The following is a 288,358-nucleotide window of genomic DNA, read 5'->3' on the forward strand; positions in this document are numbered from 1 at the left end:
CTATTAAGTGCACAGAACCAATGCATCATAGTACAGTGCAGTACTCTGTAATCTGCGCAATGGCCACAATCTTCAGAACATTGGCCCTGCTCCCAGCAGTCTATTAAGTGCACAGAACCAATGCATCATAGTACAGTGCAGTACTCTGTAATCTGCGCAATGGCCACAATCTTCAGAACATTGGCCCTGCTCCCAGCAGTCTATTAAGTGCACAGAACCAATGCATCATAGTACAGTGCAGTACTCTGTAATCTGCGCAATGGCCACAATCTTCAGAACATTGGCCCTGCTCCCAGCAGTCTATTAAGTGCACAGAACCAATGCATCATAGTACAGTGCAGTACTCTGTAATCTGCGCAATGGCCACAATCTTCAGAACATTGGCCCTGCTCCCAGCAGTCTATTAAGTGCACAGAACCAATGCATCATAGTACAGTGCAGTACTCTGTAATCTGCGCAATGGCCACAATCTTCAGAACATTGGCCCTGCTCCCAGCAGTCTATTAAGTGCACAGAACCAATGCATCATAGTACAGTGCAGTACTCTGTAATCTGCGCAATGGCCACAATCTTCAGAACATTGGCCCTGCTCCCAGCAGTCTATTAAGTGCACAGAACCGATGCATCATAGTACAGTGCAGTACTCTGTAATCTGCGCAATGGCCACAATCTACAAAACATTGGCCCTGCTCCCAGCAGTCTATTAAGTGCACAGAACCGATGCATCATAGTACAGTGCAGTACTCTGTAATCTGCGCAATGGCCACAATCTACAGAACATTGGCCCTGCTCCCAGCAGTCTATTAAGTGCACAGAACCGATGCATCATAGTACAGTGCAGTACTCTGTAATCTGCGCAATGGCCACAATCTACAAAACATTGGCCCTGCTCCCAGCAGTCTATTAAGTGCACAGAACCGATGCATCATAGTACAGTGCAGTACTCTGTAATCTGCGCAATGGCCACAATCTACAAAACATTGGCCCTGCTCCCAGCAGTCTATTAAGTGCACAGAACCAATGCATCATAGTACAGTGCAGTACTCTGTAATCTGCGCAATGGCCACAATCTTCAGAACATTGGCCCTGCTCCCAGCAGTCTATTAAGTCCACACAGCCAATACATCAAAGTACAGTAGTAATCTGCGCAATGGCCACAATCTTCAGAACATTGGCCCTGCTCCCAGCAGTCTATTAAGTGCACAGAACCAATGCATCATAGTACAGTGCAGTACTCTGTATCTGCGCAATGGCCACAATCTACAAAACATTGGCCCTGCTCCCAGCAGTCTATTAAGTGCACAGAACCGATGCATCATAGTACAGTGCAGTACTCTGTAATCTGCGCAATGGCCACAATCTACAAAACATTGGCCCTGCTCCCAGCAGTCTATTAAGTGCACAGAACCGATGCATCATAGTACAGTGCAGTACTCTGTAATCTGCGCAATGGCCACAATCTACAAAACATTGGCCCTGCTCCCAGCAGTCTATTAAGTGCACAGAACCAATGCATCATAGTACAGTGCAGTACTCTGTAATCTGCGCAATGGCCACAATCTTCAGAACATTGGCCCTGCTCCCAGCAGTCTATTAAGTGCACAGAACCAATGCATCATAGTACAGTGCAGTACTCTGTAATCTGCGCAATGGCCACAATCTTCAGAACATTGGCCCTGCTCCCAGCAGTCTATTAAGTGCACAGAACCAATGCATCATAGTACAGTGCAGTACTCTGTAATCTGCGCAATGGCCACAATCTACAAAACATTGGCCCCTGCTCCCAGCAGTCTATTAAGTGCACAGAACCGATGCATCATAGTACAGTGCAGTACTCTGTAATCTGCGCAATGGCCACAATCTACAAAACATTGGCCCTGCTCCCAGCAGTCTATTAAGTGCACAGAACCGATGCATCATAGTACAGTGCAGTACTCTGTAATCTGCGCAATGGCCACAATCTACAAAACATTGGCCCTGCTCCCAGCAGTCTATTAAGTGCACAGAACCGATGCATCATAGTACAGTGCAGTACTCTGTAATCTGCGCAATGGCCACAATCTTCAGAACATTGGCCCTGCTCCCAGCAGTCTATTAAGTGCACAGAACCAATGCATCATAGTACAGTGCAGTACTCTGTAATCTGCGCAATGGCCACAATCTACAAAACATTGGCCCTGCTCCCAGCAGTCTATTAAGTGCACAGAACCGATGCATCATAGTACAGTGCAGTACTCTGTAATCTGCGCAATGGCCACAATCTACAAAACATTGGCCCTGCTCCCAGCAGTCTATTAAGTGCACAGAACCAATGCATCATAGTACAGTGCAGTACTCTGTAATCTGCGCAATGGCCACAATCTACAAAACATTGGCCCTGCTCCCAGCAGTCTATTAAGTGCACAGAACCGATGCATCATAGTACAGTGCAGTACTCTGTAATCTGCGCAATGGCCACAATCTACAAAACATTGGCCCTGCTCCCAGCAGTCTATTAAGTGCACAGAACCAATGCATCATAGTACAGTGCAGTACTCTGTAATCTGCGCAATGGCCACAATCTTCAGAACATTGGCCCTGCTCCCAGCAGTCTATTAAGTGCACAGAACCAATGCATCATAGTACAGTGCAGTACTCTGTAATCTGCGCAATGGCCACAATCTTCAGAACATTGGCCCTGCTCCCAGCAGTCTATTAAGTGCACAGAACCAATGCATCATAGTACAGTGCAGTACTCTGTAATCTGCGCAATGGCCACAATCTTCAGAACATTGGCCCTGCTCCCAGCAGTCTATTAAGTGCACAGAACCAATGCATCATAGTACAGTGCAGTACTCTGTAATCTGCGCAATGGCCACAATCTACAAAACATTGGCCCCTGCTCCCAGCAGTCTATTAAGTGCACAGAACCAATGCATCATAGTACAGTGCAGTACTCTGTAATCTGCGCAATGGCCACAATCTACAAAACATTGGCCCTGCTCCCAGCAGTCTATTAAGTGCACAGAACCAATGCATCATAGTACAGTGCAGTACTCTGTAATCTGCGCAATGGCCACAATCTACAAAACATTGGCCCTGCTCCCAGCAGTCTATTAAGTGCACAGAACCGATGCATCATAGTACAGTGCAGTACTCTGTAATCTGCGCAATGGCCACAATCTACAAAACATTGGCCCTGCTCCCAGCAGTCTATTAAGTGCACAGAACCAATGCATCATAGTACAGTGCAGTACTCTGTAATCTGCGCAATGGCCACAATCTACAAAAACATTGGCCCTGCTCCCAGCAGTCTATTAAGTGCACAGAACCGATGCATCATAGTACAGTGCAGTACTCTGTAATCTGCGCAATGGCCACAATCTTCAGAACATTGGCCCTGCTCCCAGCAGTCTATTAAGTGCACAGAACCGATGCATCATAGTACAGTGCAGTACTCTGTAATCTGCGCAATGGCCACAATCTACAAAACATTGGCCCTGCTCCCAGCAGTCTATTAAGTGCACAGAACCGATGCATCATAGTACAGTGCAGTACTCTGTAATCTGCGCAATGGCCACAATCTTCAGAACATTGGCCCTGCTCCCAGCAGTCTATTAAGTGCACAGAACCGATGCATCATAGTACAGTGCAGTACTCTGTAATCTGCGCAATGGCCACAATCTTCAGAACATTGGCCCTGCTCCCAGCAGTCTATTAAGTGCACAGAACCGATGCATCATAGTACAGTGCAGTACTCTGTAATCTGCGCAATGGCCGAAATCTACAAAACATTGGCCCTGCTCCCAGCAGTCTATTAAGTGCACAGAACCGATGCATCATAGTACAGTGCAGTACTCTGTAATCTGCGCAATGGCCACAATCTACAAAACATTGGCCCTGCTCCCAGCAGTCTATTAAGTGCACAGAACCGATGCATCATAGTACAGTGCAGTACTCTGTAATCTGCGCAATGGCCACAATCTTCAGAACATTGGCCCTGCTCCCAGCAGTCTATTAAGTGCACAGAACCAATGCATCATAGTACAGTGCAGTACTCTGTAATCTGCGCAATGGCCACAATCTACAAAACATTGGCCCCTGCTCCCAGCAGTCTATTAAGTGCACAGAACCAATGCATCATAGTACAGTGCAGTACTCTGTAATCTGCGCAATGGCCACAATCTTCAGAACATTGGCCCTGCTCCCAGCAGTCTATTAAGTGCACAGAACCAATGCATCATAGTACAGTGCAGTACTCTGTAATCTGCGCAATGGCCACAATCTACAAAACATTGGCCCTGCTCCCAGCAGTCTATTAAGTGCACAGAACCAATGCATCATAGTACAGTGCAGTACTCTGTAATCTGCGCAATGGCCACAATCTTCAGAACATTGGCCCTGCTCCCAGCAGTCTATTAAGTGCACAGAACCGATGCATCATAGTACAGTGCAGTACTCTGTAATCTGCGCAATGGCCACAATCTACAAAACATTGGCCCTGCTCCCAGCAGTCTATTAAGTGCACAGAACCGATGCATCATAGTACAGTGCAGTACTCTGCAATCTGCGCAATGGCCACAATCTACAAAACATTGGCCCTGCTCCCAGCAGTCTATTAAGTGCACAGAACCGATGCATCATAGTACAGTGCAGTACTCTGCAATCTGCGCAATGGCCACAATCTACAAAACATTGGCCCTGCTCCCAGCAGTCTATTAAGTGCACAGAACCGATGCATCATAGTACAGTGCAGTACTCTGCAATCTGCGGAATGGCCACAATCTACAAAACATTGGCCCTGCTCCCAGCAGTCTATTAAGTGCACAGAACCAATGCATCATAGTACAGTGCAGTACTCTGTAATCTGCGCAATGGCCACAATCTACAAAACATTGGCCCTGCTCCCAGCAGTCTATTAAGTGCACAGAACCAATGCATCATAGTACAGTGCAGTACTCTGTAATCTGCGCAATGGCCACAATCTACAAAACATTGGCCCTGCTCCCAGCAGTCTATTAAGTGCACAGAACCAATGCATCATAGTACAGTGCAGTACTCTGTAATCTGCGCAATGGCCACAATCTACAAAACATTGGCCCTGCTCCCAGCAGTCTATTAAGTGCACAGAACCGATGCATCATAGTACAGTGCAGTACTCTGTAATCTGCGCAATGGCCACAATCTACAAAACATTGGCCCTGCTCCCAGCAGTCTATTAAGTGCACAGAACCGATGCATCATAGTACAGTGCAGTACTCTGTAATCTGCGCAATGGCCACAATCTACAAAACATTGGCCCTGCTCCCAGCAGTCTATTAAGTGCACAGAACCGATGCATCATAGTACAGTGCAGTACTCTGTAATCTGCGCAATGGCCACAATCTACAAAACATTGGCCCTGCTCCCAGCAGTCTATTAAGTGCACAGAACCAATGCATCATAGTACAGTGCAGTACTCTGTAATCTGCGCAATGGCCACAATCTACAAAACATTGGCCCTGCTCCCAGCAGTCTATTAAGTGCACAGAACCAATGCATCATAGTACAGTGCAGTACTCTGTAATCTGCGCAATGGCCACAATCTACAAAACATTGGCCCTGCTCCCAGCAGTCTATTAAGTGCACAGAACCAATGCATCATAGTACAGTGCAGTACTCTGTAATCTGCGCAATGGCCACAATCTACAAAACATTGGCCCTGCTCCCAGCAGTCTATTAAGTGCACAGAACCGATGCATCATAGTACAGTGCAGTACTCTGTAATCTGCGCAATGGCCACAATCTTCAGAACATTGGCCCTGCTCCCAGCAGTCTATTAAGTGCACAGAACCGATGCATCATAGTACAGTGCAGTACTCTGTAATCTGCGCAATGGCCACAATCTACAAAACATTGGCCCTGCTCCCAGCAGTCTATTAAGTGCACAGAACCGATGCATCATAGTACAGTGCAGTACTCTGTAATCTGCGCAATGGCCACAATCTTCAGAACATTGGCCCTGCTCCCAGCAGTCTATTAAGTGCACAGAACCGATGCATCATAGTACAGTGCAGTACTCTGTAATCTGCGCAATGGCCGAAATCTACAAAACATTGGCCCTGCTCCCAGCAGTCTATTAAGTGCACAGAACCGATGCATCATAGTACAGTGCAGTACTCTGTAATCTGCGCAATGGCCACAATCTACAAAACATTGGCCCTGCTCCCAGCAGTCTATTAAGTGCACAGAACCGATGCATCATAGTACAGTGCAGTACTCTGTAATCTGCGCAATGGCCACAATCTTCAGAACATTGGCCCTGCTCCCAGCAGTCTATTAAGTGCACAGAACCAATGCATCATAGTACAGTGCAGTACTCTGTAATCTGCGCAATGGCCACAATCTACAAAACATTGGCCCTGCTCCCAGCAGTCTATTAAGTGCACAGAACCAATGCATCATAGTACAGTGCAGTACTCTGTAATCTGCGCAATGGCCACAATCTTCAGAACATTGGCCCTGCTCCCAGCAGTCTATTAAGTGCACAGAACCAATGCATCATAGTACAGTGCAGTACTCTGTAATCTGCGCAATGGCCACAATCTACAAAACATTGGCCCTGCTCCCAGCAGTCTATTAAGTGCACAGAACCAATGCATCATAGTACAGTGCAGTACTCTGTAATCTGCGCAATGGCCACAATCTTCAGAACATTGGCCCTGCTCCCAGCAGTCTATTAAGTGCACAGAACCGATGCATCATAGTACAGTGCAGTACTCTGTAATCTGCGCAATGGCCACAATCTACAAAACATTGGCCCTGCTCCCAGCAGTCTATTAAGTGCACAGAACCGATGCATCATAGTACAGTGCAGTACTCTGCAATCTGCGCAATGGCCACAATCTACAAAACATTGGCCCTGCTCCCAGCAGTCTATTAAGTGCACAGAACCGATGCATCATAGTACAGTGCAGTACTCTGTAATCTGCGCAATGGCCACAATCTACAAAACATTGGCCCTGCTCCCAGCAGTCTATTAAGTGCACAGAACCGATGCATCATAGTACAGTGCAGTACTCTGTAATCTGCGCAATGGCCACAATCTACAAAACATTGGCCCTGCTCCCAGCAGTCTATTAAGTGCACAGAACCAATGCATCATAGTACAGTGCAGTACTCTGTAATCTGCGCAATGGCCACAATCTACAAAACATTGGCCCTGCTCCCAGCAGTCTATTAAGTGCACAGAACCAATGCATCATAGTACAGTGCAGTACTCTGTAATCTGCGCAATGGCCACAATCTACAAAACATTGGCCCTGCTCCCAGCAGTCTATTAAGTGCACAGAACCAATGCATCATAGTACAGTGCAGTACTCTGTAATCTGCGCAATGGCCACAATCTACAAAACATTGGCCCTGCTCCCAGCAGTCTATTAAGTGCACAGAACCGATGCATCATAGTACAGTGCAGTACTCTGTAATCTGCGCAATGGCCACAATCTACAAAACATTGGCCCTGCTCCCAGCAGTCTATTAAGTGCACAGAACCGATGCATCATAGTACAGTGCAGTACTCTGTAATCTGCGCAATGGCCACAATCTACAAAACATTGGCCCTGCTCCCAGCAGTCTATTAAGTGCACAGAACCAATGCATCATAGTACAGTGCAGTACTCTGTAATCTGCGCAATGGCCACAATCTACAAAACATTGGCCCTGCTCCCAGCAGTCTATTAAGTGCACAGAACCAATGCATCATAGTACAGTGCAGTACTCTGTAATCTGCGCAATGGCCACAATCTACAAAACATTGGCCCTGCTCCCAGCAGTCTATTAAGTGCACAGAACCAATGCATCATAGTACAGTGCAGTACTCTGTAATCTGCGCAATGGCCACAATCTACAAAACATTGGCCCTGCTCCCAGCAGTCTATTAAGTGCACAGAACCAATGCATCATAGTACAGTGCAGTACTCTGTAATCTGCGCAATGGCCACAATCTACAAAACATTGGCCCTGCTCCCAGCAGTCTATTAAGTGCACAGAACCAATGCATCATAGTACAGTGCAGTACTCTGTAATCTGCGCAATGGCCACAATCTACAGAACATTGGCCCTGCTCCCAGCAGTCTATTAAGTGCACAGAACCAATGCATCATAGTACAGTGCAGTACTCTGTAATCTGCGCAATGGCCACAATCTTCAGAACATTGGCCCTGCTCCCAGCAGTCTATTAAGTGCACAGAACCAATGCATCATAGTACAGTGCAGTACTCTGTAATCTGCGCAATGGCCACAATCTTCAGAACATTGGCCCTGCTCCCAGCAGTCTATTAAGTGCACAGAACCAATGCATCATAGTACAGTGCAGTACTCTGTAATCTGCGCAATGGCCACAATCTACAAAACATTGGCCCTGCTCCCAGCAGTCTATTAAGTGCACAGAACCAATGCATCATAGTACAGTGCAGTACTCTGTAATCTGCGCAATGGCCACAATCTACAAAACATTGGCCCTGCTCCCAGCAGTCTATTAAGTGCACAGAACCAATGCATCATAGTACAGTGCAGTACTCTGTAATCTGCGCAATGGCCACAATCTACAAAACATTGGCCCTGCTCCCAGCAGTCTATTAAGTGCACAGAACCGATGCATCATAGTACAGTGCAGTACTCTGTAATCTGCGCAATGGCCACAATCTACAAAACATTGGCCCTGCTCCCAGCAGTCTATTAAGTGCACAGAACCAATGCATCATAGTACAGTGCAGTACTCTGTAATCTGCGCAATGGCCACAATCTACAAAACATTGGCCCTGCTCCCAGCAGTCTATTAAGTGCACAGAACCGATGCATCATAGTACAGTGCAGTACTCTGTAATCTGCGCAATGGCCACAATCTTCAGAACATTGGCCCTGCTCCCAGCAGTCTATTAAGTGCACAGAACCGATGCATCATAGTACAGTGCAGTACTCTGTAATCTGCGCAATGGCCACAATCTACAAAACATTGGCCCTGCTCCCAGCAGTCTATTAAGTGCACAGAACCGATGCATCATAGTACAGTGCAGTACTCCGTAATCTGCGCAATGGCCACAATCTTCAGAACATTGGCCCTGCTCCCAGCAGTCTATTAAGTGCACAGAACCGATGCATCATAGTACAGTGCAGTACTCTGTAATCTGCGCAATGGCCGAAATCTACAAAACATTGGCCCTGCTCCCAGCAGTCTATTAAGTGCACAGAACCGATGCATCATAGTACAGTGCAGTACTCTGTAATCTGCGCAATGGCCACAATCTACAAAACATTGGCCCTGCTCCCAGCAGTCTATTAAGTGCACAGAACCGATGCATCATAGTACAGTGCAGTACTCTGTAATCTGCGCAATGGCCACAATCTTCAGAACATTGGCCCTGCTCCCAGCAGTCTATTAAGTGCACAGAACCAATGCATCATAGTACAGTGCAGTACTCTGTAATCTGCGCAATGGCCACAATCTTCAGAACATTGGCCCTGCTCCCAGCAGTCTATTAAGTGCACAGAACCAATGCATCATAGTACAGTGCAGTACTCTGTAATCTGCGCAATGGCCACAATCTTCAGAACATTGGCCCTGCTCCCAGCAGTCTATTAAGTGCACAGAACCAATGCATCATAGTACAGTGCAGTACTCTGTAATCTGCGCAATGGCCACAATCTACAAAACATTGGCCCTGCTCCCAGCAGTCTATTAAGTGCACAGAACCAATGCATCATAGTACAGTGCAGTACTCTGTAATCTGCGCAATGGCCACAATCTTCAGAACATTGGCCCTGCTCCCAGCAGTCTATTAAGTGCACAGAACCAATGCATCATAGTACAGTGCAGTACTCTGTAATCTGCGCAATGGCCACAATCTTCAGAACATTGGCCCTGCTCCCAGCAGTCTATTAAGTGCACAGAACCAATGCATCATAGTACAGTGCAGTACTCTGTAATCTGCGCAATGGCCGAAATCTACAAAACATTGGCCCTGCTCCCAGCAGTCTATTAAGTGCACAGAACCAATGCATCATAGTACAGTGCAGTACTCTGTAATCTGCGCAATGGCCACAATCTACAAAACATTGGCCCTGCTCCCAGCAGTCTATTAAGTGCACAGAACCAATGCATCATAGTACAGTGCAGTACTCTGTAATCTGCGCAATGGCCGAAATCTACAAAACATTGGCCCTGCTCCCAGCAGTCTATTAAGTGCACAGAACCGATGCATCATAGTACAGTGCAGTACTCTGTAATCTGCGCAATGGCCACAATCTACAAAACATTGGCCCTGCTCCCAGCAGTCTATTAAGTGCACAGAACCAATGCATCATAGTACAGTGCAGTACTCTGTAATCTGCGCAATGGCCACAATCTACAAAACATTGGCCCTGCTCCCAGCAGTCTATTAAGTGCACAGAACCGATGCATCATAGTACAGTGCAGTACTCTGTAATCTGCGCAATGGCCACAATCTACAAAACATTGGCCCTGCTCCCAGCAGTCTATTAAGTGCACAGAACCAATGCATCATAGTACAGTGCAGTACTCTGTAATCTGCGCAATGGCCACAATCTACAAAACATTGGCCCTGCTCCCAGCAGTCTATTAAGTGCACAGAACCAATGCATCATAGTACAGTGCAGTACTCTGTAATCTGCGCAATGGCCACAATCTTCAGAACATTGGCCCTGCTCCCAGCAGTCTATTAAGTGCACAGAACCAATGCATCATAGTACAGTGCAGTACTCTGTAATCTGCGCAATGGCCACAATCTTCAGAACATTGGCCCTGCTCCCAGCAGTCTATTAAGTGCACAGAACCAATGCATCATAGTACAGTGCAGTACTCTGTAATCTGCGCAATGGCCACAACCCAACCACATAAAACATCCACTGGAACCCTATGCACTGCTATACACACAGTATTCCAACACTTTACCCACTGGACACACTGCAGGACTGTTGACTCCATCATGTCCAGCCATGGACCCAAAACTTTAGGATGGAACAACAATCACCACACTTATTCAACCAACAATATATACAATACTAACACACCACAAATACAAGGCAACAATGTGAAACCGCCTTGCAACTAGTGGAAAAGGAAGTTGTACGTAACTGGATTACTTTGCAACGGAAAAGCACGATGACATGGTAACAAGTTGCCGCCTGATTTAGTTTTTGTAGCTGCAGTTCTGTAAGTTCCAATATTCTTGTATTACTTATGAGTATGTTAGCTTCATCAAGTAGGGGATATTTTACAGCTCACACCTTCAGAACTGTACTGGTCACATGACCAGAAATTGTCCCAGCTTTAATATGGGTTCTGCAACCCTATCATAAGGTGCTTTCTGAGTGGTACCGTAGAACTATCCTTGCTTAAGTCACTTGTAAAATAGCCATCACCTAGATGTTCAACAATTAATGCAATTGTTTGACCATGATTAGTTCTTGTGGCATGTCTTTTTTTGGCAGACTAATGTCTATAATCTAGTTCTGAAAGTAGGGATCAGAACCTCCTTCATGTTTTCTGAGAGTTTAAATGATTTTCAATTATTTCTCTGACCCCTTTCTTTAGCTTCAGTGATGGCCACCCTGACATCCATCTGCTCAGTTATGCTCCCTACGTGTTAACTCTTATAAAGCAATATGCCCAGAGCGGCGGGGGCATTACCGAAGGCCCCGGGGCATTACCAGAGTCGGTAATGCCCCTGGGAAGCGAAAAAAAAAGAAAAAAAGAAGAAAAGAAAAACGTACCTGGGTCCCTTGCAGGGAATGACGGAAGCCTCCAGCCGTGTGGAGGCTCGCAACGGTGTCTAAAAACATGCTGATAGGAGTTCAAGTGCCACTTTAATAAAGTAATTCAAGGGCCAGGAGAACATGCTCTTAATAATTTGTTTAAGGATGATCATTGCATCAGAATAAGTGCCCCTCAAAATGTGAGGATCAAAAATGAGTGACCATAGTAGACCAGTGGCATAGGAAGGAACTCTAATAATATTAATGTCCGATTTCAAGGGGAATTTTAAGGGGAAAGAACATCTTTTAATAAGCAGAAAGTATCCTAATTGGCAAAGCTAATTACTTTACACTCCCTGAAAAATCATTTGACTCCAACTAGGGAGCAGAATCTGATTAGAGCCCTGCTTGTACCCCTACATAGGAAGTGAAATGACAGGGCACATAATAAAGTGTAGTTTTGCCCACCCTTCCACGCCACAGCCTAGATACAATTAAACCAGAGCCTGACTGAAGAAAATCACCTATATATATATATATATATATATATATATATATATATATATATATATATATATATATATATATATATACATATATATGCCTTTTATGTTAATAATATCAATGTATCACAGATACAATTGATTGAGTGCCTTCTTCTGTAACTATGGATCCCTCTTCTGTAATTCTTTGTGAACAGTTAAATAAGATGTATGGAGTTGCTAGAGACGATACACACAGAAAACATGATTATATTGAAAAGCCCTCAGCAGCTGAGCACAGAAAGAAAAAGAAGGTGCTGTTGTCTAGACGGGTACTAGAATTCTAGAATTTCCTATCTTTTAACAAACAAGCAACACTTTTTCTTCAGTGTACTGCTGAAACGTCTGCATTGGTTTATTAAATGTGCTACTTTGTTCATCACCCGCAAGGAGTGATTGATTACCTGTGCTCTTCCACCCATACCCTTCCCTGGCCCCTGTGCTTGCCTCCAATACAAGTTGATAGAGCACTGTAAAAAGTGAGGGATTGTAGCAGTAAACGTTCACTGGAATATTTGCAGACCCACAATACTATTTAATGCCTCAACATATTATGTGCATTTTAAGTATGTCATGACTCTGCATGTTCACAATTCTTCTGCAGTGCATACTAAATTATTTGCAACATACCTCACCCTATTAAGTGCTCAGTGAAATCGTTTTTGTATAGAAGCGAGTTACCATATAATGTGTGAAGACCTATGCACAAAGGAACTCTGAAAGATTGGAAACGATGCAGGTTGTGTGAAAGCAATCTCCTGTCTGAATATCTGGTGTCCTTATACTATGGAAGAGTAATCAGAGGCATAGTGCATACCCATTATCCCTTGTAGGCTAAGGAAATGATATTGCAATGTTGCTCTCAACTTATAGGGTAATGTTATTAATGCTAAAATAGGAGACACTGAGTATCACATTTGTCTTCTCAAAATCTTTAGAGGGCAAATTAATATTTGAGTTTTATAATGCATTAACTTGCAAGGGAACTGCTTCAAAGCACTTGCGTGACATATGTAAAAAGAAGAGGAAATATGGGATAAGGTTACACATCCAAGCAGTTTGCTTACGTACAGTCAGTATCCGATATTTGAGCTGGTAGTTCGATTATATAGTTTGGGTGACACTTTTGGTAATTGGCAATGAGTAACAGAAATGTTGGCGCATGAACGTTACTCATGTTACAACAAACATAAAAAGAGTGGATGTAGGGACAAGTCTGCAAACCTTTCGCAGAGCCAAGAGAGAAAGAGTCAAAGTTGTCCGGTGTGATTTTAATGCGTTCTGGGGCCGACGTTAGAGCCATAAGGTGAAAGTGTGGTAAAGTCAGCTTTAGGAGTCATGGGTGGGGAGGGAACATTATTTGGTTATTGTGTGCAGGCATATCTTGGGTTATATTCTTCTGTTCATGGAGCCAGTTTGTCAGATTTGTTTTGAACCTCTCGTGTGTGTATGTTAATGTTAGGGATTTTAGGTGTTTACGATCACCCTTGCATAGTAGTGTAATGCAAATGAGCAGAATGTCAAGACTAGTTGCTTAATTTAAAAGAAAGACAATTTCAGGTAATTGCTGTGGCTTGTGCCTTATAAAACCTTTTTAGTTAGGTGAGAATTGTCTGTGTGCGCTGCTAAAAATCTTCTGAGCGGCACCCAGAAGGAAGCTGGATAAGCGCACATGTGCTCAGCTTAGAGGGAACACGGCTGGTAATATTTTAATGTGTCCTGAATTTCCTCTATCTTTTTGCCGCTTCTTGGTACTCTATTGCTTGATCTCCAATCTTTCCTTTCTTTTTGCCGCTACTCCCTTCCACTTTGGTTTTGCTTTCTTGATTATTTGCTCCTGTTTATAGCTTATAGTGATCAAATTTCTGAGCTCATTGCATTTTTGTCTTGCAAATGTAATTCTGTTATGCTCTTCTTGTATAGTTTAAACATGTTCTAAAAAAATATGTAAGCGGCTGTTGTAGCGAGGGTGCTAAAAGCAATGTGGGTTTCTGGGGGCGTGGGCTATCCCCAAGAAATATTTTAAAATAATGTGTTAAAATGGTGTATTTTACAACACAGCTTCTTTACAAATTGGGTCAAAAGCCACAGAGTTTACATTTGCCTTTTGAAGGTTAACCCATGAAAAAATGCAAGTCACCAACAGCACACAGAGCATATCCAACACATTTTCATAATTTTCCAACTCGACAAAACATCTTGATGCTGGTTTTGCACATACCTGCCCATGCCGTCTGCTCCAATGCGTGCCTTATTTACCATATAAGAACATGCTCCTGTTGGCTTTGCCAGTAAAAAAACCTATGCTGCAGTTGTGAAATATATCCAGACTAGCTGCACCAATGTACGTCAGTCTAGCCACGTCGTGCCATTCACCATGTTTAGTTTACCCTTGATGGTGAGTAAAAAATGCTGTGACGCAAAACGTAAATGTAACCAGGCTAGTTACAGCAATGTATGCCCGTCTATTATGTTTGCTTTAACTGTGATGCCCAGTCAAGAATGCCATGCCAGTGCCACAGTAAGAAAATGTGATCAGACTGGCTGCAGCAAAACAGGCCAGTCTAGCCACGTAACAATACTTTTCATATTCGCTTTAACATTGATGCCCAGTTAAAAATGCAATATCAGAGTCAGAAACTTTAACCAGACTGGCTGCAACAATGTAGGCCAGTTCAATAACATAACAACTCATGTCATGCTTTAACGTTGATGCTGACTTTTTTCACCAGAAATATAACAGACTATGGGCCTCATTACGAGTTTGGAGGTAGCCATGCCGTCATTACCGGCATGGCTACCTCCAAACTCGTGTCCTGGTCTGGGTGCCACAAAAGGGGACTTACCGGGCCATTCCCACCTTAGAGGTGCCGGTAATTCCCTTTTGTGGGTCTGGGACCCGGTACATCCCCATTCCCTTTTGAGCCCCCAACGGGCCTGTTGTTAGAATCCTGGTCTGCTAGCGGGTCCCGCTCTGCACGTTCGGTCTGGCCAGGCATGCAGAGCGGGAACTGCTGAAGTACTCGTAATGTGGTGGCCCGGAATGAACGGTGTTACGCTCACCTGGCTCCCACAGGGGTGTCGAGCGGAACTGGACAGCCACAGTCTCCACCAACGTGATGCGTAGTGCAGAGATGACTGACTGGACTGGCCCACCTAGCTTCCTCTGCTTGACCCGTAGAAGTAGTCTCCTATAGGCGGAGAAAGGGAATTAGCCACCCGTGGATTTGAGTAATAGCCCCTCACTGCATCCCCATTTATCACCTCTGATATTCCCGTTCACAAAACTCACCTTATAGTTTTGAATGATGAGCTCTCCATCCTGAGAGGAATGTAGGGGCGCGTTGATGGCCAGTTACTTCACTGGCTTGAGGATATTGAAAGAGTTCTAGACAAATCTTGGCTCCAAACCTCCTGGCGAAGGACCGTAAGTATATAGTTCTTAAGAGTTCAAAAATGTCTGAATAATCACTCTTGTCCAATTCCTTTGTTTATCTTGCAGCTTAGACCCAAAAGAAGATCGTCCTGTGGCAGCTGAAAGCATTCAGGTAAGAGTCTGTGCTATCCCACAATGTCCGTTAAATGATGCCAAGGTTTAACTCGCTGCTTTCTCTTTTCTTACAGGTGCGGCGTAAGAAGATTTGGTGTGCTGGTGAATAATACCTTCAGCGGTAAAATCAGGTAAGCATATGGTGGCAAGAGATTGTCCTTGTTTGTTCCCTCGGCTCACCTTGTTGTTTTCTTGTCCCCCTTAGGTGCTGGAATGCAGCAACATAATGATGGAGACAGCGCCGGATCGTAGAGATGCTGCGAGGAACGGTGGGTATGGCGCGGCGCTGCTGCTGGCGATGCGTCGTGCTTGAAATAAAGTCTGTTTCCGATTCAAAGGTGTGATGAATCCGGAATCAGGTAAGAAAACCAATAATGTTCTTGTTCTAACCTTTCTTCTTCTTCCTTTCTTCTTCTGTCCCTTCTTTCTAGGCGCTCTGGACTCAAGGCGGGCGTGGCTAGAGGCTGGATGCTGACTGCAGGCATGGCTACCTGCAGGATGCAGAATAACGCAAAGCATGTGCTCCTCTTCGGCCGTGGTTTAAATAGCCTCCAAATTAGTCCCAGGTAAGTATTCCTCCACAACCACACCCGAGTAACAAAATAGTCCCTAGGTAAAGTAGTCCTTTCCAAGCCTCACATGGGCTTGGATCCCTTGCAGCATGGTCTGCATCAGGTAAGTTTTAACATATGAGCCTGGCGCCATAGACGCCAGGACTGTACCCATATAGCCCCTAGCTTTCTCTGGGTAACATGATGCCTGCTTCTGGGGTTGATGGACTTGATCTGGATGCCCGGGGGTAGGCATCATGACAACGGTGCCGGTCCCTTACCGGCACCATACATTCCATGGCTGCCACAGTGAATCTGGCGGTAATCCTGCCGGTGCTACCAGTGGATTGCCACTGGACTCATAATATTTTACCAGCACCTGAGTTCCTGGTGCCACCGGCAGATTACAACTCCGGTGGCCCGGGAAGTCAGGCGCCAGTAAAATGTAAGTTCCCAATCCCATAGAGTCCTAAAGGACTCTATGGGAGTGGGGACAATGTAGTGCCGGCACTGTTATTAACGGTGCTGGCGCTTCCATGAGGAGGGCCTCATTATGAGTTTGCCGGTCCAGAAACAAGGGTGCCGGTAAACTCACTGGCACTTTTGTTTTCGGGCGATCGGCAAACTCATAATGAGGCCCTTTGTGAACATTTTCGGCTCAAGTGGCAATCCGCATAAAGCCTCTTATCATTTTTGCTTCAACCATGATGGGCAGTAAAAAATGCCATGCCAAAGGCAAAGAGCATTACCAGACTGGCTACAGCAATGCAGTCCAGTTTAGCCACAGAACAACACTGATTATGTTTGCTTTACCCTTGATGCCCAGTGAAGAAAAATGCCATGCAAGCGTCAGAAACCACAATCTGGCTGGCTGCAGCAATGTAGTGCAGCCGAACCACATAACAGCTCATCTCATGCTTTAACTTTGATGCTGACCTTTTCCCCAGAAATATAAGAGACTTTGGGCCTTATTACAAGTTTGAAGAAATGCAGTGGCAATGCTGTTACTTTGAGCTGGAGTTATATCTTGCCACTTTTCACCCATTTTCGGCGCTATTTGGTCATAGCACCAAAAATGCCCCATTGGGCCCAATGGACCCAGTATGAATGGGGATTTACCACGTCACCGCAACTCGGGATCTGGCGCTAATAATGCCAGACTGAGTTGCAGTAACAGCATTTGCATTGGGCGGTATCCCAGTGGATTTACCGCCGGGATACCACCCAGTCGCAATGAGGCCCTTTGTCACCATTTCTGGGTGCAAGAGGCAATCCACATGATGTAGGGGGCATTTCTTTTGGTTTGCGCTCCCTTCATTATCTATGAAAAGTTTGTATGCATTTTCACACACAGCAAAAAAGGAAGGGCATTGTAAATCGTTCAGGTATGTTTTCAAAAGCAAATGCTTAAATCTTTTCCCACAACTGGTATTACAACTTGGCAGAGCAGGAAATAGGAATTTCAATGCTAGGATTCCTTCCACAAGTATATCCAGCATGACTGTTTAATCACAATAGTTAGATACACCCCCTTATTAAGAGAAATACTATAATATACTTGGGAGGAATAACAACTAATCACATGGGTGATACATTTTGTGAAAAAAATAATGAGTTGAAATTACAGGTTCATGAGTCCCCCTGTAGGGTTTGAAGCCACCTGATCCAGGCTCTTATTATAAAGCCCTGAAGATCCCAGCATTGGCTGACAGGTGAGTCCCAGCTCAGCCTAGAGCTCGTTCATCTACAGAGGTCAAAGGTCAGCAGCACACTCTCCATGCAGAATCCAGTGCTCAGGAAGAAAGAACCCTGCACTAGGTTATATTCCCGGGATTAGGAGGGAGCTTCCTGCTGCCTACCCACCTCCTCTCGGAAGACTATAGAAGTGACTGCTCCTCACTGAGCTGCCATATCTGTAAGGCCCATCATTATCCAGTTCCATGGGTGCCTGGGTCTGTGCCGTGCTCCTCCTCGTCTTGGTCAAGGAAAGGGCTCTGCAGCCCGCCTGCAAACTCCAGGCCTGGAAGCAGAGCATGTATTCCAAGGAAGGAGACCTGATTTTGGGGGGAATGTTCCTGGTGCATTCAGAATATTCTTCACTGGAGCTTACATTTAAGAATGATCCTCGGCCCATATCCTGTGAGGGGTAAGATCAGATTTTCACCGTGTGTTTAGAAGTGCACCAGCTACTCTGTGATGGGGAGCAGCGTATCACACTGTGTCACAGTACGTATCCTGTGAGGGGTAAGGTCAGATTTTCACCGTGTGTTTAGAAGTGCACCAGCTACTCTGTGATAGGGAGGAGCAGCTTATCACACTGTGTCACAGTACATATCCTGTGAGGGGTAAGATCAGATTTTCACCGTGTGTTTAGAAGTGCACCAGCTACTCTGTGATGGGGAGGAGCAGCTTATCACACTGTGTCACAGTACATATCCTGTGAGGGTTAAGATCAGATTTTCACCGTGTGTTTAGAGGTGCACCAGCTACTCTGTGATAGGGAGGAGCATCTTATCACACTGTGTCACAGTACATATCCTGTAAGGGGTAAGATCAGATTTTCACCGTGTGTTTAGAGGTGCACCAGCTACTCTGTGATGGGAAGCAGCAGCTTATCACACTGTGTCACAGTACGTATCCTGTGAGGGGTAAGATCAGATTTTCACCGTGTGTTTAGAGGTGCACCAGCTACTCTGTGATGGGGAGCAGCAGTGTATCACACTGTGTCACAGTACTTATCCTGTGAGGGGTAAGATCAGATTTTCACTGTGTGTTTAGAGGTGCACCCGCTACTCTGTGATGGGGAGCAGCAGCGTATCACCCTGTGTCACAGTACATATCCTGTGAGGGGTAAGATCAGATTTTCACCGTGTGTTTAGAAGTGCACCAGCTACTCTGTGATGGGGAGGAGCAGCGTATCACACTGTGTCACGGTACGTATCCTGTGAGGGGTAAGGTCAGATTTTCACAGTGTGTTTAGAAGTGCACCAGCTACTGTGTGATGGGGAGCAGTTTATCACACTGTGTCACAGTACGTCTCCTGTGAAGGGTAAGGTCAGATTTTCACAGAGTGTTTAGAAGTGCACCAGCTACTCTGTGATGGGAAGCAGCAGCTTATCACATTGTGTCACAACCCGTCTCCTGTGAGGGGTAAGGTCAGATTTTCACTGTGTGTTTAGAAGTGCACCAGCTACTCTGTGATGGGGAGCAGCGTATCACACTGTGTCACAGTACATATCCTGTGAGGGCTAAGGTCAGATTTTCACAGTGTGTTTAGAAGTGCACCAGCTACTCTGTGATGGGGAGGAGCAGCTTATCACACTGTGTCACAGCCCGTCTCCTGTGAGGGGTAAGGTCAGATTTTCACAGTGTGTTTAGAAGTGCACCAGCTACTCTGTGATGGGAAGCAGCAGCTTATCACACTGTGTCACAGTTCGTCTTCTGTGAGGGTAAGGTCAGATGTTCACAGTGTGTTTAGAAGTGCACCAGCTACTCTGTGATGGGGAGGAGCAGCTTATCACACTGTGTCACAGCCCGTCTCCTGTGAGGGCTAAGGTCAGATGTTCACAGTGTGTTTAGAAGTGCACCAGCTACTCTGTGATGGGAAGCAGCAGCTTATCACACTGTGTCACAGTACGTATCCTGTGAGGGGTAAGGTCAGATTTTGACAGTGTGTTTAGAAGTGCACCAGCTACTCTGTGATGGGAAGCAGCAGCTTATCACACTGTGTCACAGTACGTATCCTGTGAGGGGTAAGGTCAGATTTTGACAGTGTGTTTAGAAGTGCAGCAGCTACTCTGTGATGGGGAGGAGCAGCTTATCACACTGTGTTGAGAAGTGTCACAGTTCGTCTTCTGTGAGGGGTCTGTACTGTTGATTACAGTCTGTACAGGAGGGCCACAGCTGATGCCTCCTGGGGATTTAGGACAGTCTATTATTGTGTGCATATCACGGTGTCCGTTATTTTGTATTTTTTATTGATTTGCATTTCTAAAGCGCACAAACAGCCCGCAGGTTATATCATATATGGGATTGGAGAAGTGTGTTACAGCTGCATGTTTGTTTCTGCATAAGTTACACACAATTGAATAGCTTTGCCGGTGTCTTTCCAAAGCACACCTTAGCCAACAACAAGGGCGTCTTGGAGCTGTAGACAGATAACTGACGCTTATTGGTACCCAACTCAGTGGTACTCATTTTATCCAACTCGGTAGGATGAAACAGTGGGTCAAACACACATCCCTGTTGTGGAAACATCGTCCACTGAGCCTACACGACAGACACCAACCTCAATACCAGGCCAGCCAACCTGCGTGCTTTGAGAGGCGTGATTGGGAGCTGCACATGTGGGTGTGCAAAGGGGTGACTGAATAGAGACCATGGACCCGGACAAAAGCGTACAATTAGAAACATACCTGCTTACATTACACGGGAGCATTCGAGGTTTATGCAAATGTAATGGAAAAAGCAATTTAAAATGAAAAACAGATTCATAAAGGGTAAAATTCTTTTTGTCCCCGTCTGGCATGAGGACATATGTTTCAAAGCATGAGAGCCCTGCCAGGCGAGCGATTGAGGGATTCTGTGGGCTGCTTCATGAAACGGGTGTCAGGTAAACAGATTCTCCAGCAGTTGCAGTGTTCAGGTGTGCGTTACAGCCACATGAAGAGGCAATGAACGCCCGGTCTAATACTCTGAAATATTTAAGGAATAGATCTGGTCTGCGTAACGCATGTATATCACACCCCTTTCAAGCTGGAATCGCCTACTTCTGCTGCATGACATGGCAGGTCTAGAACATTTCTGATAGGAGCTGCAACGCCTCGTGGCGCTTCTCGCATGCATGTACATCACGCCCCCTCCAAGCTGGAATCGCCTACTTCTGCTGCGTGACATGGCAGGTCTAGAACATTTTTTGATAGGAGCTGCATCGCCTCGTGGCGCTTCTCGCATGCATGTACATCACGCCCCCTCCAAGCTGGAATCGCCTACTTCTGCTGCATGACATGTCAGGTATTTGAACATTTCTGATAGGAGCTGCATCGCCTCGTGGCGCTTCTCGCATGCATGTACATCACGCCCCCTGCAAGCTGGAATCGCCTACTTCTGCTGCATGACATGGCAGGTCTAGAACATTTCTGATAGGAGCTGCATCGCCTCGTGGCGCTTCTCGCATGCATGTACATCACGCCCCCTGCAAGCTGGAATCGCCTACTTCTGCTGCATTATTGGCAGGTCTAGAACATTTCTGATAGGAGCTGCATCGCCTCGTGGCGCTTCTTGCATGCATGTACATCACGCCCCCTCCAAGCTGGAATCGCCTACTTCTGCTGCATGACATGTCAGGTATAGAACATTTCTGATAGGAGCTGCATCGCCTCGTGTCGCTTCTCGCATGCATGTACATCACGCCCCCTCCAAGCTGGAATCGCCTACTTCTGCTGCATGACATGGCAGGTCTAGAACATTTCTGATAGGAGCTGCATTGCCTCGTGTCGCTTCTCGCATGCATGTACATCACGCCCCCTGCAAGCTGGAATCGCCTACTTCTGCTGCATGACATGGCAGGTCTAGAACATTTCTGATAGGAGCTGCATAGCCTGGTGGCGCTTCTCGCATGCATGTACATCACGCCCCCTCCAAGCTGGAATCGCCTACTTCTGCTGCATTATTGGCAGGTCTAGAACATTTCTGATAGGAGCTGCATCGCCTCGTGTCGCTTCTCGCATGCATGTACATCACGCCCCCTCCAAGCTGGAATCGCCTACTTCTGCTGCATGACATGTCAGCTATAGAACATTTCTGATAGGAGCTGCATCGCCTCGTGTCGCTTCTCGCATGCATGTACATCACGCCCCCTCCAAGCTGGAATCGCCTACTTCTGCTGCATTATTGGCAGGTCTATAACATTTCTGATAGGAGCTGCATCGCCACGTGGCGCTTCTCGCATGCATGTACATCACGCCCCCTCCAAGCTGGAATCGCCTACTTCTGCTGCATGACATGTCAGGTATAGAACATTTCTGATAGGAGCTGCATCGCCTCGTGTCGCTTCTCGCATGCATGTACATCACGCCCCCTGCAAGCTGGAATCGCCTACTTCTGCTGCATGACATGTCAGCTATAGAACATTTCTGATAGGAGCTGCATCGCCTCGTGTCGCTTCTCGCATGCATGTACATCACGCCCCCTCCAAGCTGGAATCGCCTACTTCTGCTGCATGACATGGCAGGTCTAGAACATTTCTGATAGGAGCTGCATCGCCTCGTGGCGCTTCTCGCATGCATGTACATCACGCCCCCTCCAAGCTGGAATCGCCTACTTCTGCTGCATGACATGGCAGGTCTAGAACATTTCTGATAGGAGCTGCATCGCCTCGTGTCGCTTCTCGCATGCATGTACATCACGCCCCCTGCAAGCTGGAATCGCCTACTTCTGCTGCATGACATGTCAGGTATAGAACATTTCTGATAGGAGCTGCATCGCCTCGTGTCGCTTCTCGCATGCATGTACATCACGCCCCCTCCAAGCTGGAATCGCCTACTTCTGCTGCATTATTGGCAGGTCTAGAACATTTCTGGTAGGAGCTGCATCGCCTCGTGGCGCTTCTCGCATGCATGGGTCAAATTCCACACTTTAATGCCTCATGGATAATAAATGCATTTTCATTTCATGAAAATACTGTGGGCCTCATCCTTTTACCGCCACTGAGTCCTGTGGATTTACCACAGGATTTCAAATGGTGTCAATGCAGTGTAAATCCCCATTTTAAGAGTCATGGGGTTCCATGTCAATTATGGGGGAATGTTCTACAGGAGTATTTCCGCCACAGTAATTCCCCCAATTTTAGAGGTAAGGAGAATCCTCCACTTTACCCTCAGGTTCGGAATTTGGTGGTATAGTAAAAGTGGCGGTAATGGAATTACCGTCACTTTTTCCTTACAGCGGAACGTGTACTGAGTTCCTACGTTGTTTTAGCCACACGTATTTCTCACCTCGGCCTCCCCAGTTATTTATCCGTCCCGATTAGGTACCCGACACAAGCAATGTCCGCGATTCTCATCCCCCGGTGGGAGTCACCAATAACGCCACACACCAGCATCACTAGCAGTAGCAGGTGTGCGTTTGTGGTTAAGTGGTCAGGTTGATTCGTAGACACTGATGTGAGGTCCTGATCATATTTCTTACTGACCCGAAAGGAGCATCATTTTTGTTCCTGTGATTGTGCTTTTGCCATTTGTAGGTGCCATGACTGGGGGTGCAGTAACTACCGCTCAACTTTAAACATGTGGTAATCCTCATCATTTGCAAACCACTGGGCTTCATTATGAGTTTCCTGATGCTCACACTCGGTTCTGAGGCTTCAGCATGCGATTCCAAGCGCTGCCAGGGCAGTGTAAATCCCCATTGTTGGAGTCCATAGAGCGCCAGGTGGGTGTTTGGCGGAGTTCCTATGAACAGTAATGCTGTGCTGCAAATCCACCAATTCTTGGCATTAAAGTGGAGCATTTACCTTGGGCATCAGGTTGGAGAAAAATGATCCACTTCAAGGTCAAATGCAGAGGTGCAGCAAAAGTGGTGGTAATGGAATCACTGCCATGTATTTACTGCCCCTCCGAACTGTGAGTGATGCCAATTAGGCTCTTCATCCGGCATACCCACTGCAATTCTATTCATCAAACTTGGCAGAAACATGTTTGTTTGTTTGTTTGTTTACTGATTTGTAATGCGCGCCAAACCCGAAGGTATCTGGGCGCCTTTACACACGAGAAGATGTATAGATTAGGCGTAAATGACATTATAACAGTTGATGTAGTTGCACACGTTACAAGTTTGATTTATACAAAGTAATCACAGTATGAACAAAAAGTGTTACAAAAGGTTGCGTCACAGTTAGGTTGTCCGAAAATGAGGAAACAGAGAATAATGTGGTAGAAAAGTAATATCACAAAGGGCATGAGTTAAGGTTTCAGTGTCGAAGAGATCGGTGTAAATCAACAGCTTATGGATAAGTAAAGTGTCTTTAGAAACAAGCCAATTCATGATGTTATGCCTGAAGTGCAAGAAAGGTTGGTCCTCTCTCAATGCCAGAGGGAGGTAGTTCCAAAGTTGTGGTGGAGGCGGGTAGAGGATTTCTTGACAATTCTTTCTGAGAAGTAACTTAGGGTTGCACCATTCAGGCATTTGTGGGTGGGGGGGAGCGTTTTGAGCGTGATTGTGACATTAGTAGAGAGCCATTTATTCTGTCTCCTTACGTTCGAAACGTGCTCTCACCTAGGAATACCGCAAGCTGATCTAAGTGCATTATTTTGTAAAATCTGGACTTTCTTGAGGATACACTTATTTGCTCCTAAATAGAGTGCATTACAGTAATCCAGCTTGGACAAAATAAGGGCTCTGGCTAAAATCACGCAGCTTTCTTTAGATAGAAAGGATTTACACGCCCTGATCAGTCTACAAGTATCTGCAGTAGAGGATGACGTGACACTGACTTGTTTATTTAGTGTGAAAGTAGAGTCGAGGTAAAAGCCTAATATTGCCAGTTCTCACCACGCCCTGCATGTGATCATCCCCCATAGACATGTATGATTGGTGTCTGTATTGCAGAGGCTGAGAGCAATATCGTGCCACAGACAACATGTAACCCGTTTCCCATTTCCTTGCAGGTTTCACATTCGATATTACCGGGATGTCCTGGCCATGGTCTTTGCCATAGAAGAAATCAACCAGTCTCAGGACCTGCTGCCAAACCTCACTCTCGGGTTCCAGATCATGGATTCCTGCATGTCTCAGATCAAAGCCATTGGAGGGGTCTTGGAACTGCTGTCTGGGATTAGGAAGCCAATCCCTGGATACAAATGCCATTCCGGGTCAATGCCCGCGGGAATCATAGGAGAACTCATGTCCTCCATATCTGTTCCAATGGCCAGGATTTTAGGCGTCTTCCATGTTCCCCAGGTAAATCGACTGCACGCAACGACATGAAAAGCAAAGTGGAAGGATATTTGGTGGGTATATACCTCTGGGTCCTTAAGGAGGGCGATATAGATGGGAGGGGCGGATAGCAAGGGTTACGGAAGAGATGTTTAATAATCTGTGAAATGAAAGGTTAGTAGCCAGGTGGATAGCCTCCGTCAGGGAGCACCACCATAGAAACGTCTTGGTCTGCTTCTTGTTGGTTCCTTAGTCTGAGGGTTATAGACGGTGCGTTTCATTATAATCCATGACTTGATGGAGACAGCAGTGAGGGAAAGCTGGTCATTATGAGGGTCATGCCGTTTCAACAACTGTGTATGTGATGGGTTTACTCTGGAAAGCAAATGCCGAATTTAGGGGATCTGCTGATGGTACATTTGTTGAATCAGGATTGGTGCTAGGTGGTTCACTGTTTGGTGCCCGAAACTAGAGGTTTTGAAACATAGATCACTACTGTTATGAGCACCCGGGGTATTTGCGAAAGCCACAAACAGAGAAATATGTCTGTATACGCCTGATAGCACCAGCACGTTGGCCAATACATCTCGAGGGTTAGTTAGGAGGCCCAGATATCTGGAGACGGTACCGATACCGTTGATATAGAGAATTCTGTAGTGTTTCACTAAGCAGAACCTATGTAGGGGGTCTTTCGAGAATTGCAAGCCGAAAGCATTACACACATAGGCAAACGGCATGTGGCCAGGCTTGTGCTCGTTGCTGGGTGTGTGAGAGCTCATGATATTTAGAAGGGTTCAGTTTCAAGAGAAATGTCCATGTGTAGGATTACAGATCTCAGTCACACACAGCACAGCGAGTTTAAGGGTGTTTGCCTTCACCTCCACACTCACAGTGCATTTCCCACCTGGCTCTGAACTGGGGGTGACCTTCCAGTGATGGCCACTGGGCAGCATTGTGCTGTGTGTGACTTGGCTGAAGTGGATCATTCTGCTTTCACATCTCAGGGGGTAGGATGTGCTTCAATCCTTAACACACAAGAGAGGACTGGACTGGGATAACAGTAAACTGCACCTTATCCCACCTACTAAACACACACAAGCTACAGGTCCATCATGCGTGCTCCGATTGTTTAATAAACTTCCAAATAGCCAACCTGACCCTCCAATCATGACTAACTCACCCTTAAGAGTGGACTTTCCCTAGACAGAGATGACGAGCCGCCTATCTAGGGTGAGGGGAGAGAAAGGAGACTGGCTCTCCATTAAATGACGCTACAAAGTCCAAGTGCATACATGTTTTACAAAAATGGCCTCAATTAAAGGTCTGGCGGAAAGTAGCGGGACTAAAAGAAACGTGGAAGGAGATTCACTGTAACGCTTCCACTACTATGCACGCAAGTAATATGTAAAAGATGTTTTTTTTTAAATAATTCCTCTCCGGGTACCAGTAACTAGCTGAGCATCTGACTATAGTGTACGGTCAACCGGTTTCAGTGCGTTGTTTGTTTTTATACCACTTTCTTCAGGACCCAATGTTAGATAAAGGTACTTTTAGAGATACCAGCCAGCTGGTCACTGGTTCAAAGGCTGGGCCACTCTGTCTCAGTAGTTGGATTTCCTGTGGACTCCCAAGGCCACGAGTTCAGCTGATTTTAACATGGGGATAACAGCCATCTGATTTCAGGGTGCCTGAAACACCTCATCGCTAAGGTGAACCCGGATTTGACCCTGTCTACACCGATCCCTGGAGAGAAACGGGAAGCTCTGTCCCTTAGGACATGCTTCAAGCCTTCTGAACCCGCCGTAACCTTTGCATGGAGAAAAGGGAGGTTTCAATGAAGATCCGGAGTGTGGAAACTGCTGGACGGGTGTGTGCTGCCAAACAAGAAACAGACTGGGAACAAAGGGTTGCAAATATTCCAAGTTCTTGGTGTAAGCTCGCCCAGCAGATTCTGAGAGATTCCTCTGAGTAGGGTCTGCATCTGGTCCAGAATATGTGTTTAATATCGCACATGGCACACTGTAGCAATCAGGCTTTTAAGAGATGACAAGCCATCATTTTACTTTGCTCCGCATGTGAGCAATCACTGAGAGAAACTTGCAGTTAGCAATAAAAGAAATGGGGTTTGGAAAGGGACTATTCATATTAGGGTGGAGGCTGGAAGGGGAAAGAGCAGCACGGGTGGAATTTGAACGTTTTCGGCTGGCTGGAGTACCAGTTTTGTTTTTCATTTTATCATGGCAATCCCACAGAATTTCCGCAGGATTGCCAAGGAAAAGCCACAAGACAGGCAATGATAAAGAAATTCTTCTTAGGATCCAGCGAGTCCAGCCCATAATAGGAGGGCGTCGGGATGTATTCACTCCATGCGTTACTTGACTCTGTTTCCTGTCGAATTCGCTTGTTCACCTGTACGTACACATTATTAATTAAAGTGTGCTTGGCATGAATATGTGCAATCTTTGGCAATCACAGATGTGGCATTTGCCAAAATAATACAGCATGCATCTCAGTGAGTGAGGCTCCTGCCGCAGAGTTATTCTTGTTTCCTCTATTCTCCACAGACCTAAAAGAACCTAAGTTCATATCCGCATGCGCTCTACCATTCTCCTGCAAGTGTTTGGCCACAGCCAGCATGGTGCATCATAGACTGCCTTTCATAGCGTGTTCTGCTATCATTGTATCAAGCACACCTGCGCTAAAAGGCTCTGTGTGCTAATCTAAGGCTTGAAGAGCATCAGGCAGTTACCTGCATAGACTGGCTTTACTTGCTTGCCAGAAATGAAGTCATCTCAGAGAGTAGAGAATTCCATATAAATGGCATAGCCATACTGAAAAGCCTTTAACCATGCTGACAAGCCTTTAGCCATACTGAAAAGCCTTTAGCCATACTGAAAGGCCTTTAGCCATACTGACAAGCCTTTAGCCAAACCTTTAGCCATACTGACAAGCCTTTAGCCATACTGAACTGACAAGCCTTTAACCATGCTGACAAGCCTTTAGCCATACTGAACTGACAAGCCTTTAGCCATACTGACAAGCCTTTAGCCATACTGACGAGCCTTTAGCCATACTGACAAGCCTTTAGCCATACTGAACTGACAAGCCTTTAGCCAAACCTTTAGCCATACTGACAAACCTTTAGCCATACTGACGAGCCTTTAGCCATACTGACAAGCCTTTAGCCATACTGAACTGACAAGCCTTTAGCCATACTGAACTGACAAGCCTTTAGCCAAACCTTTAGCCATACTGACAAGCCTTTAGCCATACTGAACTGACAAGCCTTTAGCCAAACCTTTAGCCATACTGACAAGCCTTTAGCCATACTGAACTGACAAGCCTTTAGCCATACTGACAAGCCTTTAGCCATACTGACAAGCCTTTAGCCATACTGAACTGACAAGCCTTTAGCCAAACCTTTAGCCATACTGACAAGCCTTTAGCCATACTGACAAGCCTTTAGCCATACTGAACTGACAAGCCTTTAGCCATACTGACAAGCCTTTAGCCATACTGACAAGCCTTTAGCCAAACCTTTAGCCATACTGACAAGCTTTTAGCCATACTGACAAACCTTTTAGCTATACTGACAAGCCTTTAGCCATACTGACAAGCCTTTAGCCAAACCTTTAGCCATACTGACAAGCCTTTCACCATACTGACAAGCCTTTAGCCATACTGACAAGCCTTTAGCCATACTGAACTGACAAGCCTTTAGCCATACTGACAAGCCTTTAGCCATACTGAACTGACAAGCCTTTAGCCAAACCTTTAGCCATACTGACAAGCTTTTAGCCATACTGACAAACCTTTAGCCATACTGAACTGACAAGCCTTTAGCCATACTGACAAGCCTTTAGCCAAGCCTTTAGCCATACTGACAAGCCTTTAGCCATACTGACAAGCCTTTAGCCATACTGACAAGCCTTTAGCCATACTGAACTGACAAGCCTTTAGCCAAACCTTTAGCCATACTGACAAGCCTTTTAGCCATACTGAACTGACAAGCCTTTAGCCATACTGAACTGACAAGCCTTTAGCCATACTGACAAGCCTTTAGCCATACTGAACTGACAAGCCTTTAGCCAAACCTTTAGTCATACTGACAAGCCTTTAGCCATACTGACAAGCCTTTAGCCATACTGACAAGCCTTTAGCCATACTGACAAGCCTTTAGCCAAACCTTTAGCCATACTGACAAGCCTTTAGCCACACTGACAAGCCTTTAGCCATACTGACAAGCCTTTAGCCATACTGAACTGACAAGCCTTTAGCCAAACCTTTAGCCATACTGACAAGCCTTTAGCCATACTGACAAGCCTTTAGCCATACTGAACTGACAAGCCTTTAGCCATACTGAACTGACAAGCCTTTAGCCAAACCTTTAGCCATACTGACAAGCCTTTAGCCATACTGACAAGCCTTTAGCCAAACCTTTAGCCATACTGACAAGCCTTTAGCCATACTGACAAACCTTTAGCCATACTGACAAGCCTTTAGCCATACTGAACTGACAAGCCTTTAGCCATACTGAACTGACAAGCCTTTAGCCAAACCTTTAGCCTTACTGACAAGCCTTTAGCCATACTGACAAGCCTTTAGCCATACTGACAAGCCTTTAGCCATACTGAACTGACAAGCCTTTAGCCAAACCTTTAGCCATACTGACAAGCCTTTAGCCATACTGACACGCCTTTAGCCATACTGACAAGCCTTTTAGCCATACTGAACTGACAAGCCTTTAGCCATACTGAACTGACAAGCCTTTAGCCATACTGACAAGCCTTTAGCCATACTGAACTGACAAGCCTTTAGCCAAACCTTTAGCCATACTGACAAGCCTTTAGCCATACTGACAAGCCTTTAGCCATACTGACAAGCCTTTAGCCAAACCTTTAGCCATACTGACAAGCCGTTAGCCAAACCTTTAGCCATACTGACAAGCCTTTAGCCATACTGACAAGCCTTTAGCCATACTGACAAGCCTTTAGCCATACTGAACTGACAAGCCTTTAGCCAAACCTTTAGCCATACTGACAAGCCTTTAGCCATACTGACAAGCCTTTAGCCATACTGACGAGCCTTTAGCCATACTGACGAGCCTTTAGCCATACTGACAAGCCTTTAGCCATACTGACAAGCCTTTAGCCATACTGAACTGACAAGCCTTTAGCCATACTGAACTGACAAGCCTTTAGCCAATCCTTTAGCCATACTGACAAGCCTTTAGCCATACTGACAAACCTTTAGCCATACTGACAAGCCTTTAGCCATACTGACAAGCCTTTAGCCAAACCTTTAGCCATACTGACAAGCCTTTAGCCATACTGACACACCTTTAGCCATACTGAAAAGCCTTTAGCCATACTGACAAGCCTTTAGCCATACTGACAAGCCTTTAGCCAAACCTTTAGCCATACTGACAAGCCTTTAGCCATACTGACAAGCCTTTAGCCATACTGACAAGCCTTTAGCCATACTGAACTGACAAGCCTTTAGCCAAACCTTTAGCCATACTGACAAGCCTTTAGCCATACTGACAAGCCTTTAGCCATACTGAAAAGCCTTTAGCCATACTGACAAGCCTTTAGCCATACTGAACTGACAAGCCTTTAGCCAAACCTTTAGCCATACTGACAAGCCTTTAGCCATACTGACAAGCCTTTAGCCATACTGACAAGCCTTTAGCCAAACCTTTAGCCATACTGACAAGCCTTTAGCCATACTGACGATCCTTTAGCCATACTGACGATCCTTTAGCCATACTGACAAGCCTTTAGCCATACTGAACTGACAAGCCTTTAGCCATACTGACGAGCCTTTAGCCATACTGACAAGTCTTTATGTTTGTTTGTTTGTTTGTTTGTTTATTTATTTGATAATGTGCACCAAGCCCTTGGGCAGCTGGGCGCAGCAGTACAAGAAGTCTCAAAGCTTAGTTACAATGCCTACCACAGGCTAGAACATACATGTAAGTACAGAGTAAATTACAATATATAATACAGTACAGACAGTTGCCAGGGTCATCAATAGAAGGAGATCATAGCAGGATCAGGCTAGAGCGGGGGGAGGGGGTTACATATCATTAGTGTGAAGCTATTTGAGAGCGTTACTTCTACATCTGGCGTAAGGTAGTGGGCGTCTGAGGTCAAATGGGAGTGTGTTCCATGATTGTGCAGCTTTGACAGGGAAGCTGGATCCTCCCGCCGTAGTCAGTTTATATCTAGGGATTTCAAGCATGAATGTGTTAGCAGATCTCAGAGGTCGGGTTGAGGATCTCCTGTTGATATTTTCAGATAGGTACAGAGATGCTAGATTATTTAGGCATTTAGAAGTGAGAGAGATAGTTTTAAGGAGGATTCTGTCCTTGATTTTTAGCCAGTGGGCCTCTGTCCGGTATTTAGAGATATGCTCTCTGTGTGGGGTGTTCAGTGCTGCTCTTAGGGTGTTATTTTGCAATCTCTGGAGTTTGTCAGTGACAGACTGTTTGGCTCCTGAGTATAGGGTGTTGCAATAGTCTAGTCTAGACATGATAAGAGCATTGGCCAAAGTGAGGCAGCTGGCGCTGGACAGGAACGGTCTGGTAGCTCGGATGAGTTTGCAAGTGTAGGTTGTTGAGGAGGAGAGGGAGTTCACTTGCTTTTTAAGGGTGAAAGAGGAGTCCAAGTAGAATCCTAGAGTTTTATTCTCTGGCATAACCTTAATGATGTTGCCAATATTAAAGGATGCATAGTTCGGGTGAGCTTTGTTAGGTTATGATGAGATCCGAGGAGCAAGATATCAGTTTTATCATCGTTCAGGCAGAGGCCATGGGTAGCCATCCATGCCTGAATGAGGATGTATATCGTATTCACCAAGGCCAAGTCTGCTTCATAGTTGCCCGAAAGGGGTATTAGGATCTGAGTGTCATCTGCATAATTTGTGTAGGTGACACCCAGTCTGTCCAACTTGTCAAATAATGGCTTGGTGAAAATGTTATACATGGTGGGTGAGACACAAGAGCCCTGTGGGACTCCACATGTTATTTGGATAGGATCAGCGCAGGTGGATGTAGAGAAAACTCTAATAGTCCGGTTGGCTAGAAAGGATTGGACCCAGGCTATAGCTTCCCCTGTGAAGTTGGCAACGAGCCTGAGGTGATTGCATAAAACTGCGTGATCCACCAAGTCAAAGGCTGCTGACAAGTCCAGTAAAAATAGCAGAGCTGTTTTTCCACTATCCTTTAACTCCTCAATTTTAGTCTTAAGATCTAGCAAGGCTGTTTCAGTGCCATGGAGGGGACAGAAACCCGATTGCCGAGAGCCTAGTAGATGGTTGGCTTCCAAGATGTCTTGAATTTGGAGGTAGGCTACTCTATCGATAATTTTAAGTAGGAAAGGTATGGTGGTAATGGGCCTATAGTTGGCTGGGATAGATGGATCAAGGGTTTGTTTTTTAAGTAGGGGGAGGACCCAGGATTCTTTCAGGTTGGCCGGTACTGTGTTTGATTTGAAGGAGGAGTTAATGAGCTTCGAGATAAACGGGGCTAAGTCTCTAGCTGCATCCTTTATTATTTGTGCTGGGCAACTGTCGCCCGTACAGTTGGATGGCTTCAGGGAGAGGATGACCTTTTCAGTGTCGATGATAGAGATAGTTTTGAAGCTAAAAGGCGGGATGGTGATAGGCTCAGTAGTCAATGGGATTTGTTGATCAGCGGATGGTAGAGAGTCCTATTTATTGGTTATTTTGTGTTGGAGGGTAGATATTTTCTTCGATAGGGCATTTTGTATGTTAGTACACCATATCTTGTCCTTGGGGACAGTGTCGGCTGGTTGAATGGGGGATTCCATTTTGCGGAGGATGGAAAATAGTTCCTTAGTATTTGATTTGGCATTAGTGATTCTGTCGTTGAATAGATTTTTTTTGTGTTGATAATTTCCTTCTTGTAGGATTTGGAGAATTGGGTTAGATTGGCTTTATTATTGTCGGTGGGCGAGTTGCGCCAAATAGCTTGGAGCTTTCTTCTCTGCCTTGTTAGGTCCTCTAGTTGGAGTGCGGTCCTTAAATTGGGGTAGCCATACTAACAAGCCTTTAGCCATACTGACAAGCATTTTAGCCATACTGACAAGCCTTTAGCCATACTGACAAGCCTTTAGCCACACTGACAAGCCTTTTAGCCATACTGACAAGCCTTTAGCCATACTGACAAGACTTTAGCCATACTGACAAGCATTTTAGCCATACTGACAAGCCTTTAGCCATACTGACAAGACTTTAGCCAATCCTTTAGCCATAATGACAAGCCTTTTAGCCACATTGACAAGCCTTTAGCCATACTGACAAGCCTTTTAGCCATACTGACAAGCCTTTTCACCGTCTGTCAGCTCAAGCCTTAAAAGTGTAGGCAGTTAATGGCATTTCTCAGTACACAATGATGCACTATATTGTGCTTACATGTGTGCACCCTATGAGGGCACTTCATCACTAGAGCATTAGCATTGTGGAGCTTTGGAGACAGAGAATCCATGTAGCGGGGTTCAAGCCTCTGTGCCAGTGCTTTTTCTTTATGAAAATGAACTGATGTGCAATTTCATCACATGGCTTTAAACAAAAGTGCACTGATTGACTGAAAGGTGAAGAAGTACTTTTTTAATACATTTGTTGTATCTTTTCAATGATCAAATATGCTGACCGATTCCACTAGACAACCAACCCTATATTCCTTGAATTGTTTTTTAAATGTTTCTTTTTTAGTTATGGCTCTGGCAATGTCCCTTACCCTGCTTGGCAGTAGACACATTCACAATAATGTGCAATGTTTATTAAATGTGTCATTTTTAAACAGACTTTTTGAGTTGTACAAATTGATCTAATTGATCTTGGGTTATTAGCACTACAGTGCAAGAGCCCCTGCATTTTCTGCAGTATGGTATTCTGGTTGACATGTTAAGGACTCCTGAGAGGTACGGATTGTCAGGACTGTTCTCCATGTCGGATGCCAACCCTGATGCCAGCCCTTCGGGGCAGCAGAATCAAAGGAACACTTGCCACAGCAAGAAAGGAAAAGGTGAGGCGGAGCAAGCACCCAGGACTAACCCCACAGCTGCAGAGGGAGATAAAATAGGTCAGACTGTGTTGAAATTCTATGACTCCGCCACTCACATCTATTCATGTACCTGCATACTTTCCCAAGCACGAGTTGGGTACCATGTAATCCATAGTGCACACCACTCATGGTGGATCATTGTGATGGATTGCCATCTGGCGAGGGTTTAGGAGCCCTGCTTTTTATGTTTATTAAACAAATAAAATGATCCAGGTCATTCCATCTCAGGAAGGGAGATCTGCTAATCAGAGCTCCTTTTCAAAAACTCACTGCTAAAAGCATAGTGTACACCTGAGCCCTGCTTTATCAGTAGCCTAATCTGTAGCACCTGCTCTACAGGGGCACAGGACAGTTTCAGAGTTGCCAACTGCCCATTTGACAGGCACAGTGACAGGCAAGGCTCTGCAGTGCAACTGCTACCTTTAAGAGGTGGACTTTTCTAAAAATAAAATACATACACATGAGAACGCTGTCCTGGTGGCATGTTACACTGTAAATATAAATCATAGCCGAGTTTGAGGTATGGTGGCTGGCATCTCTCATAATTATTCAAACCTCATCAATTTGATATCAGACATGTTTCAGCCCTGTGGGCCCAGTTCATCTGTGCAAGGTTTATGTGTACCCCCCCCCCCCCCAGCTAGCCTCTGTCTCCCAGCAAGACTGCCAGCAAGACTGTAGCCCTGGAGGTTTACAGCACAAATGATGCCTAAGATAAGGCATAAACAGTAAGGCCTTCCTGGCATAGGTAGAGAGGTACTTGTCTTAGATTCTGTCATTTGTTGGAGATGTCTGCCTCTTGTTTGCTGTCATGCTTAAAATTAAACCGGTTAGATTACACTGCCATGTTCAAATAGGATGCCATTGAAAGTGCAAAGATATCTGGGCACCCCCAATACATTTCCAGACTTTCTTGGACCACTTGGCTGGGAACCATACAGCATCTATGTTCATCTATCAGGGTGCCTGTAAATTCCAAGGAATTTAGCAAGCCACAGCATTGAAGTCTCAAAGAAGCAGACTCCCCACTACGCCCCGTAAGGTAGAGGCGTACCTGCAGTTCCAATGGGACTTGCACTCAATGACAAGAATTGCAAATGTTACATTTGCCAGATTTATGTGAAATGTAGATTCTTATAGGAACTAATATTGCTGTTTAGCCATGCATGTTTGAAGGGGAGTTAGCAATTGTAAACAAGGGGCAAATGTAAACTTCTGAGGCTCCCTTCTCAGGATTAACACACAATGGGATTCCTTAGTCAAGTTTGGGCCAGTTATAAATATGATATCTATAATGACCATGTCAGATGTCAGTGATGGAGCTGGCCTGGTACATTTCAAAGGAGTTGTTGTTATTTGCCAAGCCCAAGCATGCCATAAAATAACTTAATTAACACCTATAAATAAATAGCTATTTATTTGATGTCTGGCAGAATATGTGTGCTCTGGATACACATTAATAGCATATAAAGAAAGTATTTCAGTGATGCACTGCCACTGCTACCGCCACTGCCACCTGTAGGAATATGTTAGCAACTCCACATTAGCAAAATAAATAGATTATAACATGAAGGAAACCTAAAATAAAATGTGTAATCACTAAATTTATCTCTGCATTGCAATGCGCGCTCTTATCAATAAGAAATGTGTACAGTTTGCATAAAGAAGTAATATCTATCATGTTCTGTAAACATATATATAGCATGACATGACTAAATAACTGAGCAATAGGGAAGATGAGTAACTGCACCAAAATGTATTACAGAAAAATCATTCAAAGTCTCTAAATGTGGGCACCGGCTTGCAGAATCAGAAAATATTAGTTTCATTAATCATGCATGTTCACATCCAAAGTTAGTCAAAAACTAAGATAGCATCTTTTCAATAGGGGTGAGTGTCCCTCCCACCTTTGGAACTGGAAAGCCACATATATGTGAGTATGCACACAGAATATAAGGACATTAATAAGGAAGGAATAAGGACACAATTATTCAATATAGCAGATGAGAATTATGAATTTGAACTGGATATGAGAGAACAGAGCTTGAAGGACTGACCAAAGCCTTATTAGAGAGCAGTTCAGTAAGAGAAGGAGGACAAGTCCATCTAGGATCCAGATAAGACACCTAAAGAGAGGGTTTTCTGAAGGAATAATCTAAGGCTGACTGGCCCGCTGCTGTCTCCCCAAAATCAGATTATGATTACTGATGCCAAAGATGCTTACTGCTCCACCACCACTGTGGCGGCCTCTAACAGGAGCAAAGCCCTCTTTGACGTAGTAAAGCATTGTAACAAACCATCACCTGACTCTGAGGTACCAGCAATTCAGGAAAAATGAGAGGGAAACAACATTTTAATAACAAAATAGGCAAAATCTGAGAGATTATCGAATGAACCTCCCACATCATTAGGGCTTCTGGCAGCACAACACGCATACAGCCCCTCTAAAGTGAATTATGTCCTCTCTCTCCAACTGCCTCCCTCAGACCTACCTCCTACTCTGACAATATCATACTGGATCCCATTTTTAAACAATTGATGGGCCTGGCACAGAATGTGCTCCTCAGCATCAGTAATGTCTTCCTCAGAGAATGGTAATTTCTAGATACCCTCAAGACTGGTGTCATGCAACCTTCTTTGCAAAAAACAACCCTAGGCCCAGCTGACATGTCCAGCTATTAGCCCATTACAAACATTCTGTTTATTGGCAAAATCTTGGAAAAATAAGTTGCTACACAACTACTCGGAAGAATCAAACAACTTCACCTTCGAAATGACTATCAGTCAGGGTTCTGACCCAAGTGTAATATCGAGACAGCCACTATACAGGTGGTAGATGAGGCCCTCGAAATCCTGGATAAGGGTAACTCATGCCTCCTGGTACTCATTGAATGCTCAGCTGCATTCAACACCACCAACTAATACATCCTAGATGACAGGATTGGATTCTATGGCACTGCCCTGAATTGGTTTACCTCCTACCTCTCAGGCAGACACCAGGTGGTACAGATGATCTTGTTGCATTCTAAACCGACTCCCAGTCTCCTGAGTAGACCCCCAAGGGTCCATCCTATTGTAATAAAGATGCAAGTTCAATGCGGTATAACGGAACACACTTATCAGCTGCAAGAGGAGCACTGTAATAGGGGAGGGGTCTCTTTCTCATATCTGTATTAGTGGTAGAACAAAACGCAGTAAATAGGCCTTCAAAGCTTGCTTTTACTTTAAACATGTGTTAGCATTTTATGCGCGACAAAGAGCGCTGTGGTTGGTGATTCAGTGCAGAGTCTGCAATCCCAGACCCATGCTTTGAGAAGTACACAGTGGTTGTTATTTTTTGAGGTCACAGATTAGAGCTCACAGGTTTCGCCAATGAATAAGTAATACATGACCATTTTATCCTTGCCAAAAATCATATCTGGTTGACCGCATTAGAAAAAGCTCACTCTCAACCGGGGGAATTATTCAAAATTCTGAAAGAGCTACAACATCTCAGCCAGGTCAAAAATGATGTAGTTACCAGAGACATTGAATGGTGCACCTCAATACAAGATGCTATGTGCACCAAACTTAATAGGATTAAGGATAAGATTGTACTCTCTAAAAAAGCCACAACTCCTAAAGATGCCAAAACTATGAATGCCATACAAAAAACATGGAAAGTAGAGCAATTTACATTCAGACCTGTAAGTGAATCTGAATGATCACTCATTACAGAAAAGCTTAAACCTGCTAAATGTAAAGGGGATGCAGCCCGGCTCTGGCTATTAAGGCATGTTCCTCCACTTTGATTGCAACACTATGTACATTTGTCGATGTCTTGTTTAGGGATGGTTGTGTCCCAAAAGGTATCAAGAACACCAGGATTACCCAGCTGTTGAAAATAAACAGTCTCTGGCCGTTGGATCCATTGAATTACCGCCCTATTTACAACTCTCCATTTTTACTCAAGATCCTGGATCGAGTGGCTTACTCACCGGTTTTAATAGATTTCAGATCCTGCAACATTTTGAACAGATGGCAGCCTGGTTTCAGGGAGAGCCTTGGATCAGAGACAGCGCTGTTAGACCTTAAGTCCGGGATACTCCGACATATGCACAATGGACAGATGGTAATGCTCATGCTGCTCGACCTGTCCGCCGCCTTAGACCTGGTGGACCATGCTCTATTGGGAACCAGGTTGGAGGAGATGGCAGGGTTTTCAATGTCAGCAGCAGGCTGGGTGAGATATTTCCTCAGTGGGTGGCGCTGTGGAGCAGCCCAAGATGGCTGCTTAGCTTTTGAGCTCCGTGCGGCTCCGGCCCTCATCTGCCCACATCTGCGAACATCGGAGCTTGCTACACTCCTATTGCGGCCAACCATCTGCCCCTGTCTGCTGGGCAGCTCCTGGCGGAGTCCCGGCCTTCTCTGACTACTGGAAGACTTGCTACGGCCACATCTCTCTGGAGGCCTACCCGGGCTGCGGCGGTTACTCGAGGCCTCGCCACTCTTTCGCGGCCCGCCCGCCCCTGTCTCCCACCCTGGGGGGCCCCGCGGGGCGGATCGCTGCCGGACGGGGGGCTGGGACCGAACCGACGGCTGCGGCGGCCTGTGGGGTGCCCCGCCTTATCGACACTCGCCTGGCGGAGGACTGCACTGTCGAGGTGAGGAGCGGAGGGGTGACGCATCCGGACGGGTCACGGTGGGCCCGGCCTTCACCTCACGCTGCCCCTGGACCTGCCCTGTGGGCGCCCCTGCCCCCCTGGTGCGCCCCGCTCTGTATTGCCAGCGTGATCCACGTCCACGTCGGTAGAGATCCCCCCGGGCTTGACTCGACTCCTGGACCCTGTGCCCACCACCTCCACGTGGCTGACGCTTGATAACCACGGCGGCCGTCGCTACTCTTCGTCATGCCAAGTAAATCGAAAGGAAACTGCAGGGGAGGATCGATGGATAGATTTGCTAGAGCGGTTCCGAGATCCGACGCTTGCTCATCCCCACCCCCGCCGGAGGAGTCCGGGGTGGAGTCGCAGGCCGGGCCGCCGGGACCTGACCTCACGGTTATCATGGAGTCGATGGCCAAAAATTTCGCTTCCTTCCACGAGAAGTTGGACGATATACATGCCAATGTTGCCTCGCTCAAGACACGTGTAGACCAAGCCGGGACCCGAATAGCGGAGGCTGAAGGCAGGATCTCTACTAACGAGGACGAACTACACGTGCTGCAGTCCACGGTCGCGGCCCTGTCCCGGGACATGAAGGCGGTTAAATCCAAATGCGATGACTTGGAGTCCCGCGCTCGCAGGAATAATCTACGCATCATTGGTGTCCCCGAGAACGCACTCAAGGGGCGCATGGAGGATGCGATCGAGAGCTTGCTTAGGGAACTGCTCGACAACCCGACCCTGTCTCCGCACTTTACGGTCGAGCGCGCACATCGGGCCCTGTCCCCTCGCCCTAGACCGGGTGATCTTCCGAGACCCATCATTACCAGGATCCTGAACTATCGGGACAGGGACCTCATCCTACGCTTGGCACGGGAGAAGGGAGAGCTGCGCCTGGAGGCCAACACCGTCAGGATCTTCCCCGACTTTTCCGTAGCGGTCCAGCAGGAAAGGCGCCAATTTCTTGGTGTCAAAAAGCTACTCAGGGAACGCAATGTCCCATACGCCATCCTCTTCCCGGCGCGATTGAAATTGACCCACAACGGCAAACTCTACTTCTTCACGGTCCCCGAGGAGGCAGTGAAGTTCATTGAGCTGGAGATACCATTACCTAATCCGATAAATGCTCCCGTGGCCGCTGAGTGAGCACTCCCTGTAGTGCCCCACTCTCCTCGCCAGCTTTCTCCGCTCATTTTGGATGTGTTGTTGGTAATGCTGTTCTTTGCCCCAGCGACTCGAGCCCCGTGGATGGCCATCCGGCCTGGGGTTTCGCCCTGGGCCCTTGGACACTACTCAATACTCCTCGTACACTGTATGCTCATGCGTTAGATCGCCTATTGTTTTCCTGTTATCATCCGACCTCAACTCCTGGGTTCGAACTTGGATCCTTCACCGCAGAACTTGACTTGATGGCCCATGTTGGCCTACATGATGCTTAAGATGCCGTCCGCACGGCTACAGCGCCCCCACTGCGTTTGCAATGTTTGTGTTTGTGCTTGGTTTGCTGTTAGGGTTGGGTGGCCACTGTTGGGCCGAATCGTGGGCGCATCCCCGTTGGGTGGTGACCTCTGTTCCTCCCCGGTTGGGGAGACCCTGTCACTCCCCTGGCTTAGCTGGGGACCTTGGGGTTGGGTGGGGGACGATACCTACTGCAAGTTGCGGGTGGGCAGAGTGGGTGGTGGGTGGTGATGTTGGGGGTGTGTGGGATTGTATTACAAAAGACGGAGGTAGTGTGGCAGAATGCATGACATCGGGGCACCATTGTGGGGCCCATTTTAAACTACTGGCTGGCTCTAGGCAGAGAGTATGGGATGTACCCTAATTCGATGCAATGACAACTGTTGTGCTGTCTTGGAATGTACGGGGCCTTAGTAACTACACCAAGGCTCGTAAAATTATGGCTTACGCCAACAGACATTGTTGTACAATTTTGTTCCTGCAGGACACCCACTCTGGGGGCCACCTGGCCAGATGCATGGCCCCTTCCTGGGGCCCCAATAGATATTTTACCTCCTACTCCTCCCGGGCTAGGGGGGTCCTGACGATGGTTCATAGATCGCTCAAGTTTTCTCTACATAAGAATTATGTTGACCCTGAAGGGAGGTATGTTATCCTGCATTGTTCTTTGGCGAATAGGGAATACCTGCTGGTCAATACGTATGGCCCTAATGTGGACTCTCCTGATTTCGTTGACCGGGTGGCGGCGATACTGCTGGGTTATGTGGGGGTACAGATTATCTGGGGGGGGGACATGAATTTCATAATGGATACCACGTTGGACAGAACAAGCACTGCCCCCAGATTGCTCTCGGGCGCAGCGCGTAGACTATTAGCACACAGGGTGACGCTAGATGTTCGTGACGCATGGCGGGCGATGCACCCGTTGACGCGCGAATATACCCATTATTCCTCGGTACACGACAGCTCCTCGAGGATTGACATGTTTTTCGTGTCCAGTACGCTTCTGGGCAGGGTGGCTGAAACTCAGATCTTGGCGCGTACCCTGTCGGACCATTCTCCTGTCCGGATGTCCGTGGACCTGGGAGTCCCGGTTCCCACTATTAATACTTGGCGCTTCAAGTCTGCCGCCCTGCAGGACATAGTATTCAAGGCGGATATTCTTGCTGATATACAGTCCTACTTTGAGTTTAACTTGTCCCGGTCCACCTCCTTGGGGGTCCGGTGGGAGGCCTTCAAAGTCTTCATCAGGGGAATGTCCATATCGAGGGAGGCGGGAGTACTCAAGGCTATACGTGCTGCTCTTGCCCGTTCCGAAACCAAATTACGCGACCTGGAAAGAGCGCATCCCACTTCGGTTGACCCAGCCACCCTCTCCCAGATTAGTGAGGAGCTCCAAGCTTTTAATGACCAGGCCATCAGGGAAGTTCGATATTTCAGTCGCCCCCAGGCGGCTCGCAGGTATGGTGAAGGGGACAGGCCGGGCAGGACGCTGGCTGCTGTGGCCAGGGGCGAGTGGGGTCATTCACAGATCTCCTGTATCAAGGACAGGTCAGGGCTGAGCCAAACGTCTGACCAACGAATCTTGGAAGTCTTCGCGGACTTCTACGCTGACCTATACTCCCAGCCCCCTGAACATAGCGAGTTCCAAATGCGCGATCTCCTCAGCCAGATCCCCACGACACTCATTTCCCCCACAACCAAAGACTCACTGGACTCCCCCATTCTGCTGGACGAAATCGTCGGGGCAATCTCCAATCTACCCAAAGGAAAAGCTCCCGGTCCGGACGGGCTAACGGCAGAATTTTATCAGGAGCATGTGGCCATCTTGGCCCCCAGGCTGCTGGAGGTCTGGAGTGAGTCGCTCCGGCTGGGCACCCTCCCTCCATCATTGCGGGAGGCCGCCATTACGGTCCTTCTTAAACCTGGGAAACCTGATGATGAGTGTGGATCGTATAGGCCCCTCTCGCTAATGAATCTAGATACCAAAATATTCGCTAAGGTGATTGCCAACCGCTTCCTCCCGGTCATGTCCTATATGGTGCATGATGACCAATCAGGGTTCGTCCCTGGGAGGTCGACGTCCCACAATATTAGACGGCTATTCAATGTCATGGCCCGCATGGATCAGGGGGTTGGCGCCGTGGCGGTTACGCTGGATGCCCAGAAGGCATTTGACATGGTCTCCTGGAAATATACCTGGTTGGTGCTGGAGACCATGGGTGTAGGGCCTAACATGATAGCGTACATTAAGTTGCTATACACTTCCCCGGTGGCTAGGGTGCGGGTTAATTCCCAGACGTCAGCTCTGTTCCCTCTCTCTAGGGGCACCCGTCAGGGTTGCCCGTTTTCTCCGATCTTGTTCGCCCTGGCAATAGAGCCGATGGCTGAATATATCAGGGCCCGGCACGCCCACCAGGGGATCCGCCTGAAGGACGCTCCCGAAATCGTCTCGCTCTATGCAGATGATGTTTTACTTTTCGTAAGAGACCCGGATGTGCACCTGGACCCGATCATACGCGGTATCACCCGGATAGGCACTCACTCCGGGTTCACCATTAACTATACCAAATCCGAAATTTTCCCTCTTACTAGCTCCACCGCCCAACCGCTCACGGAGTACCCGCTACGCTGGTCCCCAATGGGGATTAAATATTTGGGGGTCCGGGTGTCTCGGTCTAGGGAAACACTGCTGGCGGATAACTACCGAGCGGTGGCGGAACAAGCTGAGGCCAAAATCACGCGCTGGCGCGCTCTCCCGCTGTCGCTGGCCGGTAGACTCTCGCTGGTGAAAATGATCCTGCTCCCTAAGTTCTTGTATATCTTCTCTAACGTCCCTGTCTGGCCGGGTGGGAGATACTTTACAGACCTTCATAAAGCACTTGCACAATTTCTCTGGCACTCTGGTGCGGTGCGTAAGAAATGGTCGGACATGTGCCTCACATATGACAAAGGGGGCTTCACGGCCCCGGACCTGCTTAGATACTGGACGGCTGCACAGGCGCAATTCGCCTCGTACTGGTACCCCGGACCCCCACCTCGCCCCCACGTCAAATTGGAGACTCTGGCGGGGGCACCCTGTAACATAATGTCCCTGATTCTAAATAGGAAGTATGTTCCGGACTCGCCTATCGATCCAGTCCGCGCCACTGTACAGGCCTGGGGCCGGCTGTTTAACACGTGTGCCGAACAACACCCATACTACAGGTGGCTTCCCGCCTGGAACCTTCCCGGGCTTGAACCCACGTGTGACATTGCACTGGCGCGGCACTGGGAGGCGCTGGGTTACCGTGCCCTCACTGACTTTTACCCAGATGGGCGGTTTATAACACTGCAGACTTTGAAGCCGGGGCACTCCGGTTCAGTCATGGAGCTGCTGCAATTCTACAGGCTGCGCGCAGCCTTCCGCAGCGCGTGGCCTGACTTCCCAGCTGAGCCTCCGGACTCCCCCGGGATCGCATACATCGCCAATTCGGGAGCGGCGCGGGGTGTGGTCTCCTCATTATATGGATTGTTACTGACCGGCCCCTCTCCCCGCCCGTCCAGGGCACGGGAGGACTGGGCCGCTGAACTGGGGACGGACCTTACAGACCAATTGTGGGGGAAAATGTGCTCTCATACCAGTGGGGTGTCCTTGAACTTTCGCTACCGCACCATACAGTATAAATTGCTCAATAGGCTGTATTTTACACCGGGTAGAATTTCGAGATTTGCACGCTCTGCTCCCCGGCCCTGCCCTCGCTGCGGAACCGATGGGGCTGACCATCTACACATGTTCTGGGCCTGCCCGGAGCTGGCCACATTCTGGTCCAAGATCATGCAGACGTTGTCGACAATTATTGATGTTGATGTTGACCTCGACCCGCTGGGGGCACTGTTTGGGGTGTGGGGCCTCGGGGAGCCTAAAGATGTGGTCAAGTTCCTAAATGTAAGTTGTGTGGTGGCCAAGAAATGCATCTTGTTGGATTGGAAAAGCTCGACCCCCCCTACATACCAGAAATGGTTGAACCTGCTCACATGGTCTAGGAATTGCGAGGAGGGGTTTTTGGATATGCTCCCGGCCCGGTCCCGCCCCCGTAATATCTGGTCTGCCTTTAATAGTTATTTGAACGGTTTGGATGACATCTCCACGGTGGGCGGATCTCCCCGGCCTTCTACTAGTGTTGTCTAAAGTGTTGGTGTCTCATGTTATGTTGCTGATGGTCCCTGACAGCTTACGTTCCGCAGAAAAGCCCTTGCATTAATGTACCTGTATACTGTATTTGCTCTTGCTGTCCTGATGTAAATGTGTATGCTACCTGCCTCTGTCAACAAAAATAAAAGTTTTTAAAAAAATTAAAAAAAGATATTTCCTCAGTGAATGGCAATGCAGGGTAGGCAGCAATATGGCGGATGCACAAAAAATTGAGCTTACGATTGGAGTACCGCAAGAAGCCTGTTTGTCTCCGATTCTTTATAACATATTTGCCATTCCCTTTCTCGATTTCTTGGAAAGCCTTAAAATTGAATTCACAAATTATGCTGACGACACACAATGTGTTGTCCCCATATCTGGCAACTTTATGGAGGATGAAATTAATATAAATAGGATATACAGTCTGATCCAAAGCTGGATGTGTAACAATGGTCTTGCGCTGAAAACCAGCAAAACTGAGTTGATGCTGGTGGGCTCAGAAGCAAAAACTCACCGGATGGAGCTGGAATATGCCCACATTCAAATTGATGGATGTATGATCAAAACAAAAAGTCAAGACCCTTGGGGTTTATCTCTACCGCAATCTGAATATGAAGGCACAAGTGAGTAACCTAGTTTCTTCAGCCTCCTATCACATTAAGCTAATGACCCATGCACGCCCATTCATATCCAGGGAGAACCGGGAAACACTTAACAGGACTATGATAGGCCCCAGAATAGATAGCCTACTAGTTGGTCTACTGAAATCTGAGATCAACCGGCTTCAGGTGGTGCAACACACCATGAGAGCTATCATGGATCTCAATAAAAGGGACCATATCTCTGAGGCCAGGAGAAGTCTTCATGGGTTGCTCATAAAAAATATAGTCTCCTTCCGCCTCATACTGATCACTCACAAGTAGTTGAGAAGCACAGCCCCAGTTTACTTGAAGGAAGAATTGGCATTAAAAGCCAATATACATAACTTGAGGTCAAACAACTCCATACAATTAAAAACCTCTGACTGTAGTCTTTCACAGGTCAAGAAGGGAGCTATTTTCGCTGCAGTCCCGGCTGCATGGAGCACAGTTCTCATCTTAGAGAGGCCATTTCTACACCTGTCTTTAGAATGAAACTAAGGGCATTCCTGTGTAGTTAGAAGGTTAATTTCCATCTATGCATAGGTCTATATATGTTGATACAAGCTAGAATATCCCCAATTTACAACATTTCTAAAGTAGTATGTCCGTGGTTCAGTGCTCTGATGGTGTCATGGTGAAGGGCCATTCTCATGAGAATCAGGATGAGGCGACCACGGCAGTTGGATAAAGTTGTGATGGTCGTCTCAAATGTTTCAATGATTTCAATTTGTGCTATGGGAATTGGGGGTGGATTGTGATGTCACAGGGTGTAAATGAGGGTGGTCTGAGAAGGTTTTGTGAACCCAATCGTTGATTGCAATGCATGCTTTTCTATAAGAGTTCAAAGTGCAAAGCCCAACCAGATTTGTGTGGGGAGATGTTTTCTTGTCACACAATCATGAATGCTAATTACTTGCATTGTATAAAAGTTCTGACTTTAGGGGTGTTTCTTTGACAGCACCTCTTCATGCAGTTCTGTTCTGCGATCTGTTTGAATTTGCTGTCCCAGCTGTGTCTGGGGCCCTGAATAAAATTGTTTTACTTCTTGCACCGGTGTACACTCCTTTTTTGCTACTTTTGTAATTTTTTGGTGAGTTCTACGAAACGACCCCCGATACACTCTCACCAGTCCTTTTTAATGTTTACAGGTAGTCCACTGGCCCTCTCTGCCTCATCCACTCTACATCAGTCGTCTCTCCAATTACCTATCCATTTTTCAGTCCTGGATATCCACTGCCTCCCTCAAACACAACCCAAACAAAATTGAATGTTTCCTCATCAGCCCCTTGCTAAATAGCAACTTGTCTACAAATGGCTCATAGATGTGTGCCTTGAGGGATTTGGGTAACAAACATCGGACTAAACAAAATACTTAGGATTCACAATTGGCAGAAGCGAGTCATTCAAGAAACACGGAGCCAAATAGGCCCAGCTGGCCTGGCTCCAAATGTCCAGCCTTCACAAGTAATGGTTGAACACCAAGACCTGGAGTACAGCTGTAATGGGACTGAACGCCTAGATTAGAAACACAGCAGCAGCTGGGAAACCCTTCGACTTGAAACACAGCATTAGTGTCAAAACACCTAGAATTGGAACAAAGCACCCCACCTTGGAACACAGCATAGTTGGGAAACACCTACAATTGGAGCATAGCAGTAGTGGGAAAAACACCTAGATTTGAAACACTGAAGTTGTTGAGAAACACCTAGAATTGGAACACAGGGCTAGAGGAGAAACACCTAGAATTGGAACACAGTGTTGGAGGGGAAATGTCTATAACTGGAACACATTAGTAGTCAGAGAAAACACTTAGATTTAAAATAGAACGCTGGAGGGGAAACACCTACAATTGGAACACAGCAGTAATGGGGAAAACACCTAGATTTAAAACACAACAGTTGTTGGGAAATACCTATAATTGGAACAGAGCAGTAATGGGGAAAAACACCTTGATTTGAAACACAGCAGTTATTCGGAAACACCTACAATTGGATCATAGCAGTGGGAAAAACACCTAGATTTGAAACACTGAAGTTGTTGAGAAACACCTAGAATTGGAACACAGGGCTAGAGAAGAAAAACCTAGAATTGGAACACAGTGTTAGAGGGAAAACATCTAGAACTGGAACACATTAGTAGTGGGAGAAAACACTTAGATTGAAAATAGAACGCTGGAGGGGAAACACCTAGAATTGGAACACAGCAGTAATGGGGAAAACACCTAGATTTAAAACACAACAGTTGTTGAGAAACCCCTAGAATTGGAACACAACATTAGAGAGGTAAAACGTAAAATTGTAACACATCAGTAATGGGAAAAACACCTAGATTTGAAATGCAACAGTTGTTGGGAAACACCTAGAGTTGGAATACAGCACTTGAGGTGAAACACCTAGAATGGGAACACAGCAATAGTGGGAAAAAAACAGCAATATGTGAAACACAGTGCTAGAGGGGAAACACCAAGAATTGTAACACAGCAGAAATGGGGAGAAAAAAAACAACTAGATTTGACACACAGCAGTTTTTGAGAAACACCAAGAGTAGGAACACAGCACTAGTGGGGGAAAACCTAAAATTGGAACACAGCGCTAGCGGGGAAACACCTAGAATTAAACACAGCGCTAGAAGGAAACACCTAAAATTGAAACACAGCGCTAGAGAGGAAACACCTAAATTGGAACACAGAGCTTGAGGGGAAACACCAAGAATTGGAACACAGCAGAAATGTGGAGAAAAATACAACTAGATTTGAAACACAGCAGTTTCTGAGAAACACCAAGAGTAGGAACACAGCACTAGTGGGGGAAAACCTAGAATTGGAAACCAGCACTAGAAGGGAAACACCTAGAATTGAAACACAGCACTAAAAGGAAACACCTAAAATTGAAACACAGCGATAGAAAGGAAACACCTAGAATTGGAACACAGAACTAGAGGGGAAACACCTAGAATTGAAACACAGCAATAAAAAAGGAGAGAAGAATTGATCCCAAAATAAGTGTGAGATGGCAGATTGACACAGGTGGAATATGTTATAGTAGGTATTAAGAGTGGTAGGGCTCTACTGGAGTACAGTATTGGCTGTACTCCCCACCGTAACCACACTTACATTCTCAGTTGCTGCTAGTTGACTCTGAGAGGCATCCTCGGCAGAAACAAGCACACACAGACTGGTGCTGGTTACCAGAGCAGCTTCTTCTGGAGCTGCCCTTTGTCTTGGGCACTTAGCCGAGGGCTGCCAGGTCAGGGGCTGCTCTGTGTGGTTGTCTCTAAAAGGCCAGCAAGGCCCAATCACGGGTTGGGGGCATGAGGGAAGGTGGGTGGGTTGTGGAATCAGGAAACTGGGTGTTAGGGAGGCTGGGAGAGGGAACAGGCACGCCAAACACAAAGCACACAGGATTAGGGCAGATTTTGATTTTAAAAATGCAGAAAAGTGCAGAATAATAGGTCACTGACCCTACAATGCAACACTTACACATTTAAACTGACAGTGAAATGGAGATGTGTTTGTAGAGGGGCTGAGAGCCTCACTTGGATCCTGGATGGCCAACACGTCCCAATAATGGGTCTGGGGAGTGGGGGAGGCGGGGTGGGTTGTAGAATCATTAAGGAGAGGGGCTGGGAAGGCTGGGATAGGGAACATGTGATCCAAATGCCAAGCACATGAGATTAGGGCAGATATAGATTTTAAAAATACACAAAAGTGCAGAATACCAGGTCGCTGACCCTACAGTGCAACACTTACCCCTTTAAAGCTGCAGAGAAATGGTGCCATGCGAATGCAGGGGTTGAGACCCTCATTCAGTTCCTGGATGGCTTGCATGGCCCAGTCATGGGTCGGGGGCATCACAGAGGTGGGAGGGTTGCGGAATCAGGAAACAGGGGTGTTGTGGAGGGTGGGAGAGGGTACAGACACACCGAACTCTAAGCACACAGGATTAGGGCACATTTTTATTTTAAAAATGCACAAAAGTGCAGAATAACTGCTGACCCCACAATGCAGCACTTACCCCTTTAAGGCTCCAGTGAAATGGAGCTGTGCTAATGCAGAGGGGCTGAGACCCTCACTCTATTCCTGGATGGCCAGCAAGGCCCGATCATGTGTAAGGGGCAGGGGGGACCCAGTGGGGTTGTAGAATCAGAAAGCACGGGGATTGGGGAGGCTGGGAGAGGAAATAGGGACACCGAACACCAGGCACACTGGATTGGGGAAGATTTAGATATTAAAAATGCACACAAGTGCAGAATAACGGGCCGCTGACCCCACAATGCAGCTTGTATCCCTTTAAAGCTGCAGTGAAATTGACCTGTGCTAATGTAGAGGGGCTGAGACCCTCAGTCGATTCCTGGATGGCAAGCAAGGCCCAATCATGGGTTGTGGTGTCGGGGTCGGCGGGTAGGTTGTGGAATCGGGATCCAGGGGAGTTGGGGAGGCTGGGAGAGGGAACAGGTGCATTGAACACCAAGCACACCCGATAAAGGCAGATTTAGATTTTAAAAATGCACACAAGTGCAGGATAACGAGTTATTGACCCTACAATGCAGCACTTACCCCTTTAAACCTGCAGAGAAATGGAGCCATGCTATTGCAGAGGTGGCAAGACCCTCACTCGGTTCCTGGTTGGCCAGACAGGCCCAATCACAGGTCAAGGGTGTGGGGGAACCGGGCGGGTTGTGCAATCAGGAAGCAGGGGGAGGGGTAGGCTGGGAGAGAGCAGTGGCACACCAAACGCCAAACACACTGGATTAGGGCAGATTTACATTAAAATAAATGCATACAAGTGCAAAATAATGTGTTGTGCTGACCCTACAATGCAGCGCTTACCCCTTTAAAGCTGCAGAGAAATGGAGCAGTGCTAAAGCAAAGGGGCCGAGACCCTCACTACGTTCCTGGACGGCCAGAAAGGCCCAATCACAGGTCAGGGTGATGGGGTGAGGCGGGCCGATTGTTGAATCAGCAAACAGGGTTGGGGCGGCTGGGAGAGAGAACATGCGCACTGAACGCCAAGCACCAATTCTGAAAGCCATTTTTTATTACAGAGTTCTAGGGGGCCATGGGTGAACCATGAGCTCAAATGTCTGGCTGGTTTGGCTCTTCGGGCATCTACAGGGGCAACGGCTTCTACTGCGATTGTCAAGGTCGAGGCATAGATATCTGCCAGAAAATTAGGATCAAAATTAGGACAGCATTAAAGACTCCACTCAGCTCCTCCTACTAGGCGACTTTAACCTAGGCTTTAATGACGCTGAAGACAAACAAGCACAAGCAATCCAATCCATTCTAGCCAATCACGACATCACCCAAAATGTCCTAGCTCCTACACATACAAAAGGCCACACGCTAGACTGGATAGCCAACCACAACTGCAACATCACCATCTCCAGTATCCTACCTCAAATATGGACTGGCCATCATCTTATATGCTTCACAGCCAACATCGAACCTCCCAAACCCAATAAGAATAAAATAGCACCCCCCATGCCAACAAGAAGTAAAAAAGAAATCACAGCTGAAAAACTACTTCCACTTCTCCTACCTACTCTCATAGCTAGTCCTAATGACTCCAACCCTAGTGAGTTAGTTGAATCATTTAACAACGCCATGACCAAAGCATTAGACTTGATTGCCCCTACCAAACTTCATAAAAGTAAACGTGAAACTCACCTTAACTCTTGGTTCACCCCCGATCTCAAAGAAATGCGTATCCAAAAACGCAAACTCCAAGCTATTTGGAGGCATACTCCCTCTGCCGACAATAAAACCACACTTGCCAACTTTGCCAAAAAATACAAAAAGGCAATTATTCAAACGAAAAAAGACTCATTCAATCATAGAATCAGTAAAGCCAATTCTAATTCCAAAGAGCTCTTCACTATTCTTCGTGAATTGGAAAACCCTATTGCCCCCACAGACAATGTCCCCAAGGACAAATCCTGGTGCACTAGCATCCAAAAAGCTCTAGCAAATAAAATCACAACCCTTCAATCTGAAATTGCTGAGAAAAAAGCCTCCTTGCGCCCTCATGGTACTCACACCACCCCACTGAAGGAGTTACCCAGCATACCCCCCCAAAACAACGGTAAACCCTTCAGGTTCACCAATATCTCTATATTGGAAACTGAAAAGGTCATTCTGTCCCTTAAACCGTCAAATTGCCAAGGCGACAGTTGCCCTGCGCAAATCATTAAGGATGCAGCTAGAGATCTAGCACCCTTCATCTCGAAACTTATCAATGCCTCCTTCAACACGAGCACTGTACCTACCAACCTTAAAGGATCCTGGGTTCTCCCCCTTCTCAAAAAACAGACACTTGACCCAGCTATCCCCACTAACTACAGGCCTATTACTACGGTCCCATTTCTCCTTAAAATCATTGATAGAGTAGCCTAACTCCAAATCCAAAACCATTTGGAGACGCACCAACTGTTAGGTACACGGCAATCTGGCTTCAGACCACTGCACGGTACCGAAACAACCCTCATTGACCTCAAGACACAAATCGACGAGCTGAAGGATAAAGGTAACACAGCTATGCTCCTCCTCCTTGACCTGTCAGCGGCCTTTGACCTTGTGGATCACGCAGTATTATGCAACCATCTAGCGACTGCCGCTCACTTCTCAAGTGAAGCTATAGCATGGGTACAATCCTTCCTAGCCAACCGTTCGATGAGAGTGTTCTCCCCTGTAGCAGCAGCGGACCCAATCCAGATCACTTGTGGTGTCCCACAAGGCTCATGTGTCTCCCCGACTATGTACAATATCTTTACTAAGCCTCTCTTCGACAAACTTGACAAATTAGGGGTAACCTACACGAATTATGCGCAGATTCTCATACCTCTATCAGGCAACTTTGTCGAAGATACGGCTCTAGTAAACAAAATCTACCTCCTCATTCAGGCATGGATGGCCTCCCACGGCCTCTGCCTAAATGACGACAAAACTGAGATATTAATACTGGGTTCCGACTCTAACCTAAAAAAACTGAGCCCCAACTATCGTAATTTCAACATAGATGGCAACACAATCAAGGTGGCCACCGAGGTAAAAACCCTGGGCTTTTACCTCGATTCCACTCTATCCCTCAAAAAACAAGTTAACACCCTGGCATCCTCTACAGCGTACACCTGCAAATTAATCAGGACCTGTAGACCTTACCTCTCTAAAACCAACTGCATCATGCTTGCCAATGCGTTAGTCATGTCCAAACTGGACTATTGCAATGCCCTCTATGCAGGTGCCAGCAAATCCATCATAAATAAAATGCAAATCCTTCAAAACAACGCTCTTAGAGCAGCCCTTGACATACCCCGCAAAGCACATATCTCAAACGTTAGGAAAGACCACCACTGGCTCAAAATCAGCGACAGAGTCCTGCTCAAGACACTATCGCTTACCCATAAAGGGCTCAACAACACTGCTCCACCCTACATCTCAGCCAGACTGACTAGAAAATCATCCAGTCACCACACTAGGGCTACTAACCACTACCTGCTCGAAACCCCCAGATTCAGACGATCCAAAGCGGGCGGAGCAAGCTTCCCTGTCAAAGCTGCCCAGGCCTGGAACGCACTGCCCATTGCACTGAGAGCCAATTTACCCTACTCCAATTTTAGATGCAAGGTAAAAAACTGGCTCTGGACAAACGACAACTAACTCTCGTGGCACCCAATGACCATGATACCGTTGTCCAAAACGATTCTGTTCTCATACCTACACCTGTACACTCCTTCAAAACTACAATATGCTAGTTTTTTTTCCTTCCACACGGCGTGTATTGATATGTTCTTACTGTACTGTTATGTTGTTTCTCACCTATACTCTGTATGTAACCCAAGCTTAAGTAACCTTGTACCTGCTGCGCCCGGCTACCCCTGGGTTTTGTGCGCATTATCAAATAAACAATACAATACAATACAATACAATCAGAGTGTGGAGATTCTGGTTTGGGCATAATCTGTAAGGGTAGAATGCAGCCTTTGGTGAGTTTGCATGAACTGCGTGCCAATGGGGGTGGAAGAGGTAGCATAGTGGGCCTGGACTTCTTGGGGTGCGGGATGGTGAAGGCAATAATGTGGTCTGACCACGGGCAGGAGGAATTGGATCCTATATTGATCTGGCAGTTGAGGTCTGCAATCCAATCCAGTGTACGGGCCGTGGCGTGGGTGGGATCGCTAATGCAATACGTAAAGCCTAGTGCACTGAGGGAATTGGTGGCTGAGGAAGCCTGAAGGTCAGAAGGTTCCTTAAGGCCCATGTTTACGTCTCCCATGAGGATGACTTTAGATGTGGCCTTGCTGTTGTCTCCCAAGATATGGAGAAGGTTTTCTTCAAAGGTTAAGATTTGGCCCGGTGGGCGGTAGATGACATGGATTGAGCTTGTAGTTGAGGTGGTCCATTTGAATGAGAAGAGGTCCCTGTTCCCCTCTAAGGAAGTGTTGATCGTCCTTATGGGGTGGGAGTCTTTGGACAAAGTAGAAGAGTGTGCTAATGTTTAAGGATGTTTTGCTGCAGTGCTTGCACCATCAATTGGTGAAAGACTCAGAAAGCAGAAAGAACACTAACCAGCCCAAATGTTGCCAACTACAACAGAAATGCGAAGTTCACGGATGACATCAGTGTAAACAGGCAGTACATCACTGACACCTGTTGAAAGCTTTGTGAGCAGTGTGGCACCGTCTTCATGGTGGTGAATCTGTGGGACATCCTCCCTATTTCCCGACAGATCATCAACACAATTGTGTCACAGAGTTCAGTGACCCACTAGCTCTGACACATAGAATTTCCTACATTTATCCAGCTCTCCCACAAACTGCTTCCACTCTTGCAGGTGGCGGAGTCCCTCTGTTAGGACAGTAGCTCCCCCATGACTGCCTTATTCTTTCTCTATGCGCAACGCCCCACAGGAGGAAAGGGGGTTTGGGATCAGACTACTGTCACAAGTTGCCTACCACTGCTACACAGTGCAGCTCCCCATCACTAATTGTCTGCCTGCAATAAAGGAACAGGTTCCCCCATGCTGCTTGTTGTGGTCTAGGGCAGCCTGTCCAAAGATGCATGCTGCTAGTGGAGTTCAACCCCCAACCTCTCGTGGGTCTGCCACTGGCAAACAGTGCCTGCAGATAGCCATAGCGGTTGCTGACACTGATGCCAATCGGGCTGGATAAACAGGAGTGGGTTTATTCACAGCCAGCCTGATGTGGAAACAGCGCGGCACTTGCCCTTTCTAGGACCCTAATCATCACCACTGCTGTAGGAGGCTGTGGAGGCTGCATGGTCACTTGCCTCTGAGGCCTGGCCTGTCTCCTGTGCCACCCGTGCAGGTGGCTTCTCCTCTCTGGCATCCTCAGGGTGTGCCCCACCCTAGCTCTATCCTTTCTGACCCTACTTCACCAGCTTGCCACATCCCTCCACCATGCAGGCTACTCCCCCTGATGGTACGCCCCGGTGGCAGGGCCTGTGGGCTGTGTAGGGGGGTTGAGGTCCCTCCTCCCTGGGGCTCCTTCACCACCTCTTCCTTTAGCTGATACCCATCTTACCCTCAGAGCGGTCACCATCTGTTGCCGCAGACTGGCTCTTCCCCTAAGCCTCCTCCTGACAGTCGTCACCCTCACTCTGCTGGGGGGAGATCATTTCTAATGTCTTGAACACCTACTCTAGTGCACTTTGTGTTGCCACCCCCTCATCCGATATCACTTACATTTCTGCCTGCACTTGCATTGCCCCTGTGGGGGTCTTCCTCTGGCTCTATGTGGGTCTCCATATGGGCCACTGTTTGTACTTGCAACACTTGCTTTTTGTGGGGCTTGGTTTCCCACTATAGATTGCTGTTTTTATCGTGCACGGTTTGTACTTGCAACATTTGCATTTTGTGGGGCTGGATTTCCCACTATAGATTGCTGTTTTTATCGTGCACGGTTTGTACTTGCAACACTTGTATTTTGTGGGGCTGGGTTTCCGACTATAGATTGCTGTTTTTATCGTGCACGGTCTGTACTTGCAACACTTGTATTTTGTGGGGCTGGGTTTCCCACTATAGATTGCTGTTTTTATCGTGCACGGTCTGTACTTGCAACACTTGCTTTTTGTGGGGCTTGGTTTCCCACTATAGATTGCTGTTTTTATCGTGCACGGTTTGTACTTGCAACATTTGCATTTTGTGGGGCTGGGTTTCCCACTATAGATTGCTGTTTTTATCGTGCACGGTTTGTACTTGCAACACTTGTATTTTGTGGGGGTGGGTTTCCCACTATAGATTGCTGTTTTTATCGTGCACGGTCTGTACTTGCAACACTTGTATTTTGTGGGGCTGGGTTTCCCACTATAGATTGCTGTTTTTATCGTGCACTGTCTGTACTTGCAACACTTACTTTTTGTGGGGCTGGGTTTCCCACTATAGATTGCTGTTTTTATCGTGCACGGTTTGTACTTGCAACATTTGCATTTTGTGGGGCTGGGTTTCCCACTATAGATTGCTGTTTTTATCATGCACGGTCTGTACTTGCAACACTTGCATTTTGTGGGGCTGGGTTTCCCACTATAGATTGCTGTTTTTATCATGCATGGTCTGTACTTGCGATTCCCACTATAGATTGCTGTTTTTATCGTGCACGGTCTGTACTTGCAACACTTGCATTTTGTGGGGCTGGGTTTCCCACTATAGATTGCTGTTTTTATCATGCACGGTCTGTACTTGCGATTCCCACTATAGATTGCTGTTTTTATCGTGTATGGTTTGTACTTGCAACACTTGTAGTTTGCGGGCCTGGGTTTCCCATTATTCATATATTTATTTGTATCACTTACAGAGCGTGCTAAACCCTGTGTCATCAAGGGGCTGTTACAGAGAAATTCTTGCTCTGAGGTAACATTAGTTCAGGTTAGAGGGGAAGGTCGCCCGCATACAAGTTACATCAATTACACAAAGAGCCAAGTTTTTAAGGCTTTCTGGAAGGCCCAGAAGGATTGTTCTGCTCATAAGGTGGGTGGTAGTAAGTTCCATCGCTTGGCCGCCCTAGTTGGGAATCTTGCGCCACCGGCTTTGCTTCTTCTAAATTTCTGCTGGACACGACAGTGTGCCTAGGGCCATCTGGTGGGTCTGGTAGAATGGACTTCTGTGATTTTCTGTGTGAGGTACAGAGGGGCAGAGTTGGAGAGGCATCTGTGCGAGATTGAAAGAGTTTTAAATAAAATTCTTTTGCCAATTGGGAGCCAGTGCACATTTTGTCTTGCCGTGAGATGCTGAGTGCTGCTCGGAGTGTGTTTTTCTGACTAACCTGCATCTTGTGAATATTGCAAGTTGAAATGCTTATGAATAGGGCATTGCAGTAATCAAACCTTGAGCCAATGACCACCCGGGCAATTGTCAGGCAACTGTCAGGGGATAGACATTGTCTTGATGCGTTGATCAGTTTAGTTGTGTAGGCTGCAGAGAGGCAGTGGAATTGACTTGGCAGGTCAGGGAGAGTGTGGCATCCAGATAGACCTCCAGTGTCTTCACCGCCGGGGAGACTGGGATGATGGTGCCGTCAATGTTAAAGGATGCATTTTGAATGTTGTGCATCTTAACCACTGCTGGTGGCCTAACAAGGAGGATCTCAGTCTTTTCATTGGTGAGGCAGAGGTAGTGTGTGGCCATGCAGATCTGGAAAGTTCAGGCTGTGGTGTTTAGGGAATCTGTGTCTTCAGAGTAATTGCCAGAGAGAGGGAGGAAGATTTGAATGTCATCCGCGTAATTGGCATATGATATACCAATAGAGTCCAAGAGGTCAAATAGGGGATATGTAAATATGTTCTAAAGGGTGGGGCAGACGCATGAGCCTTGGGGCACACCACAAGATATGGGTGCGAAGGGGCACTGGAAATGTCAGCAAATACTCTGATGGTTCTTTCCGCCAGGAAAGAGGCAATCCATGCCGCAGCTTTGGGCGAAAAGTTAGCTGCCAGGGTTAGGTGCTGGCAGAGGATCTTGTGGTTGACCAGATCAAATGCAGATGAGAGGTCTACGAGTAGAAGGAAGGCTGGCTTACCCTCATCTATGATGATTTCAAACTGGCTTTTCAGGTCTAGCAGGGCCTATTCTGTTCCATGATGCAATCCCACAATGTAGGTGGCTTGCAAGTAGTGCTGGATTTGCAGGTGTGCAACTCTGTCTAGGATTTTCAGCAGGAAGGGTACAGTTGTGATGTATCTGTGTTAGTCAGAATCCTGTGCAGTGCCCTTAGGGACCACTACACACAATTAAGACTACAAGTGGTAGTACATGTTCACCTTTGGTACAAGCCTGTACTACACTGTTAAAGTGGTAGCAGTAGTGGAGCAGCCAGACTTACCTCAAGAGTAAATGAGCAGTAGTAGAGATTTAGGTAAAAAATATAAGTACATTTATTTTTAAACCATCGGTTATAAAACACTTCACTTCTAAAAATTCGAAACCACACGTAAAATACACTACACACAACCAATTCCACTTGTACCAGTAAATTCAAGGTAAGTACATTAGGATTTGACAGACCGGTGTTGCGATACTAACGCGTACCCACGGAGAGAAATGCTCACGAAGTTAAAACACACTTTGTGCTTAAGAATTTAAAACATGGGAAAAGTGAATAAAAATCAAAGGCAATACTTTCCCAAGGGAAGGAGGCTCAAGGACTGGTTCAAAGATACAGATTAAAGTCAATAGGAATGCGCCAGTGTCAATGGAGCAGATGCTCAGTTGCAAAGGATCACACGTTTGAACAGTTCGAGATTCGAGATACCAATAGTTTGTACAAGATTGTCAATTGGAAGGAAACGTTATAAGAGAGAGGGAAGAAAGAACAAATCTTCGTGGAGGAAAAGGGTTCACCCCGATTCTGGCTGGTCAGGCGGAAAGACCGACCCAATGTGCACAGTACCTTATTCCGTTGGTGAAAAGCTGGTGCCACGGCAGTTGCTCCTGGTAGTTCCTGCAGACTCACGCTCCTGTGGCTTCAGTCATGGGGACAAGAAGGTGGATGTCTGGAGCGATTTGCACTACCCAGGGAGGAGGCCAGCAGCAGCAAAAAGAACAACGATGAATAAAAGGTGCGCTCCTTTAAATCAGGAGAGGGCTCTTCTGATGGCTATCCAGGCCACTACAGTACAGCAGTGATTTTGAACCAGGAGAGGATTCTCTGACTGAAGAAAAGACGAGCTGGTTGATCCCACCAGGCTCAAGGGAAGAAGACTCGGGACTGGATCTTCTCTTGTTGTTGAAGGGTAGATAGCTCAGGACTGCAGCAGGGCTTCACCGGGACTCGGGGTTGCAGCAGCCATCTTCTTCTCCGCTTCTCTTTGGTTCTTTGCAGTTCCAGTGGCGACTCTGCCTTCTAGCCCAAGAGTCCTGCCTTTTATGCCAAAATCCCCCATTTACACAGCCTGGCTGTCAATCACTGAGCAGGGGGTTGTCCAGCACGGACAACCACCTTAGCCAATAAATACAAAGTGTGACTCGGGTTTCCAACGAGACCCTGTGCAGGGGGTGACTACACCCCTCCCTCACATTCAGCCCACCTAGACACCCAGATGCCAAAGGAGGGCTTCTGGTCAGAAGCCCGCCAAAGGTCGGCGAACAAAGAAGGCAAACCTGGTTTGCCACGCAAAGAAAGACCCAAGAAGGATGTTAACAAAAAGAAATGGCAACTAAACCCAAATGGAGCCGAAATAAAAAGTATTTGGGCTCACGGGTTTAAAATTCGAGGCTACTAAAATAGCCTAAAACAATACCACGCGTTGTAATATAATCGCGGTAGGAAAATTAGGGTAGATATCACTGCCACCAGCCAAGTCTTAATGTTAAGGGAGCAAAACAATGCTCCAAGAGGTACAGATAAAAATTGCTAAGGATTAACCCTTTCCAATACTCCATGTAAGATGGGGGGTACTGGATCTGTGATTAAATGACTATGTAAAGTAAATGGCAACTTTACCCTTTTCTGGGGAACAGTAGTCAGCCCCAGAAATGGAGTCGGTGGGAAGTCTAGAAGATGCCCAGAAAAATATACAATGCCACAGTAAGAAACAGCTAGACTGGCAGCACCCAAATTCCAGTCTAGCCAGGTAATTACACTCAGCAGGACTGCTCTATCAGAGATGCACAGTTAAAAAAAAATCAAGCCAAACCTAGAAATTAATAGACTGGTTGCACAAAAATGCCTCTCTAGCCACTAACACCACATATTATGCTCACTTAGCCTGGAAATGGATGACCATTATGTTGTATCGCACAATCCCCGTCCCAACCCATCCCCCCACACATCCCCTCTCCCTCCCACCTCCTGGACCAACTTCCAAAATCAGCTTCGCAGCCCAGAATTACCTCCCCATCCCTTTTCCTTGTACAAGTACTTACGTATGACACTCCTTGCTTCATAGGTACGTACTAGGAGGAGGAAGAGTGGGACTAGGAGTAATGAAGAAAACAGGTAACTAAGACAGGCATTACCTCCATGTTCCTCTACCTCATCCCAGCACTTGTGTATGAGTCAAAGTGCCTCACACACAAGCACTGGAACGGGGAAGAATATGGCTATGAGTAATGGCGATTACCAATACGTAACCAAGGGATTATACACAAGTAGAGATGCAAGACCATTGAACTGGCTGGGTTACAGCCCTCCCCAAAGCTCCCCACCCCCATTTAAATGCTGGACTATGTTGACTCGACATGGCTGACCTACAGAGCTGTTGCCGGACAGAACAGGGCACAGCACCTGGGTTTCGCTGTTAACAAAGGCCCAGCAATTACTAATGTAAAGCATTTCACTGTAAGTAACTGCATTCAAATGTGCAATTCTTTAGGCAATTGAAATCTTGATATGGGTTTAGTAAATGCACGCCAGGGAAGTGATTGGAAGGGTACAGAGGGGACAGGAGACTGCTTATTCTGCCAGCAGTCCATATGTGGGTGCTTTCAGACTTAAAGGAGAGAGTTAACTGCTTGTAACATTGAAGTCTCATTAGAATGCATAAAGATGTTAGATGCCCCACCCAAATCAGTTTGCCCCTACCACACCGCATGTGAAGTTAGCATCTCATGCAACATTTTAAGAGTTAGCCTCCCCCTGGAATTTAGGTTTTGTTGTACCCCTGAACACAAGCCCACACACCATTCGCCATACACATATATGCACACCCAGCCACCCATGCATTTAAATGCGTACCCGTTAACTATACAGGCACACCCAGGCCACCACCCATACATTTAGGTGTGCACTCTTTCACCATACAGGCACACCCAGGCAGCCACCCATACATTTAAGTGTGCACCCTTACAGAATACTGGCACACACACCCAGGCAGCTACCTATGCATTTAACTGTGCACCCTTTCACCATCAACTCACACAGGCAGCCACCTATACATTTAAGTGTGCCCACTTTCACCATACACTCACACAGGCAGCCACCTATACATTTAAGTGTGAACCCTTTCACCATACAGGCACACCCAGGCAGACATACATTTAAGTCTGCACCATTTCCAGATACAATTGACATGCACACCCAGCCACCCGTACATTTAAGTGTGCATCCTTTCACCATACACTCACACAGGCAGCCACTTATACATTTAAGTTTGCACCCTTTCACCATACACTTACACACAGATTCGTTATGGGGTAAGGAGGGAGACTTATTACTTAAAAAAATAAATGGTTTCTTTTTGAAGTCACTCCGACTTCATGAATACATTATTTCCATTAAGAACCGTACCATAATGGAAATCATTTCTTCATGAAGGCAGAGTGACTTCAAAAAGAAACTATTTATTTTTGAAGTCAGAGAGCTCCCCCACCCCATGACATGGAGGCCTCCAGTCTAGAGGGTTCCATGTCATGGGGTGCGGGTCACCACCCTTCCATAGCTGTCAACAGGTCTAAGACATACCTGTACTACAGGGTCATCAATCTCACCACCCTACGCACCTCTCCTATAGAATGTAACCTCTCTCTGTTGCATTAGCTAGGAACAACAGCTCCCAGCGTGGAATTTGGGGCCATTTCACATTCACAGCTGTCTGAAAACTTGTTGCTAAAAGAGATGCAAAAATCATACAGTTTGTCCACAGTAAGGGCAATGTCTGAGTGGGGAACAAAAAGGGCTGGTGTGTGCAAGGCAATGAGGGAGCATGAGATGGCCCAACGCGGTGGCAACTGTAGCTAGGCATCGGGCCCACATGCCCAATAGAAAGCCACAATGTTAGAGCTCCCGTCTCGCATACAGGGCAGCTCCATCATTTTGGTGCAGTCATCGTTCTCTCCTGTTCTAATGGTACCTTGTGATCTGAAACACAAAGAATGACGTGTGAGTGGTTCTATTGTCTCTGGGTTTTTTTGTCAGTGATCCAAGTGAGGGCATGCACATTTCCCTCCCCTGCCTCCAAACAGTATATGTAAATGCAGGCCGCTACTACATAGCCAAACCCTGCCAACACCTCTGCACTGCAGCTTACAATCCCCTCCACCCATTCATCTCTGAAGGAGACCGCCCCACTGCATGCATTTGCATCCTTGCCCTACACCAAGGTATGAGATGCTCCGACGTGTACAGGCATGCACGTGTGTAGTGCATTGTTGTCCCTGCCTCTCTTAGTGCAGCACTATGTCCCATGTGTTGTTGCAATGTATTATCTCTCCCTCCTCCACCCACTGCACAGTTGCTGTCCATCCCAGAAGAATACCTTTAACTTCACACAGCGTCATATGTTATGTTATGTTCTGTTAATGGGCATTTGTATAGCGCCTCTCACCTTTAGAAACACTTATGTACAGGTTCGATATAAATGACTTATCATATCATATCGTACATTGGTATGGTCTCAACGCGCTGCAGGTTGAACGCACTCAGGGACCGCAGTCCAGGTCAGCGTAAATGGTCAGAGAAATAAATAGTGCGTGTGTGCACTGGGTGTGTGTGCAGCTATGAAGTAAACACTATGCCTTTTGCACCTTCACCTCTCTTGGAATAAATGTTCTTGGTGCTCCCATCACATGTGGGATGAGGAAGCACACATAACATGTTTCATTGACTCTCTCTCTATTGTCAGAGTTGGTGTGAGCCCCCCCCCATGCACAAAAACAGATCAGAGCGTGAAACATCCCTCTTAGTCCTTGCCACGTGGATAGTTGTGGGGTGCATAATAATCCCCCCCCTATTATATATAAACCCCATTCTAGTCAAAGAAAGAAAGAGAAGAGAAAGAAGAGAGAGAAAAGAAAAGAACACACCACATATTTCAACACGTCTTCCCCTTTGTGCTGCGACCATCCAAGAAGATACTCTGAGCTCTGGGGGCTGCACAAGGAAGACCAAAAGGAAATACTCAAGTGACAGGCACTCCCCTTTTGTCAGCCCCCTTCTTCTCCTGCCGGGGGCTGCTGCTTTTTTCTCTTCCGGCATCTGTCAAGTGTATCCATTGGCGGCGGCCCTCTACTTTCATCACTGTCGGAGTCACGTAAGTGACGGGCCCTCTACTTTGATCACGTAGGTGACAATGTAGGGCCGCAGGAAGCGTGGCTCTTTCCACTTTTTCCCTGTGCAGTTCCATATCAACACCTTTTCTCCCAGGTACAGTTGCAGCGCGTGGCAAGTAAGTCATGTTCTTCTTGCTCTGGCGACACCTCAGTGAATGGTGGTGCCGGCCGGACACGTTGGGGCCCAGTTTGTAATTATATAAATTTGAGAGATAGGGTAAGCTCTCCAAGGTATGCCCTAAACTTCTCGCCAAAAATGTCAGCAGACCTATGAGCCTCAGAGACAGAGCGAGCAGTGCATGCAGTGTTAACATCTGCCTGCCAGTCACAGTCTCATGAGGCGTGACCCCCTCTCAATCCCACTCCCACTGTGCAATACATGTTGCCAACCTTCCCTGCAATGAATAGCCTTCTAGAAAACACGTGACTGAGCACCGCTCCTGGACCTTCATTTCTGCTACTCTCTCCATATTATTCAGTGAATTTCACATTGGCGTTGCTGGGAACTAACCCTACCCTCCAATGCAGCCTTCACAAACATTATGTATTCTTCCGCTATCTGATGAGGCAGCATTTGCTGTCTGTGACTGAGCCTTTGTCCCTTGAGAACCTCTTCCCTTGCAATAATAAGCTGGCAACTATCTCATACCCCCCCCCCCCCACCTGCCCTTGAGTGCTCAGCCTGCTTGCATGACAGGACGAAATTCAATCAAGTTCTCCCAACCAACAACTGTGGCCCAATACACTGTAATAGCAGCTCCATACCTCTCAGTGAGGCTACTCGAAACGGTGAAGATCTTGTTCATAATACCTAATATCCCTACAGTCACAAGACACAATAATGCAGTGCCATGTGCTCCACACTAGCTGTTCTAAAAAATATGAAAAACATAAAGTGAACATGTTTGCCATGAAAGAAAATATAATGCAATGGCATGTGTGTGTGTGTGCTGTGTCAGATGATGCATACAACATTTAGCAGTGTTTAAAAGGTGTTCAGGTAGGGTTCCTAGAAACACTTGCATCAGTATCCAACTGCAAAAGAAAGAAAGGTCAGGCAGAGAGCGTAAGAAGGATAAGAAAGGGTTGGAGTTAAGTAAAATGATGCTAATAATGGCACAACAATATTGGCAGGGACTAGCAGGTGGTTCTTACAAAAGTCAGGTCTCTATCAGATGAACAAATGCAACAGAAAAACAGGCTGGAAGGCAGCTGAAGAAGGGGAAGCAAAGGGACAGGGATAAGAAGAGCACTAACTAAACAGGCACCATAAAGAGGCTGGAAAGCAGCTGAAGAAGGGGAAGCAAAGGGACAGGGATAAGAAGAGCACTAACTAAACAGGCACCATAAACAGGCTGGAAGGCAGCTGAAGAAGGGGAAGCAAAGCGACAGGGATAAAAGAGAGCTAACTAAACAGGCACCATAAAGAGGCTGGAAGGCAGCTTAAGAAGGGGAAGCAAAGGGACAGGGATAAGAAGAGCACTAACTAAACAGGCACCATAAACAGGATGGAAGGCAGCTGAAGAAGGGGAAGCAAAGGGACAGGGATAAAAAGAGCGCTAACTAAACAGGCACCATAAAGAGGCTGGAAGGCAGCTAAAAAAGGGGAAGCAAAGGGACAGGGATAAGAAGAGCGCTAACTAAACAGGCACCATAAACAGGCTGGAAGGCAGCTGAAGAAGGGGAAGCAAAGGGACAGGGATAAAAAGAGCGCTAACTAAACATGCACCATAAACAGGCTGGAAGGCAGCTGAAGAAGGGGAATCAAATGGACAGGGATAAGAAGAGCACTGACTAAACAGGCACCATAAACAGGCTGGAAGGCAGCTGAAGAAGGGGAAGCAAAGGGACAGGGATAAAAAGAGCACTAACTGAACAGGTACCATAAACAGGCTGGAAGGCAACTGAAGAAGGGAAAGCAAAGGGACAGGGATAAGAAGAGCACTAACTAAACAGGTACCATAAAAAGGCAGGAAGGCAGCTGAAGAAGGGGAAGCAAAGGGACAGGGATAAGAAGAGCACTAACTAAACAGGTACCATAAACAGGCAGGAAGGCAGCTGAAGAAGGGGAAGCAAAGGGACAGGGATAAGAAGAGCACTAACTAAACATGCACCATAAACAGGCTGGAAGGCAGCTGAAGAAGGGGAAGCAAAGGGACAGGGATTAGAAGACCACTAACTAAACAGGCACCAGAGGATAAGTATTGATTAGCCGGTGGGAGAGGAGGCGGGGGCTCAAGTGATCTGGATCTACTTGCACCAGCTGACCAAGTGATGCATCTTGGGATGAGAGCTGATGGTATATTCTTCAGACAAGTTTCACTTTTATGGTTTCTTCAATGAGCACCGAGGCCTGTGGAGTCAGTGAGTCAGTGACCTGAAGAAACACCTGTGCTGATTGCTGACAGGCAACATTATTTGCTGATTTCTTTTTTTTTTCTTTCGATGAAACATTATATTCACAATCTATGTATTTTTCATTGATCATCACGTTGAGCAACATTTGTTACCATTACATGTTTGTATTGATTTCCCAAAATTGTCTGCATACAGTAATCGTTTCATATCTATTTCAATACAGATAAGCTATGGGTCCGTGCTGTCCTCATTAAGTGACAAGCTTCAGTTCCCATCTTTCCTGCGCACCGTTCCTAGCAGCGCCTTCCAGAACATGGCTCTGGCACGGTTAATGGAACACTTCCACTGGACTTGGATTGGGATGATCATCTCGGATGATGACCTGGGATTACAGGGAGGACAAGACATGAAAAGGCTGATTGAGAAACATGGTGGCTGTGTGGCTTTCACAGAAAAAGTCCACCTGAGCTATTCTAGAGAGAATATCCTCCGTGTTGTTCACGTTGCCCAGAGCCATGCTGTGAAAGTGATCATCGTTCACAGCCCAGAGGTCCATGTCAAGACGCTCATGGATGTCTTCTCTGAACAGAATGTGACCGAATTAGTGTTTGTGTTCTCTGCATCATTTACACTAACCTTTGGCCTCTTCAACAGAGTGACCTGGAAGTTGTTCAATGGATCACTCGGGCTCTCCCCGCATGCCACAAAGATGCCAGACTTTGAAGAGTTTCTTGCTCATCTCAATCCATCAAGAGATCCTAATGATACATTCATTAAACTCTTCTGGGAGAAAGTATTTAAATGCAAATGGTCTAAATCTGAGGACACTGACACAATGACACCAATGGAGAATATGGGAAGGTTTTGCTCAGAAAACCAAACTTTAGACAAAAAGGACTTCCATTTATTTGAATTGTATGATCTGAGTTACACGTACCACACATACCTCGCAGTGTATGTCTTGGCCCATTCATTGGATAACCTGATGTCATGCAAAGCAGGACAAGGACCATTTATGAAAGGGACCTGTGCTGATGTCAATAACCTTCAACCCTGGCAGGTAAACTATTGGTACCCCTTCTATCCTAGGCACATGACATGCACCTCGTTGATTCTATTGAACAATGGCTAGGGAATATTAGAAGGTACATTTAGCATCCCAGATTTGCTTCTGCTGCCTTATAGCTTATTCACTAAGCCTACAACTCGAGCAGCTCTGGAGCTGTCTAGATCATCTGTGAGACACCAAAGTGCAAATTAAAAACACAAAGATGTGCTCATGGGCGTCTCAGTGATTCTCCAGACAGCTGTGGATTGCATCAATTAACATTAGAAATGCCAGGCATGGGAACAAGGACTGTCTGCAAGCTTTCATTTTAGAAGATTTAGAAATTGCAGGACTAATCTCAGAAGCACCAAATAAGCGATTCATTAAATTTGCATTCTTGTTGTGAACAAAAATACATTATTTTCCTAACGGGTGTTGGTATTGAGTTTAAGGGGAATGTATTGGTATCGCCAGTCCAAGTCCTGGAAGATCTGCAAGATATGCAGTGTGTCCTGCATGTTCTTGGGGATCAAAGAGCTATCTCTATGGATGATGGGGTTCATGTACTGGGCTATGGTTTCTCTGACCCATCACCATTGCACTTACAATTGGCTTGACTTCTGGAATTAGGTTCTTCTGCTTATGCCCTTTAGGCAAGAAGTATATAGTAGGGATACAGGGGTGGTCGACCACCAAGAAGTGGGATTCTTCCTCACTAAGGAAACCCAATCCATGCCACTTATCAATGATGGTGTTGGCCCCGCTGCTGATAGTCTTGATAGGATTGGCTAGCAGTGGTTTATAGCATTCAGTTCAGCACAAATGGTCATGTGCAATCTTGATGTCATCTAATTTGTCCATGAAAACTATATTCCCACACTTGTCATCTTCCTTGATTATGATGTGCACCTCATTCTTGAGTATCCCAAGTGCTTATCTTTCCATGTTATTTAGGTTCTGATGTATTGATGTTCTTATACTCTTCATGGCATCCTCAATTCTCTGAAGATCCATTGTGACAGATTTTTGCAATATATTGTTTATGTTATCTCCTTGTACATTAGGGGTGAATTGTGACTTCTTTCTCATTTACTTGGTGGCTATCAGTTGCCCCTCAATTAATTTGTAGGTGATGTAATAATTCTTGTTTAGAGTTAGTCCTGGTCTCCTCGTTCCCATCTAGGTTGGCACATAGTTGAGTGTGATGTAGCTCTTGAATCGTAGTTTCATTCAGCGTGGCTTATTCTTGGTTCGTCTCCTCCAAGGCATTCGTTTGTTTGTTTCCAGGTGCATTTGAATAAATCATTGTGCGCATCTGTATAGTTCATATTGCTCATGATGGCAAAAGAGAGCTCATTATTGAGCATCTTCTCCTCGACATCTGTTTGCACATACTTGGATAGGTTAAGTACTAAGCTAGTGGTCTTAAGTCTAGTTGTTATTTCTGGAATCTTGACCTGTGTTTCTTGGCTCGCCTTCTAAGCTGGGCTTTGGGCATGACCCCCTCTTTCCATTGACCTCCCTCTCTGAATTGGCGTATTTGTGTCTATGGGATCCTGAAAATAAACATTCTTCAGGGTATGTGTTGGAATTTTCCGGGTTGCCCTTTTTTAAATCTGTTCTAAAAAAGAAATTCCTGGTAGTGGTACTTCAGTTGCTGTTATGTTTTTACTGATTCATTATTTTAAGATGGTAGTTGTTTCAGGTTTGCTGTCAAATCCAAATTAGAAGAGGCATTGAGTGTACTTTCTTGGGAGGTGTTTTTATTTATACCTTCGAATTTGGGTTGGAAAGTGAAAACCCTTTCATCCCTGTAGTCCTTCACATCTCTTGGAGATGTCATTGATTTGCTTAGTTTCACCACATCCTGGTGTTCCTTCAATGTCTCGGAGATGGTCTGGTAATGTTTATCTTTTGTAGTTTATGCAGCCGGATATTCTTCAATTTCCTTCTTCAAAATATCAACGTCTGTGACTTTTCTCTGCTGTTCTTTCTCAGCATGTTCTATGAGTAGGGCCAACATTACTCTAGAGCCTTTTACTAGATTGTCATCCCATTTCTGGGCCATATCTGCATCTTTAGGGTTTTCAAAGTTGGGAAATACTAGTATCTGTAGACCTCTTGGGATTTTATCTTGTTCTGTGTCCCGATTCAAAAAAGGTTTAAACAGAAGAGTTGGAACAGTAGAACCGTGGGACTGTCGCGCTTCCAGGTGAAATTGTTACGTGTCCTGCTGCGTGTGTATGTGGTCTACTAAGAACAGTGCCCCACTGTTCTTGGTTGAAAATTCAAGGTTTTTGTGTGACACCAGCCACAATCGCGTTAGACACTCCAGGATGTCAGGAGAGCGTGTCCCTATTGTTGGGCCTGTAGCATTGATTTTAATACTGAGATGGTAACTGTAGTGATACTCGTGGGAATATTAAAATGAGAGCTTAGGCCCACAGATTTACAGGCCTTGCAAATTCTTAAAAGTCTTACTAGACCTGCAGGGCTAGTGCCTTAGTTTACATACTCGACCTAAGAGAAATGCACTTGCCCCAAGGTTGAAAAAAGGTGCATATCACCACAAGCACACTTCATATTTGGTGCAATGCTGTCAAGCATGCACAGGGAAACTTGTAATTACCATTCACTTTAAACAAAGTGTGTTTGCAGTAAATGAAAAATATGTTTCTAACATCCCCATACTCACCAGCAAGGTCAAGTATCATGCAAATTGTACACCACCCTTTGCAAAAACTACTCACCAATAGTACTGGGCTAGTAGATTTTGTGAGCCTAGATTTTAGAGTTGATTTAAGTATGCTGCACCAGAGATATTGTCAAGCAATCAACATCCACACGACACAGAGAATACCAGAATACAATTGGTTTTAACTGCAGTGTGTAGACCATAAAAGCCTGCCCCATCTCTAAGGGTGTGATGCAGGTCGCAGTTGTTCTGGGCACCTTCAGAAGTCAGGAAAGAAACACATTTTCCTCTGTTTGAAGCCCAGTACAATTCCCCATACCCCACATTCTACTACCATATGTGCCCACCCCCAACCCCTCATCGCTGTAAACTGTGAGCAATGTGACACTGACGAATTATGTACAATTTTTCGCAAATCTAAAAAGCCATCCTCTAGCCTGTTTCATTTTTATTCTCTTTGTGTGTATATTATCCTTCCCTGTGAGCCGGCTGTTAAACGTCATCCCATATATTCAAAGTGCTTACAAAAAGAGAGGGTATGTTCCCGCAGAAGAACACTTGCTTCATGATCTCTACCAGGTGAAAATCACATGACATAGCACTTTTCTTTATTCACCTTGAGTCCCATATGGGTCATAACATTCACATAGCCATCTACCACAATCTTCACAGACTTAGGTGTTCTACCTAAAAGAGTGACACCATAACTCAGGATCAGCAACTGTCTCCCTTTGCACTGTGGCACCGCAACCAGTTGCTACAAACATATTGGAAGACAATTCACATACAAATTAAAAAGAAAAAGGGGAAGTACACAGCCCTGACAGACTCCCTTCCCCACTGCTATACTGTTGGTGACCTCACCATCATTTCCATTGCAAATATGTTCTCTGGTGTCAACGTAGAGAGCTTCTAGAATTCACAGCAGGGGGCAGGGGACACTCATCTTATCCAAAGATCTCCAAAGAATACCCCCAGCTATGTGAGCAAGGGCATAACTAAAATCCATTGAGGCCACATAGATAGGAGTCCCCAGGATGCTGACATATGTCAGTATATTAAAATAAAGGTTAACACACTGATTAATCATTCCCAGTCCAGGCCTGCATGCCAGCTGAATATCAGAACAAATATCCCAGTCCTCCATTCTCCTCATAATCACACCAGAACATAATAGGTAGTTCCATCCTGAAGAGTAATTGGGCGATAGGAGGAAGGGATTGATGTATTCCCCTTTTTAAAGATAGGGACAATAGTTCCCACTTTCCATCTCTCTGGAAGGGAGCCAGTAGACAGCATAGCATTAAAAGCCTGTGTGTGGAAGGGAGCCCAGAGCTGCATGCAAAAGGGAAAGAGATAATTCTGCACTCTGTTGGTCCTGCATGCCTTAAGGTTTTTCAGATGGCCATTCACTGACTCTACTGCCTTATTCGACCAAATTTACAGTTCATAACATTGCTGCCGCTTCTGCCAGCACTATATAAACTGTTGTAATGATCCACCCACTTTTGTGCCTTGATATGGACTTCCAGTGCCCCGATAGGGCACGCACATAAAGAGTGTTTGAATTATTAACAATGATCTTCCAAAAACACTTGCTATCAGTGTCACTGGCAGCCTTACACAAGGGTTTCCAGTGACATTTGGCAATTTCCTGCCTTCTAGCAGCTCACTTCTGTCTATATCCTGTGTGTCTTTCCTTGATTATAGCCAAATTCAGTATTTAGTCTTTAGTGCCCATAACAAGGCTCTCTTTTCCTTTTTGCACTCTGCTGAAGGCCATGACTGTGAATATTTGTGTACAGTTCTTCATTCTAAATATTTCCCTGCTTGATCAAATGGAAAATGCCCCAAAAATCTAATGCAGTACCCTGGAATTTAAACAGATCGTACCCCATCCTCACCCCAGCGTAATTGTGTAATCCGCTCGCACCAGCCAAGTCACGTGGAAAGGGCTGCGCGTTCCCCGCCCGCACACCAGCATAATCACGTAACGCGCACGCACCAGCCAAATCATGTGAGGAGGCCCGTGCTTACCATGTCCGCACCCCAGCAAAATCGCATACCCCACTCGCACCAGCCGAATCTCGTGGAAAGGGCCACGTGTACCCTGTCTGCACACTCACGTAATCCCGTACCCTGCTTGCACCAGCAAAATCATGCGGAAAGGGCCACGCGTAAACAGTCGCACCCCAAGGTAACCGCGTACCCCACTGCAACCGGCCAAATCAAGTGGGAAGGCCTGTGCGTACCCCATCCACACCCCAGCAAAATCACCATCCCCGGTCGCACCAGCCAAATCGCGTGGAAAGGGCCATGTGTACCTGTTAATAAATTCTTGATCTGCATTAACTTCATGTATTTGACCTGAGGCAGTATAAAAATTCCTACAGCATCTAGCCATGTGTCCCCTGACCCCACATTCATTACATACAATGTGTGTTGCAAAACATTCTTTGTCAGATGCTTTGTGAGATAGACTCCCACATCTGAAACACCTCCTAGTTGATGCACCTCTAGGATAACCAGAGTCCCTGCCACCCCTGAATGTAACATTCTCACTGGGCGACCCTCTGGTAGATGATCCTTGTCCCCATGCTCTGGTAGAGGGACCTTGGCGACCCTCAGGTCTCCTACCCATTTGCCAAGGGCGGCGCGAAGTTGCCGCACCTCTCTGCATCACTCTCGAAACCTTGTGTATGGCAGCTTCATTGTCATCTGTTTTGGGCTTATCTTGAGATGTATTATCCAACTGAAGCATTTGTATACATTTGTCTGTGTGTTCTATCATTTTCGCTATCTCAATTGCTCTATCAAGAGAAGGATTTCTTTCCTTCCATAACTCCTTCCTGATGTTATCGTTAGAACACTTAATCATGAGTTGATCCCTGACATGCTCATCTCGACAATGGTCAAATCTACATTTGATGGCTAAACCTCTGAGAGCAGTTACAAATTCCTCAATACTCTCTCCAGTTTTCTGAGCTCTCGTAGCAAATTTGTACCTTTCAAGAATTATATTCTCTTCAACACAGTAGTGTTTGTCTAATTTTGCTAATGTTTTCTCATATGGCCCCCCATCAGGAATGTCTGGAGGTTCTGGTAGTTTTTTGACCACTTTTTTTTTGCGGCGCCTAAACAGTGAAATAGGAGCGCCTCTTTGCGCTCATTGGAGAAGTTGGGTCCAAATGCTGCCAGTGCATATTTTTGAAATCCCTCCTTCCAGTCTATCCAACGCACTCTAGGCTCACCTGGTGTAGGAAGGAAGAAAACTGGGGCTGGGACATTAGCCATGCTGTGAATTAAAGAATGTCACCCCCAGACAACAAACCCTGCACAGCCACAATGTCACTCAACTGTACTTAATTTTACAAGGTGTGCACCCACCAGGTAGATTCCTGTGTGATCCACCGTTCCAGGTCTGGCGTCCAACTGCACAACCAGTTGCTGTGTGTCAAAGTGAGTAATCAAGGCAATGGCAATCCAAATTGTGAGTGACCTCAGGTGGGACCTCTGCTGGTGTTGTCAGCGCAGTCTCTCGTAGTTGCAAATCACAAACCACAAATCAACCTCCTCAGTATTCGTGCTCTGCTCCAGGATTCCTTCGTGGTTCACTTCACTCCCAGGCTCTGACTTCTTCCTCAGAATTCGTACTCCGCTCCAGGATACACCTTACTGGTTTACTCCGCTCCAGGAGAATGGCCGTGTTTCTCGCCTGCTATTACACATGTAGTGTGCCGCTCCGTCCGGTTGCATCCAAACTCTAATCAATATTGCTGCTGCTGGGGGCCTTTTCTCCTTGGCCCAGTCCTCGTCGCCAATGTTAATAAGTAAATGACCACACTTCACTGCAATCCTTGTCTTTAGTGAGGATTTATTTAGTTAGTTCATCCAAGAGAAAGGCCCCCAGCTGTGGGCTGTCCTCCTGCTCTCAATCCTCTCTCTGCTGCTCGAATCTGGAACCCTTGCTTAATCATAACAACAAAGATTCTTTGGTAACTAGGTTACATGGCAGCAGCTGAAATGATGTAAGTATAAACACAATGATGTAAGTCTAAACACCTCCTAACAGTACCCCATTCGCAACCCAGCGTAATCACGTAACATGCTCGCACCAGCCATATCGCATGGGAAGGGTGCGTGTATCCTGTCCGCACCCCAGCATAATCGCGTACCCCTTCCGCACCCCAGTGAAATCGCGTACCCCATTGCACAAGCACGTGGGAAGGCCTGCACGTACCACGCGATACACGCACAACTCCCCTGGAAGCAGACGCCTCCTCATGGGACAGCCAGACCCCAGCAGTGGTACATACGCCACAGGCAGCCCACACCACATAGGACCCCCACAATCACCTGTGAACATACCCCACAGGCAGACCACATTACATGGGACCCACACCATCAACTGTGAACATACCCCACAGGCAGCCCACACCACATGGCCCCCAACACCCATGACCATACCCTGCAGGCAGCCCACACCACATGGGACCCACACCATCACCTGTGAACATACCCAGCAGGCAGCCCACACCACATGCCCCCCATCACCTGTGAACATACCCCGCAGGCAGCCCACACCACATGTCCCCCAATCAACCGTGACCATACCCTGCAGGCAGCCCACACCACAAGGCCCCCCATCACCTGTGACCATACCCTGCAGGCAGCCCACACCACATTACCACCCATCACCCGTGACCATACCCTGCAGGCAGCCCACACCACATGGGACCCATACCATCACCTGTGAACATACCCCGCAAGCAGCCCACACCACATGGCCACCCCATCACCCGTGACCATATGCTGCAGGCAGCCCACACCACATGGTCCCCCATCACCCATGACCATACCATGCAGGCAGCCCACACCACATGGGACTCATACCATCACCTGTGAACATACCCCGCAGGCAGCCCACAACACATGGCCACCCCATCACCCATGATCATACCCCGCAGGCAGCCCCCGCCTCATGTCCCCACCCCCCACCTGTGATGGCAACCTGCAGGCAGGCCACGCCACATGTCAACATACCCCACCAGTGACGGCAACCTGCAGGCAGGCCCCGCCTCATGGCCCCACCCCCACCTGTGACGGCAACCTGCAGGAAGTCCCTGTCACATGTCCCCACCCCCCACCTGTGACGGCAACCTGCAGGCAGGCCCTGTCTCATGGCCCCACCCCCCACCTGTGACGGCAACCTACAGGCAGGCTCGCCACATGTCCCCAACCCCCACCTGTGACGGCAACCTGCAGGCAGGCCCCGCCACATGTCCCCACCCCCCACCTGTGACGGCAACCTGGAGGCAGGTCCCGCCACATGTCCCCACCCCCCACCTGTGACGGCAACCTGCAGGCAGGCCCCGCCACATGTCCCCACCCCCCACCTGGGACGGCAACCTGCAGGCAGGCCCCGCCACATGTCCCCACCCCCCACCTGTGACGGCAACCTGCAGGCAGGCCCCGCCACATGTCCCCACCCCCCACCTGTGACGGCAACCTGCAGGCAGGCCCCACCATATGTCCCCACCCCAAAACACAATGGACCAACATACAATCATGCAGCACATGCCGACTAAATTGTCATCATACGCTGCACCACCCTGGTGCTCCTCAACATCCATTAATTGGTCATGCTCCCTAGTACATGCCCCATGGAATGTGAATGCTAATATCACACATGCATGCATGTGTGCACACACATGAACAGCATTGTTGAACAGCAGGGACACGCAAATGAGTCATGGAGGAGTGAAACCATTCAGACCAGACACCAATTAGATTTCAATGGGCCTCATTACGACCCAGGCGGTAAGTTACCGCCTGGGCCGTGACTTTACCGCCATGGCGTAAACTACGTTTACGCCATGGTGGTTGGCGGACTTACCGCCCCATTCCAACCTTGGTGGGGCGGTAAGTCCCCAATCCCCATTTACCCTTCCCCATTCCCATTTTTGCCCCATAGGGCATAATGGGAGTGGGGAAGGCGTTAATTACGCCACCGTAAATTAACTCCATGGTCCCTTAGCGCCATGGATTTTAACACCTGCTAAAAGCAGGTGTTAAAAGCTCCATGGCGCTAAGAGACCTCGTACTCAGGCGGTAAGGGTCGGCGCTGTTTACGGCGCCGTAAACCCCTTACCGCCTGAGTCGTAATGAGGCCCAATGTCAAAAAATATATTCAAAAACATGTATCTAAGTCACACACAGTAAAAACATCAATTTAAACCCACGTGAAACAAATAAAAAACCAAAAGAAAGTGAAAACCAAAATCAATGAGAGGTAAAAAATGAAAGACTCAAAAATGTGGTCCATGTCCATTAACGTATGTACAAATGAAATCACATATCATAAGAAAACCATTCCTTCATGGTGAAAAAAAACGGTTTAAATTAAAATCCAAATATTTACAAAGATCCAGGGTCCATGGTCCCAAAACATGTAGAAACATCCTAAAAATATAATCCAAAAATAACTATATACAAGATGCGGAGCAAAGTCCAGGAACTCCAAATAAAGTGAAAAAAATTAAGGAAACCTACTCCTAAAGAACTATATACAAAGGCAGCAGGCTAGTCCTCACCATGCTCTCTCTTAGCCCCCGCCAGGGCATCATCGAACAATGCGTCCACTTCCACTAGGCGGGTGTCCGCTTCCCCCAAAGGGCTTGCAGGGACGCCTCCGTGCTCCTCCCAAACTCCCTGCAAGTCTCCTCGAGGACCTCTGCCCACCTCTCTGTCCGACACAGTGAATTCTCCGACCCGGCCATGGTGAGTCGCACCTTGTCGTAAGGTCCACATTTGCCTCCTGCCCGATGGCCCATACCTGCCCTTCTGATGATGAACTGCCCGAGTCCTGTTGCCTCCTACCCTGAGCCTGCCGCTGCCAAAATGCCTGGTGCCGGCGCCACAAGGACAGTCTCCGTGATGATGACACCACCCAGGGCCGTCGTGCACGTGCCCTGCTGCTTGGTGCCTGGACTTCCTTCATTGCCATAGCTCCTGTTGCTGCGGTGACCACCTCTGCTGATCCTCCTTCGACTCCTGACTGTGGCAGGGATGTGATCTCCATCAGACTGGCCGCCAGGGTTGGGACAGTTACACAGGGGGCGCTGGTGGTATAAAGGCAGAAGACAGCAGGGAGGATGACTAGTGCACAGAGGAGGAAGAGGAGGAGGGGGTCGAAGCAGTGGCACACGTACCGCATTTCTGACCAGGAACTGAGGTAGCCACTTCATGAGGCGACAGGCCTCAATGTGATGATGTGCAAGCCCCCAATTGGAAGCCTGCACATCATCACGAATGGTGGCTGTACGCCTCGCAATACCGGCTAGCAACGGTTCCACCATGTCACAAATTACTTCATCCGTTTGCATGGATACATCTGCCACCTGTGGATGGGTCCGGCCTAAGGCATGCCCGCAGGTGCATACTGGTGCAGTCGCAGTTCCAGGGACAATATCAGGCACAAGCCCCTCCACGGTGACCTGCACCAGTCACACCGACCTCATCACCCCTGACGGGCCCCATGTGCTGGGCTGATGTGGCCTCCTCCTTCTTCTCCACCTCCACCAACCTGGATGCCTCCCCACTGTCTTCCGCATCGGATTGCCCCTGTGTGGGCTCACCTGTCCCTCCCACTGCTGAGGAGCCCACAACCTTCTTCACCCTCTTTGGCCTCCCCTCAGCAGCTGCGGCTGTTGCTGCGGACACAGCACCAGTGCCCTCGCTCCTGGAAGATCACGGTACCTGGGAGGATGACTGGGCCCTGCGTTTGTGCCTGGTGGAGGCATCCCTGCTGCCGTGCTCCACAGCGCCTTCTCCGCCCTCTTCTTCCATCGTCGCTGTGGATAGGGAAACATAGAGCACAAACATAAGGCTACTGAACATATGTGTATATGTACAATGCAAATGTACATCAGTGGCACTGTCAAAGGTCACAACCTTCATCACCCTCCACTACACACAGGGAAGAACCATTCACACACATTTGCAAACATGTCTTTCATTCACAACAGACATTCACATCCTTGGACAAGGAACTGACACAAGATCATAATTGTGTATTCAGCTTACACACATCATGGGACATACATATCTCATTCCCACACATCACCTGACAGTCATGAGGCAGGCCAAGGAGCTATCACGTCACGGTGCACTCAAGGGTAAATTGGCAGCATGAGGCAATCACAAATCAAGAACTCAAGTAACATACATCCCAGAGTGTTGGCCAGTCACACGCTCACTACTCAGACACATGCACATGTACACCATGAATGTCCATGATGGTGACATAAGCACCCATGTGTCACGCATGCCTCAGTCCAGACACAGGTATGCAAACATGTGCGTGTCATTACATGCCTTTACATGGCGGTGCGTATCACGCACTGCAACACAGACACCATTCATGTGGGACACGCTTGAAAGGACTTGCATACAGCACTGTTAGGGACATGCACACAGACATCTGTACAGGAGGCATGCCAGACATAAGGCCAAGGTGCACACTCTAGCCACATGTCAACATGCACATGCACTATGATGGACAAGAACACATGAACCCTTACCAGTCGACTCCAGACAGAGCACCAACTCCAAGACCAGGTTGTACAGCGCTGGGTAAAAGCACTCCAGGACCCTCATCTTGTCGGTGGGTCAAGTCTTCCCAGCACTTGTGGTCATAATGGTAGTTGCGGGGGTGCCACCTTCTCCGCATTGATGGCACCCACGATGTCTGCCCAGATCTTCTACCGTCCTTCATTGCTGACTTCGATGGGCCGTTGAAGAGGGCATCATGATGCCCCAGGACTTGCTCCACCAGGATGCTAACTTTCCTGGGTGAGAAGCTGACAGCCCTTTGCCTCTCTGCTGGGGTGTTGCCACTTGCCTCAGATGGTGTTGTGTCAGACATGGCAACCCCCGAGGCAGGTGTGGTGGGCAAGGTGGTCCTGGGGCTGGGCTGTGGAGAAGTAGTATGGCAGTCGCGGGGGCTTAATGGCTAAGCAGAGGTGGTCACAATGACATGATCACTGGCAATGGCTTCAGAGAAGGTACCAAAATGCAGGGCACGTGGCAGCAGGCACACAGAGTGGGCTGGCAGCAGCAGATGGCTCGTAGGAGGCAGCTTGGGCAGTTGGAGGCAGGTAAATTGGCTGGTAGGCAGGAGCATGGGTCTTCCCTGTTACTCGCGTGGCCCGTCGGAAACCGAGTGACTGCATGTGCGGAAACTGCATATTAATGGAATCTGAGCAAAGGCCCTAAGTGTGTAAGTTACGTGACACATACTGAACGTTGGGCATTGGCGTTCAGGATCGGGATAAAGGTGTGCGTAGGACAACATTACAATGTATGTGCATTTTGTGGCGGATGGATGCTTGGACTTCGGAGTATTTTGGGGTCCCATGGAAATTGTTCACTACTGTTCAAGTGCGTACTTCTTCTTTTGGTGGGGGAGTTGCCTACGCACGCACGCGCAAGGCAGCCGGTGAATCGCGCACGCATTTTTCATACTGGGTTGCCCCGTGTGTCACATACCCCATTTTCGAGGTAATAGCACCCTTTGTGTTCCTCACGTATGGATTTTTTGTGTTGCTTGGTGCCACAGCGTACTGCTGGACGTTTTTTCTTCACACGTGGGCTATGGAGGGGTCGCGTACACGTTAATTTTTGTTTTTGGGGTGCCTGAGCATTACGTGACCCGTTATCTTTTCACCAGGGGTTATATAGAGCCTTGCTGGAGCACAGTGGTACGTTTTCCATCAAGCACCGTGCCCCCTCACTCCAATTGCCCATGACAATTGCTTTCTGCACCTCCCATTGCGCTCTTCCATCAGTGCCATGACTGGGAGGGCAACAAGTGGCAAGGGAGGCAAAGGTGGGCAACCTGGAAGAGGTTGCCGAGGTGGCCACAGTGGCAGAGGTGGTTAAGGTGGGCAAGGTGTCTGAGGTTTCCAGGCCCGTGCAGGGAGAGCTATGCCCCCCACCCAACAGAGTCGGGGAGATGCAGCTGAGTCACACACCAGCAGTGTCATCTGCTGTCCAGGGCAGCCAAGGTGTGGAAGCTGCAGGGGCATCTGTGGCTACCACCACCCAGGCTCAGGGTCACCGAGCCCTGATTGTAGTGGTCCCGGCCCAAGGCCAGAGTGACTCAATGGCTGATTTCCATGTCACCAAGGCCAAGACACGTGGAGTGCAAGGTCCTGGCACCGGCACACAGGGATCCGGAGCAGCAGTGTCATCTGCTGTACACACCGGTCAGGAAGCTGCAGGGGCAGCTGTAGCAACTGCCACCCTGGCTCAGGGTCACCCAGCCCTGACTGTATTGGTCCCGGCCCAGGGAAAGAGTGACTCAGGGGCCAATTCCCTTGTCACCAAGGACAAGACACGTGCGGCACAGGGTCCTGGCAACAGCACCCAGGTTCCGATTCCTGCAAGCCGACCTTCTGTTATATCATTAGTGGCTGTTGCCATAGTCCAGTCCACCAGTACTCCAGCCCCTACTGACTGGAGCGGTACAAGCCACTTAGGGTCTGCTGCACCTCACAATAAGCAGAAGCATGCTGTAGCAGTACAGGCTCAGACACCAGACACACCACAGGAGTCCCACACATCGAGAAAGGGGAGTTTCTGTGATCAGGAACTGGACATGCTCGTGGACTATGTATTGTAACACGGCCGTGACATGTTGGTTCAGGCAGGGAGCACACATACGCCTGCTCAGTTTATGGCTCACTGGCAGTGCCTCGCAGAACGTGTTAGCGCCTGTGGCTATGAGAGGTGCGCAGCCGGTGATGTCTTGAAGTGTTGGAATGACCTCCGACGCTGAGCAAAAGATAAGCTGGGTGCCAAGTTCGCCTCTATTCTGGTGACTGGCAGTGGGTCACCACTAGAGGACGATGAACTCACTGGACATGAAGAGATTGCTAGTGATTTCATTGCAGTGGAGCAGATCCAAGGTGTGGGAGACCAGCCAATATATGAGGCAATGTCCGGTGAGTGGTGATGCATGTGTGTCCAGGACATGTGTATGTTGCTTGGGTGATGTGGTATGATTGTCTGCCAGTACAGACTACATTGACACAACTGCCATGTGTGAACCATGTAATGTTTGACTGATACATGCTTGTTGTCATGCAGACAGCATACAAACGATGTGCTGCACACAGATACAATCCTCATCACCACACCTGCTCCCTCCTTCCATGACACTCTCTGTCCAGCCTCTCTTGGCCCTATTCCTGCTCCAACCTATGGCGGTGGATAGCCTGTGATGATCTTCCACTCAACACTCACCTTCTATCGTCACATTTCTGATGTCTTTGAGAGGTCACCCTGCCAGCTGCACCTTCTCTGAGGCATTCGTCCTTTCCTCTCCTTCCCCCAGCAACTCACTGTCTTCAGAGGCCTGGTAATTCCTATGGCGGACTACTGCAACAGGCTTTACCAGGATTTCTGTGATTCTACACTCTTCCCTCTGCAACTCAGCCAAACCTGGACTGTGTGAATAGTCATTTAGGCTTGGTGCCAGGTATCTCCCTGTGACTGTGATGATGGCAGCGGCTCACAGTGGCTATATGGGTCCTGGGACAGCAATTCCTTCAACTCCATCTCCAGTATTTACTTCCTTCTCATGTTCTTTGATCATCCCTTTCCTACTCCCTCAGGGTCAGTTGCTCCTCATGAAAATTACTTAGTGGTTATCGTCTGTGTTGAGCTGGGGCCTCCCTCTGGTACAGCCTCCCTGCCTCTATGTAACTGGAGGTGTTGCTTCTCCGGGTCTGGAGGCACTTCTGATGCTTCCTCATGTGTTGTGCTTTCTGTCCTCCTCTCCCCTGCTGTAGTCCCAGATGACTGAGAGAATGCGCTTGTCACCTGCCCACACTGTGAGCTACAACACGGTCCTCTAAGCCACCATTTTAACCCATGCACTGCCTCCCAGCATCCCCCGCACTTGGGGGCTGGGGGGTTCTGTATCCCTACAACCCACTACCAACACTTTACACATGATGACTGCACTTACCCATACACTTCCATCAGGCCGCAACATTGACATTACTGGTTACGTGTTTTTATTCATAGTTAAGGCCGTTCCCATGTACTGCACTGCACCCTCACACTTCAAAACCCTGTTCTCCCCTTCAATATGCCTATTCACTTGAGTGATGTCAATGTGACCTAGCATTATGGAATCAGTGTGCCTGCCTTCACTGTATTACACCACCCTAGCGTCGTTGCACCCTGTGACACATGTGTGTTTTAAAATTGTGATTTCCATGTAATGTCATCTGACATGCATTGTACATGGTTCATGGACTGTAGTATTCAACTTCCATCTGAGGCTGGTTGACCGTTCTGACATGGCTATGCTATGTGCCATCTGTGTATTAGCATCAGTCATGTTTGTGGAAGGACTATGCCAGTCACATGCTTGTGTGTGAAGCAGGTGCTATGCACCATGCAGTACATGTGCTATTTTGCCCTTTGACACACATCCTTGTCTGCTTTCATGCTACCCTTCACTTTCATTAACACTGTGTGCGTGAATGGGTTTGTGCCATGTGTGACATGGCAGGTTTATGTGTTGGCTGACAACATTGTGATACCTATGTGCATTGCCTATGCTATTTACATGTGTATTCATGTCTTTTTTGATTTTGTGCAGGTGATGAGGCACTGGATGCAGTGGAGGAGGACATGTTATGTTATGTTATGGTACTTGGCATTTATATAGCTCCTTATATGTCATTGGTATGACCTCACAGCGCTGGTAGGTTGAACGCCCTCGGGAGCCGCAGTTCAAGTCAGTAGAAAGAGAGAGTGTGTCGTATGGTGCGTGGGTGCACCGGATATGTGGTTGTTGCATAATAGCTGCTTCTTAGCAGTAGGTGTGGTGCTGAGGAAATCAGTTGGATGTGTTCACTCTGGAGAGTTGACACCCAGACTGAGTTCTGGCTACGTTAGGCCTGAGGAGATGCCTAAGCTAGCCGGTATGTGCTCAGCTAGCTGAGTTTTATTAGGATGAGGAGGGGTTTGTGGGGTTATGTTAGTATGAGAACAGATAGACCAAATGTATCATGGTATAGCTGTGTTCTAATTGAATGATGGTGTTTAGGAGAGAGTAAGCGTAGTAGTGTGATATGGTGGTTATCAGTAAAACGCTTGCCACCAGGCACAAGAGCAGGACAGGGGCATTCATAGCGGCATACGTATATAAAGCGACAGGATGGATAGGGGTACACATGTGATACAGATAACATGGGGATACAGGTATGTAGCATATATAAAACTTTAACACAGCAACACTATTAGGCACACTTTCTAAGTTCAAACTTTAACACAGTGACGCTATTAGGCACATTTTCTAAGTTGAAACTTTAACACATTGGCCCTCATTACGACCCTTGCGGAAATCAACCGACCGGACCGCCATAGCATAAATAGCGTTTCCGCCATTGCACGATGGAGCAAAGTGCGGCTCATTCCGACCCATCGGGCACGAGCACCACGCCATGGCGGAAGTGCAAAGTCCGCGATGGCGGAAATGACCCTAAAACGGCCCACACTGCTGCCGTACGGCGCCCTAGGTGCAATACCGCCACCCATCTCAGCGGACACCGCAGTGAGCGCCAACCGGAAAGTACGGTGACCGTAAATATACGGAAACGGAAGTAAAAGCATGGTCCCGGAACGGGAAACATCCCGCCGTACACCTATAAAACCACAAATTCCACACAACCATCAAAAATACTACCCCGAGACACATCCCAACCCGTCATCCACCCTAGTGAAACCAAGAAAAATGGGAAAAGTAGCGAAGAAAGCGTGCGACCGCAAGCGGCAGGTCCACTTCTCCCGTGAGGAACTCACCGTGCTCACAGAGATCCTCCAGGAGAATGCTGCCGCCGTCTTCTCCACGCAAATGACCAGGACGGCACTTGCGAACAAGAAGGCCATATGGGCCCTGGTGGCACAGCGGGTAAGTGCGGTGGGGACCGCACCCCGCAACCCACAGCAATGCAGAAAGCGATGGGACGACCTGCGGATACGCGTCCGTAGCATACTTTCTGCCAACCGCAACATTGCCACAGCTACCGGGGGAGGATCGGAATCACCCATCAAGTTGACCCCCTGGGAAGAAATCTGTGCCTCCACCATTGGAATGGAGAGCATAGAGGGAGTCGGAGGGATGGAGAAAGGAGTGCAGACATCCGAAGATTCAGGTAGGTGTCCCAAATAAAACAATGCCAAAACCACAATGTCCAATCATGTGAAGTACCACGTGCCCACATAGTGCAACAGGAACACATGTCCAGGAGAACGTCCACATAAATAGGCCTGATAGCACACTTTAAAACTCACATCAAATACATAAATAATTAAAAATCCTAAAAACACCCTCTACACGTGCAGCAGGCACACCCTAACTGCAGGCTGCCAAACAACTGCACCCTCACTCCACACACAAATGAAACCACCTCCAAGGCCCGACCCAAATCACCCTCAGGTACCACCCCAATGCATGTGATACATTGCCATTCCAATTCCCACAGACCCATTAATAACGCTCGCCCTCCTTTACTCCACCACAGGGTCCGATCCAAACGACGAGCTCCAGGACACCCCTACCAGCACACCTGCAAAGAGGGCCAAGACCAACGGCCAAAGACCCTCCACCTCAGCTGCACGCATCAAGACACGGCAGCAGCACAAATCAAGTGGCAGCACAGAGGAGGGAACTCCAACAGGCACCCCAGCAGCCAGCATGCCCACAACAACACCACCACAGGTCCCCCCAATGGATGCCACAGTAGGCACTGCCTCTGGTGGCAGCAGCACCATAGGTGACACTGCATTAATGGCAGCATGCTCCGACACAGAAAACGGGGATGTCGAAGTTAGATCCATCCATGACCTGTCTCAATCCCCCTGTCTGTACCATCCCGTACACCATGAGGATACCACGCAGGGGCACCCACAAGACGACGACTGGCCATCCCCCACAAGCCCTGTGGCAAGGCAACATGAGGTGACCAGCCACTCTGTGACACCACCGCAAATGGCCATGGCTCAGCAGAGGCAACAGTCCCTCGACCAGGTAATCGTGCAACAGCAGCAACTGGCCACGCTCCTCAAGGACCATGCCGATGAATGTGGGGGCACTAAGGCAGACATAGAAACATCAACTGAGACACTTAGGGCAGAAATGGAGAGAAGTACAGAGACACTAAGGGCACAAATGGAGAGTAGCACCGAGAGCCTGAGAGTAGAAATGGAGAGAAGCACCGAGAGCCTGAGAGTACAAATGGAGAGAAGCACCGAGAGCCTGAGGGGGGAACTGCATGCGACGTCCAAAGACGTATGTGCCGAACTTGCCGCAGTGCGCCGTGTGCTCACTGAGCTCTCACAAACCCTTAGGGACATGCATGGACGTGAGCAGGCAGAGACATCATCCGTTGCAAGTTCCGTCCAGGGCAGCCCCCAACGTAGATCTGGGAGGAACCTGCGCTCCACAGGCAGGGGTGCCCCTGATACCCGCAGAGGGGGCTTGCAATAGCGACTGCCCACTGACAATGAGCATCTTTGGACACTGGTGTTCGGGGGGGAGGTAGGAGGGTGGAGGGGGTGTGTTGGGCTCACTTGGGTGGCGGGTCGATAGTGTGTTTAACATGATATCACATATGCCATAAACAATGCACGATCATCCAATGAGATGTGTGGACATTGATCTTTGTGTACGAGGCCATTATAGGCGTACAGTCCATATTGTGCATGTTCCAGACACACACAGTGCCACGAGTCCCGTGTCCATGTATCAGCCACCAGGCGTGAGTGCTAGAAGCATGCATCTATGAGATGCTGACGAATGTCACGGCCCTCCAGTGCCTCGCAGACTCCTTGAGGTGCTGCCACATCCCCACCCTCATCATGACCATCATCAGGTGCTTGCAGTTCTGCGTCAGGGGGCATGGGCACATTTCTACGTACGCACATGTTGTGGAGCATGACACATGCCATGACCATCTTTGCAACCTTCACATGGCGGTACAGGAGTGCCCCGCCAGACCTGCTGAGGCAGCGGAAACGAGTCTTCAGTAGGCCGAATGCCTGTTCTATGACTACACGGGTACGTGAGTGGGCATGGTTGTAGTCCTCCTCATGCTGGTCCCGTGGGTTCCGGACTGGTGTGAGGAGCCATCTCTTCAGTGGATACCCGGCATCACCTGTATGTGGACAATAAAGGAATTTTGAGGAATGCCATTGCTACGTACGCACCCCCCCCCTTCCTGCCAGGTCATTGCCGCATCACATACCCCACATCATCATGCATGAAATGAGACTCACCGAGTAGCCAGGATCTGTTCCCTGCGTGTCGCTCCATGTAGCGTGGTATTGTAGAGTTCCTCAAGACCATAGAATCATGGGTTGATCCAGGAAATCGGGCACAACAATGTGTAATGATCCTGTTGGAGTCACACACCATTTGTACATTCAGAGAATGAAATTGTTTTCGGTTGCGGTACTGGGCCTCCATGGCATGTGGGACGACCAATTCCACATGGGTGCAGTCGATGGCACCAATGCAACCCGGTATGCCGGCAAGTGCATGGAATCCCACTTTTGTGTTGGTAATTTCCTGCTCCGAGCGTGGTAGAGAGATGTAGTCGTCTGCGTGCTGCAGGAGGGCATCGAGCACTTGCAATAGTGTCCATGAGAACAGTGGCTGTGATATGCCATGCAACTGTCCGACTGTGTGCTGGTAGGTGCCTGTGGCCAGGAAGTGTAGTACAGACACCACCTTCAGTAGGGGTGGGATGGCGGTTGGGCTATCTATCATGCTGACAAGGTCAGCCTGTGTCATGTCCACAATGGCGGTTATGGTGTCCCGGTCCAAACGGTAGAGGGTGTGGATCTGCTCATCAGTGAGGTTGAACGGATGTGCTCGGAGGCGTGGGATTGCGGGCTGCCTGCGTGGTGGTAGTGGCTGTGCTGGCGGCCCTTGCTGGCCCTGCCTTGCCCTCCTCCTCCTCCTGCGTCTCCGCCGTGCGGCCGGTTGTAGTTGGTGTTCGTCTCCTTCTTGAAGTTGGAGTACTTGCAGTGCTATCAGGTCCCCCAGGGCCAACATAGCTAGTCCTGCCGGTAGCATTTCGGAGTGGGTGTGGTTGTGGGAGGAGACTGGGTGTGCAATTTATGTGTTTTCAGGCTGTATGGCCTCCACCTGTGGTGATTCATTCCACCTGTGCAAGCTGCTCTCCCCTTTGGGCGAGCACGTCCCGCACACAACGCTGCAATTCGACGAATGGCATCTTGCTATTACAATCATGTATTTGTACCCGATGGCAGTGTAACATTGGTTGATATGTTCATTCGGCTATGGTCCCATTGTTTCACATACTATCTTTGCAGTCGCGAACAGACTTGTGAAGGGTCAGTGGAACGTAGTACTCGAGTAACGGTGGACCCTCATGCAACACTGTACCGAGGTTCACAGACGGGCGGGGCGTCCCATTTGTGAGTGAAGGCAGTTGCCATTTTCACACACAGCCGCACTAGATGGATTAATTTGTGAATTCAAGCGGCCACAGATGCCTTTTCGACGTGATGTTGCAAATGAGGAATTCGAAGGGCGGCGCTTTCGGTTTTCAGCTAGCGGCGAGGTGATGCCCACAGGTCTGACTGCAAATATAACGTACTATTGTTCAATGTCCTTGGGACAGGGGCCATGGCGAGGATGCAATGATTGATATGAATAGTTTGGGATGCGCAATAGCGACGTGGGCGATGAGGCCGGACGTTCCCAAATACATGTTACTTCACAACACTGGAATTACGGGCTGGGGCACAGTGGATTTTGCAGGCTGCATAACGCACAGACTCAATGGAAATTTCACATGTTATGTGAGTATGGAAACAGGCGTTTTCATTACGGGATGAGGGAATGATGTATGGATGCATGGACAGATGATTTGATACAGAGTTTGCCATGTACAGGGCTTCTTGGAATCTATCCGCCTCCCCTGCGCTATGTGATGCAGGGCTGCCATAGTGGGACCATCGTCTATCTGGCCTTGTTGAGCCCTCCCTGTCTCGACGCGCCTTCAGACACTTGTGTCTATGCACGTTACCAATCCCATCTGATGGATTCTGTTTTGACAGACGCATGCACAGGTACACTCGTTTGTGATAGTGTTTTCACCTCGATATAGATAGTTATGATTCGCAAGTGGTTTTTGGGTGGTGATGATCCTTTGGAGTGGGCTAGCATGCATATGGCTGTGGATTTGGTGTGATCATTGAAGTGAGTAATTCAGATGTAGTTCTGATGGCCATACTATTCTTTTTCATTTCATTTGGTTGACAGGTATCTCCTCCCCTTTTGCCACTGCCATCTGTATGCCACTCCTGCAGATGGATTTTACTCCCGACACCTGCTGCTTCGTGTTAATCAGTGGAGCAGCATTACGATCTTATGGGACGATCGCCAATGGGCCACATGCCCTTACGCAGTACTAGTGGCTAGGAGCAACATTTCGGCCTTTCAGCTGGACTAGTGCCTCCCTATTGGGACGGCCCTGCGGTTCTAGGCGCTTCCATGTTGCCTTTTCGTACGAGAATGTAGCCCCTGTGTACCATGAAGGAACAGGGCGTCACACAAGAAGTAGCTGGTCATTTATTGCGGATGCAGCCCACAATGGTGAAATGTATTTTGGAGTTCATGGCCTAATGGCTGTATGGGCTTGGAGAATTTGTTGTGCATTAAATTTCTATTCTGATATGAACCGTGTAGCGTTCTTCTTTGCAAGTGATGTGGCATATTACTATTTGGGGAGCGATGTATTGTGAGGAGATCTGCATTGGGTTCCAGCTTCGGGGTATAGTTGCGTGGTACTGTGCTGGGCGCGTTTGCCTACGAAGCCCAGTGAGGTCAGGGATAAGGGCTGCCATTATGACTGTTTTGATGATGTCATGCTCAGGGGCGGGGGATTAGCTTTTGTGTGACAGATGCCGGTCAGCCAGTTGGATTGGTGGAATGATGTGATTATCGGAATATTGCTGGTCACAGGTGCCTGTGTTTGCGTGCGTTTCTTGGTGGGAGACTGGGGTCATGTCCATTTGTATAGCTTCTGTATTCGTGCCATCTGTGCCCTGCAGCTCCCATTGGGCCCTCTTGGAATTCATTTGTTCGTTGGCAGGCATGGATGACTAGTGCATTTCACTGGTTGCATTGTGTGACTTCATTGCACCTACGGGGGGTTGTACAATGTGGCCAGGGAGCGGTGTAAAGGCACTCAGTAGGGCCGTTTACGGTTGGTTCGCGATGCCGTACTTCTCACCATGGCGGAATGGTACTTTCCGCCGTGCTTGATGGCGTTAGGTGCATGTCCGCTAGGGTCAGAATTCGCGTACCGTTGCGCCATGGTGGTAATTACGGTTTGGCATGGCGCGCGCGCGCGTACTTGGTGCAGTTAGCGTTGGCGTTCACTACGGTGTCGCTAATGGCATCGTACTTTGCGGTGACGGGTCATGATCGCACCGAGCGCTATTCGATGGCGGTATTGCATTTCCGCCATCGTTTTTCGATTTCCGCCAGGGTCGTAATGAGGCCCATTGACACTATTAGGCACACTCAGGGCATCATTACGAGAATCCCACTAAAAACGGGCCCATTACCGGCATGGAGTAAGTAGCGTGCCCGTGCTCGTTTGAAGCCGCTATTAGCAGCTGATTACGAGTGCGCAAGCATGCGCGAACCCCCATGACGGTAATGGCCATACTGCCATGCCGCTAAAGGCCCTACAACCCCCCGATAGCAGCATCACGGGACCCGCCGATACCGCCTCCACCTAGGAGGCACCCCTTAATACCGACCCGGTAATAACATCACGCTAATACCATGCTCGTAATACCGGACCCAGAAGTAACGTCATTGCGTCGGAACGGGAAATGCGCCGGCGGCCATCTTTAAAAACACAATTCATTGCAATCCACCCAAACCACCAGTGTAACACAGGAGAGACCAGGGCCATTGAAAAGAATATGTCTAAGGCAACCCGAAAATCCAACCCCCGTCTGCGCAAGAAGCGTTTGCAGATGGCAAATTGAACATGTTGGCAGATACCCTTGCAGCCCATGCTGATGAGGTCTTCACCCAAAAGGGAGGCGCAGCAGAGGAAGAAGGAGATATGGGAGGAGGTAGTCGCAAGGTGTCTGTAGTCGGCACCACCCCATGCACAGTCAAAGACTGCAAAAAAAGGTGGAAAGACCTCCGCCTCAGGGTACGCAACATCCTGGCCAGCAATCGTCAGGAGGCCATGGCCACAGGCGGGTGTGCCGACTCCCCGGTCAAACTAATGTGCTGGGAGGAGACATGCAGCGCTATCATACAGATGGAGTCGATCGAGGGCTTCAGGTAGATGGAGACGGGTGCTGCAACATCTGGAGATGGAGGTGAGTGACCCTGCAAACGCCAGTAGGGCAAACTATGACGTACCACAAGTGATGTGGAATAGAGCCTAGGCAAGGCAATGCATGTCCCATCACACACACATTAACACATCCATGTCCAGGTGGAGGCCCAAACCCTGCCACACTGAAATGCATGCTGAGTGCCAATCCCATTACAACAGACAGCCAACACACAGGGACCATTTCCATGTCATACATCACACAAACCCCAATACAACGGCATGCCAACTGGCTAATGCCAAAATGCGCCCCCTTAAAACTACCCTGTGTGACACGCCTGTAAGATTGCAATGCATGAGAAATGAAAAACTCCACAGCACCATCTCATGCATCTGGCATGTAACACCATCACTGATGCCCTGCATCTCTTCTTCCCCCCCAGGCACCGATGGAGAAGATGGCAGTCAGGACCCAGCCACAAGGCCATCCACGTCCCGGCAAAACCACCTGGCACTGGCAAAACCACCTCCAGGACAGCATCGTGGCCCACAGTACAAGCCAGGGCGAGTGCACAGGCCATGCCGGCATAAGAGGGCCCCACAGCTGCGGATGAGACTGCAAGCACAGAGCTGCCAACAACAGTGGAAGGGGAGGCCAGTGGCACCCATTCTGCTGCAACAAGTTCAGTGGGTGAGTGTTAGGGAGAATTCTCATCTATGGCTGATTTCCCTCATCTTGTGAGTCCCCCAGCAGCTTTGCTGGACTTCTGGAGTTTATTTTCTTCCACTGGCTAAGAGTGAAAGCTTTCCCCCCACTCTTACCTGTGTTTTGCTATGTGTTTCCCCCTCTTTTTGCAATTGTGGGCTCTGAAGGACACCACTTCAGTAGCCCCCTTCTTTGTGTGTGTCACACAGCACCTTTTGTGCAGTGGCACTGGGTTGTCATTCAGACTCCCACCGACTCCATTTCTGAGGCAACTACTGTCCCCCAGAAAAGGGTAAAGTTACCATTGACTTTACTTAGTCAATCTATCACAGATCATGTACACCCCATCTTCCATGGAGTACTGGAAAGGGTTAATTTGTATCCCTTTTTGAGCATTGTTTCGCTCTTTTAACAGTTAGACATGGCTGGTGGCAGTGGTATCTACCCTAACTTTCTACCGTGGTTATCATATATAACCATGGTAATATTGTAGGCTATTGTGTTAGCCTAGAACTTAAACCCGCTTGACCAAATCCTTTTTCTTTTGGCTCTTGGCTCCGGTGTGGTTTATTCGCCATTTCTTTTTGTTAAACTCCTTCTTGTGTTTTACTTTGCGTGGCAAACCAGGTTTCCTTTCATGATGCGTGACAGTTTGGGGGCTATCACGCAGGTCCTGACCGGCATACTGCAACACATGCAGCAACAACAACCTGTGCCAGCCATGCCAATCCCTACAGCATCCACCACATCCTCCACACACGCATCCTCCACACCCGCATCCTCTGCACCCTCCAGCCCTGTGCGACTGACAAGGCGGAGTGCGAGGCAGTCCGAAATGCTGCCCCCGGACACAAAGAAAGCACGCAAATAGTGTGGGACAACAATGGGAGTGGGGGAGGTGGTGTCAGTGGTGTATAGGGGAATAAGGGGTATTCATTGGGGCGAATGGGGAGTTCATTGATGGTATGGGGAGTTCAATGGGGGAATGGAGAGTTCATTGGGGGTATGGGGAGTTCATTGGGGAAATGGGGAGTTCATTGGGGGTAAGGGGAGTTTTGGTGTGTTGGGGGGAGGGGTGATGGGAGGGCATGTGAGTGGTGGAGGGGTGAGGCACTTTTCTGTAGTTTTCATTAATACACCCGTTGTGTAAAAAATAATTTAATGCCTGGACATTGTTCATTTTGTGTGTATTAATTTCATTCATGCCAGTGCACAGTGCCCAACTCCCCACATACCCTGTGTGCATGTCCACATGGACCCAGTGCTCAGTGTAGCACTGACACATATCCATCAACGTCCAAGTGGTTCAGAAGTATTCGTCAATCAGTGATTGGCATACAGCACGGCCATCTTGTGCATCATGTACTGGCAGGGGTGCTGCTTCTCCTCCATCTCCATCCTCATCATCCTCACCCGGTGCATGCATGTCAATGTCAGGTGGCAGTGGTACATTTCTCCAGATGCACATGTTGTGCAGCATTACACAGGCCATTGTGATCTTTGCCACCTTCTCAGGCCTATAAAGGAGTGTTCCACCAGACCTGCTTAGGCAGCGGAACCGTGCCTTCAACAGACCAAAGGTCAGCTCAATCACGACACTGGTACGGGTATGAACCGGATTGTACTCCTCTTCATGGCTGTTCCGCGGGTTCCGCACAGGGGTAAGTAGCCATGGTTTCAAGGGATATCTCCATCACCTGCATCAGAGTACAAAGAGGTCTGTGTGAGTCATTCTGAGCTGCCACCTTCAGGATTCATAGCCATAGGTGCAGATATTTGCTGTTGACATGCACATGTCCCTGTACGTATGCACAATGATTATTTGGATGCATTGTCTACTGCAATATGGTCTGCTAATCTGGATGGCGTTGTACAGATGATGCAGGGTGTGCACTTGCATGCTGATGCGGATGTACTGTGGATGCGGAACAATGTATTGCCTCCCATAATTGCAGTGTATGCTACTCTGTGCCTAATCACACTAGCGACATTAGCACAGTTGTAATCATGTTTAGTCATGCATCGCTTGACATACCCATGGTGGCCTGGTTGTGCGTCTTACATGTTGTCATTGATGTACAGCATTGGTCCAATGTGTGGCAGTGATGTGTCATGTTCGGGTTGGGAGGTTCAGGTCAGAAATGTTTAGCTCTGAGTGTATTGTCCACTCACTGCCCATTCCCACCCAGGTGGAGTATGCATCTCCCCACATCACAACCCCGATGCACTGCCATGGGCCAGTCAGGCAACTCACCAAGCAGCCAGGCACGTTGTCCAGCATGTCGCTCCATGTGACGGGGTAGCGTGGAGTTACGCAGCACAATGGCATCATGTGTCGATCCGGGATATCGGACACAACAATGTGTGATGATCTTGCTGGAGTCACATACCATCTGCACATTGATGGAGTGGTATTGCTTGTGATTGCCGTACACCACCTCTATGTCATGAGGGACTACCAATTCGACATGGGTGCAGTCGAGGGCACCAATGCAATTGGGCATGCCTGCCAGTGCATGGAAGCCTACTTTGGTGTCGGCAATCTCCTGTGCAGTCCGTGGTAGGGATATGTGGGTGCTAGCGTGCTTCAGGAGGGCATCCAGCACTTGGGTCAGCATGCGTGAAAAGAGTGGTTGTGATATACCATGCAGCTGGCCCACTGTGTGCTGGTAGGTGCCTGTGGCCAGGAAGTGGAGCACGGACACCGCCTTTAGTAGCAGGGGGATGGCAGTGCGTATTTCAATGAGGCTGACGATGTCGTCATGTATCATGTCCACAATAGTGGTGATGGTGTCCCGATCCAACCGGTACAGGGTGTGGATCTGCTCAGGGGTTAGATTGAATGGTTGGGTCTGATGCGAGGGATTGGTGGCTGCCTACGAGGTACTACTGGCTGCACTGGTGGTAATTTCTGGGCCTGTCTCACCCTCCTTCTCTTCTTGCGTCTCCTCTGTGCTGCCTGTAGTTGTTGTTGTTGTTGTAGTTGCTGTTGTTGCTGTAGTTGTAGCAGTACTGGCATGTCCTCCAGCCCCATGATTGCAACAGCTAATGGCATCATTTTGGTGTGAGAAGGGGTGTGGTGTGTGGGTGTACTTCTTTTATACTCAGACAGGCTCCATTGACTCCACCTGTGGTGATTGTGTCAACCTGTGGCAGTTGCCTCCACTGCAGGTTGCTATTTATGGGTGGATCGCGATGCCTTTATGGCCGCCGTCGTGCAGGCCCTATTTACCGCCTTCAGGATGCTGGTGAGTGCATGCCCGTGTAACTTGTGATGTCCTCCTATTACTGGCATCCCGGTATATCCTCTTCGAAGGGGCGCGTGTACGCACGCAAGCCGGTAACAAGGGGCACGGTACAGGCAGTGGTGGTATTGGCGGGTTATCGGGTCGGAATGGCCCGGACCCGTTAACGATGTTGGTAATACCATTCCACCTTCCTATTTTCATTACCTCCATTCTCGTAATGAGGCCCTACAGTGTTGTTGGGAACACTTTCCAAGTTAAAAGTTTAACATAGTGACGCTATTAGGCACACTCAATGATCTTGGCCGCACTTTCTAAATTCAAATTGTAGCACAATCTAGATGCAGGATTGGATACAGTGATGCCATTAGGGCACACTCAATGAAGTTGGGCACACTTTCTAAATTCAACTTGTAACACAGTCTAGATGTAAGATTCAACACAGTGAGGTTATTAGGGCACACTCAATGATACTTGGGCACACTATCTAGATGTGAAGCTCACCATAGTGAAAAAATTTTGACACATTCAATGATCTTGGGCGCACTTTCTAATTTCACCCAACAGTAAAAATGTTGTGTAATCAGGGTACACCTAGTGTTGTTGGGCACACTTCCCAAATTCAAGCTTCAACACAGTGTTGTTACTAGGGTAAAACACAGTGAAGTTACTAGGGTACCCTGAGTGTTGTTGGGTGCACTTTCTAAATTCAAACTTTAACACAGTGACGCTATTGGGCACACTTTCTGAATTCAACTTTATCACAGTGATGCTAGTGGGCACACTTTCTAAATTCAACTTTAACACAGTGATGCTATTGCGCACACCTTCTAAATTAAACTTTATCACAGTGACACTATTGGGCACACCTTCTAAATTAAACTTTACCACAGTGACGCTATTGGGCACACTTTCTAAATTCAACTTTATCACAGTGACGCTAGTGGGCACACTTTCTGAATTCAACTTTATCACAGTGACACTATTGGGCACACTTTCTAAATTCAAATTTATCACAGTGACGCTATTGGGCACACCTTCTTAATTCAACTTTATCACAGTGATGCTATTGGGCACACCTTCTAAATTCAACTTTATCACAGTGACGCTATTGGGCACACATTCTAAATTCAACTTTATCACAGTGACGCTATTGGGCACACTTTCTAAAATCCACTTTATCACAGTGATGCTATTGGGCACACTTTCTAAATTCAACTTTAGCACAGTGATGCTATTGGGAACATCTTCTAAATTCAACTTTAGCACAGTGACGCTATTGGGCACACCTCCTTAATTAAACTTTATCACAGTGACGCTATTTGGCACACTTTTTAAATTCAACTTTAACACAGTGATGCTATTGCGCACACATTCTAAATTCAACTTTATCACAGTGACGCTATTGGCCACACTTTCATAATTCAACTTTATCACAGTGACGCTATTCGGCACACTTTCTAAATTCAACTTTATCACAGTGATGCTATTAGGCACACTCAGTTTTGTTGGAAGCACAGTCTAGCTGCAAGGTTCAATATAGTGATGATATTGGGGTACGAGTAATCAATTGACCTTAATATGTGACTGTACGATGTAACACAGTAAAACTTTTAAGATTTTTAAGTATGAGTGGTAGGGCTTTCTGGCGTGAAGTAATTGCTTCAGTCCCCACCCTTCATCCATGGAGGAGGAGGTGATGGTGGAGGAGGAAATGTATTCTGAGCCACAACCAGGCACCAAAGGAGGATGTGGTGAGGAAGCCCATGACAATCGATTGGTGCTACAGACCATCCTGGCTAGCGGTGTGTGTGAGTACACCTCTGAGGAAGCCTATGCCTCTGGTCCTGAATCAGACATGGAACCCTAATTGCTGTCGCAGGTGAGTGATTCTACTGTAGGTGCTGTTCTGTCTCAAACATCTGCAGGGGGTAGACCCCTCACAGGGCCAGTCAGTGTTGGAGTGTCCGTCTGTTGTGGTTACGGCTGCAGGATCATGCTCCACAGTATTGGCTCTTGTTCCTGGGGCCGCTGATCAAGTGAGGAATGCAGTTCTGCAGCCATAGGCAGTGCCAACGCAGCAAGGGCCAGGTATCCTTGGGTCCAGCAGGTGTGGGGTCTGGCAACGTGGTGGCCGTGTGCCACCGGGGAATACTGTGTGGGAGCAATCCATGTATGCTGTTGCAAATCAACAGGTGGCATTATGTGAGATGGTGGCTCAGGGCATGGATAGGGTGGCCAATTCCATTCTCCCCATCCCAAAAAGACAGATGGAGCTCCAGCAGCAGGCATTGCAGTCCACATGCCGCTCACACAGGCTAGACATGTTGGCCAGCAACAGGAGCCGACGGGCTGAACTGGGGGGCTCTGTGCACAGCCGTAGCTGCTGAGGCTGAGGCCCACAGGGCTGCTCTGAGGGAAGAGAATACCTACGTCAGATCTACTCTGGGTGCACTCGAGTTATCCTGCAGTACACAGGCAGAACAGCAGATGGAGCAGTTGATGCACAACATCTCTGATGAACTACGTGCAACCCGTGAGGTCTTGCAAGCGGAGATCCATGCATCCTGTGAGGTCTTTCAAGCGGAACTCTGTGCATCCCTTGAGGTGGTGCATGCAGACCTCTGCACCATCGTGCTGCAGAATCAAACCTCTCAGGCCTGCATGCTCACTGCCATTGAGGAGCAGACCAGGGCAATACGTGGTCAGCCTCCCTTACCACGCACACCTCCTAATGCTACACCAGAGTGTGACGACAGCATCAACACCTCTCCCACTCTATACTAGCTGTGCAAGCCATGAAACCATGGAGGTTTTTTTTTATTCTCAACATCCGTGCATGTGGGTGTTGAGGTGTACCCTGCACCTCCTCCATCCTAGGTGCCCCCCCATGTCCACCATGGCCAATTGATATAAAAAATAAAATGTGTGTCTATTGTGCATTCATGTGACAGTGTGTTGCTTTGTGTGGCATCCAAAGGCATCCACTGTGTGTTCCGGCTGTGCCCATACAGGAATGTCTCATGTTGGTACACTCCTTGTGTGTGCCTTAGGGTCCAGACACATATGCCACTCCTGCTTCCCTGTTCCATGTGCTTCCAAGGAGGGCAGCAAGTTAAAGTAGCTTACACAGGGGCATTGGGTGTCAATTATTTATGTGGCCAGTCTGAAGTCCAACCTGTGTAAAGACCCCTAGTGGGGATTAATGTCACGACTCTGGGCTGTCCACCTGACACCAGCCTCCATCCCACAATATCCATTCATACACGTAGCTCGGGGAATCCCAGAGTGACACATACTCTCCAGAAAAGCCACTGGGTCAGAGGTCAGATAAAGGTGGGTTGGGCCCAGGGTTGGCACATCTGGCATCATGTACATCACACTTTGGGTGAATAGACTCCAGCACTTCCTGTTTTCCTCCAACATGGAGGAGGAATAGCCCAAGACAGGACACAAGGCTGTAGTCCTGCCTTTGGGTGTGGCTGGGTGTGGCTGCTATATAAGCCACTACCCAGGCATGCAGTCCCTGCTTCACGTTACTTTGCTTGATGCAGCGTGACGCTCCCCGGCGCAACTCCTGAAGATACTTACCCGAGGACTTCGTGCAACTCTCACCTGTTCCGCTCCAGCCTTGGATGAACCGCAGTCGCAGGAATACTCACACAACTTCATTCAGACAACCGGCATCCAGCTCCTGATATCACAGCTTCATCAACCCCGGCACAGCTTCAGGATTCGCTCCGCTTCAGCTACGCGACTTCGGCAGATACCTGCAAAAGAAAGAAAACAGTAAGCACAGTTCAACAGAACAGCATCGCACATATCTTAAGAACGCAGCGCGAACATAAGAACATTGACTGGCTCTGATTACAGTGGTGGATCCTATCCGCATCATCAGCACGAGTCGGCAAACACCTGTAAGTTAAAGAACAGGCCATTACAAACACTGCAGGCACATGGAAGGCAGGGCACGTTACTGAGACGTTATCAAACCTGTTTCGCTGCCGCATGCATTTGTTTACTCCATCATCCCGCCACCGGCAGGCCTACAATCGAAAGAACAGAGAGCATTTGAAGGACAATAAGTGCATACAATAAAAAGGCCCAATCAAGCAAGTAGGACATAAAAGACAAAGAGAAGGTATGAACACTTACTGAGGAGAATCCTCACAAAAAAAAGCACTTAACTGAACGAATATTCATCCACGCTGCAGCAGGACTGGGCTTGGGAGATACGAACCAGTGACGTAACTGGATTCAACGCTGAACAGACTCGCGCCCCTGCCTGAGTTAAGAGCAGGACGGAGAGCCATCCTTTCACATATATCTGGTGAGTTGACCAGCAGTCAAATCTGGGAACACTCGGGGTGGCATCAGGGTGGGGAGTAGACGCAGTCCCAGACACACCTATATTCTAACCTTGTCCCGTATACACATTCATAGGAGCAGCTCCAGAGAATCCAGGCTCCAGAGGGTCCAGGCTATCACTCCGCAGAGAAGAGGCTCCAGGTGCTCCTGCAGAGTAAAGGTGAGCGTAACAATTAATGATTGTTTCTCCAGTGCATGGTTTGCATAGCATTTTGTTTGGACATTGATAAATGTCCTTTTTTCATGTTACATCTTCATGTATTACTTTGCCTGTCTCCATTTTTATTGGCCTTTCTGCTGTATGTGTTTCCCTACCCCCTTTAGTTAGCAGCGCCACATTCAAGATAGAAGGGGTCCATGTGGTAGGTTAGTCACACTGAGGCACTTGTGCTATTGTGATTGGTCACTGTCTGACATTGTCACTGTTGGGTCCTGTGTTTATGATATGTTATGCTGGACAATAGATGTTCCTGTGTACAATTTTATTTTGATGTGTGAGATTGAGTTATTTCTGACCAAGTTCAGTTTATCGGAGTGCACTTTGTGACAGTAGTGTTATGTGTTGGGCATTTATTTGTCACTTTTGACATTGCATTCCATGCCATGGTGTGGCAACCGGATGATATGAAGTTTGGAAGGGTTTAGGTGACATACCAGCATTTAGATGTGTTCTTTTGCATGGGGTTGGTGGCATACTGCTTCTTCAATGCGTGCCTTTTGTTCACATAAGATCGGGTTAGTTTAAGTAGTTAGGAATGGACATAATGTAGCACTTCCAAGGACATATTCTCAGGGTGGTAAGGTTGGCACAGTTGATTGTCCCTTTGTCATCATCGATTGTCACCTGGAATGTGCCAGGACTCTGTGCACTCTGCAGGGGTTTGATTTTAGGTGAAAAATTGTGCCGCAAGCTGGGTACGGGTTGCCTCGCCATGTACCCTTTCCCCTCCCATGCACAGCAGGCATGCATATGGTTGGGGATGTGGGGGCACCACCATGCCCACCGGTACGCCATGCTGTGTTGCAACGTTGTGCAGGACTCATGCTGCCACAATGATCCTGCACACTACTGGTCGTGCATATAGTAGCTGTCCAACGGAGTGGTCAAGTGAGTGGAAGCCTGACTTTAGCACTCTGAATGTGCGCTCCACTATGGCCCTAGTTGCAATATGGGCTGCGTTGTATCTTACCTGGGATGGTGTGGTGGGGTTCTGTATTGACATCATCATGTAGGTGCTCCGAGGGTAGGCACTGTCCCCTGGGGAGGTGAGAATGGCTGTCATTAGTTGACTTTCTCTATTTGTCTGTGTCTAACATGCATGCACGTGCATGGCCATTTCTACTCACCAATGTGCCATGTGTTGCCATGCCTCCCAGCTTCCAGGTACCGCTGCAGGTGTGACATTCTGAAAATGAAACTATCATGGATGGACCCTATATATTTGTCATATACAGAGGTAATGATTCCCTTGGCATCACATACAACCTGCACATTGATGGAATTCCAGTGCTTGTGGTAGAGAAAGATGTGCTCAGTGGCCCCAGGTGGACGTAGGGCCACATGTGTGCAATCAATGGCACCAAGCACTTTGGGGAAGTGTGCCACCCCATAAAAGTCGTGAACCACGGCCTGCCTTTCTATGGGTGTTCTTGTCATGTGTATGTGCCTGTGGACAGAGTGGCGTGCAGTCATGATTGCCAACACCTGGTGTAGGCATAGTGACTGTGTGGGCTGTGAAACGCTCAACTATGGCAGTTGTCCGCTGAAATTACACAGTGGCCAAAAAATTCAGTGCATTGAGCCCCTTTTCCAAAGGGCTCAGTGCTTGGGAGCACAGGGTGGGTGATGTAAGGTCATCCCCCTCTCAGTGACCAGGTCTAAGATGATATGAGGTGGAAACCTACACCTGCCATAGATCTGGTCATCAGGCATCCCAAAAAGGCGTGTCCTAAATAATAAAATGTGGGTCCTGGCTATCGTCCTTCTCCTCCTGCAGTGTCCCACGATCACTGCTGCGAGAAATGGTACATTCATCGTAGCTGTATACGTGCGTTTAAATTTCGCGTGCACTTTTATGCATTGTTTTTGGTGCGCAGTGACGCTTGCGCCAGCTTTTGCGTGGCAGACGTGTTTCCCGGTTTGTGCGTCTTTTGCCGTGCGTCTATGAGCCCTGTTCGATTCCATGAATATGTGTTGTTAGCGTGCATGTGTCCGTTGTAAGTAGTTTACACAGTAGTGTGGAGTGGTCTACCTATCTGGAAAATCGTAATAGTAAGGAATGCAAAAAGGTTAGTAGCACTAGTAACACTAAACCTATTAATCCTCCCTTTATGGTCTCTATTGAGGAGTTGTAATTATTCTATCTGGGCTGCATGCCAATTGTATCTACAATGTTTGGTACCTATGGTGACGTACGGCCTTGACCCTCTGATCAATATGAATTTGGGGTGGTTACAGCTGGTGGAGGGTAAGTTCTGGAGGAAAATTCTCGGCCTTCCTCAGTGCATCCCAATGGCTGTGATTAGGCTTGAGTTAGGAGTTACCTCCCTCAAAGCGATTGTTTTAAAAAAGAGAGTGGAATTCTATATCAGAATCATTAATAAGTCTACTAACAAGCTTCTCATGGCTATCAAAGAGGATGCACGGGCTGGTAGACAACACGAATTAGAAATGCAAATGAATACCCTGTTTGAAGAAATCAGCTGGTCTCCGGAATGGGGACAGGAGAATGAGCTCCTGTTCCATAGTATGCAGAGACGCTTAAATCTCTGGGATTGGCAGAATAATTTCTTACACCTAGAAAGCTTTAAAAGTCATAAATTCATTTGACATTTGTTGTTTACCTTTAAAAAGCCTCAGCCCTATTTAAATCTCTGCCCTTCAGATCTGCTAAGGCGTTTTGTTTTGCTACTGCGTATTAATCACCTACCTACTCTGGTTTCCAGAGGCCCTGAAATGGGTCTAGTGGAATCAGAAAGGTATTGCAGAATATGTGTAGTGCGCGCTGAGCTTGAAACTGCTCAACACGTTATAACTCAATGCCGAGCGATGATCAGAAGCCGTACTAAAAACCTTGGGAAGTTTGCCCACAATTTGGAATGTCATGGAGCAGGCAGAATTTTGGCACCAATGTGTTAACTCACTGAATCCTAAATTACATATAGCACTCGTCCAGGTATGGCGGGAAGCCTCTATCCGTATGAATTGCTGCACTAGGGCTGGCCTTGTAACCAAGCGTTTCCTCTAGAAGGCGGCTGAGAAAGCCAGATGTGAATACTTACAATTGCACTAAAATAGGTATTAATCTGTACATATACGTACTGAGTAAGAAGTCTGTATGAGTTTTACTTTTGATGCTATCTGGTATTCGCTGTTGTTTTATATTTATTAGTTATAAATGTTATGACATGTGCTAAGAAATGCTTGGTTCAGTTTATGTCTTAGTATAATTTTATTCGATTTCATTTTGTTTGATGTTTTTTTCTGTTTTCTAATTTTTTTATGTGGATATGTGTAAAGGTTTTTACTTTTTGTATAAAACTGTATCACATTAATAAATTATTATTAATAATCAAAACATTCAATGGAGTAATGAGGTAACAGTAACAAGGTAATGGATATTGTTCCAGCCCCTGGAATACCATATCCCAGTCCTCTGAATGGTTCCCATCCTCCCTCATCGCCCTGCAACTTTTTGCTCCCCGTCTCTTCTCTTGCATGGGGCCAGCTACAGGTTGAAAAAGCTGTGCAAGAATCCATTGCTGGAACTTAATTTCTCATATTTAATTCTCCTTGCAAATATGCTGGCTGCCGGTGCCCTCGGTTCCCAGAATCGAGTTCTTCAAATTATCGTGTGGGACGGCACCCAGTTTCTGGCTGCAGTTCTCCTCCCATGAGAAACATTTCCTTTTGTAACAATTAGATACTGTGGGCACCTTTGTTTTCTCAACCTTGATAATTTGATCTAACGTTTCTTTGAGTGTCAGCAACGTCTCTATTTTACAGAGTACTGTGACCTTTCAAACACTTAATCAGGGCTTCTGTGTGGTCCGCCCTCGGCCTGCTAAACTATGACCAGACAGTTGTTCACTAATATACCTAACCTTAAAACTTATTACACTTCTATGTTACTCCTACACTTACCTCTACCTACCTCGGTATGTAATATATTTGCCATCATATCTAATTAATACAACCTAAAAGCAGCAATTCTGCTCCACCTATACTAATAAAAAGAAGACCTGTGTACACATACACCAAGAGCGTACATATGTGTACTCCTACAAGATGGAGCCAAATGAGAAGAAATAAATACATGTAACCCTTGCTGCATGTATACCCTTCATTCACAGCCCTATACACCTACTGGTTAAGGACACAGATAAGTTCTATATTGTCATGCTTGCATACCCCAGTGCAGCTCCCTGCTCTCTGATGGGTGGAACCATACAAGTTACTTTTAGCGTTACTGCATTACTTCTTTAGCCTGTACGCCCATCCTCTCTTATATTGTGTCAATGTTATTAAGCACTTCCTCCAGCTCGTCATTTATCAGACCCAACAATTGGCCAAGTCCTTCACGCTTCGTCTCTAGAGGTTCAGCATTAGCCCCCTCATTCTCACACCCCTTAAACTGGTCTTCTTTGCATCTGGCTCACGGGTGCTGACAGCGTATCATTCTGTGACCAGCGTATTCAAGGCATTTTTCTTTTTTGTCTCAGCATTATTGATATGCAGAAAACTCCCACCCGTTCCCTGCCCGGCACTTTAATCACCTTTGCAGGGCACATCCTTGAATGTCTACGTTTATATTTGCAGTCGGCTGCCGCCCCTCACCAAATCACGACATTCTCCTTGGGAGGCGTCTCCCCATCCTCATCTGGCTCTAAACACCCTTTCTCCCTCAGCTCCCTCATCTCCTGCTCACCAGGCAGGGTGACAGCACAATGCTACAGCGGCGCTTCAGTCTGCGTTCTCCTTTTTGTATGGAAAGGCAGGCGGTTCACAGGAGGAGGTCCCACAATCAGTGCTCCACCGCCTGGATAATGGAGTTCTTCCTGTTATTTGTTTATTTATTTATTTGTTTGTTTAATTGTGTTCCAATTTTTACAAAGCCGTAGAAAACAATTCCATGGAGTCTATCAGAATTTTTGGGCTGAATGGGGCAGTTATTTTGGTCTATAAGCTTATCTGTATTTTATTTGTCCAGGTATTCGTTACGTTAGTCCAGGTTCAAAGCTAGGAAAAATAATGCTACCCCTGTCGCCCATCGTGTATTAGCCCTGCTTGCCAAGGCATTCCACCAGGTCTCTGCGTCAAAAGTTTCCCTACTTGCAAAAATGTTAGTCAAGTATTGTGTTCTGGGCAGGTTGGTCCCAGGGCAGAATAATAACAGATGACGAGATGTTTCCGTTGTTTCGTTCTCCCCACAGAAATGGCAGTGGTTTGAAGTTGCTTGTTTCCTGCTGGCCTTTACTTCGTTTGTCTGGATCTGATTTAGTCTGAATCTCAGGAATAGTTTGGGCAATTTTTTGTCAGGGAATTTTGCTAGATAACTTCTCACTGTATTGACCTTCGCTAGTACAGTCGGAATATCCTTTGTTGTTTTATACTGATCTGCCCGATCCAGAGTCGTAATCCAATCCGTATCCATTAGTCTTTTATTTACTTTATTGGGGTTTGTGGATAATTCTGTAGCAGAGGTATCCAGCTCTACCAAAGTTTGTTTGTTTTTTGCGGCCCAATTAGACATGGGGCCCCATTACGAGTTTGGAGGTAAGTTACGGTCCTTACAGGCATGGAGCAAATACTGTGTCGGTGTTGCTACAAGGCCACTATTAGAGGGCGATTACGAGTACGTGGTCACTAGCTTTGTGCCATGCCGTAACGAGCATACCGCCCTGCAGTAAAAGGGCGAACAATCGCCCTTACCAGCATTGCGCGAAGCGCGGATAGCTTCACCGCCATCCAAGCCATTGACATTAGCGGTGACCGCTATTAGCGGTCACCGCAATTAGCGGTCACCGCTAATAAGCGGAACCGGAAGTAGTGTCATCGCACGGAACGGGAAAGAGCACAGCGGCCATCTTTAAAAACACAATCCATTGCCATCCTCTGTAACCAGGACCGATATCACCACCACACCTCTACTTGCAGCATATCACAATGCCCAAGGCACTCAAAAAAAGTGCAGAGCACTTGCGCAAGGAACACTTGTCACAGGAGGAGTTGAACATGCTGGCCGAGATGCTGCAAGAAAATGTAGATGTCGTCTTCTCCACCAACATGTCTCGACCTGCAGTGCAGCGGAAGAAGGAGATATGGGTGGAGGTGGCACAGAAAGTGAGTGCCGTTGGCACCACCCCCGCACACCTAAAGATGTCCGGAAGCGCTGGGACGACCTGCGCTTACGCGTGCGGAACATCATCTCTGCCAACCGTAACCTGGGGATGGCTACAGGTGGTGGTGCGGCCTCCCCCATAAAGATGCAACCCTGGGAGGAGATCTGTGCAAGCACCATTGGGATGGAGGCAATCGAAGGAGTGGGGGATATGGAGCGTGGAGCCCCGTCATCGGCTGACGCAGGTAGGTGTCCCAAATGAAACACTGTAAAGAACTACACGATGAAGCCCCCCTGAAGTCACAGTGCAATGATGGGAATCAGGGAGCACCAGACACATTTTTTCAAGACTGCCTACAGGCAGTGCACAGCACCATCTTGTCCACATGCATGATGCACCCCATATATGTCTCATCCCAGACGCATCCCTGCATAACCCAACCAAAAGGCAAGCAACCCGTATGTCACTACCCCAATGCCAATCACCTGCCATTCCATAGAAATGCAGCTACCACAATGCATGCCTGATGCATGTAGACCCATCACTAATGGACTCCCTCTCTTGGTCCCCCACATGCACAAATTCTGAGAGTGAAGACCAGGACCCCAGGGAGGACGCTGCGACACCAGCCAAGAGGTCTAGGGGCATGGCGGCAGCAAACCGTCCCTCAACATCCAGGGGAAGAGGGCAACCTGCACTACTGGGCAAGCCCAACACAACGTGGGATCCGAAAGCACAACTCTCCATCACTGACACCACCCCAGCAACCCCACCAGCCACATCCACACTGGAGTCTGTGGCTGAAGGCACAGTTTCAACAGCAAGCAGTAGCATTGGTGCTGTGTCTGATGACGAACTATAAACACCGACGCCCGGAACACCTACTGGTACAGGCCCCCATCAGTCACCTCACCTTCAGCCCCATGGGGAGCACGCATGAGGGCCAAAACATTCCGCATGCACCAACAACATCCACCAGTGTCCGGGACAGGCCTGAGGGCATCAGGGCAATACAACAGCGCCAGGAGGAGCTGACGGAGCTGCTGAACCAACACATAAAGGAATGTGGCCAGGCAAGGGAGGAAATGAGGGCATGCACAGCATCCCTCAAATCTGCCATAGAGTCTACAGGCAAAGACATATGTAGTGAAATGGCGGCTGTGAGGCAGGTCCTCACCCAAATGGTGTCAGCATTGGAGGCACTGCGTCCCACACAGGTGGTTCAACAACCAGAGGCCTCCTCAAATAGCAGCTCCAGACAGACCAGCCCCCTGCATCGGTCTGTCCGGAATCTGCGCAAGTCAGACAGGGGTCCACCCGATGCTGCCAGTGGTAAAGCGGTGTAGGTGCAGCCTGGCAATCCAAACTCCTGAAGAACAATGGTGCATGCAAGTGCACACCATGTGTGGGGAAGTTGAGGGGGGAGGGGAGGAGGGTGTGTGGGGTAGTTGAGGGGGGAGAGGGTGTGTGGGGTAGTTGAGGGGGGAGAGGGTGTGTGGTGTAGTTGAGGGGGGAGGGGGAGGGGGAAGAGGGTGTATGGGGTAGTTGAGGAGGGAGGGGGAGGGGGAGGGGGGAGAGGGTGTGTGGGGTAGTTTAGGGGGGAGGGGGGAGAGGGTGTATGGGGTGGTGGGCTTCTGCACTTAACATGTTACATTTTTCAATACACCTGTTGTGAAATCAGAATTAGAATGAGCGGACATTGTTTATTGTGTACGTGTGCTTTATTGGTGAACAGTCTACAGTGTCCATGTCCCTGACGCACCCAGTGCCCTGAGTCCCACCTCGATGTCACACTCCCCATACATGTGTGCTAGAAACATTGGTTTATCAAAGTCTGACGCACGGCATGTCCCTCCTGTGCATCGCTGCCTCCCTGAAGTGCAGCCCCATCCCCACCCTCCTCATCCTCATTGTCAGGTGGTTGCAGTTCAGCGTCAGGGGGCAGAGGCACATTCCGTCTGATGCACATATTGTGTAGCATGACACATGCCATCACGATCTTGCCCACCTTCTCATGCCCATACAGGAGTGCCCCACCAGACCTGCTAAGGCAGCGAAACCAGGCCTTCAAAAGGCCAAATGTCTGCTCAATTACTACACGGGTATGTGTATGCGCACAATTGTATTCCTCTTCGTGCCTGTTCTGCCGGTTCCGGACTGGGGTAAGGAGCCACCTCTTCAAGGGATAGCCTGCATCACCTGCATGTGTGCAAGAATGGTCATGTGTAAGTGATCATATCATATGGTACGTGTATCAAAGACACCATAGCATGCATTTATTTCCTGTTGGCACTACCATATCCATGCATGAATACAGCCTCATGACGTTACTGCAATGTGTGTATTCATCAGATCGACAGATGTGCTTGGCATCGTCTAGTGGGTGCAGGGGTGTCCTATTCCTTGTGAGTGCCCATGCACTGTGGTAGTCCACGGCGGTTGTTGACATGATTTGGGTGTCGTGTGATCAATTGTATGCTTTCATCCTGTCACTGTTGATGGCAGACTCATGATGATCTCACTCTGCACAACAGATGTGGACATGCTGCTTAGGTGGGCCTCTGTGTTGGTGTTGGGGTGTGTTCATGTATTTTTCCCTCATGTGACTCCTTTGTATGCAGTAATGTAGAACTGCCCTTCTTGATGATGGTATTTGGTACTGTGCATTGGCCATACTAACTGCTTGTCACTGCATTATTGGGTTGTGGGGGCAACGGTCTGATTGTGTGCAGTGTACATGTTGATGGCTATGGAATGGTTCCAACACTGCATCATATTCATGGTAGGGCAGTTTACGTTGTGCATTTTGGGGTCAGGTGTCAGGTGAAGTCTGGCCTGCTTTGGGGTATGAGCATGGTCCATCCTCTCAGGTACTCTCAGCCAGGTGAAGTATGCATTTCTCCCCCCCCATCTCATCCAGGTGAAGTATGCATCTCTCCCCCAATCACCTATCCACATCGCGATGCCATGAGCCTGACATGCAACTCACCGAGAAGCCAGGATCTCTGCCCTGCATGTCGCTCCATGTAGCGTGGTATCGTGGAGTTCCGCAAGAACCTTGAATCATGGGTTGATCCAGGTAATCGGGCACAACAATGTGTGATGATCTTGTTTGAGTCACATACCATTTGCACATTGATGGAGTGGTATAACTTACGGTTGCGGTACACTGCCTCCATGGCATGTGGGACCACCAATTCCACATGGGTGCAGTCGATGGCGCCAACGCAACCAGGGATGCCGGCCGGTGAATGGAAACCAACTTTGGTGTTGGAGATCTCCAGGGTAGTCCGTGGTAGGAAAATGTGGTCGCCTGTGTGCTTCAGGAGGGCATCCAGCGCTTGGTTCAGTGAACATGAGACTAATGGCTGTGATATGCCATGCATGTGCCCCACTGTGTGCTGGTAGGTGCCTGTGGCCAGGAAGTGGAGCACAGACACTACCTTCAGTAGAGGTGGGATGTCGGTGCGTATTTCAAAGAGGCTGACAATGTCGTCATGTATCATGTCCACTACGGTGGTGATGGTGTCCCGGTCCAGACGGAACAGGGTGTGGATCTGCTCAGTGTTTAGGTTGAATGGACTGGCTCTGATGCGAGGGATTGGGGTCTCCCTGTGTGGTGCCACTTGTTGCACTGGTGGGGCATGCTGGGCCTGCCTCACCCTCCTTCTCCTCCTGCATCTCCTCAGTGCTGCCTGTTGTTGTTGTTGTTGTTGTTGTTGCTGGAGTTCCACTTAATCATGTCCTCCAGCCCCATCATTGCTAGTTGTATTGGAATCATTTTGGTGTGTGACTGGGTGTGGGAAGGAGTGGGGTGTGCTCCTTTTGTGCTGGCCCAGTCTATATTGCCTCCACCTGTGCTGATTGTGTGCACATGTGGCAGGTGGGAACACTGCACAAGGGCGTTTACGGGTAGTCCGTGATGCCGGTATTTACTCCATGCCGGTAAGGTACTTTTCGGGCTTCAGTAGGCCGTTATTTGCATGTTCGCCTGACTTGTGATGTCCTCCTGTTTACGCCATGCCGGTATTGCCGACATGAAGGGTCGCGTGCCCGCACCCATGCCGCTATTAGAGGCACTGTTATTTACGGTGCCGCTAATAGCAGGTTGGCGGGTCGTAATGGCCAGGAGCAGTAAGCGATGCCGGTAATCCTTTACCGGCATCGTTTTTTCCCTTACCTCCAATCTCGAAATGAGGCCCATGATGTTGTTCTTTCCCCTTTCCATTTCTGCATTGATGATTTGCATTACCTTAATTCTCGGTTCTGTGATGACTTTTCTGTAGAGAATCAGTGTATTTCATGTCACCATTGCCGTCATTGATGGTAGACGTAGTTCTCTTCTGATCAGAGCCATAGGTGTAGTTTTTGACAGACCAAGTACATTCCTCCAGAAATTGCTCTTGATTTTAACCCATAGAGATCCTGGCAGATGCGGCATGGCGTCAGACCCATATAACATGCTTGATGTTACTTTTGCCTTAAAGAAATTAATCACAGGGATCAGTGAGTACCGACCATATTTATTGTCAATGCCCTTAGCTTGGGTTGTCAGAGTGCTTATTTTTGCCAAGAGTGCTACTTGCATGGGCTGTTCCAAAGCTGTGCTGCTTAGCATCACCCCCAGGTATTTGAAGACCTCTACTTTTTCTAGGGCCGTGCCATTGGCTGTCCATTTGTACTTTTCTCCTTGTTTTATCTTTTTCCCCATAACCAATATCTTGGTCTTTGCTTTGTTCATTTCTAGATTATTGGTTTTCAGAAATTGTGCCAAGTTATTTATCTGTCTTTGAAGACCCACCGGTGACAGGTCAAGGAGTATGATATCGTCGGCGTAAAGTAATCTAGATATTGTCTCTCCTCCTACTGATGGTGGAACAATTCTTAGCTCATTTTCAGAATCTGCATAGCCCGCTATGTAGGCGTAATATAACGCAGGGGCCAGAAGGCACCCCTGCTGCACGCCCCAAGCGGTCTTGATCTCTTCTGATAGGTACCCGGCTTTGTTGAGTCTTACTCGCATTGAGGTTTCTTGATACAATGCTCGAATGTGCCCAATTATTGCTTCTGGACAGTTGTTGTTTTTTAGTTTCTTCCACAAGCGTTCTCTGCTGACGTGGTCGAACGCTTGGACGAGGTTTATTAGTGCTAGATACACTGTGGGGCCATATTGCATGGTTCTTGCTTTTATAGCGCTCAGCAGAAGGATGTTTGTTGTAGTCCCTGTGTTCTTTGTAAATCCTGATTGAAATATGTCAGCCAGGTCTGCAGCTTTTAACCAGTTCTGGAAAGCGTCCAAATCGAGGGATCAGAACACTTTACCAATCACATCTAGGAGAGCAATTGGATGATATTGGCACGAGTCGTCTCGTGGCCCCCTTTTGAAGAATGGGTCTACCGTACCTTTCCTCCATGAAGCTGGTATTTCTCTTGCCTTATTGCATCTCTTGAAAATTTCACTCATTAGATGTGCCCAGTCTTACGGATTTCTCTTCAATTCCAGATTAGATATGCTGTCTGGGCCAGGTGCTCTTGAGTTTGTCAATTTCCTTGATTTTTGATAGAATTGTTTCCGTGTCATCCGGGATTCCCCATAGAGACTTTGTGCTGGTCGTAGATTTGTAGGTCGATGACATGGGTAGTTTGTATAGATTGCTAAAGTGAGAGACCCATTTGGCTTCCCTGACGTTGTTCTGCAGCAAGTCATCATTTACACCGTTTACGTTTCTGATTAAAGACTAGAATTCATTTGAATTTTTACCCTGAATTGTGCAGAGTATTTCCTCAGCATCGTTTTGATATAATGCGTGTCTTCGTTGCATCAGCCACTGTCTGTACTGTGTTTTGGCTTGCTTTACCCATTTTTGGTTTTCCAGCGTATTGGATATTTTGTTGATTCAAATTAGCTGTCTCATGATTTTCCTGCTTGTTATGATCTGTAAATCGTATGTATGACGGTGCTGCTTTCTTCCTTCTGGATTGTTTGCTCTTTCGTGATATATATTTGTAGAAGAGGGGTGTAGTCTATTATATTGCCCCTTGCTCCTTGGGTCCATTTTTATTTTCTGTGGATTCCAAGTACAAATTTGTAATTGACTTCATTGCCTTTTCAGATAGCTTCAATCCGATTCCCTGCTACGTGGTCTCTAGTTCGTGGAACATTCTCTGCTTTATGTCTCTTGGGGCTGACCAAGTTGTTTTCAAAATATTGTGATCGCTGTTTGTGCTTCAGAGAACTGCATAATTCACAATTAAGCCCAAAATGTCCTTTGAGACATAGGTATGGTCTATCGTGCTACCTTGGTTGTTGAGTTCCCAGGTGGGTAAATGTAGATTCGATCTATGGCATGACCAATGGAGATTGTGAAGATCGTATTCGGCCATCAAATTTTCCAAAAGTCTTCCTCTTACAAAAATTGGGGCTGATCTTGGAAGATGGTTCCTTTGGTCTCCAATGTTTACACAGATCACATTGAAGTCACCTGTGACAATTACATGGTTTATGTGGAAATTCAATGATAGCTCTTCTAGTGTGTTGGTTATTATTTCCAAGTATTTGTCATCTTTGATGGACTCCGGATTCCAGTAAGTGTTTAACAGGGCAATGTTTTCCAATATTATGGTTCCTTCAGCGCTTGGTCGCCTTTTCCATGCTAATACTGCTCCTTAAATAAATGGTGAATGTAGGGCTTGAGCGCAGATGTCTAGGTCTGAGCCTGAGCGGATAGCTGTAATTAGTCCTGCTGTTGGCCTGCCTGTCAAACCGTTATTAGTTTGTTCTACGGGTGTGTGGAATCTGGCCTTACTCTGCTAACTGGTCATGGTGGTCTGTGTAACTACTGTACAAGCCACACATCTGCTTAAGTGTTACAGGTTTGTGCTTAATTCTACTGGAATGAGGCCTTTCAGAGTGCCAAATTAAATGTGATGTTGTTACTGTATGAATTGTGCATAGTGTACCCTGACCTTATCGCCCTATAGAATCTGGGCTTGCAGTACTAACTGGACACACTTGGAACTGGTCTCACTTTACCAGCTGGGTCAATGGAATGTGAAAACACTGTTAACGTGCCAAACTTTAATCTAGCCTTAAAATGTTCAATGGGCATAATGAGACCTGGTCATACTGTGGAAATTAGGCATTGTGGTGTCTGCAAAGTTAGCATTTAAATATGAGTCTGGCACTGACAACAATTCCATCTGGCTGTGGTGTGCAACATTCTAGCCATGCTGTGATCCAGAAACCTGGTGAAACTTATCTAACTGAACAGTCAGGAATCTCGCAGTACTTTGCTGAGTGGGCATAATGGAATGTTGTCATCCTCTATTAACGGGGCATTATCTAGCTATTTGCTGCAATGATATGATATATGATATGATATGGCATTTGTAACGCGCCTATACACAGGTGTTTCAATGCTAACTTGTCATCATTTCTCTCCACCCCTCTCTCTCCACGTGTGGTGTCCCCAGGGCTCTATCCTCTCACCCTGGCTCTTCAATGTCTATCTTGTCCCTCTGGACCACCTGACCTCCATGTTCTCTTATAACTTTCAGTGTTATGCGGATGACACTCAGCTGTCTTTCAGGCTTCCATCAGTCTCCTCTCCTCCCTCACTCATTCTTGACTGTCTATCCGTGATTCAGGATTGATGCGTTTCCAACAATCTTTGCATTAATGCCAGTAATATGGAGATCCTTCTTATTGGGACCCCTGCTTTCCCTCTCTCACTCTGGTCACCCTCCTTGGGCCCTTTGCACTCACCTTCCTGTGAGGCAAAAGACCTTGGCGTCATCTTCGACTCCAACTTCTCCTTCGCTCCTCACATCTTGAACCTTGCCAAAAAGGCCCACTTCCAGCTGCACCTCCTCAGTGGTACTCTTCCTTTTCTCACTTTCCCTGAGAATCTCATTGTCTCCAGAGCTCTGGTTCTCTCTAGGCTGGACTACTGCAACAGCCTCTTTCTCAATCTGCCTTCTTCTACTCTGCACACTCTACAACTAATCCAGAACAGGACTGCCAGACAAATCCTTGGCCTCAAGCCCAGGGACTGCATCTCTCCAGCCCTGTAATCTCTCCATTGGGTCCCAGTGGCTTCAAGGATCAAGTTCAAGACCCTCTGCATTGTCCACAAGGCTTTCTGGGGGCCAGGGACCCCACTACTTCCAACTCTCTCTTATGAAATACCTTACTTCTAGAGCCCATCACTGAGTTACCTCCTAGCAGAACGTGGGGATACATCGCTCTCCTCTGCAGTTGCCTCCTCTGGAATAGCCTCCCTGCCCCTCTCAGACTTTAGCCGGACCACATGAAGTTCCGGAAAGAGCTCAAGGCTGTCTTTTTCTCATCTCCCTTCTCTCTCTCGCTCCTTTGCTAACTTATATGTCTGCTGCGCTGACTGGTTACTTGGTTCCCTCAGATTCTCACTAGATACCAGGCTCCTCCATGACCAGTCTTCCTTTTCACTGCCACCTGGCCTAGTGCACAGTTAGGGGCTGTACATATAACCCCTACAGCCTCCCTGCCTCCTGCACTCACTCAGTGCCATCCTGCCCTGATCGCACTCCCCCCCTTCTTCTCCCTCACACTTTATCAGTCTCCTGGGGTGGCTGTGCCTCTCCTACCTATCCTCTCAACCATGGTGTTCCCCAAGGCTCCTTCTTTGGCCGTTTTCTCTTCTCACTTTATACCACCTTCCTAGACCCTATCATCTCCTCTTTTGGCGTTTGACACCATTTCTACGCAGACGATACTCCACTTTTCCTTTCCTTCTCCTCCTTCTTTGACATCCACTTGAAGCTTTCATCTTGTCTTTCCACCATTAAATTTTGGATGTCCTCTCACTTCCTATCCCTAAATGTGGACAAAACTGAAGTCCTGTTCTTTCCTGCCAACACTACTCCTCCCTCTCCCCTCCTCCTTTCATTCTCTTTTCCCCTTCCAAACTCTCCTTATCTCCCCATGCCCGCAACCTTGGCCTTCACATTGATTCCAATCTCTCCCTCTCTCACCACATTTCTCTCACGGCTAAATCCTGCCGCTTTCACCTTTTTAACATCCGTCAAATTCGACACTACCTCACATTCCATGCCACTAAGCTCTTAATCTCCTCCCTTATCTTCTCCAGACGTTTCTACTGCTCCACTTTCTTATTTGGATGCCGCTCCTCTCACCTCACTCCCCTCAAATCTGTCTATCACTGTGCTATTCGCTCTCTCTGCCTTCTCTCACCCCTTGACTCCATCTCCTCTTCCCTCTCCTCACTTGGTTGGCTCCCTTTTCACCCCCAGCTTAAATTCAATTTCCTCTGCCTCGTATTCAAATCCCTCTATGGTCTTGCTCTACCTCACCTTTCCTCCCTTCTCGCTTTCTACACTCCTTCTGGCCCACTCAGCTCTGCTGATCTGTTCCTTCTCACTTCTCTCCTCCCCCTCCCAGCTGTGCCACTTCTCGCTTCCGCTCCTTCATGCTACTTGCTCCTTTCCACTGGAACCGTCTCCCTCTCCACATCCGATCTATTTCCTCCGATCCCACCTTCCGCACTTCCCTAAAATCCTACCTCCTCCACTCACCTCCCTAACTCCTACTCTTCCTTCCTCACACCACTCTCTCCTTACCCTCTACTCCTATTGCTTCTCTCGCCTTTGGTCTTCTCCCCTCATGCTTAACTACATCACTCATGTAAATTGTTCTTTACACTGTTCCTAGCACTTGATCCTAATGTTATTATGTCTTGCTTATTCTCATTCTTGTTATCCTCCTGCTTCTCTCCCTCTCCTCACATGCTCAACCTCTTCAATCTTGTAAATTGTTCCTTATACTGTTTTCTGGTACTTGATACAAATGTTACTCTGTTTTGCTAATTGTTATTCTCCTAGTCCTTTTGTAAAGCGCTTTGGTGTAAAGCACCCTATAAATGTTAATAAATACAAATACTAGCCCTTGCGCTTCTATTTTCGCACTTGCACGATCCGAAAGACACAAGGCCTAGTAAAATTATTTGTCTTGTGCTCCCTATACCTTCCCTCCCTGTTCTTGTGGTGCCCAGACACACTTGTGTACAGACACGTTATAAATGCCATACCATGGCATATGATTGAGTGAATACATGACCATTACTATGCTTCTACTGTGTTCATGCAGAGATCTACATGGCAGCTGGTTCCAATGGTGTGTGTGCCTGGCCTTTTGTTAATTAAACCTGGAAATGGTGCGCTGATATGCACATTTGATGGCAATAGGTCATATGATAGTGATTGCCACATATTATTGCAATATCTAGCAATGTGTGATTCTTCCTGGGTACTAGACAGCAGTGCCTGCCATATTCCTATACATCAGACACAACTACTGGCGTTGCCAGTGCATGCTGTGTAATGACGTCACTCACACTTTATATAAACGTAGCATCTCTGCTGCTCTCTCCGTACAGACACCTCTTCCTCTATCCCCCATAATCTCATACCTTCTTCCACGTTCCCTCACCCCCTAGTTTATCCCAGTAGCACCAGAGGGTGGATGCCTCCTGCAGTGATGCTGTTTCCCAGGGTAGAGCAGTGGAGCACTGCTTCATTGACAGAAGAATAATAATAATGATAACGTGTGTTCCTATATAGCACGCGATGCTAGATTGCCCCTGCTTCTAAGCGCTGTAATAACACATGCTGTTATTGCCCAGTTTGATGCTACTCTCACTGCAGTCAGATTTTCAAGACACACTGGCACTGTTGGCTCAAGCGACAATGCGGAAATAATGAACCTTGTGCTTCCCCCCTTCAGGTCCTCCACTACGTGAAGAACATGAACGTATCCATTGGAAATGGGGACACAGTGTCCTTCGATGTGAATGGAGACGCTCCACTTGCTTATGACATCCTCAATGTGCAGATACTTAACAGCGATGACGTCCATCTGGAAAATGTGGGCCGCTATGACCCCCGAGATGGCAAGGGTGTTACTGTCAACACAAACTCCATTCTGTGGGCCAAATTCTCACAGGTGAGAAGCACCCAGTCCACACCAGTAATGGGGCGTCATCTATGTTTACCATGCATGCTAGTAGAGTCCTGCTAGATAACACACATTGCAGAGGTGCGTGCACAATGCAGAGGACAGGAGGACCTGCAATCAGCTGGTTCCTGATGGGTATTTATGTGATACAAGAAGACATCGGTGAGCCAATCACTCTCCAAAGTCTCCTTTGCTCCTTTCAAGCTCAATGATTAACCCAAAAAGAGGTCAAAGGCCACCCAAAAAACAAACATGAGATAAAGAATGTAGCAGCCAATGAAAGAGGAATTATATAAACCACAAGACTGTGCCAGCTTTGACACCCCAACACATATGTAGGGTGTCCTAGCTGGATCGTGATAAGGTTGACCGGTCCATCAGACTTTAGCATGAGGCTGTTGTGTGACCGCCCTGTACTTTCCCTATGGCACACTCTGAGTATCATGGCTCAGCTCAGGTGTCCTGTTGCACTGTGCATTAATGTGATACTTCATGTGATGTGCCAACAAACTCATATATGCAGTCGCCATGAGCACAGACTTAAGCCTGGTGGTGTTGCCATCTCTGCAACCCGTGGTTAGTTATGAAAGGTGTGTGACTCTAATGTGTGGCTGACATCTTCCTTTCAGCCTGCTGCCCTAAACAGCCCATGCCCCCGCCCCCCAACTGTTCACTATCACATCTCACCTGTTTTACTGAAAGGAAGCCACCCCTTGGTTGCCCATCTCCACCCCATCACTACCTCCTACTGTTGCCACCGCACTATGCACCCAAAGGTCGCTGCACACAGGGGAGATGATATAGATGCTCTTCTCCAACACTATCCAACAGCCTACGGCATACTGCACAGAAAGCATACACTTCCCCACACACAGGCAACAGTGCACGCCTCCCGCCTCCCACAGATGTTCTGAAGGCAGCCATGAGCCCACCCACAGCCCTACCTCTTAGCTTGCAGGACCTGAAGCACCGAGAGGCCATGCAATAGGAAGATACAGTAACATAACTTTCATATCCCCAGCTCCTTTCGGTGGACTTGCTTTAAGCCATGCCAAGTGTGGCCCACCACTGCACCCACTGGATGACGAGTTTCTCTGGAACTGAGGTGTTCTTGCATAAGTGTGGGGGACCTCGGATGGGGCCAGCTGGTACCTCCAGTGGTGACCTCTTGAGGTCAAGAAAATGTTCCTTGCGGGAGCAGGTGAAGGCTGAGGCCAACATAGGATGCTCCATCTCTGCATTGCTATTCTCCACTTTCCCACCTGGTTCTCCTGGTGATTTCTTTCTGGGAAAGGTTATTTTAAGGGAGAAGGAATGGGTAGCAAGCATTGGGAAAGCCAACTGCTAAGGCGTTGGTGCAGGTTGTGTAAAGGTGTGCAATTGCATTGTATCTGTGTTTTTTTTAATGAGATTCAATGTTGATTTCTAAAAGTTTGTGAATTTTGAATTTTTGTGTAAATTGTTGTCCTGTGACACATTTGAAAATATAATTAAAGCAATGTTATTTTACATTTGAAAAGGTGCAGGATCTACATTTTAAGGCAATCTAGTTCATTTGAAATAGTAAGACATTCAATACAATGGGCATCACGCTCTCCAGCGCTCTGGTCCTCTCCAGGCTGGACTACTGCAACAGCCTCTTCCTCAATCTTCCTTTATCCTCCCTTCGTCCCCTTCAACTAATCCAGACTAGGACTGCAGGATTTATCATTGGCCTCAGGCCCAGGGACCGCATCACTCCACCCCTAAAACCTCTCCACTGGCTCCCGGTAGCTGCAAGGATCAAGTTCAAGGCCCTCTGCATCCTCCACAATGCTTTCTGGGGCCTGGGCCTTCACTATATCCAACTCTCTCTCCCTAAATACCCCCCTACTAGATCCCTTCAGTCTTCTAGCTCCAACTCTCTGCAGATCAGATGCTTCTCTAAGCATAGAGTGCGGCGGGGGGCAGATCTCTCTCCTCCGCAGGAGCCTTCCTCTGGAATAGACTCCATGCCCCTCTAAAGCTTGAGCCGAATCTCCTTAAGTTCCAGAAGCTCCTCAAGACCCTCCTTTTCTCATCTTTCTTCCCTCCCCCCAGCCCCTGCAAATGCCTGTGTCTGCCTCAGTGACTGGCTACCTAGTTCCCTCTGAGTTCTACAGGACACCAGGCCCCCCTGCCAAGTCCACCTCCTTCCTTGCACTTAGCATGTGGTCTCTCATCCCCCGCACCACATGCAGTCCCCTACACTTGCCCATTTGGCCTCCCCTTAGCACTCACCTAGCCCCTGTGCCCCCCCTGCTCCCTCCCTTTTTACTTGCACTCTCTCCTCTTTGCCCTGCACTTCCCTTACCACTCTAGCACTTCGCATTTCGCGCAGACTGCCACCCCCCGCACATATTGTTACTGCACTTGCACAATTCAAATGTCACAAGGCCTAGTAGGACCATTATTGGTATCTTTTCCCTTGTTCCCCCACCCTTTCATTTTGTCTTTTGGTGCCTTGAAACACCGTTTCTTGTATAGGCGCCTTACAAATAACCAATAAATACATTAAATAAAACGCCATCAAAGAGTGCATGTCAAGTAGTTTACAGTAACAGATTTAGTGGCTGTATTCTTCCCATCTTTGTCAAGTGACGTCTTCTCCCATTTCTGAGACATGCAATAATAGTTGTTAAGATAACGGAATGAATGGACACTCAGTGCTTTAACATGAGAAGTGTAGGGCAGACCCAAAAAAACAATCGATACAAAATCACTCCAGAAAGCGTTAATAAAGAGTGCATGACTTGCAAGAAAAAACAATGTTTTATTACATGCAAATATGTCTGGGAGTGTCAGTCAGTCCCATAGAACTGACAACTGAAACCACGCTGGACACGCCTATTCTAATATACATATTTCATAGGAGAAAACCGCACATTAACATAAGCACAATATGTCAGATACAGCATAATCCCATGTTCCCCATTGGCTAACATGGATACACAAATCTAAACATCCCCTGTAGTTCATCTCACCATTGGTTGTGGACATCTAAGTACAACCCTTACAGGATAATCTACTGTAACGAGATTGGTTCATTATACCCAGGTAAATTGTGGCAACAAGTTACTCTTCTTATTGGTCAAGACAACTTTGAACATCTTGTGATGTGCATACACCCTAGAGGGCCCAATCAGGGAGGTAGTGTGAACAAAGAGGTCAAACCTGCCCGGCGATACACTAGCTTCTTAATGAGATGAGACAATTTGACACCCCTGAATGGCTCATTTGACTTTGCAGCTGTACACTTTGGCATCACCTCTTGTGACTCCCATCTGAGAACACGCTGCACCCCTAACACGGCCCCTACTCTATCTCTCTTGGGAACCAGGTGTTTAGAAAAACACAGTGGAGGCACCACTGTTGGGAATTAATTTCTCATATTTGTTTGTCCCAGTTAATAAAAACAACTGCAGTTCAAATGGTCTGGCTAGTTTTCCCTGGGGGAGCTATTGCGCTAAACCTAGCTTTACCGCTTGGCAGTGACCGATATCCGGCCCTGTTCTCATTAAGGCTGTCCTCCACAGCTGCAACACTAATCTAATCATCTAAGACCAACATTCAGTTCCCTGCTCCTGTACACTACTCAACCTGACACAATTTACTCTACTCCAACCTGGCAATGCATGGCTCTCCCTCTGCTCCAACCTGGCAATGCTTGGCTCTGCCTCTGCTCCAACCTGGCCAAGCCTGGCTCTGCCTCTGCTCTAACCTGATAATGCCTGGCTCTGCATCTGCTCCAACCTGGCAATACCTGGTTCTGCCTCTGCTCCAACCTGGCAATGCCTGGCTCTCCCTTTAATCCAATCTGGCAATGCCTTGCTCTCCCTCTGCTCCAACCTGGCAAAGCCTGGCTCTGCCTCTGCTCCAACCTGGCAATGCCTGGTTCTGCCTCTGCTCCAACCTGGCAATGCCTGGCTCTCCCTCTAATCCAATCTGGCAATGCCTTGCTCTCCCTCTGCTTCAACCTGGCAATGCCTGGCTGTGCCTCTGCTCCAACCTGGCAATTCCCGGCTCTGCCTCTGCTCCAACATGGCAATACCTGGCTCTCCCTCTGCTGCACCCTGGCAATGCCTGGCTCTGTCTCTGCTCTAACCTGGCAATGCCTGGCTATGCCTCTGTTCCAACCTGGCAATGCCTGGCTATGCCTCTGCTCCAACCTGGCAATGCCCGGCTCTCCCTCTGCTCCAACCTGGCATTGCCTGGCTTTGCCTCTGCTCCAACCTGGCAATGCCTAGCTCTCCCCATTTATATCCAGTGTATTAACCCACAGTGTTGGCACCGGAGATAACACAAGTAATGATCATTTAAAGTGGTCACTGCACAGACTATCCCTTAACTTGCTGGTTGCTCTGCCACCTATGAACGCCAACTTCTCTCCTAGTGGAAATGTTGAATAGGTGATGTACCAAACGTAATGGTGGGCAGTCGGGTCCGACTGAGATATTTGCTCTTTACGCATACGCAGTCTGCAAGGACCCTTTATTCTCCTCCCTGACCATGCTATGGCCAGTGGTCTTGCCTTCTCCAAGTACTACACAGATTGTGAATGAGGCAATGGGCGGGGTCAAAGGTCTCTGGAGAAGGGAAATGCACACCTAGACATGAAGCTTTCCATGTGCCACACAACCCTTAGGTTGTCCTAAATCTCCCATCATCAAAGGCATTGAGTGCTGGCTGTTGCTCCCATGTGTGCCTGCTGAAAGACTCACAACAGCTCTCCTGCAGTTTAGTCCATCTAGAAGCTGTGCCCAAACAACACATCTCCAAGTCTGTCCAGTTTGTGAGAATCAAGTTGTCAATTACCAAAGACTTGAAAGTACATTTGCAAAGCACAAGGGATTGTTTAGGCCAACATTACTTTGCATTCTGGTACATGTAAATTTCCATTCACCTTGGTGAAAATAAAACCATAATTACAATTTGCGCTCAATATAAGGTTTTATATATTTGTCTATATTTGTCAGATTTGTTCATATTGCGATTGACATTCTTTTATTCATCTTTATAAAACAGAACATTTGTTTAGCTACTTAAAACTTCAGATTAGCCAACATGAATGTCAGTTAGGGAGGAGAAGATAAGTAGTCAATTTCCAGGGGATTGCCAGTTTGCCAGTTTGGGATTTGGGCAATCCCCCAACTGCCAAACATGCGCTTCCTTTTCTCGCTTGGTGTCTTCTCTAACACTATCCGTAACGCTTCTTCTCCTCCTATGCCTTAGCTTTTTCTGCTGCCTTCTCGCTCCTTCTGCTGACCCTTTCTTGCACCTCCTCCTTCTCATTCTCAACCTCACACAGACTTTCCCTCCTTCTGAACTCCCCTCTCGGCCTACACCTTCCTGCTCCAATTTCAGATCCATCTCTGTTGTACACCAAGTTTCAGCCAAAATATTGTTACTGCACTCTTGCATCTCTCGGATTCTATGGGGAGGAATTGATAGCTCAGGAGCAACGCATTTGTCTTGGATGGAAGACAACACAGCGCAACGCAGGTTCGAATCTCGATCCCGCGCTTAGAAACCACTCGCTGGTATTAAGCGCATTATGAACAATAAATATAATAAAATACATAAATATAGGAATTTGATCCTGCCGCTAGGTGTGGTCATGTTTATGCTATACATTTGATTGGTGTAACTATGACCTTTCACCCAGATTGCATTTTCCCAAGGTGACTCTCATGACTTAATTAAACCCAAGCACCATCTGGGGAAATGTTACGGATAACTCAAAGAACACTCCAACTCCCAGAGAAGGTTCAAGGTTATGTATTGATGTCATTGGCAGGGTGTAATGGCAGACCCATCTATCTCATCTAGATCCAGACATTCCCAGCCATTACCCAGGCATTACTAGTCTCCTCTAGAGAGATACTATTTTCCCTACAGTCTAGTACCTATTTTGCTGTCAAGGAGACGCTAAAGGCAATTACCTTCATTGTCTAAGCTCCCTCCAGGTCTTTCAAAACTAATCCTATACTATCAAGGTTGTTTATATTGAAATAGATGAAGGAATGTGACCGCCAGATAGCCTGATTTTCCTCTCCCGGTCTCCGAATGTAATTCTCCCCTTTCTACTCTCATGCATCCAACTCCACCCACCTCTGTCTTCTTCTGCGTACGTCTTCCTCCTCTGTCCACCCAATGTCTCTCACTGTTCTACTTGCCTCTACTCTTTGGTGTTTTAACCTCCTCCTCCCTAGTACTACTCGCTCCTCCATACTACTACTCCCTCCTCCACACTACTACTAGTCCACCCCACCCCGCCTCCTATTCTGTCACCATCCTTTCACACTGTTAAGCACTTCCACTCACTTGCTGCAATTCCTCTGCCACTCTCACCTACCAACCTTGCAAGCTCAATAACCACACAATACTCAACCTATTCTTCAATACACCTCCACACTCCAGTCCACCATCCTACCTTCTCCTGATCAATTGAACTGCCACCTTCTGGTATTCTGACCTAACAAGACCAATCCACACCTTCCTGTTTCCTTTTACCTTCTTATCTCCCCCTCCTCCTTCCATTGGATTACTGGCTCTCACCAGTCTGGCCTTGTCTTCCCCGCCTGGGTGGTATGTCACAAAGAGGAAGTTACAAGCAGCAGGGTAAGCCCCACACATTTTCTCCGTGCGGGGCTGCGTTGCAAAGTGTCCAAGTTCATGTTACGTGGCTTTGACGAAGCTCTCGCCAATGAAGTCTCTTCCGTTATAAGTCCTTGTTGAAGCCAGTTTGGCACAGCACTTTAGTTGCTGCGCGCGCCAGCACTGGAGTGCGGTGTGCACATCTCCGACAGCCGCACATGTGCTTTGGGTTCTCACCCTCTGTGGCTCAGATGATTGTAGACTATTGTCATGGGGTTCTGATGGGCTGTAGTCTTGAAGTTAGTCTCTTGACACTGCTTATGTCAGGTCCCAGGAAAAAAACTGAAAACCTGACCAGCGTTTTCAGTAAGAGGCATGGGGCGATGCAAGGTAGTGCTACATATATATAAGCAGGCACTTGGGGAGGGGACATGAATTGGGACCTTCTAAGCTGTCACTGTCCCCCTCTGGGCTGGGCCTGGCTCCCACCCTGGTAGGCCTGCTATCACCACAGGCTGAGAGGGATTCCTATCGCCCCCTGGAGAGGTCAGATTTCTGACCTGTCACAGCTCCCACTCATTGCCGTTCTGGCACAAGACTGCTGTAGTTTGGATCCGCACATGGCAGCGTGTGCATGGTAAATAAGACCAAATGAACATGTGCTTCCCGGGGATTATGTGTTCTAGTGTACAACATGCATTCTGTAAAGGAATGTAATCGCTGGTTCAACCTGACTGCACACTTTAAAACCTTTGTCTTGGGACAATATACATATATCAGCCCCCACCCCCTCTAGCGGTCTTAATAACACATCCTATGGTGTGAAAGGTCACAGCGCCACATCCTGCAGAATGTGGTGTCCTGCGAGCACTGCTGCCACAGGGGTGCATGTGCACTGGTGATCCTACTTATATTGGTAGCTGGGCATGGTGCAGGGAGATGCGGCAAGCATCTTCCAAACAGCTGGATCAGGATGGTGTGTGCACTGTGCAGGGCACAACCCGGGAGCCCTCATGCGCAGGCGCGGGCCATGCCCTACTGAGAAGAAAAAATCCAACACAATATGATGGCCATTTGAACGAGATTCCTGAAGAAGCAGAGAAACTAGATGGCAAAGATGAATGGTGACGTCACACAAAATCAAATTGACACCCATAGAAGAGATAAAGAAACCAGAGGATGCAGACGATTTATAAACCATCAAGAAAGTATCAAGGATAAGTGACATCTTGGGATCAAGGTGACGAAACCTATGCCACAGACCTGATAAAGATGCTGAGTTAGTTTAAACGTGTACAGATGCAATGAAATGCAAGCAGCAAAGCAATCATGAAGCTAGCCACATGCTTTTGAACAGTTAAAGCACGGCAAGTGCCAACATATACATATATAGATACATATGGACAAGTAAAGGATGGATGTTTCACTAAACATATAAGCAGTACTAAACAAAGAAGGCCTCAATTTTCAGTGTGTCGCAGTTAATAAAGCAATTCAATGCGCAAAATGAATCTCAGTTAAAGGAGTTTACCGAGCCAAGAGAGCCAAGGTCTTATCAAACTGGAATTGGCTGACATTGGATACAATTAACGTGAAGGAACAGAGGCTCCTGTTCAAAAAGGTCAAGCAAAACAAAAGACGTCTGAGGACTATTGGAGAATAAAATCAAATACACGAAAATGCTCAATTTCATGGTGTCCAGTCACGTGATAAAGGGAAGTTGGACGAGCAAGATGGTCACACCTACGCATGGAGGCCGGCTGTGCCCATACTCCTCAAAAATTCTCAGAACACAGTACAAACTCAAGGCCAACCTCAGAGCACTAATTCATACTGGACCATTGAGGTGATGATGGATGATATGCTAATTGGTGGGAAGCTGGTGCTAAAACAAGCTCACCCACACCTGGTTATTCAGTCTGCATGCTGCTAGACGTAGGTGGAAAAGTCCTGGCAGGGGTTAGAAGCTGTCCAATTGTAGGGTACCGTGTAATTAAGGGTCCTATAGCTTGTGTAGCCAATGGGACATCGTACATTTAGTGACGTTCATAGTGGCCATTTTGACGGGAGGGCTTAGTTGCTCCACCTGATGTAAAGTATCCTATCAGCTTCCTCTACTGCTCTATACAGATATAGAGCCTATACCTAGTAATATTTCAAAGAAGGTAGCAGGAACTTGGGGTTGGTCACCCCGAGTTACCTGGGGGCAACCAGACGTGGACTCCCTGCTCACTGTGCTCAGAGAGACAAAGTTTCACCTCACTGATGAGGCCCAACAAGGCTGAAACACGTGTATGGGGTTGCGTTTGGTACTCTTGGTCAGAGAGGAATTTGCATAGCATTTCGGTACTGGACTGCCCATGTGGGCGGGACAAAGACTGATATGCAAATGGATATTTCCCATCAATGAAAGGTACCGTTAGCAAAAAGCGTGTGCTTCAAATTCTTATCTTAGAGCAGGTTATCATGCCATGTTCAATCTGGAGTGGAGCGCTTGCTACCTTTTTTGAAATATACCTAGAAATACACTTAGACCCAATCACACCCTCTGTTACGTTTTTGGAGTTTGCCACGTAGGATGACGTTGGTAATGAAGCAGGTCAAAAGGTCAATGATGGCCATTTTTGGGTATAAGAGCCCAGTTTTTTTAATGAAGTAAGTAGAGTCAGAGGATCGAGCGGATTTTCGTTGTACTCCCTGTTTTAGATACTTGATACTAAAACAGACAAACTTTGCCAAACTATTTGTGTTGTCTTGATTATTGATGTATGAATAAAATCTGCATCCCCATCCATCTCCAGGGTATTGCTACTCATCTTAAAGGGCTGACTGAGAGAACACCCAGCTCGAGCGTGTTATAAATAACCAATTATAATGATAATTTTGGGAATGCCGCGCATGCTTGCAGCAGTTTGCTCCAGCTTTCTCTCTCTCGCGCTGAACAGCTCTAAGACGCTCCTCCGTGTTCAGCAGTCACTGGGTAACAGTGATGTGGGTAATGTATTTGCTGCTGGTTACACATCTAACGCCAGTCAGGTAACGCCGGTCAGCTCTTCACTCATAGGGGCTCATCATGAGGTTACTGCTGCATTTAAGGGTCTGCCCAATCACAAGTGTGGCAGCTCTAACCTGGGAGTAAATGCTCTAACCTAACGCCCATTTGCGTTAATTGCGCGGAAAATGCCCAATGGGTCTAATGGACCAAATGGGGAATGGGGAATACCCATTACCATCCAACCCTTGATCCGGGTGGCGGTATCTCTATTAGCCTGGGTGGTATTGATACCAACCAACTCGTGATAAGGCCCATAGTCTCTGCGATAAGAAGGGAAATGCTAGCGAGCAACTGGTTCTAGAGGAGGGCAGGAGATAAGGGTCTGCATACCAGTATTCAGGCACAGGAATGGAGGAAAGGAATTTAATCAGCTAGAAAGAGGAGAGGAGTAGAGGAGAAGGAGGAAGTTGGAGAGAATAGATGAGAGGTGAGGTGGTAAAGAGAAGTAGAGAGAAGGATGGGAGGAACATCAGAGGAGGATGGTGTAGATAGAGAGGAGAGGGGAAATGGTTGAAGATCAAAAGAGGATATGAGGAAAAGGGGGCTGGTATCTTGAGGGGGGTCTGGCAGAGTTTTTAAGAGGAGAGGTGGAATAATAGCAGCTCAGAGGAGGACATGGAGATGGACTTAATCCTGAACCCCAGACATTAGAAGAGGAAAAGTGGGTGGAACGGGAAGGCTGCAAGTGGGAGGGGTGGAGGCACATGCGTGTGGCATGCCATCAAGGAGTTACAAGAGGAGACAGGAAGAAGGACAGAGAAGGAACCCAACATATCTAGGAGGAGAGATTGGGCTCATTGTCATTAATACCAGGACCCTTACACTTTAAGGGGACTGATGCTCTAGAATGACTGGCAATGGAAAGCCGAAGGAAGTATTTCACTGTTGGGAACCCTGAATCCTGCTGCTTGATATCTACAAGCTGTTGCTGGACAAATGTCTATTGGACACAGGTGTCAGGGGAGGGGGTGGAGCCATGGTCTCACTGCACGAGAGGACTATCAATAAGCAACAAAGCTGCACCAGAAACCAATGTTTATAGAAACTGCGTGACCTGGGGTGACCTCAGAACTGCTGGGGACTTTCAGTAGAGACTGAAACTGGACTCCTGTATTTTGTTGATCAGAGGACATGTTGACTTTTTCTTTTGTTTGAACTACATTGTAGTTAGTTATTTGTGTGTAGAACCCCAGCGGAATATACATACCCCTTTGAACCCATTTTTCCATCTGTTGCCTGATTGTGGCATTGGCTGGATGTTATGACACCTGTGGTGTGGGACCCTCCCCAGTGTGTTGCCCCTTTAAGGGAATGTGTCCCTCCCCTGTGTGTTGCCCTTTTAACATGGGCCATGGGGCCCAAGCTAATAAAAGGAGACCTTGCAGACACGCCCACCAGAAGGGCTGCAGACTCAAAAGAGGAGCGAATGAGTCCGTGTGTCATTTATGTAGGCATGCAGGCCTACACGTGGAGGCACAGGCCAAAATGCCCTGATGACGTGGGACCCTCGTGCCAGGACGGTGGCAGAGGTCTGCATGGTCATGGGCATCGCTGGCTGTGCCCCCACTCCCACTGGTGCTGGTGTCCTATAGCACCTTGGGGCCTGCTGGATGACCATAGCAGTCCCCAACTCCCACAGGCACAGGGCCGATTGTGTGCTGGTGATCCCAGCACTATGTAGGCCCACTGGATTTCCATGCTGGGTCCCCCAAAACACCACCCTCCTACAGGTTACATGATTTGTGAGCAGTGCTGTCTCCCCGGCCTTTGCCTTCCCTGATGACTCAGTACTGGGAGGTTTTGACGTGTACCTTTCTTCATATGGCTAATGTACGCCTTGCAGGTTGGGGTTGCATTGCTGATTTGTCTGTTGTCCTCCTGCAGGTCCCACACTCTGTCTGCAGTGAAGATTGCCCCCCGGGGTACAGAAAGGCTGGCAGAGAAGGGAAGCCTGTCTGCTGCTTCCAGTGCATTCCATGTTCCCATGGGGAGATCAAAGACCCTGGTCAGTTTTGACATATGAAATTAGTTGATAAAGGTCACTCAGTAAATGTTGTCATGCATTTTAAAATGTTAAAAAAGTGTTAGCAACTCATTGGGTGTGTTTTAGGGTCCAGCAGAAGAGGGGTTCCTGTGGTCCAGATTTGAAATTACGTTTCCACTATGCTTACCAGGAACTAAGTAGGGTTATTTTATAATGAATTGGAAACAGAGTCCAAGGGATTATTCTACAATTCATAACAGAAAGTGTTCAAGAGTTCATAAGGACCACACAAATAATATGCTCATTGTTTCTACAGGTTAGTCAACATGTGTAAGAAGTGCATTCCTGAATGCTTTCCTTTGTCCTGTGAGGGAGGGGTACTGCTGCAGGACTCTGGATACTGCTGCAGGACTTTGGATACTGCTGTAGGACTCTGGATAATTCCGCAGGACTCTAGATACTGCTGCAGGCCTCTGGATACTGCCGTAGGACTCTGGATAATGCTGCAGGACTCTGGATACTGCTGCAGGACTCTGGGTACTGCAGCAGGACTCTGGATACTGCTGTAGGACTCTGGATACTGCTGTAGGACTCTGGATACTGCTGCAGGATTCTGGATACTGCCACAGGACTTTGGATACTGATGCAAGACTCTGGATACTGCTGCAGGTAGATACTGCTGCAGGGCTCTGGATACTGCTGCGGAACTCTGGATACTGCTGCTGGACTCTAGATACTGCTGCAGGACTCTGGATACTACTGCAGGACTCTGGATACTGATGCAGGATTCTGGATACTGCTGCAGGACTCTGGATATTGCCGCAGGACTCTGGATACTGCTGCAGGACCCTGGATATGGCTGCAGGACCCAGGATACTGCCACATGACTCTGGATACTGCTGCAGGACTCTGGATACTGCTGTAGGACTCTGGATACTGCTGTAGGACTCTGGATAATGCTGCAGGACTCTGGATACTGCTGCAGGACTCTGGATATGCGACATGACTCTGGATACTGCTGCAGGACTCTGGATACTGCTGTAGGAATCTGGATACTGCTGTAGGACTCTGGATACTGCTGCAGGTAGATACTGCCACAGGAATCTGGATACTGCTGCGGAACTCTGGATACTGCTGCTGGACTCTAGATACTGCTGCAGGACTCTGGATACTGCTGCAGGACTCTGGATACTGATGCAGGATTCTGGATACTGCCGCAGGACTCTGGATACTGCTGCAGGACCCTGGATACGGCTGCAGGACCCTGGATACCGCTGCAGGACTCTGGATGCTGCCGCAGGACTCTGGATACTGCTGCAGCACTCTGGATACTGCTGCAGGACTCTGGATAGTGCTGCAGCACTCTGTATACTGCTGCGGGGCTCTGGAAACTGCTGCAGAACACTGGATAGTATTGCCTCATTTAGAAATAGAAGGCAAAGGGCTTCCTGCAGACTGGGATGTGCAATGAAGCATCAAAGCAGGCATGATGCCCTTATTGTGCCAATAACCATGTCTTTAGCATGTGCCTGGATGCATAGACAAAAAAAAAAAGAAAATGCAATTCTAATATGATGATGTGTGTCCCCTTGCGGTTATTTGAGAAGCTGCATGGGTGTGGAGGTTTTTAATCCATGCAAAACAGGGTTAATCCCCATTGCAATCAGAAGCATACCATACCATGTATTAATCACGAGCAGGGTCTTTCTGGACACTTTCCACTCATTTACTAAATGGCCAGGAGGATAGCTCTGGGGCCATGCGTTTGTTTTGGAAGCAAGACAATGCACAGCAACACAGGTTTTAAAAGCTATGCCGCACTAAGCGCGTTATAAATGATGAAGGAATTCATAACAGCGTTGATGGATGTTCTTTCCAGAGCTAAAGCTCTACTTCACTGGTGCTGTTCTGTATGCTCAACATACTGGGGCACTGTGTCGTGCCGAGCAGGCACCCTTCTGGAAACATCCCCAACGTGTCACTGTGACGAAATGACCACTACTATTCTGCAGGAGAACAGGGATGAGGAGTGGCTAAAACTCATACTAAACCATCAGTAATCCCAATCATAACGTTTAAGCAGGCACCTCCCAATAAGGTATACCGCCTTTGCCGCTTTGGGTAAAATGTGCAGAAGGCAGACTATATACTTCAGAAGGGGTGTGAGCTGATACAGAAGCAATCCAAACAAAAATTGTGTGGTGTCCAGCAGAAAATAAAATAGGATCTTTACTTGAAATAGCAAAAATGAGCACACCCACTAAAACACTACTTGCCCTTGCCTGCATGGAACAAAAACAGAGAAAGCTGATTTTAAATTAATTGAGCACTCCTGGTTGGGGGCAGGGATGCAGCAACCTATCGAAGTTGTTGAAAGTGTAGGAAGAAAAGGGGGGCTCACAAGGTACTAGGATCCTTTGAGGCAGACCATACCTTTAGTTCCTTGTCTTTGGGGCTCCACACAGCTGTGCTTCTAGGAGCTACCTAAGGCAGTGATTCAGCATCGGGCTGGCGAGCTGGTCCACTGGTTCCAGCACATGGTACTGTCTAAGCAGCAATGGCACGTAGCACAAAGACGCTTGACGCGGGCTATCAATGTTCAAGTCATTGTAGCTCACAAGTGGTTTGAGGCAGGAGCCAGGGCCTAGGTCTGTTCCTAACATTCTAAGTTGCTGGGAAACACAGTTCAGGACCTTACAGGCAAGGTGCGTCCTTTCTTTTGTCCCTACAACCAGGAAGGTTGGTAGCAAGCACTTGGCACAGTCCTGTCACCTCCATATCCAACTGCCTGCACATCCCAAATTGGCCCTAAATATAGTTAGAAAGTAGAACTTTCCTCATCCTTGTAGCTAGCAACTTTGAAATACACTGTGATTACATTAAAGTGAATGTTTCTTCAAAGGTTTTTCACAGTTGAATCAACAATGATTAGTCCCCAGCCAGCTCCTGTATCAATGGTCTAATCCAGGTTGTTTGAACAAGTGTCCTTTGTCTGCTGATGTCATGCACGGAGTGCATTGTCTGCAGTAGAGAGGGGAGGCATGGTGTTTGGGAGCCTTAAAAAACGAGGATAGTAAGACTCACATGTGGTCTGAACCTCTTTTCTGGGGTACAAGCCACTTTCCTTTGCCTGCCTACAACAAAGATCTACAGTAATCAGCACCCTGGCATGAGATGGCTATTGACATGGTAGGAATGGGTCCCAGGAAATGACTTGTTTCTCTGAGTGACATGACAACCCTTCTCAGCGGAATAGAAGAGGCTGCATCCAACATGGTTATTGTAGGGACAGCCAGGCCAGACAGCTAATACACACCAAAACATCTCATGCATGAGTCACCACCCGCTAAGCTGGAAATAATAAGGCAGCCAATGCCTCTGGCTATATAATTGTGTAATCGTAGTTGCCATTATATAATAAACAGACGTTGTTAATATTTAGATATTAATACCTGCCACCTGGCTGTCTGGGTTATGCAATTATGATACTTAGAATCACCGGTGCAGACGGTTAATGAATCCCGTTTATAGTGTCTTTATCTCTGTGTTGGAGCAAAGTTAGTTCATTAGTTCACAGTTCATGATACACTTAATACTGGAGCCCAGTATCTAAGCATGGGAGCAGGATTCAAACCTGTGTTGCTCTGTGCTGTATTGCTTCCAAGACAGATGTGTTGCCTCTCAGGTATACTCCTGGTCCCACACAAATGTCATATCCAATGGCCTTGAAAGCGCAACTGTGAACATGTAATACCAATCCTGAGCAGCCAACAGGCAGACACAGGCGTTTATTGCTTGACTTGGATTGAGAGCTGTTCAAATAGCATTTATATTTATGTATTTTATGGCACGTTGGGTCGGTCCTTCAGTGATCAAAATTATGTCTTCTGCCTGTTAAAGAGATTACCAAACAATGATTTAGATGCAGAGGGAAAATATGTGTAATCGTTTGCCTGAGATAAAGTGGGTCAATGTTCCAAAAAGCTCATTGGATAACACACACTTTGAAGTTGATGTGAGCTCTGATGAGCAGCCAATGTAAGGCGAGTAGAGCTGTTGTGATGTGGTCTCTATGTTGAAGTTCGAATAAAAGCCTGGCACCTTTTTTCTGGGTCACTTGTTGCTGTTTTGTGAGATGATTAGGAAGACTAGACAGAAGTCCATTGCAATATTCCAATGACCAGGGGTTGGCTCCTTTCTCTTGTATTCCTTCTGCACCATGCGATTTTCCAATGACCAGGGGTTGGCTCCTTTCACTTGGATTCCTTCTGCACCATGCAATATTCCAATGACCAGGGGTTGGCTCCTTTCTCCTGGATTCCTTCTGAACCATGCGATGTTCCAATGACCAGGGGTTGGATCCTTTCTCCTGGATTCCTTCTGGCTCCCGCAATGTTCCAATGACCAGGGGTTGGCTCCTTTCTCCTGGATTCCTTCTGCGCCATGCAAAATTCCAATGACCAGGGGTTGGCTCCTTTCTCCTGGATTCCTTCTGCACCATGCAATATTCCAATGACCAGGGGTTGGCTCATTCCTCCTGGATTCCTTCTGCACCATGCAATATTCGAATGACCAGGGGTTGGCTCCTTCATCCTGTATTCCGTCTGCACCATGCAATATTCCAATGACCAGGGGTTGGATCCTTTCTCCTGGATTCCTTCTGCACCATGCAATATTCCAATGACCAGGGGTTGGCTCCTTTATCCTGGATTCCGTCTGCACCATGCAATAATCCAATGACCAGGGGTTGGCTCCTTTATCCTGGATTCCGTCTGCACCGTGCAATATTCCAATGACCAGGGGTTGGATACTTTCTCCTGGATTCCTTCTGCACCGTGCAATATTCCAATTACCAGGGGTTGGCTCCTTTCACCTGGATTCCTTCTGCACCATGTGATATTCCAATGATCAGGGGTTGGCTCCTTTCTTCTGGATTCCTTCTCGCTCTATGCAATATTCCAATGACCAGGGGTTGGCTCCTTTGGGGTTGGCTCATTTCTCCTGGATTCCTTCTGCACCATGCAATATTCCAATGACCAGGGGTTGGCTCCTTTATCCTGGATTCTGTCTGCACCATGCAATATTCCAATGACCAGGTGCTGGCTCCTTTATCCTGGATTCCGTCTGCACCATGCAATATTCCGATGACCAGGGGTTGGGTCCTTTATCCTGGATTCCGTCTGCACCGTGCAATATTCCAATGACCAGGGGTTGGATCCTTTCTCCTGGATTCCTTCTGCACCATGTGATATTCCAATGACCAGGGGTTGGATCCTTTCTCCTGGATTCCTTCTGCACCGTGCAATATTCCAATAACCAGGGGTTGGCTCCTTTCTCCTGGATTCCTTCTGCACCATGCGATATTCCAATGACCAGGTGTTGGCTCCTTTCTCCTGGATTCCTTCTGCACCATGCAATATTCCAATGACCAGGGGTTGGCTCCTTTCTCCTGGATTCCTTCTCGCTCTATGCAATATTCCAATGACCAGGGGTTGGCTCCTTTCTCCTGGATTCCTTCTGCACCATGCGATATTCCAATGAACAGGGGTTGGCTCCTTTCTCCTGTATTCCTTCTGCACCATGAAATATTCCAATGATCAGGGGTTGGCTCCTTTCTCCTGGATTCCTTCTGCAACATGCGATATTCCAATGACCAGGGGTTGGCTCCTTTCTCCTGGATTCCTTCTGCAACATGCGATATTCCAATGACCAGGGGTTGGCTCCTTTCTCCTGGATTCCTTCTGCACCATGCGATATTCCAATGACCAGGGGTTGGCTCCTTTCTCCTGGATTCCTTCTGCACCATGCGATATTCCAATGACCAGGGGTTGGCTCCTTTCTTCTGTATTCCTTCTGCACCATGCGATATTCCAATGACCAGGGGTTGGCTCCTTTCTCCTGGATTCCTTCTGCAGCATGCGATATTCCAATGACAAGGGGTTAGATCCTTTCTCCTGGATTCCTTCTGCACCATGCAATGTTCCAATGACCAGGGGTTGGATCCTTTCTCCTGGATTCCTTCTGCACCGTGCAATGTTCCAATGACCAGGGGTTGGATCCTTTCTCCTGGATTCCTTCTGCACCGTGCAATATTCCAATTACCGGGGGTTGGCTCCTTTCTCCTGGATTCCTTCTGCACCATGCGATATTCCAATGACCAGGTGTTGGCTCCTTTCTCCTGGATTCCTTCTGCACCATGCAATATTCCAATGACCAGGGGTTGGCTCCTTTCTCCTGGATTCCTTCTGCGCCATGCAATATTCCAATGACCAGCGGTTGGCTCTTTTCTCCTGGATTCCTTCTGCACCATGTAATATTCCAATTATCAGGGGTTGGCTCCTTTCTCCTGGATTCCTTCTGCAACATGCGATATTCCAATGACCAGGGGTTGGCTCCTTTCTCCTGGATTCCTTCTGCACCATGCGATATTCTAATGACCAGGGGTTGGCTCCTTTCTCCTGGATTCCTTCTGCACCATGCGATATTCCAATGACCAGGGGTTGGCTCCTTTCTCCTGGATTCCTTCTGCACCATGCGATATTCCAATGATCAGGGGTTGGCTCCTTTCTCCTGTATTCCTTCTGCACCATGTGATATTCCAATGACCAGGGGTTGGCTCCTTTCTCCTGGATTCCTTCTGCAGCATGCGATATTCCAATGACAAGGGGTTAGCTCCTTTCTCCTGTATTCCTTCTGCACCATGCAATGTTCCAATGACCAGGGGTTGGCTCCTTTCTCCTGGATTCATTCTGCACCATGCGATGTTCCAATGACCAGGGGTTGGCTCCTTTCTCCTGGATTCCTTCTGTTTCCATGCGATATTCCAGTGACCAGGGGTTGGCTCCTTTCTCTTGGATTCCTTCTGCACCATGCGATATTCCAATGACCGGGGGTTGGCTCCTTTCTCCTGGATTCTTTCTGCACCCTGCGATATTCCAATAACCAGGGGCTCCTTTCTCCTGAATTCCTTCTGCACCATGCAATATTCCAGTGACCAGGGGTTGGCTCCTTTCTCCTGGATTCCTTCTCGCTCTATGCAATATCCCAATCACCAGGTGTTGGCTCCTTTCTCCTGGATTCCTTCTGCGCCATGCAATATTCGAATGATCAGGGGTTGTCTCCTTTCTCCTGGATTCCTTCTGCACCATGCAATATTCCAATGACCAGGGGTTGGTTCCTTTCTCCTGCATTCCGTCTGCACCTTGCAATATTCCAATGACCAGGGGTTGGCTCCTTTCTCCTGGATTCCTTCTGCACCATGCGATATTCCAATGACCAGGGGTTGGCTCCTTTCTCCTGGATTCCTTCTCGCTCTATGCATTATCCCAATCACCAGGTGTTGGCTCCTTTCTCCTGGATTCCTTCTGCGCCATGCAATATTCGAATGATCAGGGGTTGTCTCCTTTCTCCTGGATTCCTTCTGCACCATGCAATATTCCAATGACCAGGGGTTGGTTCCTTTCTCCTGGATTCCGTCTGCACCTTGCAATATTCCAATGACCAGGGGTTGGCTCCTTTCTCCTGGATTCCATCTGCACCATGCGATATTCCAATGACCAGGGGTTGGCTCCTTTCTCCTGGATTCCTTCTGCGCCATGCAATATTCCAATGACCAGGGTATGGCTCCTTTCTCCTGGATTCCTTCTGCACCATGCAATATTCCAATGACCAGGGGTTGGCTCCTTTCTCCTGGATTCCTTCTGCACCATGCGATATTCCAATGACCAGAGGTTTGCTCCTTTCTCCTGGATTCCTTCTGCGCCATGCAATATTCCAATGACCAGGGTATGGTCCTTTCTCCTGGATTCCTTCTGCACCATGCAATATTCCAATGACCAGGGTATGGCTCCTTTCTCCTGGATTCCTTCTGCACCATGCGATATTCCAATGACCAGTGGTTGGCTCCTTTCTCCTGGATTCCTTCTGCACCATGCAATATTCCAATGACCAGGGGTTGGCTCCTTTCTCCTGGATTCCTTCTGCACCATGCGATATTCCAATGACCAGAGGTTTGCTCCTTTCTCCTGGATTCCTTCTGCACCATGCAATATTCCAATGACCAGGGTATGGCTCCTTCTCCTGGATTCCTTCTGCACCATGCGATATTCCAATGACCAGGTATAGGCTCCTTTCTCCTGGTTCCTTCTGCACCATGCAATATTCCAATGACCAGGGGTTGGCTCCTTTCTCCTGGATTCGTTCTGCACCATGCGATATTCCAATGACCAGCGGTTGGCTCCTTTCTCCTGGCATTCCTTCTGCGCCATGCAATATTCCAATGACCAGGGGTTGGCTCCTTTCTCCTGGATTCCTTCTGCATCATGCAATATTCCAATGACCAGGGCTTGGCTCCTTTCTCCTGGATTCCTTCTGCACCATGCAATATTCCAATGACCAGGGGTTGGCTCCTTTCTCCTGGATTCCTTCTGCACCATGCAATATTCCAATGACCAGGTGTTGGCTCCTTTCTCCTGGATTACTTCTAGCTCTACTTCACAAGTTAGGAGTTTGTCTCCTCTTAAGTGGTTTCCTTGGTTTGCAAACACAACACAACGGAAAGTGTCTTTAGGCAAGCGGAAGTATTTCACAGATCCTGGCTACTTCTGGGCCTTCACAGGTTACAACACAATGTTCACTCAGCCAGGGGACTTACCTCCATTTCCCTGGACTTTTCAAAGTTTCCCAATGATGCCCAACACATGTTTCCAGGTTTCTTGTGAACACCTCTTCTTGGTTCACGGAAGTCTTATGTCTGGTTCACCTTCCTGCCAAACATACCCCAGGAAATTATGAGTAATAGTCTCTGCTATTCTCTTCCATTTGAGCTCCGTGGGTCCCAGACACTGTTCTTTCTTAAATGAGATCCACTTTATCATTATACTTTCACATGGGTGTGAGTCCCAGACTTTCAAAGCGTAGCATTCTCTCATGTCCGACTCCTTTGCTCCCAGGGTCCCAGTCCCTCTTATTCTCTGACTCTCGTATGGGTGCAGGTCCCAGACTTGCAATGCATTATCAGAACAGCTTGGGTTACTCCCCTGCCAAGCATGAGTGCCTTTCTTAACTACCTAACTTTCTCTTAGGGTCCCAGATCCTCTTATCTTCAGTCTCTCCTGGTTCCAGCATTCCCGGACCCCTAGCACCACTCGGTTCCCCTGTATACCTTTATGCTTGGTTTTCATCATACGAGCAGCGGGACGTCAGCGCAAGGCTATGGTAGCATTCGGGGACCTTGCTTCATCGCTACTGGCTTGGCAGACTTCTGTGTCTCTCTCTGCATGCCTCATCATAGTGCTGCTTCTCCTGCCAAGAGGGTGGTTCGGGCAGTGAGCCGCATAGTCCCCACATCCTGGACTTCCACTGTTCTACGCCCTCCACCGTGCACAGCGTTTTCCTCTCCCTTACTGTGGTGGTCGCTTTGGCATACCAAGCAGTTCCTCTCAGGTGGGTGGATTGCCTTCACCTGGTTTCTCTCCTCAATTCTGTATTGCTTTGGTCCAATCGGGTACGGTGGAAAACTAGACCGCTCACAACAGTTCCCTCAAGTAATCTTCCTACGCTTAGCCATATTCTTCTTCCCAGTACTTGTATTAACAATGTGATCATTGTGTGCCTTAGTTGTGTTCATTGTATTAGGTTGGCTGACTTTACAATAAAAGATATTGGCATTAGTAGGAGTGAGGGAAGTAAATTGTGGCTTTCGCAAAGAGGTCGGGTGCAACAAAGCAGAGGTATACTACATTCTCAGGGAATGGCTGTTCCCAATCCCATAAGGGGCTTCCTCTTCCATGGGATCCTTGCACTGTGCACAAATCCAGGGCGTCTATTGTACTGTGAACGCCCCACCCTGGACCCATGGGAATGGGCTCCCCCTAAGGGAGAAATGACGACATCTACAGATTCATCACAATACAAAGCATTCGAAAATATAGGTGAGGCATTATGTAGGCAGACCAAGAGTGGGTGGAGACAGGGAGGCATATGGAGCAAGGATCATTTTACGGGGCTGCAATCATATCTGTTGAAGAGTCATGTTTTTAGGAGTTTTCTGAAGATCAGGTAGGGGGGTTTGTCTCGGATGAGAGGTGACAATAAGTTCCAGAGTGAAGGGACTATGACCACAAAGCTAGATCCTCCATCATGTATTTTGTTGAATCTCGCGGAGAGTAGTGAGAGGGAGGAGGATGAACATAGGTGGTATGCAGCTGCAGGTGTTTAGGTAGGCAGAGTCTGGTTTATGAATGCAGAAGTGGGAAATTGCAAAGGTCTTGAAATCTATCCATGCCAGCGGGTGCCTCTTCTGGCTTCTGAGATATGATCAGTGGGCTTTAGACCCCAGGCGGCTCTGAGAGCATAGTTTTGCAGGAGATGGAGTTTAGCGAATAGGGCATTGCAGTAGTCTAGTTAACTGCCTATGATGGCTATGTTCAGTGTCAGGCAGTTGTCTGGTGACAGTAATGTATGGCTAAGTTCAATGAGTTTTGTGATCTATGGAGTGGAGGATGAAAGGGAATTGATGTGTTTGTGCGTGTTGACTTCTGCATCTAGGTAGACCCCAAGGGTTTTTACATTGCTCGTAACTGGGATGGGGTTACCGTCGATGGTGAACGAGGCATAGGCAGGGTCGAGTGTTTTTGAGCTGTGTGAAGAGCTGATAAGTATCTCTGTTTTGTCGTCGTTGAGGCAAAGGTGATGGTTAGCCATCCAATTTTGTATGATACTGTAAATTTAGTTGATCATAGTGGAGTCTTGGGAGTAACTACCTGTGAGTTTTAGTAGAATCTGGGTATCAACAAAATTGGTGTTGGGAATGTTCAGATTGGCCGGGTGGTGGAATAGTGACCTTGTGTAAATGCCATAGTGGGTGAGGGAGATGCCTTGGGGAACACTGTAAGGGATAGGGATGGGATCTAAGGCACATTGCTGATAAAGGCTCTGGAAGAACGCTCATTAAGGAAGGATTTTACCTTACTGGTTGCTTCTGGAGTATAGTGAATTGCGTTCTGTTGTGCTCACATTGGATGTCATGGTCAACAAGGTTGAATGCAGTCGAAAGCCAATGGAGGAGGAGACGGGCAAGGTTACCTGAGTCACGGATGTTGTCAAGTTGGATTTTGAGGTGGTCAAAGAGGGCTGATTCAGTGCTGTGGGAGGGCCAGAAGCCAGATTGGTAGGATCCAAGTAAACGGTGGAGTTCGAGGTAGAATTAGATTTGCATATAGGCAGTGTTATCCAGTATTTTGAGTAAGAAGGGTACTTTTGTAATGGAGCGAAAGTTGGACGGGAGGGATGGGGTCCAGAAAAGGTTTCTTGAGGAGTGGTCTGACCCAGGCCTCTTTGATGTAGGGGGGTACGATGAGGGAGGAAAAGGAGGAACAGATGAAATCAGCCGTGGTGGGGGCTGGTGTTTCTGAGCAGAACTTGATGATGTGCGCTGGGTAAATGTCACAATTTGAAGGTTTTAGGTATTTGATGATATTGTGTACATCAGCTGTGGTGACTAGAGAGAATTGGAAGGGGGCCATTGGTGGTGCGGTGGTGGAGTGGTGGTGTGTGAGAGCGTTAGTGGAGAAAAGAGTGTGTTTCTTTGCAATGGTTTTGTCTCTCAGCTTCTGGGTTTTGCCAGAGAGGGTTGACTGGATGGTTGTGCACAAAGCCTTATAGTTGGGGAATTTAGAGATGGGCGTGCAGGGTTTCAAGCTCTATGAGAATTTTGGAAAAGTTCTCTTGCATTGGAACTAGGTTCAGAGATCTTGTAATGTAGGAATGGGATTTGGAGGAGATGAGTGTAGCTTTGTGAATGTTTGCTGAAGCGGTGATAGCATCTTTATTTTCTGTGGAGGTGGGTTTTCTACAGAGCTATTCAAGAGCCTGTTTTTGTCTACAAAGGGATTGGAGTTCATCTGTGAGCCATTTGTTGTGTGACCTGACTTGCTGGGGATTGAATTGTTTTAAAGGGGGAAGCAAGTTTAGTGTTTGTAGTAAGGTGGTGTTGTAGGCCTCAACGTGAGCCAGTGGGTCATCCGGGTTAGTTGGTCGTTTGTGCAGGTTGGCTTAGGTGGGAGCTAATATAGCATTAATGAGTGTCCATGTGTTGAGTGTTGTGGTGGAAGTGGGGTGGAGGGCTGGGTGATGGACGTATAATTGAGTGGGATGCTGAATTCGATTTGGGAATTGTCTGACCAAGGTATAGAATTGGTAGCTGTGATGTAGATGTTGATGTTAAGACTTACTATCCATTCGAGGGTGCAGCATTTATCGTGAGTTGGAGAGTTTACCATTTAGCAAAGGTTCATTTCCGTGAAGGTGGTGAAGCGAGAAGTAGATCTCTTGTCGATCGGGTCGTTGAAACCAAGGTTGAAGTCTCCTAGTAGGACAAGGCTAGTGGTGGGCTGGATGAGAGGGAATAGGAGGAGAGGTAACAGTTTCAGGGGAGCGTAAGTTGTTGGGGTGACTGCAGATGAGGATGAGGATGAGGTTGAGTGTGGTTTAAGGGTCGAGTGAAAGATTAGTGTAGAGGAGTTGTAGCCCTGCAGGGTGGGCATGGGGAACTCTGTGATTGACAGGTTGAATTTAAAGATAAGAGAAACTCCACCCCCTGTTTTGTCAGGTCTGTCCTTTCTTAGTATGGAATTCGCTGAAGTTAGAGATAGGATGGGTCTGGCTGCATTATCTAGCAGAGTTTCAATGACTGCTAGTATTCTCTATGCGTTTCTGTCAATTAGGTCATGGATGTCCATAGCATGTGCGCATAGCGATCGTGCATTGATGAGGGTGTACAGAAGGCTGTTGTTTCCTGTGGTTTAGGACAGGTGTTGGGCTCAGCGGAAGGGATGGGGCTGAGATGGGGGTAACTACTTTGAGATGAGATGGTGGTGATGTGGTGCGAGAAGCGAGTCTGGGGTTCCCGAGGGAGCATGTAATTGGGAGATGCAAGGGGGTTGTGACATAGTTGCAGGGTTGGTGTGAAAGCGCACGTGAGATAATCTTAACTGGCAAAGACATGGCTTGGTTGGTGTGGAGTTGGAACGTGTGGGGGCTAAATGGATGTAGTTGCCTCCTAGGTAGGTGGTGCTGATTGGTGGTAAAAAACAAGGTTGTTTTAGGTAGGGTGGGGTGTTTGGAGGGGAATACCGAGAGTTTTGTATGTGAATAGGGGTGCTATAGGTGGTTGAAAGTATGTGGGAGGTGGGATGGGTTGGGTAGTGGAGCAGGAGCGGTTTGCGCTGGGTTGCATGCTGCAGCTCCCTCAAGCAGCAATATGCTTATCGGTGGTGGAGAATCAGGCAGTGGGTGATTTGGTGGTAGGTGGTTGGTCACGGGCCGCAGAGGATATAAAAGGTGGAATGGGGATTGAAGAGTGGGCACCTTCTCTGTCCTTGCAGGCCCATACAGGCACGGGCCTTGTCTGCTGACCTTCGTTAGTGAATTTGCAGTTCCTGTTGTCTGGTGCCTGCTGTTTCATGAGGCAGGGCTGGTTGGGGCACTGGAGCATTGTTGTGCACCTCTGTGACTCACCATATGTGGTAAATGAGAATATGCACACTTTGCCTCTACAGTTTCACAAATCACAACAATTGTGTCAGCCACAAGTCTCCGCTCAGAGATAAGCTGCAGTGTTGGGGTAGAAGGTAGCCGCCCTGGCTGCCAGATCCCAGTGGGAATGGATCACAAGTGTTTAGTAAACACAGTAATACCAACCAATCTTGTCAAATGTCCAGGGTCGGAAACATAGGGAAAAGGATGTGTTTTGTTAGGTCACATAATAAGGCAAGAATACAAGGCAATGTAGCAATGATTCAGGTACATAAGGGCAAAAGGAACAGGAGCTTAGCACAACCTTAAATCCTGTCCATGAGAAGTAGCCAAGTTTTAGCCGAGGCAATTATACCTGAGTGTAGAGGCGTTCATTAGCAAGAGGGAGCCAACGCAAAGAAGGTTGGATCCCAAGAGTGTACATAACAGCGTCATGCATTTAATTCAAGGGTTTTGTGTGAATAGTGAATATGAGTTCAATTCAATAATCGCTTTTGTGGTTCCTGGATTTTAAGATCAAATATGGAGAATCAAGTGATGGTTTGACTTTTAATTGTTCAGTCTTGGCATGTGTAATCTAGGGTACACATAAAGCTTGGTCAATATTCTCAAATTGGCAAAGACAAGCTTTTAAATAATCTATTACTTCGCAAAAACATAGTGATTGTAGGCTGGAAATGATAGACAACATGGGAAAAGCCAATAACCTTTTTTAAAAAAGGAATTTGGACAATTTGCAGTGTTCCTCCCTCATTATTAAGACCTACATTTCGGACCGAAACAGGGCCATAGTGCAGGCTTTGTCTCATAGATATTAAGAATCATTTTGCTAGTCCAAAACTTAAAACTATGAGCAAAACTAAAAAATAACCCCATTTGCGTGTTTCATTTGGAAAGCCGGCTTAATAATTTGCTTATCATTTCACTATCCTTTCAGCCTTGGTAAAAAAAGAACTGCATGAGACCTTTTAGCTGGAAAGATCCTGTTTGCAGACTTAATAGTATGAATGGATAACCCATTTAGCTGGTCAGAGAGTCTTGTAATGTGTGTAATGACTTTGGGGTATGTACCAGAAGAGCACAGTATTCAGTAAAGGCTACAAGGGGCATCTGGGTGGCACCAACACCTGGGGTAACTGCATAACTGAACCAGAGATGCAATGGTCGAACTGCCTACACATTTCATAAGCTTAACCAAAAGAGTTTTCCTAATTGTATTGTATTGTATTGTTTATTTTGCTAACATAGCTCAAAAGCAGCAGAGTGCCTTACGACGAGTGCAAGCCAGTGTTGGGCATGGCATTTTTTTAACAATAGCACAGAACCGTAATAGCTGGTAAGATGGCTCAGTGGTTTGAGAGCTTGCTGCAGGGATCTGGGTGTGCTCTGCGGGTTGCAGGTTTGAATCCTGGCAAGGCCGACTCAAAGTTCAGCCTTCCGAAGTCGATAAATGAGTACCAGCTTTTGTTGGGTGATATTGTATTTAAATATGTTCTGTGTAAAGCGCTTTGGTAAAGGCACTGTATAAATAAAACATCATTACTGATTTCAGAAGGATGGAAACACTTGGATATTCTTGTGGGACCTAGATACGAAATTGGACGGACAGAGCATCCCTGTCACATGTTTTAAAGACTGGGATTATGATTCCCTCAGTAATAAGTCAATCCATTGGATCAAACCCAACCTAACTGGCCTCTCAATCAAACCCTATCTAGTTTGAATCCAGAGTTACATGCTGTGGCTTGGCCACTTGAGCAAGTTGCTTAATGGGGATTGTATTGGAATTTCTTCATTTAACACTTTTGTAGTTAGGAAATTGCTGCAATCCAGAATGGGCCGAAATAACCAACCTTGTAGCATAAAACAAGCTCCCTCAACGTTTGTCTTTCCCCAGCCTGCTAATATTCCTGACTATTCATTGAGACATAACTCCACTTGGCTAATATAAAGGCTTCCAAAAATCGTAGTGATACAACGACCATCAATACAGTATGGAACGGCTTAGAATTGGCGCCTTTTGAAGGCCTTCCAGCACCTAATGAAGTAGAACGACTACCACTGGAATGTAAATCCACACAGATGTTTGCGATCCATTGTATTCACATATGTTTGGAACCCCCCTCTGAGGAAATTGCTTGTTGAATCCTCACCAGCATGGCTGCTACTGGAGGCTTTGATGACAGAGAGATTCTGTCATCTTTGTATTAGAAATGACTCCAAGATTTGTCTCCAGGAAATGTTGACTACTGTCCAGTTTGTTTTGGAAGATTAACATTCAGTGTCATCGCCGGTGAAATAAAACAAAAGAGGTCAATCTTCACGCGGCCTATATATATTTCCATCTATAGGGCTTTGCTCAGTGGTCTGCATTAATTCCAAAAGTGCAGACCTTCAAATTCTCACTTTGATGATGAATGCCTCCTCAGGCAATTTTTGTTAAATGTTATTTTTCCTCAAAGGCTAAGAAAGACAAAATCATGTCCTGCGTCAGTAGTCTTTGTAGGTGACTAAACTGTTGCTGCATAGCCCTTTTTTTTACTCTGTTTTGTGGAGATGAAAACCCTAAAATTGGCACTGGATTAGATGGTTGTTTGTACCTGTGACCTAAATCAAGACAAGTTGAATGATATACCTACAATAACATTTCGGGATCCAAGACATGACTTGCATGCGGTACAATGATGGAATGATGTGTATACTAGAGGGCTATGTGTAATCAATGGGTGTATTTCATCTGATGCCTAAGTCTTTTAGGAACTCAGGGCCAATCTACCATTGATTGCTGTCTATTTCTTGATCCTATTGGAAATCTGTCTCCCACCTCATCATCAATGGCTTCCCTACACTGGCCATGCCTCACTGCCTCTCCAAAGCCTCACTGCCTCGCCAACTTTATATAACTAGATTCTGCCTGCTGTTGAGACAGAAAAGCCGGAAGCTGAAGTGACTAATGCGTGGACTAGGTGAAGGTGGGAGTATTTTGTGTCTAGAGATTATGTAACTGTACTTCTCAGTACCATAGACAGTTTACTGAGAGTGTACTTATTAAATAACCCAGACCATTTGGTACACATGCCTTGTGATATAATAATTACTAGCCCAGGACATGCCTTGTCCAAAGCCCAGAGGCACTTGATATCGGCATACAGTGGTAATAGAGAATACAATTAGAGAGAATGCTATAACAGAGAAACAAAAAGAGATACAAAATCATCGAAGATTTAAAAAAATAGATATGGGGTGGGATTGGGATTGGTTTAAGCACATATAGAATCAGGGAGGATGGGGGGAGGGCAACCTTCCCCCCCAAAAAGAAATTGATATTTTGTCACTGTTATTGTTTTTGCTGAAAAGGCATTCTCTGTTATGTGTTCTCTGTAATCACACATCACCTTGTTATCTAGTTCCAAGAAGTCCTGGCTTGAGGAAGACTCTAACTTAGCTTAGAAAATGTCACTGCGAAGACTACCTGTGGGATGGAGACGTCTAGCAGACCATGGAAGAAGTATTTAACTCCCAGGAGAAATGCTACCTGCTTCTGAGATTGTTATTGGATGCAGAGACTCTCCTGTATTCTAAATGTTTGGGGGGGGGGCTGGTTGCATTGGGCTCAGATCAGGTGCCGGCCACAGATGGTCCTGTTTCCATTAATGAGGTTGACTGGAGGGATTCACTTTCCAAGTTATATAATATCCCTTTCCAACCACTAATGGTATTTGGAGGTAAGCATTGGTTTCCTTCAGGGAGGAGGTGTATACAAAAGCTTCATGTCCTGTGGAGGGACGCCATATTCCACTGAGAAGTACATCCATGTGGTTAACACATTAGAAAGGGAGAGAGTAGACGAGCAGGTGGAGCCCTGTCTAGTCAGGACATGGTTCCACCTACCCATCTGTACCAGGTCTAAGTGGATAATGAGGGAACATGTAAAGAAGGAAGATTTGGCCTGGAGATCCAGAACATCTGGAAACTGATTGCCTGATGGATGTTACCTGTATTACAGAGAAGAAGAGAGGGAATCAAACAATGGATGCAGATCAAGGGAGGCGCGGCGGGGGGGCCTTGGCAGAGGCACATTCTGAAGCAGATCACAGCAAATTGTACATTTTAAACAGTTCAGTAGAAGGGTGAGGTGGGGAGGCAATTTACTCATGAAAGCAAGGTTTTTCTTCGGGTGTAAGTAACATGGTAGCCCCTTAAATGATGTAGACATGTCATTTTCTGTTCAGGATCATTAGATTTCTACAAGCAGCATTAAGTGCTATATTTTCTGTTTGCAGTGAAGCTACTTCAGAGTGAAATGCAAAAGGTTAACTAATATTAAAGTCAGACCAATCAGCCAGAATCGCTGGCAGGACGCCAGATATAGATTGAGAAGATTGGGATAGAGCTGTAAAGTAATGCATCCACCGATGTTGCACAGCCATCAAGAATTGAGAAGATGGGTAAGAGCTGTAAAGTAATGCATCCACCGATGTTGCACAGCCATCAAGAATTGAGAAGATGGGTAAGAGCTGTAAAGTAATGCATCCACCGATGTTGCACAGCCATCAAGAATTGAGAAGATGGTTTAGAGCTTTAAAGTAATGCATTCACCGATGTTGCACAGCCATCACGAATTGAGAACATGGGTTAGAGCTGTAAAATAATGCATCCACCGATGTTGCACAGCCATCAAGAATTGAGAAGATGGGTTAGAGCTGTAAAGTAATGCATCCACTGATGTTGCATAACCATCATGAATTGAGAAGATTGGGATAGAGCTGTAAAGTAATGCATCCACCGATGTTGCACAGCCATCAAGAATTGAGAAGATGGGTTCGAGCTGTAAAGTAATGCATCCACCGATGTTGCACAGCCATCAAGAATTGAGAAGATGGGTTAGAGCTGTAAAGTAATGCATCCACCAATGTTGCATAGCCATCATGAATTGAGAAGATTGGGATAGAGCTGTAAAGTAATGCATCCACCGATGTTGCACAGCCATCAAGAATTGAGAAGATGGGTTAGAGCTGTAAAGTAATGCATCCCCCGATGTTGCACAGCCATCCTGAATTGAGAAGATTGGGATAGAGCTGTAAAATAATGCATCCACCGATGTTGCACAGCCATCAAGAATTGAGAAGATGGTTTAGAGCTGTAAAGTAATGCATCCACCGATGTTGCACAGCCATCAAGAATTGAGAAGATGGTTTAGAGCTGTAAAGTAATGCATCCACCGATGTTGCATAACCATCATGAATTGAGAAGATTGGTTTAGAGCTGTAAAGTAATGCATCCACCGATGTTGCACAGCCATCACGAATTGAGAAGATGGTTTAGAGCTGTAAAGTAATGCATGAACATAGTGTAAGAAATAAGTAATGGTGACTCTGTGAAGGACATGTGTGAGGGAAGGTGTGGAAGCTGCATTGCACATGTGCCTTTAGGTGTATATATATGATTCATGGAATCATTCAGCTGCTTTGGAATGCTATGGAAGATGTGCAATCCGTTGCCAGTATTCATCTCGTGGTAGCCGATTGAGGAGTGTGCATAAGGAGTCGCCGTTCAGTGTCTTTCGGATTCTATGGTGCAATGTTAGTGTAAGTGCTCCTACTATGTTGTATGATAGGTTAACACTCAAACATGAAGGGATTGGTTTCAGAGGCAAGGTATGCGCGAGAGCAAAGGATTCAACCTGGGGCGCACCATGCTGCTTAGCCGGGTTCCTCGCCCACTCTCCCTGTAGAATTACAGAAAAGTAGGAGGGCGGGTCACTTTACAGTAGGTTTCACAGCATCTTAATGCCATCATATTAATAGGAGACATGTGCTAAAGAAACTCTTGCTCGATAATGCAGGTGAATTACACTCGGACCCAACAGAAGCGGCGCAAATAACACTGACGTAGAGAACAGTCCGAACCACCTTGAAGTATCAGTAGGTTCCTCATTTCTAATGTCTCATTGGCAGAAGATATGTGTCCCTGACCTTTATTATGAGAGGTATTTCCACAGGCTCACCTCGCCTATGTAAAGGACTCACATACATGCCGGATGTATACACATGGTCCATCTGAGCAATCTCCATGGAGAGGATGTTAAATGTATGTGAGTGACATGTGAAACATGCCTCTATATTCATGATTCCGGGGATATGAGGGGCACAAAGCACATGCATGTAAACCCACTCCCCTCTAGGAGGGGTTTAACTGTGTATTATGGTGGATACACGCATGGCAGGGTTCGTTCGATATGCATTGGTTTCTTCATGTTCTTCCCCTCCCTTGGACTCTCTCTTTTTTCTTCTCAGTGGCATTCACACTGAGGGTCCTTTAGCGCGACATCGACAGCTCTGGAGCTCCTGCCCTCTCAGGGAAACAGAGTGGTCTCCATCGCTGTCATGAAGGGGGGCAGTTGTCAGGAGTTGGCCTCTGTGGGTCGTAGGTCTCCTGTAGATCCTTTGAGTAAATCTGAGTACAGTTTATCTGACGTTTCAACGGCATCAACTCTTATTGGGCAGTGCGTGGAGTTGCAGTACTAACCATCTCTATAGAACTCCTGTAGAAGGTGGATTTGGTTCCTGCTAGTGCAGAGATGTCACAGTCCCCCCACTCCCACCCTCTGCTTGTCATCACCCTCCTCCAAGCTTCCCATGGCTAATCAGGTGCCTTGGGGGGTCCCAATCGATCCTTCATCCGCCTCCCTGGATCTGTTTCAAGACGCAGAATTGAGCATTTGGTGTTAAAGGTTTGACCATGTCGCAAACGCTTAGGTTGGGGTTCGGCTGAATTGTGCTGCTTGCGAGTGCCATTTTTTTGTTTGTACAAACCGAATATGTGTCCAAAAAAAGAAACAAAAAGCAAATACTGCAGTGAGTGAGATGACTCTGGAAACTCAAGGTGGTGGGGCAGGGTGTAGAACTACATGTACTGCTATTGCCCGGGAGGTGCCAATATGAGAGAAATGGGGGGTGGGAGGGCTGGCAGCTATGAGGTCATTTCGACCTTTTGTAAGTTGAATGCAGTGAAAGTGGGCGGGATCGTCCATGTTACTTATGCACATCAGAGCAGGCGGGAAGCCGATGTGAGTGGGGCAAATGCAACATAAACATGAATGTTGTCAACTACCAACACGGGTGTGATTTCCCACCACTCTGTGCTCTTTGCTACCACGGATCACTTTGGACCCGAGAGTGGAAAAGACCCTCATGACTGTCAGTTTCCTATCTAGGATATCATGTATTTTGGAATGCTTAGGATTTCAGTGTTGTCATGTGGGCCCACATTATTAACCATTTTCTTTTAGTGATGCAACACTCATCAGAATCCACATTATTTAAATGTTACAAAATGAATACAATCTTTGCTAACAATCGTAGATTTCTAGGAACTGCATTCTTATGAATGTTAATACATTTGAGCATGGCTGTACTTTCAGATTTAGGTGTTTTCTAAGAAGTGTCTATCACCCAAGCTAACACGCATGTTTTTGTGTTTTTAATTCAGACACAGATGATTGTATACAATGTCCTAAACACCAGTGGCCCAATGGAAACCATGTGCATTGCAAACAGAAGGTGATTGAGTTCCTCTCGCCGGATGAGCCCCTGGGTCAAATACTCATCATAAGTGCTGCTCTAATGACGTTGCTCACTGCTTCTGTGCTATGTGTCTTCATCAAGTATAGAGACACTCCCCTTGTTAAGGGCAACAACCGTGGGCTCAGCTATCTTCTCCTCCTCTCCCTGATGCTCTGTTTCCTCTGCCCCTTCATCTTCATTGGCCAGCCCAGGAAGCTCACTTGCATGCTCCGGCAGACTGTCTTTGGGGTAGTATTTTCCATCAGTGTCTCCTCTATCCTGGCAAAAACTATAATCGTCGTCATAGCCTTTAAAGCAACGAATCCCAACAGCTCAGCAAGGAAGTGGCTGGGATGGAAGACGCCGAGCTTTATTGTCTTCATCTGTTCTACGATACAAGTTCTCATATGTGTTGTGTGGTTGGCGAGATCTCCACCATTTCCAGAGCTGAACATTATTTCATATAAGGATAAAATCATCATTGAATGTAATGATGGGGAACACCTCTTCTTCTACTGCATGCTGGGATACATGGGCCTCCTCGCCACCGTCAGCTTCATCGTGGCCTTCCTCTCCAGGAATCTCCCTGGAAGCTTCAACGAGGCCAAGCTGATCACCTTCAGTATGCTGGTGTTTGTCAGTGTGTGGATCTCCTTCATCCCAGCGTACCTGAGCACACGCGGGAAGTACATGGTGGCCGTGGAGGTGTTTGCCATCTTGTGCTCTGGCGCTGGGCTACTGGGCTGCATATTCCTTCCTAAATGTTATATAATTCTAGTGAGGCCCGACAGAAACACAAGGAAACATCTAGTTAAAAAAGATTGACTATTGACTGATAAATCCATGTTCAAGAGACCGGTTGAAATCAGCGTAAACAATCCGCTGTCTATGACCAATATGTTCTCATGGAAAACTATGTTGCAGTGAACTCCCAGCTAATTTCCAGCTGCAACCTCTGAATCATCAACACCAACACAATACCTCATCTTTTCTGGAGTCACATGTGAAGCCATTAATACTGCAGCAGAGGCGAGAACCTTACTGACAATGAAAAAGGATACGAAGAAGGCCTTACATAAAAACCCCAGAGAATAAGGCAAAAGTAGAAAGGATGTGTGCATGAAGCCTTACTTGCATTATTGTTACCGTGACGTCAACCCGGGAGATTATTCTTATTCTGTAGTGCAGGCATCTGCTTCTCACACAACATTAGCGTCACCACAGGCATTACGGTATGAAATAGTTAGTGAGATGGATAGCCTGAGGTGCCCTGGAGCCTTTGGCAATATACCTTAGGGCACAATATGAGACAATTGGCATTGAGGTGGGAGGGGAACAACACTTGATATCCTTGTAAGCGGACGATCTGTTGCTATACTTACAACACCCAGAAGAAAACCTCTTATACATACTTGAAGTGATGGAAAGGTATGCAGAGTTGTCGGACATCTCGGTAAACCCCCAAAAGTCTGTCATGTTCCCATTAGGTGGCTATAGGGGGATCCCTGCAGGAGGTCTGCCGGTGCTACAGGTACCGTGGGCAACGCGCTCTTTTCGCTATTTAGGCATAGATATATATCACACGGCGCAGGACGAACACAGACACAATACGGAAGTAGCCGTTGAGAAAATCAGAAACAGCATGCAGTTCTGGGCAAGATTGCCCTTAGCGATGATGGGGCGGGGGGCTATGCTCAAGATGGTAGTTCTGCCCAGGCTATTGCATTACTTTAGCAATATCCCACACATAATTCCCAAGAAGTTTTTTAGTAAATTGAACAGCATGTGTAGGGACTTCTTGTGGCACGGTACCCGAAATAGGGTGGCGTTCTGGAAACTTCAGAACTTTTACGACAAAGGAGGTGTCAGACTGCCCCATTTTGAGGTTTATTATTTGGCGGGACAATTGCAATATGTGGCTAAGTGGCTCTCCGATGAAGTGACCCCTGAGCACAGGGTACTTGGGCAGGACTGTGCCCCGTTTTATTTGAAAGAAATGATCTGGCTGTCCGAAACTGACATGAGGGGGCGCCCTGCGATGTTGAAGCTGGGGTGGAAAATTTGGCGTAGGACTTGTCGCCTAATGGAGGTCCCATACCCGTGCTTCCTGCAGGTACCGTTGGTTGCTTTAACAGGGGGGGATGATCAGCTAAGGGTGATTGTTAGGAACTACTGGGAATCGGTGGGGCTGGCGACGCTAGGCGATGTCTGGCAGGAGGGAACCATTAAGGAGTTTATAGAACTTAACGAAGAGGTGGGGCTACACACGGGGCAATACGTCACATACATTAGATTGGTGCGAATGATTAAGGGCACCTGGCCAGAAACAGTTCTGATAGAAGAACCAGATGCAGTTTTGGAAACAATGTATGATATGTCTGAAGGAGGTCATGAGATCTCGAGACTGTACGAGATGGTGATGGCTAAGGTGGGTAAAGATTGACTGGACTGGGATATGGAAGTGGGGGCCCCGATGGAGTACGGGATGTGGGAGCTTGCCCTGGGCTACCACAAAAAAGTATCTAGAAATGCCAGATTAAAACAAATTCAGCTGTATGTAACGCATAGGGCATATATGACCCCCTTGAGGATATCTAAGTTCCGAAAACGCTGGCATACAAGTGTGTCCTAAATGTAACCTAGAAAACACTGACATGACACATATGTTTTGGTCGTGCCTGATTATTAGATGCTACTGGAGTGATGTGGCTCAGAGACTAGCTGATAAAGGGGTTACTCTTGTTATAGACACGGCTTGGGCCTGCTTACTGGGTTGGTTCCCTAGGCCGCGGAAACTCAAACATATTGAGAAACTAAGAAATCTGGCGTATGTGCTTGTGAAACGTAGGATCGCCATGGGGTGGAAGAAATGCCACAAACCTAAGGTGGATGTATGGTGGAAGGGTCTACAGAAATGGGCGGAGGCTGAAACGGTGGCATGGCAAGAGGCGAGCAGCCGGGCTGATGAGGGGGAGGTGGGCACCCTATTGGCCTGGAAGGCGCTAATAACAGAATTGTTTGAAGTAACATCAAACCCAAATGACTCCGGAGAAGACGAAACTCAGCCGCATGTGCCAAACACTGTAAGAGATGGACAAATAGGCTCACGGGGGGAGGGTGGGATAATGGGAGCAGTGACTACGATCACTTGATGTGCAATTCAAGCATTATGATCATGCTGCTTGTTTGGTTTTCATTGTTTTTGTTTGTATACAATCAATAAAAGAAATAAAAAAAAAAAAATGGATAGCCTGAGGTAGAGATGTACTCTTCTTCATGCATCCTTAGGAACAATCCTGTTTTCATTATCTTTGCCTTTCAGTTAATTTCACAGTTCCCTAAATGTCTTAATTACATGCTGTTCATCTAGATCAGCTTTGTCAATGACTGGACTTCCAGAGAAGCAGGAGGGATCTATGGGCTGGAGCATGGGACGGCTCAAATACAGTCCCAGCAATCTATAGGGTTTCAGGGTCAGTACGTTATGGACGATCTGGTTGCTTAAAAAAGGCAACTAGGCTTATCAAGGGTAATTAGGCTTTTCACCATGGCACACAGCACGCACTGACACACACATTGGGGAACTAAGGATCATATAGGTACTGGATTCTGTGCCGCAGGACCTACTGACATCTCATCTGGAAAGATTACGCTGCAGGAGCTGCCCCAGAATGCAGCATTGCGTCTGTAGAAGTTCAAGTCTTTCTAAATGACCTGCTCATTAGTATCCATAGAGATGTACGGGCCCGAGCTTGGCTGTGACAGCTCAAAATGAATTTTGGTGTAGCTGAAGAGCTGTGGCCCAGGAGGGAGATGTGGAAGTACAGCAGTTAGAGATGCTGAGGGATGCCTGCATCTTAGTGTCTGGGCCCCGAGCAGTCAGATCTAACCTGGTCTTAGTCTGGCAGCCCAGAATGTCATCGGAGGAAGGCATCCTGTCTTCTTTCACATTCACTGGAATGCAGACAGCCAGGTCAGTGGAATCCACATCAGCTCTCGTTACTGGGCCGTACTCACAAGGTTGACACTGGGACGCTACCCATCAGGTGTGGCTGTTATTAATTATGTGAAACGTTAGCGACCATACCAAATCATAGGTATCACTTATAATTTATTTCATATGAACCTGCAACTAGGGAATGGTTCATCATTATTATAATAATTTTGTTAAAGAGGCACAGACTTAAATGCAAACTCTACAATGCAGTGACATGGCAATGACAGCAGCTACCAAACAGGCAATCAGTGACCTCTGAGCCTGCTCTTTGCCATCAGATTTCAGAGGTTGCAGATCAGCGAGACTGATAAAGCAGGGCACAATGCTTTTGGTGCGGAGCTTTGTGGGATGCATTGACCCACTAGGCTCTGCCCTGCGACATCACTTTGTGCTGGTGGCACCAGAACCAGCAAAATGTCTGCAAAAAGCCCTATGTGCGCTAAACCACTGAAAATTGCGCTGTGAAACCAGAAAGTTGGCCGCCAATCTACTTTGCTTGTGTCAGTGGTGGAACAGGAGACCACACTACTGAAACCTCTCACTGGGCTGTCCACCCACAGAGTGAAAATGGAAACTACTTGAAAAGCAGTGCTTTATTGCAAGGAAACCCAGAAGTGCTCTGAAATCTGTTTTTCCACGGTTGCTGAAATTACAAAATAATGGTTCCCAAACATCAGAAAAGATCCAACATCCTTCCTGGATGTTACCCGTCACTTTATTTAAAGAATCCACATAAGCACACAATGTCAGGAAAAGCACATTCCATCACAGGAATCTCCACATTAAAAAGTGTGCTGGTCTGTAAAATCTGTCAGAAATGGGTGCAGTACCGCTGGCCGCCTGTGTGACAGCTGTCAGTTAATTACATTGGAACCTTAACTTGTGCAGTTAAAATCACATGGTTGAAATTAATTGACTTGCTATCAAAAAAAATATAGATTGTGACTATTTAATCTCTAAATTTAAAAAGACTGGAATTAGAGATCTGTTTGCCTATTTTGAAAATGTACGTTTATTTTATCAAAGACAATTTTAAACAAATTAAGTTTTAAAGTAACCTCTGATGCCAGCCACAGAACTTCAAAGCAAATTCCAAAGCGTACCCCAAATAAGAGGCAGCTTCCTTCTGCTCTCTACCCCAAGAACTCCCATTCAGATGTTCATGGAGAGGGGAGGAGACTTTGGCCTGTTGCACCGGGGAGAGACAAAGGGCTTCCTGGATTGAAAAGAATATGCAGATGCAAGTGTCAACAGAAACTCCTGCCAGAGGAAAGAGGCGGGGATTGCTCTTGACCCACCAAAACTTTGGGGCGGGACAGACAGTTATGTGTTTTCTTAAAGCACAAGAAAGTATATTTTTGAAAAGGACTGTGCAAAAGTGTAAAAATTTGTAAAATACAGTATTGTTAATATGAAAATTCTGGTCACTACTCAGAACGTGCTATGTTCAGGGACATGACTCCAGAATTTGTGGTTTTGTAGCAATTGTGGTGATGCCAGAAACATGAAACTTCACATGTTTATGCCCAAATATCATGCGCACACATGTGTAAAATTGGGGATAAATCCGACATTGGGTACCAGACCAAAAGTGCGAAAAATTGCCAAATCTAGACCCAAGCTCTCACCGTGCTGGTGCTTGGATGAATACTTGCTCCACCAAATCTGTGATATCAATATGCTGTTGCTAGTAAGTTTGTAAAATTGTAAATATGTCTTGAATGAAAAATAGATTTCCTGTGCAGAAACAAAGGGGAGGTTCTCCCTGGATCATAAAATACAGCGTCATCATGACTCTCTGTTTTCTTCTTAAATCAGGGGAGAGGAAATACCCTAACCAATAGAATATCTAGGGGGTGTGCCTAGTAGAAGTCAGCATACCCACCATTTTAGAAAATACATCAATAGAGATAGATTAGGACCTAGAGACACACACACATTCACCCACCATCCGATTGCTGGCGGAGCACTTTGCAAGAAAAATCCATATCCAAGACTCCAGAATCCAGACTCCAGAATTTTGAAAGCAGAAAGGCCCATTTCCAAAGCTGAACCATTCTCAGCATGGCCTTTAATACTGAAACCAGATTTTACCCCAGACCTCCAAGGGGAACCAAAGAGAACAGTCTGGCTGTGCTGCTGCCGCTTTCTTACTAGGAATGCTTGCCAGAATCCAGAGATCCAACCCAGTAGAGCAGAGCTGTGACCAGATAGTTGTGAACCAGAACCAACCCGTCAGATCCAGTCCAATCCTGCCGTGCAGTGTCCAGAATGCCGTGCTGAGTGCAGAACCAGAGCGCCTTGAGTCCAGTCCGGTGTGCTAGCTGAATTCCTGTCCAGAAAGTCTCCCTGACGAGATCCCTGACCAGATCCCTGGCGGGTCCATTCCAAACATTGGTAGTGAGTATCCATAGCATAGGATTGTCACTGGCATATGTATTATCCATAAGTCAAACTTATCCAAACCCATTCTCTTATTTCCCGAACTGCATTGTTAGAATATTTTGTCTTACCTGAACTCTTTCTCTTACCCTATAGTTCTTTGGTAATAGTGGTGTTAAAATCATCTTTGCGCTAATATATCTGCTGAAGAAAGGCAAGCGTCTCGGCGAGTGAAAACCATCCAGAGGCGTCGCTGGGCTGGTGGCTGTGCTGTTGTGTAATTTGTGGCTTCAAAGTCTCCCTAGTGTAAGAAACCGTGTTTGTAATTTTAAAAAGGTGCAACCTTGTTTTACACATTTTGACTCTTTCTGAAAAAAACTGCCCTCCACCAAAACCTCTGTAACTTCCTCACTGTGTATGCTAGAAATGGAATTTAAGTGTCAAATTGAAGCTAACACCCTCCGCTTTCCAAAGAACCAAAACCGCATCCCAACCCTTTATAGAAAAGTTTGCCGCAAATTTTTCGTTTGGCTCAAATCTATCACGTGTGAAATAGCTGTTCATTGCATCTGACCTCAGAATTAAGTTTTCAACCTGCAAGTTACTCAATAATCATTGATAGTGTATATCTGAAACCAGACAAAGCGGCTCCCACTAGTATTGAAACCATTTTAGTGACTTAAATCAATTTTCAGTGTTTTTCCCATCCATGCAAAGCTAACTTTAGAACCATTTTGACAAGTTTGCAATCATTCCTGTTTCTCTCTGTGTTTGCTGGGGGGAAATTGGGATTGATAATATTTTGTTGAATTCTGTATTCCTGAAACCTGTTTTCTCTCCTTCGATCTCTCTATATTGCATATTGGGGGGGTTGAGAAGTGTGCAGGGGGAAAGAGTAATCACATTGCATTTTGATTGAACCCACACAAAAGTATTGTTTCTGTTCTGCATTATTTCTCCTATCGTACTCCTTCTGATTAAAGAGATTGTTTATTGTGACATCACCCCATTGGTGATCATTGTATAAATATTAAATAGTGTGATCTATATATATTATGAAATCCATAAATAAATATTCTAACTTTGCAAAACAGCCTGCTTCCTGGTTCAGTGTGACCGGGGGGGGGGATTCAAAGAGAGGGGCATGATATAAGAGTACATCATTCAGAAATTTCAGAAATAAAAGAACTTATAGACATAAAAAAATAATGAAAGGTTCCAGCTGTGCATCACACACTAAGCATTGACTTAGGTGAAGTGCAGGGTTGAAATCACTTACAGCTTGCAGGAAGGGGGTGTCTGATCAATGGACCACCCTTTTAGAGACAGAATTAGCCACATACATTTATAATTCTAAAAAACCACAAAACCATTCTAGTGCTCCTTCAGCCGTTTCTGACAGGGAGTAGTAGTAGAGTAGGGAGGCGACAGTAGTGGTGGAGAGGAGAGACAGGAGTAGAGGAGGCAGGGGAAAGTAGGGGTAGTAGAGGGGAAGAAGGGAGAGAGACTAGCGAGAAGTAAGATTGGAGGGGGGAGGTAGAAAGCATAGAGACGCATAACAGAGGGACACAAGAGGAAGTATCAGTGAGAGAGAACAGGTTGTTGGTAGAGTCGGAGGAGGACAGGGAGAGTGACAGAAAGTCACAGGGAGAGGAATAGCAGAGTGTGCAAAGATCAGGGCAGTGGAAATTTAGCTTCTGAAAGGCACCAAATCCACAACCTAAGTCACCTTGGATCCACATAGACTGCCTGAGGGAGATCTAGGCAGAGAAGGGATTCTTCCCTTAATCCATCACCATGACACAAGCCATATCTAACACATTAGGGGTTACCGTTAGGCAGAATCATGTGCAGTACCCTTTAGCAACACCACACACTATTAAGACTACAAGTGACAGTACAAATGCACCTTTGGTACAAGCCTGTACTACACAGTAAAGTGGTAGCGATGACTGAGCAGCCAGACTTATCTCAAGAGCAAGTGAGCAGTATCAATAGTTACACAAAGGACAGCAATTACTAGGATTCAAGCAAACACTGACTCAAGGTTTCTGAGAAAAAGAATATACATTTATTTACACATCAGTTGTTAAACAATTCATTAAGTGAAGCAGCAAAAAAATCTCTTAATATACTGCACAACCCCCAATGAATTCCGTACAAGTTAGGCTCAAAATGAAGTGTGTGCAAAATGGCACTCCAGCAATTTAAAAGGAAGGGAAAGACATGGTTATACAAAATTAAGCGGCACCAACAAGTAAGTAGGCAGGGCAATATAGAAGAGGCTTTCTACAATGAGGATTCAGATCATTAGGCCAGTGTTAATGGTATTGAGTCTTTGCAGAGGATCACACAGTTCAGAGTAGTGTGCGGTGAAGTCTTTGCCAGGAGTTCGAAACAAGATTGGTCGGAAGAAAAGTTACTTAAAAGAGTAGAGAAGGAAAAGCCCTTGGATTGGCGAAAGATTTCAAACACTTCCACCGCGGTCGGACGGAATGAACAACCGGGTTAAGAGTACCTTAAATGAAGAAGAAGTCTGTAGCTGAGGCAGAAGTTCCTGGCAAGTCCTGCAGGCTCACGGTTCCTGAAGCGACTGTCGGACAGACACGAAGTAGGAAGACTGGAGGGTCTTGCACTGCCCAGGGAAGAAACCAGCAGCAGAGCAAAGCAACGAATAAAAGGTGCGTTCCTTAAAACCCAAACAGGGTCCGGTCCTCCTGGCTATCCGGTTCAATGCAGCTATGCACACAAATTTGACCAGGGGAGGGAGGCCTTGCTCGGTGTTTGGCGAACTGGTTGGTCCCACCAGCTCAAGTGGAGAAGATTCCTTGCAGGCCTTCTCTGTCATCGAAGTTTGGAGATTTGGACCCACAGCAGGCCTTCACCGGCAGATTCAGTCATGGTAGTGGTCCCCTTCTTTCAGCTTCTCTTTGGTTCTCTCGATCTAGTGGTTAATCTGCCTTCCAAGCCCGAGAGATCTGCTTTCTATGCAGTTTTCCCCCATTCACAGAGCCTGGCTGGCAATCACACAGCAGGGTGGCTGTCCTGGTGGGACAGTCACAACAGCCAATCATACAGAGTGCGATATGGGTTTCCAAGGAGACACTGGGCAGGGAGTCTCAAACCCCTCCCTCACATCCTGTCCCCCTCAGATTTCAGGTGCCTAAGGAGGGCTTCTGTGCAGAAGCCCACCAAAGGACGACAAACAAAGGAACCAAACCTGGTTTTTGGCGCGCCGAGTAAAACACGAGAATGACCTTTACAAAAAAAATGGCGAATAAACCAAGCTGGAACCAAATAAAAGTAAATCGGGCCCAGCGGATTTAAGTTTGAGGCTACTAACTTGGCCTAAAACAGTACCAAGGCTATTTAAATAGACCACGGTAGGAAAAATAGGGCAGATACCACTGCCACCAGCCCAATCTTAAAGGAAGGGGAACAAAATAATGTTCCACGAGAAACAGACAAAAAGGGATAACTATTAACCCTTTCCGGAACTCTATGTAAGATAGTTTGTACTGGGTCTGTGAATTTAAAAAGACTAATAAAGTCAATGGCAAGTTTACATGCTCTGGGAGACAGTAGTCAGTCCCAGAAAATGGAGTTTAAAGTGGGAAGCTCTGAAAAAGACAACCCTGTGTCACTGCACTAAAGGTGCTGTGTAACACACAGTAAAAAAAAAGATGCCTATGGAGTAGGTGAAGCTCCACAGTCTATGAACACAAAAATGTTAAACACACACAGCAAAACACATGTACGAGTGTACCAGATGAAAAAATAAAATACTAGAAATCCAGCAAAGCTGCTGAGGGACTCCGTAGGTAAGGGAAATTAGCCATTCTGGAGAATTTTCCCTAACAGTTATCAATCACTAGCTACTACCCTGGGGTTAAGGGGTGCTTGAATTAGGGGGGAACTCCACTCTCTAGACAAGAGAGAGTGAGGGGGATGCCCTTTTCGAGTGCCTCTTGAATACAGAACAACAAAAAAAAACACCATGCACTGTTTTCGAGAGTTGCTGTGTTCTTGAAGCCATCTGTGACAGTCCATGTGTTTCACTGCCATGCGCGGTTTCAGACTCAAACCGCTAACTTGCACTTTCTGTTTTGGTGGAAACAAGCAAAAGGAAGTGTCATGTAATTAGTTTGATGGTCTTCTGTGTAGATGGTGGATGGCTGTGTAAAATGGACTCATTGGATTAGGGGGGGAGGCATACCAGTTACAGTACGTTCTTGCTAGGTTTCAAGACATCATGGCCTGGTTTGTTGGGCCAGTTATCAGTGGGAAAGTTTCTTACTCAATCAATGCATCTTTATAAGACTTACACTTGCCAGGGGGCCACTCGGTGGTGATAGTGCGCGGTACAAATATCCTTTAACATTAACTTATTTCCAGCACATAAAATTCATAGCAGGTATTTGTTTATGCTTTTGGTTCATTTATTTTTCATCTTATTCTATACTAAAGATCATTTCGTTTGATCTGTGTTCTCATTGTTTCTTTTGTTATCTATTTCATTTTTTATTTATTTTCTGGAAAAAATACAAATTTGTACAGGCCATTCTCATGAATCTTTTACTGTTTCTTTATTATCTGCTTCTGTTCTTCCTTTTGAATATCAGATTTTGTTTCACGTTTTATCTATTGTCTTAAAAAATCTTCATGGGTTTGATTGATTCCTCATATCTCTCCTCTCTGGTTTCCTTCTATTGCCCTACTCTCACTCTTCACTCTCAACTTTCCGTTCCTAAACCTCTCTGCACGTCGTCTCATTTTTGTTCATTTTCCCTAGTTGCCCCCTTTCTTTGGAATTTGTTACCGCTTGCCATTCACTCTTCTTCTACTTATCATACATTCTGGACCATCTTTTGACTACTCTCCATGATTTCTAACATCTGATCTCATTCTATGTGAAATTGCCATTATTGCATCTTGTACCATGACTTCTTTGTTGTTAAGCCTTTTGGCGAAAGCGCTATGTAAATACAAATAAACACAGATAAATACATTATTTTTCTTTTATTGTTATATTGCCCACTTGTATAGTAGGTACAGATTTCCATTTAATTGAATTTTTTAAATTGCATGTTCTTGTTGTTCGTTAAACAGGTATTTATTGACAGTTTTCTATTCAAGAAATGTATAATTTTTTCAATCAAAAGCGTAATTCATTTCTTTAGCAGGTTGCGGATTTCCTTGTCCCATTTGTGTTCTTTTGTTTATTTATTATATTGTGTTACAGTTCACAAGAAACGTGTCATACTCACATAAGATGATAATAATCAAGACAGTTTAGACATTGCACAATAGTAATGAGAGAAATATTAGAATATGCAATATTACTATACACTTTGAGTACAAAATACTAATTTCAAATAGCAACTTTCTAATGCGCTGTAGCCCACGTGCATCAGGGCGCACATTAACACATGGACATTCTGGAAATAACAAGACAACAAGGGTCAATGATCGGGAGGGGAGATCAATTCTAAAAATTGTATAATTCCAAAAATGGTTCCAGTTAATCCTGCCGAGGATAGTAGAAATGATTTAATTTCCATTTTATAATATTGCATGACTAAGAGTCCAAAATACAATAGTATAAAATCGTAAAATGTTCCTCACCTGAAAAAATGTTTTACTTCAGCAACAAAGTGCACAGTGCAATCCCAAGTCCTCGGTTCGAGGATACAATTAATTACCAGGACTACTGCAATGGTCAGCGAGGTCTGATAGCCTGCAGATAAGCGACTGTACACATCAGAAGAAGACAACATATTCCTAGATCCAACAAACATTGCATATTTAAAGTGCCTGTGCAATCAACCTACAAGTGCTTCTTAGATTAAATGTCTTCCTCGGTCCGACAGAACCTACACATCTTCCATTAGAATCTTTGAGTAGCGCGTAATGAGAAGATTTCTCCGGTGTGATGTGTATAAGATCTGATCATCAGAAATGTATTCCGAAAGTGAGCCGTGGGAAATCTCAATCCCTAGAGGTCCATAGTTTTATTTGTATTTTCCGGGCCTCAGTGCTTATATAATGTATATATAAGGATGATTTTGGTGCGTGTTAATCCATTCGTCTTCCCACCATCTTTTCTTAACCTTGGCGGGATTATCAATCAGGACACTGTTTTTATGTTTACGGCTTCCAGGATTAGTTCCCATTTCTCAGACAATGATGGTATCATATTGGAATCGCCTCCATACATTCATGTATATAGACCTTCGAACATTGATCCCTTCAGAGGAGCAATGATTTTGCATTATAAACACAGCATATTCCATTGGACACAAGACCTCGACGAGTTAATGCCCAGTCCATACCTGATGATAGCAATCGCCACTGAATTGGGCAGCAAGAGTGTCTTCCTCCAAAACATGCCATTATTTTATTTTATTTCAAGCGCCAGGCCAAAAAGAAAACCATATATTGTAAATGTTGTTATTGGATAGTGAAGCTTAAATGAAAGGGGGGGCAGCTTTTCCACATGGGAGAGCCACGGCACTGCAAAGTTGACACATTGTACAGAAGCCTCCCATCATGCACTGTGACATCCAGGGGCAACTTGATGAGGTCACTGAGCCCCCTGTTGCAATGGTCACAGAGCAGTTAGGTACAAGCAAAGAAGTCTGTTGCAGTCTTTGTTAATCTCCTTGGAGAATGGGCACATGTACGAGCCATGGTGCTGAACCCACATTCCCCATTAGGGCGTGGTGGCATGGTTACTGCAGCGTTGACTGGCTTAGCCATTACAATGGGAGGCAAAGATAATGATGGGATGTGATGAGGGGATGTGCATTGCCAGGTTCAGTAGATGTTTAAGGGAGGGATGTACGGCCATTCTTGTATATTGAATAGGCGACGGTTGGAATTTAACAAAAGCAGCACCCTTGCTGAGGGCAAAACGACAAACGGACCATTGTAAATTCCAAGGCTATACTGCCCTGGCAAAATTCAGACAACGCAATCAATGCCCTTGCCATGTCTCCATCCCCTCTTGTCCGTACAAAGGAAAGCTTTGACTGTTGTCAGATGTCAAGGGCCTTCAATCTAAAGTTCAGGACTATATTAAGAGGAGCAAAAGGTCACAGGCAGTGACCCAGCAGTACCCTCAAGGATTAGCCCCGTGTACTGAATGTTTTGGCTGAGTAGTGGTTGAATGTGATCACATTTTCTAAGCCTGACTTTGGCAGCCATTGCAGTCGCTATAAAGAGGTGTTGGAGTCTACGGTCACTATCAAAGAGGACCCTCACGTTGTGAACCGTGGGTGAAGGAGTGAGGATGGCGGGAACAAAGGAGGTAGGAGATGGGAGAGTGGAGTTAACATTGGTCGTGGAAATTATATTTGTATTGTGGAAGAGTTCATCAGCATAATGCCATCCAGAGACAGATACTTTGAGGGAGCTAGTGACGCGAGAGGGATATAGGGGTGAAGGATGGAAAGGAGAAAAAGATCTGGTTGCCAGCAGTAAAGAGGTGGTATCGAAAGCTGATGCAGGAGACAGGGTTTCCCAGGAAGGTAGCGTAGAGTATGGATAGGAGCGGACCAAAGACAGGTCCTTGGCTACATGCATTGACAGAGGTGTGCTGGACTGCAGGAGGGATTTATGCTCCAAAAGAAGGAGAAGGAGTGGGCAAAGAGTTAAGAGGCTAATTGTATTTAGAGTTGAGAGCCAAGGCATGTTTAATAAGTCTGTAGTTAGTAGTAGTAATTGAAGCGCTGGTTTATTTTGTACCCAGAGAAGCTCTTGGTAGTCGCCGTACCTAGCAGTGAGTTAGGTGTGTCGTGTTTTGGTTACATTAAAGGCTGTGTGCCACATGAGCAGGAAGTCCTGCTATTTTGGATTAGGCCCTGTTAGTAGCTTTTGGTAGTTAGAAAATTAGGTCACCCCTCCTGCCCCCTGAGCAAGTGCTCAGACAGCCTTGGTTAGGAAAGAAGGGAGAAGCACTGCCCAGATAGTAGTTAAATGTGTCAAGTTGAGCAGCTGTCAGGATTGTGGGTGTAGTAGGTGCTGCAGGGGGGCTCTGTGGCCAGAGCCACCAAGTGGGGGCTAATAAACCCTACAAATATTGTGCTGGGGCCCGGACGGTCTTTACCTACAGAAACAACATTTCCCAGGCATCCTTGAAGGGGGTTTGTGTGCACACAACATGCACGCACAGCAAAGGTCAAGAGAGCTCACCCTGCCCCTGTCAGGTGCAGGTAATTCTCTTCGAAAAGACATGGGCAGGGAGGCATGGATTACGTGTGTTTCCCCGGCACCCCGGTTGCGGTGAAGACGTTTGCTTGATGGTAACAGCTTCAGGCCCAGTCAGCCTGAACAAACCTCTGACATCGCTTCATGTCAAACCAGGAAGCGCAGCAGCATTCTGAAGCAGGAACGTAACAGGCTGGGGTAACCTGCTGCCTTGCTGCTAATTACAGCTCATGATCGTCTGCTCGGGGTGGTTTGGAAGCGCCCCAAGCCTCATATATAAGCGTCCAGTGTGTCATATTTAGCATAATTTATGGGAATGTGATATGAGCATTTTCACTACAATGACCATATTTAATCCTGTGACGTAACAGGGATTCAAGAACACTAAGCGCTCCACATATTCACATTATTCATGGATGTTTGTAAGAGTCATGTGTGCTCTGTGTTCAGCAGCAAGGAACAGAGAGTCTCATGGCTGGAGACACTACAACAGAGTGATTCCTGCATTAGGGAACTTGATACATTGGAAAATGTCTATTGTGTTTTTTGTTGCTCACATGCTTTTTGTTTGTGGCTGTGCCAACAGCAAGTCATGCAGTCATTCAGTGTGCTTCTGTGCTTTGTCGTTCATGGCATAATTACATGTGCCTTGTGTAGCTCAGGAATTAGAAAGCTGTGTACACCATTTGCTTGCTGTACACTAATGTCTCCTTAGTGCTGGGAGAACCACAGAAACCACAAACTGGGCCAGCTCTCTAATTTCGGAGCCTTGTTTTTAGTTACTATTTTTAACTAAACTTGAGGTCGCAAAACATGATCATCAAAAGCAATTATACCCATCGTGTATGACCTCCATCACTCTGGGGCACAGTGCATAGCACCTTCAAAGTGTTTATAACTTTGCCTTCTAGCAGCTTTCTCATTGCACAAAATAGTTAGGGCAAGCCTCTTACTCGGTCCCCCAACCCTAGATAAGTGGCACTGGCACACCACTGCAACCGAGGGTCTAACCACCACAGGAGGGAACAGTTGGTATAGTTGGAGGGCAACGTAGGCTGTAGTTATTGGCAATACTGATTGATAATAATTACATTTCAGACCTGTTTGCTTCTTTGTGTGGAAATGCTAGAACGTAGACCGCAACTTAGGTTCAGTCAGAAAGGTAAAACAGACAGAAAGAGAAGAGCATTGCCTTCTTATAGGCCCCCATGGGCTGTGAGGACCCACTATAGCTTCAGCGATGTGGGTCATAAGTGGAACTACACAACAACAACAGGGCAGTCGATACCAACATAAAAGGAGTGTCGAAGCAAGGCTTTTTGTATAACCCTGCAATGAATGGAACCCACCCAGTATTACAAACAGAATATCTACTATAGACAGAGAGCTAGTATGGGAATAGTCCAGCAGGAGAAAAAAAGAAAAAACTTTCAAATAAATGGGGGAGCCAGGGGGACGTACAATGAAAACAATCACTTAAAAATGCCTTTGTGTAAGCTAGGAAAGGTAAGGGCAGGTGTTCAGGTTACCTAGTAATGCCGGGAACGGGGCACTGAATCAGTGTGTTTACTACCTTACACTCTTAAGTCTTCTTTGAAGCAGGAGATCAAGTTTTGGTCTAGAACCCTTGATCTGGTGAGCAGTGCGGTGCTCAAGACGCAGACTGGTGTGAGAAACATGAAGCTGGACAATCAGGGGTCTGAATGCAGCTCACTGTCTGTAACTGGGATATAATTCTTCTAGATGAAATCCTGAGCAAGTCCAGTGTCTGATGATTTGCCTGTAGACCTAAGGGTTGATGGGAAATCAAGTACGTGAAACTAAAAGGAGCTGGACTACCCACAAAAGGGCACTATACATGTTCACCAATGTGAAATTGTGTACCTTCAAAGTCATGCTGTGAAAACATAAAAATAATATGAGGCCGGGAAGCCCAAAAGCAACACACCAACACAGGTTACAAAGAACATACAAGTGCTTTATTTAAAAGCTACAACAGTTACCAAAGTCAATTGACAAGCGGATAGCTATTCGGCTCTCAGAGTAACGTAATAAACTTCAACGAAGGTTCGATGCATTAGTAGAGAGACCGTACATTGGAATACTTGGGCTTTTTATATTGTTTGTCCAGCCCTTGGCCAACCCTCTCGCGGGTTAACCATTCTAGGCATCGGGCCTATGGGTTCCTAGCCAGGTCAATCCTATAATATATGCATTTTGATTCGTTTCGCTGATATAGTTGTACATTTACACATAGGTCAGCAATAGGACAAGGTCTCAGTTTGCGACCCCAACAAGTGGCCTGCAGGCATATTAATTATTCGTGTGTACGGAGGTCACAACGGCCAGAATCTTACTCAGAATGTCATTCGGCCTCCATTTTGATGTTCAGGGTGACTTCCATATTACAAGAGAACCTAAAATGGCGGCCTAATCCAAGATGGCGACTTACATTACTTTCTCTAAGGTCAAGACCTTGCCGCGGAATTTGTTCGCATATGATGTTTTAGACAACTTGGCGTAGGCCAATACACATAGAATTGCTGCGATAGGAGGCATAATATTGTTTCAATTCCGACAAACCCTCGTTTTGGCCTATGCCAAGTGCTAATATCATTTCTAATACTTTTGCAAATAACTCCATGCATTGTCGTCCATACATCCTGAATCATTATCTGTAATGTCTATAGCCATCAGGTCATTCATCAGAACTTCTTGTAACATAAACTCTTTAGATGCTGTATCAGGGGGGTACATTTTGTGCCCTACTGTGCTCACCGCTTGAGCACAACACCCCCCTAGCATTGCACATATACTAGGTAGACATTGGAAACAGCAACAAAGGAATAGCAGGATTCCAAAAATAACCAGGATAACAGAAAGCACCTTCCAACCCCAGGATCGTAGAGAATCCCAGAACCAGGTGCTAATATTTCAATCTCCCACAGGAACATGCACTTCAGAACTAAGGATGCGCAAGTTCTGTGTTGCTTTGAAAATTGTCGGCGAGGAATCTGGTACGAAAACACAACAAGCGGACCCCACTAATTTGCATACTCCACCACGTTCTGCCAGAATGACATCTAATGCCATCCGATTTTGGAGTGCTACCAATCTTATTGCCTTTTGTTCTAGTGTCATATTGTAGAGTATATCCGTGGTCCGGTTAATGGTCCTCTCCAGTACTCTTGCTAGTCCCCTAATGTTTTCAGAGTTTGCTATCTGTCCCCAAAAGGGCACAACTGATTTTGCTATATCTCCCAATACTTGCCCAGGGGTATCTCCGTTCTTGTCCCGCTGTGGGCGAGCCTTAGAAACCTCCAATGTACTAGCTACAAATACCCCAGGTAACAGGATTCCTAAATAACAGGTTCCCTGCCAATCCTTGGGCAACCAGGGAAATGATGAACTACCACAAACGAAATAAACAGGCCCCCCTACATTCAGAGGCCTGTTCTCTCCAGTCAAATTTACAATGTTTATACAACCTTCAAAATCTCCCATTGGCTGAGTGCCATTTCTTTGTACACAAAAGGGTACTGAATCAGGGCTATGATTAATAGAGTAGGAAGGAGGCACGGCGTCCTTATTGCCTATCGGAGCCATTTTAAAGGAAATTAGAGTTTGAAAAGGAAGAGATAGTTTATCAGACGGCCTAATAGAAGCAACATAGGTTTACTTCTATTTGCAAAAAGCGAGCATCCCAGGGGAGTCAATTTACGTTTCTCAAAATCATTTAAATTAGTTCCATCAAAGTTCCCTGAGATGCTATCATTCCAACGGCCAAAGAATAGTGCTCTAAGAGAGGCATAGCAAGCAGTCGTTAAAGGTAAAGCGTGAATATACCATCCTAGCCCCTTGTTCCCACGTTGCGGTAAATGAGTGCAAATCCAACAATTACTCTTATTAAAAATGGCATGCGTTGCATTCATTACTATCATTAAAGTGTTATTATGATACTTTCGTCTATGCTGGGAGTCTCTAGGTGACAGAGTGTGAAGGTGTACAGAGGGAGTCAAAGCAGTAAGTACAATCTCAATTGGCAGTAGAAGTTTTAGAGGGTACATTTCTTCGAAGTACCAAAGTCCCACAGCAGTAATTACACAAATTCCAATTATTATTAACACAATGCAGCAATATGTTTTCGGGGCCCAGGCACATTGTTCGTTGTCCGAGTTGGTCACCCCCTTATTTACAAGTCCAGTGCGGGGAGCAGCGGTGGAGGTGGCAGGCATCGCAGTTTCTCAATCGACGACCCCAATGTTCATTGCTGGCGACACTACGGTCGCGCAACTTCTTAGTCCTTCCCAACCCTAGCCAGCAGAATCCCTTTTTTTCCTTTTGTTCGAAAGGAACTTTCTTTTACAAGAGAAAACTTTCAATCACTTCTTCTTTCCAAATGCACGGAAAGACCCGTGCCGTAGTTCTATTTTCTTCATCGAAGGTCGTACCAAAACTGTTTGATCCGGAAACAAGGCGTTGTCACTTCCTGAGGGAAGCGACGTATCGGAGGCGACGGAAGTCGCAGAACTTGAAACAGTGTTTTCCGGAAATGACTTTTTCAAAGAGTGCAGAGACAAAATGGACTCTTCCCCAAGCTCCACGGGCTCAAAGGAATTCTCTGACGCACTCACAGCGCTGTTTGCTACTCCAGGATCAGAGATTGTAGCATCAGCGAGGGGTTCTGCTTCTTCTGTAACGTGTGGCCTCGGGTGAGGAAGTTTCTTGACATGCGTCGCGTGGATCCAGTGTTTTTTCCCAGCCACCCGCACTGCTGTCCGAGTGACCAACAGCACCTGGTAGGGTCCCCTCCAGCGAGGAGCGAGACAGGAAGACCTTTCGTAGGCCTTCACTAGGACCCAACTTCCAGGCTGAATATCGTGTCCTGGGCCCGTAAACCGTACAGGTAAAGCTGACTGGACCTGATGATAAATAAAATACAGGTTTTTGGTCAACTGGTTGCAGTAATACATTTTCTACCTCCCTTTGGGCTTTAGGCTTCGGAAGACCCCAAATGTTAGCAGGTCTCCCCATCACTACCTCAAATGGAGAAAGCCCAGTCTTAGTTTGAGGTGTGGTACGCATGGCTAATAATACAATAGGTAAGGCATCTGGCAATTTCAATTTGGTGTTGGCACATGTTTTTGCAAGCTTATTCTTTAAGATACCGTTATGTCTCTCTACCAACCCAGCACTTTGAGGATGTCTAGCTGAGTGAAATCGTTTTTCAATGTGTAACGCTGTGCATATCTGCAAAATTACTGCTGCAACAAAATGGGGACCACTGTCCGACCAAATTACCCTTGGAAGCCCAAATCGTGGAAAGAATTATTTTACCATAGTCTTTGCAGTGGCTATGGAAGTAGCATCTTTAACGGGGAAAGCCTCGACCCATTTACTAAAAGCACAAATAATCACAAGATCATATTTTAGATTGTTACACCGTTCCATCTCAATAAAATCAAAGTGGATGACCTCGAAGGGAACAGAAGGGGGCCCAAAGCTTCCCCTTGGAGTTACTGTCCCCATCCCCACATTGTGCTGTAAGCAAATCATACAATTCTGTACATGTCGCTGTGCAGTCTTCAAAATGTTATCATTCACCCAGACTTGTTATAACATTTTCGTAATCTGCTGAGCACACACATGCGTAGGACTGTGTGCCATCGTAACCATTGCCAGCACATATGAATCAGGGAGCAACCATTTTCCTTCAGATGTATCCACCCAACACCCATCATCATCCAGTTTCCCCATTCCTTCGGCCCACCTTTTAGACTCTTCTATTGTGGCATCAGTTTGAATATCTCGCACAGACCCAATACCCTCATCCATTACATAGGCATCTTTTGTTTCCCTTAGAGCATACATGTCTGCGCTAAGGTCTGTGGCCGTTTGCCTGGCTATCTGGTCAGCAAAAGCGTTCCCTTTTCCCACATCATCTATGACCTTACAATGTGCTGCACATTTCATGATCGCTAACTGCCTACGGAGTGAGAGTGCCGAGAGCAATTGCACTATCAGGGGGCCATGCTGGATCTTGGTCCCATGTGAGGTTAGGAACCCTCTTTCCGACCAGAGCCTCCCAAAGTTGTGAGCCACCCCAAAGGCGTACTGGCTATCAGTATATATGTTTACTATACGCCCTTCGGAGAGTTCACAAGCTCGGGTCAACGCTATAATCTCTGCGGCCTGCGCGGAGTTATACGAAATTCTCTTAGTTTCAACAACCGTACTCAACGTAGTAACTGCGTAAGCAGCTGTAGATGTACCATCTGGAAGTTTTAAGCAGGAGCCATCACAAAACAGCTCCCCTTCTGCATTGTCCAAAGGAGTATCTATAAGATCTATCCTGCCCTTTGTTTCCTGTTCAGTGGTATACAGGCAGTCATGTAATTCTTCGTCACCGCAAACAGTATTTTGCGGGAAAGGTAGAAGTTCAGCCGGATTAAGAACACAACACCTCTTAATTTGAATGTGAGGGGCAAACAGAATTAATTCATACCTTGTTAGCCGTGCAGAGGTGAGGTGTTGCGTTTGGGTTTTATTTAATAGGACATCTACAGAGTGAGTTATCATCAAAATTAAATCATGGCCTAGGACCATTCCCTCACTCTGTTTTACAGACGCGGCAGCAGCAGCGACAGCTCGCAAACATCTTGGCAAAGTGCATGCGACAGGATCAAGGGCGGAGGAGTAGTAGCCGCACGGCCTATTTTTCCCTCCGTGTTCCTGTGTTAACACAGCCAAAGCACATCCATCACATTCATGCACAAACAACACAAAGGCCTTGTCATAATTTGGAGTACCCAGAACCGGTGCAGAGCATAACGCGGTTTTGAGAAGCTCAAATGATCGTTGATGTTCCGATTTCCATGGTAGTGGCAGAGAAATGCCCTTCTTCGTCAAAGCCAACATCGGTTTTATCACTAGTGAAAAGTTTGGGATCCACAACCTACAGTAAGAAGCCATACCTATTAAGGCTCTGACTTCCTTCTGTGTATTTGGAACAGACATGCCAGAAATGTGTTTTATTCTTTCAGGTGTCAATCTTCTCCCCTCCTTTGACAGGAGGTAGCCTAAATAGGCGACCTCCTGACAACAATATTGACATTTTTTGAACGAAGCTTTATGACCATTTTTAGCTAGATGAACAAGCAACAGCACAGTGCCTTCTTTAGAAGCACTTTCAGAATCTGCAGCCAAAAGCAAATCATCGACATACTGAAGCAGTGTACAAGTAGGTGGCAATTCAAGGGTGTCGAGCTGCTCTTTCAAAGCTCTACTATAAATGCTTGGACTTTCAGTATACCCTTGAGGTGCCCGAGTAAATGTAAATGAACGTCCTCCCAAGGGGAACGCGAACACATATCTACCCTCCTTGTGTATAGGAATGCTAAAGAAAGCATTCTTTAAATCCACAACACTAAAGTGTGTAGCCGTAGCAGGGATCATTGTTAGTATCGTTGTTACATCAGGCACAATTGGAAATTGTGGGGCGACAACTTTGTTAATAGCACGAAGATCAATTATGAACCGGTATGGGATTGCATTGTCACCTTTCTTGTATACAGGCAAAATCGGGCTGTTACATAAACTACCTGCAATCTCCTCAATCACCCCTCGATGCACAAAATCGGAGACAATGCACTTCAAAGCACGCTCGCCCTCAACTGATATTTTATACTGCGGAATGCGTGGTAATTTAACTCCACGTTTCAAAGCTATTTTAACGGGCTCAATCTGTAGTACCCCGACACCATTGTCGTCAACTGCCCATAAACATTCCGGAACAACGCTAAACTCAGGAGGCAATGGTCGAATCAGAAACTGAGAATTGGTAAGTTGCTGTGGTGAAACCGTCAGTCGTACTCCATCAGAGGAACAATGAATTACTGCATTCAATTTCTTCAACAGATTTAACCCCAGCAAATTCTCTCCACAGTTCAAAGTCAGAAGGAAGGGACAATGGTCCGTAAAGGGACCCAAAGAAACAGACACCAGTGAAGAAACCGGACAAACAATTGGTATACCAGAAAACCCTACAGAAACATTTGTTTGACCTGACAGTGGAATGTTTGGAACCCAGGAATGATCAATGGAGCACTTCTGTGCTCGAGTGTCTATCAAAAACTGGTGTTTCCTATTCCCCACTAACAATTCAACGTAGGGACCTTTCTGATTAACGGGAATAGGTGAAGGTTTCAAACCCTGCTTCGGGCAGTCCTAACGAAATAAAATGTCATCGGAAGGAAGCTCTTCAGAAAGGTAGGCAGCAGAAGGGTGATCAAATATGTTTCTTGTGTCCACACTCGAAGTCTGATTTTCCCGTGAAAAAGGTTGCTGAGGATCTTGTGAAAACTGACCTCTATCAGGGCCCCCTGCTCCAGGGCGACTTCTAGGTCGTCTACCCATACTCCCAAATGCATTGTTTGACCTTTGTCAAAGGACGGGGCACTGTGCTCGCCAATGAGCTTCCTGGTGGCAATAGGCACATTGATTAATATTCACAGAACCCAAAGGAGCGTTTCCTTTTGGGACATACTGACCTCTGGTCTGTGTCGTACCTCCTCTGGGATGTCTAACAATTTGTTGTAACAATACTTTAGTCTTCAGATCTCCTTTCCTCTTCTCTATTTTCTCCTTTTCATTATAAACACGGTTCTCATAATACTGAGCCATGTGCAAAACTTCAGATTGAGATTTCGCCTGCCAAGCGCTCTCAGAGGACATAATCTGTGACTGGATGTCGGGCAACAATCCACGTACAAATTTGTCCACAAACAACCTTTTCCCAGACTCTGTACCCAAGTCCTGTCCACTGAAGTGAGAGAATACCTGTTCGAATCTATTAAGGAATTCGGTGGCGCCTTCAGTTTTTCCTTGAACACAGGCCATAAGCTTGTCCCAAATAATTCTTTTCTCTGGAATTATAGTTTTTAATTTTGCGACAATTCTATCAGGCAAAGTAAGTATTACCTGAGGTGGTTTCTCACCAGCTGGTCTTTCCCCATCAAACCTAGTCATGTTAGCCCACATATCTCCCAACCCTGACACATCGTCTATTGTCCGAACCTGCTTCCATAAATCTACGGGTAGGAGTACAGGGAATAGCAAGTCAATATCACTTAAGGTGAACACAGAGGACTGCAAAATGGACTCTATCTCTTTGTAAAACCCTGTCGGGTTTTTCCTGATATCGGGAATTGATTGTCTAATAGTGTTCACTTCCTGTCGTGAAAATGGGACGTGAACAAATTGCGATACATAATGCGCAGGGATATCCACAGCGGGTGCACCAGTCCCAGCATTAGCGGGAATCTCAACCTTTGGGACAAATGTCGGACGAACCTCTCTCATAGGCAACTGAGATATAGGTAACTCCGACCGCTTACTAAGCAACAGAGCCAGGTCGAGCGCTAAGGCAGTCGAAGAAGTGTCGGGTGAAAAAGCCCTTTTACAAATTCCCAATAACTCTATAGGACAACTAACCTTCTTTCTTACACATTCTTCCTGCAGGTAAAGTACCATTACCTGAATCACCTTCCTTTGCATTTCTACTGTATACTGACTATACGTGTCATATACTTCATCTGGCGGTATCGATGAATCCGAGATTCATTGAATCGCATCTTTGGTACAAATTCGTACTTCCTCAGGTGTCGATCTACGACACGGAAGGAACCGTTTCTGCACATACATACTGTCGTCTTCATCATCCTCATCTCGTTATTTCTCAAAGTTCCTCCTATACTCAAACAATCTTTCAACATGACCATGTACTTTCTCCTCTGTGTCCCTCAAAAGTGCTAAAGCATTTAGATCCCTCACCCCTTGTGGGAGATCTGAATTTCGTAATCTACCCCACATCACACATAAATGAGTCCCCAAACCTATGATAAAAACATTTTTCTCAGGAAAACTGTTCAAATTTGATAATGTGGAAAAAACATTAACTTGATCACCTTTCTCCATACAGTGCTTAGCCCATGCAAATAATTCTCGTTTCTTGTCTGCAGAAACTGTATTACGAGTGACAATCTTGACCCCGCACCCTGATCAACTTTAGTCAATACAGAACCACTCGGGAGCGGAGGTGCAGGTAAATTCAATAAAGGTGCAACTATCGGCGCAGGAGAAAGGGGCGGCGGGATAGGTGGAGGAACAACAACTAGAGGACTAGGAACAATAGGTTGTACAGGGGGAACAGGAATAACAGCAGGAACAACAGCAGAAATGGGCAGAGCACCAGGGAGAGGATCAAACGGAGGTGGCGCAGAGGCACCAGGCCTGTGTTCGTTTAACAATTTTTCAATAAATTCTTCAGAAACATGGAAATCTTTAGAGGGATACATTTTCTGGATTCTGAGTGAAAAAGCCCTATCCATATTTTTAACTGACTTCTACTTTTAAGCTGCTGCAATGCTTCTTCTTTTTCCAATTCTGCAAAACATCAAAGGCTGCAGGTCTGGCCTTCTTTTTTAGCAAGACCGATTCTAGGTATTCAATACGGGGGATCTCAAAACTACCATTGATTGGCCACTGAAATTCGGAGGCATGTCTGGTTTGTCTGTGCCAAATATCATTAAATACTATACTTCCAATGCCATACTTACAGTACATAGTACATGCCGGCGACCCCTCCTGTGGTGCCGGGCGGCTAAATTCCAAAGATTGTCGATCGCTACGGAACAGAGCCCTAAAGCAGCTAGACAATTTCCCAGGCATTTCACAAAAAATTGGTGTTACCTGGTGAATAATTGTGTCTGCAGATACAATACGCCAAATTCAAATTGTCAGGGTTAAATTAAGAGCCGGGTCACAACTGCACCTGACCAAACCTAAGGAGGACCGTACGGTTTACCAAAGAACTTACCTAACGAATTTTACCTTGTGTTTGGTGGTTTCGACAAATCTGCCCGCCTCAAAAATGGACCCTCGTCAAGATGCCGTGTCAGACCACACGACTATCGTCCAAGGATCGGATCGTGCAGCGCTGCCGAGGTATCGCGTCTCGTTCGGTCGGGCCCGCAGTATCACACCGTCCGATCCCGGTTCGATAGTCTGCGTCAACCTTCAATGATCTGGCATCAATCTTGAGGGTCTCTATTCGGGCGCCAACTGTGAAAACATAAAAATAATATGAGGCCGGGAAGCCCAAAAGAAACACACCAACACAGGATACAAAGAACATACAAGTGCTTTATTTAAAAGCTACAACAGTTACCAAAGTCAATTGACAAACGGATAGCTATTCGGCTCTCAGAGTAACTTAACGAACTTCAACGAAGGTTCGATGCATTAGTAAGAGAGACCGTACATTGGAATACTTGGGCTTTTTATATTGTTTGTCCAGCCCTTGCCCAACCCCCTCGCGGGTTAACCATTCTAGGGATCGGGCCTATGGGTTCATAGCCAGGTCAATCCTATAATATATGCATTTTGATTCGTTTCGCTGATATAGTTGTACATTTACACATAGGTCAGCAATAGGACAAGGTCTCAGTTCGCGACCCCAACAAGTGGCCTGCAGGCATATTCATTATTCGTGTGTACGGAGGTCACAACGGCCAGAATCTTACTCAGAATGTCATTCGGCCTCCATTTTGATGTTCAGGGTGACTTCCATATTACAAGAGAACCTAAAATGGCGGCCTAATCCAAGATGGCGACTTACATTACTTTCTCTAAGGTCAAGACCTTGCCGCGGAGTTTGTTCGCATATGATGTTTTAGACAACTTGGCGTAGGCCAATACACATACAATTGCTGCGATAGGAGGCATAATATTGTTTCAATTCCGACAATGCTACTGGATTGAAACCTCAACTGATATCAGTATGGTTAAGCCCCGCCCTTAAAAAAACATTGCGTCCCCACAGCTGATAGCATGTGAAATTCCTAAAGGAAGTAGAACAAAGTGTTTAATGGGTGTAGTTAAGTCACAGGCCAGCTGTTCATATTAAAGACATATTACACCTGCAAGAAGCAATACTTACTACATGAATCCCCAGAGGAAATTAGGCAATGGCAGGGGATAAGCATCTAACACAATCTGCATTGATGGAAAACAATAATGTTCTTTGGTAGAGTATTGGTTTACTTATGTCATCATTTAAAGGCACAGAACACTTCATAAAATGGAGGCTGTTTACTGCGCATTAATAAGACTAGGCGATGTTGAGCACCTAATTTCCATCTGATTCAGCTCCAGAAATTTGGAAAACTAAACTGTACGCTTCCCCTAGTGGATGCAAATCCATCAACCCAATGCATTGCTAATCCCACTGTCTTGCAGAATTGGAAATTTCTTGTATGTTAAAATTAGGAGATTGGATGAAGGAGCCAATCCCCGAACCCCCCCCCCCAAGGCACGCCCGGCCACAAGACAATTAGCCTTAAAAATTTACTTCATACTAACAGAGTAAAATACCTCGCTATTGACGTATGATGATTGAATGTAACACTAGCCATCCCCGGCTCCATAACATTGCATGGAATGCTTTACAAACAAGTTTCTTAATATGTTCAATTAACAGGGAAACACAACATGTTTCTTAATATTGTCAGGTAAGCGGGAAACAATTTCTTACCCAAAGTTATATCAAAAATAAAAATGGCAAAAGATGTGCTCTGTAAATCCCAACAGTGTGATCGGGCAAAACATTACCTACAGCCTTATTGCCTCCTACTTATCTCCAATCTACCCACACTCTATGCCCTCCCAGTTCTACCTACCCCAACCTCATGGGGAGTAATGTCACTCTGAACCACCCGAAGCTAAAAGGGAAACCACATTGATCTTTCAAAGTTCTCGTTTTACTGAAGGCCTAGACAGCTTTGGACTTTCTGGCCCTCATTCCGATATGGTGGTAGTCAAGGCGCTATTTGTGCCATGACTGCCTCCCATACCGTTACCGACTTCGGTTTGGTTCAATGGGGACTTACCGGTCCATTCCGACCTTGGAGGGACTGGTAAGTCCCCATTTACCAAACGATTCCCCATTCCCATTTGAGCCTCAATAGGGCTCAAATGGGAATGGGGAGGGCGCAAATAACGGGCCAGCGTATGCAAAGCCCGTTATTTGCACCCAGGTCCCTTAACGGGTCCCGTCCTTAACACCTGGTCAGACCAGGCATTAAGGAAGGGACCCGCTAAGGGACCTCGTAGTAGGGCGGTAAGGGATTACCGGTACCGGTCTCCTTACCGGTGCCCAGTATCCCTTACTGCTCTACTCGGAATGAGGGCCTCTGTCTTAAAGTGAGTTGTCAATATCTGATTTTAGTTGCTTAGTGCATTCTACCAGTTAGATATTCTTTTTTGTTGTTTTCAGGCCTCAATAAAATAATGTAGCACTTGGGAAAGAATATGCAGCCGAGCAGGCCAGCGCTGGAGCACAGGATGGCAAACACCTCCACGGCCACCATGTACTTCCCGCGCGTGCTCAGGTACGCTGGTATGAAGGAGATCCACACACTGACAAACACCAGCATACTGAAGGTGATCAGCTTGGCCTCGTTGAAGCTTCCAGGGAGATTCCTGGAGAGGAAGGCCACGATGAAGCTGACGGTGGCGAGGAGGCCCATGTATCCCAGCATGCAGTAGAAGAAGATGGCGGCCCCTTCATTACACTCAAAGATGATCTTCTCATTATAAGATTTAAGGTTCATTTCTGGGAAAGGTGTAGACTTCAGCAACCAAATAACACAGATAAGAAGTTGTATTAGTGAACAGGAGCTCACTATGGACCAGGGTGTCTTGGATCCCAGCCACTTCCTTGCAGGGCTGTTGGGATGTGTCGCCTTGAAGGCAAGGACAACAATGATAGTTTTTGCCAGAACAGCTCCAATACTAAAGGAAAAAACAACCCCAAAGAACGTCTGCCGGAGCATGTAGGTGACTTTCCTAGGGTGGCCGATGAAGATGAAGGAGCAGAGGAAGCAAAAGATGAGGGCAGAGAGGAGGAGGTAGCTGAGCCCTCGGTTGTTGGCTTTGACAATGGCTGTGTGTCGATGCTTGATGAAGATGCATAGGGCAGAAGCATTGAGAATGATCAGGAAGGCAGCAGTGCAGGTGAGAGTGAGACCCAGGCTATCTTCATAGGAGAGGACATCCATCCCTTTGGGAACGCATTGATCATGTCCATCATTGGACCATTGCTCCTCCGGGCACGACATACATCTTAACGAGTCTGAAAAGAAAGAAAAAATGTTTAGTTAGTGCATTCAGGTGTTAGTTAATCATTTATTAATTCTCTCACTTTGTAAAGCACCAAATACTGTACTTTGCTTCTCGACCTCCCCAAAGAGCTGCCGCGAGTCACTGATAGGGTGGTGAGTGACAATGTTTCATCCCAGCCTTTCAGATGGTTCTACATGGATCCCAATGATTGGAGACTTTAACTGGACCCAAGGAGTGTTGTAATATGATTTCAAACTGCAAATACTTGATTACTTACTGGACATTTCTTCCAATTGTTTAGTGCCAACTTTGAGACAGGAATATTTTTTGGTCACAAAATTAAAAAAAAATGTGTGATTATTTCTTATGTACAAGATCAAAAAATGTCCTCTCATCCTCGCACTTCCTGAGTCAGCTACCAAAGCAATAAGGCCATTTCAATGCCCAGATCCACAAAGCAAGGGAGAGAGCTATGTAGCAAGGGAGAGAGCTATGTAGCAAGGGAGAGAGCTATGTAGCAAGGGAGAGAGCTATGTAGCAAGGGAGAGCGCTATGTAGACTAAAATGAGAGACAAGCTCAGTACAAGAAATAACCCACTGTTCCTTACCTCATCATCCTTCTTCTTCATCATAGTCCTTACTTTTACAATAAGATGTTTACAAACAGGAGAACTACAAACCAAAGAGCAGATCGCTCTCTAGATGCCAACCAGAGGACAACTACCAGAAGACAACTAGGTGTCGTCACATCTCAAAAGATAGAGTATAAATGAGCTCAGCAGCTTAAGAACAAGGAATGGTTCAGCTGGAAACCATCACATTTAGCATACAAGGGATATCCAATGGGAGGGCTAAGAAAACACCACAAAAGGAAATCCTACTTGTTGGGCCAGGAAGGCATCATTTCCATCAGTGATCTCCACACTATGACTGACACAAAGTCCTCCTGAGCTTGAGAATAGGGGGAAGAAATCCTTAACATAGTTCACAAAGGATTCAGACCCCCTTTGTCTTGGAGCAAAGATACAGCAAAAGAAGGCCCAACCTTGAATAGTGCTCCCTGGACCAGGTGATGCACATGGTTAGAGAATCACCGATACCACTCTGGGTTCCTGGATGGTGCCTTACTTGGAGACATGTAAAGTGATTTCCTACACATGAGACACTTGCAGTGATAAGGGAATTGTCATCCTATGTGTAGTCTTTGCCTGCACCACAATACTGGGAGGAATAGGAGCAAAGATCCGATTAATTGTGTGTTCTGTTGTGGTCTTCAGCCCAAGGCTGCACACTAGACCCTGCTGCATGCTTCTGCTGTTCTCTCTGTGGTGATGGGGGATCCTTAGCAGGTGACTTATTGAAGAAGAGGAATGCAGAGGCAGAGGCTACGGTCAGCAGTTTGTCATATGCTGCTGCCTCAGATTGTCAGCAACTCTTAAAGCCCTGCAAAGCCTGGCCAGGGAGTAGGCTCTTCTTTTAGGATGGCCGTGATAGGGAAGCACACCAGAGCTGTATGGAGCGGGATGGGGAGTGGGACGTGACACTCTGTCTGCCTTCGATAGAGTTATGGACGCTGTTAGCGTCCTCTCCTACAGTCCCTTAGCCATTGCTGGTGTATGTCAGTGATCTGTTCTCAAAAGAACGAAGAAGAGTGATAGGCCCTGACTGCCCCCCAGTACAAAAGGGGAATGCCCAAAGACTCGCTATGACAGGTCATGTCAGTGCTGGCTAGTTGGATAACTAAGTGACCCCTGCTGCTAGTAGGATTGGCCAGTGATACTGGCCTAAACTTATGTCAAACAAACCATTTCCAAAACTGTTCCTCCAGCTACTGCTCACACAGCTCAGGACAGAAACTCAGTTGTATAGCCCTTTATCATCCTTTGATTAAGGTGCATCAAAAAATGCACTGCCACCAGGTGTGCTTTACAATTATCATCTGCTCCACCCAGATCACCACTCCAGCAGTGCAGAATCTGGCAGTCATTGGATGCAGGTGCCAATCAAGCAGTCAGGCCTATTATGAGCGGGATATGAAGATTGAACTGCAACGGGGCTGGTGCTAATCCAATGCAATGGGAGGAGTATAACAGACTAAAACTGCTCTTTTAGTTAAGAAGGTAAGTAGAATAATGCCAGCTGGTTGGGTAAACCAGAAGGGACAGGTGTCCAGCAGGCTTGAAGGCAACTGATACATGTAATGTGATGTGGGTACATACACTCCTGGATTTCCCCATGCCACATAGATCTCACAACATGCCTAGTAGCACAGGTGCCAACCTTCTCACGAAAAGGAAGGCTTGCAGAAGGCTATGTGAGTGTTCACAGGGCACCTAACCCTGTCTCTTTATTTAATAGTTCTGTGACATAAAATATATCAGACTAAGCATAATAATGTGGCATATATCACAGTTTATACTCAAGGACTCCAATGCATGAGCGACATGAACTTTCTGGGAATACTCTAGATGCCATGCCTACCATTTCCAGCAATCTCTCCATATGAACAAGGAACACAGTCAAAGCAGCACACAGGCTCCCCCTCTCTGGCAGGGTGGGCAGGAGGCACTGCAGACAGAGCCTGGGACCTGCAGGAAGAAGAGAGAGATTCATTGGAAGGATGAGGGACGGAGTGTGGGTTCAACAGGAAGAACACTAGAGAAAGAGTGGGGTCTTCAGGAAGCACAACACAAAAACAAATATGGGGAAATGGCAGTCATGCAGTGAAACCTGCAACAGGTGCAGAGAGAGCATATATGCAAAAGATCACCGGACACAATTCATGGAAACTGCTGAGATCGTGTCATCACATGTTGCCAGCACCAATAACTGCATGCATGGCCAGGGATTACACAGGCAGTCATGTATGTAGTTATGTTTAATTTTTTGAGCGTACTAACGCAGAGGGAAGCCACTTCAAAGTTCAGTTCCAGTGAGAAACAAAGCAGGGAATATGGTACAATACAGGGGTGTGAAATGAACATAAGGCACAGCAAACATCCCATTAGATTAGAACTAAGCAGTCTGCTTATTTATGGCCAATATCAGAGATGTGTGCTGACAGCTTGTTTTTTGCTATATCATGTGGGTGACACGTTTGCTAAGGAATTATGAGTTGCAAACCAGCCAAATTGTGTGGAAAGGCCCATGAGTACCCCTTCCTCACCCAAGCGTAATCGCGTACCCCGGTTCCACATCACATGGAAAGGGCCGCGTGTACCCAGTCCACACCCCAGCGAATTTGCGTACCCCGGTCGCACCAGCCAAATAGCGTGGAAAGGCCCGCACAAACCCATTCAGCACCCCAATGTAACCGCGACCAGGTCTAATTTGATATGAGGTGGAAACCTATATCTGCCATAGACCTGGTCATCGGGCACCCCAAAAAGGCTGGTCCTGGGTAAAAAAAGTGCGTGCCCTGGCTATCCTCCTCCTCCTGTGGTGTCTGACGATCACTGCTGTGAAAAATTGGACATTCATCGTAGCTGTATAGCGTGTTGGCTTTTCGTGCGTCCTTTTTATGCATTGTTTTTAGTGCGCAGTGATGCTTATGCCTGCTTTCGCTTGGTGGACGTATTTCTGGATTAGCTCGTCTTTTTCCGCACGGAGAAGAGCCCTGTTCAATTCCATGAATACGTGTTGTTAGCACGCATGTGGGCGTTGCAAGTATTTTACTGTGGTACTTCCCACGTAACGCCCACATTTACGCTTGTTGTTCCCCATTCCAAGTGTTCCTCCCCCTTTTTAGGTGACTCCGCTAGACGTTATGCACCTTTGCTGGGCGTCTCGTGCAAAGGCGTTCGTGGTGTCGCAGTGATGTGTTGAACCCACGCGGATTCAGCGCAAGTCTCCGATAAGCCACGTGCTATGTGTTCCATGAATAAACAAACGATCGCTTGTGCGCGTTTGCACGCAAGCACCCGTTTTTCAGTGCTATTTTATTCTATGAATCAGGCCCTTAGCAGGGAAACGCCAGTGAATTCTAGGTTACATGATACATGCTGAATGTGCTCGCCTGATGTCACACACATGGTAGAGTCAGGATAGAGGTCAAGGGATGTCTGCATTACATGCTGATGGTAGATGCTGGTTTTCACTTTAAACATCTTATGGTTGTTTTCTATTTTAAGGTGATAAGAAGATGGTTCTAGAGGTTCAGATATGATAGGTTGAAAGAGCAAGTGCTCCGTCTTCCCTATAGAGGTGCTGGGCATGGCCTAACCCTCAGCGCCTTCAGGCCCCATGTAACTGGTTTCACAGTGCCATGATGCCTGAGGGTTTGCGCGTGCTTTACAAATTAAATGAATAAACAAGTATAAAGGAATAGTGTATAGGTTGCGCATTTCAAGTTTTCAGGCCTTAAAATGGCTGCTCATTCTCACACCTATTTCAGAGGCGGGAATGTAAGGAATGCACGGATATACTCATGTTGTGCAGGAACATTTCTAATCTAGGAAATTCAAGACTGGAAGAGTTCTCAAAACACCTCTGGTACAGAGTATCCACGGGCAAATGCCTTTGTGAATAATGCAAGCACTGTTGTTTGTGCTCGAGACCTTTGAGCTTGTGATGCACTACACATAGTCATTTTGTGGCTCATTACATACACCAAATGTTCTATCTGGTCACGCGCCAGTTGGAAGGCAGGTTTACAAAGTCTGACTGGCTGAGCGGAGATACAGGAGTGGCCACTTGCAGAAGCCTTATAGCTTTAAAGTGGGCCAGTTGTGAATGCTTGCTGGGCTGTCGGGTCTTACCCTGCTCTGGGGAACGCTGGACTCAGTATTTCCGTATGCAAGGCTCCAGAGACAGGAATATTTTTCATGAAGACACACATTTTATTTGATTTACAAGCATGTGTTAGAGCTGAGGTACCACTCACCAAGTCCCTCCCTGCTATTGTTTTCTCTGTATATCAATACGTTACCTGGGACTTTGAAAAACCTTAAGGTAGGTGCACCATCTCCTGGCAGGAGCCGATTGGTGATCTATGCTTTGCCGACGGCACAGTCCTGATCAGTAAGACACCCTTGCACCAACAAAAAGGGTTAAAAACCCTTGGTGATGTGTGAACCAGCATTGGGTTGAAGAATAATGTATCAAGAGTAATACTTAATCTGCTTCAAGAAGAATCTGTCTTCTTTTGGGCTAAGTCTCAAAGGATGCCCCTTGGAGAGAGTGACTTTGTATGATTACCTCGGGGTACGCATCAGTGAGACTGGCTCATGGAACGGGTAATCAGGGGAACGTGGTCTCACTCTTAAAAGATATGGAGGTTCAACAAGGAATGCTCCCCAAAGTTTTGCTGGTAGTGCAATAGCTCCTTCCTAAGATGTATCGAGTCCAGGCCCTGGAAGGGTCGCTACACAGCACTGATATCTGGGGGTTTGAGAGTTTGAGCCGGCTCGGAAAGTAAGAAAATAGGATTCTCAAACCTTGCACAACACTGGCACTTCTTTTAGACACAGTGAATGGGATCACATTGATGCCACCAGCCTGTTGGCACAGACTTTGGAGTAATCAATCCCTTGATCCACACGGTAAGGCCTAGGGTTCATCCAAGTTACTCGGTTTAATTACATTTGAAAGCCAGCACTGGACCAGGGCTTATATGCAAGCAAGGCCCCTTACAAAGGAACTGCTTCGGTCCAAGCAGAACATTGCACTAGCTTTTGAGGGGTGGTATTACCCTTGGAACCTACTTTATTTCCAGCTGAAAAGCTTAATGTCAAGTAAGGTAGAAAGACACCAAACATTTAGAAGTGAACTGCATTTACACTAAATTGAGGATTTTTATGCAAAGGAGTTTGTTATGAAATTCAGATTTGGGAACCTACTGTCAGTTCCTTTTACCTCCACATGGTCAAATTATTAAAACAATAGATGTGATTACTGCGCGCTTATGACAGAGGACATCTTTCATGTTTGTCTTTTTTGCCAAGATTCTGCTTCATTGCGAACAGGTTCTCTTGTTCCTTTGCTTAGGAATGATAAAATAAGCACCCCACATGAAGCTCTGACTTTCTGTCATTGGGGAAGAGATGCTCATGTGTTGTGGGGGATTACAACATTCCTGATGAAAGCCTGGACTGTTTGGCCTTGATAGCTTGCACTCAGGCGAGTGTGGTTGTGCCCTGATAACTCCTATAAAGGGAAGATGATCCAGCAATGTGATCAATTGATTGGAATTTTAGGTGATTTAGTACTATTTAATCTATGTTGGGTAACTGCTTGAGTAATGGAAGCAATGGTCATTTTAACTTGTTATATAATTTGAATGATGCTTGTGTTTGCATTTACTATCCTTGTATGTAAAATAGAATAGAAATTATGTTTTTGTTTACATACATGTGGGTATGGATTGGTGTAATTTATCCAACAACAACTAAACAACAACAGCAACATACTGGAAGAGATCCTTAGAAATGAACACTGCAAAGTATTAAATCCGGCAAAGTTAAAAAGCTGAAGCAATTGAAGAAATCAATGAACCCACAAAAAATAGAAAATACCAATCACAATGGCAGACCCACAGTCTGATTATCTGCTCAGGTACAAGGTCTACCAGAAAACTATCACTCCCTCCAGAGCCTGCCTATGCCCCCAATACTTCATCCCATGTGTACAATAAATATTGCACGTTTGGCAACATTCCTGGAGTACACACACAATGACAATGTGTCCAAACACCAGACTGGGCTGAACCTTATGGGTTGCCTCCGTTACTGACGCTCTCTTTGTACTTTTAACCACAGAACACCGTCCCTGTGATATTTCTGTCCCCCCCCCTCTTGTTGCATTGCTGCCAGCAACTGCTGGGTGGCTCTAGAAATGTGAGTCTCATCCACACAGATAACTAACGAGAGGGAGAGACAGAGAGAAGCACAGGTGGCGTGGGAATTCACAGAGTCTGCCCTGCGGGATTGGAACAACAATGACATTTCATGTCAGAATTCCCCTCATAATAGTAATGAGTCTTCACAAGGGCGAGTAAAATGTAGTGCCTTGAAGAAAGATCAAGTATTGCGTTGCATGCTTAAAGGGCAGTCTATACTGCATTGATTTATTATTTAGAATAGCAACAGTAGTGCTACAAACCAGCATAAGTATACTCAAAGCGCTTTAGGCTCTTAGTGGCCTGAATTAGCCTTGTATTGCAAAGTATCTACAAAGTATCTACAAAGCAAGAGAGTTCTAGAATGGGTTACACACATAGCGGAAAAGTGTATTACTGTGTTACCATTCTTTCATTGATTCATGCAACCATTTATTACAGCAAACCACTAAGCAGCTTATTTATTTAATTTATTTATTTATTGGTTATTTCTATTGCGCCTTTACACAATGGGGCTCATTACGAGTCTGGCAGTAGCCGTGCCAGTAAAACCGACAGGCTGCCGCCAGACCTGTAGGGATTTACTGGCTCCCTACTTGCTGGACTTACCGGGGCATTACAGCCCCGGTGGTCCGGTAATTCCGGAGCCGGCATTCCATTACTCCCCATTCCCGTGGAGTCCCATAGGACACCATGGGAATGGGGGCAGTGGAAACACCGGCACCATGCGGTAATGGTGCCAGTGTTTGCACGTCCGTGTGTGGCCGGTGGCGTTATGCCTGCCTGGCGGGTGTAACACCACGCGGCCACATAACTCGGAGTTAGCCGGTCCGGAAAACGGTGCCGGTACGGTTTTTATGGCGCTGTTAAATCCGGACCGGCTAACTCGTAATGTGTTTCCAGGTGCAACAAGGAAAGGGGGGGCAGGGATGACAATACAAAAACTGTCCTACTAGACTTTGTGACATTTGGATCGTGCAAGTAGAGTAACGAGACATGGGAGGAGAGGGGAGGGGGAAGTGCTGGACAGGGCGTAAGGTCCTGAGGATTAAGTGCCAGGGGAGGCCAGGTGGACAGATCCAGGGAAGACAAAGAGTGCAGGGGAAGAGGTCCACGTGCAAGTGTGGGGAGCAAGACTGGGAGTGCTAAAGGGGTAGAAACCAATCCAGACTAGTGCAGGGGAGGGGGCCTGGTAGGGCAAGTGCAGGAAGGGGCAGGGGGTCAGAGGAGATCAAGTAGTACAGGGGTAGACTGGTCGAGGAGGGCTTGGTACATTGTAAGAGTCTGAAGGAGACAGGGAGCCACTCAAGAGGAAGTGGGACATTTGCAGGGCAGGGGAGAGGGACGGAGGAAGGAAAAAGGAGGGTCTTGAGAAGCTTCCGGTACTTAAGTAGATCCGTCTGAAAGGGGCAGGGAAGCAATTCCAGATGGAGGCACCTGCAGAGGAGAGAGATCTACCGCCCACTCTCTGCTGGGAAAAGCATCTGATCTGCAAAGAACATTGGAACTAGAAGACCAAAGGGCTCTAGTAGGGAGGTATTTAGGGAGAGAGAGTTGGATGTAGCGGGGTCCCAGGCTCCATAAAGCCTTGTTGTTGATACAGCAGGTCATGTACTCGATCCTCACAGCAACCTGGATGCATTGGAGAGATTTAAGGACTGGAGCAATGTGGTCACTGGGCTTGAGGCCAAAGATAAGTCGTGCAGTCCTCTTCTGGATTAGTTGAAGGTGGCAAAGGTTGGAATTAGGCAGATTGAGGAAGAGGCTGTTGCAGTAGTTCAGCCTGGAGAGGACCAGCAATCTGGAGACATTGAGTTTCTGGGGCAAGGTGAGGAAAGGGAGGATACCTCAGAGGGGGTGAAGCTGGAAGGTGGCCTACTTGCCAAGGTCTGTGATGTGAGGCGAGAAGGAGAGAGAGGAGTCAAAGATGACACCAAGATATTTTGCCTCATGGAAGGGTGAGGGTAGGGAGCCCATAGAGGACGACCAGGGTGAAGGAGGGTGCTGGGGTCCCAATGAGAAGGATCTAAGTCTTACTGGCATTAAGGTAGAGATTGTTAGCAGTGCACCATGCCTGAATAGCAGACAGACAGTCAGGAATCAGAAGGGGAGAGGAGGAGGCAGAGGAGGGAAGCTTGAAGAAGAGCTTAGTGTCATCTTCATAACACGGGAAGTTAGGAGAGAGGGCAGAGATCAAATGGGCTAGAGGGGCAAGGTAGATGTTGAAAAGCCATGGCGAGAGGATAGAGCCCATGAGGGACAGCACAGGTGGAGAGTAAGATGGAGGAGAGAAAAGGGCCTAGTTGAACTTGTGAGGGTTGGCCAGAGATGAGACTTCAACCAGTCCAGAGCCAGGTCTGGGATGCCAAGGGTATCACAGAGCCGAATTATAAAGGTGGCATGATTGACTATATCAAAGGCAGAGGAAGGTTCAAGAAGCATGAGAATGGAAGGAGAGCTGGAATTGATATTAGAGAGCAAGACTTCACAGGTATTCAGGAGAGCAGTTTCCGTACCTCTGGCAGCTCTGAAGTCAGACTGGTGCTCATGAAGACAACCAACAGATTCAGTGTGGTAGACAAGCTAGGAGATGGCAAGTTTCACCAAGTGTTTGCCCAGGAAGGAGGTAATGGAGATATGGCAGTAGTTAGCCAGACAGGAATGGTCATCAGAAGTCTTTTGAGGCGAGGGTGCACAAGGGAGTGCTTGAGGAGTAGCAGGAATGATCCAGTGGCAAAGGAGTGATTGCAGAAATCAGCCAAGGCTGGAGCGAGGGAGGCAATGTTGTTCTTAATAGTTCTAGAGGAACAGCAGAGCATCTGTTTGGATGAGACTTTGATAGAGCAGACTTTTCTAGTAACCTCATCAGGTGAAATGGGAGAGAAAGAGGAGAATAGGAGGGCTGGGGGAGGGGTGCAAACAGAGTCCTGAGAGCAGGTGAGGGAGAAGGGAGAAGGGAGTGGTATTGAGGAGAGTGAGGACAGGATATCCAGAGTTTTAGTAATGAAGTGAGAGGCCAGTGCAGTGCAGTGAAACAGGGAAGGCAGAGGAGAAATGGAGACTGTGGTAGGATTGGCAAGTTCCATGCATATTTTGAAAAGGTCAGCCGTGTTGTTAGTGGCCCCAGAGATGTGGGCTTGGGTGTAGGCCCTTTTCTTCTAGCAGATGGAAAGTCTGTATTGTCTTTTGAGCAGGCAGCAGGCCAGTTTGTCTGAGGATGTGCCTGATGCCCGCCACTTTCGCTGAGCAGCTGTGCACTTGCATTTCAGAGTGGCCAGCTCGGAGTCATACCAGGACTTGCGCTTGGAGGCAGGCTTCATGTGGATCCTGTTGACAGGGGCAAGGGTATCCCGAGTGTTGGAGATGGAGAGGTGAAGATTAGTAAGGGCTTTGTTAGAGTGAGAGTCAGTGAATGGAGATGGAGGCAATAGCAGCAGCTGACACTCGCTTCATAGGTCAAATGACAGAGAAGGAGACTGGCAGAGCAGGCAGGGTTTAGCCTGGGGACCCAGGAGGTCCAGGAGAGCAGACAGGAGTGGATGATCAGACCAGGAGAGAGGAGTAGGGAGATGGTTGGAGATGGGGATGTCAGCGGAGATGAGAACATCCAAGGTGTGTCCGACTAAGTGCGTTAGACCGGAGTGAAGAATGGAGAGGGAAAGAGAGTGACAGAGGTAGTCCAGAAGCTGCATCAGAGGAGTCAAGGTGAATATTGAAGTCTCCAAGGAGGTGAAGCTTGGAGGTGGAGGCCAGCAGAGAAGAGGTAAGGTCAGCACCCTCTGAGAGGAAGAGGGTCATTTGGGCGAGGGGGCCTGTTGATGGTGGCCAGAGGATATGAGAAACACCAAGCTTTCAGACAAGGCATTCAAAGGAGGAGTAGGACAGAATGGGTATGATAGTAGCAGGGACCCATTCAGGTAATATCAGGGCCACTACACCCCTGGACCGGTTAGGCCCGGGCTTAGAGGAGATCTTGTAGCCCTCTGGGAGGAGAATTTCAAAACTCGCGACAGAGCTGTCCGTGAACCACATCTTAGTGAGATAGAGGCAGTGGTAGAAGTGAGCCGGAGCAGTCAGTAGCGGTGCTCCTCTACTTTTCTAAATTACCATTTACAGCTCCTATACCTTTATTTAAAAATGAACCGTTCTGGAATGGTTTTGTTTTAAAATAAAAGTGTAGGTAGGAAGAAGTTGAAGCTTGCACTTTCAGTGCACTGCACTGAACGTTCCCTTAAACAGCAGGTGCAAGTGTCTGGGTATGTGTATTCTGTGTGGGAGGGGATGTGATGATGGGGTTTGTGGGGAGTGGGTGCACTTCGACCACTGGATAGAGGATGTCGAGATCGAGTTCTTCGCAGAGGTGGCAGATGTCAGAGGGTTGTTTGATGGCAGAGCAAGATGTGAGGGTAGCTAGGTGAACCTGGTAGCCTCCTTTGAAGGTTTTCCGAGGAGGGGTAAAGGAATGTGGTACATCCGTCGGTGGTGTCAGAGGGGCCAGAGGGGTGGCAGAAGGAGGAGTGGCAGGAGGACAGAGGAAGATGATGAGAGACGGAAGACGCCTATCAAGAAGGAGGAGGTTAGGCTGAGTGCCTGGACCATGACAGTGCCATTCCGGTAGACATGAATGATGGCCCTAGAGGAAAGGAAGTGTGCCAAGAGTACTGCCCAATGGGTGCTGCCATTAATGGGGAGGAAGAGAACAAGAAGAGCACTGAGACCACATGGGGAATCCAAAGGTCCAGAGAGGTAATGACAAAGAGGATGTCGGTGACAGTCTGCCAGGAAGAAGCGTTGAAATGGGTGTCAGCGATAGGCAGGCCTGGATTGGAGACCAGGAGGTCCTTCTAGAAGGCTTTCCTCACAGGCTTCGAAAGAGGGATATAGTAGGTGATAGAATAGAAGTTAGTGAAGATAGGGGAGATTTAAAGCACCATGGAGGGAAAGCGCAGAGAGAAGGAGGGGGGATGGAGAGGGGCAGAGACTGCAGTGCACAACACCAAACTACAACACACAGCAAGCAACAATCTGGAACCAAGTGTCTAGAATGTTCAAAATAGAACAGCAATGCAAAACAAACAGATTCGACTTTCCTAGAAAGAGGGAAAAAGCTTAATTTTCTAAACAGAACAAACATGCAAAACAAGGAGAAGAGGGAAAACCCCCAGTTGCTATCTACAACAATTTACACAGTGCCAGAAAAGGCTTAAACAGTTCATTCATATCATAAATGCATGCATGCAAACATGCTTGCATATGTAAGTTTGAGCAGGCAAGTGCATGGAGCACATATGTATACACACCATACTGGTAGGCCGGGAAATCAAATCCACTTTATTTTCCATGTTAAGAGACCAAAAAGCAGTTTGCCTCAGCCAGGACCAAAACAATCATAACATAAAGGGCCTCATCACGACCCAGGCGGTAAGTTACCGCCTGCGCCGTGACTTTACCACCATGGCATAAACTACGTTTACGCCATGGTGGTTGGCGGACTTACCGCCCCATTCGGACCTTGGCGGGGCGGTAAGTCCCATAGGGCATAATGGGAGTGGGGAAGGCGTTAATTACGCCACCGTAAATTACGGTGGCGTAATTAACTCCATGGTCCCTTAGCGCCATGGATTTTAACACCTGCTAAAAGCAGGTGTTAAATTCGCCATGGCGCTAAGGGACCTCGTACTCAGGCGGTAAGGGTCGGCGCTGTTTACGGCGCCGTAAACCCCTTACCGCCTGGGTCGTGATGAGGCCCAAAGTCCTTGATTTAGAACTTAGATAGATATTTCCGAATTAAGCTTAAGAGATAAATCAGCAAAAGTCACAAGCTGATTAATCAGCAATTGCTAAGAGCTGATAAAGCAGCAAGTTGTTAAGAGGAGGTATCACTCATATTGTTTACCAACATCATACCAAGGAGGAGAGGACAGAGACAGTTATACAGGTTAGATTCAGAAGCGGAATTCCTGCCCACCAAATGACAGCATTTTATGGCAAGGGTCTTTCCAAGCTAGAGACCCTTTAAATATTCTGCCAGACTCTCTACCAATGGCTGACTGGCTGGCTTGATGATGCTGTATTATGCTGGGATTCTGTCAGAGATTGCAGGGCTGCGTGCCTTAAGCTGCACCCTAGAGTCATGTTTAGATTGAATCGCAGTGGTGGCTGCTTGACTGAATAATGTGCAACCATTCTAGTCCTTTCACTGATGCAGTTACATTGTTATCTGCGGTAGATATTGTGATATATATATTGAAAAGCAATAATTGCTCTATTGTTTTAAGATTTTAGTGTAGTTTGGAAACTATAGAGTAGGTTTGAATGCTTTCACATAGTGCTGCTCTTCGTAAATTGAGCATTGCATTTTGACTGTGATGTTCCTTAAGCAGAAAGGCTAAGGCTGCACAGAGCCTTTGTGCCTTTGTCAATGGAAAGATGATTTAAAACTCATGTTGGGTTAGAAAGGGCTTTATTTGATGGACGTGTGTGAAGCCCATGCTCAGAGTATTGATGTAGATTGATTGGATTACATAGATGTGACTTGTTACCTACCAAACAAATGTGTTTGAATTCTATGTGAAACTAGGGAGACAATTGGAGCGTCGTTTAAAGATGACAAATATGTTGGATATGTTGGAACAATGTGTTGCTTGAGTTAGACAACAATATGTTGCTTGAGCTAGAATAAAATGAGGGATCTTTATGTAAACGAGGGATTATATATGTAAATACTTTGTTTATATAGCGTCACTCATTCTTGACTCTGGGATATGTTGGTACAGTGAAATGCAAAATATCAACACTGTGTTATGTGATGCATTTTTGCTTCTCTCCCTGTAGACTTTCTGTTTGTCAAATGTATCTGTCCCTATATATGTGCAATAGGAGCAAACAGGAACTGTCGTGGACGTGTTGCAGACTCTGGGTAGGTCCCTCGTAACCAGGACTAATGTCTGCCAGAGGGACTCCCAGGACCCCCCTTGTCAATGTGGACGAGTTGCAGAACCTGTGAGTAAATTATAAGGTTTGAGGGTTGCACATTGATAGAGTTGGGAAAGGCAATACACTTTGAGGATCCCAAACCTTAAATTAGTGTAGCAAAGCATAATATGGGCATTGAACAAGGTGAAGGGAGACATGCTCTGTGTTCCATTCCAGTGGCTGATAGCTTCCCTGTCTCATAAGAAGAACACTAGACTTTTTCTCTGAGCTTGGCTGAGAGCTGGGAGAGCCCCCTTAAGGTCAAATCTCTTACTAGCCGGGGTCATCCCAAGGGGAAAGTGACAATTGACACCCAACATGGGGTTCAAACAAAGTACCTCTACTCTCTCATTAAGTCATGGCAGATACAAGTACTTTGCCGAACCAAGAGCGAGCACGGTACAGTTTCATTATGACATCCTTTTCTCCACTAGTGAAGAGCAGCAGTATGTTTCTTCCTAGTGAGAATGCCTTCTGCTTAATTAAAAAGGCATACAGATTAGGAGCTGTAGGAACATACTTATCTCAGCCAGGGACAAGCACCATAAAGAAAGAAATCTTCAGTGCAGAGCCGCGTACACTTGTAAAATGTGGCTGTGCTATGATATATTTAAAGGGTCCTAGTGCCTGGAAGCAGTAAGCAGGAACAAACAGCAGTTTATAACTGTCCACTATGAGTACTTCATTATAGTGCACAGATGCACTTATGCCTTCTGGTGTTGCTGCAGAAGGGGTTCTTGATATTATAAGTGTCGTTCACCGATGGCGGGTACATTCCCTTGCGATGCATTGCCCAGGTGAAATCAATCAGGATTTCATAATTAGGGTGCAACAGCCTACAGCACAGATCTCAGTACATACAGGGGTACGGTATGCATATGTAAAAACACATTCAGTGAACATGAGAGGTAATTTCAGGTGTCTGGTATACAGAGCATATGGACTGACTTTACTTACTTACCTCCCAAATACAGAGCTGGAATTCTGGCTGACAAGAGAGAGGTAGATCACTTTGTTCTGGAATAGAGGAAGATACCCTCCTGGTAATGCTAGGCATGTTATCTTGATTCAGGAATAACATAGGAGTCCATACACGCTGCCTTAGGGTTACAGACATCACCATTGGGAGCAACGTTCCCTCCACAATGGCTTAAATGTGAGCGGGATCATGTGCAGTTTGCAGTGTCTAGAATCATCTCATTAATGATTAAAGAATCATTGAAACAGCAGGTGTTAGATAAAACCCTAAATCAGGCACCGACAGGTTCCTATGTGAAAGCAGCAGGTGTGAAAAGTACTGGGTTATACTTCAAAAAGTTCCCTAAAGGATTGCCTAAAAAGTTCTTTGTCCACATTCAAATGCTGACAACCTGCAGTCAGAAAATACACAGAAAAAGCAAGGGAACACCTGCTCTGAATCAGACTGAGGTGCTAGGTTTAAGAACATTAAAACTCCCCTGTAGTGAGTGATAGGCAGATAAAAATAGCAGATACCTTAAAGAGGGTGTTTACCATTACATGTGTACTAACAGCATGTCCAAATAAAGTGCCTGCTTTTAGCTTAGCCCAAAGCAGGGATGCAAGCAGCTGTAGCTAGGTGTTAAACTTCCCTATGCACTCTTAGATACATAAAACATGTGCACAGAAGAGTGAAAGAAATAAAAGGGCATCTCCTTTAAATACAGCTCAATGTAAACAATGTGTGCCAGCCTTTGTAGCTTGCATGCGCCTGTAACTAAAAATAGCACAGTGAATTGAGCGCTCGCTCTAGATCTCTGTGCAGCTGGCAGCGGCAGGTCTGAAACCTGCCCTGGTCTACTCAGCCTTTCACCATTCGTGGCTGATAAATTGAGTGCCCCTCTGTGGGATTATAATGTCACCTGTGATTTCAGCGCTCTGAGATCCATGGGAGTGGAGTGTTGTATACAAAATAAATAGATCTAGTACAGAAGGTATGAGGATAAAAAAATGCAGCAACAACCTGTGTATGGCTCAGAGCTCAGCCAGGCCTGAACAGAAAACAGCAAGTTTAGAACATTCAATTATTCAGACAAACGCCGAAAGTGGACGTGATTACTTCCTCCAAATGATAGAAAGATCTGTGCTAATATAATAGTGTCCGTTTATACATAGGATAGACACTAGACACACTTCCTGCTACATTAGGAACTCAGACACAACGTGCTCCGTTTATAGTCAAACAACGTGTAGCATTTACAATAGCGCAAGTCCTGGAAAATTGATTTATCAGTAAGAAAACAGTGTTGAAAAAGGAGATTAAAATGCTTTTGAAAAGGCTTCTCGATCGCGTGACAAACGAGCAATTTTAAAACAAAAGCTTGAAATGATTACAATGAATTATGCTGGAATGGTTACATGTTTATAATTCGACCTGAATTACACATTATGCTATAGTGGGAAAAATATGTCTTTATTTTGTTTTTGTTTTTTTGTTTTTAATTCTGCAGTATTGGTTAAAATAAACCTTATACACCTGTATTAATACAAAACATTATACAAAGTCTAAAATGCATACATCAAGTAAAAACAGTACCTATAGAGAGTGCCTAATTAAATGAATTGCTGCAACATTTTACAAACAATCATATTCTAAAAAGTTACAACATAAACTTGTTGAAGACACAACGTGTTCAGGACATGGGCGTCAGAGGGCTCTCAGTTATTATGTTACCACATTGTCAATGGGTCTTTTACGATTCGATCCTTCTTCTTATTGGACATTTATGCAGATATGAAATAATGTCCATATATGATACACAGCTGCCGTCATTACCACACATTCTGCAGCGATAATAGTGCTCCAGAATGGATCTCCCTCTCTCTGATGTGTGTTTACAATAAACTGTACGTAACCCTTTTCCTAATATTTGTACGTTTTTTGACACTGTGGGCCTCATTACGACCCTGGCGGAGTGGGTTTACGCCAGCGTTATTCGCGGCGGACCCGTCCGCCCTACTACGAGTTCCCGTAGCGCCATGGAACGTTTTCCGCCTGGTTTTTCCGGGCGGAGAAATCCATGGCGCTACGGGACCTTGATGTTAATTACGCCACCGTATTTTGCGGTGGCCCAATTAACGCCTTCCCCACTCCCATTATACCCTATGGGGCAAAAATGGGAATGGGGAAGGGTAAAATGGGGGATGGGGATTTACCGCCCCGCCAAGGTCGGCATGGGGCGGAAAATCCGCCATCCTCCATGGCGCTATCGGCAGCTTTCCGCCGTGCTCCGCGGTGCATTTAGCACCGCGATTTCCGCCAGGGTCGTAATGAGGGCCTGTGTTAGTACATGGTGGGCGGCCTCAATTTCACGCATGCACAAACAACGCAGTCGCTTATCGAGAGGGATCTGTTTCCACCTCCTGTGTGCTCCAATGTGGGTAATACGCTTAAACACAGGTAGATTAGACATTTTCGAACTAGATTGGGGAAATATTTAACCAGGTAACTGCTGGCATGGAGGCCCAAAAGTGCCTACTTGCAGTATTCCACCTACATGGGTTTGGCCACAAGGGGATCTAAGTTGTTACACACCTCTAAACATTTGGTTCTCTTCTTTACTATCATTAACCAATTAGGGAGGTTCTTCAGTTCCTCATGTTGTATATCACTAAATGGCATATGCCCCAGTGCGGATTGCCTCCACCCTTTTAGATGTGTTACTACAGCCTGAGCTGTCCAATCGAGCCAGGTGGTAATAGAGAGAGTTCAGAGTCTCAACCGCTTGTCTTATTGTGAGATACATTTGGCACCATTGTATTATCCAATACGTTCTAAGTGATTGAACGCCCAACTCACATCGCAATGCTTGTACAGGAACTGATTGGGGGACTTCGAATATCGATCTGAGTATCCTCCCCTCAAATTTATCTAGCTATGATATCATTTCTTCCAGAAGGATTGCCAGGCCATACAATATAGTTGGAAAAATACTCTTGCTATTATAAAATTATAAATTATTCCCCCACTTTATCTGCATGATCTTTTTATAAACAAGTATTTTTTTCATAGCCTTGAAGCTTACAATATTGCAACAAAAGTCACGAGAGGGCGATTTACATATTTGAAAGCCCAAATTGGTATATTTTTCTACAAATTCGATGAGACTTCCATTCAAGTACCATTTGTAATTGTTTGATTTGTACCTGTGTGCTAGAGTCATCATTTTGGATTTTCCATTGTTAATTTTTACATTATTACATCTGGAATAATTTGCAATTGCTAATATGGAGCGTTGGAGGCCAATTTCTGTTTTGTCTAGTAGAATTGTATTGTCTGCATAGCTGAGCCATTGTACCTTGATTACCCCCAGCTTTGGCGGGCAGCTTCTTGCAGCTGATATCGCCTCCTCCATGTGGCTCACACAGAGATTATATACTAAAGGTGCCAATGCACAACCTTGTCTGACCCCGACATTTGTTTGAATGTCTGTGGTCGCCGCTCCCTCGTCACTCAAATGAATAGCCACACTATAGGCAGAATAGGTGGGGGCTGAGAGCAGGTTGTAAGCTTCCGCAGACAGGGAGAGAGACAGGTTTGCATGGGGTGCCCCTCCTCTTTCCAGGTATGGAGGGCAACAACCCTGTATTCTCTGTGCTGGAGCGCAAGCCGTGGAGACAGCCAGACACACAGAACAGGTTTGCAAATAGAAACGTAGCCTGCCCAATGGTTACATCTTCGATGCAAGTAATACATAATACAATGCACTGCTAATTAACATAAGTTACAAAGCATAAACGTATGGTGAATTAGGAAATGAAGATTCCCAATAAAAGAAACGGGAGGCTGTCTTCCTGCACCCATAGACTATATCCATGGTCTAGAAAACAGACCTACAAACTACTACCTAGCCCTGAAACTCAAGTTCTGGGTACAGTCTAGAACACTCCTGCATTGAGTATAGAACCTAGAACCATTAGGTTTAAAATGGGCTCACTGAGTCCATCACACCTGATCTGGCAATTGCAAAGCAGAACAGTGCTGTGGCAGGAATCATCACGAGCAGAATGCCTACACCTGTGCAAGACAGTCGTGTAAGCCCCTGAAATGAACAACCAGCCACAACTCAGTATCACATAGCACAAAATGTGAACACGTAGCATAACAAAGCTATGCCAAGCAGACATCCACGCACGAATACTCATTGCATTTCATAATGCTTTATTTTGACAGCAATGCCATAAAAGCCAACAATGATTGTATACAATACATACATAATGCAACAATCATTAAAAATAATATAGCAAAATAGATCAAGCTCACAGAACACTAAAAGCAACCTTATTAAAAGAAGTGTAACATATTACAGTATCATTGTCAGTGCATGTATACCTTTTTTGATTGTGCCCTCCATGCCCACACAAGATATTTACAGGTGGTGAAAACGGCTAAAACATTTCTAGAATTGTTGCCAAACTGCAAGGCTTTGTCAATGGTCTGGAAGGCTCATGCCAGAAATAATGGCCTGAAATGGCATTTTCTCAATGGCATGTCACTAAACAATGGATCCGAGTTTCGCTCGTGTACCACATAGCGGGCACACGGAAGGCAGATTGATGTTCCATTTATGGCGGAGACGTGCACTCGGTAAGAACCCTATGCGCACCTTGATGTATAGTGCTCTTTGCTGCTTCGGATTCACATAATCCAAGTAATACTCATAGCCCACATTTGCTGCAAGCGCCAATAGCATGTCAGGACTAGCGATCCCTCCATCTTAGAGTGGTTATCACGGTCGGTCTTTACCATCGCTGCCGCCTTGATTGTGGCTTTGGCTGAATATTTTATGTTGCTTGGATTAGACCAATATTCACGAGGCCCGACGCATGTAGCGATTCCTTTACATGGGCAAACCAAGGTAGGGTGGGAAGCCCTGCCTGAGCGATGACATCCATCACGGCTTCTTTGTATTTGAACAGGGAACCATTTGACCATAACCAAGCCCAGTAGTAAACAGGCCGCAATCAGCAGATAGGTTCAATACAACGCATCCCTGTCTCCAGGAATACCAGTACATTGGGCGTGGCTAGTGGCAGTCCCCAGATGTTCTTTGGGTAATTGTTTTCTACATTAGATGACCTACTAACATTTGCTGCCCCATAATTCTACCCCATAATATTCAGCCTGCTTAGCTTGGGCTCCATAGGCCTCAAGAGAGACGCAGACTGCACCATCTCTCTGCCCCGTAGTAAACCTTGCACAGGCCTTGCTCATGTGACTGGCCTTATCCAGATGCATGCTCCAACTGCAGGATGGCATTACCCTTACCCCCAGGTAATCATAACATTCAACCTGCTCAATCAGGCCCTCGTCCAGCTCTAGCCGTAGCATTTCGGGCTTTCGACTGATTTTGGCACTAAATATCATTGACTGTGTTTTAGAGACATTGAGGGCCAGGACATTGAGCTTGCTTTCACAAATACCTCTGTCTGCTTGCGGGCACTGGATGGTGTGAGTGACTGAGGGTCAGTGCAGTAAATGGGATACATTGAATAAATAAAAACAATAAGTACGGCCAGCTATTGGCAAGTGCAAGGGCAAGTGCAAGGGTAGGCGTAGACATCAGGTGTCAAGTGCTGGTGGGGGACTGTAGGGATACAGAATACAGTCCCCAAGTGCGTGGGTTACCAGGAATGCAGTGCAGGTGTGCACTGGCGGGGGAGGGGACCTAGACCCGAGATAAGAGGGTGGGCAGGTAACCAGTGCAGTTTCAACCAGGAGTTCAGCAGGAGGGAGGAGGAGAGAAATCAGAAGCAAAGTGGAAGGTTTTGAGGTGTTTGCGGAACCGGAGATGGTTCTCCTCAAGTTTCAAGTTTCAGGGAGGCAGACAGACTGTTCCAGAGGGAGGCCCCAGGCGAAGAAAGTGATCTACCACCAAATCGTTGCTTGGAGAAGCGACTGACCCTGAGGGCGGAAGAGGGAAGAGCTTGAGAAGGAAGATATTTAATAAGAGAGAGTTGAACGTATTGAGGCCCCATGCCCCAGAAGGCCTTGTGGACAATGCAGAGGGTTTTGAACTTAATCCTCGCAGCCACTGGGAGCCAGTGTAGAGATTTCAGTCCTGGAGAGATAACATTCCTGGGCTTGAGGCCAAGGACAAGTCTTGCAGTCCTGTTCTGTATGAGTTGCAGAGGGCAGAGAGTAGAAGCAGGCACATTTAGAAAGGGCTGTTGCAGTAGTCCAGCCTAGAGAGAACCAGAGCTCTGTAGACAGTGAGCTTCTGGGGGAAGGAGAGGAAAGGAAGAATACCTCTGAGGAGGTGCAGCTGGTAGTGTGACTTCTTAGAGACGTGAGAGATGTGGGGAAAGAAGGCGAGTGTGGAGTCAAAGATGACCCCGAGGTTTTTAGCCTTGCAGGTGGGAGCAGGAAGAGGGCCAAATGAGGACGGCCTGAGAGTGACAGGAAAGGAGGCAGCGGGTGTGCCGATGAGGAGGTTCTCGGTCTTACAGGCATTAAAGCAGAGATCGTTGGCGGCAAACCACTCATGGATAGCAGACAGACACTCAGAGATGAGAGATGGAGAAGCATAGCACTGAGAGTTGGGGCAGAGAGCGGCAAGGCAGTGAACAAGAAGTGGAAGGCATTGGTTGAACAGCCAGGGAGAGAGATAAGACCCCCGGGGAACATCACAGATAGAGATAGAGATAGAGGAGAGGAAGGACCCAAGTTGGACCTGGGAGGGTCGATCTGAGAGGAAAGTAGTCAGCCACGCCAAGTCCTGACTGGTGATACCCAAGTTATCACAGAGACGGTTGAGCAGGATGGCATGGTTGCTTGTGTCAAAGGAAGAAGAGAGATCAAGTAAGATGAAGACACAGGGGGTGTTAGAATCAAGGTTGGAGAGCAGGTCTTCACGGATGTTCAGGAGAGAAGTTTCCGTACTTCTGGCAGCTCTGAAGCCAGACTGATGGTCATGAAGACAATCAACATATTCAGTGTGAAGATTAAGCTGGGAGATGGTCAGCTTTTCCAGGGGTTTGCCCAGGAAGGGAGTGATGGAGATGGGGCGATAGTTAGCGTGGAAGAACGGGTCAGCAGAGGGTTTTTAAGAAGAGGGTGCACAAAGGAGTGCTTCAGGGGTGATGGGAAGACTCCAGTGGTGAAGGAGTGGTTGCAGAAGCTAGCCAGGGCAGGAGCCAGGGAGTCAATTTGGTCCTTGATGGTTTTGGAGGAATAGGGATGAACCTGTTTTGATGAGACTTTCATAGATCAGACTTGTCTAGAAACCTCGTCAGGGGAGAACAGGGGAAATGCAGAGAAGGAGGGAGAAGAGGTGGCCAAAGAAGGGCCCGAGGAAGAACAGGGAGTAGAGGGGGCAGGGGGAAAGGAAGAGAGAGAGGAAAAGATGTCCTGAGTTTTAGAGATGAAATGAGAAGCCAGAGCCATGCAGAAGGCCTGGGAAGGGATAGGAGAGGTAGAGACTCCAGCAGGATTGGGCAGTCCCTTGCAGAATTTGAAGAGTTTGGCCGAGTTATTAGAGACGCAGGCTTGGATGTGAGCTCTCTTCTTGGTGCAGACAGAGAGCCAGTATTGCCTTTGGAGCAGGCAGCAGGCGAGTTTGCCAGAGGATGTACCAGAAGCACAACATTTCCGCTCAGCCACCATGTACTTGAGTACAGTACAGAGATGACAATATCAAATACAAACAACATTAACACGCAGGATAAAATCCATCCAATACAGTTAAGAATATCCAGATGGTGTGCATACAAATGTCATTAGGTGCCTCCTGGTGGGCAATGCATACCTCAAAAAAGACAGAAGTACCCACCCAACTTGGGGTGACTCCGCCCACAACGGATAGGTTAAAGCAGTTCAATGCTGAACAAACCCCATTTCCCGTAACAATGGTTTCAGTGTTTGTCCTCTCTGTCTCATTTAGGCCGGGCAAGCAAATAAGAGAAGGGACAAGTCCTCCTGGAGTGCATTGCACACCAGGCACGATTGATTCATGGGCCTGTGAGAATGAGTTGGAAGCGGCTGTGTGTTTGTATCCGTGTGTTTGTGGGACACTCCTCAGCGTGGCTTGACTTGAAGGCTCTAAGCTGCTAGGTCCTTTCCTCTAGTCTGTACGAGCCTGTACGAGAGACGAGGATCCAAAGAGCTGCTGACTCCAGGGAACGCTTTGACGCCGGAGCCTTGAGACCCCCTGCAACCCCCTGAAGAGGGTGAGTGCTCAGTGGGGGGATTGCTGCTGGGCATTGCCTACCCATTGCCTACCCAGTGCTGCTGAGCGGAGTGGGGTTATATGCACTCCGTGTGAGGCCTGTGTTAACTGCTGCAGCAGGCGTGTAACGTGGTGAGTAGGGTGCCCGAGAGAAAGTGCGGGCCTGCTACTGTCGTTTATAATCCAGCGGGGGTGACCTGAAGAATACTGTTTACGTCCATCTACTATGGTGTATATTTAAGTATCCTGCATATTGAACTACCTAAACCATTCTGACGGAAAACTGGGTGAAGAGCTTGGTTGTAAGTAGTCCCGGGAGACTAGAGGAGAAATTCCTTTAATGGCACCCTATAAGTGGAGGACTTTAAGCCACTTTATAGATGTTGCATATTAAATTACTTAACCCACTCTGAAGGAAAATCAAAAGAGCGAAGATGTTATATACCTATATTAGCGGCGACGTGTGAATCCCCGACCCTGGTGATCGGAAGAATTGTCTCCGGGGGAAAAAAAATATATATCTTTTTGTACTTTGAAAAAGGAAAGCCGCGGGAGCCCGCACTGCTGTGTCGTTTTCACTTAGCTTAGTTGTGATTGTGATTGTGCTCGAAAGACGGTTACTGCGGCAAAACAACTCTGGATCATATGTCAGAGGGAGACTGTAGAGCAGCGTCTCTTTGATCCTGCTGACTTTTGTTTTTGATGTACGGCGATACGCCGAGTGACTAAATACAGCGGGAGACTGCAGAGCGGCGTCTCTTTGATCCTGCTGACTTTTGTTTTTGATGTACGGCGATACGCCGAGTGACTAAATACAGCGGGAGACTGCAGAGCGGCGTCTCTTTGATCCCGTTGACTAGGTTCTGTCTATATGAGTGGCGGTGTGCCGAATGGCTAAATAAAGTGGGAGACTGCGGAGATATATCTCTTTGATCCCTTTGTGAATTACTGCCTCTGAAAGTTTACGAGCGGTTGTGTGCCGTGTATTCTATATAGTGGGAGACAGCGGAGCTGTGCCTCTTTGATCCCGCTGCATAGCTCATTTTGCTCGAACTCTCCATTGGCTAAACTGCAAGCGGTAGTATGCTGCGCATTGTAACTCAGTGGTAGCAAATAGAACTGCTCTACTACTCACTGGTGAATGGATGTGTTTCTGCTCATGTTATCTACATTTGCTTCTTGAAACGTATTGTTTGATTTTTCTGAGTTTGTGCTGCAATCAAAAAAAATAAATAAAAATAATATCATATATATAAAAATAAAAAGAGAGGGAAAACATTGCGGCCCAATTGTCAGCTATTAGGCAGCAGACAAAGCCCGGAGCTGGGACAGCGGACTGGAGGCTGATAACTGTGCATTGTGCAGCCTGTAGGCCAGTCCTCCTAAGTGACCTTTCTACTAGTAATTTAAACATTCTGTGCAGTCAAAGTGGCTGACAAAGCAGTTGGTGAAAAGTGCAAATTAATAATTGGGAATCGCCATACACTTGATGGCAATTGACGATGCATATAAGTATCCATCACTAATTCAGCTGCCACTTTATCGCGTGTATATCTGTGAGTATAAAGTAAATTCTACTGCAGTTGCACTGCTATAAGTGGGAAAACATAACTTACAGCCCTCTACCACACCACTAACAGTACTGTTATATATCTCTTCATGGAATCCACTTTGAGGAACGGTAAGCAAATTCGTAATTCCCCAAAGAAAATGCTGGTTAATAAAATGCTGCGTAAAAACGATGAATCTAGACAATCCTTGGGGACAGGTCAAAAGTCTTTACTCTCAGTATCTGTCCAAGTAGATGTGTGTGTTGTTCCTAAACAAAATTTACCTTTGGCCCTGCCCACTTCCTAAATTACTGCTCCAGAGGCATTGGAAGAGTCCAAATCATTACCAACACCCGTCAGTTTAAAGTCTGCTAATGACTCTGCGGTCAAATGTAAAGCAACAGCTTTGGGGATTGTAAATGATAACTTAAACTCTAATGAAGGCCCATACAATAGTTCATTTGCACCCCTCTCAGACACCTCTATGCTTGCCCCAGGGGTCTCTGCGGCACTTGAACGGCAAATTATTCTCTCACTTGGCCCTTCCACCCCGGCTTCCTCTGCGAGCACATTTTGCGAGCGGGTGCATTTGCATCCAGCACCACTTCCTTTGCCTTCTTTGTCCAACGCACATGCCAACTGCAGCAAGCCTATTCCTTTTTTTGGTGCCAATAAGCTTGCTAGTTCTCCTGTAAGGGAATTATTCCCTCGCAAGAATGTACATTTACAGGACGCAGAAAGTGTCCATCCACCCTCAAAGCACACTCTCGAAGATACTCCACCAAACCCGATTATATCTCATTCCCCGGTGTCCTCCATACTTCAAGAGGGTGATTCTGTGCATGCCATGGAACATGAGCTTCACACATTCCCTGTACTCTCCAGGATTCTAAACCTCTTGGATAAAGGGCACGAATACACCCATCATGAGAAATTGGCCAAAATTGAAGGGTATATTCTGGCTCAAGAAGCATGTCACAGTTTTCATCCTACCTTTCATGAGCGTGCTGCAGCTATTGTAAACAAAACTGTCTGCAGCCTCTCCTCCCTTGGTTGTACACTCACAGGGAACGCAAACAAAGGAAGACTTATTGCTAGCAAAAGGAATTCCCACCTCATTTGCTTCAGTATTGTCCTCAAACCCCTGTGTTAGTGAAGTTATTACGGTGTCACCTCCCATTGATCTGGTTTCTGTTGCCAAATTGCAGCATGAAAGACTGTTGCATGTAGAACAAATTCTATTTAATGCTAAACTAGTTCCTCCCACTTTTTTCCAAAATGATTCTGGAGAATATCCCTTAAAAACGGATGGTGAACCACCTGACAGTCCTTCCCCTCTTATTGAGATTCTGGAGAAAACTGAGACAGGCTCTGTTCCAACTGCTGAGCCTCTTGTACTAGCATCTACAATCTCAAACATATATCATACTTCAAGAAGGACTAAAAAAGCATTTCAGAAGGCTAGCAAAAGAAAACATAGAGCAAAAAACAATAAAACACTACATCCGTCAAACAGCTCACACTTGTCTCAGGCTCTATCTGTTGGCTCAGAGCACGGGGGTTCTAAACCTACAGAAGAACAACTCTTAAATCTGATCCAACTAAATGAAGAAAGCAAAAAAGCACTTCAAATTAAATCATTACAGAAGACGTCATCTGACACACTCTGTAATGAAGCAAATCCTTTACCTCCTACCAAATCTATGTTGATGACAGGAGTTGAAATAAGCAAGCAGGGTGTGCCTTCTTTGATCTCTTCCAACATGTGTCATGCTGAACCTTCAAATATGGCGCAAGCAAACATGAATACATACTTTCCAATGGCACAAAATAAAAAAAACCTGTTCATTTGCTTCTAGTGCACCTTCGATTCCAAACATTGTAGGGCCAACCCCCTCTGCGCCTCTCATTATTCAGGCTTTGATTAATTCTCCACCCTTGCTCGCAACTACGGAGGAAGCGTCCAGACAAGCAATATCCATGCTTGATGCATCTTCTTTAGAACGAAATAACAATGCACATGCTTGTGGTGATATAACAGGTCGCAATCCTCCAAAAGGTCCTCGGGCCTTACTTGCTCAGGATCGGGAATCGGAAAAAGACTTGAAGTTGGAGGTAACTACTCTGCCCACTTTTCCTTTGGTAATACATAATGAAACCTTACTTCCATTTCAAGAAATTCCCCCTGAAATGCAATCTACAATTGGGTGGATTAGCAATGCACAGGTGAATGGTACCTCCCGTTTTAACCGACACCTTCCTAATAAATACTCTGTACAAAATTCCCTCACTACACAATCCTGTAACTCAAGATGTAGAATGGATCAAACTTGCAAATATCAATAATAACGACATGCTCTGCAAAGTCCAAACTCCAATTATTGCAAAACTACTGTGGGAGTTTAAATCAGATTTTATATTTTTGGGGCTTAAATTACATGCATTCCTTTCAATAGAAAAAGCGATGGACTTCCTTGAGTTCATTCTACCTGTAATACCTTCCTGTCAAAAGGAAACTGTGCCCTCCCTTGCCACTCAGAATGACAACTCCGAAATCTTGGCACAATAAGCCTCTCTGACAACTGCATTAAATGGATTACTAGGTATAATACCTCTTACAAAAGCGGTACCCTCAAATTCTTCCTTGCAGCCCTCGTAATGTAATGAACTAATAATTGGGTCATGGAACTGTTGCGGTTTGAAAAATGTAAAATCATGGTTTCTTATAAGGGGCTTCCAACCACTACCATCAATTTTATTCATCCAGGAAACCATGTCCGCCAAGGATATTGAATTTGCTGGCTTTACCTCTTTTTATAATCCGGCCACTAAGTACAATCAAGGTCGGCCCTCAAGAGGAACAGTCATCATGCTTAATAACAACCTACGGTTCACTGTAAACCATACTTTTAACACATCACTTTTTATCCTGATCGACCTTACTATTTCTAGCCGCAAACTAAAAGATGTTAGCCTTATCTCACTTTACTGGACCCCTGCTGCTCTGTCCATTGATTCCGCCACTAACATTTTAAATAAGACCTTCATTGAACTAACCTTAAATAATCCTCAAGCGGAAATTCTTTTGGGAGGGGACTTCAACTCCTTTCTATATGCCACTAATACTTTAGAACTATCCTCTTCCACGTCCAATCATTTCATACACGCCTCTGTCAACGCTAGAAAATGGTCCAGATTTTTTTTTGATTGGAACTTAATTGTAACCTTTCCAACGTTGTTGCAAATTTATTTTACATGGAAAATAGGTGCCTCTAAATCAACTATTGATTACATTGCGATCTCGAAAAATGTATCGGGCTTACTTTGCCCCATTGTCACCCTTCCTGTTACCATTGGTGATCTCGCTATGATATTTACTACTATCGCAACTGCAGTCGAAAATTTCCAGAACTTGCCGACTTAAGCTCTAGTCGAAATTTATAGAAATCTACTCTCAATTCACTGGAATGCTTCTACATGCAGACGCTTAACATTCTTAGGGAATCGTGATCTTTGGCCGGACTGTGATCGACATCATAACCCATCTGAAAAAATTCTTAAAGGGAATCTTAACATGATCCAAGTCCACCTTAAATCATTGATTCCACACTCCAGTACTACATTGCCTACAAGCGCAACACGCTCTTCCTTTTCTGTCCTGTTTGCCAATTTAAAGACACCATTTTATTTAGAATTAAGGCAATTAAAGAAAGGCGGCTTCCACCTTGGAAGTGTCGAATACTGTGCTGCAGAAAAAACACCTCTTACAGAAGTTCAAAAACAAAACTAAAAGAATTTGCTTTCAAACGACGCTTGTGCTAAACCAAAAAATGGTTAGTTACATCTGTAATTACAACACTAGACACATTTGGCGAATTCTATGTTCCGCAAATGGGATTGTGCGCAATTCTTTAGATTTGTCTATCGATGGCACCACCTTATTTACATTTTACAAAGCTAAATACTCTTTTCCGTCTAGGTTCTCTCAGTTCGACATTTCAAACTTATTGCTCACGATTCCATCTAACTGCCCTTGGACTATTAACAATATTGTGTTTTCCATTAACAAACTTAAGCCAGCAAAATGTGCAGGGCCTGATGGTCTACCTCCATGTGTGGTAAAAGATGATCCTCAATTTTGGGCACTCATCTTCCTAAGGATCTTTCAAATTGTCTTTAAAACCAAGTCACTACCAGACTCATGGGTCACTTCCATTATTATTCCTCTTCATAAAAAGGGCCCCTTGAATGATCCATTGAATTTCCGCCCTATTGTGCTCATTGACGTTGCAGCTAAAGTGTTTGGGCTGCTGCTACTTGGCGAGGTGGAAACTTTCATAACTAAAAATTCTATCCTCAACAAAGCACAAATCGGGTTCCGAAAATCTATGGGCACTCAACTCAATGCACCAATCTTAGCTCATTTAACTGCTGCAGCTCAATCTTCCACTCATGGGCCCATCTTCATCGCCTCTTTAGATCTTTCGTCTGCCTTCGATTGTGTTATCAGAGGCAGACTTTGGCTAAAGATGTTGGAACTTAAGTTTCCCCCTTATCTGGTCGCACTTATTTCCCTACTTCATCATAACACCAATTTTAAAGTAAGAATTTCCAAAGAAGGCTATCTGACGGAAGCAATCCCAAACCTCATTGGAGTCAAACAGGGATGCAACCTGGCAGCGGTACTTTTTAATCTTTATTTGTCAGACATCGGGAGTATCTGGAATCCTAACAAATCCTTTTGAGTAGGTATAGGCGACCTACATCTATCATGGCTAACATATGCCGACGATGTCCTCCTTCTAGATCGAACGCACGCAGGGCTTCAGAATAAACTGGAATGTTTTTCTAAATACTGTATATTAAACAACTTGACTGTAAATTCAATGAAATCCAATATTATAAATGTTATCATCAAAAAAGAAAAAAAAACTGGAAATTTCATAGGATGATTGATTCAACTGAAATCCATTTTGTCAGCCATCTAACCAATTTAGGCTATAATCTCACACATAATACCTCACTGATAGTCTGGCAGAAAGAGATTGCTGACAAAGTAACTCCTCTGATTAGACAAATGAAAATAATTCTTCGGAAATTTTATAAATTTTCATTGATCCCCCTTTATGAATATTATTTGAAAAAGGTGGAAGGCATAATACAATACGGACTGGACATTTGTCTTGTAGATCTCGATGTTTTCTTAAACAAATTGCAAGCGAGGATTTGGAAGTCTACACTGGGTCTCCCAAATTATCTACCCAATGCCATTTTAAGACATGAATTGGGTCTAAATTCATTAGCATCACGTTACCATTGAAGACTTCTAAATACCTACATAAAAATGCACTTTCCGCCTCCAAATTCCATCTATGAAGACTTTTCAGTGATGCTAAAAATATCTCAACCAAAATCCATTGACCTCTTTCAAAAATAGATCTTCAAACTGCTATCTCAGATTAATATCTTGCCTGAAGACTTACAATGGAAATGGTGTCTTGCTAGAAAAATAATTTTTCTAAACGATTGGGCTGTGACATCAGACCTAATTTCGAAGTATTCCTAATTTTCTGAATATGCCATCTTCAGACATAAGCACTATCCTCGCTTGCAATACTTATCGCTTTTCCCCTGTGCAACTTCTCGCACACTGTATATGCAATTCCGTCTTTATCTACTCTATTCCAAATCTAGAACTAAGTCCTGGTCAATACAATCAGACTCATTTGACACTCTTACTTGTCGATTCTGCAAAAATGAACAGGCAGAAGAAACTTTAAAACACCTTTTTCTGTTCTGTAAACACTTTGAAGTAGAGCGACTTAACATATTGAAAGCTTTTCAACATGCAAACACGGTTACAGGAAGGAATCTTGGGTGGGCTACCTGCATGTGGGGAAGCTGTAATTCAATCATTCTGGCAACTGTACGCTTTCTTAAAATCATTGAATCTGCTCTCACTGTATACAGTTCCAAGAAAGGTTATAAAAGCTAAATTTACTTGTCACTAGTTAAAAAAAGAAAGTTAAGATTATATGAGGATCATGTTGAGGAAACAAAAAATATATTTTTGCAATTCTATTAGAAATGTTATGTCGATTTTTACTTATGCTGTATGTCTACATATTTTATTTATAGGCAAGCGATTAAGTTTTTTCTTCTTCGTTTTTCTATTTTCAAACCAACTTTAAACAAGCGGTGTCTTCCTTTTATGTATGTGATTATACCTTGATATTGATATCATGTAACTAATTAATGTAAGAAAAAGGTCTTTCCTTATTTTTCACGTATGTGATTGCATTTTGATGTGACATTATGTAACTATTGTAAGAAAAAAACAAGTTTTCTTTCTCTTTTTGTAAAGGTGCGTAAGTGCTAAAAACAAAAATAAAAATAATTTAAAAAAAAAGGCACGATTGATTGACAGAGTCTCCAGACCACGCTGCCACTTTTAAGGTGACCAAAGCAGAAGACACACACTCTGGTTTTGTTAGAACTAAAATTGTTTCTCATTCTCACCTGAACACCTTGACTCCACAAGATGGCGCTCATGTTGATGTAGATTTCTTCCTCTTTTCCAGGATGAAAAAATCCCACTTTTACAAGTTGGATTTCATTGGCATTCTGCATCTGTGCATTGCCGATGTCGTAAACACCAGGCACATCACCGTTAACATCAAATGAAAAGGTTTCACCATTTCTCAGCTGAAAGTGTGCATTCTTCACATAATGTAGGACCTGAGAAGAAGAATTGTATTCGGAAATACAATCCATTAGCAAACTGTCAAAAACAGCAACATTAAAAACATTAAAACATTAAAAAGAAACACACACACACCTGTTCGCAACAGTTGGAGTGATGCAGTCTGCAATAAACATTAAATACAGTGAAATATAAAACAGATATCTTATTTCACCAGCAGCCTGTCTGTACAAAGAACATCTAACAACATGTCCATAATTAGTTCTTACCGAGGTGAGGCCTCAGTCATTGTTTTCTTAACTTCGTCAGAAATGTACAGTCCATTGGGAAATGCAGGAGCACTTCCCCGCTCCCCAAACCATGGGGAAGACCTTTTCCAGACCAAACCACAGTGCTTTGTTCTAAGTCGAAGCACATTTACCCTGACCATCAGGATACGTCTGCAGCAATCGGCAGCCTTAATGTTAGTTATAACAGGGGTAGAAACAGTCTGTTTGGGCATACGGGCATAATATTGCAGCAAGGGTAAGTTCAAACTTCTCACCTGGAGAGCATGCAATTCCAGCTCTGCCACTCTCTCTTTAAGGAGAGACCAGTGCTGGCTGCGAGTTAAACCATGCAACACCATTACGACCAGCAACCTCCATCCTTTCAGTAGGCTGATTCCGCAGTTATACCAAGACGTGGGGTCCTTATAAGCATTATGCAGAGAATCTCTCAATGCAATCGTAATGTTTGGGTTTAAAGGGACATTCGGCTGGACTTTCATGAAGAATTCTAAAAACCTCTGCGGAACTTGCAGGGATAAACTAACGAGCCCCAACTCATGTCCTAAAGCATCTCCCGGGGCTCTAGAAGGGAGAACCGCGATCCTATGTGAACTGGAATTCAGCAGTGTATCCAAGCCCCCCGCAAGACGCTGCCCCCAGACCTCAGCTCCATAGAGGACCGCTGCGTTTATTCTGGCCACAAACCTGTAAACATGTATCCAAACGTTTCCTGCCAAAATGATAGTAGAAATGGGAAAAGCCCCTTAAACTCACATGCGATTGAAGCCCAGGCAATGGGTGAGTTATTCAGAAACCATTTAAATGATCACCAAAGACAAGAATCTTACTTTTAAGAAAATTCAATTTAAGCACATGCTCCAACCTAAAGCATAAAGGATTAAGTGAGTCGGTCACTCGTGTGTCAGTCTGTGATCAGTCAATCAGGTGCAGCAGAGTCTAGTTGGCTGTTTAACACTGGTTTTAGAGATGTTCAGGGACGGGGTGATGTGGAATGCAAAACAGGGACTGCAGACTGAGATAGTCATTGTGTTACTCTACAATTCTATCCTGCTGTACTCTGAAAATTACTATTGCAGGAGATTTCCCACTTAGACAGAAGAGCTCGGAGCTGTGGGTAAACACACCGGACTCGTGATTTGGCGGATCGGTAAATGCGGCTGTAACACTGTTACAGCCGCATTTAAGGGCTACCGCCCAACTCGTGATGAGGCCCATTGTGTCCTATCTTTTATAATGTTTTTTTTTACATGTGTAAACCACTGTAGCTAGTCCTGCTCCACAATCCTAAACAGTATAAAACTGGCATTAGGCCCACAATACCCCCATAGGTGGTGAGCCTGTCACTCCATGGATCACAAGTGTGGATGTCCCAATTGGGAGCCCTAGATTCTTTTTTAAGAAACCATTCTCAATGTGCTCACTTTACTGCAGTTCACATGACCCCAAAAGTCAGCACCATATAAAGCAGCCTGCCCAGATTGAGCCCTGTAGACTTGGAGAAGTGGGGTCATCACTCCATCTCCATAGTCATAGGAAAGTTTGGTGATTGCCCCACTCTATCTAAGAAGTCTTCCCTCTGCTTTGGCTGTATGTTGCTCCCATTTGCAGGTAGCAGGAAACCGTACACACAAATAGTCATAAGCCCTCAATATGTTCCTTACCCATGGACAATTTAAATACAGGCTTTTTCCATTTTTTTAACATTACTGATTCCGTTTTACTGGTAATTATTGTAAGTCCTCTTTCGCTGCAGAACTCAGAAGCCCAGACAGAGTTTACAAGTTTAAAATAGCATCATCCGCGAACAATAGACTGATAGTTGATCACCGGCTCTGGGTGAGGTATGCGTTGGTACAGCCATTAATTTGTATATGAAGCCATTGATGTAGAGGTGAACATTCAGGCCTGTCGCCTACAAGTTGACCGCATAAGGAGAGCACGAGGAAACGCTTGCGCTTTCCCAGTCCTTGCAGCACATGCTTGGAATGAGTTGCCAGAGACCCTTCGAAAGGAGGAGGGCAACCTCACCTTTAGAAAACTGTTGAAAACCAGACTGTTAAAATAAATTGCTTCTGCCCGAGTCGGCTTGCAGTTGCTGGTAGGAATAGCGCCTGGATGCCTCTGGGCTTTAGGCACTTTAGAAATACTCTAACATAACATAACATAACAACATAACAGAGAAATAAGAGTGTTGGGGGACAAAACAGATCTGGGGCTAAATGTATTTATTTGCCATCACTCAATTTCAGAATCAAATCAGCTTTGTAAGAGCGATGAAGGTGTTTGCTTTTTAAGTTTCTACATATGTCTCAATAATGGTAAACATAATTTGATTTAAATGCGATGCAAGCTCTGAATGTTACTTGCACTGACATTTCAAGAAATTAATGTTACACAAAGAAAACAAAGTAAAAGCTTTAATTCACCACTCACTCCTGCATAAGGGAAACACGATCTGATGCTATCCTTTTCTTAAAAGACGAATGCAATGTGTACATGATCCTGCTTGTCAGATAGCATGTTCTATAGAGAAAACGATGATGTGAATGTATTTACAAAGTTGGCTTTTGTTTTGCAGTTCACACTACATCTGTTGATAGAACAACTTATTTTATGATGGCTATTACAAGTATAAACTGCTTAAATGTCACATTTTATTTTACATGGTACAGAGATACCTATTATGTGGCTTTCAGATTCTGTGAATTATCAGCCACCAGAAATCTTGTGTTAACACAGAATCGTAAATGTGTTGAATGTTGCGGGCCCTATATAAATACCACATACAACAATAAAACAATATAAGCAGAGCATCTGTGTTAGTAAACATCAAAAATACATTTACATGTGAACTTTATTTGGGAATTTCAGATAACTGCATGGGCTTGTTTTTTCAGTAAAATTATAAGACTACCCTGGCAATAGGTTAATGGGCGCCTGGCAACCAGTTAAGTACAATGTCACAGAAGCAGATGCACAGGGAATGTCATTAACCTTGACCCTTCAGAGCATTATGCAGCTTAAAGAATATGCATGTTTTACTGTATGCCGCCTATTTCAAAATAATGTCATTCTTAAAACATACTGGGCCTCATTAGGACCCAGGCGGTAAGGGGTTTACGGCGGCGTAAACAGCGCCGACCCTTACCGCCTGATTCCAAGGTCCCTTAGCGCCATGGAGGTTTTAACACCTGCTTTTAGCAGGCGTTAAAATCCATGGCGCTAAGGGACCTTGTTGTTAATTACGCCACCGTAATTTACGGTGGCTTAATTAACGCCTTCCCCACTCCCATTATGCCCTATGGGTCAAAAATGGGAATGGGGAAGGGTAAATGGGTTAATGGGGACTTACCGGCCCACTCACCTCGGAATGGGGCGGTAAGTCCGCCAACCACCATGGCGTAAACGTAGTTTACGCCATGGTGGTAAAGGTACGACCCAGGCGGTAACTTACCGCCTGGGTCGTAATGAGGCCCACTGTTTCTGTTTATTTGCGCCACCGTACTTTAAGGGAGCTTGTGGCTTCTCATCTGCTGGTGTGTTGCGGGGAAGTTCGGCATTACGTTGAGCAAACAAGGACAGAAGCAATGTCAATATGTTTTGAGATTCCATCGACAGGTGTAAGATCAGTGCCTTCTACTCCCATATAAGCAGACAGGCTATTTCTTGCAGGGAGTTCATGCGAATCCTTGTACCCTCAAAGGGAGTCAAGCCTTTTGAGGTCCACTTTCCCAAACCCATATGAAGGGATTCGCTTAGCGGGCTCACCTTTCTAGTCTCAAAGGGGGCTGTTCCCCTCTGGGAAGAAGGGACAAATACCCTGGATTTGTCACAGCAGTCACCAACCTACCTTGCCAAAAAAAAACGTGAGCTCATGTGAGACACACTAACCTAGGAACCAGAAGATGTTATGGCTCTAGACTAGACTGGCATGCAAAGAGAAATCCAGGAAAAGGGCCTCTTCTTGCTATCGGGACTGGTAAAATGCTCTCAAGAGCATCTTCTGGCAATAAGTAACGGGTCACGCAGGACCTTCTGCCCGTAGACATATACCAATCCTACTGTTTATGTTATCAAAGTTGCTAACCTGTAGTCTTCGCTTTCAGCAACCTCTGTTAACCCTAGATTACTTCTCAATAGATTTGTTTCTAAATAATGCCAAATTAAAATATAAAAAAATACAAATTGCAAAATATTCCCAAGCAGCCTTTTTTTAACTAACTCTGCTCCAGACAATCTTTTCTCCCTTAATCTACCTTTTGTGCCATGGTTCATTCCTGGACTGTGACATTATCATCCTGTCTGTTAGGACTAAGTCACACTCATGACTTTATAAACAAACACATACATTTCTCCGTATCTCTTCCATTATATAACAATCACATTGGATGCCCATTATGGCAAGAATACTGCTCAAGACATATGTACGACACATATGATATGATACGTCATTTATAACGCGCCTGTACACTAGTGTTTCTCAGCGCGACAACACTAGGTAAGGAGGACAGCAGGAGGACAAGACCAATGATTCTACTAGGCCTTGAGCCATTCAGATCGTGCAAGTGCAACACAGCAAAGTGCAGGGGGAAGTGCCAGGGAGAGGGATGGGGGAAGTGCAGCCAGGGCAGCGTGGCTTTGGGTTAGTGCAGGGAGGAAGCGGACTGTAGAGGTTACAGTTATAGTCCCCCAAAAAGCAGAGTAGGCCCAGAGGCAGTGCAGTGACTGTGAACTTGCAGATGCCAGACTACCTCACTGTGAAACTCCCCAAATCTGGTGGTGTGCACATATCTCAGATCCTCGCCATTTCCAGGTGTGTACCCACGTTAGCCCGCAAGGAGAGACAAGGAAGCATACGGTCTCATGCAATGCTCTGGCCACTTGGCACAACATCCAATTTCAATGAGAGCATCACAGACAGAACGTCTGACTCAGGGATGGGTACATACTTTTCGCTTTATGAATACTTAGGAGCTCTCGCAAACACATCTCTCGCACCATGGGAGAACCGTCTTCTGCACTTAGCTCTAGCCCCAACCCTCAGATTCCATGCCTTGGGTGTACACCCTTGTAGGCCATCTTTCACAACTGCACGTTCTTCTGTTACTCCTCAGATTAGGCACTCATTATAATACCACATGCATAGAGCTATATGCTTCAACGATGCCCTTAAACACCATTGTTCACTGCCCTATCTGCACCATCATCTCACTGAGCAAGGAGACGCATGCCCACACTGAGAACCATTGGCATCAATGGGTACATTCCCTGGCCAGCCCCATTCTTACCACTTCCAAACAATGGGAACAACATTCTCAAATGGCTAGTCCACGCCAGAGGCCTGCCCATCTGCGCTCATCAATGCTGCGGACAGCCTGTGGGCTAAGGCTAGTGCTTATTCCAACACATGCTACTTGTGTGCTGAGCTCATTAGCGCTGCGCCCCTCTGGCACCGGCCTCTGCCTCAGTTTGCCAGCAGTCCTAGCCCTTGGAGCCATTCCCTAAGGTCAGGTGCCTGCTCTTGAGCGCGCACGCTCACTTACAGCACATACTCCTGACTGCCATGCTCTTCTTCGTGATCACACGCCGGATCTGGGGTGGGCCACGGAGAACTGGCTCAATGACATCGGACCCCGTGTGGGTTCATGCCTTACCGCCGGACTACAGTATCCTCAAGTTGGGCCGAGCTGGTCCCTGCGCGGGCAGAGGGGTGGCTGTTCTGTGCCGCTTCACCTTTGCCTGTTCTGTTCAGCCCTTCAAGCACACTTCCAACATGGAAGCACTGCCTCTGCGTGTTAGTATGGCCCCCTGGTACACGTTGCATGCTCTCCTGGTTTGTCGCACCGCAGGCTATGTCCTGTACTGAGGAGCTCACTGATCGCAGGTTACAGTATGATGCACTTATTGTACTGGGTGACTTTAATTTCCAGCCAATAACGTCAAGGATCTTCAGGCTGACTGCCTGATCTCCTCTTTGCTAGACCTCAGCATGCCCCTGCTGGTCACATGTCCCACTCAACTCTTGGCGATATGCTTGACCTCATGCTAGCCCCACCTTCCCTGTTCACAACATGGCCTTGTGTGCCGGTCACTTGGTCTCATCACTTTATCGTTCCTTTTCTATTAACATTTGCACCGTCCCCTCTGTCCCTACTCTCCCTCGTTCCCCTCCTGGCTCTGGCGCAATGTCCCTAGCACCCCCATCACACTAGGCATTTCTAACTATCTCGCCGCTGGTGCCCAGCCTGACCTGAACCCACTATTAGCAGCTCTTTTGACCACTTCCAATCTCCTGGCTCCGCTGAAACTCTTCAAGCTTTGTCCGCACCTCCAAGCCACTGACAGGCTCAACGACCTCCTTCTGGCGCACGGCCAGGCTGAGCAAAATTGATATATTGCCTGCTGTCCACTTGTCCACCTAGCATTCCGCAGAGGTACAGCGGCGTATCAGAAAGCCATCACTAAAGCGAAGTGCGACTACTTTTCGTCGCACATTGAGGCTATGGTCCACTCCCCCAAGGAATTTTTCCAATTAGTTAAATCTCTGTCCTCTCACACAACTGTCAACAGGGTGATGCCCCCTTTTAGGCTGAGCACCACACTCTCCACCATCAGGAAAACGATCTCCTACTCTTGGGTCCCAACCATCACTGATGCAGGCTTTCCTCCCCTCAATCCCTCCTCTTGCTCCTGGTCTGAATTACCGATTTTCACTGATGCCGATATCACCTCAGCCACCCTGAGTCTTAGATGCATCTGCCCGACAGACTCTATTCCGCTGCGTACCCTTTAAGAGATCATTCCCTGCAACCCCGCTTCCTTGACTTCAGCTGTTAATGTATCCTTTTCCATTGGTCACATTCCAAACACACCGAAGAAAGTGTTGGTCTTCTACCCTCTAATCCCTCACTTCTGCCCCATCTCTCTGCTGAATTTCCCCATGAAGTTCTTGAAGCCCTGGTCACTCCCCTCCTTCACTCGTTTTTGGAGGACTCTGTGGCCCTGGATCCCTTTCAGTCAGGTTTCAAGTCTGGCTGAGGCACAGAATCTGTTCTGCGCTCAATGATCTGGTTCAGATATTAGATCAGAGGGGCATTGGCTCACTGATCCTTTCAGACCTCTCTGCAGCGTTTGACACCATTCATCATGCCATTCTGATTAATAGACTTTCCTCAGTGGGTGTCTCTGGCTGCGTCCTTGACTGGTTCCTGTCTTTTCTTTCAGACTGCTCCAAATCCCTCTCTATTCCTCCGTTCACCTCTCCTCCTCTGCCCCTCACTTGCGGGGTTCCCCAGAGTTCTGCCCTTTCTCCTCTTCTCTACAATATATATATGTATTCACCCCCAGTCAAACAAATTCAGTCTTCTGGTTTTCGGTGTTACTCCTATGGGTACGACACCCAAACCTTCATTCGCCTCAATCTGGTCATTCTCTCCACTGCAGAGTGCTGTCGCTCTTGCCTGCTGGCCATCCATACGTGGATAATACAGAGGTCTTGGTGGTCAGTGCTCGTCAGATTTCTGGACGGCCGAACTCAGCCCTCTGCAATCTCCATCAGCAAGAGTCAAATATCTTGGTGTCAAACTATGGGCCTCCCTGTCGATGTTTGACCAGGTAAGCCCAGTGTGCAAAGCTGTCCAGTTCAAACACTGCATCCTGACAAAATCCTCCCCTAACTCCCACTGCATCTCCGCCCTTTGGTTGTCTTGTCTCTTGTCTAAGGTTCCATTAACTACTGTAACACCCTCTATCTTGGCCAACCTGCGTATCTCCTCCAATGCCTTGAAATCATGCGAACTTCGGTGGCCCCTCGCCTCTTTTCTGCCTCCACCATCTACAGCTCTTTGCACTGGCTCACCGTGGCCAAGCGGGTAAAGATTAAGGCACTCTGCATGCTCCATCGGGCCTTTTAGAAGATAGGACCACAGTACCTACAGTCAACATTTGTGTGGTACATCCTCTTCCGCTCTCTATGCTGTGCCACGGCCTGCGGTATTTCTGTCCCATGTTTTGAGTGCTTCCGCAAGGGGGGCGCTCCTTCTCAGTAGCCACTGCCCTGCTATTGAATGGTCTGCCTCGCTCTCTCCGCTGCATATGCGAACACCTACCTTTCCTGCGCGCAGTCAAAACCCTCCTGTTTACCGCTTAATTCTGCTGCTCGCTCAGTCCTTTCCCCTTAGCGCCATGCTGCCCAGTTGGTGATGGTTAGCGGTCTGCATAGGCTCATAACATACCATAACATATATGTAATATATATGTAAATCCTAAGGGAACCAACCATTTACACTTCCATAGGAAAGTTAATACATTTTTCTTATAACTGTAAGCTCGGGATTACTTTTAAGATATCTTTTCTAATGCCTTTTGTCATTTTTTCCTGGAAAATATTTTTTCCAATGTTTAATTTTGAGAAACACTATTTTAGTTATAGTTAAAAAATGTGGAACACACATTATATTTTGTTATAGACAGTAATGTTTCATTCATCAGCTGTCTTTAGAAGCTCATGCAAGACCCATTGATCACATCTTAGGTAAGATTGCATTACCTGCCATGGTCGTAGGTCTTGGATGCTTCCACACCTTCCATTGATGAAAGGCCCTTGCCCCACTTTGCATGACATCAAGGAGTGTAAGGCGTGTGCAAATGCGTGCACTGCCAGGTAAGTGTGTTAACTGTAACTCATGTCATTCATCTCGAAGAGAGAAGTGTCTAATGTAGCCAATGTCTCCTCCTCTGAACACAATTCAGCTCTGTCCACCTGCTCTCCCATGGATTTGGGACCAGTCGCATTGGCTTCTAGCCACTTGTAGTTAAACACTTTACCCCAGAATGTTTTAATAAAGATATCATCAGGTGTTCTGGAAGGGAGACGTTGGTAAAGAAGCTGCTGAAACCCAGGCATATCGGTGGCGTGGGGCAAGAGACCAAGGGTTCCATTGAATATTGTCCAGGCTTCCTTTCTGAAGAGTCCAGGAGTCAGGAAGAAGGATTCAGAGAATACTAACACTTTATCAGTGACACGTTGTGCGGCAAGAGTCTCTATGAACATCTTGGTGTGCGTTTCAGGGCTGTGAACAACAACCACTTTCACAGAGGATCCTTGGATTACCTCAACCACTTTTAGAATCTTTTCTGTGGAGTAGCTGAGGTGGATCTTTTCCAAAAATGCAACACATCAATACCCTTTTTTAAATCTTGCCCCCCTGAAGACCAATGCCATCACTGGAGATGACTATTCCAACCCATGTCCAACCAAACTGCTTCATTAATCGTGCCAGGGCCGTGATCTGTAGTGTGTTGCCAGACATTGTACGCAGGAAGGACGGGAACTGGAGCTTGTCACTTAGTGTTGAGAGAGATGACCCATAGCTGATCTGCAAAAGAAAGATTGGAAATTGAATGTTGTACATCTAATCTTCAAACGTTTTTGACAGATGGGGTGTTGGCAATCAATAGGACATTCTCTCTACCTCCATGTTATTTGCCTCTCTTCAGCCTTTGCTGGACCTCAGTTGAGGAGTTGGGTCCTCTTTATGTTGGTACTTTATCACAGGTTTCAGTTGCATGGACATTCACAGAAAAAGAAAAAAAGAGAAATTTGCATACAATTGTTGGAAAGGACTGTTTTATTTGGCATTTTCATCGTGCTGCCATTTTTTGAGCTTTTTAATACCTGGAGCTGCCTTGCTATTTTGAAAGCACAAGTTTTTCTGACTATTGCCTGCTTATTTTACTGTTTTTTGGCCCTTCCAAGATGGCCGCTGTGCTTTTCTTTGTTGTGTCGGGAGGCTATGCTGAACCACCTCTCCCTGTGCTGCACTCCCATTAGTTGCTGAGTGTTTTCTTGCATCCAATCAGAGACCGGCAGGCTTTAGCCGGCCCTCTCAGCAAAGGCCCACTTCTATGGCCCCTATCTGCTCCCTGTCCGCTTTCGGAACGCTAATTGGGGTCCTCCCTGCACCTTAACCACAATCATGCTGCCACCTCACTACTCTAAGAAATCCAACTGCCTTGACATTGCCTCCTCCACAACTATGGGTTAGTTCCCTCCTTAGGGACTCACTCCTACCGCCTTTGACTATCACTGTTCTTTCTGCTTGTTACTCCCATGTTGTCATCCTGATGCACAGTGCTTCCTAAAACCCTTTGCTAACATCTGATTCCAAGATTGAAAAGTCAAATCTTGCTGTTTTTGCTTTGTTCTAAAAAGTCAGCCCAGTGACCTCACCACTCTCTTTTGTCCCACACCTACCTGCCTTAGCCTCCCCAGTATCTCCAGCCTCTCCTTGCTTCCACCCCATGGCGCTTTCTGTTTCACCTATCTTTTCCAACTGCTTCTCCATTGACTATCCTTCCATTCTCACTAAGTCTGGTAGGAAGAAGTTCAAAAAAGGATAGCTTGGCCTCTAACCATGGTCTTCCTATCGCCGACAACTACTCCGATGCTTCCTCCAGACAGACCCTCACCGACATCCTTTTTGTCGTTCCTTCGCCAGATCTATGGACTCCTCACATGGCCTCTGTCCTCTGCCCTATCTCCTCCTCTCCCATTAATGGTGGCACTCGCTGGGAAGTTTTCATGGCTTCCTTCGACTCCTCTAAAGTCATCATTAATGTCTACCTAAATGGCACTGTCATGGTCCAAGGCCCTCAGGCCAATCTCCTCCTCTTTGATAGGCACTTCCCTCACCTCATCAATTTCCTCTCATCTCTTGCTGTCCCATCCTCTCCCCCCTTGGATACCTTGCCCTCTCTCTCCTCCTCCTCCTCTGCCCCTCCTAGGGCTGTTTCTCCTCTGCAGGGCGTACCTCTGATCTGTACCCCTCCCCAAAAGGTCTTTAAGGCTGGCAACCATCTTTATATTGCCACTCTCAACTCTCACTCTGCTGTCAAACACTCCTCTGACATCTGCCACCTCCTTGAAGAACTAGAACTTGATGTCTTTGGTCTTACTGAGACACGGTTCACAGCCAGCTCTGTCACAAGCTTTGACACTCTCCTCCCTGATGGCTACAAGATCCTCTCAGCACCCAGCTCCTCCCGGTCGTGTGGGGGGGTTGCCCTGATCTTTCCTGAGTGGATTCCTGCCTCTATTATTCCCATTCAGACCTACTCCTCTTTTGAATGCCTTGTATGTAGGCTTTCTCTCACGCCTACCCATTCCCTTACTGTGGCTACCATCTACCGGCATCCTGGTCAAATCACCTCATTTCTCTCTGAGTGGCAGACCTCTCCTCCTCCCTCCAGGCCTCTACCACTCAACTCCTCCTCCTTTGTGACCTCAATATACATTTAGAGTTTCCTTGCTCCTCCTCTGTACTCTTCCATGCCCTCTGATACTCCCTCTCCATGTCCATCCTTCCCTCTGGCCCGACTCACTCTGCAGGGCACACACACTATGTCTTGATCTCCTCTGACCCCTCCTCTGTCCTGGAGCAATCACTCCCTCCTCTCCTCTCATCTCTCCCTCTCTTCCCCCCAAGCCAAGCCTACCCCAACACTGCCACCTACCTTCTCGAACATCCGGCCAATGAAGCGTGTGTCAGTTGAGGCTTTTGCCACCACTTTCTCTCCCCCTCCACCTTTGGCTGGCTCACATCCTGACACAGCGCTGTCTCTGCTCTACTTTTCAATTTCTGATACTCTTGATGCTTTTGCACCTGTCATGAGGATCTATTTGAAGTCCAAAGCAAAGTGCAATTCCTGGTATGACTCTGACTGAGCTACACTTAAACGTAAGTGTAGGGCGGCTGAGAGGAAATGGAGGATTTCCTGTTCATCCTCTGACAAACTGGCCTGTTGCCTGCTACAAAGGCAATACCAACTCTCTGTCCTCACCAAGAAGAGAGTCCACATTCAAGCTCGTGTCTCTGTGTCATCTAATAACTCTGAACTCTTTAAAATCTGCAAGGAGCTGGCCAACCATGCTGCAGTCTCTACCTGTTCTGTTGCTTCCCAGGCTCTTTGAAATGTTATTGCCTGTCACTTCATTTAAAAACCCAGGACATCCTGTCCACCTTCTCCACCCACACCCATCCTCTCCTCTCTCCATCTGTGCTTGCTGGCCCTCCTATAGCCACCACCCCACCATCCTTCTCGTCCTTTCATCTTTTCTCCGTGACGAGGTCGCTAGACAAATCCGATCTATGAAAGCCTTGTCAAAACAGATTCATCCCTGTTTCTCTAAAACCATCAAGGACCACATTGACACCCTCACTCTGGCTCTTCCTGATTTTTGCAACCACTCCTTTGCCTCAGGATCCTTCCCTTCCCCTCTGAAGCACTCCCTTGTGCATCCTCTTCTGAAGAAACCCACAGCTGATCCTCCTTGTCCAGCTAACTATCGCCCAATTTCCATTACTCCTTTTCTGGGCAAACTCCTGGAAAAGTTGGCCATCTCTCAGCTTAACCTTCATTCCAATTCTGTTGGCTGTCTCCATGACCACCAGTCTGGCTTCAGAGCTGCCAGAAGCACGGAAACTGCTCTCCTGAACATCTGTGAAGGTCTGCTCTCCAACCTTGACTCTAACATTACCTCTTTCCTCATCGTCCTCAATCTATCTTCTGCCTTTGACACGGTCAACCATACAATCCTGCTCAACAGTCTCTGTGAAAACCTGGGTATCACTGATCAGGCTCTGGGTTGTCTGACCTCTTTCCTCTCAGATCGACCCTCCAAGGTCCAACTTGGGTCCTTCCTTTCATACCCAACTAAGAAATACCCAACTAACTATCTATCTTCCTCTCTACCTGTGGTGTTCCCCAGGTGTCATGATCTCTGCTTCCAAAAGGTCAGGGTTTTCCCAACTCCCTTGGAAGCAGATCCATAACCCAGGTTCCGAGTGCCAACCAGTCCCAATTGGGACTTTTTGGACCCAGTCCTGGCGCCAGTGGCACCAGGCTCATAAATATGCCCAGTCCCAGCGCTGGAAGCGCCGGGCTCATAATGCTTGGGTGGACTTACCTTCAGCAGACCATGCTGCTTAATTGCCTGCCAGTTGAGCCTCTGATCCTCTTCTGTTTGGAACTACTTTTCCTGTTGGGTGGGGCTGGAGCCACTCCCTAGATTCAGAACACTGGAACTCTTCTGGAAGGCAGGAACTCTTTTCTTACCAGGAACTCTTTTCTTACTTAGGCGTGGCTGTGGAAGGAGACACCTAAGCACTACAGGAGGCTATTTAAACCACACCTGGTGGATGAATCTTGCTTTGCGTTATTCTGCAACCTCTGCAGCAGAACGCTCATCGTGTCTTCTGCATCCGGTCCTGGGCCTAAGGAAAAAGGCTTACCATCTTGAATCCAGTCTTCAGCAACACCTATAAAGACAAGAAAGAACAGGTTAGCATTCCGGCATCTGAAAGGCAAAGGCTTACCATCCTGAATCCAGTCTTCAGCAACACCTATAAAGACAAGAAAGAACAGGTTAGCATTCCGGCATCTGAAAGGCAAAGGCTTACCTACTCTTCGTGCGCTCCGGAGGTCTTCACACTGCATTCCGGCATCTGAAAGACAAAAGTTTACCAACTCTTCGCACGCTCCGGAGGCCTTCGGCGCTGCATCCCGCATCTGAAAGACAAAACAAGGTGCGTTTAAAGACATTGGGGAACTTTAATACTCACGTGCCATTACTCCTTTCCACATCTAATCCAGTGGGTATTCCGGCACCCTGCAGCCGCTCCGAACTCGTACCTGCAAAATAAAAAGACAGTTAGAGCGCATAGTGAAGCAGGCAACAAGCGCTTACTTACGTGCTTCCAGGCGCTTCTATTCATCACACGGGCTCCATCTTCAACTCACTTCAGCCCGTCATCCGCCATCACCGGAACCCTGCAAAACAAGAGACATCATTACTAAAGACTTTAAAGACATTTGAATGACTCGAAACTTACCGTTCGTGCAGTAAACGACGGACACCAGTCCCCTGAAGTCAAGAGGCCTGCGCTACCTATCCAGTGAAGAAACTGGTTACAGCACCCTGCCCCGAGGCAGATGGAGAGCTCGGCATTCACTTACCTAAGGTGAGAGCGTTAACCTTTGGGGGTCTACAGGAGAGGAGAAGAGGAAAGAGATAGGGACACCCCAATAACCCCAGTTCATTAACCCCATATTTTCTATCTGCAGACATCTTACTCTACACGTCAGGCATACAGTGCACAGAGGTCCAGCCCAAAGAGCCAACCGGGTGCTACACATCACGTTTGAAGATACGGTAGTCGCCCAGTCAAGACCGGCGCCTCTGTGAGAATCAGGTGAGCGTTACAGAACGCAAAGCCTACCGCAAAACTCTCGCCCAGGCGCTATGGAAACCTCGGATACTGACCCCCTAGCCCGGTTACTTGGGGAACTAAGGGCAGAAGTGCATGCAGCTCGTCAGGAAACAAATGCTCTAAGAAGGGAACTCATTATTTCCAAGGAGAGAACAGACAATCTTGCTAGACAAGTGCTACAGTCACAAGCCGGACAGACCCCGTTACCCGCATCAGGGGCAAATCTTCCTTCAACATCCTCTATGAATCCAGTGCAGATCAACCTACCTGGGAATGTACCTCTGGCTCCGCCCGAACGATTTTCTGGTGACCCAAAGAGGTTTGCAGTATTTATCAATCAGTGCCGGTTGCACTTCTTATGCCGGCCAGCAGCCTTTCCAACTGATCAAGCAAAAGTAGCTTTTGTACTTTCGTACCTTAGTGGCGATGCGGCAGACTGGTCGATCCCTCTAGTTAATCAAGATGATCCGGTTCTCCATGATTTTCAAGCCTTTCAGCTTAGTATGGAAAAACTGTTCGCAAGACATTCACAGGGGCAGGCCTTGGACAATGAGCTTCTTTCGTTGCGACAGGGTAATCAAGACCTTTTGGCTTATATTGCATCTTTCAATAGACTAATAGTGGAAACTCAATGGCCTGAGGATAAAAGGATTACGCTGTTTTATAGAGGTCTACGTGGAGAGCTCAAAGACGTTTTAGCCCAAGTAGTGAATCCCCCACAAGACTGTTCGGATTATATAGACTTGGTCGTTCGAATAGATCACAGGCTGCAGAACAGGAAGGCCGATCGTTCCAAGTTTGATGCTCGAGTATTTTCCAAACCGCCAACTCCTTCCAAAGGAGTAGACTCCGGGGAACCCATGCAAATAGGGGGTCTGAAAGGTCCTCTAACACAAAGGGAGCGGGAAAGGAGGAAACAGTTGCAATTATGCCTATATTGCGGAAACTCAGGGCACTTTCTTCGAGACTGTCCGGTGAAACCTGCCAAGAAGGCAGTAGGAGCTGCAGTTACCAAAGTTACAAACTCTGAGCAGGGAAACGACCTTGCCCGACAAGAATAGAGGTCCTCTTGCCGAGCGTGAAAACCAGTTCCGTGACCTCGCATTTCGTGATACCTATGGTCCTCATTAGCCCTGATAATCCAGATCGATTACATGCAATTGAAGCTTACGTCGACAGCGGTGCCATCGGCAATTATGTGGATCATGAAATGGTTTTGAGGATGAATCTAACTCTTTGTCCCAAGGCTGTAAAGGACGTCATTACTACGGTGGATGGTACGGAGATAGCCTCCGGGCCAGTAACGCATACCACTCAAGAGGTGACGCTAGTAAGTCAAGATGGACACCATGAGAAGATCGTGTTCGATGTGATCAAGGCCCCTCAGTTTCAGATTATTCTAGGAATACCTTGGTTAGAGAAACACAATCCTCTGATCGATTGGCGAGCAAGAACGGTCCAGTTTCCAGAATGTGTCTCTACTTGTCACCCTCCACCTGGTGTTGCACTGGCCGCAATTTCTTCAGAGACTCCCCAGTTACCTCCCGAATACCTAGAATACCAAGATGTTTTCCGGAAGGATCAGGCTAACTCTCTACCTCCTCATAGGTCTTATGACTGCCAGATAGACCTGATACCTGGATCTACTCCTCCTTGTAGTAGAATTTATGCCCTCACCGAGCCTGAGAACCTTCACCTTCGACAATACCTGGATCAATACCTGGCAAATGGGTTTATTCGTCCTTCCAAGTCCCCTGCTTCTTCAGCTTTGTTCTTCGTTCCAAAAAAGGAAGGAGACCTTAGAACTTGTATCGATTATCGCTCCCTGAACCAGATCACCGTTAAGAATAGATATCCGTTACCTTTGATCCCTGAACTCCTGGACCAAGTCAGAAAAGCATGCATATATACAAAGCTGGATCTTAGAGGAGCTTACCACTTGGTACGAGTAAAAGAGGGCGATGAATGGAAGACGGCCTTCCGCACCAAGTATGGGCTATTTGAATATCAGGTCATGCCCTTCGGACTTTGCAATGCCCCGGCCGCCTTTCAATATTTTATGAACGATGTCCTCAGAGAGCTCATAGATGTATGTGTTGTTGTTTACATTGACGACATCCTCGTTTATTCTTCATCGGAATCTGAACATCGGAAACACGTGAAAATGGTCCTCGAAAGATTGCGTCAACACAAACTTTTCGCTAAGTTGGAAAAATGTGTTTTCAACGTGACTGAAGTTGAATTCTTGGGATTCATATTATCACCTGGCGGAGTGCGTATGGATTCAAAGAAGGTCGATGCAGTTCTCAAATGGCCATCACCATCCTCCGTAAAAGGTGTGCAAAGCATGTTAGGCTTCGCTAACTTTTACCGCAGGTTTATCCCCGAATTCTCTCAAATAGTCCAGCCCATCACTGCCTTGTTAAAGAAAAACAAACGTTTTGAATGGTCTACCGAGGCGGAACAAGCTTTCCAGGATTTGAAGACTAAATTTATCTCTGCACCAATCTTAAAACACCCTCGCCCCGAACTCCCCTACATCGTGGAAACTGATGCTTCAAGCCTTGCCATGGGGGCAGTTCTATCACAAAAGGACCCGGTAACCAATCAGTTGCATCCCGTGGCATTTTGGTCCCGCAAATTCTCGCCTCCTGAAATCAATTACACGATTACTGACAAGGAACTTCTGGCTATCAAGTCTGCCTTTAAGGCTTGGCGGCATTATCTGCTGGGGGCCCGACACACCGTTACTGTGATTACGGATCACCGAAACCTGCAATATTTGAAGACCACAAAAGCCCAATCCTCTAGACAACTCCGTTGGGCATTATTCTTTGCATTGTTTGACTTCATAATTACCTATCGACCTGGTACAAAGAACGGTAAAGCCGATGCCCTTTCTCGGATGGGAGTGGAAGAACACTTGGTCAACCCTAAACCTGTACCAATCATTCCCGAACAAAGAATTCTGGGTGTAATCGCCACAGAATCCATAGAGGAAGTTAAGGATAAAGCCAGGCAACTTGTAACTCCAGCAGACATACAGAATTGGCATCTGCAGGGAAAGGACTTTGCAGTAAAGGACAACTTATTGTATTTCCAAGAACGATTATACCTACCCAGCACAGATTTACAGAAAAAAGTAATCTCTTGTTATCACGACTCTTTAATGGAAGGTCATTCCGGTATAGCCAAGACCTCAGAAAAGATCAAGCGCTACTTTTGGTGGCCGTCTTGGAAAAAAGATATCAGAGACTTTATAATGTCCTGTGGAGTATGCGCCCAAAACAAGAGTCAAAAGGAAAGACCAGCAGGCCTCTTACGCCCTATTGACATCCCACCTCGCCCTTGGCATACGCTTTCTATGGACTTCATCACCAATCTACCTCCATGCTCCGGATACAATACGATTCTAGTAATCGTGGACTTATTCTCCAAGATGGCGCATTTCATTCCGCTCAAAGGCTTGCCAACAGCAGCAACTCTGGCCCGAGAATTTCTCGAAAACATCGTCCGACTGCACGGTTTTCCTTCGGTTCTAATTTCGGATCGAGGTAGTCAATTTATTTCTCATTTTTGGCGAAGTTGCTGTCGGTCGGCTCAAATTGATGTGAGACTATCGACCAGTCACCACCCTCAGACCGACGGACAAACCGAGAGGACCAATCAAACTCTGGAACAGTATTTACGCTGCATGCTGCAACAAACTGAAAAAACTTGGAAAGATATCCTTTGGATAGCCGAGTATGCCTACAATAACTCTGTCCATTCGGGAACTGGGAAAACCCCTTTTTTTCTTTTGTACGGCAGTCACCCTCGAACCTCGGAGTTGGATCCCCTCCAAGATCTTGAAACACCAGCAGTAGACTACCTGCATTCTACAATCACCCAAGCCTTTAAGGAAGCTGTTTCTCACCTTCAAAGGGCTAAAGAACAATACAAGAAAGGAGCAGATCAACATCGGAAGGAAGCCCCTCACTATCAAGTAGGGGATCAAGTCTGGTTATCCACCAAATATCTATCTCTAAAAGGGCCACGCACATTCATCCCAAGATACCTTGGTCCCTATTCCATCACTACCATAGTAAACCCAGTAGCGGTCAAGTTGGACTTGCCCCCGCACATGAAGATACATCCGGTCTTCCACGTCTCTCTATTAAAACCCGTGCAACCTCAAACCCGACTAACCAAATCTCCAAAACCTATCCTAGTGGATGGAGAACTCGAGTTTGAAGTCAAAAGCATTCTGGACTCCAAGATCTCCAAATCTAAACTATTCTACCTAATTGACTGGAAAGGCTACGGCCCCCAAGAGAGATCCTGGGAACCTGCTGAATATGTCCACGCTCCTCGCCTAATCAAAAGATTTCACCGAACATTTCCTGACAAGCCAAAACCCCCGGAGAAGCCCGGTTTGGGAGGGGCCTTGAGGGGGGGTACTGTCATGATCTCTGCTTCCAAAAGGTCAGGGTTTTCCCAACTCCCTTGGAAGCAGATCCATAACCCAGGTTCCGAGTGCCAACCAGTCCCAATTGGGACCTTTTGGACCCAGTCCTGGCGCCAGTGGCACCAGGCTCATAAATATGCCCAGTCCCAGCGCTGGAAGCGCCGGGCTCATAATGCTTGGGTGGACTTACCTTCAGCAGACCATGCTGCTTACTTGCCTGCCAGTTGAGCCTCTGATCCTCTTCTGTTTGGAACTACTTTTCCTGTTGGGTGGGGCTGGAGCCACTCCCTAGATTCAGAACACTGGAACTCTTCTGGAAGGCAGGAACTCTTTTCTTACCAGGAACTCTTTTCTTACTTAGGCGTGGCTGTGGAAGGAGACACCTAAGCACTACAGGAGGCTATTTAAACCACACCCGGTGGATGAATCTTGCTTTGCGTTATTCTGCAACCTCTGCAGCAGAACGCTCATCGTGTCTTCTGCATCCGGTCCTGGGCCTAAGGAAAAAGGCTTACCATCTTGAATCCAGTCTTCAGCAACACCTATAAAGACAAGAAAGAACAGGTTAGCATTCCGGCATCTGAAAGGCAAAGGCTTACCATCCTGAATCCAGTCTTCAGCAACACCTATAAAGACAAGAAAGAACAGGTTAGCATTCCGGCATCTGAAAGGCAAAGGCTTACCTACTCTTCGTGCGCTCCGGAGGTCTTCACACTGCATTCCGGCATCTGAAAGACAAAAGTTTACCAACTCTTCGCACGCTCCGGAGGCCGTCGGCGCTGCATCCCGCATCTGAAAGACAAAACAAGGTGCGTTTAAAGACATTGGGGAACTTTAATACTCACGTGCCATTACTCCTTTCCACATCTAATCCAGTGGGTATTCCGGCACCCTGCAGCCGCTCCGAACTCGTACCTGCAAAATAAAAAGACAGTTAGAGCGCATAGTGAAGCAGGCAACAAGCGCTTACTTACGTGCTTCCAGGCGCTTCTATTCATCACACGGGCTCCATCTTCAACTCACTTCAGCCCGTCATCCGCCATCACCGGAACCCTGCAAAACAAGAGACATCATTACTAAAGACTTTAAAGACATTTGAATGACTCGAAACTTACCGTTCGTGCAGTAAACGACGGACAGCAGTCCCCTGAAGTCAAGAGGCCTGCGCTACCTATCCAGTGAAGAAACTGGTTACAGCACCCTGCCCCGAGGCAGATGGAGAGCTCGGCATTCACTTACCTAAGGTGAGAGCGTTAACCTTTGGGGGTCTACAGGAGAGGAGAAGAGGAAAGAGATAGGGACACCCCAATAACCCCAGTTCATTAACCCCATATTTTCTATCTGCAGACATCTTACTCTACACGTCAGGCATACAGTGCACAGAGGTCCAGCCCAAAGAGCCAACCGGGTGCTACACATCACGTTTGAAGATACGGTAGTCGCCCAGTCAAGACCGGCGCCTCTGTGAGAATCAGGTGAGCGTTACACCAGGGGTCTAACATCTCGCCCTGGCTTTTCAACCAGTACCTGGCAACTCTAGCCCACTGCATTGCCATTTTCTGCTCAAATTTCCAGTGCTACGCTGACGACACTCAACTCATTTTCAGGCTGCCCTCTGCCACCTTCTCTGCCTCTCTCATCTCTGATTGCCTAACTGCGATTCAAGGATCTTTGTTGGAATGCCAGCAAGACAGAGATCTTCCTCATCAGCGCACCTTCACCATCCTTCCCCTCACTCTCTGGCCGGAATCCCTTTGCCCTCCTCATACCCACACCTGCGAGGCTAAGAACCTCAGGGTCATCTTTGACTCCACCCTTTCCTTCTCCTCCCACATCTCTGAGGTCTCTACAAAGTCAAACTTCCTACTGCACCTCTTCATAGGTACTCTGCCTTTCCTCTCCTTCCCCCAGAAGCTCATGGTTTCCCAAGCTCTGGTTCTTTCTAGGTTGGACTATTGTAACAGCCTCTTTCTAACTATACCTGCCTCTACTCTCGGCCCTCTGCAACTCATCCAGAACAGGACTGCGAGATTTGTCCTTGGCCTCAAGCCCTTGGATCGTATCTCTCCAGCTCTGAAATCTCTCCATTGGCTCCCAGTGGATGCAAGGATACAATTCAAAACCCTCTGCATTGTCCACAAGGCTTTCTGGGGCCTGTGTCCAAAATACCTTCAGCTATCCCTCTGCAAATACCTCCCCTCTCGAGCTCTTCGCTCCTCTACCTCCAACTCTCTCAGAGTCAGTAATTTTTCAAAGAATCGAGCTGGGGGTAGATCTCTATCTTTGTCTGGGGCCTCCCTCTGGAACAGCCTCCCTGCCACTCTAAAACTTGAGGAGAACCCTCTCCGGTTCTGGAAGCACCTCAAGACCTTCCTCTTTGCTTCTGCCTTCTCCTTCCCTCTCCCCTGTTGATTCCACTCTACCTCAGCACCATGCACCTGGCCACCCTCTGTCCTCTGGGCCCAGGTACCTGCTCATCTTGCCACCCTCACGCACTGCCTCCGGCCCACCCCTTGCACTGGGGTCTATATCTGTACCCATACAGCCCCCCCTTTTTCTTCCTGCACTTAGACCTACCCTGTCTGCTGCCTTAAACCTAGCACTTGCAGTTTGCTGGCTGCACTACTACTGTTTGTTGCCTTTATTATTTATTTATTGTTATTTATCTGTTTATCCTCTGCTTCGCACTTTCCACTTCTCCCCCTTCCATGCACTTTTCCCCTCCCCTTCTCCCATGCACTTGCGTGTTCTCAATGTCACTGGGCCTAGTAAGATCGCTGTTTTGTTCTCCCCTGTTCCCCTCCCTTGCCTTGTCGCGCTCTGAAACACTTGTGTACGAGCGTGATAGAAATAAAATATCAATATCAATATCAAAGAACACAATAGACTCATCCTGATGCATTTATGAGTACAGTCCTGCATGTCGGCAAGCCTACCGGATATTGTAAATTAGTAAACTATACATATTGTAAATTGAGGAAATAGTTCCACACAAATGTACTCAAATTGACTGCTATAGCAGCTTCTTTGCCACCAGCTTTTTCAATACCTAAAATCATATTCTTGGTTTGATGTCCTCATAGGCGGTGGGCTAATGTTTTTGAGGACATTTTCCAATGCTTTCAAAAGCCATTATTGTTGTTTTCACCACTCCTCAAGTCTCTCATAATAGTCCTTCAGCAATTCCCTGTGGTTGGATTCATTTGGTTTGTGATGATCTTTTGACATCCCTGTCCAACTTTTAATATTTTCCCCTGCTATCATTTAGTAACTTTTCACTTTGCTTTTTCTGTTTTTATTATTTATTTATTGTGCATTTGTTAGCCGCTTATACAACAAGTAAATTGTGTTTCAAAGCGCCCTCATGGCAACAGGGAGGGAACACAGGATTGAAAAGCAATATAAACACTGGAGTATTAAGACAAACCTACTATGCCTTCTGAGTATTCAGAACGATAATAGCTCACATATGACATGATATGATATGATAGTTTATTTATATAGCGCCTATACACAATGTGTTTCAAAGCGCTTCAAGGTAAGGGAGGGAGCAAGGGAAAATACAATGACATTCTTACAGGACATGAACAGTGTGAAATTAACTATCGTACTCGGCCTGACAACATTTCAGATAGTGCAAGAGCTAAGACATAGATAAAGAAGGGAGGGGGAGAGTGGGAAGGAAATGGAAACAGACAGACGACTACCATACTAGGCCTGAGGGCATTTCTGGTAGAGCTGGAGAAAAACAAAAGGTTAGGGAGAGCGGTGCAGAAAGGGAGGAGAGCAACAAAACAAGTGACTATCATACTAGTGAGTCAATTCAGTTGAAAGTCTGATCATTCACGCACCGCCAGAAATAATTATTTTTGCAAAGTTGATAAAACAGATACTGTAAGTTTCTCAAATATTTAATCATTAAATCAAATTCTGAACAGCTGACACGTGTTTCGACCCAGCTGGTCGTTCTGAAGGCTATCTTAGATAAACATGGTGAGAAAGAAAAAAGAAATAGCCATAAATGAAAATAAACGGATAAACAAAAGAAAATAGATTAAAAGAAGTATACCAAATGGCAGTCATCATCATTAGGTATTTTCAGATAAAATGATGTCCAAGTCAAATATAAAGTAATATGAAAGTAACATACCAAAAAATAGTTGAAGGCTTTCGGTGTTGAGCCGAGAAAGCACAGAGAAACAGAAGCAAGAGGGAATATGCATTAGATGATCAGGATTCACAACTTCAAGGAAGTCCTTTTAATTTTTGTAGTAAAAGTACTGTTTAAAGTGTGAATACACCTCATTTGCCTCAGTGCCACCGTGCTCAAATGGTGTGATAAGACCAAAAAATATATAGGCAGGCAAATGCTTTTTGAGATGGTTGATGGGCTAGTACGTGGAGCCCGGTAATCGGATAGCATGCAAGGTTTGGTGTGCACCCGGTGATATGATATGATATGGCATTTGTAACGCGCCTATACACAAGTGTTTCAAGGCGCGACGAGGCAGGGGGGGGGAACAAGGGGAGACAGACAACGATCCTACTAGGCCACGTGTCATTCATATCGCGCAAGTGCAAAGGGTAGAGGGAAAGGGAAAAGTGCAAGGGGGAAAGTGCAGTACAGGGTTAATAGCGTACAGCAAACAGGATAAATAACAAGGGCCAGCTGGTGGCAAGTGCGAAGTAAGTGCAGACAAGTGCTGGGAAGGGGGGCTGTAGGGATACAGACACAGTCCCGTAGTGCAGGGGTTGCCATGGAGGCAGTGCAGGGGAGAGTGGCTGGGCCAAGGACCGAGAACGGTGAGTGGCCCAGTCGCAGATTCAGTGCAGTTTCAGTAGTATTAGCAGGGGAGAGGGGGAGAGAAAGCGGAGGCAAAGAGGAAGGTTTTGAGGTGCTTCCGGAACCGGAGATGGTTCTCCTCAAGTTTCAGGGAGGCAGGAAGGCTGTTCCAGAGGGAGGCCCCTGCAGCGGAGAGAGATCTGCCCACAACTCGTTGTTTGGAGAAGTGGCTGACCCTGAGGGAGTTGGTGGCAGATGAGCGAAGAGCTCGAGAAGGAAGATATTTAGGAAGAGAGAGTTGAAGGTATTTTGGCCCAAGGCCCCAGACGGCCTTGTGGACAATGCAGAGGGTTTTGAACTTGATCCTCGCAGTCACTGGGAGCAGTGCAGTGATTTCAGTCCTGGAGAGATACTGTCCCTGGGCTTGAGGCCAAGGACAAGTCTCGCAGTCCTGTTCTGGATGAGTTGCAAAGGGCGGAGAGTAGAGGCGGGCAGATTTAGATAGAGGCTGTTACAGTAGTCCAGCTTCGAGAGAACAAGGGCTCTAGAGACAGTGAGCTTCTGGGGGAAGGAGAGGAAAGGAAGGATACCTCTGAGGAGGTGTAGCTGGTAGTGTGACTTCTTAGAGACGTCGGATATGTGAGGAGAGAAGGAGAGTGTGGAGTCGAAGATTACCCCAAGGTTTTTTGCCTTGCAGGTAGGAGCAGGAAGAGGGCCAAGAGAGGCCGGCCAGAGAGCTGCAGGGAAGACGGGAGTGGGTGTGCCGATGAGTAAAATCTCAGTCTTACTGGCATTAAGGCAGAGGTCGTTGGCGGCACACCATTCCTGGATAGCAGAAAGACAGTCAGAGATGAGGGAAAGAGAAGAGGAGGTCGAGGGTAGCCTGAAAATGAGCTGGGTATCATCCGCATAGCACTGAAGGTTGGGGCAGAGAGCAGCGATGCGGTGGGCGAGAAGTGCCAGATACTGGTTGAACAGCCAGGGAGAGAGGTTAGATCCCTGGGGGACACCACAGGTAGAGAAAAAGATGTCAGAGAGGAAAGACCCCAGTTGGACCTGGGAGGGTCGATTGGAGAGGAAAGAGGTCAGCCACGCCAGAGCCTGACCAGTGATACCCAGGTTATCACGGAGATGGTTGAGCAGGATGGTATGGCTGACAGTATCAAAGGCAGAAGAGAGATCAAGCAAAATGAGAACACATGGAACGTTAGAGTCAAGGTTCGAGAGCAGGTCCTCACGGATGTTCAGGAGAGCAGTTTCCATGCTCTGGCAGCTCTGAAGCCAGACTGATGGTCATGAAGTCTACCAACAGATTCCGCATGGAGATTGAGCTGGGAGTAGGCCAGTTTCTCCAGGAGCTTGCCCAGGAAGGGAGTGATAGAGATTGGGCGATAGCCGGGCAGGAAGGATCGGAAGAGGGTTTCTTAAGAAGGGGGTGCACAAGGGAGTGCTTGAGAGGGAATGGGAAGACTCCAGAGGCAAAGGAGTGATTGCAGAAGTCAGCAAGGGCAGGAGCCAGGGAGTCTATGTGGTCCTTGATAGTCTTGGAGGAACAGGGGTGGACCTGTTTTGATGAGACTTTCATAGATCGGACTTGATATGATATGATATGATATGGTATTTGTAACGCGCCTATACACAGGTGTTTCAAGGCGCGACGAGGCAGGGAGGGGAGGAACAAGGGGAGACAGACAACGATCCTACTAGGCCAGGTGTCATTCAGATCGCGCAAGTGCAGGGGTGGGGGAGGGGGAAAAGTGCAAGGGGAAGGGGAGGGGGGGAAGTGCAGTACAAGGTAAGTGGCGTAAAGTAATAAATAAATAGGGCCAGCTGGTGGCAAGTGCAAGATAAGTGCAGAACAAGTGCTGGGGAAGGGGGGGGGCTGTAGGGATACAGAGACAGTCCCGCAGTGCAGAGGGGTTCCAGGGCATCAGTGCAAGTGGAGAGTGGCTGGGCCCAGGACCGAGGCCGTTTAGAGTGGTCCAGTTGCAGGATCAGTGCAGTTTCAGTGAAGAATTAATTAGCTGTTCAGCAGGGGAGAGGGAGAGAGAAAGCCGAAGCAAAGAGGAAGGTTTTGAGGTGCTTCCGGAACCGGAGATGGTTCTAATCAAGTTTCAGGGAGGCAGGAAGGCTGTTCCAGAGGGAGGCCCCTGCCGCGGAGAGAGATCTACCCCCAGCTCGTTGCTTGTCTTGAAACCTCGTCAGCAGAAAAAAGGGGAAAGGCAGAGAAGGAGAGAGGAGGGGTGGCTGCAGAAGGGCCAGAGGAAGGGCAGAGAATAGAGGGGGGGAGGTGATAGGAGGAGAGTGAGGACAGAATTTCCTGAGTTTTTGAAATGAAGTGAGAGGCCAGTGCCGTGCAGAGGGCCTGGGAGGGGACAGGAGAGGTAGAGACTGCAGCAGGGTTGGCCAGCTCCTTGCAGATTTTAAAGAGTTTGGCGAATTGTTAGATGCCGCAGAGATGCGGGCTTGGATAAGGGCTCTCTTCTTGGTGAGAACAGAGAGCGGGTATTGCCTTTGGAGCAGGCGACAGGCCAGTTTGTCAGAGGTTGAACATGAAGCATTTCCTCTCTGCCACCCTGCCCTTGCGTTTGAGGGTGACGAGATCCGAGTCATACCAGGAGTTACATTTGGCTTTGGGCTTCAGGCGGATACTCATGACAGGGGCAAGGATATCAAGAGTATCAGATATAGCAGAGTGGAGCGGGCTGTGTCAGGGTGGGAGTCAGCTGAAGGGGGAGGAGGGGGCGAGAAGGTGGCAGCGAAAGCCTCAACTGACACGCGCTTCATGGGTCAGATGACCGAGAAGAAAGATGGCAGTGATGGGGGTGGCTTTGCCTGTGGGGTAGGGAGGGTGAGGTGGGAGGAGAGGAGAAAGTGATCCCTCCAGGAGAGAGGAGTGGAGAGAGGGACAGAGAGGGGAAGGTCAGAGGAGATCAGGGCATCAAGAGTGTGCCCTGCAGAATGAGTCAGCCCAGACGGGAGAATAGAGAGTGAGAGCGAGTTGCAGAGGTCTCGAAAGAGTCCAGAGGGGGGACAGGAGGTATCCAAGTGGATGTTGAAATCACCAAGAAAGAGGAGTTGAGTGGTTGAGGACAGGAGTGAGGAGGAGAGGTCCGCCCACTCGGAGAGGAAGGAGGAAATTTGACCAGGTGGCCGATAGATAGTAGCCACGGTAAGGGAGTGGCTAGGAGAGAGAGAGAGTCGGCAGACAAGACATTCAATAGAGGAGTAGGTCTGCGTGGAAGTAACAGTGGCAGGAATCCACTCAGGGAAGATAAGGGCCACACCCCCCCAGCACGGTTGGGCCTGGGCACGGAGAGGATCTTGTAACCGTCAGGTAGTAGTGTGTCAAAGCTGGTGACAGAGCTGGCCATGAACCATGGGCCTCATTACTCGGAAGGCGGTAAGGGATAACGGTCACCGGTAATGGTACCGGTGACCGTTAACCCTTACCGTCTTACTACGAGGTCCCTTTGCGGGTAGGTACTTTAACGCCTGCTGTTTAGCAGGCGTTAAAAAACAACTCGCAAAGGGACCAGGGTGCTAATTACAGTACCACAATTTGTGGCACCATAATTAGCGCCTTCCCCATTCCAATAGAGCCCTATGGGGCAAAAATGGGAATGGGGAAGGGCAATGGGGGAAGGGGGAATTACCCGCCAACCTTGGAATAGGGCGGTAATTCCCCTTTCCACCAAGGCGGTGCCGGTATTTTACCGGCATGGACACCTTGGTCCTCCACCTACCGTGTAATGAGGCCCCATGTCTCAGTGAGACCGAGTAAGTCAAGGTCAAGTTCCTCAAGAAGGCGGCAGATATCAGAGGAATGTTTGACGGCAGAGCGAGAGTTAAGAGTGGCAATGTGGAGAAGGTTGCCATCTTTGAAGGACTTCTTCCCGGGAAGGGTACAGATCAGAGGTACGCCCTGCAGAGGTGAAGAACGAGCAAGAGAGGGGGTGGGGGGATAGAGGCAAGGTAGTCGAGGACAGAGGAGGGGGCACAGCAGGAGAGGAAAGGAAGTTGATGAGGCGCGGGAAGCGTCTATCGAAGAGGTGAATGTTGGCCTGAGGGCCTTGGACCAAGACGGTCCCATTAGCGTAGACATTAATGATGGCCTTAGAGGAGTGGAAGGAGGCCAAGAGGACATCCCAATCCCAATAGGTGCCGCCATTAATGGGAGAAGAGGAGAAAGGAGAGAGCACAGAGACCATATGAAGGGTCCATAGGTCAGGTATAGGTCCATAGGTCAGGTGAAGGCACGAAAAAGAGGATGTCAGTGAGAGTTTCCTTGGAGGAGGAACTAGTGTAGGTGTCAGCGATAGGGAGGCCTGGGTTGGAGACCAGGATGTCCTTTTTAAACTTTTTCCTACCAGATCTAGTGAGGAGAGCAGGATAGTCAATGGAGAAGCAGTTAGAAAAGATTGGTGAGATAGAGAGCACCATGGAATAGGAGGGAGTGGGGGGGGAGACAGGACAAGTGCAAGCGGACAGGAAGAGAGCGGCAGCCCTAGTTTACCACAAAATCAGAACACAGTAATGCATATCAGGTACACAGTGGAGAGGCCACCTAAGTTTGAAAATCCTGCGGGGGGGAGAAAAACCCTAGTTTACCACAAAATCAGAACACAGTAATGCGTATCAGGTACACAGTGGAGAGGCCACCAGTAACAAAAAGGCAAGCTTACCCTGATGTCTTGAAAGGGGAATTGATATTCTAATAATCAGAGAAGAAATAATGAGTAAAAGACACATGACTTGAGAGGTCCTGCCACAATAGGGACAAGACAGTCAAAGTTACAAAACCACTGTAAAAAAGTAATACAAAAAAAGGAATGCAAATCATACCATAAATATGTGCCTTCACTAGAGTCTAATGGCAAAGCAGATAAGTGGAGTAGCACGTGAATCGATTAGCAAGACGTACCAAAGGACATTAGTTAATGCCGTAGAAAAACATATCTGTATAAATCGTGAAAAAATAAGAAAAGGCTAATCATAACCAATGTGCCACAGTAGTGATAGTACATATAGGTGGAAAAGTGGTAGCTATACCAGCGCAACAAACATTAGAACCCACTGCCGCGATATACATACCCGAGGGTGGTAATGCTGATGGGCAAACACAGCAAGGGGGCGCACAGGTCCAGACACTTAAAGTAATGATACACACGGAACAAGCTGCAGGTGGAAGAAGAACAAACACCAATATCGATCTTTCTTCCTCAAGGCTAGAAGAGATAGATACTGAATATATGGGGATTAATCCAGGAACGTCTTTCATGGGTGTGGTATCTACCCCCATGTCACCTTTTTCTCCAAGTGAGAAGGGCACACCTAGTAATGGTGACTATTGGCAATTCCCTATATTTCAGTTCAACAGAAATAGCCAGAGTGATAATACCGTACAGCCAGTGATAAATTCCAATTTTAAATCGGAATTTGGACTGGAAAAACATGCCCCTAAGATAACCCCCACCAGGGCGATTAACGAACCAAGCGTAGTAAAGAACAAGAGTGAAAATGACAGCAGTATGTCTTCCGATGACATGTTTAATGCGCTAGAAAACCTGTTGATATTGCTGGTGGCAAAATGTGAACATTTAAAAACCACAATTGACATTCAATTTATGTTAATACACAAAGCTCTAAAGAGCAAAAATCATGAATAATGCAATCATGGGACTAGTATGTCACCACAGTCTATATCAGTGAGAGCGGTAGAAAATACTTCTAATAATTCTTTTTCAATGTTTTTTTTTAAATTATTTATTGTGTATTGGCCCAAATTTTGACTTTTCACACATTTTAAAACAGAAAGAAAATAAATTAGGAACATAAAATCAATTACAACCTTTAACAATTCACATTTTTCAACTGCCATCTAAATTTAAATCTCTTAAAATTCTAACCACTTCTGAGGTCAAAAATCTCTCATTTCCTGATGATAACCTAGACCAGAAATCATCCGTACCTAACCACCGGACATCATGAACAAATCTTTTAAATCTAACAACTCTCAAATCCCAGGTTCTGGGACACCCAGATAACAGGTGTTTAATTGTTTGCCGTTCTTTATCATCACATTTATCACAGCAACCATCAGTAAGTACTTTATCCCTGGCAATTAGGATTTCCAGGGTAGGGAGTAGATTCAGTCTAAATCTTAGGAAAAGTTCCCTTGCTTTAGAGTCCGGATATTTATTCTAATAATAATAAGCGAGGAAAGCTAGTCGCACTGCAGAGGGATAAGACTGAGAGACATGAGAAGCGTAGATCAGCTCTGACGCATTGTGCGTTCATATACAGCAACAGAACACAACTTTGGAAATATAGACGGCCTGTTACTAAAAAACGCAAGGGACTTGTGAAAGCGCACAAATGTCTAGTTGTGGAGTCCCCCCTGAAATCACAGTTGAGGTAGCGTCTGCAATGGGTAGTCAGCCAACGGGGTGAACCCAAATGATGCAAACGACGCATCAAAGGTAAGAGCTTTGTCAGTGGAACAAGCTAAATTGATAAAATCCAACAAGCCTACCAATAAGGGGGGGGTAAGACACCTCTAGCCAGTACCTTGCAACAAATGCAATCCACAATACCTGATATATGGGTTACTCTAAATAGTAGAGCTGAAACTAGGCCAGTATCTCCCAAAAGCGATAAAGGGGCCAAGAAGAGAAGTGTTATGAAAACTGTGCAATTAAAACAGGTCCACCAAGAGAATCGCTAACTCCCACTAAACCGGAAAGCAGCTAGATGTATTTCACAGTCAATTGTCCAATTAACAGCAATTACAAAAAAAGACATATGTCTAGTAGATGGGGTATAGTGCCACTATAGTGGAGATTCCAACATCAAACACGGAGGGTCAACATGGAGAGTCCACTAAATTACATCTAGAGCCTGAAGGTGCAGGTTAAGACTGTCAGGAATACTACTTCCGTTGGACATATCAAGGAGGTATGAGTAACTGTGAATGAAAAGATGATGGTTAGTTACATGAACATGATTCAAATGATACAAACACAGGTAGCAGCAAAAAGATCTTACAACTCTATCTAGAAAGATCTAATAAAAGCATTTGCTTGTGGAAAGGCCATGACAAGCTTATCAACGAAGCAAAAAAGAACATGCTTTGGAAGATAAAGAGAATTATAGCGCAGCAAAATACAGAGGGAACAGTTAATTCCGTCCCTAGGTTAATCAAATCTAGGAAAAAGAACTATAGATGTTGGTTGAAAAAGCATAAACTTGAATGTGAGATAAATCACTGGAAAAAAATTGCAATCCTGGCACTCTCCAAAAACTCCAAAGGGATCTGGCAGTTATTACGTAGTCGTAAATAAAAGAGAACTATCGATAAATTGTATCCCGAAGTGAAATGGTGTGACTATATAAAAGCTACACTCGGTCGAGTGGAGCAAAATGAGGATATTTTTCCACTCCCTGGAGACAGCTGGGATTGCAAGGTCTCCATACTAGACATCATTGTGATAATCGAAAACTTAAATAATTCTTGTGCAGCGGGACCCGATGGCGCCTGTAATCTATTAATAAAAAAGCAACCAGATCTTTGGGCAGCTGCCCTTCACCTCCTGTTCTCTCAAATAGGTAAACTAGGGACTATCCCAAAGTCATGACACATAAGTCATATTTTGACGGTCCACAAAAAAGGGGCATGGGATAACCCAGACAACTTTCGAATGTTATCTATGTTAGACGTTCCGTCTAAAATGTTTACACGTGTACTACTTTGGGAACGAAATGACTGGATAGCCGAGGAACTTTTTTGCAAACAAACCAAATTGGGTTTAGAAGGAAATCAAGCACTATGCACAATCTGTTAATGTTAACATCAGCAACAGAACATGCATGGGGAAAAGAGAGAACTGAATGTTTATTGTGCCTTTATAGATTTCTCCACCGCCTTTGATACGGTGCTGAGGAATCTTTTATGGCGTAAGTTAAATTCCTGGAAGGGACTATTAAGAATGCTCATGATACTCTATCCCAACACATATGTCCGTCTGCGTCCCATTGCCATGGGCAGACTTTCTGCATTGATGCCTACTTGCAGTCCAGTGAAACAAGGCTGCATAGTTGTGGCCACTTTACTTAACTTATACCTGGCAGATATGCAGGAAGTCTTTGCCGCTACCAACGCCAACACAGGGAAGATTAGCACAGTGGTGCTGGGATGGTTGGCTTATGCAGACGATCTGTTGATCCTAGATTACACTCCTAAAGGCTTAGAGTGTATGCTTGATACACTGGTCGCATACTGAAGCGTCAATGGCTTAACCATCAATATAGAAAAAAGCAAAGTGATGGTATTTCCAGCAAAAAAAAGACCCAAGAAATATGTGTGTAAACTGAGTAATAAGATGTTAGAACAAGGTATATTGATTGACGATAAGTTAAACTGGGAGGCCCAATGGACGTTCCTGAGATCACGCAGCTTAATATCAGTAAATGCTTTGAGTGTTTTTATTGGTATTTTGACAATATACACAGCCAAAATAAGAGCTATCTTATTGTACGCTGTGGCAATATGGGGATGTAAATGTGGCCAGAGGTTAGTTGTATTTGAAGCCAAGATGCTACTTAAACTATTGCGGTTGCCCCAGAATGTGTCAGTTGAGTATCTTTATCTGGAGTTTGACTTAAAGGGGGTTATGTCTGCATATATAAATCAATATGTAATGTGTTTGGACAATGTATGTAAATCTGAGTACTGATCCCTAGGTCAAGGCGTTTCTGAGGTTAGAAGGTGGATCGACGATTGGAATAGTGTGAATCCTAAAAACAATACATAGGAAATGGACAGAAGGGTACACTAACCACAGAAATGCTGGGTCTGAAATGTTGGATAAAAAGGAAATTGTCATGAACCGTCGGATACGTCCCTTTTGGACTTCCTGGTCCTTGACACATCGGGGCTTACACTCTGCTGTACTTCCAACATGGCCGTTAAACACAGAACACTGTCTACCAGCTTTCACGTCAGACGTAGCACGTTCTATAAAGAAGCCACGCCCCACGGCCCAGCACGTCTCAAAGCTACTGATCGCTGTGGCTAGACGTGTGCTCTGTAGTTCGTCTTCGCTCAACTCTGTAGTTCCTGGTTCCCGGACCCTCGCCTCCTCCTTCTATCTTCCCTTCCTCCTTATCCTGTCTTACATCCCGGATTCCGTGTACCTGCCTCCGAGTACACCTCCTTCGTTTCCTGGACTTCCTGGAGATTCCTGGCGATCCTGGACATAGAACGCTGAACGCACGCTGGAACCCGAAGTCGCCCGTTCGGGGTTGTACAAAACCCGAACCCTACGCAAGAAGACTCCTTCCAAGAATTCCAGCAAATATCGAACTCAGGTGAGAAAGGGGGAAACCTGTGACAGAAATTGCAAGACTTTAGTTTTGACCAACATATGTCCAACCTAGCTACTAAAGTATATAGTGGGTCATATTGTCAAGAAAGTTTATTTCAGACTTTTCTACCCAACTATATCACGGCATACCCAAGTGTAAGAACATTTCTTACATATCTATTAATGAAATTCAATATCTCAGAGGCGCTTGAGACAAGGGGAGACATGTTGGGCTTACATTATGAGTTGATTAAGTGTCGGCTATGTGGCAATGAAGTGATCGAGTCTCTTTTTAATTTAATAATTGACTGTGATAGGAAATAAAATGTGTGGCCTGGCAAAGCTCTCCCTCTGCGATTCCTCTGAAAGTGTGTTTTGGTGTTGTTTAGTTGGTTGTCTAGCAGAGATTGTTCCCTAGATGTGTGGCTGCCACACATGCAAATTGTAGAGATGGACAAAAATGTGAATAGTCCTCATATGCTCCAAGCAGTAAGTTCAAAATTGCTTGTGATTTTTCGGTGAGTCAAGGTTCAATTACCACGCTTACATTAAGTTCGATTTCAAAGGATATTTTCTTCTGTTTTAATTATTATTTGGATGGTGTTGCTTCACGCCTTCTTTTAGTTGTGATTCAACAATAAACAATGTTTAATTATCACAGTTTTTCTCACATTTCTCTATCTTTCACATTATTTTATTAGTTTCTACACCTGTTTCCACATTTTTGTTATCAATGGTTCATCAGCACAGAATATTTGGCGCATATGAGGACTATTCCCATTTTCATCCAATTGACTGTGATAGCCTGAGAAGGATGTGCCATACATTTTTAAAATCCTATAGTAATACAATTGATCTGAATGAAATAACAGATTTGTGGGGAAAATGTATGAGGGGCGATGATATTATTCTTATTTTTTTTATTGTATCTTTTTATCTGAAGATTGCAGATATTTTACGATTGTTTGAATAAGGTGTATATGTTTTTAGTTTGAAAGTGTTTTAACATGTCAGATTGATGATACATGTTATGTATTGTGTATTATGTCATGTGTCATACAAAGCCAAATTGGCTATAAGTATATAAATAAACATTTGAAATAGAAAACATGTATCTGCTTGAAAGAGATCATCTACATGGATGGAATTACTGCTACTGGAATGTTCAAATAAATAATTGCAGACTTGACTACGATTTGCAGGAATTGGCCCAGGCCTGTCTGAGCATTGATGTGCTTACTGCCTAGGTTCATGTGAAACCACCAAGCTTTCAATTTTTCCTGTCACCTTTACAAAGATATCAAAAAAAGATCTCTGGTCTTAAGCTGAACGGCTTTGTACAATGTGACCAGCTTTTTACACCTATTGTTACTCCAGGAGAGTGACAAGTTAGTTATGGTTAAATTTATGTTTCCAGGTAAAGAGTATTTAGGAGCTTATTACTTTGGTACTGTTTACAAATTTCAATCAAACCTAGCAAAGGGGGCATACATGCCTCTCTGATTTTTATGCAAAGGTTTGTGAATATATGTGCTGGAGAGCCAATAGGAGATTCCAAATGTTGAATTTCTGATTCAAAATCCCATAGGAATTTGTTGCTTTTGCATACTGATAAAAAAATGCTGGACAGGTTTGCACCAAACCTTTGTGAGGATCTTTCATCTTGGCCAAATTGACTGCTCTTCTTGGTTGGTAAGGATCCATCCAGGGTTTTAATAGTCTTGTTAAAAAAGGAAGACCTGCAGCATTTTTATTTTTGTATATTTTGGCAGGGGAATTCCTGGATCCACATTTTCTTTACTGAAAAGCTCAGGTTGATTTGGCTAAAGAGAAAGTATTCAATTTAAAAGGCTTGGTCCAGATCAGTGGATACCTGTGGGTATATATTGGATTCAGGTGTTAGAAGGAAGGTTGATTCTGATTGGCTGAGCTACGACTGGAGTGTTTGAAGTATCAGTCACCTTGGATTCACTGGCCCCTTGCGGACACAGCGGACCCATTACCAAAAGATGAGCTGAAACAAATTTGCAAAGGGCCATATAGGAGTCCCCTGACCTCAGGGTGGGTGAGGGGAAACAACCAGTTATTATAGGCCATGGAAAGTATGCATTTAGACAGGATCTGCAGATTTCTTGCTGTGAATAAAAGATCTAATCTGGGGCAGAGAGTGATTGTTTAGGTTAAGATAGATGTTTGGGGGTAAGGCTATAATGAAACATTGTGTAAAGTGGAAAAAAACAGTTTCTTTACTCCATGTGGTTTATCCATTGATCCTTTCCAGGCTCGCTAATCCTTATTTGCTTTTCCTGCGGATTGCAAACAAAGGGTTAACTCGCAAAGGCTGGAAAGGGGTCAAATAAGAGCCCCCTGGGACCTATCCTGACTATAAGGCGGTGTCAGTAGAAATCTTTATGGTGATGAAAGATTGGTGGATACAAGTCTCGGTTAAATGTTTCCCCAAGTTCACAGCATCTGAGCCCACTGGTCCCATCTACAAAACAATGCTAAACTCATACAGCCTAATCATCTTTATTGACATTGATATGGAGATCTTTTTTAGTGTGATTCTTGACAAACGGTGTGATAGCAGGGCACTTCTACATACAATTCAGAGGGGACCTTTGAGCTGGAATTTTAACCGTAGACCACATGTTGGTACTTTTATATGCAATCAACAAATTCTCCAAACGCAAATGTGTAAATATCGATGTGTCATTTTTGAACTCACCTCTGCTTTGGATTTGGTCAACCGAGAAACCATATGTGGCACATTGGAGATGCTAGTGCTAAATTAAGACCATTTCTTTATTATGAGGTCTATATAAACCTAGTACCAATTCCGTGTTCTCTCTACTTGACTGGCATCTACTTTGACATTTTAACAGCATTAACAGACATATCAAAGTTTGGGATTTGAAACTTGTATTGCTTCACTAGGCAGCTATTTCAATTATCATTTGCAAAAATAGTAGATGCTCTACACAAACACGTATATACAGTGGATAAATATTGTCAGAGGCACAGCTAGGACCCACATCTTGAACGTTTCAAGATGATGGTCTCTATTTAAAAAATAATAAATATCCTACCCATTTCGGGACATGATGATTGAGAAGAATAAACCATTGGATTGTCCTGTCAAAACTTTTATACGGAAGACAACCCATTCAGTAATTGATTGTGTGCTTTGTGAAGATATATGGGACTCGGTTCCCCCTCATAGTAGACATGATCTTCCAAACAAAAGCTGGAAGTATGTTCATCTATGGTGCTGAGCCCATTGGACCAGATACATGGGTTGTCCTTCTAGACACTGTTGAACTGACATGTTGGTAACATCTTTCACCGGAGCCACTGAGCAGCCTGATGAATACCTGCTCATTTGACTGGATATGGATCAACCATATCAAGTGAAAACATGTGTCCATTGGTATACAAGGCAAAGACAGCATCATCTTCCTCAAAGCACCTCAAGGACAAGGCCTGAAAGAACACGAACAGGAAGAGCACATTGTCCCTGAAAAATGTCCCTACACTAACTAAGCACCAAAGAATCACAACGCTAAAGGGGTAACTTAATCTAAAAGAGGAAGCTGAAATGAAGAGATAATGGTGAGGGAACCTGCATCACACCTGGAAGGACACCTATAGTATCTCTCTTAAACCACATCAATATTTGTTCTCCCTGAAAAAGCCCCAAAAATGAAAACTTTTTGCAATGCCCAGAGCAAGTGGTCTTCTCTAGAGAAGACGTAAAAAAGGAAAAGCCTTTGCAAATGCACATTTTCATGATTAGGTGAAAATATTCACAATTGTATGCTCTTAAACTCAAAGTACCAAATGATACGGAAAAGTAGAGTTTCTTCTTTGTTAACCTTCTTTGCTTAAACATGCTCTATTCAAAATTAAAAGCACCATGAACATTATGTTGAGCTCTCGTAACCCAGCAAAAACTTATTTGGTGGAAGCCAGGACATCCAGGGAAGTATGGTAAAAAGGAGATGACGGGGAATTTGGCCGCCAGACGGTTGGGAAGAAAGTCTTGAAGTTTGAATCACCTTCTTTCAATTTGTAATGTCAATTGATTACACAAATATAGTCAGGTCTTAAAAGTGATAATAACATCAATAGTCATTAATTTCCCAGGAAAAGACACATATTCAGCTTCAACGGTTTAAGCTCTTGACATGCCATGATCTGGGTTTTATTTCCATTAATGTAATGTTACGTGGATAGCCTGTGAGTACCAGCACTTACCAACAGCTGTGGGGTGCTACTCTTCAGAACCCCGGGACACTAGGCATTGGCGATTTCAATCATGGTTGTCAAAGCTCAAATTCAGTGGACTTTGAACCTTGCATGCATGGGCACAGTATGTTGTTTCAACGGCATGATATGAAAGCCAATCAGCCAGTTGTCTGTACACCTTTGGCTCGCCAGATATCTTGGAGTTCAACCCCCATCCGGGTTAGCCAGCATAGCCATTTGCTAAGAATCATGGGAATCATAATGCAAAACATCTGGAAAAACACAGGTTGCAGAACCCTGCAGTAAGCCATAATAAAGCAGAGAGGGTATTCCCAGACGTGGGTCACTTGCTCGCTGTGCCATAGCACCTCATTGAGGATGCCCAACAAGGCTGAAACGTGCTGGGGTTGCTTGTGTTTCTGTGCAGAGGGGACCTGGCCTAGCAGTCCGGGCGGGGCTGCTACCATTGGTGGCAGAACCTGACTGATTTTCATTTGGCTGGACCCCTGTTTCAAAGGTGCAGACGGGCTAAATAACAGTGGTGTGGAAGGTTGCCCAGAGCAATGCCAGTGGTTCAGATTCATTCAAAACCTTCCACTCATCACTTTTATGGTTATAGTTTTTATCACTATGTGAAAGAGGGTATGTACAGATGGGTGTCCCTTGCCTGCTGCACCATAGTGTTAAACGGGAAATCATATTGTGCCTCCTTTTGATTAATATTGGCCTAAGCCTAGTCGCTCTGCGAAGAAAACTGCGTTGCAAAGTTCCGATTTTGGATCGACTTCGCCGCCATTTTAGAATCATCCGCCATTTTGATTTCTGTTCGTATGATTCTCTGTTCTAAAATGGTGGACTGTGTTTCTAACTTGAAACCACGCCTCACGACCTTTGAGTTCTGTTAATGGTTAGACTGTCCGAGGGCTGACTGTTTAGACTAGGGGCCTCATCACGAGTCTGGCGGTAACCCTTAAATGCGGCGGTAGCACTATTACCGCTGCATTTAAGGGTCCGCCAGATCATGGCTTTGGCGGATTTCGCCCCAGCTCTAAGCTGGGGGGAAATCCGCAGCAAAATTGCCGATTTTTGATGCGATTACCGCCGGCGGGAAATCTGCCGGCGGTAATAGCGCAAATTTTCCCCATTGGGCCCAATGGGGAATGAGGAATTCCTGAATGGGCCCAATGGGGAATGGGCAATAACCCGTCTGCCAAACCCGTGATCCGGCGCTAATAGCGCCGGGGGGTTTGGCGGTAGGGCTATTAGCGCCAGCGCTAATAGCGCCTGCGTTACTGCCCAACTCGTGATGAGGCCCTAGGTAATGAGACCTTGTACTGTGCATGAACTGTTGTCCCAGGATTGTCTGCGCTAACAAGCCTACTCCAACTCCACGAATACACATCGGTGACAATGAAAGGCAAACGCCAAACATGGACACAGGCTGATCTACATTGTGTTGGGATATAGACTAAGGCTTACTATGGGATTCAAGAATGCACATTGCCATTGTAACTTGATGGAAATGCAGACTCATGTAATCCTTCTGCATATTATTGTATAAGCTGTATGTGAACTCGGCACAAACTCTAGACTGCAGATTATTAACATGTAGAGGGGCTGGACAATATTATTGGAAATGTATAAAAACGGGAATGTCTAGATGTCCAGGACTCTCTCTCCTCTCTCTGATGGGCGGGTACTCATTGCGGGGTGTTGAGAGCCAGATAGCTATCTGTTTCTATGTTCTTTGTAACTGTACAGTAGAATTAAAGATCTGTGAATCTTTATAGCCCATGTTTGGTGTATTTCCTCTTTGTGGTACTCAGCCTCGATATTTCCTTGTTTTTACAATAGGGGACCAATCTGCACCTCACTGAGGCGGCCCAACAAGGCTGAAACATGTCTGGGGGCACTTGTGTTTCCATGCAGAGGGGACCTTGCATAGCAGTTTGGGCTGGGCTGCTACCATTGGTGGCAGTACCTGACTGATTTGAATATAGCTGGACCCCTTTTTCAATGCTGCAGCCGTCCCAGAAAATGGTGGTGCGGAAGGTTGCCCAGAGCAATGCAAGCGATTCAGATTCATTCAAAACCCTCAACCTATCAGTTTTGTGGCTTTGGGCCATACTGAGATAGCATTGGACATTGGGATTACATTTTGTAGTAGTCGTCACATTATATTCATCCTGTAAATCTACAGATCTCTTGTGGAGGCTCTGCAAAGCAGACACTGAACAGAGGCTGCAGAACACATGCTTACGTCTCACATAATGCTTTAGCACACACAGTTCTCAATGTTCCTTTCATGGGTGTGTTTGAATATTGAAGTCACTGCAGACAAGTGGTCGAAGTGGGCAGGAGGAGTTGGGAGCGGTGATCCTCTACTTTGTTATTCAAGTTGAACTTTTCCTATAATGTTCCTTTGCCTTCTCTTGCTTGGAAGCATTCTGACAAAAGCCTTGCACATCACGTACTGGTTTAACAAATGGGGTGAGTTAACTGTGTAAACCAATGATATTATTGGATGTCATTACTGATTAGAAGGGGACCATGTGGAAAGGGGATTGTGCTTATGAAATCTATCCAATGTGTTTAGAGAATAACAGGGATAATTAGATTTCTTTGTTCAGGGTTAGCCAACGGGGGTTAATGGATGACTCTGTAACTAAATGTGCAATTATGTAAATCATCTGATTTGTCTATAAAAGCTGAAAGTGTTCTGAGTCCAGCAAGGAATTGTTTGTTTTCAGCTTCAAGAAGCTGACTTACCCCGTCTGGCCGTTTGCATGTAATTAAAATCGCTTTTCTGACAGAGTGTATTCACTCTCTTTTTGGAGTTATTGTTTTTACATGTCAGGTTTTGGTTTCACCCTTCTTCAGATCCCTGATGCTGATAGAATTGTGACTTGGTTTCAATGTGTACCATCCTTTGTTGCAAGCTATATGTTTCCGTAGCTGTTGTGGATCTCCCATGCCTGCATTCCATGTAGACTCGTGCTTCACCCAACAAAGTCTAGAATGACATGTCTCTTTTTTCTATGAGAAAGAATTCTGGGTCTCTGCTACTCATTGGCTTTGCGACCGCTTTTAGATGAAGATGTCTACGGGACTTTGTAAGGTAATGCGTTCTACCATCTCAGCATAATATTTATGGTTAGTCCAATAACAGGATACAAACTTGGATTTTGTTTGAATTTGAAATTGCCAAACCTTTCTTTGCACAGCTCCTTACTTACAAATCTATCTAAATGCTAGGTAAACTATCTGCCATGGGCTGTAAGTGAAGGCAGTAACCCTGCTTCTGCACCTGGTCCTCCTTTTCATTGATATGTCAGAGTTTTCTGGGATGATTTCTGGCATGCTTAGATTGACGCTCCACTGAATCATAGTTCAGTAACATCTGAGACAGGTGGATTGTTGTCCACTATCATGCTGTGGATGCACTTGAGAAGAATGATGCTGTATCTTGAGTTAAAAAGAAGACATAGGAAACAGATATTTTGAGGGGATGCCATCTCTTATATTCCTGGATTACACAGGAATTTATTTCATAACTTTTAATGTGCATCTACTGTGAAAATGCTGAAGGGTGGCTAAAGAGGCAGCAAGATCCCCACCCACCTCTTCTTCTGCACCTGGGACACATTATGCAGAGGTATGCATAATGAAGTTTCATATGCATTCATTAAGCCTTAGCACCCTGAACACTGTGGGGTGGTGGAATACCTGGGAAATTAGTGACCAGAACACCGACTTAACACCCCAAGCAAAGTGGGATGCTTGGATTTTAGTATCCGTGGGTGGTTGGAATGAAAGGCCTAAAAACCATAATTAGATGAGGCTGTGGCTCACCCCAGCTCAGTGCTGCTATAGTGTAAGGGATAGGCTGGTGGAAGCGCAGTGGGAGGACGCAACACTATGATACCATGGACACAGTGTTGCAGAGGGAGAGAGAGAGAGAGGTGAGTGGATAGGTCACCGGAGCGAAGGCACTGAGCCACCCACACCCTGCCCATAGAAAGGAGCCAAGTGTGAGTGATGGAAAGAGATCAGTAAGGACAGCCTGGGAACGGCCTGAACACGTGATTTTACATTGTCCTAGCTGTCATATAACCAGGAAGCCAATGACCTACCAGCTGCCAGCCCAGGTGAAACAGATTGTTCGTGTGAGGGTGCTAATGGCTACTTTGGAGCGATGCACCATTGCTTGCATACACCCAAAACATATATTCACCCCATATAATGAGCCTCTTTCCAGTCACTCATCAATGTGGTCTTACATTGACCCATTCCTTCTCCCTTCTCATCAAAATAATTCTGATCACTTTACCTGGGGGAAATGAAAGAGACCCAAGATCCTGGCCATCAGTACTGATATGGATGACATAAGTTCTCCAACCACACCTGCTGGCATTGAGGCTGATTGACAGTTATAACCTGGGACTGGCCCTTGCTTCCCAGACAGCAGATCTGTGATTCCGCGGAGAGCTCTGGCCTGTACCATGCAGGTGACATGGATCCAAAAGCCCAGGGTAATATTTGGCAAAAGTTCTGGAGTCTGGTTAATTTCCTCAACCGCAAAGACCATGGCCAGCACATCCCGATAATACCGGATATGGAACCTGTAGAGTAAGAAGAGGCAATTGCATTAACTAATGAAAGTGGAATAGTCCCATTCTATGATTTAACCATGAACAAGTATAAGAGAGCAAAAGTGCAGTCAAGCTGATATTCCTGCATATAACTAGAGGAGCAACATTAACCACCCCATTTAGGAGTGTACTGGGATACCATCAGAAGTGCAGGTAGCATATTACTGGAGGGCTAGTGCTATATTCTACTCCGCAGATGCCACAGTCAGTACCGCTGTGCTCAGTAAGACAGGACACGAGAAAGAAGACGCTTACGCTCATTACATAAAGGGCTCCAGTGCAGGATTAAAACTCTCCACAAAGACACTGCTATCAATCACAGTTTTGGTATTAGGTGATTTGTCTGAGATCTATGTTAAATAACTACAGCTTTGTGTTGTGTGGTGTCTGTTGTGTTGTGTTAGCAATATTGCTAGGTGTTTCACTGCAAATCATCTTTCTTCTAGAAAGTTAATGTCTCCTAGCATGTAGGAATATACTGTGCTGCTTACCAGAATTTGTATGGAGATATTTGTTCTACATACTGTACCAATGTTAACCCTACTCAGCATTTAAATGATTTTTGATGTTACTGTTGTGATCGTTTCAGAAATAAAATGCAAATGTGAGATACAATAGAAGGTACATTTGTTGGTACAAAAATGAATCAATATATTTTTTTATAAAGAACTGCCTTTATTTCAGGTAGAATAAAGGTCACCTTTAGGTTCTGCATGAAAGAGGCAACTGCTGTTCTTTGAAGAGGATAGTCTTGAGCTTGCTTTGTATTACCGGGGAGATGTGGCTAATTTGATGTGCTCCAGAATGTTACACCAGATGAGGAGCAGAAGAAGACCTGCTTTGGTTCTTTACTTTTTACAATTCTTAAATTCAAGTCTGCCAATATTTTGCCTTCTGGTGCTGCGGTGTTGACCAAATGTACATGTTTCAGCCAGGTGTCTGGAAGATTGTTTGCCTTTGACTTGAAGAAAGTTGGGACCATAGACGTGTTGCACATTTCAGACACTGTGCCTGAGATGCATTGGGATTCACAAAAAGAGACATTTCCCCACATGCAAAGCTCTGGCAATTTTGTTGTGGCTCCGCCCACTTCCACCCTTGCCTATCCATTTCGAGTATTCAATCATTGCAGGGGTGACATTCCTGGGGGGCACGTGATGCAGAGCTGTCTAGCACCCATGTCAGGGGCATGGTGCAGGAGGGTACTGAGAGTGACATGGCTTGAGCACAGTGATGGCTTCTGCTCTAGATGGTGACAGCAACTGGCATACCAGCATGAAAATGCACCCGTGGCTATGGCAGCCCAACACTCCAGCCACAGATATGCAACAGAGTAGGGCAGGCCTTCTGCCCACTCATGGAAGACTGCAAGTCGCATTGATATCAATCTAATCAACACCATCTTGGTAATAGAAAAAATGAACTTCCCACTTTGGGAATGGAACTTAAAAAAATATAGTCATGCTACCACATGTAAGCCCAAGATATGTTTGCCAAGAATATCATTAAGTAAACATGAAATTAAGACCACCTTTTAGATCTACAACATTCATTCCACTATTACACAAATGAGGCAGTTTACTATATCATTAATATTAAATGCGGTATTGCTTATGTAAACATCCAGAGAGACAATCATATTAGGCCTTCACATCGCGCCTCACAACTCCTGACTCACTAGACAATGCCCGACCTTCTCCTCCTTGCCACCCGGAATAAATATTGCATCATCAGGGCATCATCATCATAGATGGCATTCCCAATTATATCCATTGCATCATCAGGGCATCATCATCATAGATTGCATTCCCAATTCTAACCATTGCATCATCAGGGCATCATCATCATAGATGGCATTCCCAATTCTAACCATTGCATCATCGGGGCATCATCGTCATAGATGGCATTCCCAATTCTGACCATTGCATCATCGGGGCATCATCATCATAGATGGCATTCCCAATTCTATCCATTGCATCATCAGGGTCATCATTATCATAGATCGCATTCCCAATTCTATCTATTGCATCATGAGGGCATCATCATCATAGATGGCATTCCCAATTCTGACCATATAAATAAGGTTCCAAATGCCATCGTTCTCCACTAAATTGCACGAGAGGGAGCAGGCATTCACTGTTCCGGCAGACACGGGACTAGCAAGTGCCAAAGCCATGAGAAATCAAATTATTGCTTGACTTTCTTAGGAAACCACACTTTGAACTCAGGATGCCCTGGTGAAAGGTTGCCAAAAGAAAAAAAATGTGCCCACATCTGTTGTACCAAAGATGCAATGTACGATTTGACTCTTGCACTTACCAGCGCAGGCTAAGAATCACAATGTGGTAAAAATTAGGATTATTTTCCTATTGTTCTGTGATGTCACCTTGCCAAGCGCAGACTGGTCCCCATTTCAGAGGTGAGTTCTGTCCACCGTAAATCAGAGTGATTGCTGGCACACCCTCATCTCACATCTATAAGGTCACAAGCTCCATCTTTCTCCCCTAATTTAGACGAGAGGGAGCAGGCATTCCCCGGTCTGGCAGGCTCTGGGCAATCAAGAACAAAGCCATGAGAACTCACTGTATCTCTTGACTTTCCCATGAAACCACACTTTGAACCCAGGATGCCCTGGTGAAAGGTTGCCAACAATTTTCTTTGTCTGCATCTCTTTACCAAATATTCAATGTACTATTCGACTCTTGCGCTTACCAGCGTAGGGTAAGAATCACAATGGGGTAAAAACTAGGATTATTTTCCTATTTCTCTGTGATGTCACCTTTCCAAGTGGAGACTGGCTCCCATGACAGCGGTGAGCTCTGTCTCCCCTAAATCAGAGTGATTGCTGCCGCCCCCTCATCTCACATCTATAAGGTCACAAGTACCATCTTTCTCCCCTAATTTGGATGAGGGAGAGCAGGATTTCACCATTCCGAGGGCTGTGGGCAAGCAAGAACCAAAGCCATGAGAACTCACTGTATGTCTTGACTTTCCAAGGAAACCACAATTTGAACCCAGCATGCCCTGGTGAAAGATTGCCAACAAAATACTTTGTCCACATCTGCTGTACCAAAGAAGCAATCTACGATTTGACATTAGCACTTACCAGCGCAGGTTAAGAATCACAATGTGTTAAAAACTAGGATTATTTTCCTATTGTTCTGTGATGTCACCTAGCCAAGCGCACACGGGCCCCCCATTTCAAAGGCGAGTTATGTCCACCCTAACTCAGAACGATGGCCGATACTCCCCACCCCACATATATAAGGTCACAAATGCCATCTTTCTCCACTAATTTGGAAGAGAGGGAGCAGGCATTCCCTGGTCCGGCAGGCTTTGGGCAAGCAAGTAAAAAAGCTGTGAGAACTCACTGTATCTCTCGACTTTCCTAGGAAACCATACTTTGAACCCAGAATGCCCTGGTGAAAGGTTGTCAACAGAAAAATGTGTCCACATATGTTTACCAAAGATACAATATACAATTTGTCTCTTGCACTTACGAGCACAGGCTAAGAATCACAATAGAGTCAAAACTAGGATTATTTTCCTATTGTTCTGTTATGTCACCTTGCCAAGCGCAGACTGGCTCCCATGTCAGAAGCGAGTGCTGTCCCCCCTAAGTCAGAATGATTGCGCCACACCACAACCTCACATCTATAAGGTCACAAGCCCCAACTTTCTTTCCTAAATTGGACGAGAGGGAGCAGGCATTCACTCGTCCGGCAGGCTCTGGGCAAGCAAGTACCAAAGGCATGAGAGCTCACTGTATCTCTTGACTTTCCTAGGCAACCACACTTTGAACCCAGAATGCCCTGGTGAAAGGTTGCCAATAGAAAAATGTGTCCACATCTGTTTTACCAAAGATGCAATGTACAATTTGACTCTTGCACTCACCAGCGCAGGCTAAGAATCACAATGGGGAAAAAACTAGGATTATTTTCTTATTATTTTGTGATGCCACCTTGCCAAGCGCAAACTAGCCCCCATTTCAGAGGTGAGTTCTGTCCACCCTAACTCAGAGTGATTGCTGCCGCCCCTCCACCTCACATCCATAAGGTCACAAGCCCCATCTTTCTCTCCTAATTTGGACGAGAGGGAGCAGGCACTCACTGTTCTGGCGAGCTCTGGACAAGCAAGTACCAAAGCCAGAAGAACTCACTGTATCTCTTGACTTTCCAAGGAAATCACACTTTGAACCCAGCATGCCCTGGTGAAAGGTTGCCAGACCTGGCCCCATGTCAGAGGTGAACGCTGTCCACCCAAACTCAGAACAATGGTTGCTGCCCCCACCCAACATCTATAAGGTCTCAAATACCATCTTTCTCCCTTAAATTGCACAAGATGGAGCAGGCATTCATTGTTCCGGCGGACACGGGACTAGCAAGTGCCAATGTCATGAGAAATCGAAGTATCACTTGAATTTCTTAGGAAACAACACTTTGAACTCAGGATGCCCTGGTGAAAGGTTGCCAAAAGAAAAATGTGTCCACATATGTTGTACTAAAGATGCAATGTACGGGTTGACTCTTGCACTTACCAGCTCAGGCTAAGAATCACAATGGGGTAAAAACTAGGATTAGTTTCCTATTGTTCTCTGATGTCACCTTGCCAAGCGCAGACTGGCTCCCAAATCAGAGGCGAGTGATGTCCCTCCTAAGTCAGAGTGATTGCTGCCACCCCCTCATCTCACATCTATAAGGTCACAAGCACCATCTTTCTCCCCTAATTTGGACGTGAGGGAGCAAGATTTCCATGTTCCCGGGACTCTGGGCAAGCAAGTACCAAAGCCATGAGAACTCACAGTATCTCTTGACTTTCCAAGGAAACCACACTTTGAACCCAGAATGCCCTGGTGAAAGGTTGCCAACAAAATACTTTGTCCACATCTGTTGTACCAAAGAAGCAATGTACGATTTGACTCTAGCACTTACCAGTGCAGGCTAAGAATCACAATGGTGTAAAATCTAGCATTATTTTCCTATTGTTATGTGATGTCACCTTGCCAAGCGCAGACGGGCCGTCCATTTCAAAGGCGAGTTCTGTCCAACCTAACTCAGAACGATGGGCGCCGCCCCCCACCCCACATCTATAAGTTCACAAATGCCATCTTTCTCCACTAAATTGCTCGAGAGGGAGCAGGCATTCACTGTCACGATTATGTCAAACTTGTCAAGCCATGAGAAATCACAGTATCACTTGACTTTCTTCGGAAACCACAGTTTGAACCCAGGATGCCCTGGTGAAAGGTTGCCAGCAGAAATATGTGTCCACATCTGTTGTACCAAAGATGCAACGTACGATTTGACTCTTGCACTTACCAGCGCTTATCTGCTTAGCTGATGCAACGGCTTTTATTTTCAAGCTATTGGGATAAAAAAATGTGAGTGGATTGCAGGGATGGAGTACCCTACATATTGCATGATGCCTTTAGTCAGTAGGACCCTTTTCTCCCATTGCCAACAGAACTTCGTGATACTGCGGGCTCTCTTACCAAATCACATAATTACTGTTTCGGAGGGATTCATTTTCTGCTCTACCTCTTCCATCTAATAAACCAAAGGCGTTGATCATCCTCTGCAACCCGATGGGTGTGCAGTCCATCAATTGAAAGTCGTCAGCATATGCTGTCCACTGAAATCTCAGAGTCCCAATTTTGGGTGATACCAGACCACTTTGGTCTAACACCTTTCCTGCATCTGCCACATAGAGATTGAATAATGTCGGAGCCATCATGCAGCCTTGGTGGAGCCCCTTATGTTTTGTTATACTGGCCAACACCATTCCATCTGAATTCCGACGTACCCTCATCTGTGAATTTCTGTGTAGATGAATGAGGATGCTTAACAAACCCTTGGGCATCCCAAGTACTCTATTTACCATGTCAAAAGCCATGAACAAGTCCGTGGAAGCCATTGGAACACCACACACTTCTCTGAATACAATAATAATAATAATAATAATAATAATAATAATAATAATAAGTCAGCAAGAGCCCCCCACAATCGGTTCCCATGTTTTTGTGAAACCCCAATTGTCTGTAATCTAGTATGTTATTAGAATCACACCAGATCTGTATATGGTCCAGTAATATTGAGGGGAAGCTTTCCGATTCCGCGTCCATTAGAGCAATGGGCCTATAGTTCATGGGGCGCATCCTGCAACCTTTCTTTAAAATTGGGATGACATATGAGACTTGCCAGGATGAGGTGATACCCCTACTTAACACAATATCCCTATAATAGATATGTAGGATTTTCACCCATAACTCCACATTTTGTTTTAGGATCACATAGGTCAGATTATGGGGACCGGCTGCTTTAGATATTTTTAGTTTGCCAACAATGCTAGCTATATTTTCAATGGAGATATCCACTATCATGTTTTCGGCACTGGGCACTGGAGGCTTATACATGTTTGTGTGTTTGTTTGTTGGTTTATTATTTATACAGCGCGCCGCACCCTGAGGTATCTGGGCGCTTTTCAAGACAGTTTACTGTACATACATACATATGAGAAGGTATTGATACAGATTACAATGAAGAAGGGATAGAGAGCAATACAGCAGAGAAATAAGAGTAGAATCAAAGTTTGCTGCCGATAATTAAGTGTACATGAATACATTTGATAGTAGAGAGGCTGTGCGTAGTAGTCTTATTTGCAGACAAGATTATGACAGTATAAGGTCAGTAGACTCTGTTCTCATAATAATTCAGCCATTCCTCCTCAGCGATGGGATTAATGATTAACTGCACTTGATTTACTTCTGTGCAATTTACTACTTCCCAGAAAGTGTAGGTACTATTACCCTCAAGAGATGCCAAAATAGCTATGCTGTCCCTTTGGTAGAGAGCAGCATGATTCTGTTTCTTCTAGTACTTATGTATTTCTTTAAGCTTTGCTACCTGTACCTTTACAGTCGTGCTCTGGCCCCCTATTTTATGTGTCTTTTTGGAGAATGGCTTTATGTTCTTTTACCTCAGGATCATATATATGCCTGTGCTTTACTGTTCTAACCCTTGTGAGATGAATGTGTGCATGGAGTAAAGACATTTGTTTTTCCAAATATTCGGGAAAATGCATCAATGAATAATTCATTGCCTTAACTTCAAGAGTGGAGGAATTGAAATCACACAACAGAGTGGCATTCAATTTTTGGGTCTTAGCCAACGGCCACTTTAATCGGTTCCCTCTAACATTGACTTCAATATGAACCCAAGCCGGCAAAAGGAGAGATACCTTAAAGATTCCTCGCAGGGTCAGACATAGCATTGCGTGGTCACTATACTGTGAATGACCTATCTTAAAATCGTATATTGAGCTAAATAGTTGCTTAGATAGGAAGATGTAGTCGAGGATAGAGCTAGAATCCCTGGCTTCCCAGGTCGGAGTGGCATCCTCAACCAATTCCAGCCCCCACCCCTCTGCAAAGTTGAGCCACTGAGCTCCCTGACTAATTTTCCTTGCTTGTGGAGCGTTAGACTTAACAATAGAAGATAGGAGTTCCTGCACATTGTCAGATGCTTCCTTCCAGTTTGCATTCAGGTCCCATGCCAGAATGATAGCACCACCAGGTACGTGATGGACCCACTCATCTATCAAAATATTCAGCCTCTCAAGGGCACTTTCCAAATCATTTCTCCTTTACCCAGAGAATTCCAATAAACATTTATGAGTAGCATGTCACTGAGGCCCGAGAGGTGGGGAACATGAATCAAAATGAGCAAGATGGCATCCAAGATCCTCCATTCTCCTGTTTTGGTTATATTAAGACCCTTCTTAAGAGCAATAGCCAAACCACCTTTCGGTCGACCCCTAACACACTCTGTAGCAGACAAGCAGGTAAGCTCATACCCATCCCAGATGAGATTACCCAGGGCCATATTTCTTGTAAGAATAACAAATCAAAAGACTGAAAAACCTTAATCAAATTGACATTTGTTATTAGATGAGAGTGCCCTCTGGTATTCCATGACACAAAGCTGACACACCCATACTGTCTAAAGTGGCTGACTCATTGTTTGTAGTTGTGCTATGGAGTCTCTCAAAGAAAGCGCCAGCCAACGCCAGCTAGGTCGTTCAGCGATGGAGCAATCCTTGTCTCAACCATTGTTTTCTTCGTATCTCGACCGCCTTTGTTCATAGCTAGGGCAATTGTACATAGCTTTAGGCTGAGGACCGGGGGCAATGAAGCTAGTGCTATCATAGCCATACTTTTGGAGACGCTCGGCCACATTAAGTAAAGTGAATCGCACAAGTAGGGAGGGGATGACAAGTCTGACGTAATCGCATCTTATCGAATGAATGAAGTCGACTATTTTGATGTCAGCCGAGGAGCTCAGCCTTAACTCTGGTATATCCTCGAAGAGGTTAAATATACAGGATCTATGGAGAGATCGGGGCCCCCTTCCTCAAACAGATAGTTCAGAATTGTCTGCGCTCATCCGGATATACCAGATCGCATAGCCTGAGATAGTGGTCGCCCTACCCTGGCCTCACTCCTGATCTTGGGGACCCCTCCAATATGACACACGGCTTTCCCTGAGGTCCACCTTGGTCCCTCTCTTGCATAGAATTAGGGGGTCTATTATTAGGACTCTTAGATAATCCGGTGTAGACCCCTTTCCCACAATGATCCTCTATCATAGCATGGGGACGGGGGAGGCAGTCTTCCTTTCCAGAGTTAACATATTGTTCACTAGTAGTCTCAGCTCAGCTTCTGTCATTACTTTAGGTGTCTGATCTATAACTGGGTCCATGACACCCCTTCTCTTGTGGATGGGTTCAGTGCCCCGGAGCTTAGCAAAAGATGAGTATCCCCACTTCCAGCCTTATCCATAATGTTGGTCTGGCCCGCAGTTTGCCCCTGAGTCAGGCTCCCAGGACCCTTCGGGCCTGGCCTACTTCCCACCCCCTCAATACCACTCCCCATGTGGGTGCTCAGACTTGCAACGTCTGAAGTGATAAGACAGATTGAGTCTGGGATTTTTAAATATTCCATATGTTGGTTTAGGACCCTCCTGATCCACTATAGAGTTCCCGGAGATTCTGCCAGACACTGCATTCCGTTTCAATTCATCCGACAATCTATTGGTACCTTCCTCACATTCCACTGTGCACCTCATTATGTCAGTTGTTGTAGACCCCCTTTGTCTCTGCAAACCTCTGAGCACCTCAGCCCTCCCCCACCTCATCTGAGTCTGAGATAATCTCGGCCAGACTCCCTTATCTTCCCTCAGTTTCATTTTTAGATTATCGTACTCAGCTGCAGTGAAGTTCTGTAGATCATGCTGCGGCCTCCCAGGCAGGAAACTTCGGGATGATGTCAGTTCCGCTGCTTGCCTTTTTTTCATTTTTGTATCTTTTTTCTTAGAGGTCTTGGAGCCAGCACTTGCAAAAGGGCCTAGCACTGTCTCCACCTCCAATAAATCGAGTGCGGGCAGCGCCTGCGCCTCTGACACACTGGAAATCAGGGCAGTCTCTAGTTCACCCCCCTGCCAAGCAGTGTTAGTTAAACCTGCTCCCAAGAGGATGGCGCTGACTATGTTACAGACGCTTTCCTTTAGATTTGTCGTACAGCAACATGAGGCATCACTCAGCACTCAGGATTGGAGAGGTGGTGGGGGAATCCACGATCGGCTTTGTGGGAGGGCTGTCCTGAGACTATCTGTCATTTGAAGGAGGGGTCTTGGCCCACATATGGTTGAGGAAGTCAAAAACAGACCAGGAGGGAAAAGGGGCCAAAGTGACTATGACGGTACATATCATGGCAGACATCTGCCCACTGGAGAGTTACATATATATTTGAGGTTCAGGGGGGACCAGGCAGGCCCACTGTTCTTACACAGGGACCGGTCTTGCCTATCCAGGTATCAGTTCAGGAAGATCTTTAAAAAAGCATTGGAAAAAGGTTCAGGAAGATGGGATTTTCCCCACACTCTTTCAGAATTGGGGTAGCCTCCACGGCCGCAGGCTACGCATACGGTGAAGGAGAGATCAAGGCAATGGGGCGGTGGAAATCTCATGCATACAAGGGCTACATCAGGACAAGCCTCTTGTGTTAGAATAACAATGAGGGGGATGAGTAGAGGGGGCTGATGTTGTAAAAAATGTAAATAAGGTGGTGGAATACCGTGAGAGGACTGACAAATAAGGGGGGGCTGCCGAGCCCCATGTTGGTGATTTTGCACATTGGGGGGAATGACCTGATGAGATTGGGAAGGAAGGAGCTGATCCGGCACTTGTTATCTTTGTTTACCTGGTTTGGACGGGCCTGCCTGGGGCACTGCTCGCCTGGTCTCAGATCACTCCCAGATTGCACTGGGGGTGCCCGCACCCGGCACGCCCATTGAACATGCCTGCACAAAAAGTAAACAACGAAATGGCCCGGATGGCCGCTTGCCACGGGCGCTTTCAAGTCATCAAGAACGGCCTGTTGAGGGGCCCAGGAACTAGTCACCAAGACGGGGTGCACTTATCCAAGCACGGAACTGAACTATTGTTGCAGAACTTTTTAGCCATGATAAGAACATTGGTATGTGCTGTCGGGGGGGGGGTCGTAGACCGGTGGGTCCACACCCCTGAGGTAGGTAGGAGGGGACCACGGGGGCACTGAGATCCCTTTCTGGCGGACTCCATAGCTGGAATGAGGCACGATGACCGGAGGCTCTCTGCGGGGAGGGTGGCGGCGGCACCGGGGGGCAGTTGGTCCCGGTAAAGAAGGGGGCTGCCTCTCGGTAACGCCTGCCAAGAAGGGCATGGTGGGGAGAGGACAAGCAGTCAACACCATATGACACCCCAGCAAGCTGGAGAGCCATGGTCCGCCTTGACCACTTGCCAGTAAGTGTTGAAAATTATGTGTTGATTATTAATAACTGTGTATTGGAGAAATGTCACATTTCTGAAGTGCATTTACGTTTGCTGTGAAATTAAAATGTGGCTGGTTCGGCATACAAAAGAGATAAGTGTCACGTGTGTTCACTCTTCACCGGAGCATCCACCCCTGCTCAGCCCATTAGAGGGGAGAGCGTTTCAGAAAGATGCTGTGGCGTATGATCACGTTGCAGTAGGAATCCAGGTGCTGGAGGCCTGCTTACTGGTCCAGAAGGACTTTGCTAATGTGCAGGTGCATTGAATGGAGAGTTTTGCTGGTTCAATGGCTAAGGTGGCAGCAGCCCTGGCCAGGATGGACTGAAAGGGAATGCATCTGCCAAGCACTGTGCAGAGGCATGAGCTGACTGCAGGTGCTGAAAATGTTCCAGAGCCACTGACTGCGTCAGAACCCTGGAGATCAGGAGGTAGATTCAGCGATGTCTCACATCCTGGAGGACTAAGAACATACCACTGCAGAGATGGCACTGTGCAGGGCCATGAGCTGACTGCAGGTGCTGAAAATGTTCCAGAGCCACTGACTGCGTCAGAACCCCGGAGATCAGGAGGTAGATTCAACGATGTCTCGCATGCTGGAGGACCAAGAACATACCACTGCAGAGATGGCACTGTCCTTGGGCAGGGAGACAACCCTCCCCTTTCCACCTATTCATGCACTTCCCATCCCAACACTTTGGTGGTGGGATGTGCACAATTCTGGAGGCCATCTGCAAGAGTTGCTTGTTTCTTCCCTGGCACTTCTGTAGGATGTAATACACGGCACTGGACAACATAAAATTGCTTTGGGGGCGGGGGGTGTTGGACAGATTGGGAGTTGGAAAATGGGCCCATGGGATATTTCTGGAGTCCGTGGGTCTATGGTGAAGGTAGAAGAGATGGTTAATGGACTCAATACATAGTCTGATGTCTTGACTCTTGTGAGTAAAGTATGAAGGACTTTCATAACGTGTATCTTCTAGGTGGAGGTAAAATTACAGAGAATGCCATCATATGATGTTCCAACCCATAATTAGATGGTATATACAGCTTGCATTATTGTCCTTGCGCAGTATTTACCTCGAGGGGGGTTTACTTGTAATGATGGTGCATGGTAAATAAATGCCTGGTTTTTTGTACCATTACTCACCGTCACTTGAGTGGTGGAAACGTGAAATACAAATCCAGGTTGGTGCCTTCTCTTCGATAGATATTAGCAAAGTAGTTGAAACAGCCTAGTGGTGTGCCTCACTACCTCAGTGGTAAAGTCACTGCTAGGAAATAAGTTTGAGAGGTACTGCATTAAATGCTGAAAGGTGCTGCTGTCTAGTGCCTGCCGCTGCACTCATGAACCTGAATAAAATGCGCCACCACAAATAAGAAGGAACCGCATTGATCGATGTTTTGAATGGATGAAAATATACGATTGTACTCATCAGTTTATTATGTGTTTGATGTTCTTGAACTCGTGGTAGGTAACATTTTCTCTTAGCGGATGTAGCCCACATCGCCATGTTCCTTATGTATTCTTAATTGGAAATGCCTGGCTGTCGTTGTGGTTTGCCCGAGGCAAAGAGTTGCTGTGGGGATACTGTACTTTTGAACAACATAAGTAAATAATGAAACAAAGTTGTAAATGCAGAAGCAACCCGCCTTCACTTTGGAATGAATTCGGGTTCCATAATATTTTGAAAGGGTAGTAAGCCGGGGTGGAGCCAGCCTCTAAATTTTGGGCGGGCTGAATGGCAGTTTTGAAAACTGTTAGTGAGACAGGACATTATACCTATTGCGCTACTGACTTCCGTCCTACCGCCCCTTCCCCAAGCCCAGTAGATATTATGCCTTCCTTTGGCCCATTAGATCCATCTTTCCCCCCAACTCACCAGAGGCGGAGGTAGGATTGTGTAACAAGTGGGGCCTGGAGCTAATGTAGTAGGGCCACACTACGAAGAGCCCGCAGAAGGAAGGGCACCCTATCAAATGGAAAGGAGTGACAGAGTAGTGAGGGAGGGCGAACCAATCACGGGAGGTTTTCCCCTTCAGAAATGTTTTTACATAATGCCCTAAAATAGTGCATTTTACAGTACACTTTTGGTGATAAATTAGGTAAAAATCCACATAGTATACAATCGGTTTTGTAGGGTAACGACATAAAAAGTACATTAAATGCCAAGTCACCAACAATGCACAGGAGTATTTTCAGACACATTTTCATAATGCCTTTGCCCACTATATGTCAGTACTCTGTAGTTTTATATAGATTGTGCTCCCTTCACCTCCCTTCAAAGCTGGCCATCTCGCAGCTTAACCTTGACTCCGATTCTGTTGGTTGCCTCCACGACCATCAGTCTGGCTTTAGAGCTGTCAGAAGCATGGAAACTGCCCTCCTGAACATCCGTGAAGACCTGCTCTCCAACCTTGACTCTAACATCCCTTCTGTCCTCATCCAACTCGATCTCTCTTCTGCCTTCCACACTGTCAACTATCCCATCCTGCTCAACCATCTCCGTGATAACCTGGGCATCACTGATCAGGCTCTGGTCTGGCTGACTTATTTCCTCTATGATCGACCCTCCCAGGTTCAACCTGGGTCCTTCCTTTCCTCTATTTCCCTCTCTACCTGCGGTGTTCCCAGGAGTCTAACTTCTCACCCTGGCTTTTCAACCAATACCTGCCAACTCTCGCCCATCGCATTGACTCTCTCTGCTCCAATTTTCAGTGCTATGCGGATGACACTCAACTAATTTTCAGGCTTCCCTCGGCCACGTCTTCTTCTATCATCTCTGATTGCCTATCTGCTATTCAGAAGTGGAGAGCCGCCGCGATCTATGCCTTAATGCCTGCAAGACAGGGATTCTCCTCATCGGCACACCTTCAACCTCCTTTCCTGTCTCTCTCTGGCCGGCCTCCCTTGCCCCCTCCTACTCCCACCTGCGAGGCTAAGAACCTCAGGGACATCTTCTATTCCACGCTTTCCTTTTATGCCCACATCTCCGGGGTCTCAAAAAAAGTCAAACTTCCATCAGCACCTCCTCAGAAGTATTCTGCCTTTCCTCTGCTTCCCCCAGAATGCTCTCCTTCCCTCCCTGACACTCGAGCCCTGGTTCTCTCCAGGTTGGATTACTGCAACAGCCTCTTTCTAAATCTACCTGCTTCTATTCTCCGCCCTTTGAAACTCATCCAGAACAGGACTGCATGACTTGTCCTTGCCCTCAAGCTTTGGGATTGCATCTCTCCAGCCCTGAAATCTCTTCATTGGCTCCCAGTGGCTGCAAGGATTAAATTCAAGACCCTTTGCATTGTCCACAAGGCTTTCTGGGGCCTGGCTCCAAAATACCTGCAACTGTCCCTTCGTAAATACTTTCCTTCTCAAGCTCTTTTCTCCTCCACTTCCAACTCCCAGAGTCAGTCGTTTCTCAAAAAAACAAGCTGGGGGTAGATCTCTGTCTTTGGCTGGGGCCTCCCTCTGGAAAAGCCACCCAGTCACTCTGAAACTTGAGGAGAACCATATCCGGTTCCTGAAGCACCTCAAGACCTTACTCTTTGAGTCTGCCTTCTGGCCCCCTCTGCACTGCTGATCTGTTCCACTTCGGCATCGTGCACCTGGTTACCCTGTGATTTCGGACCCAGGCACTTGCCCACCCTGCCACGCACCCGCACTGCCTCCTGGCAACCCTTGCACTTGGGTCTCTATCTGTCACCCAACTGCCACCCCCTTGTTCGTCTGCACTTATCAGACACCCCCTGTCTATGCCTTAAACATAGCACCTGCTGGCTGCCCTACCACTTGTTGTTTCAATCATTTGTTCAGCACTTTCCATGTTCCCCCCTCCCCTCTCTCCCCTGCACTTGCACTTTCTCAATGTCACTGGGCCTAAGAAGATCATTGTTTTTGTTCTCCCTTGTTCCCCTCCCTTGCCTCGTTGCGCTCTGAAACACTTGTGTATGAGCGTGATAGAAATTAAATATATCAATATCAATGTCCTTTCTGGTGCACCTATATATGCCACTATTGCCACATAGGAACATACACATGTTTGCTTTGTCCATAATGCCAGTAACGATACTATAACAAAGCATGTTTATGCTGGCTCTCCCAATGCATGCCAATGCATGCCAATATCCCCATGTAAGAACATACTCCCGTTGCCTTTGCCTTAATGCCAGTGAAAAAAAGCCTTCACACAGTAAGGAAATATATCCATGCTGGATACACAAATCCCCCAGTCCCCATATAAGAACACTCATCATGCTGTATTTGCTCCCAAACAGTAGTAAAACATGTTATGCCACAGTAAAAAAAACATTGCCTTGCAGGCTGCGGGCATGCCCCACCACATTATAAGAATACTTTTGTTGCCTTTGCCCTTAACACCAGTAATAAACTGCAATGCCACAGTAAGAAAACATGTTCTTGCTGGGTAGCCTGTAAATTAGCTCAGCGGGCAGAACGCATGCTGTTGTAATCCGAGTGTGATTCGCAGGTTAAAATCCTGGCAAGGCCAAGTCCACCTTTCATACATCAAAGTGTTGCTTTTGCACCTTGTGACCTCTCTCTTACTCTGTACTGGACTGTGTTTTCCCTGCTCACCATGTTGTACCAGCGCTGTGGTACTCATGGGTTCGGGCGCTGTCAATACATGCAATAAATAAATAAATAAAGCTCATTAAATGAGTGCAAACTTCGGCTGGGTGATACATTTTATGTAAATGTGTTCTCTGTACAGCACTTTGGCGAAAGCGCTATATAAATAACATATTATCATTACACCGACCCCCCCTTATAAGAACACTTCTGTTACACTCATCATGTTATGTTCCCCATGTAAGAATATTTATGTTGCCTTTGACCCTAACACCAGTAAAATAAAAAGCCAAGTGAAAATAAGGAATCATGCCCTCACCATGTAAGAACACTCATATTGGCTTTGCCCTTAATGTGGGTGCAACATTCCTTGCCACCCTAAGGTCCAGCCACCCTCCAACCTCACCATCCCATAAGCACACTCAAGTTGGCTTTCCTTTGGCCAAAAACAGCAGCCAAATATGCCATGTTCTTGTCAAAAAATGTCGTGCTCACACAGACACACATGCACCCACATGCAGCCGCACAGCAGATCTGTCATTCACACGAGCATCCAATAGAACATTGAGACTGCGCGCTCATTAACATGCGCAGAACCCCATTCACACGGCATCACTTTCATGGGTGTGCACTTGCAGACGCCTCCTAGCATGATAGGATATGGCACGCATACATTCATACATGCATGCACACACACGCAATCCCAGCATGCACACACACACACACACACATACTTTTTTGGGAAAGGACATTATTGAAAGCATGGGCCAGGAAAAGCTGAGGCTTTAGTTGCAACATGCAGGGGGCAGGGGGCAGGGCCTCTCTGTTCCCTTGAACGGCTGTTCTCTCACCTCCTCGGAGAGCGGTGCATTTGCTCTCCGAGGTGAGACATGTGACAGGTTAGAGCCGTCTGAGCCCCAGGCTGGATTGAGCAGCACAGTGATAGATGCCTGCTGTGTGGAAGTGGGGGCGGGGTGGGGGTAGTCAGGAAGCTGGTCCCTCTTGTTAGCAATCAGCAACAGCTGATTTATGGCCAGTACACGTTATGCAAGTGAAAAGAATTGTTTGGCATCTGCTGGCGCCTTTCTCTTGCAAGGGAGGGGCTGGTGCTCAAGGGAGGGGCTGGTGCCCCGGGACACATGCACGCGCAGGAAGGGGCTTCACACGTCATTATTAGACTGGCTACCTGACCAGCAGGCAGGGAGGGAAGTCTCTTGCCAAGCAACCCCTAATCCATGTCTTGAAAATGCGACACACAGGCTCGTGCTTGGGGGCATTTCATTCCGAACGGTGCTCTCCAGAATATGCACGCTCAGCCGCCCCCCATCTGATCTGCTCAGGGCAGGGCAGGGCAGCTGCATGGCCCTAGAGAGGGTGGGGGAGGGGGAAACCCAGACAGTAACAGTGAAAGGGGGACGTGGGTTAAGGCTGAGTGGGATTCCAATGCACCCTCACCCAGGCGATTTCCCAGTGATTGCCTTCCAGCACTTTCCTTCCCCCGAACAGATCTCGCCATAACTTGCATGCGCTGCTCCTCATGCCTTCATTTCCAGGCCTCAGGAGTGAGGCGTCTTTTGCACACATATCAGAAACTCCGCGGGTTTATGGGGTGCAGACAGCTCTTCTAGAAAGCTGTGCAGAGGAGCAGTGCAAAGGCAGCTTCTAAGCAGATATTTGACTGCGATTAACCAGATAAGGACATTAAATGTTCGAGATATATGCACGCGATCTGGTTTTCTGCAGCAACCTATTCTTAGAAGCGACTTTACACGGCTTGCACGATGATAGTTACTCCTGCAATTAAATTGTACTGTTGAGCAGCATTTGCTTGTTCAGTTTAAATGTTCTCAGTTCATAATGCATACATTGAAAAACAAGCATTGGCAATGCCAACAGTTTGGACTTTTGTGTAGGTGTGGAAAGGCACCTGCCAGGCACAGGCGTAGTGGTATTAACTACCCATCATTGGTATCAGGTGCACAATGGCGTGAGTACATGGGCCTCTAATAGTAGTGTCAGGTAAAAGCTTAAAACTTATGCACAAGGCAAACATGTTGGCTTTGCCAATGCTTGTTTTAAACAGGACTTCAGTGGCCTTGCCAATGCTTGTTTTTTACAGGACTTCTGGGAAGGACACGCACAGTGCTTATAAATCGAGTGGCTGAAGGCAGGCCTGGTAAGACATTTTAATTACACGAGTAGCGTGTTTACAGCTCCAATTCATTAGCTCTCAGAAGAGTTCTTTGAAGAAACACTGGCAGGCACTTTGAGTGCAAAGCTTGGTGGTAAGGCTTGATGCAAGTGAGCGCAAAGAGTTACGATTAAAGTGAACTCAAAGAGTTCTGATGAGGAGGTGTTTTGGGCAGGGAGGGGCAGGAACTTTGTGGGATTTGCCATAGGGATTGGCAGGGCGATGGGCAGTCAATGAGTGGGCAAATAACCAACAATACGTTGCCATTTGCCCCTATCTGCACTCCAATGCAATTATTTCAATGTATAGGTGTCGCAAGCGGCACCCGATAGCCCAAACTAATACCGTCTACTTGCATATGGCTTTTGATGGACTTGGTTTAAAGTACCGGAGTGGAAAACTGTATCAGGCACTGTATCAATGATGTTAGTACAAATATATATTTCTGTACTGTGCATCTCCGGTTTCTTTTGTGCCTAAAATGTTATCATATATGTGTAGCACATGTGCGTGACTAGTATCTCGAATATTTGATTACATATTGTATCCCCTTTAGAACAGACTACAAATCTTAAGGCTTTTTATTCAATTTCTCAAAGAAAATAAGTAGCTACCACTGAGCGCCACCACCAGTCCATGGTTCTCAGGGCTGCAGACATGTTTGCACCTTTGAACAACAGCCTTAGAATGACACCGAGTAATTTAATTAATTGAAGTGCAGAATGCCATCAAAACCAGAGGGGAAAATATAAAGCATTCTGGTTAAAGACAGCTAAGGCTTAATGTGGTCTTGTAACTAGGACTTGAATTGTCTTTGTGAATTATTTGTCTGATTTAATATGGTGCTTAGTATTAGGGGTCACCTTGTTCCCAAAATTCATTTTGACCAAATAAATTAACTCAGTGCACTATCTAAGATAAAGTGATTGCCCAGGATCACATGCATTTAGGCAAGTGGGGAAGCCAGGATTAGAATTCATTTTACTTGGTTGCAAAGTCCACACCATGCTTGCTAGGCCATGGATTTGAAGGCATTGTGACACTAGGCATACACCATGAGCTTTATGAGGCCAAGCGCTCTAACACGGAAGCTCTAATTGGACCACATTTTCTATTTTTCCAATCGATATTGAAATGTATTGGGGTGGGGGTATAAAGTAGAATACATGTGTGAGTGAATATAAAGCATGGGGTAAATATCTGTTATTTATCCCATGAAATATTTCTATATACCCCTTGTTGTAAATATTCCATGTGATTCAAACCTGTAAATAGGTCATATTTTAAAAAATAGTGGGCATTAAAAATACACTTACCATTACCACCAAGCCTGTAATGCAGCCCAAAATACTTTAAAAGGTCCATGCACTAGATTATTTACCATATTTGAGTAAGATATCCCTCACGCCTCCCCCACCATTGTATGTGATAAGGCAATAGAAAGTCCTTAAAGGGCTTTCCTTATGGGGTCAGGGTACTCTGAGGGGACTTTCCATATCTTTCTGCATCAGTGAGTACTTTATTTCTACCACAATATGCAGAGCATTCCCCAGTTCCCACACCCCTCCTATAATACTTGACATCATTCGACCCTCAGCGAGAATAGACGTTCTTGAGCAATTATATAGAAATATGTGTACCCATACGTCTGATCTATATCCACAAATATGCAACCCATATTTCGCACTCTGAAACACTTGTCTCGACCAACCACCTCACTCACACAGTCTCCCTCCTCCCCAGTGGCCTCTCCCTTCCTGAAACCCCTCTCCCTCAATTTCTCCTCAACGGCAACTGAAACTCCCAACCGCCCACTCCCCATCCACAATTCCCCCACCCCAAACCCGACCATCCTATCACAAACAACCACCCAACCCTGCCCGAAGCTTGCAAAACTTTCGGCTCGCCCACTCTTCCCGAGCATCACCAACCATACCCCTATCCCTCAACACTCCCCCCCACCGCCAATCCTGCTCCTGCACCCAATCCATCCTTCCCTGCCGGCGTGAACTGTATCCTATTTAACGCCCGCTCTGTAGCAAAAAACAGACATTGCATCTTTGACCCCCCTCACCTCTGTAAAACCAGACCTAGTTTTCATCACTGAAACCTGGTTCTCCGATGACTTTAACCCAATCGCAAATGAAGCCTTTCCGCCTGACTACTGCCTCATCCCACTGAACCGTCCGTCCAGAGGAGGGGGGGTAGCATTCGTCTTCAAATCTCTCTTCCACGCCTCAATTTTAGACAACCAACCCTCGATTCCATCCTGCAAATCCCTCCTCGTAAAACTATCCCTCTCCCCGTCGCTCTCACACACCTTCCTAATAATCTACAGGCCCCCTGGCTATGATAAACATTTCGCAAACAACCTTTGCTACTCTATTGCCACCCTGCAGATAAACCATCCCAACCTCACTCTTCTCGGAGATTTCAACATATGGCTTGATATCCCCACCAACCTTAGGACACACCCCCTGGTTGATGGTCTTGATGCAATTAATCTCCAACCCCTCATAAACGGCCCGACTCATTTTAAAGGACACACTCTCGATGCCATCTTTAGCTCCAACACTCTAATTAACTTAAAGCCCCCCACCCCTATCATCTGGTCCGATCACTTCATTCTCTCATTCACCATCCCCTCACCAGTCCCCCTCCCCGTACTCGCATCTGAACCCCCGAACCTACGCAAATGCTGGAAAAAACTAATAATCACCCCGGACCTAGCCGAGGCACTCATCCAGTCTCCACCTCCTACCCGCCGTCCCAACAACCAACTAACACCCGAGGCCTTTGACACATGGCTCAACGCATCTCTGATACGACTCACCCCCGCGTGCAAACCATCAACCCGACGTGGCCCTTTTCCTAGATGGTTCACCCCTGAGCTGGAGACCACTAAACGACACTACAAATATCTAGAACGCAAGTGGCAGAAAGAGAAAACCCGTGCAAACAGGACCACCTTGGCCCGACACTTGTACCGGTACAAGGCCGAAATCCGGAAAACCAAAAAAGCCCACTACAACGCCCGAATCTTAAACTGCGAAAACCCAAGCAAATAACTCCACAAAATCATCTACGAATTAACCAATCCAGCCTGTAATACAACCGTCCCCACCGCATCTCAATCACTGTGCGACTCGCTCTCCCTTCACTTCTACACCACTGCTATCGAAAGGACAAAAAATTTAAACACCAAACTGGCCCTCATACAGCCATTTGACAATCCTCCACCGGCACAGGACAGCCTGTCAGCTACAACATCTACCGAACCAACGTTCGAATCCTTTAGTCCAATATCACATGAACAGTTTCTCAAACTTCTATCTTCTCGCAAACCATCTGGATCCCCGCTAGACCCCTGCCCAGCCACAATCCTTAAAGACATTTTTGCCTCCACATGCGCAGGAGAACACGCAAGATCTATCATAAATGCCTCCCTTTCCTCCGGTATTTTTCCCGAAGCATTCAAAATGGTACACGTCAAACCTCTAATTAAAAAACCTTTGCTCGACCGTCTCGAGCCCAAAAACTACCGCCCAATCTCAAACACCAGATTCCTTGCCAAACTCATTGACCGAACCGCCTACTCTCAATTAAATGCCTTTGTGGAAGCCAACAATCTCCTTGATCCTGCCCAATCAGGTTTCAGAACACGTCACGGAACCGAAACCACCCTAACCTCAATCTGGGACGATCTTAAAATGACAGCAGACTCCGTGGGATGTGCCGCTCTAATCCTTCTCGACCTATCCGCTGCCTTTGACACGATCAATCACTCTATCCTCCTAGACCGCCTCCACTCCCTGGGAATTCGTGGAACGGCTCTTAAATGGATAGCTTCATTTCTCAAAGACAGGCACCAAATAACGAGACTCTCCAGCTTTACCTCGCTAGCTCGACCAGTCGACACGGGCGTCCCTTAAGGAGCATGCCTATCCGCCCTCCTGTTCAATCTCTACCTGATCACCCTCCCACCAATTATTCACTCACAACACATCCTATGCTACAACTACGCCGACGACACTCAACTAATCCTAAAAATCCTGAAATCGCAACCCAACTCCCATCCCGACCCGGCATCCTGCCTCCTTAACATAGAACGCTGGATGACCCTAAGCCACCTCTTGCTAAACCCCTCCAAAACAGAAATCATGGTCTGCGGCAACTCCGACCTTCTTCCGCACCCACTAGCCTGGCCTCCCGCCCTGGGCAACTCTCCGACCCCCTCCAACACAGTGAAAAATCTTGGATGCACCCTGGACTCCGACCTAACACTCTCGCACCAAGTCAACAATGTCTCAAAGTCCTGCCACTACCACCTTAAAACCCTTAGGCGCATCTTTCCATACCTCTCATTTCCCAACAGAGTCTCCGCTGTCCAATCAATCGTTATATACAGACTGGACTACGGAAACCCCCTATACCTCGGAATCCATGCCTACCAACTGAGTAAACTCCAAAGAGCACAAAACGCGGCGGCCAAAATGCTACTTGCGCTCGGTCCAAGAGACCACGTATCCCCAGCCCTTAAGACACTGCACTGGCTTCCAGTAGCCCGTAGGGTGGCCTTCAAAACTCTATGCCTCACCCATCGAGCACTGCATAAAACTGGACCTCAATACCTTCAAGACAAACTAATACCTTACCATCCCACTCGCACCCTAAGATCAAGCTCTGCCAGCCTCCTCGTAATTCCCAAGACAAACTCAGTCAGGCTAGGCGGATCATCATTCTCAGCCATGGCTCCAACCCTGTGGAACTCGCTCCCACCCCACATCCGCCAAACCGAGGACTTAACGGCCTTCCGCAAACTACTGAAAACCTGGCTCTTCCCCTAAAAACCATTGGCTCCCAAACTAGCAGCATCACAATAATTCCATCCCACCATACCACCTGATGCGAGAATGTCAACTAAATAAACTCGAATGTAAACTAAAAAGACAAACAGACCTAAACGAATAAAAAAGATCAAAACAGTGAAACAGATAATAGGATCAAATCACTGAGACACTTAAGAGATCGGAACCGATGGAAGGGACATAATGAATGAGAAGAGAACACAGTAAATGACACTAATGGAAATGTTAGAATGAATGAGTCGTATAGAACAGACGAAAACATTAAGTGGAAGCGTGCATGAGTGGAAGAACAGACGACTAGAAAGATCAAACGAGTATGGTGGCCGGATGAATTTGATGAACATTCTAATGCAAATGAGTACGAAGTATGGTTAGGTTTATAGAGCGGTCGAGCGCATTAAGCCAATGAGTACGTGTAGAATTAACATGCGTGCAAATTTCTGAAAAACAAACTAAACACAAGAGGTTGTAGACATCATTTTGGCCCCAGCTATCAAAGGGCTACTGAGTCGCCCGACGTCGGGCCTTCTAATGGCCTATCGGCAGGGAACTGGCCTAAAACACAAGGCCACACTTCTAGCCAACCTTTCGACCTTGGCAGTTCTACTTGATTGGGTCGAAAACTCCCATTCCAGATCCTCGCAAATTGCGATTGTGAACACATACTGGAACCCGGCTGCTGTAAACCCACAATCCTACCTAACGATGATGGAAAACCTGGTGGATGAAATTCAAGCTACGCACCAGGTTTTAGCCATCATAATCTGTGGGGATTTAAACCTCAAATGCAGTGATGAAATCATAAAACCAGGTAAAGCTTCAAACCTGACGCCAGCAGCAAAAAGAGGGCACCTTTGGGCGTCCCTAATGTCCTCAAGAAACCTGGTAAACCTGAACTCGGTCTTCCCGAAAGTACTTTGTTTGCCAACTTGGGAACAGGGTCTCCACAACGCCACTATTGATTACATTTTCACATCAAGGCAACTTTTGGGGAAGGTAAAAGCCTTTGAAGTACGCAAAACAACAGCCAGCGACCACAATCAGCTTACGATGTCATTGGTCACCCACTTCTCACAGCCCGCGCCATATGTTCTGGCAGTGGAAACAAACCAGCGCGGAAATAGACTGAACTTGACAGCACCCAAGCATGAACCCTCAGGCATCTTCAATACGGATTCACTGCAGAGGACATGTTTTAAACTTCAAATCTCTTTTGGTGTTTTGGACAAGTCGCAATGGGGGTTGGCTCCCCTTTGGGGAAAAGGGGTGAGTTTCCCAGATTAATCACAATTGTCACCTCTCAGAACCCACTGAGTTTAAGTTTAAGTTCTCCGCGAAGGCCTCGATAAAACAACGTGACTCCTTTATCCTCTGGCCATCCCGTTTCCACAATTAGTCTATTAAAGGTTGCAATATAGGATAGGAGGTCCTGATTGCCCTGTCGCAGGGATAGAAGTTCGTCATCCAGAGCCTGCCCCTGACAGTGTCGAGCAAATAACCTTTCCATGCTTGCTTGAAACCTTTGAAAATCACGGAGAATCAGGTCATCTTGAGTAACCAGTGGAACTGACCAATCGGCAGCGCAGCCGCTGAGATATGACAATACAAAGGCTACCTTGGTCTGATCATTAGGGAAGGCCCCAGGTCTGCATAGGAAGTGCAAACGACACTGATTCATGAATACAGCAAATCGTTTGGGGTCCCCAGCAAAGCGTTCGGGTGGGGCCAGCGGCATGTTTCCAGGTAGATTCATCTGCACAGGGTTACTGGAAACCACAGGAGCGGGGTTCCCCCTGGAACCGGGCAGAGGAGTTTGCCCAGCTTGACCTTGCAAAAGCTGTCTGGCCAGGTCATCAGTTCTTTCCTTTGATATTATTAATTCCCTCCTGAGGGCATTAGTCTCTTGACGAGCGGCATGTACTTCGGCCCGTAATTCCCCCAGTAATTGGGCCAACTGATCAGTCTCAGAACTTTCCATAGCGCCTGGGTGGGAATTTGTAGGAAGGCTTTGCGTTCTGTTACGCTCACCTGCCTCCCACGGAGGCGCTGGCCTGGTTCGTGCTGCTGTGACCTCTTTGCCCCTCTCTTGCCTCGTTGTGTCTTGAAACACTTGTGTATAGGGGCGTTATAAATGGCATATCATATCATATAATAACAAGTACGAGGAAGATCAAACCTTGGTTACCACTGACTGCGAAAAGGCCTGCCTCATCTTTCTACCCTAATTTGGACGAGAGGGAGCAGGCATTCACCGTTCTGATGGACCATGGGAAAGCAAGTACCAAGACCAGGATAACTCACTGTATCTCTTGACTTTCCTACGAAACCACACTTTGAACCCAGGATGCCCTGGTGAAAGGTTGCCAACAAAATAATTTGTGCACATCTGTTATACCAAAGAAGTAATACACGATTTGACATAGCACTTACCAACGCAGGGTAAGAATCACAATGGGGTAAAAACTAGAAAATGTTCCTATTGTTCTGTGATGTCACCTTACCAAGCGCAGACAGGCCCCCCAATCAGAGGCAAGTTCTGTCCAGCCTAAATCAGAGTGATTTCCACCCCCCCCCCACCTCAAAGCTATAAGGTCACATGTCCCATCTTTCTAATCTAATTTTGGAAGAGAGAGAGCCGGCATTCACTGGTCCAGCAGGCTCTTTTCAAGCAAGTATCAAAGCCATGTATCAAAGCCATGAGAACTCACTGTATCTCTTGACTTTTCTAGGAAACTACACTTTGAACCCAGAATGCCCTGGTGAAAGTTTGCAAACAGAAAATGTGTCCACAACTGTTTTATCAAAGATGCAATGTATGATTTGACTCTTGCACTTACAAGCGCAGGCTAAGAATCACAATGGGGTAAAAACTAGGATTATTTTCCTATAGTTCTGTGATATCACCTTGCCAAGCGCAGATGGGCCCCCCATTTTAAAGGCGAGTTCTGTCCACCCTAACTCAGAACATTGGCCACTGCCCCCCACCCCACATCTATAAAGTCGCAAATGCCATCTTTCTCCACTAAATTGCACGAGAGGGAGCAGAAATTCACTGTTACGGCGGGCACAGGACTAGCAAGTGCCAAAGCCACGAGAAATCACAGTATCTCCCGACTTTCTTAGGAAACCACACTTTGAACCCAGGATACCCTGCTGAAAGGTTGCCATTTCAGAGGTGAGTTCTGTCCACTCTAACTCACAGTGATTATTGTCACACTCTCATCTCACATCTATAAGGTCACAAGCCCCATCTTTCTCCCCTAATTTAGACGAGAGGGAGCATGTATTCACTGGTCCGGTGGGCACTGGGCAATCAAGAACAAAGCCATGAGAACTCACTGTATATCTTGACTTTCCCATGAAGCCACACTTTGAACCCAGGATGCCCTGGTGAAAGGTTGCTAGCAATTTACTTTGTCTGCATCTCTTTACCAAATATTCAATGTGCTATTCGACTCTTGCGCTTACCAGTGCAGGGTAAGAATCACAATGGGGTAAAAACTAGGATTATTTTTCTATTGCTCTGTGATGTCACCTTCCCAAGCGCAGACTGGCTCCCATGACAGCGGTGAGTTCTGTCTCCCCTAAGTCAGAGTGATTGCTGCCGCCCCCTCATCTCACATCTATAGGGTCACAAGTACCATCTTTCTCCCCTATTTGGATGAGAGGGAGCAGGATTTCACCATTCCGAGGGCTGTGGGCAAGCAAGTACCAAAGCCATGAGAACTCACTGTATCTCTTGACTTTCCAAGGAAACCACAATTTGAACCCAGCATGCCATGGTGAAAGGTTGCCAACAAAATACTTTGTCCACATCTGCTGTACCAAAGAAGCAATCTACGATTTGGCTCTAGCACTTACCAGCGCAGGGTAAGCATGACAATGTGGTAAAAACTAGGATTATTTTTCTATTGATCTGTGATGTCACCTTGCCAAGCGCTGACTGGCCCCCCATTTCAAAGGCGAGTTCTGTCCACCATAGCTCAGAACGAAGGCCGCAGGGCCACACCCCACATATCTAATGTCGCAAATGCCATCTTTCTCTACTAAAATGCATAAGAGGGACCAGGCATTCATTTTTACTGCGGACACAGGACTAGCAAGTGCCAAAGCCATGAGAATCACAGTATCGCTTGACTTTCTTAAGAAACCACACTTTGAACCCAGGATGCCCTGGTGAAAGGTTGCCAATGAAAAATGTGTCCACATCTGTTGTACCAAAGGTGCAATATACGATTTGACTCTTGTACTTACCGGCGCAGGCTAAGAATCACAACGGGGTAATAACTAAGATTATTTTCGTATTGTTCTGTGATATCACCTTGCCAAGCGCAGACGGGTCCCCATTTCAGAGGTGAGTTCTGTCCACCCTAACTGAGAGTGATTGCAGCCACTCTCTCATCTCACATCTATAAGGTAACAAGCTCCATCGTTCTCCCCTAATTTGGACGAGAGGGAGCAGGCATTCGCTGGTCCGGTGGGCTCTGGGCAATCAAGAATCAAAGCCATGTGAACTCACTGTATCTCTTGAATTTCCTAGGAAACCACCCTTTGAACACAGGATGCCTTGATGAAAGGTTGGTAACAAATGACTTTTTCCGCATCTGTTGTACCAAAGATGCAATGTAAAATTTGACTGTTGCACTTACCAGCACAGGTTAAAAATCACAATGGGGTAAAAACTAGGGTTATTGTCCTATTGTTGTGTGATGTCACTTTGCCAAGTGCAGACTGGCCCCCATTTCAGATGGGAGCGCTGTCCCCCCTAACTCAGAGAGACTGACATGGCCCCCCACCTCTCAGAATAATTTATTACGAAGCGCAGCCAGACACCCCATTCAGAGGCGAGTTCTGTCCACCCTGACTCAGAGTGATTTCCACCACTCCCCCACCTCACAGCTATAAGGCCACAAGCCTCATCTTTCTCCCCTAATTTAGACCAGTGGGAGCAGGAGTTCACTGTTCCGGTGGGCTCTGGGCAAGCAAGTACCAAAGCCATGATAACTCATTGCATCTCTTGACTTTCCTAGGAAACCACACTTTGAACACAGGATGCCCTGATGAAAGGTTGCCAACAACATACTTTGTCTGCATTCGTTGGACCAAATATGGAATATACGATTTGACTCTTGCGCTTACCAGCGCAGGGTGACAATCTCAATGCGGTAAAAACAAGTATTATTTTCCTATTGTTCTGTGATTACACCTTGCCAACCACAGACACTGGCCCCATGTCAGAGGCGAGCGCTGTCGACCCAAAATCAGAACGATAGCTGCCGCCCCCGCACCACATCTATAAGGTCGTAAATGCCATCTTTCTCCACTAAATTGCATGAGAGGGAGCAGGCATTCACTGTTCCGGCGGCAAGTGCCAAAGCCATGAGAAATCAAAGTATTGCTTGACTTTCTTTGAACTCAGGATTCCCCGGTGAAAGGTTGCCAACAACATGCTTTGTCTGCATCTGTTGGACCAAATATGCAATATACGATTTCACTCTTTCACTTTTGCGCTTACCAGCGCAGTGTGACAATCACAATGTGGTAAAAATTAGGATTATTTTCCTATTGTTCTGTGATGTCACCTTGCCAAGCGCAGACTGATCCCCATTTCAGAGGAGAGTTCTGTCCACCGTAAATCAGAGTGATTGCTGCCACACCCTCATCTCACATCTATAAGGTCACAAGCTCCATCTTTCTCCCCTAATTTAGACGAGAGGGAGCAGGCATTCCCTGCTACGGCAGACTCTGGCCAATCAAGAACAAAGCCATGCGAACTCACTGTATCTCTTGACTTTCCCAGGAAACCACACTTTGAACCCAGGATGCCCTGGTGAAAGGTTGCCAACCATTTACTTTGTCTGCATCTCTTTACCAAATATTCAATGTACTATTCGACTCTTGCGCTTACCAGCGCAGGGTAAGAATCACAATGGGGTAAAAACTAGGATTATTTTCCTATTGCTCTGTGATGTCACCTTCCCAAGCGTAGACTGGCTCCCATTTCAGAGGCAAGTTCTGTCCCCGCTAAGTCAGAGTGATTGCTGCCGCCCCCTCATCTCACATCTATAAGGTCACAAGTACCATCTTTCTCCCCTAATTTGGATGAGAGGGAGCAGGATTTCACCATTCCGAGGGCTGTGGGCAAGCAAATACCAAAGCCATGAGACGCCACGGTATCTCTTGACTTTCCAAGGAAACCACACTTTGAACCCAGCATGCCCTGGTGAAAGGTTGCCAACAAAATACTTTGTCCACATCTACTGTACCAAAGAAGCAATCTACGAATTGACTCTAGCACTTACCAGCGCAGGGTAAGCATCACAATGTGGTAAAAACTAGGATTATTTTCTTATTGATCTGTGATGTCACCTTGCCAAGCGCCGATGGGCCCCACATTTCAAAGAAGAGTTCTGTCCACCCTAACTCAGAACGATGGCCGCTGCCCCCTCACCCAACATATATAAGGCCCTGAATGCCATCTTTCTCCACTAAATTGCACGAGAGGGAGCAGACATTCACTTTTACGGCAGACACGGGACTAGCAAGTGCCAAAGCCATGAGAAATCACAGTATCACTTGACTTTCTTAGGAAACCACAATTTGAACCCAGGATGCCCTGGTGAAAGGTTGCCAATGGAAAAATGTGTCCAGATCTGTTCTACCAAAGATGCAATATACAATTTGACTCTTTCACTTACCAGCGCAGGATAAGAATTACAATCAGGTAACAACTAAGATTATTTTCGTATTGTTCTATGATATCACCTTGCCAACTGCAGTCGGGTCCCCATTTCAGAGGTGAGTTCTGTCCACCCTAACTGAGAGTGATTGCTGCCACTCTCTCATCTCACATCTATAAGGTCACAAGCTCCATCTTTCTCCCTTAATTTGGACGAGAGGGAGCAGGCATTCCCTGGTCCGGTGGGCTCTGTGCAATCAAGAATCAAAGCCATGAGAACTCACTGTATCTCTTGACTTTCTTAGGAAACCAAAATTTGAACCCAGGATGCCCTGGTGAATGGTTGCCAATGGAAAAATGTGTCCACATCTGTTGTACCAAAGATGCAATGTCCGATTTGACTCTTGCACTTACAGGCTCAAAATCACAATGGGGTAACAACTAAGATTATTTTCGTATTGTTCTGTGATATCACCTTGCCAAGTGCAGACGGGTCCCGATTTCAGAGGTGAGTTCTGTCCACCCTAACTGAGAGTGATTACTGCCACTCTCTCATCTCACATCTATAAGGTCACAAGCACCATTTTTCTCCCCTAATTTGGATGAGAGGGAGCAGGCATTCCCTGGTCCGGTGGGCTCTGGGCAATCAAGAACCAAAGCCATGTGAACTCACTGTATCTCTTGACTTTCCTAGGAAACCACCCTTTGAACACAGGATGCCCTGATGAAAGGTTGGTAACAAATGACTTTGTCCGCATCTGTTGTACCAAAGATACAATATACAATTTGACTCTTTAACTTACCAGCGCAGGATAAGAATTACAATCAGGTAAAAACTAGGATTATTGTCCTATTGTTCTGTGATATCACCTTGCGAAGGGCAGATTGGCCCCCATGTCAGAGGTTAGTTCTGTCCCCCCCTACGTCAGAGTGATTGCTGCTGCCCCCTCATCCCACATCTAAACGGTCACAAGCTCCATCTTTCTCCCATAATTTGGACGAGAAGGAGCAGGCATTCACCATTCCGACAGACACAGGACAAGTTAGTGCAAAGCCATGAGAAATAACAGTATGTCCAGGTTGCCTACAATATACTTTGTCTGAATCTCTTGTACCAAATATGCAATGTACGATTTTACTCTTGCGCTTACCAGCACAGGGCAAGAATCACGATGGGGTAAAAAATAGGATTATTTTCCTATTGTTCTGCGATGTCACCTTGCCAAGCGCAGACTGGCCCCCATGTCAGAGGCGAGTGCTGTCCACCCTAAGTCAGAGTGATTGCCGTCACCCCACAACCTCACATCTATAAGGTCTCAAGCCTCATCTTTCTACCCTAATTTGGACGAGAGGGAGCAGGCATTCACCGTTCTGATGGACCATGGGAAAGCAAGTACCAAGACCAGGATAACTCACTGTATCTCTTGACTTTCCTACGAAACCACACTTTGAACCCAGGATGCCCTGGTGAAAGGTTGCCAACAAAATAATTTGTGCACATCTGTTATACCAAAGAAGTAATGCACGATTTGACGGTAGCACTTACCAACGCAGGGTAAGAATCACAATGGGGTAAAAACTAGAATATGTTCCTATTGTTCTGTGATGTCACCTTACCAAGCACAGACAGGCCCCCCAATCAGAGGCAAGTTCTGTCCAGCCTAAATCAGAGTGATTTCCACCCCCCCCCACCTCAAAGCTATAAGGTCACAAGTCCCATCTTTCTAATCTAATTTTGGAAGAGAGAGAGCAGGCATTCACTGGTCCAGCAGGCTCTTTTCAAGCAAGTATCAAAGCCATGAGAACTCACTGTATCTCTTGACTTTCCTAGGAAACTACATTTTGAACCCAGAATGCCCTGGTGAAAGTTTGCAAACAAAAAAAATGTCCAAAACTGTTTTACCAAAGAAGCAATGTATGATTTGACTCTTGCACTTACAAGCGCAGGCTAAGAATCACAATGGGGTAAAAACTAGGATTATTTTCCTATAGTTCTGTGATATCACCTTGCCAAGCGCAGATGGGCCCCCCATTTTAAAGGCGAGTTCTGTCCACCCTAACTCAGAACATTGGCCACTGCCTCCACCCCACATCTATAAAGTCGCAAATGCCATCTTTCTCCACTAAATTGCACGAGAGGGAGCAGAAATTCACTGTTACGGCGGGCACAGGACTAGCATGTGCCAAAGCCACGAAAAATCACAGTATCTCTTGACTTTCTTAGGAAACCACACTTTGAACCCAGGATACCCTGCTGAAAGGTTGCCATTTCAGAGGTGAGTTCTGTCCACTCTAACTCACAGTGATTATTGTCACACTCTCATCTCACATCTATAAGGTCACAAGCCCCATCTTTCTCCCCTAATTTGGACGAAAGGGAGCATGTATTCACTGGTCCGGTGGGCACTGGGCAATCAAGAACCGAAGCCATGACAACTCACTGTATCTCTTGACTTTACTAGGAAACCACTCTTTGAACCCAGGATGCCCTGAAGAAAGGTTGGCAACAAATAACTTTCTCTGCATCTGTTGTACCAAAGATGCAATGTACAATTTGACTCTTGCACTCACCAGCGCAGGTTCAAAATCACAATGGGGTAAAAACTAGGATTATTGTCCTATTGTTGTGTGATATCACCTTGCCAAGTGCAGACTGGCCCCCATTGGCCTTAATTGGCCTTACATGGCCTTACCTCGATCTTATTTATGCCTGCATCTGGTATTCCCACGCTGCAATCTATCTCTAAATGTGCCTAGTTTCTGCCCACCTGACCTCTTTTCGATTCCAGCCACGCCCACACATGGCACTCCCTCATTGCAGCCTGACTATTAAATGTGTTTAATGCTTGCATGTTACTCAGCAACTGCCGGATCATGTGCGCTGTGCAATACCCAGCCTGATGTGCCCTACCTTCCTGCACTGTGTCCTAATCATGATGCCCTGCTCCCTTATGCTTTGCCTAAACTGAATGCTAGCTTCAATGTATCGACTATCCCCGACCCAAGCCATATTATAACGCTGTACTAGGCGGCACTATTTGCTTCCATACGTTCCTCTCTTCCAACTGCCGACGCTGATTGACCTATGGTGCTGAAAGACCGAAGCTACCGCCTATCATTACACTCCCTACTCCCTGAGCACTGCATTTAGCATACTTTGCCTAATATCTAGGTCAATGTATTTAGCCTTTTTTGCCTAGTATTTTGATGGCTGCATTTAGCCGACTTCGCCCAATACTTTGGTCACTGCATTTAGCCCATGTTGACTGCTGCACTTAGCCTATTTTGCCCAGTATTTGATTATCGCATTTAGCCCATTTTGCCTAATTACTTAGGTCATTGCATTTAGCCTATTTTGCCTAGAATTTGATTGCTGCATCTAGCCTGCTCTGCCCAATATCTGACGGCTGCATTTAGCCCATTTTCCCTAATACCTAGCTCACACTGCCGAACATTTAGCCGTATGCTGGCTAATATCTGTTTAATGCAGAAAATAAATAGCCGAGTTTGACTAGTAACAACATTATGTACTCTTACTTGCCAATCCCAGTCCTTCAAACATCTTTCACTAATCTGTTAGTTATATTCATTACTACTGTCTACTTCACCATGCTAACAACTCTGCCCCTAGAGGGCCCAGGTGCCTACATAGAATTTATCTCCAAATCCCCTTGCAACATAGCACAGAGAAACCACAGACTCCGGGCACGACTACCCAAAATATTCGAACCCATCAATAAATATAACATTAATTTGAGTCACCTTCGACCAAAACTACTTCCACCTTTGGAAACCACCGTTCCTCCCAGCCACAAACCTCATCCTAAAAGAAATAAGCCCTCGGCTAACCTGCCTCTACGGTACAGCCAGAACCTGACCTAAAAGCTGCTTTAATCAATGCCAGATCATTAGTCGCTCATGCTACAGACATAGCAGACGCTATCCTGGAAAATGACTTAGACTTCCTCGCCATTACTGAATCATAGCTCCACGAAGCAGCAGGTCCCGCACTAACATTAGCGGTCCCAGACAATGACACTATCCTTAGAGCTGATAGACCGGATGCACGAGGTGGAGGAATAGCGATTATCGCCAAAACCAATCTTTCCATGAGAATCGCCTCCACACCCAACCTTAAATCCTGTCAGTTTCTTTCTATCAAACTACCCACTGCCAACTCTCAAACTCTAAACATTCATCTCCTCTATAGACCCCTGTAGTGATACACGAAATTGCAACCTTGCCAATCAGGGCTTTAGATGACAGCATTAGCCGCTGAAAGCCAATAGTGTATTCAAAGTATGTGCTAAAAATGCTGACAGTAGTCTGTTGTAGCACTTCCATTATGCAGTAGTGAGCTACAAGGAATATGACAGGCAGGGAGGGCCCCCAGCTATGTAGCTAATAGGTTTTTGGAGTGTTTGGAACATCATGGCACCTATATAGCGCTTAGATAGCCAGTCTTAAGCGCTATAAACACTAAGCTATGAGTGCATGCCTTTTAGAGCTTGCAGATGGGGTTAATACATCCCTGCTTCCCTTAGAATATTCAGCCTCACTAACGTTAGCCCTGGCCCCAAGCTAATCTTCCTTTTCTCTGGGAAGGTACTGATAAGACATTCCTCAGCCAGCGCAGATGGGAACAAGGGAGGGGGTAGGAGCGAGCAGGGAGCATCTCAGAGAGAGCTGGGTTTTTTCCATGAGCCAGTTGCACAGGGAAAGTTCTGGAACTGTGCGTCATGGTGACTGACAGCAAGAAGTTATAAAATATCCATGCACACATGGATCAGGGGGAGATCGCCTGTGGACTTGATTCGTGCAGAAACAGGTGCCCGGCATTGGCTCATACGGTGTCCTTCAGCATTGTCCTCTGAGCGGGGCTTGTTTACAGCTAGCTTATGAGGGCCCAAGGTCTCCCCAGTGCTGATTAAAGGGACGTAAGACTGTGTTTCTCTATGTTTCTCTATATTTCTCTATGTTTCTCTATGTTTATCTAAGTTCCATGTTTCACTATATTTTGCATTGCTCTAAGTGTTATGCTTTGTAATATTCTGTAACTTGAATCCCAAATGTATATGAAATTCACTGCTTAGAATAAATATGCTAATAACACTTTGAGGGTGTCATTTGTCACTTGCATGAGATCACTGCTCAGCACAATAGAACCTGTATTTTGGGCTGAATTGGGTATTTTTGCTCTCAAAGGGCTGGCCCCGAGGAAGATTTTGCCCAATATCAAGACATTTGGTGGCAGCTTTGTGGGATTGTGAAGAGCAGTGCCATGCTGACATGACAAATGGTGTGAGAGAACACAGTGTAGAGTGGGGAGCAGGCTGTCGCATTTCCTTGATGGTCTCACTGCAGCTCTGAGACTTCAAAAGGCAGCAATGTTGTGTCGGCTTGCCGTGGCCGATAGCTTGTGTGGTTAAGACTCCCTTCATGGGATTGGTGCCAGGGAGTACAAGGCAATAAACGAGCGGGAAATGGCTTTGTTTAAAGCACTCCGATGAATGGTTAAGAAAGATGTATGCTCAATTAGAAAAAGAATTTTATCATGTGGTTTCCCAAGTTTAAAGTTGTAATTTGGAATGCATAATGAGACGGAGTTCTCATCTCTATTCTGTCATGAGGGCAGGAAAAAAAAAATAATTGCAGGGATTTGACATGCAAATTGTGAATAGTGATTTAACCATTGACTCAGCCCCAGTGTGCTAGCGAGTGGGGGCTGTAATGTTCGGAGGCGAAGGTTCGTTTTTTTTTTTTTTTTGATATATGCTTTTGAAGGGTTGGCATTCCTGAATAATGAGGAAGGGGAATGAGCCATGCTTAGGAGAATGAGTAACATCTGTGCTGAGAGCCTAAAGAGTTTTTTCTTTCTTTTGGCAACTGTAAAATTCCATGTGCTAATGGTGGCAAATTCTGTTTAAAGGAAACACACTAAAATGGTTATATTGCATTTTAGGCTGTGCCATGCTTTTATTGGGTGAGAGACTCACTTAAAAGGAAAGTGAGTGAATGTTATTTGGATTTTCGATTTTTGTGTACTGATTTGAAATTGCAGAACCAGTTTGCAATGGTTGGGGGGAAAAACAATTTATATTTTTCTAAATTGCCCCTGGAGTATTTTTGACTGTCCCCATGCTATGCCATGGATTTGTGCTGTTGCCTCATTAGTGATGTATGCTTTGGAAATAGTGACCTGTTGACTGTGATACATGGGGAAAAATGTTGTTGACACATTAAACAGCCCACAAGCAATAGAGTGTGGGTTGTTCTTGCAGAAAAAAAAAACGTGCAGGGAGCTGCACTAAATATGGCATTTTTATTTTTTAAATGCACTGAACTGAGTGGTTATAGTTTGGCAATGGTACAACAGAATGAAACATCTGTGTGTGATAAGATAGCACAAAGATTTAATGGGTTGTGAGTTCTCTTGAAAGGTCGCACATTACAAGAAAAAAAAGACGCTTTGACATTTTGCAAAATTACATGGAGTAGAAAAATGACAAGAAAAGTGCCGCTTTTGAAAACAAGAGTCTTGCTGTGTGTGCAGAGCTTGTGCCTTGAAGCTGTCTTGGGCGAGGTGTGTGAAGGCAAACAAAAGCAGAAACAGTACAAGAAAGAGTTAATTTGGATGAATTGTCTGAAACGAGTGAAGCCGCCACAGTATAAGAGTTATAGGCAAAAGAGATAAGCTGCGTGCTAATGGCGCTGCCAGGTGCACACGAAAGATAAACATGCCTGCATTCCTGAGGAAGGGGGAGCAAAAACAGAGAGCTGTTCAAAAAGTAAAGAATTTGCCTAGTAAACTGTGGTACGGAGCAAAGGCTTCATGCAGGATGGCAGACGGGCACATCACATCTGAACATTTACCTATGCATCTGTAAATGGGCCAAGAAAAGACAGCTGCCCATTCCAACAGACATTACTGTGCAAACCGCATTCCCATGTGATGTGATGTGAAGTGAAGTAAAGCGCTATTGCTGTGCAAGCTGCATTCCAATGCTCCATGTGATGTGAACTGAAGTAAAGCGCTGTGCACTGGAGAAGAAACCTCTAGGCGCTTTGAGAAGAGAAAATACACATCTGGCAAACTGCAAGCTACATTGCCAGGGATGGAGTAACTGACAAAGACATTATGGCCTTCCAGATGGAAGCAAAACTGACAAAAGTGCTTAGCCGTTTTGCAAGAGACAACATGCAGAGCGGGGCTTTGAAGTACAACATGAACACTGCACATTAGCCATGATCCAGAAGCCACACGGCTTAGTGCAAGAATGAATGATTTGTTGAAGCAACAAAAGAAACTGACTCAGACTATCGCACTCAAAGGAGTGGTTCAAAAACAGCAAACGCCCTTTGAAAAAAAAAAATGACAAGTGAAAAAACCAGAGGCTTGAAAAGACACTGCTAAGAAAAGAAAGATAAATACTGAAAGACTTTACCTTTGAAAAATGGAGTGATGCCAGCAGGGCAACCTAAACCAAGATCATGGGACACTGGAAGCAAGTTGGCGCCTGGCATTGGTGATCGCTTTGGTGAAAAAGAAAAGCATTGTGCGACCTGGGTACTTACTATATGGCTTTGTAAAAGCACAGATCAGTCTGAGGTACCATTGACCAGCTATGATTGCATTGCACAAATGAGTTTGTGATTAGGCAGTTACACCCCGTATGGTTGAGTGTAAATAAGCCCCCAGAAACATGCAGAAAGGTGATAAATAATTGCAGTAGCAATGACAAAGTGTGTAGTTACCTGATGAGACTTTTTGAAGATGGGGGTGGTATTATGGGAAGGGGTGGATAACGCTGATATTGAAGTTTTGATGACATCCTAACATTTCTGTTTGTATTTTGCCTAGGCAAAGCACGACAAGACATTTCATAATATAGGAAGATAATATGCAGTTTGTGGGTGACACTGATCAAAGAAGGGTCAGACGCATTCTCAGAGAAAGCGAGCCACTGCGACATGCTATTTCAACTTTAACGTGCCCTGCACCGCACTCAATGCTGTAACCTGCGAATAGTGTCCAACAGAGTAATAACTTTTACTGAATTGGCACGATGCAGACTTGGCTAATTATCAAGTATTTGATGCTACACATTTAAATGACATGTTTTGCCCTTTCTTGTTTAAAGGACTATGGACAATGAATTGTGGACTGTAACATCAGGCACCACATACAGCTGTGTGACACAGCAATTGAATGCTAACACATTGAAAAATGGTTTTTAAATGCACTGTTGAGATGAATCTGAAAAAACCAAATGGTTTTCCTCTTCCAACTGAATGGCTTTAACCAGAGATGTTTTGTTTTTTGAAAAAAAAAAATATTCTACATTGCACGTAGGCAGGAGAATGATTTATGAACTGTTGGGGCAGCAGAATTATGCAAGCAGGAGTGTAATTAATTTTGAGATAAGATGAGTGCGCACATCAAAGTCACCTGTGCGTAGGTTAAGATTCTTAATTGAAGTAATGCTGCCAAGTGTATGAGCTATAATTTGAAATGGTAATCTTTGAAACACTGGATACTTTTACAGCCAGCTTAAGGCAGGTAAATGTAACCATGACTGACTTGATGTTTGATTTTATGACACAGAGTGTGACACGGTTTTTTGTTAAACCAACCAGTTTCATGTTTTTGTGGGGACAGCTGTCTCCAGCACACTAATGCAAAGAGTCACCTTTTGATTATAAACATTTGGAATAATTCTTTGGAAAAGCGCTGCAAATGAGTATCCACATGGAATTGCTAGAGTACTGGCCTGGCACATTGTCAGGCATCTTTTGTCACTGAATGGATACCATTTGTTTAATTTGTCTAATGTGATGTTTTTCTGACCAAGAACTGCAGCGAGTGTTCTCGCCAAGATTTAATGAACTATAACTTGACTAAATGAATTTTTTCCATGGTGTGATGAAACAGCCACTGCCGGATAGTAGTATGGTGTTTGTGGCTAAAGTTAATATTGTATATGGTAGATATCCCACTTGAAGAAGGGTATTCTCCAAGTCACAGAAGGTAGACACTGTGAACCTGTTAGATTTTCCAGTGGTAAGACAACATGTAAATTGTAGACTGGTAATGCACACCTTCATTATTACAGTGCTACACTTAGACATAGATTTATCATGAGGCAATGTTTCCTTAGTACTACCAAGCTGCTACAAATGGAGTCCATTTCTATGGCCCATCACTAGAGTGCGTGTAGCTAGGGAGCTAGATTCATTAATTGCAGGAGCTTTATATGCTTGTGACATAGAAACTGTGCACTATAAGCTGGCCACTATGGGTTCTGATGCCAGCTCTGCTATAGAACTTCTGGCCTAGTGGGGCC

At 46.4% G+C, this 288,358-nt stretch overlaps 2 protein-coding genes and 1 long non-coding RNA gene across 3 annotated transcripts in view; 2 read left to right on the forward strand and 1 right to left on the reverse strand.

The window, feature by feature from the left end:
• The first annotated feature begins 18,409 nt into the window (after positions 1-18,409).
• Positions 18,410-148,582, forward strand: LOC138528215 (extracellular calcium-sensing receptor-like). Its single transcript, XM_069639671.1, has 6 exons — positions 18,410-18,522; positions 25,043-25,334; positions 65,394-66,230; positions 114,772-114,990; positions 126,557-126,677; positions 147,690-148,582. Exons 1-6 carry the CDS (start codon positions 18,410-18,412, stop codon positions 148,580-148,582), a joined length of 2,475 nt encoding a protein of 824 aa, XP_069495772.1.
• A 27,051-nt stretch (positions 148,583-175,633) lies between these two features.
• LOC138528216 (vomeronasal type-2 receptor 26-like) lies at positions 175,634-176,521 on the reverse strand. Its single transcript, XM_069639672.1, has one exon. The coding sequence runs from the start codon at positions 176,519-176,521 to the stop codon at positions 175,634-175,636; it is 888 nt and encodes a 295-aa protein (XP_069495773.1).
• Positions 176,522-287,753: 111,232 nt separating this feature from the next.
• The window catches only part of LOC138528684 (uncharacterized), a 2,380-nt gene continuing 1,775 nt past the window's right edge, over positions 287,754-288,358 (forward strand). The window contains exon 1 of the long non-coding RNA XR_011284203.1: positions 287,754-288,358. This exon is cut by the window's right edge and continues 595 nt beyond it. This is a non-coding gene — a long non-coding RNA (uncharacterized lncRNA).

Source organism: Ambystoma mexicanum, chromosome 7q (assembly GCF_040938575.1).
Source record: "Ambystoma mexicanum isolate Mex_15411 chromosome 7q, UKY_AmexF1_1, whole genome shotgun sequence".
In the NCBI taxonomy this organism is placed as follows: Eukaryota; Metazoa; Chordata; class Amphibia; order Caudata; family Ambystomatidae; genus Ambystoma; species Ambystoma mexicanum.

Bases quoted from the DNA above. Each gene is read 5' to 3' on its own strand.
- LOC138528215 (XM_069639671.1), top strand. From the start codon at position 18,410: ATGTATTCCAAGGAAGGAGACCTGATTTTGGGGGGAATGTTCCTGGTG. The intron at 25,335-65,393 runs GTAAATCGACTG...ATTTCAATACAG, and splicing joins GCGTCTTCCATGTTCCCCAG to ATAAGCTATGGGTCCGTGCT. The intron at 66,231-114,771 runs GTAAACTATTGG...TCCCCCCTTCAG, and splicing joins ATAACCTTCAACCCTGGCAG to GTCCTCCACTACGTGAAGAA.
- LOC138528216 (XM_069639672.1), bottom strand. From the start codon at position 176,521: ATGTCGTGCCCGGAGGAGCAATGGTCCAATGATGGACATGATCAATGC.